Genomic DNA, 288,358 nt, shown 5'->3' with positions numbered 1-288,358 from the left:
TCGTCAGGTGGGGTGACTTGGGTACACTACTCTATTATCTTGCTATTTCGCCTATCCAAGCGTATGTTTCCATCTCACCCACTGGAAACAATTCGAGACAAATAAAAAAAAAGGTAAACACAAGAATTTTGTTTTCATAACAAATATTTGGATTACTGAAAATTATTACTTTATTTGTTCAATGCAAATCTGACTACTCTTCATCTTCCTCAATGCATAGTCAGATGAATACCAAATCGCATCTTTCCGCCTTCACTTCCAGTATTTACCATTTTTTTTGCATGGTATATTTACATGATATTCACCATCAAAAATTTCAGTAATCTGACCTAGGTATTTTCTTTTCTCACATTTGACTAAAATAAAATCTGCAACTCCCATTTCGAGTCTACTGTATACTTCATCAAACTGTTCTGTAGTAGGAGTAAGAACAACATGCTTATTTTTCATCTCTTGTGGTGCAGGAGCATCGATTTGAGAATTTTCTGGCAAATACTGTCTTCACTATTTTGTCTCTCTTACGTGGTTTATTTATTTACTTTTGGTTCTGATGTGATTAATACTACTTGTTGGAGCCTCCTCGGGGTTTAGACTAGTGATGGGTAAACTACGGTCAGCTCAGAGGTTTTATCCGGCCCGCCACAGATTTCAAAATTAACAGTATAGACATTTTCAATTTTAGTGTTTTAAAAAAATGTCATTTAATTGGATGATTCTTTTTGGCACATTGGGAATATGGTTGTGAGAATTCAAATATAGAGATTTATTTAAAAACTTAAAAACTTCTGCATATGTAAAAAATAGAACACATGCAATAAATATGCATAAAGTTGTTAAAATGTACACTGTATATATTTTCACAGTTGTAAAGGTTAACCCATTGTCTCTCATTTGCAATTAAAAATCGTGGCAGTCTTCCAATTACCGTATTCCCCCTCTTTAGCCGGCATGCCCGAAAACAGCGAGAGAAACCAGCATGTCGGGGAACAACCGTATTTTCCGGCATACAGAGAAATTCGGGATTCGTCATAGATTCTGGAAAATTTTTAAATACTGTATTTTTATTTTCAAAATCCATTGAATATTGGCTGAATGCATAATGTGATCCTTATTAAACCTCTCTTTTTTTTCCCGGAATTCCAGGAACTGACCAGACCCCAACATTCAAAAAGCTGATGACCCTCGAGTTTTATGGCATGCCGGCAAAGGCAGAAGAATACAGTATGAATCGATGTCCGAATATGTCTGTCCCACAAAAATCTTTTATTTTTGTTTTTTGGCTCGCTTCTTTGAAAGTTTGCCCATCACTGGTTTAGACTATCCAGGTCATCAATGGTTATTCGTTGTCCTGGAAAAACTCATATAAAATTCCAGCGCCAAAATCAACCCGCAATTCTTAAACATTTCACTAATCATACAGAGATGAATTAACAAATTGATTTAATTAGATAATTTATTATCGACAAGCGAAACTATAAGTATACTTCCCAAAGCAAACATCTATCAAGACTGCAACATGTTACCACTAAGCTCTGTGATCAAAGTTTTGCTATTGTTTCACGAAACCTTAAAATACAGATTATGATAAAAGTATAGACGGGGAAAAGGATTGGATAATTATGAGAGATTTGGGCACAATTTTCAATCATGAAGGCACACTCTTGCGGAATCACCTCTGTATTTCGTTCACAGTTGCTATGGTGCCATCTAAAATTTAAAATGAGAGCATGTACCCAAATCACTGCATTTCACGGTACTTATAACTCGGTATGACTCTCCAGTAAAACCTCTCTTTTGCGGACACCGGCGGGACAAAAATATGTATTCATATCTATCGAATGTTCAGAGGCACTATTCCCTGGATAATGAGAATGGAGTTATTCAGCTGTATATAACCCTCTCGAAAGCACTCATAAGCGAGCAGAAATGTGACGGGAATGCTTCGGGAATAACACCAGGAAAATTATGGGTAGATTAGAGTGCCGTGGTATTCACGGGAATGGCGATCTTTGATAGTAGATAAAAGATGTGGGACACATAAGCATGAATGAATATCTGTAAGTGTTTTGAACGTTCCCGAATCCTCAGATATAAAAAGGAGATAGAGAACAACAAGAAGAACCAGAGAGAGAGAGAGAGAGAGAGAGAGAGAGAGAGAGTATATATTTTATATATATATATACATACAGGAGAGAGATAGAGAAGAGCAAGAGCCACTCTAAAAACAGCACAGCATTGCTTTTTCTCGGTCTCTCTTTGCACTCAACTATCTCGTTCTCTCATTTTCCATTAGCCTTCTCGAAGCAATGTTGGCGGTTAGCAGTCCATTAGCGAAAGACGCCCTGTCCGGAACTTCAATCGTACCTTTCCTCTCATTCTCTTGTAGGTTGCCGTGATTAGCAGCATTCCGCCACGATGCCAATACATATTCGCCAATGTCCACATGTCAAAATGCTGCTTTCGTTTTTTTTCCCTGATCATCTTGATAACACCATCAGAAATCCAAAGTTGTCCACGTAAAAGCAGAGCAAAACGCAAAAAATTAAATGTTGTCGTACCAAAAATATTGAGCAACATTGTTTCCAAATAAAAAGTTTTCGTACCACCATTCTCTACAAAGCCACAGATGTGTTTTTGGCAACTGAATTTTCTTTAAACTCATTATACTGTACTAAACCTATTGATGCAAAGATGATCATTGATATCATTGAAGATGATCATTGATGCAAAGATGATCATTGATATCATTGAAGATGATCATTGATGCAAAGATGATCATTGATATCATTGAAGATGATCATTGATATCATTGAAGTTGATCATTGATATCATTGAAGATGATCATTGATAATGAAAATAGCATTCATTTCAAATCAAATGTCTAATACAATCGACGTTCACTATAAAGACGCTCATCGTTCCGCGAAAAACGAACGTTTACATTGGAAGTTTAAAAAATATATATTTTTCTTCCAGAGAATTCTGATTTGGAATGAAAATAAAAAACGTCATTTATATATATATATTTTGTTGTAATGTAAGTTACATTGAAAATGCATGTTAGAAAATAACACCATATAGTAGACGCTCGCTCGTCCGCTATTACGACCGAGTGTGACAGGTCCCAAATATTTTCCTATCTCAGCAATATTATTTTCATATCCAATACAACGACCAGTATATATATCCTTTTAAAGACGGAACTCGGCTCGGCTCTTCGTTTTTTGTTGTTGTTTTATCCCAAAGAAATGAACAAAACCCGTCATTGAATAGGTTTGACAATGATGTTTGATGCTCGGAGAAGAAAGGGCATGAAACATTGAGGATTTTTAAATTTCATTAATGATAAGGAAAACTCGTGGTTGGTTAACGAGTTCCCATCATTGGAATCTTTGTGCTTACCATTCTGTTTTATTTTCTCATATAGTGGGTCATTCATTCCCACTTCCCACGTTATTGAATTTTTTTATCTTATTCTAAATTTTATTGAACGAACTTACTTGATTTCTCAACAGGAGAAAAAATAAGCAATTCAACTTATTTTCCTGTATGTAGTGAATATGAATGCAAATTTTGACAATAATACAGTCTTTCCGTAAGTAAAATGGTCAATACGTACATAATATACATAATGTGTGTATTATATATATATATATTAATATATATATTATATGAGTGTGTGCGCGCGTGCGTGTGTGTTTAAATATTGTTTTTCTTCTACACAGTTTTATTCGATATTGTTACAAATAAAATATTTTTTTTATTAAATCCCATCAACGCAAAACACAATTTTTCGGAGTAGACTTTTAAAACGTTCGATATCACGACCTGTCAATACACAGGTGGATAGCGTTCGTTTTCCGTGGAACGAAGAGGGAAGCGTCGACTGTGTAATTGTAATCATTAATTGAAATCATGTATCAATCCTACACTATCAAAGGTGAAGGACAACTCATTTTTTTTTTCAAATGAAACATTGATTTTGCTCATTTCACTGCAAAAGAGTCAGTGCAAAGATGAAATTCGGACGTTGCATTGGATTGAATGATCTTTGTGGGTCGTTATATTGCATGAAAAACGACATGGGATGAATAGGAAAAAAATGGGACTTAATCGTATTGGTCGTTTTGATGGAACGACCAAGATAACGCACGGTCGTTATAACGAGCTCCGAAGGAATCAGGAATTTAACAAGTCAGAAATGAAGTTAGCAAATATGTTAGTGTAAAATAACGTATGACGTTATTACGTAATTAAGCTTTCCCTAATTTTTTCCTACTAAAAAGGGACAAATTACTAATTCCAACATTTAGTATTTATAAAAAAAATAGACACACACATATTCATTTCAAAGTGTTCAAAATTTAAATATTTGACCGAATATAAGTACCTAATTTCAAAAAATCAAATTAATTTGCCATCTGAACATGATGGAAGGATTTTGTGAAATCCCTATAGACTTATACAAGAAAAGTGTGTTTATATCTCCTCATTTCTCTTTTTGTGTAGTGTATATTGTATTGTTTTATAATTGTTATAATGGGATAATCGAGAAGCTATTCATACTTAGATAAACACAACCATAAGTTTTTATGGACAATACTATTTATTTTATTTCATCATAGTCATTAGTTTTTATCAGTTTAATTTTTCAATGTGTATTAGATTTTCCGTGATAATTTCTCTTTTTTTGGGGGTTCCTGTATTTTAGTTTTATCTCACATCCACATTTTTTTGGGTATTTTTTCCAGCAATTTCGGTGAGCATTTCGTTCGTTGCAGCTTTTGTATTTGCAGTATGTTGCTCACTCAATTTTTGTACCTTTGCATGTTTTGGAAATTAAAGAAAAATGTACTGAGAACACAGGACTACATACATTAATACATACGTTACTGTATAATACATACCTTTCAGATCTTGTACGAACAAACGTGGGGAGGGGTGCTTTTTATCATTGTAGATTAGTAGTTTTTCAGCCTCGGGGAGCTCTGACTTGAAGGATTGTGTGTTTTGAGTTGAACATGATGAATATAAACTTTGGGGGGAACTCCATCAGAGGAACGCACTTAAAATTGAACTTTATGTTTTTTCGAGATGAGTTCCAGGAGAAAGTGCCTCCGGGATAAGTACGATGCATAATATGCATTTATCATGTGCTTAAAATTAAGCAATAAAATTCTGGAAAATTTGAATGAGGTGAATTATGTCTTTACTGATGGAGGTCAAAGCTTTGGCAAAAAGAAATTGAAAACTTGAAGAAAAAAATAATGATTTTCTTTAAATTTACGTTTTTAATACTTTTTTTTTGGTATCAATAAAGCAAAATTATCCAAAGTTTCAAAAAAAAAAAGAAAAGAAAAAAGTGAAAAGAAAAATGAATGCTTGGGTCTGAAAGGGGTAGAGAAAGATTTCAGGTGGATTAATCTCCAAATGTGGCAGCCCTCATCTCGGATGTCTATTCCAACTTCCGACCACATGGGCCTTGTGGTGCGGCTTTCATCTCCGGCGATTGCTAGTTCTGTAATCTCGCCTCTGTTTCATTGCCGTTAAAAGCAGTTCCGCATCCTCCGTCCCTCCTTCTTGATGACTATATCATCCTCTTCTTCTTCTTCTTGTTCACTCTCAGTCGCTCTCAGCTAGTAGTACTCTTGCTTGCTTGTACCTCGTTTCTTCAATAAAAGGCCATTAGACAAGTAGGGAAAGGAGGAAACTAACCAACGTCATACAGATAGATTCCTACCAGTTCCATCTCCTCCATCCTTTTCTACTCACGGCCTTCCTTATTTTTTCTTTTCCATCTCCTCTACATCAATTTCTTCTCTTCTCGAAATATCTAGATATTACTCCTTTCGTCTATTAGGTGGTTTTACTCTTTCCCCCACAACGAAACTATTTCTCTTCTTCTTACATTATTTTGTTTTTCTTTCATGTTTTTCCTCATTCTGAGCGAGAATTTTCGTACGTGTAGCTGTTCACTTTGTACGCGAAATTAAAGTGGTCATTCAGGATTTTCACTTGAAATGTTACCTCTGCATACATATGCGAGCAATAACAGCTGGAATGTAGAAGAAACCGTGATATATTCTGTAGTTTCTCTGAACTTGAATAAGTAGAAAAAGTTTTTCTTTTTGGTAGTATAGGGTAGGTTAAAATGATTGCCCCGATTAAATATTGCTGTTTTTTTTTCAAAGAAATATGAATACAACAAAGAAAAGAAATGATTAAAATAAATTGGAAAAATAGATTAAAAACATTGGAATTTCTAAGTGTGGATTATATACCACTCCGTCTTATCTGAAGATTTTTTACCGACGTGTTGAAATAGAAACAAAAAGTAATAAAATTAATTTTCAAAAAACATTTCTTTGAATATTTATATAGATGACATAAATATCGGTAGAAAGACATCGACACTTTCTCTGCCAGAATGTGACGAAAAAAAATTATTTTCATTCCTCAAGATTTCATTGTTGAGTAATGAAATTTTCACATATGCATTATACGACACTGTGGATTATACAATGATATTTTTCCCCCTCAAACTAACAAAATTTGCATGTGTGGATTATACGTAGGAATTTACAATAATTGCTATTCTCTTCAACCGTTGTGTCGTCGTTGTGGACTTGATAACAACATGTTCAACAAGTAGTTTTACATATATCCTGATATCACTCTTTGTGGCATCTTTTGGAGGGAACATGCTAAACAACTCATGTCCGTGTCTAGCGTGCTTACGGCAATGCTAGAAGATGATCAAACATGCTTCAAAATGTTAAACTTTTAAACGTTTCCAAAGGGAGAAACTCCTTTATAAACTATTTAAATACAATTTAATTAGCTAATAATTTAACTAATTAAAATTATTGATCATTAAAATTATTAACTAAAACTACAATTTATTGCTGATTCTGAACGGCATCTTTTTTTATACTCACCGAGAGGTTGGTGCGCCAACTCCTCGATCAGGATTTCCTGCGGTAGCAATCTTTTCGTACGGTCATGTCACCGCTTCTATTACACCCCCGTTTCAAGGAAGTTTCTGAGAAGGACGAACCGGATATCTAATTCACAACACCTCTAGACATCCCCCGGTCGGTAGTTTAAGCGAGTATCTTATCGATCTGGGCTACCGCGCCCCTGTGTTGTATAACACCAAGGTTTCATTTGGCAACGATAGATACAGGATTAAAAATACACATTGAAGTTTTAAGATATTTTTCAGGATTTTATTCCCATAAGCAGCAGGGCAAAGTTGTCTCTATGCTGGATAAACTCTCGAAGAGGAAAGTAAATATTTCAATAATATGTATTGTACTTCTCCAGAAATCTAAACCAAAAACAGAATGTTTCTAAAAATATTTTTTCAAAGGGGGAAAAATATTTATCAAAATTGATTATCATAAAAGCTTTAGGACCATAATACAACAACAAATAATCACAGCTATCAAGTAAAGTGCAAACTATGAATATGCTAGAAGAAGACAATAAATTATGTTTTGTTTATATTAAGTTATAATTATTTATATCTAGTAAAATCAGAATTTGTGTGTTCGATACGTTGCCTCTAGATGAGTTTGGGATGGACCTACAAAACTTTTGATATTTTTAAAAAATACATGAGATGCCAATTAGCTGAACATTGGTGGTTCATTGAATTGTTAAGTTGTTATTTAATTTGATATTCCGAGACGTTATCGATCTATAACGTTATCGATGTATGATGTACACTCAGCATTTGCCTGAAACTTTTTTCCGCGAGTAATGAAGCTATTTTTGAGCAGTATTACCGTCGAATAATTATTCTCAAGCAAAACAAATCATTCTGATAAAAAATTGAGTAATTAAAATCTTATTTTCGGACAAAAGTATTTCATATCAACACAAAAACTGAAATAAACTGAGAGGAAAGAAGGGGAAAAAAAAGGAAATATCTCTCACAGAGCGATTTAATCAAAAGAAAATTACTGGAGAGAGGGAAAAAAAGGAAGCACCGCATATACTCATTTTACTTCAAAAATTTTCTTTGCTAAACTTTTTTTTTTACATTTTTTTTTGTTTTAAAAATAATCCTTCAACAGTTTTTATCTCCCATTTAAAACGCGGATTGGCATTTTTCCTCTATTTAGCTTTCAATAAATTACTTCAGCATCCAAAACCGCAATTATCTTACTTTGTACTCTTTTAATGAGTTTTTTCCACCCCCTGCAACTTCCTTCTCTTCTCTTCTTCGTTAATTAACGCATGGTTCTTTTTGCGAACTAAGCTTTAATAAGGCATTTTAATTTTTGCTTCCGTTATGGCTGAAGTATTAATTGTGAAACATAATTAGCTTGGAGCTCTTCGCAAGCACATCACTACAAGAGCTCATTTCATTTTAGCCTTTTTTTTGCTTCCCCCTCCCCCTTTCCACCTCCTTCCCTTTACTTAATTTTTGGATTTTTTTTTTCTCTTTCTTTCTGTTCGTTTCCTTTTTACCTCAGCTTTCAGCAGTTTAAAGTATTTATGCTCGTTCCCAGGAATGTTATTCTGGCAAAGCCCAACTCTGTACGGGAATTCCAGAGGTTTAGGAGGGCAGAGAGAGAGAAAGAGAAATTATATATGAGGACAGCAAAAATATAATAAATTCAGACGTTAGAATTGCATAAGATGGTCTCGAGATGACTTCTGATACTGCCTCAGGCCCCGCATTTTATCATGATGGCTCTCCCTCCTACAAATGGAATTTTTGTTGTAAGCAAGAACAACTCATTACTCACTCATTATAATTATTTCTCTGCAGTCATCCGTGAAAATACCAGTGTTTCTTCCATATATTTACAGTGAAGCTTATGAAAAACTTTAGATTAGCTGAGCTTTGCTCTATCCCGAATATCATTCGCCAGTCTGAAATCATGCACTAACTTTGAGAGAGTTATTCCGAGATAACGTTTCATACGAAAGAAGAAGAAGATAGGATGGGGGAAAAATGAATAACTGCATTCCCAAATACATAAAATATTTTGTAACTCTGTTTTGAGTGATCAGTTTTCCCAAGAATAACATATACCGTATAACGTTGATTTGATGGAATCCAGCATGCTTTTTTAAAGAAAGCGCTACTGAATTTCACAACAAGTGCAAAAAAGTTTACAGAAACTGTGGTTTTGTTCAAGTGGAATTCCCGATGTGTGGAAACATTATATTTTTTCCCTTGTCGTTGAAAAGGAGCTTTTACAAATTTTTATAGCAGTTAATATCATATTGTGCAATACACAATGAAAATTGAAAAATTTTCGGATGAAAGACAGTTTAGAATCGTCAGTATTAATGTATTTCATTTGTTTAAAATGTAAAAAATAATAATTCAAAGTATTCAAAAAGACAAAAATGTTCAGACAAAATTCATAAACTAATATAGGAGTGCTCTTCGCATACTATATACATAGCTTTTTCAGAGTTCTTTAAAAAATTAAAAAATTGCAATATATATTTAAAGAATGGCAATACTGTTCAGTGACACTTCATTTTGCTAGAAAAAAATATATCTTTCTTTGATTCTATAAAAGTGGAGTCGATTTCATCGAAGTAAAAATCAACTTCGAAATCAACAAGAATCAAAATTGTAGCATCCATTTTCTCTAAAATGCTCACTTTAATCTAATAGCACTTACCGGTAAACCTGTCACAATTTTATATCATTTATTTATTTATATTACGAAATCAAAATAGATTCCATATACGCGAGTATTATCCTGATTCATAATTTAGAAAATAACAGAAATATAGAAAAATATTATTGATATATTCGTATAGGAATTGTGGGGATTATGGAACAGTCGAGCAATGTGGAATACCGGGTTTCCTCCACCTTCACTCACGGTCGTCCCAACATCTATCAAAATTCGGAATAATTGAAAGAAATAATTTTAGAATCGACGAAAATTCAGAATTTTTGTAGTAAATAATTCCAGATGGAAGAAATAATTCTAGAATCGAAAGAAAACATTCCAGAACTTATGAAAAAATAATTTCAGAATTTATGAAAGAAATTACTATTATAGTAAGTGCAGGGCGTCCACAGAAACTGCGGGGCTCGGTGCGGTCGCACACACTCTTAAAGTCGGCTCTGGGAGTGTGCGGTTATATGGAATGCTAGAAGTATCATCTGATTTGGGCTAGAATATTTCTTTAAGAAAGAAAGTTTTAGAAGGTAGAAAAGGGGAGGTCTGGGAATAATAAGTAATTGTGTTTTGTGATAGTTCTGAGCTAGAGAAAGGTGAATTGTGCATCAGTCAATTTTGTAAATGGATTATCACACCACAACGTTCATCAAATTATAAGACTAATTGTGAATTTTTAAATTTTCATTGTCAAAGAACTCATTAAATTTTGTTTTTCGTTAATTTTTGTCAGCGTCCTTTATTTCGAACCTCGCCCTACTATATTTCTCAACAAATTCATATCACCCCAAATATAATTTTTTTTTTATGATTAACATTTTTTCGGGCATAGTAGTTTTCAAACACCATACATTTGTCAATGCAACGACAGGAACCAATTTTACTTTATGGAAATGCAGGTTTGGTTTCGGGTTTCTATTATCTTCTAAAATGGAATAATGAAAAACATGAAGATAATACCGTATTCCATATATTCCTGCACTTCATATACTATTTTTACCAAAATATTCAGGTTACGTTTTCTATTTTTTCCTTCGTGTGCGCAAAAAATAAAAAAAAAACTTCAGCCGCAAAAAAAAAAAAAAGAGGACGCAGAAAATAAACGACTCTCACTCTTTTCATCAGCGAGGGAGTAGTTGTAATAAAACGGTGTCCGCTCGGACAACATGTTATCATCTTACAGAAGTTTGTCAATATACTCCACTCAGATTTTTTTTCCATTTGCACCGAAAACCTCATCCTCAAAACCAGTGGCATGATGGGCGAAAGCAAAATAAAAAGAAAAACTTTATTTTTCCCGCGCTTTTGTTGACCGCAGGCCGGCAGCGGATTCCATTTCCTGTATCCTCCGTCAAAACGCCTCAGCAGTTCTTTATACTAGATGACAAAAATATATATATACCTATAAGAAAAACTTTTGCTATCGGAACCAGTGTTGGTGCGAGTGAAGTGCCTTTCTTTACCTCCTTAGATAAGGCTGTTCCGGTCAGTGCAACTTCAAAATATATATATAAAAAAAAAACCTCGAGAAGCCTCTGGCTTCTTATGATCCACACAGGTATCTACAGATGGATTTCCAGTAAGAAAAGGAAAAAAAAAAGAAATCAACACTGGGAAAGTATGTTACACTAATGCTTGTAAAGTTCCCTCGAGGATACACCAAAAGAAATCTTTCCTCTTTTTTTTCCTTTCTCCCATGGAAAGGCTCGAGTTCTCTCGTTAACACCTTTGAACGAGACATAAATTTTCCGGAAAAATGATTCGTGGTTCGTTCCCAAACTCGTTCCTAGTTTGCGATTTTCTTTACAGCCTTTTCACGATGACACTTTGTAACGTTTCACGTTCGTGAATAGTCTCAAAGGAAATGAATATGCGGTTGAGTAAATACATTAACTGATCATAATTGATATCAAGGTTTGATTTCTGAGATGCAACAGTTATTATGAATGTAAAATTTTGAAAATATTTTTTTTTTCTTCAGAATTTAACATTTTTTGTCATTTCTAATTTCATGAGAAAATGTTTGTATTTAATTCTTAGAGGCTGATTTTAATAACACTCTATGGCTCAATCCCCCATAAAAAAAGTATTGATTTTTTCCCCTAAATACGGATGCAAATGGGTGTTGATAGCATATTTTTAATTGAAGCGATGCATCAACTGCACAATTTAATTAATTATCTTGGATTTTTTCAATTAGTTAATACAAATACAAATACAAATACAACGCCACAACAGGCAAAATGCCCAACGAGGTGGCTGATAAAAAGATGCCCATAAAAATATGGATGTCATATGTTTCAAAAATACAGCAACCCAATTAAAAATGCAATTAACACAAATTACAAACAATATATACACATGATAAAATATTATACAATGCCCATAAAGAATACTTATGGTTGTCTTATTCTAAGAATGGATAGCTTCTCGATTTACCCCAACATGTTTATCGTATTTCTTTTTAAACGTGTCAATTGTGTTACAATTTACTACCTCCGGGGGTAAGCTATTCCATTTATTAACAACCCTATTGGAGAAAAATTCCCTGCGACACCATAACCTTGCATTGTCCCTCACCAATCGACACTGGTGTCCCCTTGTAAAAGCAGTCGATTGGCGGTGTACTAAAAGTTCATGGTCCATCCTATCCATCCCATTGAAAATTTTGAACACTTCGATCATATCTCCTCGACACCTGCGTTCATCCAATGTAAACATATTCAAAAAATGAAGTCTTTCTTCATAACTCAAACCCTGTGTGCCAATAAGGACACGCGTAGCTCTTCTCTGCACCCCTTCAACCAAGTCTATGTCCCTCTGTAGGTATGGTCTCCAAAACCTTACAGCATACTCCAGTCCAGGACGAATTAAGCCTCGAAAAAGCGGAAGAATGACTTTAGGAGAACGCGAAGAGACCTTTTTGAAAATGAGACCAAGCATTCTATTCGCTTTTTTGACAACCGCTGAACAATGTTCAGAAAACTTAAGTCGCTCGTCAATGAGAATTCCCAAATCGGTGACTCTAGTTGCATCCGGGATAGTGACACCATTCAACTCGTAAGAGAACCGTGGGTTGTTCGAACCAAAATGAGCGACCATGCACTTATCTACGCTAAACGTCATGCTCCATTCATTTGCCCATGCTGCAATCTTGTTTAAGTTGGTCTGGAGGAACTCCCTATCTCTTTCATTTCCGATTACCCCCATTAGCTTCACATCATCTGCGAATTTGCTAGTAATTCCATCGATACCCTGATCGAGTTTGTCGATAAAAAGTGAAAAAAGTATGGGGCCAAGGACACTTCCCTGAGGAACTCCACTTGTGACGTCTGTCCAACCAGAGAATTCCCCGTTCACCATAACTCGTTGCGACCTATCTCTTAACCACGATTCTATCCAATTCAGCAAGTTGCCCCCTATTCCAATCTCGTGTAAACGCTTCAAGAGCTTACCATGTTGGACCCGATCGAATGCCTTCTAAAAAGTGGATTTGGAGATGGGTGGGTTTGAACCCATGTACCCTGAACTCTTCCCATCTTTAACTCCGTATCTTACCAACCCACCACTACGGTAACTACCACTACGGTAGTTACAATGTCCATTTAACAGTAAATTAGTTTTCTTTTATCTTACTTTTATCTGGAAACAGATAAAATCGTGCTTAACAAAATTGAAAATGTAGTTGCTACCTTCATTTTTTTTCTCAATTTCCTTCGGTTTTGTGCGGTTTTACAAACTTCAATCCTCGAACACGAAAAGTTTCAGCAACTCTCAATAAATGACACCGACAAGGAATCAACTCTTTTTAGATAAAAAATTATTGCACATATACAGCCGTATTTTATACTGAAATGACACTTACAGATGCAATTTCTAAAATACCAAAGGATTAAAGAAAAAAATTATAATGGTTTTTTCATACCATGCATATTCAAATATCGGACCGAAGAAAGTTGAAGAAGAAATTTGCGGTATTATTCTAGGGGGAAAAATTCTAGCTAAGAGCTATTCGGGGTTAATCAGTCTCAAGTACTCAAATTTCAATTATGGTTAAACTAACGGACAACGCTTCCTTTCCCTTCATTTATGCTGTTCTTTCCGAACTTTTCTCAGATTTTTAAATTCACACATCGAAGTGAATATTACACTTTGAAACAAAATTTTTTTATTGGCCTCAGTAGAGACAGAGCAACAACTTTCTCATCAAAAGTTAAACGACAGAAACAACATATAAAAATTTTGTTTTTTTTTATTTTATGACACACTGTGTTTTCACTCTTGAAACTGGTACAAAGTGGTTCCTAAACACGTTTTAAGCATTTTTCAAACTAAAGCCATACCTCTACGACAAACAGTGGATGAGATAAAGGCCGAATTAGCACTTAAAGGATACCCTGTATAATTTCACATCATTTGAATTCAATTGGCACGAACGAAATTCCATTATTGATTCTATGAATAATTCATATTTCTAGTGGAAAATTCCTCAATTTCAGCCTGCAAAGTTTATGCTATATAATGCAAAAATTATACATGAAATCTTCCAACATATGGCTTTACTTATACCAATAATTTTACAGTATTTGTTGAAGGAAAGAGAATGTCTAATATATATATGTATGTATATCAAAATGTTAACAATGTATAAATTCTTTTTTGTTGTTTTTGTCATCCGGCATAGCGCACGAAAACACATATTGCCAATCAAGGACCAAAGTCGCATCCGCATGGTAGGTTCTTTCTTCTCAGGAAAACCACATCCTTGGCCGGAAATTGGCTGGACATTTAACAGATGGCGATCCAGATTGTCCCGGAATGGTCATCCTGTATCTAGATAAGACTTAGTACTGCGAACGCTTCTGCTGTTTTTACCCGGGAGCAGTTCGTCTTGATCAAGAGGCATTACTGGAAGTGATCCGGCGGAGAAATTAGATGTCGCCGGAGATGAGGAAGTTGGTCGCGGCAGCAAAGACTAACTTTTTCCAACGGAGATGAAGTGAGTCTCCTCCGGGATCTCCCTCAAGGGAAGCTTCTTATATATATATATATATAATTTTTTTTTGTATACAGGACTTAAGAGATCTTCGTCCTCCGCTACTTTTTATTTTTGCTCCCTTAATTTTTTTTTTTGTCTGCTAACGTTGAAAAATGACACCAGCAGACCCGATAAACAAAAGAAAATGGAAGGGTGCGTAAGCCTTTAGATCGAAATTAGAACGGTGAGGTTAGCTTTCTTGGGAATTGTCTACAAATAACTTTGCGAAACACTCAGATCACGTGATGAAAGAAGAAAATGCTATCAATCCACCTATCTATCTGAAATGAAAGATTGTAAAAATCAAGGTATTCTCTCTGTGATAGATGGTGAAGGACTCTTAATTCACGCGGACATGAAATCAGATCATCTCCATCCCCTTATGGTCTTGTTTATATTTGAATAAGCGTGGCAAATACATTGTCAAAAACACATCATACAAATTTATTTTCAATTTTTTTTCCCTTGTTATATAAAGTACATCTACGAGTATTAGCGTCACTTCAGTAGAAAAACGGCAATATAAGTACTGTCCATATATATTAACTAGAAAGAGTTGATTCCGGGTCGGTGCCCTTTTGTGAGAGCCGCTGAAATTTTACACGTTCAGAGATTTATATAAAATAACTGCAAGTTAAGGGAATTGGAAATAAAATTCAAGGTAAAAACTATTCAATTTTGCTAAGCAAGATTTCAGCTGAAGGTTTTCAACAGCTGGTTGCAGTGAAGATAAATTGAGGAAAGAAAGAAAATTCAACTACTTATGCAGGGAATCGAACCCACATTCTGTCACATGCCGGGTGAGCACCCTAGCCTACAAAGGCAACGAACACCAAGCTTTCATTAGAGCTCGTGTGCGCTGGACGGGACCGTACATGGACGGTCGGAATAACTCGGGCCAGAGCCAACACCATCTGTAGCAGAAAGTCAACGCTCGAAATTCGTGACTTCGCTGAAACTGCCATTTCACCTATAGCCAACAGATATACTGTCAAAAAATCTAAGAATATCGCATGCGTTTGCCTGCTATACCTAATGGCTGCAAGTGAAATGGCTCACTTCAGTGACGTCACGAGCTTGGCACGAGGGTCTTCTGCTATAGATGGTTTTGCCAGAGCTCATAATGCTGACATACTCCTTGATATCCAGTGACATCATTCTTAGATAAGTCGCCATCTCGTGACAATGTCAGTATCGTGAGCTTTGGCCCGAGATAAGTTCTACCGTCCATGTACACGAGCGCACGCGAGCTCTAACGAAAACTTGGCGTGTGTTTCCTTTCCACTCTAGTGGTCTAGGGCGCTCACCCGGCAAGTAAGAGGACATGGGTTCGATTCCCCGCAAGGGTAGTTAGATTTTCTTTCTTTCTTGAATTTATCTTCGCATAAGCCAGCTGTTGAAAACCTCCGTGTGGATAGAAGAGAGTGATATCATCCTTGTGTGAGTGTGGATAAGATTTTATCTGTTTATAAGCAACAGAAGAAAAGGAAACTATACTTTAATTGACCATTTTAGCTAAAAATTCCAGTCTAATTAATTAAATTATTGTGTTGGTGTATTGTTTCAATTGAAGAAGACGTTGGGTTCACAAGAACCAGACAGTTCTACTTTTTTCCCGTTTTTCACTTTTTCATTCATTTCTATAAAGGAAAAATTCTCTATCAAGCATACAGCTCCAAGCAACATCTACTTTACCGCACAGCAGCTCCGTTCATATATCGCCATACGACAATTTCCAACCAGTGGAGTTGAGTGACAAATTGAGGTGCCATCTATCGGTAGGTAAAGAACCCGTTTCTGATAGTCTTGCCCGGATTTGAACACGTTGACCTCGACGGTAACCGTTATAGTAGAAGATGAGCATCATACCACTGCGCCACTACGGGAACTTCCAAGCAATAGCTGTAGAGATATAAAGGAAAAGGAGCTGTGAAGTATTGACTCTTACGGTATAAAAACAAGACATTATTTGATTCCTGCATGGAATTGTTGCAACATTTGGTCGCTTGACGACAGCGTTTTTAGCGTTGCAACAGCCAGTCGTTGGCGTCCAGTGATGGTGATGTTAAGATTTCTGAGCACATTTTTAAGTGAGTCAATGAATAGTGTTGTAATAATAATTGTGGTTTTTAAGTGATTTTGGGAAAGTACTTTTTAAAAATGGACAAAACTTCATGGTTATTTTAAAATCTTTATCTGGATTTTTTCCCATAAACTAATTACAAGTTACTTCTTGTAACAATGCAGTTTGAATGAAGAAATTAAGACTTTTTGGATATATACTAAGATTCTATTGGGAGGCCTGGCCACAAAATTCCAGTGTTGGGTGGAAAAAACCAAAACTCTCCATTCTTTCTTTCCCATTAAAAAAAGAATCAGGCAAAAGGGTGAAAAAATAAAGCTTTTCTTAGATAGAAGAAGGAATTATTAATGTTCTACCCGAAATTGATGAGTTTTGGAAAACGCAAGTATTTTTGAGTGTTTTTTGTCTGTCCTGAAAAATTTAGAAAACTGGAGCTGTCTGGTTTCTTGCACTCTTGTCTTGAATTAAAAATATGCTAACAGCCATTACAACATGGCATGTAACACCCACTTGCATCGGTTTTTGTGGGAAAAAATGAATACGTTGTTATGAGGGTGACCCTTAGTTTTAGCATAAACACTGAAGATTAATGGAATTTAAAAATGAATGATCATATACATTTTAATTTGAGCTGGACTGAATGAATTTTTTTTTCTTCTCTTAAAGAATCTTTATCATTCTATTAACTTTATGTCTTGAAGGTAGAGTAGAGTGAAGAACTAAAAATAATTTGCATAAATGCGATAAAACCTGTAATTTTTCACTATATTTGTAATATAAATTCAATAAAGGTTCAAAAATGTCTGACAGTCATGTTTCTCATTTTTGTTAGTGATTGAATTTGATGGTTTGAGAACAGAATCAACCCTCTATTGCACGCGATCCACATAATTAAGTGTAATATTTGCACGTTTTTCTTATCAAAAGTTTTAAAATTTTCCAAAAAATTATTTTAAAAGTCCAGAGTTCCAACAGAATTGGCACATTAATATTTCTTCAAATATTATATATTATATATATGAACATTAAATATCTAATTAATGTAGATAAAGTTGTATGTGATGGAATATTACACTACATAGAAATGAATGACGGCCCCACGATACATCAAATGAAGAGACTTTCTGGGTATTTTGCCGAGGTGAACTACAGAAGAAATGTTTGTGGTGTCCCCGAGAATCGACCAGGAAACCTTACACCAGGACTTGTTGCTAGTGTTGTTGCCTGGTGTAAAAGAGGTTGTGGGTTGTGGTGGCAGTGGTGAAGACAAAGACCTTTTCTCTCAATTCCCCTTCGCATAATACATCAGAGTCTTTTTTTTTAATACTATTCAAGGTAATTTTATGAAGAGCGTCCAGAAGGAATGAAAATTATCTGAGTTTTGGAAAAAAACAGAAATACGAAAACATGTTAGTAAAAACCAGAGAAATTGAGCAGTGCAGTAAAATAATTAAAAAAAGAGATATAATAATGGCAATTTTTGTGCAACATGCAACAAAAAAAATGTCCATGGATAAAAATTGCGCTTCCTCTTTTAGCTCCAAATCAATCTACTGTGTAAACATTTCAATGAAATAAAAACTCATGGAGATATCAAGACAGCCGGAAAAGCTGGTGAAAACTAATTTAAAATGTCGATATCGAGAAGAATTTTCCTTCAAATGTTAGTAATGAATGTCTTTCGATATAAGAAAAAAAACAAAAACAAATTTCACTCTCATAAACGCCTTTTTTATTGAAGATTTATTTGACCTTTAGAAAATTAGTTCTTACGTTTTTAATCAATTATCATTCTAAACTTAACGGAACTATCACAGTTCAATCTTCTTCATATTTTACTTTAATTCCGGAATTTATCACAGGATTTTTATTATTTTCTTATATTTTGTGAAACAGCTCATAAGTGTTCGATGTGAATCAAGAAAATCATAGAAGAGCTGTTTCTCTATATCATAGTTCAGCACTCAGATAACTATGAAATAATTGACCATTTATGGGAAAAAAGTGCTTCTCCTCTTTCTTTTCTTTTTTTGAATGAAGTGCATTTGAATGAAAATTTGATGCGATACCAAGATCTCCGAAAAAACCACACAATTCAAGTATCGGGATCTGGAAAAATTTTCAATTAAATGTTAGGAATGAGTTTTTTCGATATAATGGAAAAAGGAAACAAATATTTTACCAAACCCATTAACGACGACTTATGGCAAAAAAAACCCTTGAAATTTAGAATGGCAAATGTTCTTACCAACCGGCGTTAATGGGTTCATCACGTGTTTTTGATGAGAACGCGCCGGACACTTATAAAAATTTAATTTTTACATTTTAGACAAATTATAATTTCAAACTTTTTTGCGGGTGATTTTTTTTTACTTTGATCCCTTTCTTGTGTCACTCGAACTGAGTTCGGGCAACTGATAAGTACAATTGTAATTAGATGATTTTTTTTGTGATGAGAGAAATTGGTTTCTCTTTCCACCTTAACCCTTTGACTACTAACGGGACATATATGTCTAAATAAAATTCGAATGCTACATTTTCCTTACTTGTGACTTATTTTGTTCATTTTCCCAGAAATCTGAGGTCATTTTTTTAAGTCGCATTGAATTTATCTGTTTTATTATGTAATTAATGGTGATGAAATTAGGTGATACATTTTTCCGAAATAAATTGCACAGTTAAGGTGTCACGGACCCTGAATTAAATTTGAAAAAAAAATGTCTCGAAAATATTTCGTATAATTGCAAAAAAACTGTAAATTAAATTAAAAACATTTCCTGTCAATCGGTAGGTTAATTTGTTTTTTTTCTTCAAAATAATAGAGAGAAGTAAGGGGTCATTCTAGTATTACGTCAGCATAGGGGGGGGGGAGGGGTTTCCGATTTGCTGACGTTTGGTGACAAGAGAGGAGGAGGTTTTGGATGATGCTTACGTCATCCATCCCCCTTTATGAAATAAGTTAATTATTTTTCTTGATGGTGTCTTACTCGATGGGCCAAAATCGAGAAAAAATTTTCTCTCGTTTGCGGGCACTTAACTGACATTTTCCCTAATGATTAATCCCTTACAGAGATACTTCAGCGATCTCTAAATGTTTCACAGATCTTTCACGTGCTCAGGAAATGTGTCCGGACTACTATGGAAATATTTTTGGGGCCGCTTAAGTGCTCTGGAAATGTGCAACGCAACACTCAAGTGATCCGTAATTATGCCACGGATCACTTAAGTAATCTGGGAATGTTCCGCGGGTAACTTGAGTGATGTAGAACCGCACTGGGGTGGTAGGCTGCTTAAGTGCTCTAAAATTGTGCCACATGTTACTCAAGGGATCTCTAAATGTGCCACGGATCGTTTGAGTGCTCTAGAACTGTGTCGCAGGTTACTTAAGTGATCTTTGAATGTGGGTGGCACGGGCCACTGATGCTCTGGAATTCTGCCACGGGTCATTTAAGCGGTCAGTAAATGTGCCGCTTAGTTCATTTTTACAAAACTGGGTTTAAAGGTGCAAGCCACATCAGATAACCTACAGGACCACATTTCGTCCGCGGGTCAAGGGTTTACCATACATGGCTTAAAAGGTGGGCCGCAATGAATTTCTTTAAGAGAAATTTTGAGTTCATAGCCTTGAAATTAACTGAAATGGATTATAATAACATATGAAGGTATTTTCTTTCGAAATTTTAATTTTTTTAAAGATGTTTTCAACATTAAATAAAAATTCGTCTGAGGAGTGGAGCGCACGAGGCTCTATGCCCCCCTCCCGCGTACGTTTCTGATCCCACCAATATACGTTAGGAGGTAGGGAGCAGTGCTGACGAAATTTTGCTGACAAGGGGGGAGGGGGGGGGAGGGGTCAGAGTTTTGCTGACGGGGGGGGGGCAAAAATGGTTAAAACTTTGCTGACATAATACTTGAACGGCCCCTGCCTAATGTATATAACTCATCCCAAAAAAAACGGCTCCACCGAAATCTGAAATTTTGCGGAAATGTTCATACAACATGTGTTAGTGAGAGAGGACTCTCGTATTTGTGTGGATGTCTGACTATTAAAATTTTATGAATTTTTATAGTTAAAAAAATATAAGAATTCAAAAATATTATCTGAACATTCAAAAATTTTTAAAAAATACTTTCCATTAATCAATCGCACCATGAAAGGTGCATTTTGCCAACACATAACGAAAAAACATTTTTCCAAAATTTCAGAATTTTCGGTGTACATATATACATATACTAGCTATATTAACCGGCGCTGCCCGGGTGTTCTTCAATGAGGCTTTTTGTATCTCGTGAGGCAATTTTAACACTGATTTCTATGGGATTTTCCTCTGCCTGACCCTCAAAGTGATGCTGATGATGATACTGGCGTATATTCAAAAAGCCTCATTACTGGGAACATTGAAAAACTGGCAAACCATTACAAAGACATAAACTATTATACATATTATCACAAAAAAAAAATATGTATAAAATATTATACATATGCTATCAGCATTAAAGAAGTGATAAACCATTGCAAATGACATGTAGGTACACGTCTGAAACGCGTTGCTAGGGAACCACGGTAACTAAAGTGATTGTTGAGGGCGACAAACCATTGTTGCCCGACAGTTTTTCCGCAAATTTCGAGCATTTGCCCTGCTCTGACGAACTTGTAAAGTAGCCTATTCTTCAAGTTGGGTCCTATTTTGTATATATCCAGAATTTGGTGACGATCGATGTAAAATTGTAGATTTGTATAGAGAACTTACACACACAGAAAACCAATTATATATACATAGATTTATATTTATATATTTAAAATTGTAGATTTGTATAGAGAACTTACACACACAGAAAACCAATTATATATACATAGATTTATATTTATATATTTAAAGTATATATATTACGGTAAAAACCCGAAGGGTAAGACATAGGCTTTATCAAGGCGAGTTGATAAAAGTCCGAAAAAAGCTTGTAAACGTTCACGTTTCGGACATCGTTGACTTTTACCGTAACATATTTACTCAGAAGTTTATTTTTAATCGTACGGGTGAGCCCACAAACTGCAGTCTGAGAAAAGTGCGTTCAAGGCCTTTTCTTGTATACATTTACACTATATCATTCATTACTTTCTTTTATTTGAAAGAAAAAATTAACCGATTGACACGAATTTTTTTGTATTTGATTTGCAATTGAATGAAATATTTTTTCAAGCCTTTTTTAAAAATTCGCCTTTGGGGGTCGTCACACACCCTTAAGTGGGAGGGGGGTGTTATTTGAGAGTAGAACTGTATTTGTTTCTTATATTTTGAGAAATAGTTCAACGTTTACAACGTCAGTTAACAAAATTATTGCTCCTCTTTTTGAAAAAATTTCAGAACTCCATTGACATTGAAATGATTTCACAATTTATGCAAAAAAAAAGTGTTTCTTTCCTTTTTCTTTTTAATGAACTTGTTCTTAGAAAAAAAGAAAGGATTAAAATTAGTCGGTGTTGTTCAATTTCAATGTAAAACCAAAAAACAACTAAAATCAGTTATTCTTATTTCGAGTAATGTTTCAGATTCGCAAATCGTCAATAAGAGGGGAAGATGATGAGAAATAAAACAGAAAACTGAAGCTTAGCGTAAAAGCTTTACGTTTTGCTGGCCGGACAACGATGGACAGCCGTCTCTCTCTGTGTGTGTGTGTAGATACTGTGTATGTGTGTATATATAACATGTACCTGTATCGAGTGGGAAGAGAATACGGAGATGGGAGAGTTGGAGGGAGAAGATGTGCAATCGACAAGTGTAAGGGAATCAATTTGTTCCGCTCGTCAAACCACTCACAGAAAACCAGGATATTCGGATTAGGAAATTTATCTCTTCTAATCAGTTTCGGCGTCCAATTTGGTTCGGTTGTTGCCATCAATTTGCTCACGCTGCTGACCTTCCAGTGATTAGCCTCTGCCTCAGAGAGAGAGAAACACGTTTGCGTGAGTCTGTGTATGTTCGTGGTACCATCGGCGACATCCTTTTCATTAGTCCCTCGAGGATCGCGCGCGACGCTATATTAGATTCTTGAGGGATTCTTCACAACATTTTCAATTAACGGACCCGTATCCACATCACGTTATCTGCGAGCGAGGATTAGACGAAAGAGAGTTTTATACACGACTCCATTCCGTTTCAATTTGTATCCTAATATCAAAGTGCCATCTAGTTATGAGATCACGGCTGGTTGTTGTGTTATTTATGCACGTATTCCTTCCTCTAGACCAGAAATTAATTATGCGAATGTTTCCTCTTAACGCGTTTAGTGGCAACCGAGAGATCACGAATGCAATCGTCTCTCGGTTTATTAAGTACGGAGAATTATTTACTCGTGGTATAAGCATCGAAATATTTTGCGGGAAATTCCCACTAAGCGTAATTTTCTAGAACTCTCAGATGGCGAACATTCACAATTGCTTCTGTCCGAAATGCTTTGTTTCAACGACGCCAAACTTTACATTTATGTACTGTTAAATATTGGTTCAAATACATTGATGGGTTTAGCATGCGCATTCAACCTAATATCTTCCTCTCATTCGGCCTTTATTTCATCAACCGTTCGTCGTGCAGACATGGTTTCACTTTAAAAATTGCTAAAAACGTGATCGCCCTGTACCGGTTTTAAGAGTAAAAGTACAGTTCGTCACAAAATTAGAAAAAATCTTCATATTATATGATTCTCCCCACTAACTCCCAAGTGAAAAGGTGTTGACCTTTGGATTAACAACAATGTGATGTGACAAATGACACTTTGCAAACCTCCGACGTATGTTTAGGCACTCATGGGTGCCGTTATCAAGTTGGAAAAACAAACACGTTCTGTTCCAACGAAAAACGTGGTCAAAATGCGAATGTTGGTTGGAATATGACGTCACTAACAACAGAGACAACTATGACGTCAAAACTAAGAATAAAAATACTGAAGTGAAGGAAACAACTCTGAGTCCCGAAGTTGGGGACCACAGACAACCAACTTCAGCTGACAACCGCTGTGGCACCACGGTTAGGCTCGAAGCGGCTCCTCGAATGCGGCATGAGATTATAGCCGAATCAGTACTTGCAGGACACTCGGTATTACTCGTACACTTTACAAAGAATCTGGTATCTAAATGAACACGGCTCGGGGTCCTTCAGGTCTCACGCCAAGGCCCACTGATTTCATTATCTAGTACGTTTGTGTATAAATTTATACTTGTACACATTACTTTGTGTCTGATATTTGAATGCATATTGCCAAAGTGTTCTCTATGCAGCCTACGAAAAGGCCTTTAAACTTTGTTGCACAGCCTGCGTATTTTTGTATTTGTCTAACCTCGCACATCAATATGAAATTATGTCTGGATGAACATGGTTCGTGGTCCTCTAGGACCCACACCAGCCCCCCCCTCTTCATGATTTTAGTGTGCAGTCTCGCACTTTTGTGCATATATTTATACAGTGCGTCCCATAAATTTGTAAATAGTTTAAAACCTTATAAAAGTTGAAGGAATTTGTATATTTGAATGCGATTCTTTTGCGAAAAAGTTATCCTCACGAAGGGGGAATTTATGTGGTACTAAAAAAAAAGTTAGTTTGAATTTTTTGTCGATAGAGAGCACTGAACGAAGGAAAATCACTGGAAATATGCAAATCAGAATCCTATAAAATGCAGGGTGTACGATTGACAGCGGATTTCTGAATTTTTCAGTTACAGAAGGTTTTCGTTGTAATGTTGGCATTGGTGGATAGCGCCACTATTATAGAAGTTGTTTTACCTCGTCCACGAATCGCCGGCTGAAGCTTTACGAACGTTTTGGACACAGAAGGTCCACTCCAATCGCTCCCGATTTTCTATCGTACAGCGCCATCTACTGACGAAAATTTGAACAATTTTTGTGTGTACGAAAAAAAAAAACCCTTCGTGAGAATACTTTTTCGCATTCTCAAATATACCAATTCCTTCAATTTTTATGAATTCTTAGATTTTTTACGAATTTATGGGAGAGTACTTGCATACTTTATGTTAAATTTCGTATTTGAATGCGTATTGTCAAAGAGTCATCTGACACCCTAAAAATAGAACCTCCTAACTTCTTGCACAACCTGATAATTTTCTTATATTGTATCTGGATGCACATACATGACTTGGGGGGGGGGGGGGGTCCGATGAAATAGCGACACCAATTTCTTTTTCGCTGTATTTCAGAATTCTGTCCGGCACAATCACGCCCTCTGAGGCGATATGATCTTATATCACGTAAGCCGCAGAGCTTCGTCATGGTCAGTCTGGTCTTTTCTCCCTTTTCATAACAAATGCCATTATTTTGAACTGAAATACATTTTTATCGTTTGTATACCCTAGTCTGAGTGTTACTATAGGTCAGTGCAATCTAATTTATTCTATCAAGGATAAATGAAAGAGGAAAATAAATACAGCTGTAGAAAAAACATGCAATGAAGGAAATTAACATGCTTATTAAAATATTAAAAAATTAAAAATGGTCGAACAAATTTAAGAACGTAATTTTTATTCATGATAAATACACGAATTCCATTCAGACTCCAAAAAATGGTATTTTTTGTATCATTTACACTCTAAATTTTCGTTGATAACTTTGATTTATTGAGAAAATCTCGTATAAGTGTGCGGATATGTAAAGTATGTATCATCGCCAAGAGGAATTTACATTCAAATATCCACGCATCAAAAAGTTTAATTACACAGCGTACAACTTAACGTTCGAAGAGAATTTAAAAAAATTGATTTTAATCTAGCTTTTAGTAATTTTCCTCCAAGAGAGAGAGAGGGAAAGAGAGAGACAAGAGAGGAAATAAAAATAATAAAAAATAGAGACATTAAAGGTTTCCAACACAAGCTTTAATTTTTCGCAAATTCCACTAAATTTAACTGTTGTCACGGACAGCAATTCATAATTACAATCCGTGGCTTCAGCAACGAATTAGTGAGTTGGAAAAAAAAGAGGTTGATGTTTGAGATGCGATTGGATTTGATTTGGTTTAAATTAAAAATTCCTGCTATTAAAAGTGACGTGAAAAAAAAGAAGAAAGAAATACTTTTATACGTGGGTTTTCAAAATTAAAACTTCACGGGTCGACTGAATTTATTGCAGTGAAAACAATGATCAGGTTAGTTTTTTTCTGCATGTTGAGAGGTATTTTCTCCCCCACACCTCTCTCTATATGTAATACTTCAGCTATACTGGATGTAATGCCGATTTGGTACGTGTCACTAACCGCTAGCGCCCCTTTCCGGCAGAGCTTGTAATTAGAAAAATTTCTCCCCAATCAAGTTTCGATTTTACGCGCTCTGAGTTTTGATTCCGAGCAACAGCTCTGGAACGTCCTAAAGCCTTATAACGGTATGTATGGGGCTACTGATGCTGCTGCTGATGCTTTAGGGTTACAGAAATACTCTTCGACCAGCTGATCGCCAAGATAGCTCTCTCATGTGATAAATGTTTCGATTTTTTCCCCATGTATTTATTTGTTGTGACTTTCGTTTGAGAAAAAAACTCTTGCCTTATAGATTAAAATTTCAAAATATTTTAAAATTTATCTCCTACACAAAATACGATAAATCGTTAGTTATGCATAATCACCAATCACCTCGGTAAGTTTGAAAAAATTCACTGCATTTACCACTTTTACCGGCGTAATTGCCAAAATGAAGTTGGAAAGTTTGATAAATATGGATACAAAATTATCAACTCGCTTCATTTAATATGCTTATTATGTTGCACCCGTACGCGATACGTGCATTACACGTATTTTACCTTAAAAAGAATATGAATCAGATTACTTCCATTTTTTTTCCTTTTTTGTTAGTTTATGCCAATCGAAAAAAGAATTTTTATCAAATTTAAATAAAGTCATCAGTTCCTACTTAAAAGAAAATCAATAGACTGATTGGGTTTTATGGACTATTATCACGAAATTTGAGCATTATAGTTAATTGTTCCAAATAAAATGACTATACTTATCTGAATAATTTTATGGTTGTCTTTGTTTTAAATTATCATGGCAGCTGTGTTTGCTCATAAGTATATTCAATAAAATACGAGAGACAAGTAAAGTATTATGGTTCTCAATTGTTTTGCCGAAAGAGGAAACTAAAATTAGTTATTTACGTTCTTATTATATGGAATACTTTTGCAGCTATGTACGTTTTTTGGTTATTGAGGCTACTGCTCCGGCTTATGGAGATAGATCGTAGTTGTGCTCAGTTTGAAAGAAAAAGTTACTGATACTGTATAAAATGAGTTAACTTCTCACGGCATTCACAATTTTTGAGTTCAAAAAATCGTTTGTTTTAGAATCGAAATTTGTATAATTTCTATGGCATTTTTATGTATATTTTATTCGACAAAAACACTATAGTATTAGGATGAAAGCTTTCTTGTACAGAAGTTTCATCAAATACAATTTTATTGATGCTAATATCTATAACATTTGATAACACTGGACAACAATGAAATTGTGTATGACAATGTGCAATTCCAAATGGTTTTGACCTGCCTAACACGAATATTGCCATGAACAAGATGTATTGGTTCTTATTTTCGATACATTGCCTTATGTTAGCAGTTAAGCAGTGTTAGCAGTGTTTTGCGAGGATTATTACATGGTGAGAAAGTGGTAAGGACCATAGAACAGCTTTACCAGGGAAAATATTCAACATCGATGCTGGCTGACTACTGTTGGATAAGATGTACTTATGATACTGTAAGAGATGTTCCTTATGTCCAATACATACGAAAATTACTAAATGAAGTACAGGTACACACCGTTAAATGAACTATTGTCCTGTATTATTGTATTATTATGCGTTTTTTATGTATATTTTATTTTCTAAGTACTACGTTATTGTATGTTTATCAAAATGTGATTTCATAGAAAACCGTTGCCATTCCAGCTTTTTATAGTTAAATTCGTGTTCAGGCCAACGAATTACGTGAAACATGTCTATTTTTGTTTCGGACGTGGAAACTTTGTCAAAATGTGTTGTTCAGTGTGTGTGTGTGTGTGCGCGCGTAATCATTTTTTCGTTTGAATGTACCAGCGTCACGTGAGGTAATTTGTTTTTATCTATCTTTGTTATCAAAGGAACTGACTGAAATATTATTTGTGTAATGAATTTTCACGGTTTTATTGTTTTTCTTTAATTCGGGGTACATTGGCGTGAAATCGCCAAGCAGGCAGCCGAAAAGACATCCCGACGGCAGCACTAGACGTCAGTGTTTTGGGAACGAAAGTGTGTGTGTGTGTAGGGTGAGAGGGTCGAAATGGAAAGAAGCCCCGAGCAGAGAAATTGTTCTCTTTGGTGTCGGGCAGGAAAATTGGGTGGATTCCCGGAATGGCCAGAACAGCCGCTCACCGTGAAATTGGACGTCGGCCTTCAACGTTTACCTATAAACGAATGTGAGGATAGTGGTGGAATAGCTTTGGGAGGGTTGGCACCGAGAGCTTCTTGCAGAATCGCTGTTGGTGGTAGGTGATGGGCCGAGCTTCGGTCGAACCAAAAAAAAGAAAGGAAATTTAAGGATGGCGAGGGAGGCTTAGGCAACCCCTTGGCCCGTGATAATCACTGTTTCTGTTCACATTCGACCGATTCTTTTCTTTGTTGTTGTTGTCGTTCTTATTTTTTCTTACTGATCTCTGGATTGCCATATATTTTGGAGATTCGTGAAATATACGATTCTTTTAGCCGTTCATACTGTGAAATTGGCTATATCTGGAGACCGAACAAATATTTTTGTTCTGGAAATATATAAGTATTATTCGAAATTGTTGCCGAAGTTACGTTGTGTGGGTCATTACTAACTTGAGATTTTGAGATAGAATTTTCCTATTTAGTCGTGGGTTAGGAAAAGACAATTTAACTATTTTATTTCCTATATACATACTATAATGTCATGAAAATAATTTTGAATTGATAGCAGCATATACAGAGAAGAATGATATTTTTTTTCATTTTTTATTTGATTCATTTTTATTTATTATATTTTTGATTTCATTTGTTATTATCTATTTATTCATTCAAAAACAAGGTATTCAAAATAGGCCAAAGAAGGTAAAATATACGCATAGGAAAGTATCAGAAATTTAAAAATAATGATTTAATGTATACATTAAATTATTATTATTATCATTATTTTAAAAATGCTTTTATGTTAAATCATAATTGTTCTAAAATATAGAAATTTGCAGGTGGAATAAAGAAAAATTTTAAAGTAATTTACAAACACAGAAATGTCAAAAATATGGATATGTTTTGCTGTAAAATTTGCAGACGATTTTACAGTACAATTATAATAAATGATGTTAAGATACCAGGGGAGTAGCTGTTTTTTTGCAGACCGAGCATAACTCAGGTCTATCGCCATAGACATTTTACTACCTAGTGAGTTGTGCCGGAAATGTGTGTGCACCTAACAGTCTGAGTGCGCATCTAGTGCGTCTGATTTTTCAGTGCTACCATTTATATTTCAGAAGTGAAGTGTAATGATTGGATATTTGTACCGTTTTTAGATCTTTTGCTCTCTGTGGCGAGACTTTTTAACTGATAAATTTAACCAAGGAGTAGCTGCAAAAGATCCCCGAAATTATCCGGATATTGAGATCTCCACTGGACGGCAGTAAAGACCACTTCCTCAATCAAAGTTTATCCGTGGAAGATAACAACGACATAAAGAACCGGTTTAAATCTCTGAACAGCACACATCAATACCAACAGTTCACCGTAACGCCTCTGACATTGGTTGACGATGCCAGGGCTTTAAAAAGATTTTTGCCACAGGAGGCAAATTGTGATTTTGTCACCTTCTCCACATAAAAATTCGATAATTTTGAAACAATGTTTTCCCTCCTCTTAAATTTTTCCACTCTTTGAAATTTGCTATCTGTAACAATATCCACCTTTGTACTTCCTAGTCATGAAACTGAATGATGTCTCCAGGAGCCGCGAAGCACATTTTGAGAACCTATAGTTTGCGATAACTACTGTTATATTTTTTGCTCTTAAAGTAAAGCATCAACGCTCGTGATGGCTACTGATATAATCTTATTAAAAATCGACGTTCTCTAAAACATAAGCTGGAATACTTAGTTTAATTCTGTTGGAGATCACAAACACTAAACATGACAGAGAAATTGCATTTTGCAAAGCTAATGCCAGTATCAGCAAAACGGAAAAAAAATCATTTCCAGTATAAGGCAACACACGTCAACTGTTATTCTGTTAGTGGGCGTCATTGAAAAGGAACAAATATGATATCTATTCCAGCTCACGGAGAGGAAAGAAACGACTGGGAAAAGCAAGGCGGCCAATTGAAAATGCATCGCGTAAGGACATCGGGAGGGAAAATAAGAGTAGTACTCAAAAGGGTACAAGAAAAAATATTAAAAAAAGAAGAGGGGGAAAAAGAACATGTGGAGAGAGAGAGAGAGAGAGAAAGTGGAAAAGATGTGGACCCCATGTGTCAGATGTGTCCAGTGGAAACGAATCCGACCGGGGATAGGCATTGTGTAATTGAATTTGGTAAACCCTTGAAAGAGGCACGTGCCTTTCGTATGGCGGACTTGTCACAACTGCCTTTGAGTGGGTCTCCCTCATCACACGCAACCGAATAGAACCAACTATTTCGAGAGGATCTTGCGTCCCACTATTGGTTCCAAAGCATAAAAAAATAAATATGGACAAAAAAAAAAAAAAAGAGAAGAGAGGGGACAGGCTGCCATGTCTTGTTTTTTCTGCTCTTGTTCTCCTACTAAACAAGCTTTTCTAATCATTAATTCTAAGGCTCCCTCTAGGAAAACCCAATCGGAACATTCATTCAAGAGAATTCGTTATACTGCTAAGATAAACATTCCCTGCTTCGAGTGTATACTACTATACATACTATTCTAAAGCTCTATAACAGCTGTCACGAGTGAATCTAAAACCTTTGTCAGTTTCGAAAGAGAACTTTGGCGAATAAAATTCTTTGTGAAACGTACTTGTAAGTATTTGAGTATGCGTAAATGTGCAAGTGGAGCTTATTTCTTCTGCACCCAAAGATGAAATCCCAACAAAAAATTAAAATAATCATGTAGAAAAATCAGTTTCTACATTGAATTTCCCATATACCAAAGTATTATTAGCGCCATCTATTTCGTGATTGCTAATAGATTTCGTGCTTGCGAACCAAAAAAAAAAAAAAAAATAATAATAATAATCATAATAAATAAAATAAATAAACGCAACACTCCTGAAAACCTGATTTCAGAGGAAAGCCGGAAAACACTTCTATTAGAATGACGGTGAATGAGAGTTACAAATTGCAATACTGAGCTAATTTCTTTCTGTAGCAAGAAGTACTATTCACGGCAGGGTAAATCTCCGAAAATTTACACTCCTGGTCGCGCATGTAACTTAAAATAAGAGATACCCGAACGAGAGATGCCCGCCAATATTTTACGTGTCCGAAAAATTTTATCACTTGATTTACTTACTTCTCAAAAACTTTGAAAACAGTTTTATTTATTCTCATGAAAAATATATTGAAAGCGATACAATTTCATTTTAAATCGGAATTTTGAAAGAAATACGAAAATTCAAAAGAAATGTAGTCACCATTAAAAAATCCAAAATTACAGTAGTCAAAGTGTTAATCATAATTTTCCGCGCTGTTGGTGTCGCCAAATTAAAACTCATCTTTCTTCTATAATCATAGCCGGTTTACGTTACGGGATCGGACGGAAGGCATAGGGCTAAAAGCTAAGGTGTCCAGATCATAGGAGTGAAAAATCGGAACAAATCCTAATAAAACCCGGGATATAACTCAAATTCAGTAATAAAAATCAGGACATGTTGAAAAAAAAAATTCAGGAAATATTACAGAGAGTGTCGAATTGTGTAAGTCAATAGATAAAATTTCCCATTGTCACTAAAAGCGTAGGTCCTGTACGATTTGGTTCAGTGTCCTTCAACCTTTTTCCTCATATCAGACCGCTGAAATTAAGTGAGAATGTTCACTAAAAAAAACGCAATCCAACGGCAAACATAAAAACATATTAACCGCTATTTCGGTGCATAAAAAACTTGTATCAGCATAAAAATAAATAATATATAGTTTACATCGCGTTTTGTTCCTTTTAATGCTGCTTTGAAACCGACAACTAACTTCATCTAAGAAATTACAACATATAGTTTTAGAGTTTATTTGATAGGTGGCGGCAGGATCCCCAGACTTTTGTGATGTGGATATTTTTTCCGATATTTTTGTATATAAGACAAATGCGGCAATGATGTTTTTCTACAATTTTAGAAATAATCGCAGAATTTTTATCGATTTCGGACACTTTATACGCTGTATAATAGGACCATATAATATATAATTGCTTTTGAAAAATATATTTTTACGTTTTTATGCAAACTAAGAAGAAGTATTTTTCTTTTCTTCCTTGAATAACGTTGGGATATACAAAAATCTTAGGTTCCACGAATTACACAATTCATTGCGTATCAGAGTAGGAAAGGAAATAAATAAACAAGATTGATTATTGTACTTTCGGAGTACTTAAAAGATAAAAATGAGTCCACACACCAAATTCATGGGATAATCGGCGAGTGAGTTGTTCATTGCACATTACGAAACAGTTGCCGAGATACCCATATCTTTGGTCAGAACATAAGTAACGAGCTTCCCGCAAAATGCGTCTGTAGCGAATGCAAAAAAAGAAGACATCGCTATAATATACGTGCACGTAAGTGTATGAAACATAACCCAATTTACGTGAGAAAAAGTTGCGGCTTCTTTACAGGCAAGGGATAGTCTGGATGTTGAGGGTCGACGGAAACAAAAGGACGCTTCCAGAATGTTCTTTGAGAAAAGACCCTGCTTGCTACCTAGAAGCAGAAGAATTAAGTTTGGTTTCCCGTTTCTTGACAGAAGCCAGCTTTTGCCTAAAGTATTACAGGTGGTTTTTTCCGTAAGTATACGCGCACCACGTGGCTGTGACGGGGATAAGACGAGACGGGGATGGTTGGTAACTCCTTTTTAACTCCCCGGCCTCATAAAGTCACCGAGTGAGTTAGGTAAACACGGTCAGGCCACTAGCTTATTAGGAAAAGTGCCCTTTGTTCCCTCATATTTCAAGATTATGGGCACTTATTTCTCGACGATGCACTCACCATGAGGAACGCCAGGAACAACTTCTCGCGATGATTGCCTCGGGCTATCATCTCGGTAACGAGTACTGAGAAAGAGCACCGCACACACACACACAACTTCTACAACAACAAAATGTTGGAAGCAATTTTACAGAGTACTGTATACATATTCTTCTTATTTTTTTTATAGCCACACGTATATGAATTCATGAGAATGAGTGCGTGCGTGTTTGTATATTCGACATGCCATAACTTCCCGGCCGTAAAATTTTGTTTAAAATTGCCATTTTCGTGGGAGAAGGCAGAGTATGGCTTATTCAACTTCACCCAAGCTTCGTGTTATCTTTTGGAATTTATCTTATAGTGTATTAAATTGTGTAATAATGTTATTTTATCTTTTGGATAATAAGTTCTGAAAAGTGAAAAAAAAACTTAACTCTAATTATTAATAATCATTGGAAAAAGAAGTGGTCTCCCATAAATTAGTAAATACATTAGATGTCACTTATTATGATCATAGATAATGTTATCATTCGGGTAGTGTTATTATTATTATTATTTTCCAAATAACAGAACACACGAATATCATAACATGGAAAAAAATTTGTTTGTAGTTATCAGGACTTGGGATAATGTTATCGTTTTTTTTCGTTGAAAGTTTTTTTACTCTTGTAGGTGGTTAGAAGGTGTTCTCCTTCACCCCCAGCCCCAGTTGACTGTCAAACAATTCCGTACTTAATGTCGTAATTGGTCCTTATATAGTATTCGCTGCGATCAATTAACACCTATCATGGCTCCTCTTTCACTTGGTTTTCATCCGTGGTCCCTTTAGAGCAGTGTTTTCCAAAGTATAGATCGTCATTAAACTAGGGGGTGGGGGGGGGAGGGGTCACGAGAGATTCTCTAAAAAATAAGTCCAAATAATAAATTCAATTTTATTTCAAAAATATGTCAAAACTAAAACACGCCTTTACCCAGCTAAAATAATCACCCTGTATTATACAATATAACTTTATTCTACTTGTAGAATAATCAATATATCTAGTTAATACTTATAGAAGATGACTCAGATCTCAAAATTGTATATTTCTTATATACAGTTGTACACAGAATGATAAGTAATGTATGTGGATATAAGGGGGAAAATGACTCAATCATATTGAAATCAAATGATTCTTTCTTAATCACCCTGCGTACGAAAATCAAGGACCATACATCTCGCTACCTTCCACCTTGCATGAGGAGCGCCAGGTACATCAAAAAACAAAATAAATATTTATATAATATTTAAAAAATATTGATAAGAATATAATAAAATTTAATAATTGAATCTCGTACTGTATAAATTCAATTTTATTTTCAATGCGATACTAAAACAGTTTTTATAGAAAATATTTTTTCTCCACTTTTAATCAAATTGGATTAAAATTTCAAATAAATTACAAATCTACACGAAATCAAAATATAATTACGAAGTAAAATTTAAGATTTTACACTGCATATAAGATTTATTTTTAACGCGTATCTTTATCGAATTATATATAAGAAGCATGAATGTAATTTCACATCAGTTAGAGAGAAATATCGTCGATCTCCTTGTGCATTCGATGAATTCAAAACTAATAATATTTTTCATAGAAACTGAAGTCAATGCAAATAATACAAAAAACCAAAATATCAGATTCAAAGGTATAATTAATTTTTTAAAGTAAATTTCATCATCAGGGTTATTTAAAGGAAGGAGGGTGGGTGTTATTTATTTATTTAGAATCAAATTGGCGGGGAGTGAAGCATGCAGCCATCATTATAATCATCCATATTATTTGAATGAAAAACTTAATGAATACAACAACACCAAAAAACATCTAATTACTCGCAGAATAACTCATATCAATTACTCGTTTCTACATCTTCTCAAAAACAAACTCTCTTTCTCCTCCCTATTAACCGAGAGAGTAAGAAGGGGAATCTTTTTAACAGTGATCTTTACAAGATTTATAAGCGTTCTCCATGTCATTAAAAGCTTGTTCTACAAATTCTAATTCCTTTCGACGTAAATTGAAAGAAAAAAAAAGAACAGGAGGGGGAGGAGCAAGGAAAAACCTAAAAATAAGTAAAAGTTCGGTGTGATTTTCAAAATCTTTAACTCTAGCATATATTCATTCATCTATCTATCCAAATGGACTAAGCTTTCGATGAGAGTAAAGACCATACCCTGTTCTCCTTCCATACCCAACTCGCTCCCATTTTTACTTTGCTACGTTTTTAGGGGTTTTTTCGTCCGGAATTCCTTTTCATGATGCTCACTACATAGAACTTGCACAACCCTCTCTCTATCTCCATCTTACATGCAGTCTCATATTCCATAGAAATTCCTTCCCCCCCTCCCAATTTCTTTCTGTCGGCAAACTGTGTTTTGTTTGTTTTCTTGTGAAGCTTCTTTCCAGGTTCACGAGCTAATTACTCTGTTAATTGATTTCTTAGGGCTCAGTTTTATTTATCGTGTGCAGTTTGGTAACAACTTTCTTAGAATTTTTTTTTCTCCTTTTCCTTTTGGCACCGATACCCTCCCTCTCTCTTTCTTTCTTTCTTTCTCATTTACTTACCCTCTCTTTTCTGTTGTTTTTTTTTTTTCCTTTCGTATTACTGATCGTATTGCGCTACCAGCCTACGTTTCTTTATTCGACCTACCATCAGTACTGATCGTCAGTCCCTTTTTCTAACTCACTAATTAGTAGCTGCCATTAAATATTAATTTCATTCTGCTCTGTTTAGTTAACGGATGTCTTATACAGATCAATTCAGCTAAAAACCCGCTCTATATAAATATAGACTCTTTTGTTTAGCGAAAGTGTTCGCTTGGTTAAGTTTGTTTTCGGTTCTAACGAAAAAGATTTTCCAAAGTTGCCTAACATTCATTAAGGATTTTTTTTTTAATTTCCTATATTTGGTGACAGTTTTTTCCCCCCTTTCAGTCTGAATCTATTGTTTTTTCTCTATGTGATGAGAAAATATTTCTAATCTCTTAATGTATTCTTTTAGAGATTAATTTAAGAAGAAAACATCATCTCACAATTAAACACATCGAGTTTTTTTTTAAATAAAAAACATCGCTAGATTGAAATGAATAATCCATTGCAGTGTTGCTGCTCTTTTCGTTTATCTAGGATTGGTGTTTAGAAAGAATTAAATTGATTTTTAAAATCTGACATATTCACTCATGATCAATACAACTTAAATATTTTAGAAGTACAAAAAAGAAATACTCATTGGATTAAAGTTAGTTTTCATCATTTGAGGGATATTAAATTTTTATTTGACTTCAAATGTTTCAAGGATTGGAAGTATGCATATATGTGCATTGAAAAACACATTTGTTTAAAAAAATGTCAAGTGAAAGAAAAGCTAACCGAATATAAGATACAGTAGACGCTGCTTATTAGAACCACGGATATTGCTATTATTCGGAATATTGTTATTACTTTCGAAAAGTACGGAACGGGACCAATATCATAACATGGGAAAAAATTTGTTTGCAGTTATCAGGACTACTATATTTATGATAGCCATTTTTTTTTTATCGTCGAAAGTCTTTAAAATATGCTTTTTCATATTTGAAACTAAGGTTAAACCAGACTGATTTTTATTTCTTATAGGTCATCGTTATCAACCTATACAACTATGTATGAGGTCAGAAGGCTTCCTTACTGACAAAAACTTCCGTACTATGCTGACAATGTCCTAATCGGGCCGTAATAGTCGCTATGATCCATGTACGTGTAGCGTTGCTTTTTGCATCATAATGGCTGAACAAAAAAAGTGTTTTTGTTTAAAGAGAGAAAAATTCTGTTTTGAATAATTGAAAAAAAAGCACGATTCAAAACATTTTGAAATTTGTTTTATTTCAAGGGAAAATCGATTTATATTCCCGTTTTCATACGTACCGTTCGAACAAACGGGACATATAGTCATTGTACGTAAAACTGGGAATTTTTTCTGATATAAGTTATCAATTAGTTATTGTTATCAGAAACCTCGTGCCCCGATGTGATATATTAAGCGGTGTGCACTCTATTTACTACCAATTTCAATAATCATTAAAATTGCAATTATGGGAGGCATGGTGCATGATCTATCACGCTATGTGCAAGCGAATGAAAATATTCATCCTAAGTCATGACAGATATAATCCTAGTTCAAAGCCGAAGGTAGCTATACTACAATGCATCCTTGTAATATCAGCACGTATTTTCCCATGCTCTCGAACTATACACAATTTTATGCTTGTTGAGTGTTTTCTTCCCCATCAGTATTGCTTAGATTAACGGATTCTACGTTCATGCACAGATCTAGGAAAGATGTATGATAATCATTGGAAAAACACGATGTTCATTTGCATAGACATATGTATACACACAATAAGCTGTTTCATTCAAGTATTCCATTTTAAAAAGAAGAAACTTTCACGGTGTTCTAATTTTATGAGACAGAGGAGAAAATCATTTTGACATTTTGGTTTACATTTATTCCATGTTGGGAAATTTTTCCCTTCATGGATTATCATTTATCGCGAATAGTCTTGGAGAAAACTAAAATGGAAATTTGAGGCATCGGCATTTAATGAGCATCGCTTTGAAATTTCCAGGAAGGATAAAAAGTTTTAAAACGAACGCGTATATAATCACAAACATTTTCATCTCGTTACACGTTCAAATTTTGTTACGTACGTCAGAAAAGAGAAAGAGGGGGGAGGGGGATGTACTGAGTCCGTAACATCTTGGGCCATACCATTCCAGTCGGAGAGGGAAAATATATAAAAAGGCATGTTGTTTGTAATGGAATGAACATCTTCGGACGGGCTTTCACCGACCCTTCCTTTCTTTTTATATTTATTTATTTGTTGGTGAATAGTTCTTCTTTCTCCTTCTGGTCAGAGAAGCGCTTTCTCATTTCGTTCTGTCACTTTGGCTGCCGAGTTTTCTTCTCCTTTGGTATAGAGATAACCTCTTCGGAATACATTACCTAGTGAAAAAGGTTCAATATAAGTGATCGGCTGAAAGCGTGGGTGAAGGAAAACGTAAGCCCAAGGCAAGGCAAGAGAAGAATCTACAGAGAAAGACGTTGAGATAGAGAGAAAGAGGCATAAGGAGGAGAGAAAGTGGAGAGAGAGACCATCTCAATCCTCTATTTCATTGGCATCTGTTTAAACAAGGTTCCCCCAACTCTTTTATGGAACACAGGAATGCTTTTAGTGTCCAACCAACACGACTACTTGATTACAATGGGTATTCTCTCTCTCTCTCACACACTCTCTTTCGATGCGTTCGTTGATGCAGGATTTCACTTACTACTACTACTACTACTTACCTATATATATATATATATACACATGTGTGTGTGTGTGAGATGAGAGAATTCGAGTGAAAATTCTACCGCCGGTGAAGTGCACGAAAAGAGGAGTGAGCCACCCATTTTTCCAATCACAGTCTAAACGTATTTGTCTTCGTGCCAAACGCAGCTGAAGTTCGTTGGAAATTTCGTATAGGTACCTGGGAAGCCATTTTACCCGAAATCCCCGTACATGGAGAATATTGCGAAACCAACTCAACACCGAGATCAATCTTTCTTTGTTCAAATCGCTGTGCAGGTTGTTCAGTTGATTCGGGAATAAGCAACAACGTTTGCGCTTTTCCATTCGCATAGCGAACATGTGCCACCATCTAACAACTCTGGAACACATTCAGACCAAACTATTCATTTCTCCAAGTCGGTAGTATTACAAGTTTGTGCTTTAGTACTGTATGACTTGAAGGCAATTTTTCCACTAAAGAACGCTATTTCTATCAGTCCACGCCTTATCTCGAACTCGTCACTCATCTTCGAAAACAAGCTGGCTAGCCGCTCCAGGTTACATCTAATTACTTGAAAAAGAGCAGGATAGGGGAAAATCGATTGACTATAGTGATAATACTGATGTCATACTTTTGTTCAAACATGGCGATTTGCCTAGCGTCAGCCTAGAGTTTGAAGGAGCTCCAGCTTCACTACTCTGTATGAATCAGTTTTTGATCCCCTTTTACAATGACTTTAAAAACAAGGCTCGGAATAATTGACTCTATGACATGCACTCAATTTTTTTTCAATAATTAGACATCCTGAAAGTTCTGAGTGTATTTTCAGCCTTATGTTGCAGTTCCTGCTGTGTAATTTATAATATTAAAGTAAACATTTTTCCTCAACACTTGCCGTGTTCAGTAAAGTAGTTGTATTACCTACTGAGATGTCTAGTCTAGCATTGAGTGATGTTGTCAAAAACCTAACAGTAGTTGAACATTTGGCGTCCTTAAAAGCCAAATTCAACAAGGAAGGAATTTTGAAAGTGATCATAATTTTTAAATAGATTAGAATCGAAGGAAACAAATAGTAGATGAATAGAAAGTAAAATTCTGAACTTTCCAGAAACTGAACTTTCGAAGAAACTTAATGTAAGCATAGAAAAAGATCTACGAATATTAAGGGTTTTCAGGAAAATGTTTTTAAACGCGCATAGCATTCACAATCACAGACTATTAACAATCTCACTGTTAAATTATACATATTCTACATTGTCGATAGGCCGAAGATGTAAAGAACAGAGATTGACGACCTCCAAACGTATCAAACATTTATTACATAATTAAAGTATAGCATAGCATGTGTTGGGGTGGGGAGAAAGCTACAAAATGAACAAATCAGCGAGACAAATCACCGCTTCCACCTAAGCCCTCAGCCTCGTAACTGTAACAAAAAAAGACCTCGCTGAATTATACAGGGCGTTTTAACTCAACGGACTAAAACATGTTGTTTGCAAAAATAAGAAGAATCCCCACAACCAAATTGAAAATATCAGAAGAACCTTGGAAATAACAAAAGCCGTGAATATTACGGTTGTTGTCGGAATTACCTCACAGTTTTCAGTGGGCGAACTTAAAAACCCTTCCCTTTACAAAGATAATCTATCTCAAAAACGACACAGATCACCTCAAGCTAGTATTTTCATACTGATAGATTTAAAGTGTTTTGATATCTCTTCATTATTTAGGAGAAAAAAAAATTGACAACTTTTTTTTCCGGTTTATTCAACAAAAATTGTTATCTTTCTTTTTCTATTGTATGGTAGTGATTGGATGCGGGGATTTCAAGTGATTCCGGAGGAATAGCGTGTGTGTCAAGGTGATTCCGGAACATAAATCTCTATTCACTTAATGGTTTCCGATCTCACCCTAAACACTATAAAAGGAGTTTGAAAACTTTCCGGCGAAGAAATTAACATTAAGCGTAGAGCACTTCAGAAGCAACAAAGAAATTTAATACATTTGCTTCCTTAGCTCTACCATCGCCTCCTTACTCCGATCCAGGGGATCCTGATCTCCCAATTCCTCTTTTTCTTTTTTTTATATATATTCTCGCTGCACTTCCCTCCTTTTTTCTCTTTGGTTTTCTTTTCGCGGTCCATTTAGAGACTCGCGATAGTTAAATGGCCATCATTTCCTCTACGACTAAAAGAAACTTCTAGAAAATCTTCTCTTCTCCACTCAAGTTGCTTCCTACACGAAGACATTGAAAGAAAAGGAAGGAGGGAAAAAAACGGAATGAGCGAAAGCATTCTTTCCCCCCATCGCTTTTCCTCTCGTAAACTTGTTCAGGATCAGGATCATTGATTCAGCTTCGAATTATTTCCCTCATTTTAATTCGGTAAAAAGTTTTGAGATGAAAAAAAAAACCGCCTGCGTTGATTATTAGAAGTTACGCGGGGAGAAGATCGTGGCCAATTAACGTTATTCACGTAAAATTAGAGGTTTTCTGACTTATTGAAGTTTTCGCAGTCTTGACCAACTCGTGATCTATAAAAGGGTGACCAACTTCTCTTTGTTTGAGGGCCAAAATAATGGTGAGATGCAGCGTCACGGGCCGCTGCAGGAGCACCACTTTGTCGTATAAGCCGCACTCGGAAAACTCGCAGTTTTTTATGCTCCATAAGCAATATGGTGAAATGCGGACAATTTAGTCGTTTAACTATTACCCAGGGCTTTGTATTCCACCCCTTCTTCATAAACTTCTAACTTATCAGGTTGCATTACCTTTGGTGCTCAAGCACCCACACCATTCCCAGCTCCGACGCCACTGTACGTGAGCTACCTTCTTTTAGCCGTAATATCGGCCATTCGGTTTGGAGAAGTGCTAGTCTGGTGCAACGAGAAATGCCACCAACCTGCCATGTTCAAATGCAGCGATCAATGCTTCCCCGTTTTCGGAAATCATCGTATCCCTGTGTGGAAGTTCTTTGGTCAACGGTACAATTTCAACGCACTATCAAATATAGCACATTTTTGTCCAGTCTCCGTAGTATAGTCGATTGAAGTTTCAAGGTTCCATTGTGAGTTAGTTTGGAATTACACTATAAAAGTTTGGTAAAAGTTCGTTTGTAAAACTTGAAAAAATCAACAACCAATATGCTTGTTGGTTGCATTCACGCGAATATGTATAACCAATGTGCTTATTGGTTGGCTTTTTCATGTTTTGTAGATCTTTTAACAAACTTTTATACTGTAATCTCGGTCTTAGCGTCCGCTCCGAAAAAGTTTCATCGCCGGGAAAGGAACACCAAATATGCAGTCACACCCACAGATGCAAATATGTATGCATTTGGATTAACATGCAACTTGCCCAACTTCATGAGCAATTTGCATGAAAAGGCAGTATGGTGAGAAACATGATAAAATATTTCCGTCACTAGAATATAATGAATGTTTGTTATAACCAGGAAGTTTGTGGCGGAACCAATAGCTTAAATAATGAGCAGAAATTTAATTTGATACACAATTATTGTGTATCAAATTCGTTGTGTTCGGCCCCACAACAACATTGTGGGGCCGGAAATGCTGCCTCTGTTGAACTGCCCCAGATCTATACCGTGATACTGTACACTGATACATATCTTTGCAAATATTGCACTTAGAAACGAGGAATATTTTAAAAACATGGACGTTCCAAAAAATGATTAACAGGATTTTAATGATTCTTTATAACAAGTGTTAGTGTTAATGGATCGCCATCCTACGTGATTTTGACGATTTATTCTTGTTATACTTGAATATTCCTTGAATAAAAGGTGTTCCGGATGACCGTAAGAGGAATAGCCGATATCGCAGTAAAGTGAGGTTGTCTGGGTGCCTCCTAGCTCCAAAGTCTAATTCACATAAGAAAAACGTATTGTTTTGCTTTTTTCAGCGAGGAATTCTGTATTTCACCCCCGAGTAATGATTGCTGTATGGATGTACTTGCATCGAAGAAAAGAATGTTCACTCCTCCGACTCGGTGAAATATTCAATAACTCGTCTATTGCATTGCGAAGAACTTGCAATGCACTTGAAATGCATATTCGTGCGTACGTGTGATCCACTCCCGTTAATTGAACCTACAAGTTAATGCACTCACTGTAGTCAGCGTTTCGTTAATTATCTTCTCGGTTGTCAATTTTTGCGACTTCCTTCCTTTACTCTAAAACAAAGAATTATTAATGCGAGCAACAGACAGCGCGACTCCAAATATCTAACGTTACTCGAGTATTTCCAGAGGAATTAAGGCAGTCGGAGAGGATTAGTGGCACTTACGGAATTATTGCTTTAGAATGCCTCTTCTTATGCGCTTCTGCTTTTCCAGCGAATGGTTTTAGGGACGAGCCGGGAAATGTTACAAGCGCTGTTTGAGGATAGGGATTAGTCTCTTTCGGGAACAGACTTAATTCTACGCGGGATCGCAGATCCTCTGCCTGAAGGTTACGTGGCAGTAAAACATCGGAAATGCTTTGGAATGCTTAGTGATGTTTATCGTGAAACGAATTGTTTATATATCGTGTTGGGTGTGTGCATAATAATCTGTACCTTCATTAGGATTGAAAAGTAATATCCATTACAGTCTTTGTAATACACTAGTCATTTTTTCTTCCGGTAGGGAAGTAGTAATAGCGTCACAATTCGATGTGAAATTACGTTTCGCGGCACTTTTATGCAGCTTTCTATGATGCGGTGCTGCATTCCTCCTGGTAATGACAGTCTCAGCTGTTTAGTGAAATCATTTGAAATAATCTCTCTCTCTAAGAGAACAGGCTGATCCTCAACACGATAACTACATAATATGAAAAATTCAAACATTTGTCATTTTCCGAGGATGACGTCACTCTCCGCTATCTATACAAAGGTTTTTAATAGCTGGTTGTGCGAAGATATATTTTTTGGAAAGAGAGAAAATTCAACTGCCCCTGCGGGGAATTGAAAACACGTCCTTTCACTTTCCGGGTGAACGCCCTGGAACACTAACAGAGGCAACGCCATCTGGTGGCATCGTCAGCAATTGTGAGCTTTGTCCTGAATTGTGTCCGACCGTCCATGTACGGTCCCGTTCAGTGCACACTAGCTCCAAGAAAGATTGAAAGATTCGTTGCCTCTGCAGTCTAGTGGCCTAGGTCGTTTACCCGGAAAGTGAAAGGACGTGGGTTCGATTCCCCGCAGGGGCAGTTGCATTTTCTCTTTCCAAAAATAGAAATAAATAAATAAATAAATAAATATATATATATATATATATATATATCTTCGCGTATATATCAGCCAAGCTGTTAAAAGCCTTTGTATTCGTCATTTTCACTTCAATATAAATGGGAACAGGTGGCACCACCACTAAAACACGAATTCCGAAACAAACACATTTCCGGCAACATAAATACGTCAGGGCCCTGCATATACCCACACAGCACGTTCCAGAATGCAATGATTCGTTAGAAATTCTACATAGAAATTTGTGCGAGGCGCATTGTACTATTGAGTAGTAGTAGTAATGCAATCGCAGTTCAGGAATGATTCGCACATCTATAACCACCTTTCTTCATCGGAATTTCTGAAAGTATATCCAAGTATTCAACAGGAATGAATTGCAGTTATACTAAAGTATGTCCATACGGTCGTGAGGGCATCGTGTGGACTCGTATCGTCAGATCGATTTCGAACACTGTAAGCGGCACGGCGGTAGTCAGCTGAAGTTGGTTTTCTGTGGTTTTCAAACTTTGAATTAGAAATGTGAGCCGGTCTTCTATGGATTCCTTGAAATGTGATATTTTTTTTAGTGACTCAACAAGGACAAATTGTCTAGAAACATTGATGTCTAGCGTTTGTCAATGACAGTACGGTATAAGTCACAGGTGCAGTATAGGATTCTGTGGGTGGCTTCGAGGTTGGGTCGCTGAAGAAAAAAAACCAATTCTGAAAAACTGTGGTAGAACCAATAAGTTCGTGACACTCAGCCACCATGAGGATAAAACAAATGCCAGTAGTCCGGGACTTCATCAGTGGAAATACTACCCACTGCAGAAATATCTTGACATTAACTTGAACCTTCAGTCATATATCGGGGTGGCGTAGATGAGACGTTAGTATCTCATACCCCCTCAATCATTAAACGCAGTAATGCATTGAAGCCGTTGTTGGTACTTGTATAATTGAATAGGGATGATGACAATTTTGACTCACACCATCTTTAGGATGGCGGAAAATTTAGAAATATGGCTGGAAGTACATGTTTACCCCGGGTGTTACCAGCTACCTCCACAGGAACAAATGGATAGCACATATTGATAATAATGGATGTTAAGTAATTATAAGTGATAATATGTTATAATATTAATAAATGATAATAAAGTCGCCACACGATGAGTAAGATGCTGAAGGTGTAACATGTTTATACAAATACAAACACAACGCCACAACAGGCAAATTGCCCAACGAGCTGGCTGACTTAAGAACATCATGGATCCCCGAGCCATTTTTTGGAGGCCCTACACATGCACCCCGCCCACACCCCCCTCCGCTGAACCCCCCAACGAATCGGTACATGCGGGAATGTGCGTGTACGTGTAGTGAAACCTGACGTGAAGTTTTGTTGTTTCTCTGTAATGCTTGTTATGTGTAGTGCTGCCATCTGCCACCAGTTTTTCTAACTATGAGTGAAGTGTTATGATTGAATGATTTATCGTTGTAGGACTGTTGCTCTCTGTGGCGAGACTTGTTAACGGGGAGATCGGCTCGCATTTGCGCCTTGAAGTTGGGAACCACAGAAAACCAACTTCAGCCGATCACCACTGTAGGGTTCGAACTCGGATCCTCGCATCGCGAGTCCTTCACTATATAGTGATATACCGTCAGTTAATAGTGATGTTATTAATCCTATATGGATATGATAATGCAGACAAAAATAATAATGCAAGGATGACGTCACTCTCCGCTACCATACGAAGGTTTTAACAACTGGCTGTTGCGAAGATGAATTTTTTTTTTTGGAAAGAGGAGAAAATTCAACTGCCTTTGCGGGGAATAGAACCCGCGTCTTTTTAGTTTCCGGATGAACGTCCTAGACCACTGGACTACAAAGGAAACGATTCCCCGCAAAGTCAGTTGAATTTTCCGTCTTCCAAAAAAAAAAAGAAAAAAAAAATTCATTACAACAGCCAGAGTTGTTAAAAACTTCGTAAAAATAATAATGATGAATAATATTTAACTTCAGGTTAAATAGGGAGAATAATATATACAAGTTATATGAAGTATTTATTCACAATGACATATGCAGTGTATCAATTCTGACAGTACCAGAATGGAGAAAATTAGTCATATAATACAAGTACACATGCCAGAGACCCGGAACATTGGGTCTGCATATCTCGAGAAAATGTTAGGCTTATCAGTGCTATTATAATTGGATATTTTACGAATATACTCATAGTCAGATTTGAGAAGAGAATCATAGCGGTTTCTCTGAAGAGCCTTTTGCGATTCCGTGATTATTTCAATTTTGGTATCTGCGAATATGTTCATTTCTGATGAACCAGAGGGACCTATGACAAAACTTCGGAGGTTACGTTTTGGAAACGTTCAAGAGCAATAATGTTCAATATAATTTCTAGCATACATCCAGGCAGAATCTCCATAATACTGGACGTATGATTAATTTATACAAATTGTTGACGATATTAGTCAGCAACGTGTAGCTCATACTGTGTGCATTGTTTCTTGTAATATTAACTCATATTATAGACAAAATAAAATTGCTCTTTCTAATCATCAGTGAATAAGTATTTCAAATAATTGTAACTCGATTAGTATTACTGATATAAGCCCGCACGCACGCACGCGCACACACACACATGATTTTTCATAATGAATACTTATGAAAACATCATTTTGATATTTCATCAACGGCAAATTACACCCTAGTTAATTTCAACAGAAATATTTTTTTTTCTTTTCTTTTGTTGGAAGAAGATTCTGCGCTATGTTATTCATGGTGAAAAAAAAAAGATTAAACAGTTTCTCGTGTGCAGTTTATAAAGAGAGGAAGAAATGAGTATTACCGGTTTCGAGAATAAATATAAACGTCACGTCAAGTTTTATGCAACGGAGTGTGCGTTTGTTTTGGGAGAGACTGATGGCTGTGGAAATGTAATGGAGCATGTCGCCAAGCAACATTAGGTTCATCTAGGACAGGCGAGCAAATGCAAAAGCCACTTGGCTCATTAGACAAGAACTTCCACCACCGCCACCAACCGATTTCCCTCTATCTGTCTCTTTACTTTTCGGCCATCAGCAACCAACCAATCCTCTGCCCAAAAGGAAAAGCTACTTCTCCTTCCAAACATATCCTGGTTCCGTGATTTTTGTGTTAGCGTTTGACGATTTGGTTGTGGAAAAGAAAATAAATAAAAAGTGGAGAATAATAATAAAAAGAAAAATAACAAGAAAAGGTTTCTCCTTTGGCAAATACAAAAGTGCATTATTGCAATTGGTTATTAACTTGATATGCTTTCAACCAAATTCAATTTCTTGTAGCAATGCGTCGATTCTCCCGAAAGATCAATGATGGGAAGCCCCGTTTTAGCTTGAAAATAAGATTAAACATCATTTCCTGGACAGTATTTGTGCATACAAACCATTACTCTTCGTCGGATGCTGGAGAAAAGAACAACGAAAAACTATTTTCTAGAATGTTGCCCGAAAGCGTATAACGAAGTTACATGGTTGTGGATTTCAAGAAAGAATTTCCTCCGAATTAGTATGCTGCTGTTGCTAATAAATACGCGGCGGAAGAAAGCAAAGAGAGCATCTAAAAAAAGTAGTTTCATCGATTCATATATTTCGGATCATTTATTTAAACTATTCGGACTTTTTTATTTACATATTAACGATACTCTATCCTTATAAAGCGTATCTGATTTTTGTTGTTTCATAATTTTTCTATTTTTGTTATAAAATTAAAAATTCACAGCAATAAACTTAAGTTATAATTTAAAAAAAAAGTATGAAAACTTCAAGTTTCTCATACTTTATTCAATAGAATGAATGTTAACATCATCGTGTTTGACCCTTTCTTCACCTGAATTTTTATATAAGGACAATTTAAAACGTTTCTTCTACCAGTTTATTTCCTCTTTAGGTGTGGATATTAATATTTAAATGTGGATATTAAACAAATTTCTGAACACAAATTTCCTCTGGTGAAACTCTGAAACCATTCCAGTAACAATATAGAAATTTTGGATTCATATATTCAATTTATGTAATTTTATATCCATTTAAATATTTTATGAGTAATATTATATATTGTGTATGCTGTATTTATGTGTATTGATTATAATTCATATCTGTGATCATATCTGTGATCAGAAATAAAAACCCAATATTCATATCATTAAAATACACAATAAATACCTGATATTAATCTTAAAAAAAAGCGTGTTTGTACATCACACCCTCTATGGTTCACGGATAGCGTGCGGAACCTTTATCTTGAAAAGAAAAGAGCATTCAGAGAGTATAAAAGTGGACGAGGTGACCTATCATTGTTTACTGATAAAAGAAGACTGTTGAAGAAAGCGATAAGGGATAGTAAAAAGCAAGTTGAATCTAGGTTGGCAGATAACATTGGCTCTGACCCAAAATCATTTTTTCGATACGTCAATAATGGATGTAAGGGGACAGTTGGCCCCCTCTCGATAGGAGGCTCAAAAGTAGAGAGCAATGTAGGCATGTGTAGTGCTTTCAATGACTTTTTCGCGTCGGTTTTTAATGGAGATAATGATATTCGATATACGGGTGTTGCATGGGGTAATAAAACGCTCAACGATATTCAAGTGGAAGACGTGGAGGTCCTAAATCTTCTAAGAAATGTATGTGCAAGCAAAGCACCAGGACCAGATGATATCTATCCCAGGGTTCTCAGGGAAGGTGCTAATGAATTGTTGGGGCCAGTCGCACAGATATACAGGAGTAGTGTTGCTGAGGGTATCGTCCCGAGAGATTGGAAACTGGCTAACGTTGTTCCTATATTTAAGAAGGGTAGTAGAGAAGTGGTGTCTAATTATCGTCCAGTGAGTTTGACGAGCTCCCTCTCGAAAATTTTGGAAATTATCATCAAAAGGCAGTTTGTGAAGTGGATAGACGAGAATAATGTATTGTCGGATAATCAGCATGGGTTCAGGAAGGGGAAGTCATGTGTAACTAACCTCCTTTGCTTCTATGATTACGTGACTAAGGCTTTGGGTAAGAGCAAAAATGTCGACGTGGTTTACCTTGATTTCCAGAAGGCATTCGATCGGGTCCAACATGGCAAACTCTTGAAGCGTTTACACGAGATTGGAATAGGGGGCAACTTGCTGAATTGGATAGAATCGTGGTTAAGAGATAGGTCGCAACGAGTTATGGTGAACGGGGAATTCTCTGGTTGGACAGACGTCACAAGTGGAGTTCCTCAGGGAAGTGTCCTTGGCCCCATACTTTTTTCACTTTTTATCGATAAACTCGATCAGGGTATCGATGGAATTACTAGCAAATTCGCAGATGATGTGAAGCTAATGGGGGTAATCGGGAATGAAAGCGATAGGGAGTTGCTCCAGACCAACTTAAACAAGATTGCAGCATGGGCAAATGAATGGAGCATGACGTTTAGCGTAGATAAGTGCATGGTCGCTCATTTTGGTTCGAACAACCCACGGTTCTCTTACGAGTTGAATGGTGTCACTATCCCGGATGCAACTAGAGTCACCGATTTGGGAATTCTCATTGACGAGCGACTTAAGTTTTCTGAACATTGTTCAGCGGTTGTCAAAAAATCGAATAGAATGCTTGGTCTCATTTTCAAAAAGGTCTCTTCGCGTTCTCCTAAAGTCATTCTTCCTCTTTTTCGAGGCTTAGTTCGTCCTGGACTGGAGTATGCTGTAAGGTTTTGGAGACCATACCTACAGAGGGACATAGACTTGGTTGAAGGGGTGCAGAGAAGAGCTACGCGTGTCCTTATTGGCACACAGGGCTTGAGTTATGAAGAAAGACTTCATTTTTTGAATATGTTTACATTGTATGAACGCAGGTGTCGAGGAGATATGATCGAAGTGTTCAAAATTTTCAATGGGATGGATAGGATGGACCATGAACTTTTAGTACACCGCCAATCGACTGCTTTTACAAGGGGACACCAGTATCGATTGGTGAGGGACAATGCAAGGTTATGGTGTCGCAGGGAATTTTTCTCCAATAGGGTTGTTAATAAATGGAATAGCTTACCCCCGGAGATAGTAAATTGTAACACAATTGACACGTTTAAAAAGAAATACGATAAACATGTTGGGGTAAATCGAGAAGCTATCCATTCTTAGAATAAGACAACCATAAGTAATCTTTATGGGCATCGTATAATATTTTATCATGTGTATATATTGTTTGTAATTTGTGTTAATTGCATTTTTAATTGGGTTGCTGTATTTTTGAAACATATGACAACCATATTTTTATGGGCATCTTTTTATCAGCCACCTCGTTGGGCATTTTGCCTGTTGTGGCGTTGTATTTGTATTTGTATTAAAAAGTTTCACATGCGGTAAGAAATCAAAACGATAATGCATGTGCATATCAATTAAGGGAATATGTTGAGCTCATGCCACCGATTCCGATGGGACAGTATAACGATGCAATCTATCTGTAAGGAATAGAAAACTGAATTAAATCTTTCAGCGGCAATAGCGGGATGTTTTACCTCCATAAAAGGATCTTATTTTAGCATTGACAAGCCCAGATATTTTGTAAAGTTTATTTCTCAATGGAAAAGGTTTGCCTATACCCCTTAGTTTGCACCTGCTGAAAATCGGAAGAAATGCTACTTAATTTAAAAAAAACTGACATTTTGAAGAGAGATTTACTGCAAGATTCATTGAGAGACTGGTTGTTTGTGGATATGAAGAAATTTAATCACTGTCCCCACGGGGGCATGAAAACCGGTCTCTCGCTTGCCGGACGAGTGCTCTACCATCTAAGCTATGGAAGCAGATAGAATGTTTCAACCTTGGAGTATATATATGTTGAAAGGCACCGTACATGGACGGCGTCAACAATCAACTAATAGCTCGTGAATGACATAGGCCAACCAGATGGCTCATGCATATAGAAATGTCCTCTCCACTTGTCAATACAAGATTCATTGAGAGACTGGTTATTTGTGGATATGGAGATTACAAGGTCCATTGCACTGTCCCCGTGGGGGCAGTGATGAATTTTCTTCCTTGTAATCATCATCTCCACAAAAAACCAGTCTCTCAATGAATCTTGTATTGACAAGTGGAGAGGACATTTCTATATGCAGAGGTTTAGTGATTTATCACCTTTAATATTTAGCGATTTTCCTTTCATTCGTACCTCGTATTATTAGCGTGTTGCAATTAGATGTAAGACTGTCTCAAGTATGATTCAAGAAAAATGTCGGAAGAATTAATCAAATGCCAACAAACATATGATGCATCTTTCTTATAAGAGCGAAGGAACAGGTAGGGTGAGGGGGTGAAAAGAAATGTAACTTATAATTCTTATTATACCTATAATTCTTATCACCTTATCTATTATACTGTCTTACTCTTTCATTTGTTTTTTTTCCTTCCCTTTTTCTAATGTGCTGTCAGGTTAGGACAAGATTGCTATATTCAGTAACGATTCGTCAAATAGAGAGCATCTGAATTTCTTGCCAATTCGCTTGTAAGCGGAGGGGTTAAACAGTATTGAAAGGGAAGAAAAACAGGTGAAAAATTTAAAAAAATACATTGAAGGTGATTTTGAGTGAAATATATAAAAAATATCGTTGTGGAGCGGTTTCGAGATGTCCTCGAAAAATATCGTTGTAGAGATATTTATCGTACTGAAAGATATATCGCTGTAGCGAGAGTCGTTTAACAGCTATGAGCAATTCCAAACGAGATTTCAAAAAAAATATATCGTTGAAGAGGGATTTATCGTTGTATCGTTGTAACTAGGTTTCACTGTATGCAATTGATTTATGACTTTTCCTTGGACACTGTGGAGTGATGCATTAGTTATCATGCCAAAGAAACGTTCAAAGATAACGAAAAAGGTTACGTTAAAAAAGTGTCATTTTTTCCAAAAAAAATTTGATTCTGACGTAAAGAGATAAAAAAACTACGTATATTTGAGATCATCTGGTTTTTCTTTTAATTTAAAATTTAGTCATCAGTTTTTGTATAATTAAGATAAAAAAAAGACCAACATCAAATACATTTTTTTCGGTATTATTATCGAAATCATTCTTTGTTATTGAATAAGACTCTGGTATGCGAATCATTTTTTTTTCTTAAAAAAAAAAAAGCAAAAAAAAAACCGGCAACGATTTTCTTTTATTTTTCCAAGTTCAATAAAACAGTTTCTTTTGTCATTATAAAGGGAAATGAATGTATATGAACTAATTATTAGAATAAACTCCAGAAAAAAAAATCACATTAAAAAATTATGAAAAGTGTTAGAAAACATTTTTTTATCTCTTTACTTATGCAAGAGAGAGGAGAATACGATTTTGCTCCGCTTCGTTCAGAAAAAAAAAAATCATTAAAAAAAACTTAAACTATTTTTTTTTATCGGATTTACAATCGAGTATCACTTCATTTAATCCATTAATGAGGCGGTCATTTACAAAAAAAAGAAAGAAAAAGGAACCGCTACGAACACACGCCCTCCCAATTTTTTTTCCTCTAGTGAGTTATACATAGAGAGAGAGAGAGAGGGGAGCAAAAAGATGATGTAAAAAAAAGTCATTAAAAGTGCTATGCGTTGTCTCTATCATGTTATGATCCCGCTTATCATTTGCAGCTTTAATTATTTTTTATTTTACTTCTATGATTATTTTTCCAGGGGCTTCTTACTTCCGCTGGTATGGTTTCCTGCGAACGACACAAGCAGTAACAGAACAGGAGAAAAAAAACCACACACGGGGTGAGAGGCAAAGCATGCATGTGCTGGCTTCATTTTGGCTAATTAATTCTGAACTTAAGTACGTTTTTTTTTGTACCTTTCCTCCCTTCTTCTCGTCGAGAAATATAGCCCCGCTTTTTTTAACTGCCCTAAAAACGGGGCTTAACGACAGTGAGGAAAAAAATGCATTTTTTCCCCCTAGCATCTCTTTTTCTCCTGTTATCACTGGTGAGACAATGATACCGCTACTTCGTTAATTAAGAGAAGTGGCAAAAGCAGCGTTTTCTATTTTCTTACTAGTTGGATCAAATAATCTGATATTTAATGTCAGTTACTTAGGAAAAAAAAAAATAGTATAAAAGTGTGCTTATGCGATTTTATGTAATTAAATGTATCTGATATACTCACTAACTTATCACTGGTTGGGGATGGGGGGGGGGGGCTTTTTTTTTCTTGTTTTTTTACATATTTTTTTAGCTTATCAAGATACTCATAAATAAATAAATTATATAATGTAAAAAAATGAATTAATAATAATAAAAAAAAGAAAAATCAGCGGCTTAGCTAATTAGGCAATCATCGTTTCTTGTCTAGTGGAAAAAAAAATGCAAATTTCTTGTTCGTTAATGACTCGAACTTCAAAAAGTATCGAATACCAAAATTTCTTTTTATGACTTAACTAAGAGACTAGTATTTAAATTTAAAATTTTTTATACATTTTATTGTTAAAAAGAATGTATATTCTATGCTTATGTATACCATTGAATTTTCATAAGGTTCTCGGTACCAAGGAGCTATTTTTTTCTACCACAAATTTAATTTAATGCATGTACATTAACTGTAATTCATTAGTACTGTAGTCATTACGCAATCATTTTGATTAATCCTAAATTTTCACCATACTGTTACTTTCATTAATTCTTAATTTTCATCAAAAAAATGCTAACATTATTTCTTTCCCCAATTCTGAAATTATTTAATTCATTATTTCTAAATTTTCCTCAAAATTTGGAATTATTTAATTCATTATTTTTAAATACTCAATGTCTCTAAAGTTGTTTCTTTCACCGATTCTGGAACTATTTCTTCCATTAATTGTGAATTTTCATTGATGCTGGAATTATTTGTTGCAATCACATTTTTATTCATCTAGTCTAAAATGTTCATTAGTTTCGAGAATTGTTTCTCTTATTAGTATAAAATTAAATTCAGTGCTGAATTTTCTTCAGTTTTTGCGATTATTTATAGTTAATTGTGTGTTTAAAGTTTTGTATCTATATTTCTCAGCATTCATGTATAATCTTAAATAATATGGATGCCGATGCCCCCCCCCCCCCACTAATATATGCAATCTGACAAAAGGGGGGTCCTACAAACTTTTGGTTTCCGAAATTGTTGAGACGCAACTGGCTCTGCTATTACTTTTACACCGGGCCCCGCGTCTGGTAAGGGTGGCCCCGGACGATGCATACATTTTTTGGTTGCTTCATTCGTAGGTGAGGAAATGATGCATATAACTATGAAAAGAGAAAATTAAATGAATGTGTTTCTGTTCAGTTGCTAAATGTGTGTGTGTGTGCGTGTGACATAAAAATCAAAGTCAGAACCAGATCAGGGATTAACTTTACTGCACTAAAAATATCTCTGGCGGAAACAGCGAGTAAATTATTACTAAGAGAAAACTCCATAGTATATCATACGTGAAAAATACATTTTTTTATACATTGTGTCCCGTAAGTGCTAATGCAGTCTTTATCTGTGCCGTAGAGGTATGGTTTCAATTTAAAAGATGCTCAAAATGCGTTCAAAAATTACCCTGTACCAGCTTTCAGAGTGAGAATACGGAGTGTCACAAAATAAAAAAATGTTAATTTTTATACGGCCATCCTGTTCTCTAACTTCCAATTAGAAAATTGTTGCCTTGCCTTTATCTCTTGATTCCAACAAAAAAAATTTCAGGTTTCGAAATGCAATATTTACTGAGATATTCGAATTCAAAAATCAGAAGGAAAGTTTTGAAGGGAACACGAATTAGGGAGAGCAGCTTTGTCGTTAATTTCTGCTGTTATTTCGCAACTATTTTCTGCTTTTTAAATTAAAATATCTCAGCGAATATTGCAGTTGAAAACGTCGAATTTTTTGTTGGGCTCAGAGAAGAAAGAGCAACAACTTTCTTATTGGAAGTTAGAGAACAGTATGGCCGTTTAAAAATCTGTATATTGTTATTTTGTGACACAACGTCTTCTCACTCAGAAAACTGGTAGATACTATGGTATTGGTTAATTTTAGAATACATTTTGAGCATCTTTTAAATTGAAACGACACCTCTGCGACGGACGGTTGATCAGATAAAGTCCACATTAGCACTTACAGGACACCCTGTATATAAAAATTTGCTATAATTACTCGGAAAATATTTCAAGGAATACGGTATTTGTATATTGCAAGAAACAATGCCTAGAACACTGGAACGGTCCGGGCGTTGATCGGTAGGAAATATAGGGGTGTGCTGGCTTATACTGTGAGAACCATGCACTCTTAATTAAGAAAGTTTGTCAACTTCGCGATAGGGGACTGTTCCAATGATTTTACTCACCAAGATCGCACATGCGCACTGTTGACGACTATGAGACGCTTTTTTGCGGGAATTGCGCTGACTGTAATCATGAGTCGACTGAATTTAATTTTCAATTGTTTCTCAACTTCAAGGTCCAAATGCAAGGAGATTTCCCATTTGAAAAAAAGGAAAAGTATTTTCACAGAGAGATATGAGACCTACAATATTTAATATTCTCATCTAGTACGTGATACAGGCAAAATGAACCAAAGAGTGTTTTACGTATTAATTTAGAAGACAGGTTATATATATGCGGCGTCGTAGAACTAGGGCGTGGATCACAACATGAAGTTGAATGCGTGCCTGAAGCCAGGTTTTCCTAGGAGCAGGTTTCTACAGCGCGTGTAGCGTGAAAACACTGATTGGTCAAAAAACTCGAATTTAAGGTTTTCAACCAATCAGCGTTTTCTCGCTGCACACGGCGATGGAATTCTACTCCTAGGAAAAGCCGGCTTTGGGTAGCTGAGTTTAGGTCAGTGACGCCGTGTGTGCACTGAGGGAAATGCGAAGCTTCCCGCGTGATTTGAAACTGCGTATCTCTACAGAAGTTGATTTAATAACACTTCAAATGTTACTAAACACTTATCAAGAGATCGAGTACCATTTAGATATGTGCAGATCCATTGAGTGTGCTCTCATGATGAACTTAACAAACCAGAAAATGAGCTGGAGGGGTTGACCTCGTGAAAAAGGAATCATGTGTGGTCTTCTTACTGTGAGTCGTTACTTTTTTATGTCTTTATCCTGGACACCTTGTTTGGGTGGAACATGGGCACTATGTACTATCTTCGCAATATGGAGGGGCACTGAAAAATTGAGAATAGGGGTGAGGAAAATAAGTTTGAAAGTCTGTATATCACGACCTCGAAAGCCAGAAATCAGACACAAGCATCAAACTCTCTAGGGTGCTTCAGCGAGCTCAATGGGGTTCGAGAACAACTAGTTGAAGATGCCTGCTTCAGAATATAATGAAAAATATCGTTTCTATCATCAACAATATGGTATCAAATTAAAAAGTTGGGGCCCTGCTCATTAACGCGCATTAGAATTAATTTTTGTTCATCGATATGTCTGAGGATAAGTTGCTGCTTAAAGTCCACTAATTTCATGTGTCTGCAATTTGATCTTCATATAAACATTGAATATACATTTTTTTCTCTCGAATCAATATTATTAATTAATGACATTTTTATACTTGGCTCTCTCGCACTCTCTTTTTTTTCTGCTTCTTCGTTAATTTTGCGTGTTAATAAATTAAAAAAGAGATAAACTAGATGCAAGGAATTAGTATCTTGAGCCCACGATACATATATATACGTATTTATTTATTTAAATGCATAGTAACCAATACATTCAAGAAACGTGTTTCTCAATTTCCAGCAAAAAAATTAATTTTCACTGATGCTAAAAATTAAAAAAAAATGAAACAAAAGAATCTGTCGGCGCTTTATGTCGTCAATAAAAATCACATGTTTACCCACAATTAACGGGCAGAAAAAAAATTAATTAGAAAACCACCTCCTCGCAACTCCCACAAATGAATGCTAAATTCCATCATACGCGTGGCCACAGCATGAAAACAGTTCTTGGAAGTGCACATAACTGCAAAAATCCGCAAAAGAACCGGAAGAAAAATGAATTAAGGAGAAGAAAACAGAAGAGCGAGAGGGAGAGAGAGAGAGAGCTAAAAAAAAGGCAATTAAATGTCTTTCGGAGAACAGATTTTCAAGCTTCATAAACATGGAGCATTCGTTCACTAAATGCAAACAAGAGCTAACATTGAAAGAAGAACTCGAAGGTGGTGGCCGAGATGAGGCCAAGAGAGAGAGAGAGACACACACACAGATTATATATGTGTATGTAGATATATATGAGAAAAAAGATGAGGAGCAAGCAAAAAAGAAAAAAAAAAGTAAATTCCGCAGCTCCTTACTAATTGGAGTCATCTTCTGAGATTATCATTACGAAATGTAATTAAACAAGATGAGCAAAAGGAAGAGGAAAAAGAGTAAGGGCAAACAGGAAGACTAAAAAAGGAGATGTGGGAGAAGGAAAGGAAGTGGGTTTATAAGGAAGAAGGAGCTGGTGTTAGGCATAAGAAAAAGGGAACGAACGCCATAAGGGAAAAGGGCATAAAAGCGGAAATCTTCCTGACAAATCTTTGTTTGCTTTTAATTAAAGAAAGTCCTCCGAACAAACGTCTGGGCTTTAATGGAAGTCTTAGCTTCCCCGCTTTTACGATGTTGACTTAAGTAATTGGATGAAATATATAAATACGTTCTATACTTCTTTTTTGACGCTTTTCGAAACTTCTCATTCATGTTCGTTTCGGGGGGTGGAATGAGCTGGTGAAAAAGGGAACTTCATTCGTTCTTGTTACCATAAAGCGTTTTCGACAGGATGCCACTAACCATGTTAATTAGAAATTTTTGCGGTGCCAAAAAAAAGCGTATCATTTTTTTTTTTACTTTCTCGATATGCATATATGAAGTACGTACTGTATTTGCATCATCGTTCGGTCTGTGATGTTGGTAGCTTATATTCTGTTTCGCTGATGGAGCCCAGAATTTCAATCAGGATGATGTCTGTGACGTTGTTTGATTTCTTTAATGAAAATGGTGGAAGCGTTCTGGTTTTTCTCCCTCTTATCGCGGAAATTATTATTTTTTTATTGCTATCAACTATTTTCATGCTTGGAATGCATTTTTCTTGAATAATGCAATGAACTGTTGTGATTATACAGGATGCATATGCGCTGCAAATTACTGGTGAACAGTTGATTCTGGAGGCATATTTCCAATTAGGAAAATTATCCAAATGTGTAAACCTCAGATACATCATTCATAATGCAATGGGTTGAATAGTTATTAGAATAAAAATAAATTAGCTTTCTATATGGATACCCTGTGCACAAAAATCCAAATGCCCCGTTTTGCCTGAGCCCAACAAAACATTCCACGTTTCCCAGCACATTATTCATTGAGATATTTAAATTCAAAAATCGGGGGAAAAAAAGGGAAAAAAACCCAGCATAAATGAGGGAAAGAAGCGTTGCTCGTTAATTTATGCTGTTATATTTTAGAAAAAAATTTCCGATATTTGTATGTTGTAAATGAATAAATTGATTTGATTTGATTTGATATTTTATTTAAAATATTTTTAGTGAAAAAAATGACATCGAGATATTGAAGAGTTTTCCTAAAACTGAATATTGTACTTAGAAACGTGAAATTTTTTGTTGCCCTCAGGAGAGACAGCGCAACAGCTTTCTGATTGGGTTTTTGAGGAAAGATTGACTGTGCATAAAAAGTTTTTATTTTATTTTAATCAACCCATTATAATATGAATGATGTGTTTGAGATCCACGCGTTATTTGGATGCTTTTCCTAATTGGAAGTATGATTGTGGGGTAATTCAAGTATTACATCAGCATCGAGGGGGGAGGGGAGTGGGTTTCGGATTTGCTGATTTTTGATGACGAGGGGGGAGGGGGGGGGTTGAAGTTTGTTTTCGTCATCAACCACCCCCTTTTTAAAGATATGAAATCTAAGCTGCTGATGAAATTTTGCTGGCGGGGGGGGGGAAGTGGGTCAAAAATGGCTGAAAATCTGCTTACGTAATACTTGAATGGCCCCTTTAGGATAAACGGTTCACCAGTAATTTAGTTACTGGACCTGTTAGTTATACATCCTTTATATCGTATACGACGATACGAATTTCGGAATCATATGCGCTTTTTGTGAATTTTTCATGCGAACTTCATACAATGTTACTCAAAGCCACATAAAAAAGTCAAAACATCCCACAACTCATTAGAACATCACTGAGGACTACAGCGCAAATGACTTGGGTAGATTCAGGGTTATATTATAAGGAAGAATACATTTTTTGTGATTTTCAAACACGTTTTTAATTGATTTTCCATGTACACCAATAGTTCTCAAACGCCACTGCGTCATCGTGTAGATATCGTGCTGAACTCTCATCTTGAGGATACAGGTTCGAACCCCGGTAACGGCATGGTGGTGGTCGGCTGAAGTTGGTTTTCTGCAGTTTTCCAATATCGAGGCACCAATGCAAGTGGTCTCTCATTTGAGGTCACTTCGAAGGTAGGCCTTCAACTTGATATGTGAAATATGACATGAATATTCACGCATTTACCATTTTTATTTCAAAATATGGATGACGAACCAGGAAGAACACGAAACAATGACAACTCTCACAACATAAGCACGTTAATGCCATGCATATATATGCTCACAGCACGTTCTGACATGTACCGATCCGTTAGACATTTTGCAGAAAAATGAGTATGAGCTGCTCCCGTGGATCAACAGAATAGTTTACTAGACATAGTGCATTCGTAAAAGAACCACTGCAAAGCAAGAACACAGGTACATTCTCTGCTCTATACTTCAATGCCTCCAGCTCGCCGTCACATCCTTGACAAAGGTTGGCAACGTCCCTAGAAGCCGCGACGCACAATTTGAGAAATACTACTACTACTTAACTGTGCAAGCACCTCGTAAATATTCTTGCGGAATTTCCAAAGGATAAATATGTATATGCCGAAATGTGCGATGTGATGTACGTGTAGCCCTAACATATTTATGTCGTCAGCGTTGTGCTTGTCTCGTGTTCTTGCTGGTGCCGCTATCTGCTTTCGATATTGCGAAGGTGAATGCTTGAATTTTTTTGTTATGCAAATATCGTGTTGATGGTTTGCTTGTTCTCTGCGGAGAAACATTTTTTAATGGAAGTTTTGAGAAACAGTGATTAGATGATATTTTTGGCATGGGTCCAGTGAAAAAAAAAACGTGACACTACTAAAACACCATGAAACTGAAATGGATAGTTAGACCCTCTCCCCCCCCCCCCCACATAGATTATTATCAGTATCAATGTGATTTAATTTCAAAGTGATATTAAGGAAAAAAACACATATGATCAAGATTTATTATAATTCAATTATTTTATTGGGATTGCATTTGTTAGTCTGATCATAAATCCTCATACTTTCCCGATATTTGTTTACGTTGGATCAAAACTTCTACAGAATTTCTGATTTCTCAGGATTGTTTTACACAATCTTTTCGAGTGCAATTGATTTGAGATTACAAAGCGTTCATGCAAGTGCCAATTAAATTAATGCACAAAAATGCCGATATAATAATTTGATAGCCTACATAATGCGTGTCAGACAAAAATGATCAAGTTCCAGATCATTATCACCACAAAATGCAACTGAATTATCTTTATATTGGCTTATCTCTATAATAACCATCTTTGCTTTCTCATGCTTAATCTAATTCCCTCGATAAAAACTTATTACGTTTCGAAAACATTCTATGATGGAAATGAAAAAAAAAATTGCTGATTAAATATAAATGTTTTTTCCGACTTTTTATTTTTCCATCTTAGACGGAATTACACCGATTCGAAACTAATACTTTCCCCTATTTCTCTGTTAATTATATTTTAGGGAGGAAATTGATTGCGGTAACAAAGTAATCGAAAAAAATGACATCGAGATATTGAAGAGTTTTCCTAAAACTCTCCTTCCAAAAATTTTCATATTTTATTTCCAGAATATATATAGGGTTTTCTTTCTTTTTCTTCCGTAAGATAAGAGTTCTAAATCAGGTTTTGTATCCGCCCTCTCATCAATATAAATCACTCATTGTATTTTGAACTAATCTGGATCATTTGTTTTAATAAGCCCAACACTAAATGAGAAATCTAATAATTAACGGCACCTATTCTTATCTTTATCATCCAATTTTGACTTTCCCAGACAGATATTTATCCGTGGATTTAAATAGAATTAATTATATTTCGGTCAATTATCCCGCGGTCTCTTAATGAATAAAAATTGCAGACTCTTGCGATTGGCTGTTGGAAAAGGTGGGACGCGGAAGAAATGATTTTTTCTCGATTAATAATAATCACGTAGAATACGTTCTGTCAGTCGAGAGAATATACGATTCGTTATCATCCATATCTTTTTGTTCCTCCTCCTCCTCCTTCATAACATAACAAATAGATTCGAGTTCTCCTGCGTAATTAATGAAACAAGAGATTTTAGAAAATATTTTTGCTGGAAGGAATTCCGAAATTTAGTTTATGAGAATTATTATGCTTAAAGGTGTATTCAGTTATAATGAGATATTACGTTCATTATAAAGCACAATAACCAATTAGTATCGAGTTTAACCTCTACTTTTAGTTGCTGGAAAATGAACATTAAGCTTTACCGTATCTAACATGTTTGTGTGCTTCTAATTATATGGGGATTTATGTACACTGTACTGTATATGTGTTAGAATAATTTGAAAAGTCTCTTTTTTTATATATCCATCGGATTCAAACGTAAAAAAATCAACGGTTTGTAACTGAAGATCTAAAACGTTTATTAAGTTTAACTTTTTAATCTTATAGAAAAAGTTTACCAATGAAAATCAAAGAAATTGAAATCTGTTGTTTTTATATGTGAATGGTACTAATCGTAGGAATTTTCATTATACAGGGTGAACGTGACCTATTACGTCAAACGAAAGGGGGTGATAGGCTAGCCCAAGTAGATCATGAAACACTCCACCAACCCTGTCTTATTCCGAACCGTTTTCGAGTTATGGTAGATAATCAAATATGGAAGATAAATGCTTCAAGTAAAAAGAAAAGCAGAATTTGAGGAGTTTCTGAAAAAAACCTACACAAAAACCAAGCGCACGTTTAGAAAAAACCGAAAAAAATCATATAAGTTTGATAATATTTCCATCGAAACATCCATTGGCGAGCTACAAACTCTGAAAATTGGCAAAGTTCAAAATCGAATCAAATCTTTTTAATCGCCAATTCCTCAAACACCTTTTTACATTAGCTACAATTGGTCAAATTTATCATTATCCATTGCACCAGCTTTCGAAAGAGACTACAGTAAACCATACATCGGTATTGTAGTTCAAGAAAAATTCAGGTTTTTGTTCGCAATGCATCACTAAAATCAGCGTATGTCGAAGTAGACATTTCAGTAGATTTTGGCGACAATTTTCCACTCGCCAATCTCTCAGCGTTCTTCTGATATTCTGATGGACATAGCGACACTTATTATAATATAATGACACAAAATATTTTCTACTTTTTCCAAATATGTGCTTAGTTTTTGTGCAGGTTTCTCAGAAACTTCACAAATTTGGGATGAGCTTATCCATCGCCCCCCCCCCCCCTCCCATTTAATTTGGCAGAGTTGGTCCCGTTCACTTTGCATGGAATTTATGTGTTGGAAATAAAAAACTCCAGTCTCTCTCTCTCTCAAATTTTCATCATAGGTGAATATTTAATCTTGCAAAATGGTCGCTTATATAGATACATGAACGATCATCAATTTTGTTATTTGCAATTAAAGTCCTAGCTTTGGCAGTGGGGCCTAAATTTTTAATACTGATGGACCCTGTGAGCGCCGTCATAAAAATAATATTTGCATAAATGCAGTCAAATCACTTTTTCTAACGCTCAATGACCATGCATCCTCAACTCAACATTTCTTGCTAAATTCGGCAAAGAACAATATGATTAAAACTGGCTTATGGAAATGTTCTCCAACTCAGTCGTTCTTAACATGGATTCACATCATACTGTTGCAGTGCTGAGATATGCTAAGAGGCCACGAAGGCGATTAAAATAAAAGGAAATCCGATGCAGCTGAGACCACAGAGAGCTGTTGCAAAAAATACAGATGTGAAGAAGTGTGTGTGTTTGTGTAAAAGCGTATAACAAGGTATTGAGACAACGTGAGTATATGCTAAAAATCAGATCACTTTTTCGTGAATAAAATAAAACCCACGCAAGAGGGAGGCCTGATGGTACTATCCTGGAAATCGACATCACTTTGAAAAAAATAGTACTATAAATTTACTTAGAGATCACTTTTATAATTTGAAAATGTATTTTTTTTCCTGAATGTGGAGGTGCCTGGTTAAGACATAGGGCCCATAAAAAAAGAAATATGTCTGAAAGTGGGGTCCCATGAGCGAAAAACTTTTAAGAAACACTGCTCTAAATGAGTATGTCACTTAATTGCTATCACTATTTGTTCACTCTATCGAGAATATACCAAAGACAATATTATTTTTCTACTTTTTTATACTAATTTATTTGGTAGTTATTTTTGTAGTGAAATATTGCGATATTTTCGTATGGGGAATACGAATGCACCGCGATTTCTTTGCAATGGAAATTAATTGGTAGATACGTAGTACCTGTAGCATTACCTCATTTTCTTCCTGAGGGGGTTGAAATAAAATTAATATATTTTTTTATAAAAAAATATTCTTTATAAATGACAGATGACGTATAAATTCCAATAGAGAGAAAAATTGTCATTTATTCCACAAAGGACTCGACGAGCAACGCCTTCAATTCCTTAAGATTGCATAAGTGGTGATATAGATAGGAAGAGGTGATAGACATAAGTACGAAAAATTTAACACATTTGAATTAAGAAACGCTGCAGATTATGGGATTGCATTTTTGTCAAAAGGAACGAAATATGCATGATTATACACCACAACAAGTTATTGTTATACTATTGTATTTACTGTTACACTGTATCGAGAATATCTTGCTCAAGAACGGATTATCATGTGTGTATCCGTCTTTCATATCAATTAAAAAGTTTTTGCATAATTCTATTTAATTTATTTGAAGCGAAACATATTGTTTTAAGCTCGACAGAAAGAATAAAAAGTTCCAAAATACTGCATACAGGGTGATTAATTAATTTCCCTTGCCGCATTTTACTGGTGAGCCGTTAGTCCTAGAGCCATACTTTCAATTAGGAAAAATACCCAAATTACGTGTAAAACTCAGATACGTCATTCATGTTGCAAAGGGTTGCGTAGTTATTGAAATAACAGAAAAAACACTTTTTATACGGACACCCCTATTCTCATAAACCCAATTAGAAAATTGTTGCCCGGTCTTTTCTGAGACCACTAAAAAAATTCTACGTTTTAAGTGGAATATTCACTGAAATATTTGATTTCAAAAACCGAAGAAAAGTTGGGAAAAACAGCAAAAATATTAGCGGACAACGCTTTTTCTCCCTTATTTATGCTGTTCTTCCTCGACAATTATCTCTGCGAATATTGCAGTTAAACATGGACTTTTCTTTGACTCAAGAGAGACAGGGAGACAACTTTCTTATTGTGTTTTGAAGACATGGTGTCCTCAAAAAGTTATTTTTAAAAAAAAATAAAAAGTTATATTTTTTTAAAATTTTAATGCACCCCTTGTAACATAAATGACGTATCTGAGTTTTACACGTTATTTTGATCCTTTTTCTAATTATGCCTTCTCTAAGTATGCCTCTAGGATCAACGGTCTGCCATTAACATGCAGCAAGTGAATTAATTAATGATTAATCACCTCGTATACTTGTGTATAAGCCGAGTTTTTTTGTTCATAAAATTCATTTATTTATTTCGGAAGGGGTTGGCTTATAAGCGGGTCAGTTTTTGTTTCTTATTCGAATATATCTGCACTATTTGGAAGAGTATGACATCATATTTTCTACTTACATCTTACCATAATTTTATCACCACTGCCAATTGTGGTATTTTTTTTATCTTTCTGCGTCATTCACCATGGCATTGATACTTTCCTAAAATTTATAATATCCGAAATTGTAGCCAAGCAACTTCTGAGTATCTCTTTTCTCATAATTTTCTTTGCTTTTATTTGAAAAAAAATGTAACGTGCGTATCATGGCGATCATCAATCTGATGGTATTATTTAATTCATTTTATGAAAAGATTCAAGAATATAATTTGCATTTTGTGAATGTGGTCATTTATTTTAAACTTATGGAGTGTGGGATTTTTTTACAACTAAAACAAAAAGAACTGACTCATCGAACATAAGAATTTCTGAACGTTTTATTTTCAACACATCATTTAGTGCTGGGAAACAGAATTGACGAATTCAAACATACTATATCATATCAACGATTTGCAAACATAACTCTATTCAACAAAAAAGAAATTGGATAGAAAACAATTAAAATATGGACCGTGAAATAGGTTTACATATCACAAAAATAAAATTACCTAAAATATCGCAACTAATGTAAAATATAGACAAAATATACATGAGTTAGAAATTATTGAATTACAAACAAATGATTGCATATTGAAAGTGTATGAACGTCAAATCTAATCTCTTTGCCAAGTATTTTGAATTACTTTTTCTGTAATGGTTCTTCCACTTGAGTATTTTTTTTCTCCAGAAACTATATAATAATGATTTCAGCTTTTCAGTACTTAATTTCACCCATATCCCTTCTTTCAGCAAGGAAAAGGCTTATTCTTTGGGATTCTGAGAAAGTGTATTTTCTGCAGAGAAATAATAGCGTTTTAGTCTTTCAATTACGAGCCAGGAGAATTACTTACCATTCATATACAGTATATTATTATTAAAAAAATAAAATAAAAAAAACGCCACAACAGATTGTTGAATTTTTTTAGAGAAGTTCTTGGCTATATATGTTACTGCCAAGCCCGAAATTTTTCCTAGACAATGTCCGAAATTTGGGCTTTGATAATCTATTACCATGCTCCCATCATGTATTATTCTGTCATATATAAATTATTTTGTTTTGATTTTTAAAACTTGTACTATCGGACTGCTAGTCAGAGTGGATTAGGAGGTCGTTCCCCAAATCGTATACGTGGTACAGTAGTCTAGCCCCGTGCTCGCACTATAGTAATTATCTTTAAATCGTTTCACGCAAGATGAAATAAAAATCCTATCATATCGCAATCACGATGAGGTAATGCCTTTTTTTTAAGAATTTGACGGAAAGAAAACCTATATTATTATACATATACTTTTTCCCCTGAATTTCATTCTTTCTTTCGTCACATGGAGCTAATTATATGTATAGCCATGTATCTCATGTTCGTGATGAAAAAAGTGGATGTGGCGCCTACGGGATTGTCTAACAACAGCACATCGAACATTGGGCAGGGATCTCTAGCCACTTCACGAATAGGCTAGCCAAAGGGCGAATCATTTATGCAAACTGTATTTTGGCCAGAACTCTCGGCCATTTTGCGAATCGGCCGCACTTTTTGGGCTTTGGCAGTAATATATATACGGTCAGTTGATGACCACTGCTGGCATGTTCCTTCGACTCACTCGGCGTATACTCTCACAAATTACTTTTTGTGAACATGCCCCAATCCATCTTATATACGCAGTGGAAACATAAGTCCGTTTCAGCTCGAATAACTTGTAAACCATTGGTTATAGAAACTTAACATGCTTTAAGTTCCAAAAAGTATTCAAATAGCGTATCCATTTTAGGTAGGTAATTTTTTTCTCCAGCTTTCAATGAGAATACTCTTAGTCGAGATATTTGAATTCAAAAGCACTGAAAATGAGGAAAGGAACAGGGTATGAAGCGTAAAACCAAGCTTGTGTATTAATATATAATGCTGGATATCTTCCTTCCTTTTGAGTGGAACTCAAGATATTTATCTCCGCTAATATTGCACTTGGAAACGAGGAATTTATTTTCTTGGGGGTTCAGTAAAGGCATGTCAACAATGTTTCACGTTGGAGATTAGAGTGGAAGTGTACCCTTAAAAAGAATTATATTTTGTTTTTTAGTACATATATAGCTCCTAGTAAAAAGAATGACGTATCTAAAATGGGCACGTTATTTGTATATCTTTTGTAACTGAACGTATTTTTCCATAACCAATGGTTGGCAAGTTATTTGAGCTGAAACAGACTTTAACAAGTTTACACCCTTGTATTACTGAATATTATTATCAAGTTTACATATTTATATTTTGACTAGAGAATAAAATTGAAATAAAAATATATATTTGCGATAACTTTTTTTTCACATTATTCGGAAACATAACGTTTAGAATTCTGGGATGTATAGCACTTTTCGTATTAGTGCAATTGATGAATCGTCATGTAATTGAAACAGAAGAATACATTTTCAATCTCATGAAAGAAAAACTTCCCTGAACGCAGTAAATTCTCATGAGTTTAGAAATTTCAATGTTTTAGTAAAAATATACAAACAAGTTGCAAAAGCATACATGTTTGGAATAAGAAAATTAACACTTAGAAATAAGGTTTTTTTTGTCTTTTTCAAATAGCAATCATAGGACTACTATTACTTGATCGAACATGCATCTCGTACATATTCCTCTACGGAATTTCTAAGGAATTGGTACATGCCGGAATGTGTGTGTGTACGTGTTATGAACCTAACGTAAAGTTTGTTTCTATGTAATGTTTGTTATGTTTAGTGTGCTGTCATCATCCGTCAATTTTTCTAACCATGAGTGAAGTGAAATGATTGATTAATTGCACCGTTATAGCCCTGTTGCTCTGTGGTGAGACACTTTAATGAGGAGATCGACTCACATTTGCGCCACGAAGTTGGGAAACACAGAAAAACCAATAAAATCATATCATTAAAAAACATGGACATTTTTTTTCTTTTAAATATATATTCAGAACTACAATCAGATCGACAACATAAATTAACATTCAGAAATGGTTGATACGAATTCTGCAAAATGTTCATTTTTGTTTTCGTCATGGTGAGAAGACTGTTACACGAGTACAAAGTAAAGGTAACATACAAGACAAAAACATCATTGCAATTAATTTGTATTCTGGATTTAATGGCATTCCGTGCAAACCCTTCATTTCTAGATGGAATAAATAATGTTTTATGAACATTTCAGCAATCGAACATACATAATCTCAGCTGATATTCATGCAGGTGAGCCAAAGAACAAAAAAAAAAGATCATAATCACAATAAGACCGTGCGTATCGCATCATCAAATATTATTATATATAACTGTACAACATTTAAATCACAAGAAATCTCTCATATTTAGTTCTATATTTAAATATATATATATATATAGAGGTAATAATTCTTAACAATATTTACATGTCCAAAAAAATTAAGAAAAACGGGAGTCAATAAGAAAAGTCTATTTTATATACAAAGATTTCATCAGAATCCTCTATTATTTTTCAAAAAAAGATCACCTTGCAACTTTATTTTACAGTGACGTCAAAGTGTACGTGTCGCAATAAATTAACTTATTTACATTTTAATATTCATTTACTATGAAGAAACAAAGTTTGAGAGATTTTATTTAATACTGTCGAGAAGATTCTGTAGGTATGAAAGTCACATTACCTCCACGCGCGTCAGTACACTGAACATTATACATCGATATTTCCATAATTTAAATGAAAATTTGGCAGAGATATGCATACATTGAGTAATGTTATACTAGGAGGAGTCGATTGAAATTTATGTTTTGATTTAAGCAGTAAAATCGTGTATGATGATTCATACAAGAATTTCACAAACGTAATAATTATTCATTTATCAACCCTTTTCGATTTTTCGGTGTTATATCGAGATTTATCATGTGCCAAAAACATACTTCGAATATGCTTTTCAATACTCTTCTCTGTGCTTTTGGCGTATTTAAATTTATTTTTATATTATACAGGCTGTCCCAAATTGCTTGCACAGCGAATGTTTCTGCAACCGTTGACTTTGGAAACACTTTCAATTACAAAAAAAATTCAAATGTCGTGTAACTACACAAAATGCTTTCAATTTTTCAAGGCTTTGTATGCATGAAAACTTTTTATATGCACCCTGCGTGCTAAAACGTACAACTAGTGCCATGTAAATGCGGCCCTAAGAAGTCATCTACAAAAAAAAATTGCTTACATTTAAATGCAATATCAACGGAGACATCTAACTTCGAATTTTTCAGCATTTGTCACCAATGATTGAGGGTGTGATTCACAAATTGCGAAACGTAAATTAAATTCACAGTTGTAAAAAATTCTGTAATTTTCAAAAAATGTAATTGTCATTTATTGTGAATAAAAAAATAAAAGGGATGAGTTCATTTCATTTGCATATAGTCCCTATATAAATAGAAACTTTTCAGCCAATAAAAGCTTGCCAAGATGATTTGCCGAAACATAGCGAGTTCATACTTAATATTCAATATCTCGATATAAATATCACATTTAATATATTGTATAACCACATTAAATATCGCATGCATTTTTGCAAATGAACTTTCAGTTTCAGACCAGGTCCTACATTTTAGTGATTAAATGTTTTAGCACAAAGGGACTGTAGACAAAATTAACATCTTTATATTTTATGTACAGGGTGATTCGGAAAAGATGAGAAAAATTTTAAGAGGTGGTAGTACACACCAGTACATACAATTGTCATCCAAGAATGCATGGTCTAACATGAAACGCAAACGCGCTAGCGCGTTTCGAAACGGCCGTTCCGCAAACGTTAAAACGGCATTCCTGTTGAAATTTATCGGGAGAAAAGAACACCATGCATGCAAATGTAACCTGGGGAAGAAGAAGAAACCGTATGCAAATCTGAGCCACAGTCAATAAAAGGCGCGGACGCCAGCACCGTGAAGTTATTCTAGCATGCAACCGTTCTAACAGTTGTAACGTACGGGATAAAGCGCACTTTAGTAATACTGTGTCCGTGCCTTTTTATTCACTGTGAAGCAGATTTGCATACGGTTTCTTCTTCTTCCCCAGGTTACATTTACATGCATCTCGTGTTCTTTTACTACCGATAAATTTCAACAGGAATGCCGTTTTAACGTTCGCGGAGCGACCGTTTCAGAACTCGCTTTGCGTTTCATATTTAACCATGCATTCTTTGATGACAATTGTTTGTATTTATGTGTACTATCACCACTTAAAGTTTTTCCCATCTTTTCTGAATCACCCTGTATACGACCCTTCAAACAAATTTCGAAATTTTGTTTTCAAAAATTAGCTGCACATCATTTGAAAACTGTTTGTAATTGAATGTATTGCCTCTAAAGCGAACGGTTTCTCTCTTAGAGATATCTATCTTATGTGCAAGCACTTTGGGACTGCCCGTATAACTGAAAAAATTTAATTGTTTCCTCTTTCTTCTCATATACATACAATCCGTATATATTTTTTATGTACATTTTGTTATTAAGATCAATCACGTGAAAACTACGGAAAAAAGAAACAAAAATCAATATATCTTCAAAAAATTATTTTAGAACCCTGAATCCAATACAAATTTGGTATTATTGAACCTTTTTTTTTTTTAAAGACTAGCATTTGACTAATAGTCGCTGATTGGTAGCGATTAGTAATAACGTATCATATGAAATGACTGTCGTTTCAAAACCTTTTTCTCAATGATACGGAATAGCAAATACAGACCGATGACTAGCGTCGGTAAATGGCACAATTATTGTTCGTACACACATTTTTGTCCGTATTAAACAGCCTTATTTCGACCATTCGAGCATATCCCTGCTGCATCATTTAGAGCCGATACATTTACGCGGAATCCGGAGTCGCGTAAAATTATGCGCGTACGTGCGTACACCTGAGCCTGTGTGTGTGTGTGTGGATCTGTACATGAATATTTTCACGAAGTGTATCGTAAAAACAGCCGACGCAACTGGTTATATTAATGACCCAGTGGCGCCTTCCCCTGGCGTCATTTCGCATCGAAGACCGAGTCCGCGCTACCATATCCGCTGGACAAGTCATCGTGGTGATGGTGGTGCTGATTCTGTTGTTGCTGCTGCTGTTGCTGTTGTTGTTGTTGTTGTTGTTGCTGCTGCTGCTGTTGCTGTTGGATGTGCAAGTGCTGAGTCTGGCGTTTGATCAGCGAGATGCTGTTCAAGTTGTAGGGCAGGTTGGCGAACACCATCCTTTCCTCGTAATCGTATTCGCATAGAATCTTGTTTTCGTGAAGGTAAAATCTGTCACCAACGCAGAACCTATGGTAAAAATCAAATAGAAAAGAAATATATTCCTGAAATATTTAGCGAAATCACTATTTGATCAAACAGAACTATACAGTAATTTAGTTTAACCCAATAGACAATTTGATAGACACAGAAAGGATCAGAACTCTTTTTGTTCCCATCGAGATCGAACATTTAATTATGGTCATGATTTTCCGTTATGTCAGAGCAGCCATTTTCAACCTGTTTATCCGAGCACCATGGTGCTCCCTCCGAATCACAAAGAGTGTTCAGTGCTTGTCTTTGATTTCATGCTCGCGAACACTTGATCAACGCTTCAACACACTGTAAAAATTGCATTCAAAAATTATCATTATGCAGATTTCAGGCATACGTATGTCAAAGTTGTGAAACGGTGCTCTTAGTTCGATGATGGTAGTGCGAATAGAATGTACTCGCGATTCGAGAAAGGTTGAAGTCCACTGTGTTGGACTTTTGGTAAATTTTAAAAAGCCTGGAACAATTTTGTTTTTATCAATGTTTCGCTACCTGGAACAACGAAGAAGTATTGGTGAAATAAACTATCGTTTAAACTTGAATTAACGAAGAAAGAAAAAAACTAAAATAAAATAAGTTTCTCTCTAACATGATTTATAAAAAATACAGGTTTCAGGGTCAAATGTCTATCATGTCAAACAGCCATTAAAAATCAGTAATGCCACTTAAGGTAACGATTTGGATGTCTAACTCTGTGATTTTGACGACACATTTTCTGAAAGCGTGATTACCTACTCTACCACTGTTGCGAGCAAACGAAGAGAAAAATGAAAACAAAATAGTGTCACCATAAGAGAAGGTCCAAATTGTTTTGAGAATATGTTAGCTCTCATCTATAGCGAACCTGATTCCAACCCAGGATAATTTTTCTTCTTCAAATCAGTTCAACAGGGTTTAGTAAGCTCAACTGCTGAATTTGTTTCCCCATGGATTTTTTGAAGTGCAAAGAATCGATCTCAAAATCGTATGTGTGATGCTCCCATTTCACACGATATTGTTAATGGGCCATTTTTCATCCCGACAACAAAAAAAAGGCATATGGAATTGTACTAATGTTTTTTACAAAAACTTTGCGGGCGTTTCTTTCTATTAATATAATTTTCTTATCGTTTCCAACTTATTGCAAAGTGTAGGAACTGATTAAAAATAGGAAATTTTTATCCGCAGATCCTGTGTAGTTTGGTATAGTTCGCATTCTTATTTTATGTTTTATACAAAAATCATTTTCACGAAATTTCATTCAAGTAAACGCATAATGTTTCACTGGCAAGACCGAAGTTTTCGTTTCCGAATTTTTTCGTTTTGTTCTCTGTGTTTTTTAAACGATAAGTATTTTTTCTGCCTATCGAATCATGAATTGGATCAAGTAGGAGAGAAACAAAATTTAGATAACTTCACCTAAATGAAACTCGAGCATAAAAAAAAGTAATAAAATTCAAACTGCTGAAGTGAAAAACTATGCTGTAGTAGAAATATCACATTAAAAATATTATTTAAGCATTGATTTATTTCAATATATTTTGGTATACATAGGCGTACGCAGAATTTTTTCAAGGGGGTTTTTCAATTTTTTTTCTTCGCAAGGGTGGGTTTATGATTTTTCCTGCAAAATAATACCATAATCTCGGCTTGGGGGGGGGGCAGGGTTAGAATCCCCACCCCCCTTGCGTACGCCAATGTTAGAGGTATGATTCCAATTTAAAAATGCTCAAAAGCGTTCAAAAATTACCCTGTGATAGTTTCCAGAGTGTGACACGAAATGAAAAATCGAATTTTTTTTACGGTCTCCTTGTTCCCTAACTTCCAACTGAAAAGTTGTTACTCTGTCTTTTATGAGTCCAACAAAAGTAACTCTATGTTTTTAACTGTAATATTCGTTGAGATATTCAAATTCCAAAAATCGGGAAAAACTTGAGAAAGGCCAGCATGAGTTAGAGAAAGGAGTGGTGTTTTTGTGCTGTTATTTCTCAATTTTTCTACTATTTTGAATTAAAATATGTCAATGAATATTGCAGTTAAAAACATGGGATTTTTTAATTCGGATCAGAAAAGACAGGACAACAACTTTCTAATTGGAAGTTAGAGGTCAAGAGGGACCGTATAAAGGGTTTACATGGTAATTATTGAACGCCTCTGAGCATTTGTTAAATTGGAATCATACCTCTAAGTACGGTTGATGAGATAAAGACCTCATTTGTACTTATGGGCCAACCTGTACTGTATATTTGATTGTATATGCTGTCCCTAATATTTTTAAAAACTTTTACAAATTTCCGTCTTCTTTTGCAAATTTAAAAAAATGTTTTTGCATTTTAAAGCAAATTTCATTCAATTAAAATTGATGTTATGTTGCTATTTTATCATACACACAAGGTGTTAATAATTTTTTTTTTTGAAAATTTGCAAAAAAAATTATACCATTAGATATATATATATATATATATATATATATATATATATATATACAAATCATTCTAGAAGAAGAGGAAATCATATGCAATAGAAAACTAATATACCAAACTCTTAAAATAAATCGTGCTGTATATTATTTTTAATGATCTTACTATTAGAGCATAGATTTTCACCATGTTAAAACGTACGAAAAATCCCCTCAAAGCAAATACTGTAGCTAACCTAGAAATCGTTACTCAATTATATAAAATATTTTATGGCCAATATCATAAAATAATATTTGTGTGTTTTAGTAGATGTCTTCATAAAAGTAATTAGAAGAAGTTTTTTGCAGAAGGTTTTTACAAAAATGAAAATTTTCAAAATTTATTTTGCACTATTACACGGGAATAACCCCTTTCGATCTTCATATATATAAATTATCATGTTCAGTTATTTGAGGCATTAGATACTGAGCTATTTTTCAATCGATCCGCAATTAAGGTTTTTCATAAATCTAGCTGGATGTAGAAAGAGCATGCGTATACTGTACATCTTTCTCTATGACTATTCATATTCGGAGTCAAAATGTAAAAGAGAAGTAAGGATTACTTAATTTCTTATAAAAAGAAACACCTCATTTTTTCAAATAAATAAGTCACGATTAGGTGAATTTGAAATAAATACATCGATTTTAAAAAACAAGCCTAATTGAACAACCTATAAATATTCATGTTTAAAACCCGTTAGTTGCCGTGAATTCATTTATTATTCGAATTATCAATTTATATGACCTGTGCGATCCTAATTCAAATGAATTCAAATTTTTATAGTTTTCAAACGAAATTCAGCCGAGATACAAAATAACAAGGATATTAAGAGAGGGGGGAAAAAATTCAGAAAGACAGAAAAATGCATCGCGATAGTTATTTTCTAGAGTGGGTGATGGCTCTAGAAAAATATTTACTTCAATTAGTATTTTCTTCGGGGCTTAACACTAACCCATTAATTTGCCTTTCAAATCCGCGGACGTCATTTCCTTGGGAGAGCGGCGGAATGTACGTACACACGCACGCATAGCAATTTCGAATGGAATATTTTTAGAGGTGCGTGTCACCGAAAATGTACGAAGGCTCCGAAATCCTCAGCCAGTTCTAATTGATCATCAACCTCTCTCTCTCTCGCCATCTTTTCCTCACACACTAATACAACCTCTTTATTTATTAACTTTTTTTTTTCATTTGTCCCTTTCTCTCTCTCTCTCTCTCTCTCGCTTTCCACATTCGTTACGTTTCGAGGTGCATCCTGGAACGTAATTAAGGCAATTAGTGCCAGTTCCAAATCATTTCTGATCGCGACGGCATCTGCATCTGCGTAAAATGTTTGAACGGTTTCGCTCGAATTCCCTCGTGCGATCCGTCCATTAAAGGGATTTAGTTGGTCCTGTTTCCAATGAACATGCAACCAACTACCTCCTTCGCACCATACTCCGACCGACTCTCCCTTTGCTCTCTCTCTCTCTCTCTGTCTTCTCTCACTAGCACTATCTAGCTCTCTCTTTCGCTCTCTAGCCGAGTCTCTCTCTTCGTCTCACACTTAATTCAGTCTCGCGTTAACTCGATCCCCCTTCTCACAGCAGCAGCAGCAGGTCCATCTTCTCTTGCCTCTTACTCCTTCAACCTCCAGGATCTAGTGTTTACTAACGCTAACCTTCGACCAGCACTTTTAATCCCGGTAATTGGACATAATCGGCGATCGGGAGAAGAATTATCTGGATCACTCCTCACACAACTCCGTTTCTCTTCTCTCCCGTCTCTTGCATCGAACCGCGTATCTTCTGCTTCTTCTTGTTGTTCGTCTTCTTCTAGGATTCGAGAGAGGGAGAGTCTCCTGTTCGCCGTAATCAGGAGTCATTACTTGGCGGATGGGCGTAGTAAGGGCGGATGAATTTCCAAAGAGGTTCCTCGACTCGTTAAGGACTAATGAGGACTAATTAGTGCAGTGGACGGCCAACCCAGTTATTAGCCTTACTCTTTCACCACCCTTACGGCAGCACTCTGCTTCTAAACCTACCTCTTCATCCTATTCTGGTATATTCTCCCAATTTCTCTCTCGCCCCTTTCAGAAATTCTAGAGGCGGTAGTTTATAATTAGAGAGAGATATGGCCGTTAATGTGTGTGTCTGCTTCTTTTCGACGATAGTGTCATCGTTGTAGATGTCCTGTCCTTGTGAGAATCACTCGGCCAACCGTCTGAATGACCGAACGTGTTTTCTAGAGGGAAGCATTATTTATGATGTCAATGGAATGTCCCAACCATTATAATTGTTACAGTTGGGTAAGGAAATCGAGATCGATAAAATATATGTAAACTCATGTGATTTATAGTATTCATTGACGAGATTGGTTGATGTTTACGATGAATACAAGTAGTCTCATAAATTTGTAAATAGTTTAAACATTCATAAAAATTGCAGGAATTAGTATATTCGAATGGGGTTTGCGCAAAAGTTACTCACACGAATGGGGGGATTGGTACAGGGGAAAAATATTTCGTTTAATTTTTTGTTGATAGAGGATATGCACGAAAGAAAATCACACAATTCATAACCTGAACATTTCTTCAACCTCTTTTGTCCCAAAACTTTCGTATACCTTCAGTCAGCGATTCGTGGCTGAGGTAAAACAACTTCTCCAACAGCGCTTTATCCACATGCCACAACATACTGAAAAACTTACGCAAGCGCCAGTAACAGGAAAATTCAGAAATTAGCTGTTAATTGTACATCCTGCATCTCTGTTAAGATTTTCGTTTGCATATTTCCAGCTTTCGTACAGCATCATTTATCGACAAAAAATCGTAATAAACTTCTGCCGTAATAGACTTTTGTGAAAATAAAATACTGACTCCATTGTCATTTGCGGCCATTTTCACATTCCTAAATAATCTTTTCTTTGTGTTTTTCTGTATATAAACTAACTCTACGCGTATATGTATTGATTGTTTTTTAGAATGTTTAGAATTCTGTTATATTAAATAGAGTGTTACACTGTTTCTTCTGAGGTCCAACAAGAAAAAATCCACGTTTCCAAGTGCAACGTTCGCTGAAGTATTTGAGTTGAAAAATTGGAGAAAAATTTCCCAAGAATAAGAGGAAGAAGTGTTTTTGAGAGAGAAGTCCATGGAGGTCCCAGAGGTCTACAATTTTTTTCCAGTCGCGAACTTCCTGTGCCCATCAAAAGAACAGCACCCTTACAGCAAGTTTAACATACGAATGCATGAAATGACGATGATTTCAATCCTTGAATGCAATTCCTCCAAGGTGTTTAAGTGGAACGTTGATCAAGTGCTCGCGAGCATGAAATCGTACATGAGCATCGAGGACTCAGGGTACTTTAGGCCGCCCCGTGGTGCTCGCGAGCAACGGGTTGAAGATGCATGGTTTACGCCGTTCTTTTCCCAACTTGTTTTCGATTTTTGAATTCAAATATCCCGGCTAATATAGCACTTGGAAACGTGAATTTTTTTTTGTCTTAGAAGAGACAGGACATCAACTTTGTAATGGGGAAGGTATTTGAACACATGGGGAATGAATGAATTTTTTTTTATGTATACGATACTTCTAAAACTTCTAAAATTTGAAAACGGTTGCAGAAATATCCGTTGCGCAAACAATTTGGGACACACTGTATCATACATATATATAAATATATGTTATATGGCTCAGCCAGAGATGTACGCAGTTAGGGGCTTAGGAAACTCAATCTCCTAAAAAATTGAAACAGTGAAAGAAAATAATGATACTCTTTTAATCAGTTTCTCTAGATTTAGATGCTTTTTGACGGTTGGTACAACTCAAAATTTCTCTGGGAAAATTTCTTGTGCCCCCCCCCCCTCCACACAAACCTTTTGTTCCCTTTTGTTTGCCCCTCAGCTTAGTCAAGGAATGAGGTATTTTATCGCTTTGATGTATTTTTATGTATGTTAAGGAAAATAGAATAAACTGCTTATCAAGAGGGTTTTTATTTTGGAAATTTTCTCACATGCTAGTAGCGCACCAATCAAAAATATTCATTCCATCACTGCACACCGTGCAGACCAACACATATGCGAATTTTCAAATTATTACTGATAGCATTATCTTCACGATAATAATTCCCTCATTTAAAGATAATTCGGAAGCGTATATTGATATTTTTTCAAAAAGGATATCATCTTATCAAATCCATAAAATTTTCAACAAAAGAAAAAACGTGAGAGTTCTTACCTATGGTTGCATTGCTGACAAGCAAAGCATTCGAGGTGATAAACATTACCTCTTGCCCGCATTACCATTTCGAAAGCAGGAATCGTTTTGTTGCACGCTGAGCATAAGCCTGTTGTTCCAAATAACCTAGAAATAAAAAATGAAAAAATTAGCAATATAACGTGATAAATGAGACGTCAGACCCCGATATAATGATAAGAAATTTTGCGATCGTATCCCGATATAATGATACAATTCATGAATGAATTGTTATATATGTATAGTATATCATGGGATCCGGAACTTTTGCCCCCGACATTTCGTCCCCGGCATCTCGCCCCTGGAACGTTTCGCCCCCGTTACATTTGGCCCCCGGAAATTTCGCCCCTGACATTTCGCCCCGGTACATTTTGCCCCTGGTGCGTTTGGCCCCCGAAAAATTCACACCTGACATTTCACCTGCCCTGAACGTATGAGCGACCGTATGAGTGATTGACTGTATGACTGACCGTATGAGTGATTGACTGTATGAGTGACCGTATGAGTGATCGAGTGACCGTATGAGTGATTGACTGTATGAGTGACCGTGTGAATGATCGAGTGACCGTATGAGTGACCGTGTGAATGATCGAGTGACCGTATGAGTGATTGACTGTATGAGTGACCGTGTGAATGATCGAGTGACCGTATGAGTGACCAAGTGAGTGTGAAATGAACTGTAGGAGTGCGTTAGTGACCGTACAAATGACTGAGCGAGTGGCAGAATGACTCACCACGTGAGTGACCGTATCAACTAGTGTGCAATTGACTTTATGAGTGAATGACCGTATGAGTGACCACGTGACTGACCGAATGGCCGTATGAGTGAGCAAATGAATGACCGCATGAGCGACCAAGTGATTAACTGTATGAGTGATCAAATGAGTGATAGTGGGATTGACCATGTCAGTGACAAAGGGAGGAATTGAGCGATGGAACGTTTGAGTGAATAAGTGACTGACCAAATGAGTGGCCAAGTGAGTGGCTAATTAAATACTGGTGTAAGTTTCCTAGTGAATGATTGAGCGTATGAGTGACCGAGTGGCTGACGGAATGAAAGACAGAGTGAATGCTTGAATAAATTTGCGAGTGACTGAGTGATTGAGCATATGAGCGCTCAAGGGGGAGACTGAGTGATTAACCGTATGAGTGACCGAGTGACTGACCGCATGAGTGATCGAGTGGTTAACTGCATGAGTGACCAAGTGAGTGACTGTATATGTGACCAGGTGAGTGACGGTACGAGTGTTCAAGTGAGTGATCAAGGGACTGACCGTGTGAGTGATCAAGGGACTGACCGTGTGAGTGACCAAGGGAGTTACTGAGTGATGGAACGCATAAGTGAACGTGTGACCAAGTGAGTGACTGCATGAGTGACCGAAAGATTGATAAAGTGAATGACCGTATGATTGACCCAGTGAGCGACTGAGTGATTGGCAAAGTGCGAGGGTGGAGTGTCTGCAAAGATGATCCTCCTCATCCCCTCATTTTTTATAGGTGGTTACGTAGCATTGAGTGACCGCAAACACGAAACATGGCCCCCGCTCTGTCCCTTGTGGGATATAAGCAGGCTACCTTGCGGCTGGGCCATGCTGAAAAAAAAAAAAAACACCGTAAGCCACAGGGCCCAACCCCGCCGAGGCCCCCATCGCCTCCGAATCACGGCAATCACATCCCCAAAAATCACACCCCCCCCGGAAACCCCCGCCATGGAGCTCGGGCGGATCGCATTGAGTGACCAAGTGACTCGCACTTTAATGGATTCTAAGAATTTGGAATCTTCAGTTTAAGCATAAAATATTTTTCCTAAATTTACGACTCACACCGGTGTGGTCACTCACACTATCATTCATATATTCACTCATACGGTCGCGCGTACGGTCAAGGTAGGCAAAATGACAGGGGGTCAATTTCCGATTCACTTGATTACTCACTGAGTAACTCATATGATCACTCACTGGGTCACTCATATGGTCAGGGCAGGTGAAATGTCCGGGGATACATTTTCAACTCACTTGATCACTCATGTGGTCAATCACTTGGTCACTTGTACCATCATTCATATGTTCACTCATACAGTCACGCGTACGATAAGGGCTGGCGAAATATCAGAGATAAATTTCCGATTTACTTGATTACTTACTGAGTCACTCATATGGTCACTCACTGGGTCACTGATATGGTCGGGGCAGGCGAAAGGTCAGGGCGAAATTTCCGGGGGCTAAATGTACCGGGGTGAGATGTCAGGGGCGAAATTTCCGGGGGCCAAATGTACTGGGGACGAAACGTGCCAGGGCGAGATGTCGGGGACGAAATGTCGGAGGTGAAATATCGGGGGCAAAGGTTTCGTGAACCTATCATGTCATACAGTTTGATTTATCATGTTTATAACAACGACGCGACGCTTGGGCATTATGCATAATCGCCGGTGAAAGTGATAAATTTAGGGAACTTATCAAACTTATCAAAATGCTCGGCAATTATGCATAACTGGGGGGTTTATCAAATTTACCGTAACATAACTGAACGGGACGGTACATCAGCAGCCGGAACTATCTCAGCTAACAGCTCACAAAACTGACATTTTTTCTACCTCACCCGGCGTGTGATCGGACGTGTGTTCGATTCCCCGCAAGGACAGTTGATTTTTTTCTTTTTTGCCGAAGTAATGTTTGCATCAACCAGTAATAAACCTTCGTATAATATTGATTCATTGTGGTTTTTTCCGGTTCGTTTATTTGTTTCTAGCAAAAATACCCGGTAATGCGCGGGTTTTCTTCAATTACTGGGAGGATTGAAAACGTAACAAACCATTATAAAGGAGTAAACTGTTATACATAATACTGGTCTGATGAACTTTTAATATAGCCTATGGTTCAATCCCGGTCCTGTTTGGGATATATGCAAAATTTGGCGACGATCAGTCTAAAATTGTAGAAAGGTATAAATTAACAAAGAAACATACATACTTACTTTCACATCTATATATATAATTGATTGGCTGTGTATGTGTGTGTGCTCTCTATACAAATCTACAATTTTAAATCGATCCTACCAAATGGGACCCGACTTGAACGATAGGCTACTTTAAAAGTTCGTCAAAGCAGGGTAAACGACCGAAATAGGCGAGAAACTGTCAGGCAACAATGGTTTCTGGGCCTCAATAATCACTTTTGGAATGTTTATTTTAGTTACCGTGATTCCCCTAGCAATGCATTTCAGATATGTGTATGTCTCAGATACGTGCATTTCAGATATGTTCAATCCTCCCAGTAATAAGGCTTTTTGAATAGACGTCATAATCACCATCAGCATCACTTAAAGAGTCAGACGAAGGAATAAACCATAGAAATCTGTGTTAAAATTACTGATTTCACTGTAGAAATGCTGAAATTTAATGGGGTTTTCCACCTCATATCAATAATTTTAAAAATTGAGTTCGCTTAGAGATACCAGAAAATTAAATATGAAATAATTAACCGGACCTACTTTTGAGTTGGATATCCATGCAATAACATTGATTTCAACTTTTTATTTCTCAAGCAGGAAAATTAATGTCTCCGTATTGTCTTTTGATGCTCAACTGCATAAATTCATATAGTTTAGGATGTTTTAAAATCAATTATGGGCCCGTAAAGTACATCGAAGAAATTCCACAGCTTTAATTAAGCATTTTTTGAAGCAGAAACAGGCAGATGCGTAACTTGAACTTTAGAGGGGGGGGGGGTAATCGAAATACCTAGCACCCCTAAAAGGGGAAAAAATACAGGGTGCTTCAAAAAGAATCACCCGATTTGAAATGCATATATTACGAAAAATATTGAACATAGACACTTGAGATTAATTTTATATTACAGGTTGATCAAAAATTTATTTACAAACCAAATTAAAGGTGCTCAATTTGTCCACCTTCGGATGCATGGCATATGTCTGTTCGGTAGAAAGTAGTTTGTTTCACTGAAACAAATGCAACTATAAATTGGCCTGATTTTTGTGTTTTTTTTCTTTGTGGATAGTTTTGATACACGGAATGCGTGATTAATATTTTCCAAGAATTTTCTCTGTGGTCACACCTTTTACAATAAGAAGATGCATAAGAAGGTGTGTAGCAAAAAAGGAAGGAAAAAGTAAAATGTCGTAAAGGTAGTAACAGGAACGATTTGATTCATTCGCGTCCACCATTTCTAAATGAAAATAACTTCTCTTTCAGGAACCCAAGAATAACTATTCATTTCCCTAATGCATTTTAAAACCGAAGAGAAATGGCCGCAATTTTTGCTTTTCTCACAGCCGTTCGCTTCTCGGAAAGCCTAGTTCCACCAAGTTTGATACTTTCCCAAAGACACTAACTGCGATTAAAAATTCGGCATTTTTCCCTCCTCGGGGAACCATCAACGGCGGAACACGTCACAGTAATCGCCAACCATGGTATTAATGACCCAAACATTAAGTTCTTAAATTTCGGTTACCCCTCAGGAATCTGCGATTCCACGAGAGAGAGAGTGTGTGTAATTCCTTCACGAAAATACCGCCAATCGAAGATTCTGGAAGCTTCCTAATTACGTTCCATCAGTCTCACGTTTCAAATTGAGCGTTGGGCCATCATCATTAAACGGCACACACATACTAGTACGTACAAGCGTACACTTTCTATATGTATGAGCGTTACTTACTTACTTACTCGTGCCACTCGCTCTCTTATTCCTCATCCCACTGACTCTCTCTCTCTCTCTCTTCGAAGCTCTCACATAATTGCGGTATATATCGTTCGTTGCTTGAAATAGCGGCAAAAGCATGAGCTAGTTATTCATAATTCAAGGAAAAACGGTCCAACTTTTCTCCTGGAAAGTCCCCGTGGTTAAGGTAAATATTTAAATACTAGACAAGACGATCTCTTATGGGAGTAAAACTGCTTTCTAAAGTACCCGATTAATGTTCATTGCTTTATTAATAATAAATCCAATATAAATCTTGCGCTTAAATCTTCCTTTTCTGGCTCGGCACTCCATTTTTGAATCTGAGAGTTTGTCTTCGGAACTTGGAGAGCTCTGCTTATTTCACAAAATATTACGCTCCGCGAGAAAATTTACTTTTCTATTTTTTATCCCAACACTACTTGGCAAAGTATCCTGATATACTAAATGCTGAATCTGCCTTCATTGTATACTGGATACAGAATTAATGAGGTACTCGTGAGATTATGGAAAATGCAGCTGTCATTTTTCCGACTAGAGTCATTGAACGCTAATATCCTTTGTGTGTTACGCATGAACGGAGGAAAGACGAGCGTGTTTTTGCCCGATTTTAATTTCATTTACTTCATATGGTTATGCAAATCTTACAAAAAAAGTTTTAATTATGATAAAAACACTTCACGCAGATTAATGTTTGAAATAGTTTAGTTTGTGAGTCTTAACCCTTTCTGACCTAAATTTTTTTGGACAACCTGAATTTTTGTATGATTGTTTTGTATGATGTTTCTATTAATTTATTTCGTCTTTAGATCTTATCATCATGAATACCAAATATTTATCTGCAAAACACATTTCAAAGTGAAGATCTGAAACGATTCCAACTGGCATCATTGGACAAATTTTAAACTCAAAAATTACAATTTATGTGCATATTTTTTCTATCATACGGGAAATAAAAATCAATATTGGTATGACCAAAATACTCAATAAACCCCTGCTATAAATTTTGAAAGTTTCACCGTGCATATCACCAAATAGAATAAAGCTGAGCACACGCAACTTATCCCGATGGAACAGTAAACCGCTGCAATATCTATGTTCATTCTACACAGAATGAAACAACAATATGCAATGCTAGTTGCTGTCATCTTCATTGTATACGAAGAATGGGCTGTGAAATCAAAACTTTCAGTGGTTCTAAATGGATTCAGGAGGTTAAAAAGGGTTAATAAAATTGCTCATCCATGTAGATTTTAGACACATAGTTTCAGAAAAGTGAACTCCCACTGATAGTGTTAGTGCATTTAAAGAAAGCAGAATGTTTATCGGAAATATAAAATATAAAAATTGAAGGGGATAATCATGAAAATACTTGACGGACTGCCTTTACGTTATTTGAAGCAAAAGGGTATATTAGATTTTTAAGGCATGTCTTTTACTTGTATACGTAGATAGTGATATGCATACTTTGAACAAACTTGTAAGATGGTGCATAGGAACAAATATAAGGTAAATCATTTAAAACGGATGGTATAAAGTATTTATAGGTATGCATTCAGATTACTAAAATATGTATATTCAGTGGTGAATGAGAAGTTTGCTTCAACGGTTGTTTAACCCTTTAGTTGGCAAGCACTAAAATTTTCAAAAACAAAATTTTTTTTGAGGAAGTATATTAAGCAAATGATGTACCCTAATGCTATCATAAGTGAGAAAAAAATTCTCGATGTTTGAAAATAATATAGGATGTAACCTATATATAAGCAGCATTGCCCAAATAAGAACAACCATGAATAAGAATTCATTATCTTATGTTTTACCAAGTATTAACCACTTTATAGTTAAGACATAAGTATTATTGAAAGAGTTTCCTGTGAACATGGCTACTTTGATAAAAGCTTCACAGAGGCAAAAAGTTGGTAATGCTGCTTCAGAAGAAGAGGTCTTTGAATGTCTACGAGTCCATTGGTTGAAACAAGAGAGACGTTCAAATTAGAACAGAACTTCCTTTATATCAGGGGCTCTTAAGACCTTTTTGTGTTTCGCGGACCCTTTGTGCCAAAAGACGAGGGCCAGAGACCCCCCCCCCCTGCCACGAACCCATTTACAGAATAAAAATTCAGCTCATAATAATGTAAATCAATAAGTCAATCGTTTTCTTATCGAAGATAACGGACGCTCCCTCCTCCCGAAACCTCTCCGAGGATCGCCAAGAAGTCCATGAACCATCCTGGTTAAGAACCACTGCTTTATATGAACTTGAACATTTAGAGCTTGGAACTAGAACCTCTGATTCTCCAAAATATCGGTTGCTGGCTGTGGAAAACGAAACATACCGAGAGAATAATTTTCGTATTCTTTTTGTACATATAAGACACCCGTTTTTGTTCCACACAACAATTTTTTTAGTTCTCTCTGGGCGTTTGAAATGTTTTGTTTCAACTTTTACGAAGAACTCTTCCGCACAAAAAAAAAAAGAATTTTCATATCTTATTCTCAAAATGGCTGTACATAATTTTCTTTTTCAGAGATACAGTTAAAAAAAGGGAGGCATTTCCCATGACTGCATTGAAATTTCGCGTGAGAGCGTTTTAAAGTAAAAGAAAGGAATAAAAGGACGGAAGATATCTTATGGGTTTTGTGTGTTGGAGAGCGACGAATACCAACAGATAGCCGTAGTTAACAAAGACACTCTTGGGATAGACAAGGAGAAGAAAAACGAGAAACCGCGCTATCAACAACAATCCTCTCGTTCAAACTATAGTCGTATAAGAGCTATGGTAGTTTTGCTTTCGGTTCTATTTTTTTTTCTTTTTTTTTATTCTTCTGGAAACAGGCTACGCGCATTCAGTATCCTATTCCCCAAAACACTTCCGATTGGATTCTGCCTGAATACAAACGCCTCATTTGCAAACAAAGTGCAGATTACAAGGCTGTGCGAGAGAGTTTCCCTTCTCTGGTTCTGGTGTTTGTGGTGCCCGGGTCTTTTCTCGATTTTCCCTGACAGGAATACGATTCCTTTTTCTTTCTTTTTTCTATCTTTCTCGTGGATCTTCAAAATAATGGTCGCCTGGGGGTCAGCATCGGCTATGTTCGCCTATAGCACCCGACGCATACGTGGAATCCTGTCCCGGATAAAATATGTGTATTCCCAGAAAACGTTGCGCTGAATTCGTTACGCATTCAATATCTTTTAGGGGTCAGGTGGAACGGCTAGCGCTGGATCTTTTCCTCTCCTCTCCATCTTATTTTTTTTTTCCTCCGAAGGTAATGTTGCAATTTCGATAGATATTCCGTTTCTGTCGATGAAGAAGAGGAATATTTCGGATTGGATTTATGGAATTGAAATTGGAATTTTAAATTTGCTATCGAGGATGTTCTCCTGGAAAAGTATTTTTGCTATCACAGTAAAGCAACTCTAGACCTTTCACTTCATTTTTTTTTCTTTTCGGAATACACTGGTATACTTTGGTGATTTTCCCATCCCCTTTTTTGCAATTTCAGCAAATGCTTTGTTTCGAATCGAAAATAACGAACCGATTTTCTTATATTCCCATCACGAGGTAATGGAAATACGTCAAAAAAATGTATTCTAACTCACATGACTGACTCTTTTTCTGAAATTATATTTGTATGTCACAAAACGTTTATACGCAATACGTGTTTATATAGAAATTACGTTAGGGATAAAAAATCAATTCGGAGATATTTTTCCTTCACGAATAATTATTATTGCTATTCTCAAGTGATATACGGTTTAACTTTTGATATCCGATGTTTCATACGCTGAAATTGTTTTATTGTTTTAGTTTTTCTTGATCACGATACGTACAAAATTGGTATGCAAGTAATTAAATTTCTGAAAATAATCATTTCAAATTAAAAACCAAAATATTTTTTCCTTGAATTTCATTCTGCTAAAGTCACAGTTTTCAGATCAGTAATTTAGAGGCACAAATAACTTCGTGGAAATGTATATGCCACATACGTTAAAAATACGTGAATTAATTTTTTGCAAGAAATTTGTTTGAATTTTTGGAAGAAACATTAAAAATATTTCAGTTTAACCCCACTCACATAAGTACAACGCACCTGTCAAATGCGTACATCAAAATTTTTCATTTTGATAGAAGAATAAATAAATAAAAAGTATATCTGCTTATATATATATATTATTTCTCTAGAACAAATGTTTAATCATCCACAAATAACAAAAAAACTGTATACACAGAATATGATTAATATGAAAAATTGTAAAAATTTTGTCACATATCTAATCAGATTACACTAAAAACGTCAAAAATAAAATAAACTAGTACCGACGGTGTACTGGGTAAGCCAGAAATATGTTCCCCACTTCAGAGAACACTGAAATGCATTCGTTCCACTGTTCAAAATTTGAGATAAAATTTGTGGTATTGATAACTCTAATATAAGCTTGTCATTTATTAAATACAAAATAGGGCAAAAATCCGTAGATAGGTGGCACCAGAGCACACGCATAAATATTGAATACGCTTACACTTATAAGTGTTTAATATGTAGCACCGAAACTGCTCAATATGTCCTTTTTCATTTTGAAGCTGAGCATAGTCTGCCGAAATATCCAGAACATGAATGCTGTCCTCTGCAATTAGAGCACATTGTTCAAAATGAAGTGGGTCACATTGTGCAGTTTTAGTACAACATATTAAACATTTATATGCGTGAGCATATTCAATATTTATAAGTGTGCTCCAGTACTACCTATCGACACATTTTTTACTATATTTTTTCATTTAATAAATGACAAGTGCATCATTTGAATTATCTGAAGTAAAAATTTTGTCTCATTTGGGGAGCTGTCGAACGCATTCCAGAATTCTCCCAAGTCAGGAAAATATCTCTCGCTAACCCTGCATATTCATCCGAAAAACCCCCAATTAAAAAAATTTGCTCGATAATTATTTAGAGTAATATGAAAAAAAATCTAACGCGCGCAATGTATTTGTGAGAGAAAATTTGCCAGTGTTAAAGAACAAGTTCAAGTTACGAAGCTACAAACAAGACTAACAATAGCATACGATAAAGGATAATATAATATTCTATCAATTTTGAAGTTTATTATTTTAAAACTGTATACTGTTTTAAACAACTACCACATCCATTGCGCGCAATGGAGAGTTAAAAAAATTTAGCAAAACAATGATCAGAAATTATCAACGAGCAGTTCGTTGAAATAAGAACACATTACTCTTTGATGTGAAGAATTTCACACTGTTAAACCGTGATTCTCAGTAATAGTTGAATCAAGATAAATTTATTTCATATAGCATAAACTAATATTAAAATTATGTTAAATATATAAATCCTTATATAGTTCTGTGAAAGTTAACACGCTAATAACTCTACTTATATTTTTCACGTAAAACATTAATAACACGTCGTTTATTAAAAGCCAATTATGAAGGTTAAGTACGAATTTCTGAGCCGTTCCTGTTACAAATCTTATCGCGTTTTATAATTGCCTTGTAGTATTATATGTATATCAAATTAATGCACTTTTATTGGTTTTGTGTTTTTTTTACAAGCAGCATGAACCTTAAACTTTCACAAAAAAGAAGATAAGAGACCAAATACGGATACAGCTTCGTGCTATTGAAATCGACAAAACACTCTTACTCTACACAAACTTTATTTTGTCGGTGCGGGGGAAAAAAAAGATAAGAGAGACGCTTTCTCTATATTTTTATTTCTAGTTCTACAGAGGTAGAGAAGAAGAAACAAATTTTTCATTCCTCACAAAACGTTAGAAATAAGATGCTGTAAAATATCACTCAACAAAGTCCTGCGTTTGGCGACTTAGCTCTGGCATTCCACGCGGGAATCGTAAATCGAAAATCAGAGAAAATAAACTTACGTTTTTGTTTTTGTTTCGCTTAATTTTTTTCAGATTCCTATTTTTCAATGCCTTGTTCGTATTATAGTATCCCTCACGTAAAAAAAAAACATACTTTGAATCTATCAAAAATTATAAATACTTCTTGGAATAAATTTCCGGAAATTTAAATTATTTTTGTGAACACGCTCGAATGAATTATTGAAGTTTATGACTTTTCATGAGCGAATTCAATCAATTTTGGAGCACGGATCAATTTATGTATGTACAGGGTGTTCTATAATTCGTGAGTAAGTTAAAAGTTTATAAAAATTGACGGAGTTGATGTATTGGAATGCGTTTTGCGGGAAGTTATTGTCACGAAGAAGGATTTTTTTTTTGTTACAGGGGAAACAGAATTAGTTGAACTAAAGTTTTATCAACTTTTTGTCGAGAGAAGGCATTGCATGGAGATAAATGAATGACAATATGCAAAGCAGAGTCCTATGAAAAATGCAGGGTGTACGATTAACAGCTCCTTTCTGAACTTCAGCTTATTGCGCTTGCATAAGGTTTTTATCATCCTATTGACATTGTTGGATTACACACTAATGCGAAGTTGTTTCACCTCAGCCACGAATCGGCGGCTGAAGCTTCTCGAACGTTTCAGACACAGAATAGATCAAAGAAACGTTCAGGTCCAATCACGACTGTCGGGAATTTTAGCAGCGTCCTCTATCGATAGGAATTTGAGCAATTGTGTGTACCAAAAAAAACATGATCCCTTCGTTACAAGAACTTTTTTCATTCAAATTTGTCATTCATATATGTACCACTTCTTTCGTTTTTTATGAATTTTAAAACAATTTATGAATTTGTGGGACACCCTGCATAAATAGAAGTAATTTATTATAGATTTTTATGAAATATTTTTCATTATCATGCATGACATGAAAGAGAATTGAAGTATAGTATAATATATCATTGCATTTTTATAAAAATTCATTTTTTAACAATTGGTAAATTAATTTTACCAAAGATTTTTCTTCATTCTTCAAATCTTCAAAGATATTCAAATTGTTAAAAAATGTTCGTTTATCTTACATTTTGGATTAATCTACATAAAATAAAAGCTAATCGAAAACGTCCCAGGTTCATTTGTAAGTAGGGAAGAAAATCCTATTTCGTCTGATATGAGAATCTCTAAATATAATGATTTTTTTGTCAAGATTCTTAAAAAATCCAGTTGATACCAGATTGTTCAGAATTCAAAGTAAATTATTTCCTGCTTCGGCAGCCCTTGCTTGGCGATGAAGAAGTTTGGAAATGGCGATAAGAGCAAAATGGCAACCCCTCGAGAAAGTTGCAAAAGTTTCACGGAAAGAAAACATTTCTTTATCTTTTCCGTTTCCCTCCTTAGAAGTAGTGAGTATTTTTCGCTAAGGAACGCATCGCTCTGGGGCCAAAGCAAATCCCTAAAAACCCAAACTAAATAAATTCTTTCATAAAAAAAAATAAGTTCTGGGATATAAAGATAGTAGAACGTTTTTCTTCCTTCATTTATGACATAGTCTTTCTATCTCCATTGCAACGGGAATGTAATAGAGAAATCATAGTGCAATGTCCACCCAAAATATTTGGTACACTTATGTGTGTGTGTGTGTGTGTGTGTGTGTGTGAGGGAGAGAGAGAGAGTTTTTATTACAGTTTTTTTTTTTGTCACAAAGTTAATGCTGTAGAGCTGGTCAAGTTATCTTCGCACTTTCACGGTTGGGAATCGTAAAAACCTTCTTCGTGGTTTGACGGTGTACCCTCGGGCTTTCCCGTATCTTTCACGTGAAAATCTCTGTGTGGTACCGGGCAACAACTATTGTGTGATACACACTCATAACAATATATACATATATATATATATATATATATATATATACGACTGAACCACATAAATACGGACTCGCTTAAACTTTTCCATCGATAAAAACTATAAATCAGAAATAAAAGTATTTCTTGACGTTGGTTAGAAGAGATACATGCTTTTCATTTTGAAAACAACCAAAAAAAAAATGTCAATCTCACTGTTAAACGTGCAAAATCTTGAGTTCATTGATTTTAATAAAAGCTAAAAATTTTATTTGGATATACGGTGAGACCCGATTCTCGTGAGAGCATAACCGACAAAGTATACTTTTAAAAACTCCTGAATTTCTTATTGCCGATTATAGGTCGACGTGTGTAATCTGTGGCTTTTTTTTTAATAAGTTCCAATAAGAAAAATCATTTTTGAAAATAATTCACAAAAATATTGTTTATTGATAACTAATGACGTGTTTAAGTGAGTAAAACAACAAACATTTGTTTACAGAAAATTATGACCAACACACAACACCTGTTTTTTAAGCTTTCTTATTGGGAATAAAGATCTCTACCGAGATGTTAATTAAAAAATTAACGATGAGTTTTATAATTTGAAAAGAAGTATTTAGAAATATATAGTCGAAAAATTGATAAGTTGAAGAAGTACAAAATATTTCGTTCTAAACAAATTTGGTATTATCCAAAAAAAAATGAAAACATTTTATTATGCGTACCGTGATGAATACTTTACTCGTAGCTTTACAGTTTGGACTGTTCATTCGAATTAAAAGGTTGGTTGCGTTTGTATTTCACACATTATAATGAAAAATTCACGTTATTATTTTTTTTACGAATTTTACGTCACTTTGAATTACTGTATACTACAAATTCTTCTTCTGAATTGGTAAAATTCACAGTCAGGGATTATGTAGGAGGACTCTCTTTAAACAAAGTCCGAAGCAACAACAGGAAAATTGCCCAAAAAAGTGGTTCGACAAAATAGTTAAGAAAGAAGGAAAGGTAAAAATTTGAAAAATAGTAAAAAAGGTGAAAATAAGGAAATATAAATATTATGCATATTATAAATTGGAAATAAGAGTGCAAAAAATATGGTTGTCATAGCTTAAATAGAGCAATCTAATATTAGGTATAATTCAGAAAAATTAACTACTCTCATGGAGTAGCAAATTTCGCATTTGGAGATGCCACCAAATCATGTCAATGGAATTAGGGTGTGTACTTGTCAAATTAAAGATGTTTGAGAGCAACATGATGAATTCTCAAATATAAACAGGCGAAGTTTCTGACTACTTGTTTCTCAGAGTTTTTTTAAAAATATTTTATGCTTTTCAGCTACCACGAATGGCCTTTCTCTCTTTTCCATTGGGAAATTCAATATGATCGGAATGGCTAATGTCGCACACTCATTCTCAACGTCCAGTACTGTACTGGGTAACACCAGAGTGGTGCAGTGATAAGATTTTCGTCTTCCACCTTCAAGGTTTCCGTCAATATCCACGGATTCAAATCCGGGGAAAGAGCATCAGAAACAAATTCTTCACCTTCCGAGCCTGGACGACCACCGATAGATGGCGCCTTCATTTCCCAACGAACTCTACTGGTTGGAAATTACCGTAAGGCGATATATGGAGACCAGAGTTAATGCTGTATTGGATGATTTTTTCAATAGAAAATCACACCATTTTCGTAGACTGATTTTGGATACGTGACTTTGTTAAAAACATTTTCACTTTCTCTCCTCTATTTAGTGGAACGGTATATGGTATGCCAAGAAAAGTGCGAATCTTATAGATTCTAGCACGTTTTCTACACACATGTTCAGTTCTGGTACACAGGGTATGGATATAATTATCTAACTTATTTGTAATTTCTTCAAAATTACTTATATTTCGTGTAGCTGGATATATTTTTGCTATAACTTCATAAAAATTCAACATTTATAATTCGTTCATGTTTTAAAATAACCGGGATAAAATTCCCGATATTATAACTACATTGCGATTTATTATTACGAGGAAAAACAATTTCTTCGATAATTCTCTGCTCCAACCTTAAATAAAGGGTGAAACAGAGGCCCTCTGAATTTTCTTCAACCTTTTTTTTCCGGGATTTGGAAAGGTCACATTAAAAAAACAAATGTATTGCGAATACAGCGAAAAGGTCGCATACCACCATACAAAGAATCACTTCAAGTTTTTAATTATGCAATCCGATAGTAAATCGTCGCACCAACTACCAAAAGAAATTCTGCTTGGAATTTTCTTAATGTAACAGAAAATGGCATTTACAGGTGCACAAGAAAGCTCGCTGCGTTGCGGAATTTGATAAATGTGGTCTGTTGTGAATCAATGAATTCTAGTCTGTTTCTTATGATTTAATCATAAAATGTCGTCGTGATTACACTGTTCATACGTGTTTTTTTTCTCACAAGGAGAAAATTTATTCTGTCGTCACTGAGTCCATTTTGTCAGTGAAATACATTCTTTTAATTTTTTTTTATGTTCTTTAGTATTAGTTTCTCAAATATATTTGTTTTTCGCATGTACGTGTTATTTATGAAAACTGTCCAAATCTCGTAGGGACTTCATACACGTAGTTTTCTACTTTTGTGGTACGAGAGATGATACTCCCTTAGGAGATTATCAGGGTTTCTTCAAACAACAGACATCAATAAATTTTTCAAAGACGCGATTTCGCTTTGCGGGAAAATGATAGCAACTCATTAAAGTAGCGATATCCGTACTTTCGTCCGCGGCACACGAAATAGCCATTCTTCAACCTCGTAATCCTCCAAGAAACACGAAGAAAAACTTGAAATCAAGCAATTGAGAGGGGACAAAAATATGTGACGTACATGTTTGACATAGCATTTTCGTAAGAACTTGATGCTATCATGTACATGAAATGTGCTTGAGATTATCGTGAACGATTTCGAAGAATTATCTTGTTAGCCATTTCGTGTACAAGCGTTTCGCAAGATATTTGGATTATCGCTATTTGTTTTGACGAATTAGCAATGCATGTGGTATACTTTTGCTAACCTAATAGCACAAACTTATAATAGATAAGTTAGATATGAGAGGTTTTTTTTAGAGTCCTCTTTTCACCTTCACCTCCGCGTGTTCTCTTTCACTCTTACATGTGTAGTAAAAAGATACATTTTATATATGTGGGGGAAAAAATCATTAACAGGAGGGAAAGGAACGGGAACTTCCGTAGGGAACAGGGTTGCTACAAAGCTTCGCGATGGTGAAGGGAGATGAAAGAAAACAACGGAGAAATTATTTGAATTCATTCCACTGATGTTTGGACGAAATATTACTCCCGTGATTGTAAACAGGTTAATCGATTAACAACGATTATTACAGTGGAGAAGAATTTGTGTCATCAAGTTTCAACGAATCTTTCTAAACCGAATTAATATATATGATATGTGCAAATAATAATAGATATGACATTAAATATGATAATATCAAACATACATTATTATATTACAACAAACCTCGCATTTTAAGCTGCAATTACTAAACTGCACGTTTCAATATTTGTAAATGTTGTTTCTTTGCAGGTAGAGGCTTTCAGAAAGAAAACCAACATACAGTCTGGAATATCCATATACGCACATTGTGCTTATGCTTGAAGTTGGTATGTTTTGAACTGGTTTTATCAGGTTTCTTCATCCTTTCAGACATTGCGGGCCAAATTCGAACTTCCCATGAAGCCCACAGGGCAACAATTTCATGCTTCTCACATCTTGCAAGGGGACCTCCGGGCCAGATTTTTCACGAATCACTCTACAGTGAATTTATAGTGTAAAAATAACAAAGAAATGGTAGGAATCATCTTGAGATCCTGGATAGAGCTCTGTTAGCCTCAGCATATGACCAAATTATTTTATTTCGGCCCCAAATAATTGAGACCTATATTTATTCTGAAACCATTTCTTTCACCAATTTTGAAATTGTTTTTTGAATAATTTTTCCTTTTATCAATTTTGAAATTGTTTTTTGAATAATTTTTCCTTTTATCAATTTTGAAATTGTTTTTTGAATAATTTTTCCTTTTATCAATTTTGAAATTGTTTTTTGAATAATTTTTCCTTTTATCAATTTTGAAATTGTTTTTTGAATAATTTTTCCTTTTATCAATTTTGAAATTACCTTAATATAATTCGTATATTATTTCTTTCATTGATGCTTTCACTATTTTTTTTAATGATCCTGAAATTATTTTTTCAATTGTTCTGAGATTTTTTTCCCATCAATCATCTTAAGGGAGAGAGAATCTAAACGTCCATATTTTGTAAACTTATTAGCCATGAAAAAATAGTGCTTTTCTACGTTACTTTTATCCACAACAAACCAAACAAACGGGTAAAAATCAAATTTTATCAGCATAATTATGACTTCTAGAAAATATTGAAAAAAATTATACAGTAAAACAAGGATCTTCAAACTGTGCGCCAACAATCTTTATCAGGGGCTTCATCAATTTCAATGAAAGAATTGTAACAGTTTTATTTGATAGGTGGCGGAAAGAATTCCAGTTCGAATATGGTTTTCATATGTAATTTTTATATTGACCTGCAGTGGTTTTAAAACTTTGTAATCCATCACCCTCTTTTGGAACATATTGTTTTCATGTGTCCCCCCCCCCCGTCTTACTCAGGGCCTCTAACCTTACCCAGGATATTAATATTATTGCTAATAAAATGTTAACTAATCATATGGTATTTTTTTTTACATGAAGCATGTTAATCAAAAACCGGACACTAACTTCAATCGAAGAATTATAACAAATTTATTTGATAGGTGGCGGACCGAGTTCCAGTTCAATAATGATTCAAATTCATAGGACAAATTTTAAGAGGTGATATATATATAAGACACCGAAACAAGCATTTTGGATCATATAGAATGTGTGGTCGAACCACAATATCTGGAGCGGTAGAGGGTGTTTTTAGAGAGTGTTCAACAGCACTTTAGCAAAAACAAATATACTTTTCCGACGGATTAGAACGAAATTTTAACGTTGTACACAGGCGTAATATTGCGTCCAAATTCCAGTGAAATGAATTCATATACGTTCTCTGTGTTTTCTTCCCTCTCTCTCTCTCTCTCTCTTTCTCTCTTCACCATCGCAAAGGTGTATACAGTAACTCTATCAACACGATTGTCTATTATCTACGGAAGTTGTTTTTCCTTTCCCTTCATTCTTTATAATGTATCTGACATGTATATACATGTAAGAGCGGAAAAGAACGCGTAGATTGAGGATAAAAATTGTACTCTCTATTGTACTTTTTCCTTTTATACATATATTTTTTCCCCCTCTTCTTCCCTTTTACAACGTGCGGTTAGAGTAGTACAAGGTTACCATATTTATCGATGATTCAGTATATAGAGATAATCCAAATTACTTGCCAAAACATTGCACACGAAGTGGTTAAAATTAAAAAATTGGCAACATTTATTTCAGCCTTATTCAAGATATTGAGTGCTTTTTTTTTGTTTTTTTTGGCGGTGTAGATGTCGTTAAAAAAATTAAATTGAACTTTCTGCAAATAAGGTTTCAATTTCCTTAATTTGCCAATCCCAAAAAAAGAATAAGAAAAAGGTGATGTGTGAACTCTTTGGTTTTGACAATGGCGAGTTCTTGCAAGCGGAAAAGATGGAGAGCGATGAATAGAGAGAGAGAGAGAGAGAGAGACAAGGCGAGCGAACGAGCGTTTCAAAGGCGGCTTCCCATACAGAGGTGTCGCGTGCAGTCTTTTGAAAACTTATCCCGTGCATGTCATATTCTTATTAGTCATTTTCTCCCCCCTTCCGTCTATCTGACTGGAAATTTTAATTACCCCCCTTTAAGTTCGAAGCGAGATTCCTTCATTGATTGGCTGATTAATTACTAAATTTCCTCTCTTTTCTCGCTTGCACACACACACTGAATATTCCGTCAGCACAAAATAAAGCTCACCCTTCTTCACCCTTCCGTTGTTCTTTCTTCCTTATAAACGTCCCCCCCCATCCTTTGCGAGGTCTTTACGGCCAATTGTTATGGACTTAAATAGTCTTTTGTGTTTCTTGAATGAGAGGATGAGACACGAAAACCCATTCCGTAGCATGTGCAGAAAAGTTTGCGCTCGAATATAAAATTACACGCCGATGAAATTTTCATTAATTTTTGCCCCGATCGACTCGCTCTTTCTTAAAGCCAGAGTTTATATGCGGAAATATATATATGTTTATAGGGCACGGCTTCCGTTGTTCCCGTTGAGAAGAGATGAAACGATACAATACTTCTTTCCTTTCATCAGCTCTGTCTCTCAAGTGAGGCATTTAGGTATTTTGAGAATATCTTGAAAGATTCCGTTTTTCGTGTGGCATTCACTGAAGAATACGAAACTGGATCCTTAGAACAGGAACCTCTATATACAGGGATTATGGATTAGCCGGGTATATGGAATTCACAATTTTCTCGATTTTTAGGTATGGCTGCCTAGTGGAACAGGGGTAAACTATTTCAAAATGCATCAACGACTATCCACAGTCAGTGTGGATAATCTCGATTATCGCCATCATCACTGCTGCGAAGAAGATTAGTTTTCCCATTTCCAGAAATTTACTCAGACAAGTTTTGAAAAGTGTTTATTAACTGTTGGAAGATATTGTCTAATGATTCGAAACTAAGCACAATGAACATCACAAGTGTTGTATTTTATTGTGCTCTGCTCATTTTTTAGCTTGCCATTCCATCTGGGTAGACAGAAAGCCATTTTTCCAAAGATGTGGCGTGTAAGTTTATATGGAATGCTATTAGTATCATCAGAGTTGAGCAAAAATATGTTTTGAAGATGGGAAGTTTTGAAAGATAAAGAAAAAGAGAGGGTGAGGGAAAAATACAATCACAAATACAAAGGCCACAACAGGCAAGTTGCCCAACGAGGTGGCTGCAAAAAGATGTCCATAAAAAATATAGATGTCAAATATAAATGAAAATACAGCAAATCCTGATAAAACCGTATATGAAAAGAAAAAATAAAAAATAATTACTATTATATAATGCAACTGCCCATAAAATAAAGATTATGATTATCTTATCGAAGTATGAACAACTACTTAAATCCTCTCATTATAAACATTGCATTTCTTTTTAAATGTGCCAATTGTGTTATAACTCACATCCCTAGAGATAAACTATTGGCAACCCTTAAAAAAATCTCTGCGACACCACAAAGGAATATTTCTTTAGTTAATGATACTGGTGTTCTTTTGTCGAAGCAGTTGATTGACGGTGTATTAATAACGCATGGTCCATCCTACCCATTCCATTGAAAATTTTGAACACTTCGATTATACCCCTCCCCCGACTCCTCCAATGTAAACATATTTAAGAAATTAAGTCTCCGGAATAGTAATAATATTCAACCCTTAAATGAAACGTGGGTTGTTCAAACCAAAATGAGTGACCCTTTACTTATCAACAATAAAGGTGCCCATTCATTAGTCCATGCTGCAATTATATTCAAGTACACCTTGAGTATCTTCCTACCCCATGAATTCCCGACTGCCTCCCTTAGTTTCACGTCATCTGTGAATTTTCTAATTATCCCGTCGATATCCTGATCGAATTTATCGATAAAAAGTGAAAAAAGTATAGGGCCAAGGACATTTCCTTGAGGGACCCCGCTTTTGACACCTGTCGAATCAGAAAATTCCTCATTCACCATACCCAATTGTGAGCTATCTCTCAATCATAAATTTATCCAATTCAACAAATTGTCCCCAATCTCAATCTCATGTAAACGCTTCAAGAGTTTACCATATTGGATGCAATCAAATGCCTGGAAATCAAGATAAACAACATCAACGTTTTGGCTGAAATAGTGTGTGTCCCGTTCACCGCGGACCTACTTGGACTGTTCTGGGGTAAAGAAATCTTTAAAAAAAAAAAAAGTTTATAGACGCAGAGTGCAGTGCGTAAGCCGTCCTAAACGATAGCCTTCCTATCTCTGGTCGTTTAGACTTTAGAGTAAGTTAATTTGTAAGCATTTTCGTATTGTATGTTTCTTTATGGCATTATTATTTTTTCAAGTATTTTATGTGTTATTTACTATATTATTATTGTGTTGCATTATTGATTGCGTGACGTTTTTATCAGTCGTGTTCATGTGAATGAATAACTGTGGAACGAATTATCCAAGTTTCAATTATTTCCTATGAGGAAACTCGCTTCGTATAACGAGCACATTGGCGGAACGAATTAAGCTCGTTAACCGAAGCTCCACTGTATAGGATGTCGTCTAAATTGTATTCTCGATTTATGTAATTTCAGATTGAGATAGGCACCAAAAAAAAAACCTCTGACAGCAAACGGTTAAGACTGCGGAATGCTCTGCGTAGGCAAACTTATTTTACTCACATTGTGTGTACTAAAGTCATACAGAAAAACATATACTCAATTATTAAAGCGTACTTATGTGATACCTTATAGTTCGGAATTTTTTATTATCAATGACTTTACCTTGAAAATTCTGTTTTACCGGAAGATACTGGATGAGTGTGTTAGATGATCTAATGTATTATTTTAAAAGGTACATAAAAAATTTTATAACTTTAGCAAGCTTCATGTCTCAAGCCTATCAACTATAAAAATTAAGATGGTTGCAACGATAATTTTCAAAAGTTTGATACAAAATGCAGAAAATTTTGAGGATGACTGACTGAAGAAACTTTTCACAGATGTAAATACATGGAAAATATTTAATTATTAGTTATTTCTCTGAAATTTATGTCTGATTGTGTTGCTTGAAAATTCAAACATTCACTATCTTTACTTCAAAATGTGGAAAACAGATTGCAGCATCAGCGGGAAACAAAACGATCAGAATACTGACAACATAAATACCTTAGAGGCCACACATCAGAACACACATTCCAGCATGCACCGATTCATTAGAAATTCCGCAGAGGAATTTTTAACGAATCGGTGAATGAGGTTCATATAAAGTTAAGCACAGTAGAGCAGTAAAAGCTGTGTGGGGATGGGTTCATAATAATTACAAACTGGAAGTCGCAGAAAAACAAAAGATGAATTTTCATAGAGCATTACGTAGATTAGAAATAAATTGGTGCCTGAGATTGGCTTTGGTGCTTACTAAATATTGGAGCCCAGTATCTTGTTTTATCTTCTTTTGAAGCTTTGCTGATTGTTACATTAGATTGATTTTGTGTTGGTGTTCATCCGGGTGAGAACTACTTAAGAGGAAATATGACCTATATCGACGAGATTGCCTTATATTATGACTAGAGGGAAATAATCATCACCAAAGACGAGAATGAGAGAAAGCAAAAGCAAGGGAAAAGATAGCTTTGGTATGATGACTGTGGCCGTTGTCTGCAGTAGCCACATATATTTCCACATATATTCCCTAAACGACATATCGCATTCTTTCTCTCTTCTAGGAGTAAACAAAATGAAAGCGGTTGGTATCTTCCTCGGAGGCTTCTTGATATCGTGGGGAATATTTTTGTGTGCGGCACCTACTTTCCTCAACGATGATGATAACCACTTGGTGAATGGCGGTTGCGGTCGGCTAATCGCGTGTCCACGGGGACCTTATCTCTCCTCCGAAGTAAGGTCAGGGAGAGGTGTCAAGAGTATATGATATTACAGAGCAGAAGAGAAATACTATGCTATGCTCTCTTTATTTCTCCTACTCTTCACTTTCTTTCTTTCTGATTGGTATGGCCAGTTTCGCAGCTGAGAAACACTGAATCCTAAACATCATCATCATTCTGGCAATTTCCTTTATGAGGCGTAGTCACATACACGCAGAATCGCAAGCACTTCTATAAACAAGTCATTTGTGTATGTTAAAAGACAGATATATAAGATCATATACAGTACCGTATTCTCCTACGTATACGGCGTGAGTTATTCGGAAAAAAAGAAAAAAAACATTGGAATATTTCTAACCATGTACAGCCGCGCCTTACCGACAGATTTTTTTTCTGAGAAAAGTTGGAATAAAAATAAATATTTTGAAAATTCATTTTTTGAACACTTCAAAATCATGAGCAGAAACTTCATCGCCGGAAAATTAACAAACAATTCATTGACAAATTCACAAAGTCAGTGAAAGGATAAGCAGGTGAGTGAGTCAGTAAGTAAGTGAGTGATTGATCAAGTGAGTCAGGGAGTGAGCAGGTGAACAAATGAGTAAACAGGTGAGCAAATTAGTTAGCAGGTGAATGGGTCACTCATATCGCCACTCTTTCATTCACTCATATCGCCACTCTTTCATTCACTCATATCGCCACTCTTTCATTCACTCATATCGCCACTCTTTCATTCACTCATATCGCCACTCTTTCATTCACTCATATCGCCACTCTTTCATTCACTCATATCGCCACTCTTTCATTCACTCATATGCTCATATGGTTAAGTGATCTGGGAATGGGCCACTTGTCACTCAAATGATATGTAAATATACCGCAGTCACTAAAGTGATTTGGGAATGCTCCACGGATTACTTAAATGATCTGAGAATATCCGCGGGCCACTTAAGTGATATGGAAATGTGGCAATTAGGTCATTTTTACAAAATTATTTTTGAGGTCGAAAGGCCACATCAGATGACTTTGAAAGACACATTTAAACCTCGAGCCATTCGTTGAGAATATATGGTCTAAAACAGCGATTCTCAACCGGTGAGCCATGGAGCCCTTGGGGCTCCGTGTGCAATTTCCAGGGACTCCGCAGCCACTCGAAGAAAGTAAAATAAATCAGTGAATTTAATAATTAAATAAAAAAAAGTGGCCTAAGGGTTTCTCCATATAAATTATGTACTTAAAAAGTGCTACGCAAGCCAAACAGGGATCCACCATAGAAATTATACGTTGAAAAGAGCGAGTCACAAAAGGTTGAGAACCGCTGGTCTAAAATATGCATCAGCAACTTAGTAGTAATGGAATTTCGAAATGGCTATAGTTTGGTAAATGAAACGTTATTACCATGCCCAGAATATTGTTGAAATTTAATTTTTTTTTTCATTTTTACAATATTTTCTTTTACTTTAAGGCATTTTCCCAGGTTTTAGGGCATTTTTGACATTTTCAGGGCATTTTTGACATTTTCAGGGCATTTTTGACATTTTCAGGGCATTTTTGACATTTTCAGGATATTTTTTTTACCATTTGGAATTTTTTTCAAAATAAAAAAAGAGGCTAACATTTTTTAAAACAACAAAAAGCAAAGCAAAGCATTACTTTCATCACTTATTTGTATCTTCTTTCTTAGATAGAATTTTATACTAGATAGATCACTTTCAGGAAAATTTAGTAAAAATTCCAACAACTGGCCACGTATAACTGAAGAATAAATGAGAGAAAGTGAATTCAAGAAATTCCGACCCTATAATGGGATGTTGGGAGAGAGGAATTTTCATTACATAAAAGTGTGAACATTGTAAAGGTAATTTGTATGTATCGCAAGGGTAATTTTGAAATCTGCAAATTTTCATGTGTTGAATGATTTTGATCCGTAAAATTGCTGAATGCAGTAGGATTTCGTAATCTTTATTTCGCCTCAGGAATATTAATGACACACATAATATCAATCTTCATCATTCGGGTTTCCAGCATTCAGTCCTTGCAGTAAAACATGGATCATACTAAAGCTATCCATAAAGTGAGTGCACTAAAAGTGGAGTAGGCCAATTCGCTATCATGGAATTTGAAAAAATGATGATGGGGGGGGGGAAAGCGGACTTATTACATGAAAATTTTTTTGATGTCTTTATGGGTACGTCTAAAAGTTTTGAAATTGATGAGAAATTAATGATATGAATAGATCAGCCCCCCCCCCCACCCCCAAATATCCCCAAGAACATCTGTTGATGTTGAGAGAAGTTTATCTTGTCTTTTCAGAAATTTCTAGTTGATCTTGTAGATTTTTTAACCCACGCAACAATTATGATTTATTTATTTGAAAAATTTAATTGTGAATTTCTGATGAAATCCAATGTTTAGAATAAATGTGACTTTCAATGGATATATCATAAGAATTTTTTCTTTTATCTTCAGTCAATATAATTGGTTGAGTTTCTAAAGAAATTTGTTTTGTTAATTATAGCACTTTTTGTAATTTTTAGCAATTTTTCTTTTAGTTTTTAAGAATTTTTTTGACTTTTTAGGGAATTTTTTCGAGTTTTTGGGTTATTCTTTTATGGTATTTAAAAGGTTTTCAGGATATTTTAGATCAACAACATCCGGGCTTTGGTTATTACATTTCATCTTGACTTTTATCACCAGCTATGATCATGAATCATAGTTATCTTGTTGATGAAACCCCTCCTACGATTTTTATCCAAAAACAAAACAAAAAAATCTCGAAACATATGAGACACGAGATATCAACGAAACAAAAGATAATAATTAAAAGCAAACATCTAGAGGAAAAATTGCATTATTCTGCCGAAATGCAAAAAAAAAAAAAAAGAGGAGATCGTGTGATTTATCGCTTATTCCCAGCACTTGTTCGTGTATTTGAACAATGATGGTAAAATTAATAACTTAACGAGCGTATAAGCTTTTGGCAATTCAAACCCCACCCACAAGAGGTTCAAATTCTCTTTTTATTTGCCTCCCCATTATGAGAGAGAACTTTAATTGTGTGTGGGTTTTTTTTCTTCTTTTAAATAGATTTTCCTACTTCTAAAGAAAACTGTTCTCTCCTATTCTTTCAAATCAAATAAAAATGTATTTAAAATAGGAAGAAAGAAAAATTCTCGTGTATCATTATAAGCTGTAGACGAACAATGAATTATCAGCCAATAATTATTCCCACAGCAAAAGACATTTTGATCAAGATCCTTTTGTGTTAGACAAAGAGTCTCTCAAACAGACGCAGCAAAGAAAACACTAGACACAATAATTCTCTCTAACATGTGAATAAATGAATGAATGGAGTTTCTCCGAGGCAAAAGAAAAATGAGTAGAAGGGGAAAAAAACCACCAGAAGGATAAATTCTAAGAAAGAGGAGAATTGGAAGAAAAAAAATTACTATTAATTTTATAGATCAGGTTTTCAGAGAAAACTACCAACTTTTATTCTTTAATTTTAGAATATTTTTTCCCTGTCTCTATTCACAGCTGATGTTTTATGGCGGAAGGGGGAATTAAACAAAAAAAAGCAATTCTAAGATAACAAAGAAAATTCTGAATCGGTCGCCAGAATGAGAATATCCGAATCTTTTCTCGCCAAGGCGTATTAAAGTGATGCGACAAAATGCAAAAAAAGTTCTTTGTTTAGTAGTTACCACCAACATGCCTTACCAATTAGAAATATTGACAATTGGAGGAGACAGATACCAGAAAGGCAGACTCTAATAATGAAGATCACCAACTCGGTGAAATTTACGGAAGCAAATCCAAATCTGGTACGAAGAGACCCATCGGCCATAACAGTCAAACCAAAAGCACTATCACGATTAGACCCCACGAAGATTCTCACGAATCATACGACTGGTTCTTTCATGAGCTGAGAAGTCTGAGGACAAGGGCCTCTGGAGTAAATAATGCTTCAATTTTGGAATTAGTCGTTGCAGGGCTCTCTCAATGTCTCATCCCTTGTCAAATTCACTTCCCTCTCGATGGCAAATTCTATTTCTGTGTGTGCGTGTATTTACTGCATATATATATATATATATCATTTATTTATTTATATGCTATTTTTTGTACTTTTCTCAATTTACGCTAGGGGTTTTTTCGCGATTTCGATACCCGGGTTTCGTCCTTGGCAGAAACTTTCCTGACATAGCGGGTGGGGTACAATAAAAACGGTGATATGGCCACACAAAAACCTCGCTACCGCAAAGAGTCCAACATTGAGTGGAGTTAGTGCACCAACCTCTCAGTGAGCATAAAAAAGTTGCCGTGCGGAATCGGCAATAAATTGTATGTCCAGGTCTAATTAGCCCTCGTGTGCAGAAAATGACCGTGGTGTGGCAAAAATGATATTTTTTGGAGTCAGGTTTGTGAGTGTTATATATTCAGTTCGAAATCTTACTAAACGTGTATGGTGCCCGAAGTGATCTGCTAGGCTCATTGCGTCCGATTACGCAACAATTTGGAAGGTGAGTAATTTAATCCTCCACTGCACGAGTTGTGTCTGTGAGAACCAACATTGTGTTGAAGGTTTGCTTTCAACACAATAGTGATATGGTATACGATGGCCATATACAACATGAGAATTCAGGCATCTGCCAATTTCACTACAAAATATGTTACACAGATGGCAACCCCACTAGAGCACGAAATACAACTGACTCTGAGACATGAATACGTTAGACGTTAGGACCACACATATACGCACAACACGTTTTGACGTGTGCCAATTCGTTAGAATTCTCTTCGTTAGAATTCTCTCAAAAGAATGCTCACTATTTGCATGTACTGTTTGGTAGTTGTAGTAGTATATCTTCAATTATACATAATTATTTTTACAGTTCATTTTGATATGGGGTGGCTATTTTTCTGAAATAAATACCTAAGGGAAGGGTATAATTTATTCCAAAACGAGCATTTTTTTTTCCTGCTTATTACATGATCGACAGACTTCTGCCTTACCCCATTGCAGTTAACACGTTCTGATCATTACTGTCTTTGTATCAGTAATTATTTTGGTGAATGTTTATTAGTTTTTAATAATGACATTGTTTTTGACAAAAAACATGTAATAGAACAATTTTTAATGCCCACGAGGTGTATTAATTTAATTCCACTAGCCGAGAGATATTCTTACGTTCAAAGTGTGACTCTTTTCCCTGATCATCACGAGATTAGTAGTCAGTTAAGATCTTTTGTTGAAACTACAGTATTAGTTTTAAAATCATGGTAAATATTAACATTTTTACTGACGTCTTTCCATCTCCCTCAACTAAAAAGAAAAAGAAGACTCAATCTCTCCAGCTCATCACGTCACCTCAGATTTTTACTTCTAGGTGCCACTAAGACATGAAAAGCACGAAGGTCTCGATTTTAGATAACTTGAAACATGATATTTAAATGAAGTTTTCGAAAAATGCTAGAGCACAAAAGTTAGTCAGTGCAAAGAATGAGGGAACTTTACTTTAATTTCCAGTAAACGAACTGGTGTCTCTCTCTCTCTCTCTCTCTCATGCCGTCCACACTAATTGAATCCCGTTTGACGCCGCAATAACGCGGTGTTCAAGATTTCATTAGATGTGCTTCTCGAAAAATTACACAGCGGATGGCAGTGAAAAATCCAAGGTATTCTCGAGTTTTATTTTCCGCGTTTCATATTGTCAGTTGTGAGTGCATAGAGCTTCAACAGACTCAATGCTGAAACTAATTTTGAAATCGTTAGCCATCGTCGCTACCACCACCGCATTTACCAAGAATCGCGGGGAGCCGCAATTATCTTTCGCACCCATTTATAGAAGCTCTAGCGCACGGTCGTTAATGTTGAGCGCCTGACAAGGCGGACTAAAATAGGGCCGCGAGCCATTCCTCGCAATAACTGGAAAAATGGTAGTCGTGTGGGTTTCTGAAATGATGATAACCGTATGGCATCATCTTCATGATCATAATTCGGCAAGGAAGCAGAGGCAGGAGGAGAGAGGAAGAGAAAGGGCGATTGTGTTCGAAGGTATACCTTAGCATAGTTTCATAGCATTTTCGCGTCGACTCTTCTTCCTCCGACACCATCTCTTACAACGACGAAGCATTATAATTTTTCGAATAAGAAAAGACAAACTCAAAAGGAACCAAAACCTACAGATAGCGGCGGGGGCTGCCTTCTAAATAAAGTGAAGAGGAGGTGCAGGCGAAAACACCCGTTGTAACGAAGCATATATGCATACCATAGTGGGAGAGAGAGAAGGTCGAAATAGGAGGAGATGGGTGAAAACGAATTTCCTATCTCTTTTAGAGACAATTAGAATAATTGGCTCGAGGGTACGGTTGACGACCAAGTTCCCAAACGTCTTCTTAATCACCTTTTGTTGGCACTGGAGGAGCGGAGAGAGCGAGAGAGAACTTCCAACCACCATACCACCACCATCACTACTACACACTTCCGTTTTCTCGGCTGATTTTTACTTATTTCCAGTCGAAAAGCGCGCCATCTACAAGCGATTTCTTTTAATGATCTCCGGTTACTGGCAAATGCCTCTTTTCGCCCCGGCAAATCTGGATCGGTGTGGGCTCCCAACCACCATTCTACACCCATCCTCACACACTTACACCTAAGCGGTTATTTTCTGAACAATCACGGGAGCCCCCCCCCCCCGCCACTGTCTCTATCCGACTCCCTATCGCCTCCTTAAAATTACCTGGGCTTCCTTTTCTTCGGAACCTCATCCCTTCCCCCCGACATTACTACCATCTTGTTTCTCGCACTCTTTCTATGCCTTTGGTTTTTAGTGCTTTGGTCTCGTTAAAGAGAATAAACATAGCTTATAACTTTCCCCCAGCGTACGAACAATGAATCTTTCACAATCGGCGCGCGCGTGTGTGTGTGTGTGAATATTACTTGAAACTCCCCGCTTTCCTTCACACCACTTCTACAGTCGACACTTTTATCTTTTATTTTCGTTCGTTGGGCAATTTTGTGAAATAACAATTTTTCGTTTTGTCTGAAATTTCCCCAGACGTAACGTGTTTTAGTGCCTTTGGGCAGAAACGATTCTTCGTGACACCCAGAGACCACCATTTCCATAACATCCCCCCTTTTCCCCATGAAAAGATAAAACTTTCAATTTTCCCTTTATCTCATTGCAGTTCTTCTCTTTTTTTTAAAATCGTTTTTTCAATTTGATTTTTAATTTTTCGTTTGGTGTTAAGAGAAAAGTTCCGCATTTGTTGGAATTATACCCCCGTCATAGTTTCCTCCCGTCTCCTATGGAACACTAATCAGTGCTGTCATCAGATACGCTTCTGCGTATTCATGAGTTTATTCAATTCCCAACGATATGAGATTTTTTTTTTACTTTCTGTTATTTTTATATTTGTGTCTGACTGTTCAAAGTATTTTTAGTGAGAATGAGTAGTGTAACTTTTTTAACAACATTGTATCTTTCAACTTATCTCTCCCTCTTGATATTTAAATATTGAATAGCGTACATCAGACCGTAATTCTGAAAAATTTCCTGAAAATTATGAAATATCCTTTAAGTGAATCAATGAAGGGGAACTTTTTTTTTAGAATTAGAATTAGAATTACACATTATATTTCAATATTAACAACTCTGATAAGCCTCAAGATACGACTCGTGTAATATTAAATGAATTACGCGTAAAATTACCACATATTGTACAGTAGTTTCCGGGGTATATCTTGAGCTGCTTTGATGTTTATACATAATTACAGTGAAATTTCGGTTAACGAGCTTTATTCGTTGAACCAACGTGCCCGTTATCTAAATCCCCGTATATCGAATCTAACTTCTCCATCGGAAAAACTCGAAAAATTCGTTCCACAATTATTCATTTACATAAAAATGACTCATAAAAACTGTATTCAATCAATAATACAACGCATTAATAATACAATAAATAATATATATGTAATTTAAAATAACAAGATTTCATTTTTGCATTAAGCTATTTGCTTTCAAAATTCATCTTGGTTGCTTTTTATTTAGTATGCTATATATTCTAGCTGCCTTAGGCGCTAATATTGGTTTGTTATCAGGCATTTTTATTTGTATGTTTTTCCTTCTAAAAAATTCTTCAATTCGATTTAAAATATTTATGCTCTAAATTGAAATAACGCTATAAATAAGCATACAATACAATAATGTTTACAAACTAACTTGCTCTAAACGACGAGAGAGAGGAGGATATCTCTCTATTTACGGAATCTGTTCTTTGCAAACTTATTCTTTTTGTGTGTGACTTTGAAAAGGAATCTATCCATTGAAACTTGTTTTTGATTCTTTTTAGGATTTCTCGGAAATAGTAAATTGCATTGTCGATGGACAGATTCATTGCTCCCTTTGCTACAACTTTATTTGATTGGTTCTTTTCTACACAATGTATTTTCTATGTTCACAGATTCCCACATTCTATATATCTCTTTAATCTCATTGAAGTTATGCAAGTAAATCATAATTTCTCTCTTTCGTCTTTCTCAGACGAGATTCCGTCTATTAACTCATGCTGCTGCATGCGATCGAGGTCCATCATTTCATCTGTGGGCAATTCCTGGCCACCTTCTTCCTCTAGTTCTTGAATGTCGTCCTCATTCCCCCAGTCCCATGGTTGTTCCGCCAAAACACAATCTCTTCATCTCTTCGGCAAATGTTGGTGCCTGTTCATGTGATAGCCCACAAAGTCACGTTGAATAAGGCAATCAGCCCACAGTTTTTTTCCAAGCTGAATACTTCCAGCGCACATAAACATGGTTACAATGCTGCATCTAGTTTCATATCGCAAACGGTCGTGCTCTACCTATTTATTTTTTGGGTGAAGTACGCTCACCGCACCGAGGACTTGTAGGGGAGAATATTACCCACAATTCAACAATACGTATGTGGACCAAAGCGAAAAACCATCGGTAAAACTATATAAATAAAGTACAAAATTTTGCTTGTAATGCGAATTATCACGTGTTAAAAAGAAGTTCCATTGTATGATTAAATAAATATTCTGTTTGACTACTTAATTAGCTAATTATGAAAGTTTGTAATATATTTCAAGTGTGATTTCATATTTGCAACGTGCACAAAAAAAATTATAATAAATGTATTTAAAAAAATTTGATATTAAATTAAATTAAATTGAAAAAATTTAATTAATTTGAATTAAAAAAAATCAATTTTCAGTTTATTGGAAGCAATATTCAGAAATACTGTAAATGACATCAATAAATTCAACAAATTGAATACTGCCATTGAAAATTTAAAATTGTTAGGACTGAAAACGGACCGGTTAGGAGACCAAACGGACAGATAGCGTAGGAAAATAAGAAATAAATACATACAGGAGAAGGTAAAATAATAATAATAACAATCCTAAATCTTTATTCCTAACAACATCTTCTTGACCAGTAGTAAGAGGGAAAAACCACGGAATAGATAAAAGAAAAAAATACAAAGTGCATTTTTGTACTTTACTGCATTACCTAAACGACGTAAAGCCTCCTTTTATTTTATATACTTTTTGAAAAGGAAAGCGTGTAATACAATAAAGTAAAAACATCTCAAACAAGTAAACAAAAACGTATATAATATGAAAAGTTTTTTTTATCTCTCTTTCTCTAAAAGGAATGAGCGATAAAAATGGCGTTTTCCTAAAAAAAAGTAGAAAAGAAAAAACCCCTCTTTTTTTTATAACAAAGAAAAAGGGGAAAAAAAGGAGAAAAGAGCATAAAAGAGAGAAACATTAGGTTCAAAAACGTGAAAAGCTTCGCTCATACCGAAATTGAAGCTGACCAGAATTTGTCTGGTGTTTTTCCACTGTCCACCTCACTTATTGGAGCATCTGGACTCGTGCTCTTAGATCAGGATCTTCGATTGGGAAGGAAGATGCGCCAGGAACAAACAAACAAAAATATAAAAATACGTAGACCAACCACGTATTAAAAAAAAAGCAACCAAAAGAAAAGTATGTACCTATAGGTACTGTATACGTATATAATATATAAAAAAAGATGCACTCAAGTTTCTTTCTTGTCTCTTGGCAACACCAACTACTTCTCTGTTGTCATGGAAACGCACCACGGTGCTTGGACGCCAGTCACGTTGCATCCAACAGTGAACGGCAATTGAGCAGATAAGGGGGGGGGGGCACACAAGCATTTTTATTTATTTTATTTTTATTTATTTTTTTATGTACCCAAACAGAAGAAGCTGAAGAAGGAATGTGCACCACAACCACGCGGTTTACAAAATAAATAAAATCAATTTTGGCCGAAAAATATTTTCAATTTCATGAAATGGAAACCTTGAATTTTTATTCGCTTGTATTTGCAGAATCGAACTTCGTTTTTGCCCCCACAGGAATACGACGGCCTCTTTTCAATAAAGATATTTTCTTAGCCACCTCGGCCAGCACAAACATATTTCCAACAAGGTGGAAATACAGAAGAAAAAAGTTTATACATATATACACATAGACAACTTTTTTTATTATTCTGCTGACCAGTGGGTGCGTTTTGTATAAATTTATCTCTTGGTATACAATTCCAATAGTGCCCAGAGGCAGCGAGAAAAAAAGGTATGATCTTGCAGCAACGAAATCAAATTGACTCGAATTTTATACATATATTCGACAGATAAAGTCTTGTAAATTCAAATATTAGTTATGTGTCGAATTTCTAGGAAAGTATTCGAGTATGCTTGTATACAGAATGTTAAAAGTTTTTCGAAAATATTTATTTCAATCTACTGCTTGAATTTCAAAACAAGTAAGTTATAATGTCTACGTTGTTAAAACACGGTGCAGAGTAATATATACTTATATATCCTTTATCTTTTGAACCGTTGGGGATAAAAAACATGCTTCGAATTAAGAAAAGTATCTAAATAAATTGTCCTTTATATAATAACATTGGTTTAATAGGTGTCGTATATGTACCGAGATACGAGATTAAATATTTTATGCGATCCTCATGCGTTTTCCAACATTCGGTTAGAACAGGGATGGCCAAACCACGGCACGCGTGAAACAAGTTCCACGGCATGATATCAGGAGTGACGCATGAACCCTTTTAAAAATTTAAGAAATTTTATTCCATTTTCCAATCAAACCTAATCTCGAACTTTTAAACAATTCTTTCTCTTATGAATGGTGGTGTTGTAGGCTGCTATACCTACGTTCAGTATAGTAGGCACCCTTAAAATAAATGAATTGAATGAAATTGAATGAGATGGCTCTCTCTTCAATTCGTTTCTATAGTTGCTGCACGTCCCATGTGTAAGGGCTTCAGGATCGTTCGCATGGGGAGCATGCATTGTATAATACTATTACATTGTATATCCATGTATTCTTGGGGGAGGAAGTATAAGCCCTCTTAAAGTTTATTGGTTGGGAACAAGCACCTTGACATCTCAAGTTCCTGTGTCCATGCCGAACATGGTGCAATCAAGATGAATTTCTACCGATATCCGTACATACACAATCTGCATTGCGATAATCGAATTTATGACGAAAAAATAAAAATAATTTAGAACTTGAAACCGTGTGCGTGTGTGAGAAACTAAGCGGTTTTTTTTTCTAAAAAAAGTAAGAGGACAGTCGAACGTGTCCCATAAAAACGGGGCGAATGGTCTGCTGTTAAAATTTATAGAGTGGCAAGCAAACTGAAAATAATCTTGATTGTAGCATGACACTTGGAAACAGATTGTCCACCTCGGGTGAGAAAGTTATTTCTGTGTCTCTTATATATATGAGCCTAACCAAAAGAATTTCCATGTTCTTAACTGAAATATTCGTTGAGATATTGCTGATTGAAAGTGGGGGAGGGGGGAATCTCAGAACTTGGAAAAGGTTTGATAACTGCAACTGTAAAAAAAAAAAAATGTTCCTTCAAGTTAGTCCTTTTATATGATGTTATTTTTCTCACTTTCAGTGATTTTGAACTCATATCTCGTCTAATATTGCAGTCTTAGAACCATTGAAATTTCAGTTGGGTTAAAAAAACTTCTTTAATTGTGCGTATTTTGTTTTTATTTCACTACATATACGGTTCCGTGTAAAATGTATGACATATCTGAAATGGGGACATCAAAAGATAAGAGTGCATACATAAGGATATGACTACAACTTTTATATATCATAATCATGTTCTGATATGTTTTTCTCGTATATTCCTTTCTCACCCCCAGGGTTTTCCGTACTTTCCTCCGGATAATCCTCAGCGGCATACAATTCGCATATGCATATTTTGCTAGGCTGAGAAAAAAAAACTGTCGTGCACAGTGAGGTTGTCACAGTGGGGTACAATGCACATGTGAAAATTTTATTCACAATAGTGAAATCTCAAGGAAGGGAAATACTTTTTTTATCACGTTTTTTGTAGAACAAAAAATTCAGATTTTCGTACTCACATTTGTACACGATTTATACGTATAAATCTTTATTATTTTTTAAATATTTATTTCTATCCCAATGTCTCAGGAAAAAAAAAACTGGTGCAAGACGCAGTGGTATTCAAATCCGTGAGAAAATGTTTTTGCAACGTATAAAATTAAGTTGAATAAAATGTGCTATAATTGTAAAACTCTTAAAATATGCATAAAGAAACAAAAGTAAACTGACCTGAGATAGTCCCTTTTACAAAGTATAAGATTAGCTTTGGTAAATAGGGTCGAGCCCACTTCGCCGAGCCTGCAGTCGCAGCAAGCACACTTGAGGCAGTCTTCGTGCCAATACTGATCGAGTGCCTTCAGTAGAAAGCGCTCTCGGATGGGCTTCTGGCAAGCCGCGCATTCTGAACAATGACCTGGTGCTGGTCCTCTCGGCATCGTTCCCGTTGGATCCACTGGCAATGATGAATTTCTGGAATGTTGTGATTCGGCCTTCATGTCCATGTCGTGAAAAACCTAAAGAAACAAAAGTTAATTTATTAATCAAAACGTGGATATTTGAAAATTAAAAATTAAGATGAAAAAAATATATAAATGAATAAAAAGAAAACTTATGGATATACGGTCTCTTGATGCCGCTTATTATAATCAGGGATAATGTTATCATTTGAGTATTGTCACCACTTTTGCAAAGAGCGGAACAGATCAATATCATAACAGGGGAAAAATTCATTTTTAGTTATTGAGACTTCGGATAATGTTATTAATTTTTTTTCTCGTTGATTTTTTTTTTTTTTGCGCATTCTAAAAAGCTAAGGTTTAACCAAACATATTTTTCCCCCAGTAAGTTATCGTTATCAGCCTACAAGACCATGTAGGAGGCTAGAAGGTGTTCTTTCAGATCAGATTATGGGATTCTTAATCAGATCTTTCAGTTGACCAGAACCAAATTTCTTTTTTCGAGAGGCTTTTTTCTCACGGGATCCATGAAACGTATTGCTTATCAAAACAAATATCGCAATTTCATAATATAGATTAAAAGTTTCGTGCTAACATATCATCAATGAATAAAAAAATGCAGAATTTTAACTTAACAGGGCAAAAAGAAGTCCCGTTTTTTAGAATTAAAAAATGGAAACATTATTGATCATTATGCACCCAATCGTGCAGCAAAGAAATACAGTTTCCAGTATTATCAATATCCGTATGGAATGACAGTCAGAAAACGGATTTCTGTCTTATATAGTTATCATTCGATTATTGTTATCAAAAACTCCGAGTCCCGATGTGATCACATTAAGCGACATGGATCATGCATGTATGACATAAATAAAGAAGTTGAAAGATTCTCTTTTGATGTAAAATGTTTTCTAATTATACATCGTAAAAACAAAATTTTTTTTCATGATATATAATTTTTTGTCTTGCGTTTGTCTGAACTCTTATGAGTTAAAAACAGTGGCACTTGATACATAACATTTATTTAAAAAAATAATTACCTCTGTATGAAAAAGTATTCATAAAAAATTTTATACACATAACATGAATAAAACTTTTTCAAATTGACTTTTAAGACAAAAGCTTAGAAAATCCCAACTTAAATCACTTCAATTTTTTTTCTATATAACATGTTTATTCGCTTAGCGAGATCGAAAACAAAGAGATAATTTTGGTACTTTAATGCCATTTTCAGTCAGAATATGTCTTTATATTTTTTAAAGACTGGAAAAAAATAGAAAAGGCAAGTTAAAATTGTTTAACAAGATTAAAGAATATTGACGTCTTAAAGCTTTTTCATCTTCTTTTTTTGTCTCATCTTCAATAAATTTAATTTTCTTCAATTTTTTTTTTCATTCATTCGTATCAAGTTTATTAGAAGAATCGGTGCAAACATCTCAAAATATATCCTTAAGTTTACATTTTTTCCTCTTTTTTTTCCAAATCTTTTTCCTTCAAAATTTCGCCTTAGCACTCATCACTCATCAAAATAATTACACAGCAAATAAATGAATATTATTATTTTTTTATTTGAAGGGAACAGAAAGAAAAGAAAGAGCATGAACGATGATGACACATAAGAGAAGCATGAAAGGAATAAAAAAAAAAGAATTTTAAACGAATAAAGGAATTATTTCGTTAGAACGACTTAGGAAAAAAAAATATTAAAGTTTTTGAAAATCCTTTTTTATTATATTTTAAACTTTGTTTTATCCCCAACACCCTTCTTCCAATCTTTTCTTACAGTTCTGGTTTTTTTTTTTTAGTTTTATTTATTTTATTTTTTGTTCTTCCCCCGTTGGGAGCGGAGGAAAAACTAGAGTGCTGTCATCTGACGATTAGCGCTCCTGCTTTCCTCCCAAAACGTCTTAAGTGGGTAAAAATATGACAAAAATAAAAGAAGTGTTTAAAGAAAAAAGAAATAAAATGAAAAAAATATATATATAGCATGAGAAAATAAAAAGCTAAGCAGAGAGAGAGAGAGAGAGAGAGAGAAAGTAACACACGCGAGCGCATAACACATTGAAGAGGAGGATGAAGAAGACGAGGATGAAGGAGTCACGAGAAGCTGACGTTGAATAAGAAGTCAAGAGCAGCTAAAAATAAATATATATGAAAAAAAAATTGTATGCTAGAGTAAAAATTAAAAAAAAAAAAATCAAAGAATATAAAAAAAAAGTGAGAAGAAACGTCTGGCAGGGACTTTTCAAACCTAAACAGAAGATGGATATAAATTTAATCTTTTCCTAATAACCCTGAAGTTTAAGTGATTTTTCATCCGGGCAGTGGCAGATACATAACTGCAGCTTCAGAACGGTTTTTCTTTACCCTTGCGTCTTATTTTAATTATATTTTCTTTATATTTATATCTGATAAAGTTTACTCTAGATCTGATGAACAAAAGTATATAATGCAGTTGGGAATAAATAGAGGCTTCGGGAAAAAATAAGAATCTTCCTTGCCGTATATTGGAATACAAACGGCTAGAAATTTCCCCCGAAGGAAGATAAATAGTCGCAAATAAAAACCGATTTCATATGTATCTTCTCGCTTAGGGAATCCTGAGAATGAATTGAAAGTATTCATGAAGAAGTGACGTTATTTAAGCTCTGTAATCGTATTAAGCAAGATTGATACATTTATTTCATTAGTGCGTAATTTTATGTATCAACATCAAACTACTTTTTCAAATTTTTGGATTGAAATACCACTTCCGAAAAGTTTGAGAGTAAAAGAAACTATCGTGTGAAAAACGTTTTTTAGGAATAAATGATGTGGTTGTCGAAAGAAAAAAAAACATTGTTCTGTGCCGGCATAGTTTGAAAAATTATTGTATTTAACAATTGAATGTTTTTAATTAAAAATTGTTAAAACCATTGTTAATAATTGAATATTCCACTAAAAATGATTTATTAACTTTTGCGTAATTGTGAAAACGGGCCTCTTTCAAATCCGTAATTTTTTGAAATAGAGTCTGCATTTTCTTTTAGGAGAAAGTTTATTTTTTATTTTAAAAGAAAAGAGAATATAAAGATATTTTATAGAATTGTGCAGTATATATATTGATTCTTCTATCTGTTCATAAGGTTACGTTGAATATCACAACGTCCAGCTGCAGGGAAATAACAGGAAATAAATAACATAACAAATATGACGAAATATACTACGCATAAATAGAGGTTGAATCTCAAAAGCATAAACAAATTAATCACAGTTCTAGTTACTTATGGCTACTTTGAAAAAAAAACTATTCTAAAAGTTTCGATCCTCAACATGAAGATTACTCGTCAAAACCAGTCTGGTACAACAATTTCTCAGAAAGATTGCGGTGGAAATATCAACCTATATATGTACAGTGAAACCTCGATATAGCAATATTCAGCGGACCAAGAAAAAATATCGCTTTAAAATGCACTTTTTGGGTCTCACAGAGGAAGTGGTTATACCAACAGATTCATCAGTATTTTCAGTGATCATGTGGTGCAAAACACCAATGTTATAAGACACTCTTGGAAGAATGAAAACAAGTGACGAAGATAAAATTAAATTCAAGACGATTTTGGGCAAAATAATAAAAAAATATCGTTATAGCTGTTTTAAAATCTCTTTGAAATAACGTTATTGAAGGATTAATCGTAGTATTTGATATCGTTGTATCGAGAGGTATTTAACATTAGACTATAAGCAATTCCAAACAAGAAGGGAAAAATTGTTGCTGTTGTGGGATTTATGCTGCATATCGAGTATCACTGTAGTGATGTTTCACTGTGTTCTGGACAATTTCGTTGATTTTTGACAATAACTTGTGTCAATCGATGTTAATATTGTTGTAAAAACGGAATAAAAATTTACTGTTGTGTTGGGATTAAAAATCTCGCATTTGAATATTAATAAGTGTAATAAAACAGATGCCGAGCTGGACGCTGTTTACGATATTCTACCGTGAAAAATTGGGCGCTGAATTTTAACAGGGAACAGCTTGTCTGATTATTAGGTGCGTCTCGGATGGCAAGTAAGCTGAATCAACGTTATGAGAGATACCAGAGAATGTGGGCATAGCAGGAAAGCCTTTGCCGCATGTTTACTGAATAATTAGTCATGTGCAAGTTATCTGTATGTCGAGTGTCGTGCGTGCTTAGTTAGATCAAAAACGCTTTGAAATGAAATTTTCCGAGGCCCTGGTAAAGCAGTGTAAGCATAAAGAATCTGATTTTTCTGCATCAGTTCAATACTGTCAATGAAATACTCCCGAGATGAAGGAATTGTCAAAACAGCAGACGTTTATATTATTTGAACGAACGTGCAAGAAAAGGTGGAAATCCCTTGAATAAAACAAAATGCATAATGGTTTTATAGATATGGTGGTGACTTCTCTTTTATGGGCCAACGAAGAAATCAATATCATCTATTGCAGTAGTTATTGAAGCATTATCGTATTAGTATATGTTTCAATGACCACAGCAAAGCCCCAAAGGATTATTTTTACACCCACTGTGATTCAAAAGCGAACAAACAGATATTTAAGCGGTCATCCCATAGTTCCTGTTTTTAAAGTTGCCGTTCTGAAACTGAGAATGAGATATGTGAGTCATTTATGAGGTAAACCGCCCTAACGTATCGTAATCTAACACCGCGAGAGGATACTTGAGGAACAAAAACGGATGGGAGGGCTCTGCATCACTATTTCCGGATATTTTTCCTCAGAGAAAACTGTCATCTTCTGGAAGGATATATAGAAAATGGTTTTATGGTAATGGGGCTTAGAGTGAGAGTGAAGAGGTGTAGCATTACTCCCTTTATCACACTTCCTCCTTTTACCATTAGGTGTATGTATGCGAGGGTGGCAGCAGGATAAAAGGGTATATATGCCTGTGTGTGTGTGTGTGTGTGTGTATATATATATATATATACACTCACACGAGCGCACACGGGTGTCCAGAAATATCTCTGTCTCTTTCGCTCTCCCGCTTATAGATAATGCCACTTTCGAAAGCGGTCGGGAGAATTGCTAGGCTTGAGGTCGAAGAAGCCTCGAGATTGCGGAAGCTCTGCGCATATCCATTGTTATGACAAGAACAAAGGAATATCGCCTCCGACGGAGGGTCTCGCCCCATTATATATATGTGCCTACCCATTAATTTTATCTGCCATTTGTAGGCAGTTAAAGGCCATTTAATTCGCCGCACTGCGAAACTGAAACGTCTACTTTGTGAGAGGTGATTCGGCGATCAACTAGTTTAAACGATTGATAGCAAAGACGCTAGAGGATATATTTCCTCCCTGGAATGGACTGTAATGTCCCATATCTGGGCCATTACGTCCTCGTCATCCCTGCGATTTAAACGAATTCAGTTTATAATGACTAAAGTTCATAACTGCAAGCTATTATTCCCAGGGTTAAGTTAGTTATAACCCCCTCAATGCAGAATGCTGTATGTAATTAAGACGCCCTTGGTCGTTTTTCTGTTTTGTGATATTATTGCGGTTAGCTCTGTGGCAACTGCGTGGTTAGCATACCAAGCTGGTACCAGTACAGTTCAAATCTGGGTTTGAATCCCAGCTTGAGGTTGGAATAAATTAAACAGACATTGGAAGTATATTTTTATACAGTGCACGCCAATCAATGCTATCACATCAGGACTCGCGGTTTCTGATAGCAATAACCGATTAATAACCACATGTATATCCAAAAGAAATCCTGGTTGTAAGTACGATAACCAAGTGCACGACTTGGTTATAAGTACGATGGCAGTACATGACCTGGTTATAAGTACGATGGCAGTACATGACCTGGTTGTAAGTACGACCATTTTGACTAAACGGGAAGTATAAGAACCGGGTAACTCAGTTTTTCTTCATACATAACTGACTGCAAAATTTTCAATCATGCCGTTTACTTTTTTCATGTACTTGTAAAACAGAACATTTTTGCTATAAGCGGAAATCCTTCCTTTATGCCTTCAGCCCAATGAAGAGTTGAATGAAATGGCCTAACGAATTTAGATCTAAAGTTTCACAAATTACCGTAATTTTTTTTAATGTGTGCGTGAGTGCTGTATTCCATAAATTCTTTGAGAAAGTCTTTCGGCCGAGTAACTGTGAATCAGGTCAAATGAAAGAAACTGGCCAAAGAGAAAAGAAATGAAATTTTCTTTTATATCACATTCGTTCCCACCATAGGTGGACATTGCAACAGTAGGTTCATGCATACACCGATTATAGTAGTTACTACTCGTCGAATGATATGTGGTGTAGAGGAGATATGATCGAAGTGTTCAAACTTTTCAACGGGATGGATAGGATGAACCATGGACTTCTAGTACACCGCCAATCGACTGTTTTTCCAAGGGGACACCAGCATCGATTGGTAAGGGACAATGCGAGGTTATGGTGTCGCAGGGAATTTTTCTCTAATAGGGTTGTTGATAAATGGAATAGCTTACCCCCGGAGGTAGTTAATTGTAACACAATTGACACGTTTAAAAAGAAATACGATAAAGATGTTGGGGTAAATCGAGAAGCTATCCATACTTAGAATTAGACAACCATAATATTCTTTATGGGCATTGTATCATGTGTAAATATTGTTTATAATTTTTGTGATTGTGTTTTTAATTGGGTTGCTGTATTTTTGAAATATATGACATCCATATTTGTTATGGGAATGTTTTGCCTCTTGTGGCGTTGTATTTGTATTTGTGTATTTTTGTATTTGAATATAGCATTAGGAACCGAGCATGAGAATGTATATAAAAAAATGAGGGACAACATCTTCTTGCTTTCCGTATAGTAGTGTATATTGAAAATGGAAGTTAATGGGGGATAAATCTATTCCTTTTTAGAAAACTTTCGACGAATAAAAAATGTAACAAACCAATATCCTGATAACAATGAACGGATTTTTCTTGGTCTGTTCCATGCTCTGAGGAAAGTGGTAACAATACGTTATCCGTAATTTTATCAAATGGCGTCTATTGTACATAGAAACAAAATTCATTCCAATATTTCACTTCGATTTCAATGTCTAGACTTGGTAGGTGCATTAAAACCACAGTTTCCTAGTATGAAGCCGAAAGTTGACGGGCTCCACCTGATTAGGAGTGTGTGTTATGGTTCACTTCCACGCAAATCAAAAAGTTTCGTCTTGGCGAAAAACCAACCTTTCAAAATACAACTGAAATTATCTTTACAAATTATGCTTCTATAAATATTTTTCGTGGGGGATTTTCAGGGAAAAATAGTCCCGCGGTAGAGCGACACAACAAAGGCTCTTGATATATTACTACTACTACTACTGTACCATATAATGCACCTGGTAAACATCCCAATGAAGAATTTCTAACGCTTCGGTGCATGACGGAATTTGTTGCACGGGCAGGTGCGGATTCTCAGCGATACCACTGGAGAAAGAGAGTAAATTTCGTACGTAGATCATACGTTCCGTATTTTTCGGGACAGAAACATTATTTTCCATATTTTTATTGGCTCTCTGAGCTAAATAAAGGGGCGATAGCTGCCATTACCCCCTTACGGATCCGTTCCTGTCTACAAGTTGCCTACCGCTGCATAAGCTGATATAGTCTCCTCGAACGAAGAGCACAAATGGTGAACGGGTGTAGATGTCCAACTCCACACTCTCGCGATGTCAATAATATAATTTTTCTACTGGGGGGGGGCGATGATCGCTTTTTTCCGTGGACGGCCTACGGACCTCTGGTGTAGAGTAGATTATAAGATTTGGACAATCTGAGAAACAAATCAGTGTTTCACCGCACTCACAGTATGCTTGCAAGAAAGCCATATTATCAGAGAAATTATTTGAATTTGGCAAAAACGAAATATTCAATAACTGTTTCAAAACTTATGACCATTTTACTGATATATATGCTATGGAAATTAATTATTTTCGTCTTTTTTATTCATAGATAAACTTTATAGCCAAAACAAAATATAAAATAGTTTGAAACACGTCGTTTGATATATTTATTTTAAGGAACTCATCGCCAGAGCGCCGTTATCATTTCTCGTTGCTCTTCTTTTAAGCGCTGGTTTCCGGTCATCTTTGCGGCCAAGATTCCCCTTGGCGATAAAACACTCATTAATCATGTCCCAGGTGGCGGAAAAGATTTGGCGGGGTTTCTAGACTGTTCGGTAAATATCGGGTGCATTCATAGAAGCTCACGCGTTATTTTTGTCCACTTCCAATGGATTATGGATGATACCGAAGCAAGAACGGATATACTCCTCGCCCCTTCCGAACCCCTCCTACTCCTCGGTGCCTACCGTAACACTTTTCTTGATCTCTTTCTACCCATTTTTACAACAACAAAAAAATATAATATTTTTTTTTAGTCATCCCCGAGGCTTTTGTAATCTTATCCGGATCCTTTTGTTTCGGGAACGGGAGCCGCTTCGAAGCGGAAGCTATTGAAATTCAGTGGGTTATCCTCGAGTTTATTTATTGTTTCTTTAAGCATAAGATGTCCTAAATTTTTATGGATAATGGGCGATGATGGAAAGACGGCTTTCCGGAGTGAACGACATGATAAACGACGAGGGCTACAGCCATCACAAAAACCACTGATACCCCTCAAATATATCTCAACCGGTATAGAGCCAAGAGACCAACCAAGCAATAAAGCAACTATCATTTTTATTTCTGTTTAATCGATCAGCTGCAGTCAAAATTTATCAATTTTCAAAATTTCTATAAGATATCAAGAGAATATTTAGAATTTAATTACGCGCAAGTCTCTCGGAACTAAATCTGCAATATGCATGCAGAAACAAAGATCTTCGTTCATCGTGTTATTAATGATAATACCTCTCTCTGCTCTTTCCTTTATCACACACAGCTATATGAATTCTATTTAAATACCTCCGACTGTGATGATGGTGCACAGATTTTTCAATAAAACGTCTACTTTCCATATATGTAGATAAACACTGAAGTGCCAGCGAAACTGGTACACCCACCTAATACCGTGTAGGACTCCCCGAACACTCAAAGCTACTGCAACACGACGTGGCACGAACTCCACTAATGTGTGAAGGTACCCTGAAGGCAATTCACACTATGATTTTCTCAGATCAGTCCGCAATTCCATAACGGTTCGAGGTGATTTTCAACAGTACGTTGCAGGGTATCACATATTTGCTCAATAATGCCATGTGCAAAATGTCTGACGTGTGTGGTGTCCCATTCTCCTCTTGTAATTGTCGGAATGCACACGGAACATGAACTGGTGTAAGTGATCGGATAGGATGTTTACGTACGGGTCATTTTTCAAAGTCGTCTGTAACCCTATCAGGGGTGTCATGTCAAGCCAACTGCATACGTCCCATACCATGACAGAGCCTACAACAGCTTGAACAGTCTCTTGTTGACATGTGGAGCCCATGGTTTTATTCTATTTTCTCAATACCCGTGCGCGTCTGTCAGCGCGATATAACTGAAACACGACTCGTCAGACTAGGCAACGTGTTTCCAGTCGCCAACAGTCCAATTGTTTTCTCATCCAAGCTCATGGACTTGCTGGAACCTCTCCAAGGACCCTGGTTAGAAACCACTGTTGTGCAGGGATAATCGTTACATCGCAGCAGCATTATCACCACCACCAAATTTTTGCTTTTGTTGGCATCTCTCCTCTATCGGCATTGTTAGGAACACCAGAAAATACACTTATTTGTGTATTTATTCCGCCACAAAAAATTCTAATGCATTAGTTGATTAATAAGATTCCTTGTGCTCTTGGCTCTTGTAAAGGTGTTTACACAGCAATAAACTTCTGTGCACTACACAGAACGGAACACTTCATTAATACTTTTGGTGATCAGGATGAGGTGAAATATTGACGTTATTAGACGCCATCGGAAGAATAAAACTAAGTGACGAGTTTAAAAATACATTGAAGGTGATTTTGTTTTAGCAAGATGTAATAAGAAACCGTTGTAGCTGTCTCAAAAATTTCTAAAAAATATCGTTATAGAGAGATTTATCACAATAAAGGATATCGTTGTTCGAGAGAAGTTTTACATTAGATGAAAGTCAATTCCAAACTACATTTGAGGAAAATATCGTGGAAGAGGGATTAATTGTTATATAGAGTATCGTTGTAGTGAGGTTTCACTGTGAACGAGATGCAATTCTATCAATCGATACTTTAAAAATTATTAATAGTGTTTTAATATTCAATTTCTGTATGACGATGCTGTTCCAAACAACAAAAAAGAAAAAAACATGGGTATTTATCGCAAACCTTCGATTTAATGTTTTGTAAAATGAAACCACATATCAATTGTTCGAGAATTGCGGTGATTGTGAACACTTGAAGCGCAGTGATTCGATTCGATTCTTTTCCATTATTCATCGGCGACACAAAATGTCACAACACTAAACGAAATTACAAGAAAATTCTCTTTTACCACGATTTTTTAGACACGTGCACAACTTTTTCCTCCTATTTTCTTCTTTTCTATAGAATTTAAAAAAAAAGAAAGAAGAAGAAAAAGAAGAGAAATAGTAAGGTTATGAGACACACACAAGAAGTCGTGATGCGCGATCAGTTTGGTGACGCTCCCCGCATTTTAGTGGACGTGCCACTTGATATTACGAATCAGTGAACAGTTGCGAAAGAGAGACTAGGCTCACGGCAAATGATTTCTAATGACTCGTCAGGAAGCAGTAAACGAAGTTTCGCGTATCATTGCCTTTATGTGCGTTGTGCTTCTGTCGAAAATTTCCACGATTCTGCCTCTCTTGGACACTTTCCATCTATTCTAATGAGTTCCTCCCTAACACACGTCACTTATTCACGCTCGTTTGCTTAAAAATGAAACAAAAGACTGACAGCCTGTGTATTGGACGTTGCCTTATGTACCGACGTGAAAACCATTTTACCGAATAAAATTATTACACACTACACGCATTTCGATTTAATTCTTTATCGCTCCCAACATCACACGGAAATTAGAAATTCGTTTATTCCGGGAAATATTCAATCGCTTGAAGTTGGGAAGAAAAAAACTGCATCGTAAAATTTAAATTGAAATTATTCGATCAAAAACCATTCACAGAACTCATATTGGATAAGGATTATTTCTAGGTATAGCATAAGAAATACTTTTGACAAAAACTTCACTGTATACTTGAAGATATTAATGATGTATAACTGCTAAAAAAATTTGGCTCTCGGTTCAAATATATATATATACTGGAAGTATATAAATATTTGAACTATCAGGGAAATATCATGTTATATCAGGGTATTTTATATATACTGGGAGCATTTAAAAAATTACAAATCATTAAAAAACATGTTTGAGATGCATTATTAGAGAACCACTGGAACCAAAGTAAATATTCCGAAAGTCAGGTTTTGAGGTTCACGAATAATTGTTGCCCGACTGTTTCTTCCGCCCATTTCGGACATTTTCCTGGGGATCTGACGAACTTTTGAAGTAGTAGTCTATCGTTGAAGTGGAATCCTGCTACGTGTATACGCAATATTTGGCGAAGATCGAGCACAGGTTGGCATAGTCCATATTTTTTTTTTTACATCAGACTTCTTGAAATTATTTTGCAGAAAAAAATGCCACCTCAACCTCGCATCATTAGTAATTTTAGTGTGCGCGAAATGAAAATTAAGTGACAAAGCCAGGGCTTTATATGCGTTCAATGAACCACGGCTTGCGTTAGGATCATGCATTCTATGATGAAAATTGCTTGTTTATATGTGTTCTATCACTCTTCAATTGTTTTAGTTGATACTTTAATTAAGGTGATGTCAGATGAATAGTGACTGGAATGCCGACTTTCAATAAATAGTTATGCATAATTTCTTCATTCCAGAATGTTGCATTCCGTCCTAGTTCCAATAAGACGACTACGGCAAACTTTTCGAATGCGCCCTCTGGGATTACCTCTGAAGGAGATAGAAAGAGAGTCATCGTTTGTGCGGATGATTGTCATATTTGGATGTATCATGACGTCAACCATCCTATTCCACTAGATATGATGATAGACATCATCGGAACACTCCTACATCGCCTCAACCATTGCATCCAAGCAGATGACGGTCACTTAGAGGGCATTTTCAAATTGCACTAATGTTTAGTGCAATGTAGAATATTGTACATTCGGGTATTCATTTTCGTAATTGCTGATATTTCCCACTTTTATACAATAGAAGTATGAAGTTTCTGCAACCCTAGCCACTTTGAAATTTTGATTTGAAGCGGATGGATGCAATTCACTTCGTCTTGTATATACATATGAGAATTTTGTCGGTGTAAGTAACTAACTGCACATAGAAAGAGTGAAGATTAAACGAACACCCCTGAAAGTGCATTGCATTATTACTTGATTTACCTGCCGTAAATGCGATTTGTAGGCGAAAGAGACACAGTCAATGATTTCCCACCCGAACCTACGTTAAATATAGTTTTCTGTGCGTATAAGTAATTTTCTACACTCAACAATCATGATAAGCCGAGGCACAAACTAACGAATTTTCCACATTCATCAATCAGTAATCGATTTATGGGTTAGGAGGGAATGAGAAACGGAGTAGGGTAATCGATTCAAAAACGCTGTGGAACCACTATCACCATCCATCGGAAGTCGTCGGACGGATTCTTTTAGTTCCATGCCGTTGGTGTCCTTCCATCCCACCTGCCCTTGCTCAACGATGGGAACCCCTTCAAGTCTTTGTGTGTGCCATTGCCATTCCCTCTCTCTCTCTTTCTTTCTCATCCTTCTCTCCAACCCTCGATGAACATCGAACGCCATCATCCTCGTCAAAACCGAAGAAGCGCATATTAAAATCAAGCGCCGCTTCCGCCCCATATATCACACTAAATAGGGAAAGCGTTCAGTCAAGCGACTGTAATTAATAGTTCGCGGATGGAATTAATTAAGTTGTGAAGTTGAGCATGGGGGGTCCTTCTGGCCCTAGCGACGCCCTGGATTGCCCAAGCGTAAAAGCAAGAGCAGCAGCACACATACGAGAATAGGAGCAGAAAAAATAAAAAATAATTTTGGTCTCTCTCTCTCTCTCTTTTCCAACATAGCGACAGGTCACCCACGCGAATTGAAAGGTGAAAGGAATGCTTCCCGGTTGACGCTGGAAACTCAAAATTTCATTAACAGCAGCAGCATCGACCCCCCCCCCCTTCTCCTCATCCTTATACAAGAAAGGAAAAGGTGGTATGCATTGGCGTCGTGGGTAAAGACACGACTCGTGCCACACGCCATGCACGTACCACACTCTCTTACGACCACGAGCTTGGGAATTAATCCGCGGCGAAGCGGAATAAAAATGGTGGAAGGTTGAGGATTCAAGCGGGTGGGGGGGGGGGATAAAGTCTCGTCACACAAAGAGCAAAACAATACGTTAATTAACGGCGAAGGATTAATTAGTTATTTTACGAGGTTTCGTTGGACCGGGACGGACGGGAAAATGGGCGATGGCGGCGGTGGTGGTGCTGGTATCTTTTTCGTTTAGCTTTGCCTCTTGTTCGACGACGAAATTCCTGGTCAGAGGAAAATTTTTCAGGGTGAAAGCGTATAAAATGTGGTAATGCGAGGGGAAAATAAGAACACATACACGAGGGGTGGAGGGGGATTGGGATCGTTTCCTTACAAAGGGCTCAGTAAGAGATGAGAGGTTGAAGAAACATGTAAGGAAAAGAGATAAGGGACTCGAAATCTCAAATAGTTCTTATGTCTTGTAATTCCTGCATATTACATGCTTCATCGCAATTCGGCTTCTCTGGTATTTCGGCATTCTGGAGCTCGAATTCGTATTTCATATTTCCAAAAATCCTCATTTTTTCCCCTTAAAGTACATGGTCTAATGTTTGCATTGTGTAATATTTAAATACCACACTGGTGAATTATTTTTCTGGTATTTTGTAGTATTGAATTTGTTCTTTTTTTCACTGTGATTTCACATTCATTTATATGATGATTTTTAGAAGAAGAACTGACTCCGATGAAAATGCTGTTTGCGTACGAGGAAAATTTTTAGCAGACTTCCACCAAGGTGTGATAATTATTGAGGTCAGAAGGAACATGTTTCATAAAGATTTAGAAGCTTTTGTCTTTTTAAAAAAAAAAGTTGAAGAATTAAGTTGTACTTTACGCATAGGAGCCAATTGATCCGAAAAACTCGCAGTAGTGGATAAGATTTCTACGAATTCAAGTCAAGGTTTCTGGGATAATTATGAAAATTCGGACACTTTGGAGCTTTTGGTGGCATTGTGCCCTCCAGAGCAACAATTGGAAACGTGACTTGAAAACTGTACACACCTTTAAATATTATATTCTCGTGGAGAATTTCAAATTGTGCCATCGAAGGCAGAGTATGTCATAAGCATAGTTCACTACCACCCATTTCGGTTTTTATGAGCAGCTTCGAACAGTCTGTCTTACACTCTGAAGTCGCCATCCTATGACAAGTGAAAACTGAATTTCAACACGAACTGCAAAATCTGAAAGATGAGGCGCATTCAAGGATGCTTCCTGAAGCTATAGCGCCTAAAAGTATGCTCGCCATGGCTACTTTTATTAACGTAAACGGAAATGCTACCTACCCGAATATTCTGCACACCCTAGACATTGGAACTTTTTGCAGTGCAGACTATATTCATCATCATCTCAAGTTAGTCTCTTTGTGGACTAGTCTGCAATGTTTATCGTAAGCATTGCACAGGAGCTAAAAATTGGTTCCCAACATCGACACAGGTAATACAGCCTAGATTTATGCCAGATTTTGGTAAAACGAAATCGCATTTGTTAGTTATACCATATTATATTATGAGGTTAAACTGTTTTCAATCAATAGGCATTGACCACAACCGAAATCCGGCTTACGTGCCCTCATTTCGAATCATGACGAGCTATGCTCTGTATCATATTCTATACATTCGACTATTTAGCTGATGAAAGCATTCGACTGATGCTTCAGACATGATCATTGATCATTCATGCCGCGCCACGATTATTTTCTGCACACGATGGTTAATTATGCCTGGACCTGCAATTTATTGACGAGTCCGACTGGCAGCGTTCGACATTTTGCTTTCTTTTATATTCACCAAGGAGTTGTGCACTAACTCCTCGGTGTGAGACTTCCTGCGGTAGCAGTCGTTTTCTGTGCTCATGTTGTTGACATTTCTGTTTAACTCCACGTCAGGAAATCATCTGACAAGGATGTATCGGGTATCGAACTCGTGACACCTCTAGACATCCTTTGGTACTTTAAATGAGTATCGTATCGACCTGGACCACCACGCCCGACGTCTCAGCCACTCCACATTGTCTTGTGCTACATTTTTTGTTCCTTAAGATCAAGAGAGGTCATGAAAATTGATTTGCCGATTCTGATAGGATAAATAACATTTTGAACTGCAAGTTAATTGAGGATCACCAGAATTATTGCAAAAAGTTGTACGAATTCTAAAACAAGGATAAGTTTGAGTCTTGCAACTATCGAAACAGATTTTCCGCTGAAATAATTTTTTGGAATGGTCTATATATTTACGTGCATCATGTCGTACTAAGAAGTACGGGTTGTATTATTTTCAATCTCAAAAAATAGACATGAGATAATGCATTAAATAAAACTCAAATCGGTGTGCATTTGAAATTCAATAGAGTATTCAATTTCTTTCTTTTTGTGTATATATGTCTGCATTACATATACAATTGTGTTTCACTGTGTATTCGTTCGGAAGGATATAACGCGATTCTGTAAGTTCCTACCGGTATCATATCAATTATTCTCCCTGAAGAGAAAGAGAGGAAAAAAATGGGGGTATCCGAGATTTACAGGAATCGAATGCACGAGCGTGCGGAATAAAATAACGAACTTTTATACCGAGTCACGTATTTTGCCCTGCGAGGTGTCAAAATCAAAGTCGAAAATGCGCATCAGCCCAAGGGACACTTTAAAAGTTAAGCCCTCATAACTCACATTCAGTCGAGTGGAACGTGCCCGGGATCTTACCAGTGATGCCATCTCTAAATCAAGCCGAATAGGCGATTTCACATCCAGATCCTTTTGAAGCTCTGAGCCGAGATATAGAGGAGATGGGATATATACACACACACGCGCGCGGGGGTTATGTATGGCATGGAAGGTGGCTCGGGAGAAAGAAAGGATCCTCTTTCCTCTACCTCTTGGTGAATTTGTCAAGGGGCTTAGGTCCGAGAAACGATGGCCTTTGCTGTGAAAAATAACTGCTCCACGAAGTCCCTTTCCACCCCCCTGACTTAAGCCTTTTTTCCCACGCCTGACTACTCTATCGCGGCAGTCAATACCACTGCGCATCACACGGCGCATACTTTCAGGATTTTTCCAGCTCTGTGTGTGCGTGTATACTCTTGTCTATATTCCCTCATATGCATAACATTGTTCTGAACTTATAAGAATACAAGAAATCGCGGGAAATACTAAAATGGCCTAATACAAAACGCTTAAAGAGAAAATTACCGATGCCTTTACGGCAGTGCTTCGAACTGAGGGACGTGACGCCCCGGGGAGCGTAAATGAACTCAGGTGGAAGATTTTTCAAAATTTAAACGTCCTAAAATAAATTTATTTTATTCTTTTGCGATAATTAAAAAAATGTCAAATCTAAAACATGCCTTAACTCTTAGCTGAGCTACTTATTGTGCGTACTCAATCGTCGAAAATAAAGCACACACAGCTAATAAATTCGAAACTACACGGTGTCTGTAAAAAGAATTCTTCCCTCTTAATATTAAAAATATCAAAACGTTTTATTGAAAAAAAATTCATGTCTGCAGATGTCCCTGTAAAATGTCAGTTTTCAGGTTAGACGAAATTATGAAATCGCAGATTTTGATGATAGGCAGCTATACAATCATTCAACTTTCATTGGTTGTCAAACACGGATTGTTGTATCAGCTGCATACACACATACAAGTACCAGAAATGACGCATCTCGATCAAAATGTCGGTTTGTCAAAAAATGTAAAGCTGATTATACACTTGTGAATAGTGCCGGTGCAGCGTCATCTATCGAATAAATTGAGGAAGTTGGGAGAGTGTCAAGAAAGTTCTTTAAAAAGTTTGAAAACCACTGCTTTACGGTGAAATAACATTATAAATTTTTTGGAATTACGATATGGAGCTCAATATCAACTGTTATTTTCTATCAAAGAAATAAAAAAGACATTAGGATTCCAAATACGGGGAAATACGGGACATTGCCAATTATCGCCAAATATTGTTCCAATTGCGGGAAATGGTGCATTACTGCAAATTGCAGTGGATTAAAATGTATTCCACGAAAAAAAAAAACGTGCAATATTGCATTTTCGTCGCACAGAGCGATGACTTCTGTAAAGTAACACCTAAGTCGTATTGAAATTAAAACATGAACTGAAAGAACAAATGTGTTACAAAGGGTCTTCTGTAGGAGAATGGAATTGATCGCCTTTTTTTTTTCGTTGGTTTCCTTCTGTGATTATACTGTATAAAGATTTATTTACTCTTTCATAAAAATGAAAGGCCTGTAACCGGTAACTATAGCCGACAAAGACGGGACGGAAATTCAAGAATTCACCAATGATCTTCGAATCAGATCACGGCTCCTCAGCCAGAAATTCTCGTTTTATCATCACATCTAGTTTGTCCTCGACCTTTAGGTTCGCCGTACAATTTTTATTGTAATTCAAAAATATATGAATGTGTGAAATCATGTGTGATCAGTCCTTTAATTAACTAGATGTATAAGGCTACTACCGTAGTATACTTCCATCTCACTCATCAATACGCATCTCCTAGGTAAAAGCCCGCTGCGGTCAGTGGAGAAACGAGCTAGCTGATGTGGCGGCCAAAAAAGCGACCATTACCAGGGTCATTTTTACACCAAACAATGATATCCAGCTTCTTACTCTGGAGAGACATGATAGCGAATTGCTAACTGAATTGGGATATAACGGAGATATCAACTCATGAAGTTATGAAGAAGGTAGATATTAGGAGCAGGGGCTATTTTATCGCACAGCAACCCCGTTCTTCACCATGCGCCAATTTCCAAGAGGAGGAGGGTTGGCAACCCAGTGGAGTTGGATTGGAAATGAGAGCGCCATCTATCGGTGGTCGCCTCAGGCTCAGTAGTTTAAAGAACTTGTTTCCGATGTCCTTTGCCTGGATTCGAGCCCGTGGACCTCGACGGTAACTTCCATAGTAGAAGACGAGCATAGCACCACTCGGGGGCCCTAGGAGCAGAGGCTGGTCACGCGAGCTCATCTTATTTGCCACCGGACATGGGCCTTTCAGGCAGCTAGATATATAGCTTACGTCGCTTTAAAGCGATTGCCGGCGCTAAATGCTCTTGTTTTGAGAGCCTGGCACGCCACTGCACTACGGCACATGCTGTCCGGAAACGATGTTCTTTCACTTCCGTTCACCGGCTGCCCATCTCCACAGATCATGACTGCTTGGCGTACTACGTCGAGAGAAGTCATAAGAAAAGATTATAAAATTGGTAAAATCTCTTGAGCAACATCCAGAGAAGACAAGGCCAACTCCTGCAGTTCCTGTAACTACTAGTGCTCCCGTTAAGGAGATCGTCGCGTCTTCATCCTGACAGCGCGCTGGTGGGACTGTTGGCAAGCGAGGGTCAGGATGAATCCTTAATCTAATGGCCCCGAAGAAAATTTTCAAGATCTTCAACAGTGCTTAAGAGTGAATTAGACTTGATGGATTGAACTCTTCGAGTGGAATGGGGTGCTCCGTCCCTCTATCAAACAATCCTTGATCGATTAAACTTCCGACTGCAACTTTTTTGCGATATAATTTTATACAACTTTCTATAATTCTTAATTATCGGTTCCCCTTGTACTTTGATTTTCACTTGATTGATTTGATTCTTCGATTTACATCATTTTCATTACGATGCACTATATGTAATCTTTGACGTATAAATAAATTTTGGTTTTGCCAGAGATGCCCGGGAACCCACCCCCTCCGGAAAGGCGGAGGCACCTTGGGGTAGCACCCCCCAAGATGCCGTGAGATCTGTCTATGGTGTTCAAAAGCGTTTTTGAATAAAAACCATATATCGAACTATTTTAAGCTTTGGTTCTAACCAGTGTGCCACGGTGATTCACAGTTGCTACCGACGTACCTAGAGATAGAATAGGGTTATACAAAATTCGAATTATCAAATTAATCTATCCTGTATGCGTAAAATGACTACAAATCATATACAACTTAATCATCGACATTTATATAGGATAATAATCATAAGTTACTAAAATTTCATCAGCAGTTATGAAACTTTATCCCCATAATTAATGCCCATTTACCGCTGTGGTGGTCGAGTGGTTATAGTGACGGGCTCGCGATGCGAGGATCCGGGTTCGAACCCCACAGTGGTGGTCAGCTGAAGTTGGTTTTCTGTGGTTCCCAACTTCAAGGCGCAAATGCGAGCCGATCTCCCTGTTAAAAAGTCTCGCCACAGAGAGCAACAGTCCTACAACGATAAATCATTCAATCATAACACTTCACTCATAGTTAGAAAAAAAAACTGGTGGCAGATGGCAGCACTACACATAACAAACATTACACACAAACAAACTTTACGTCAGGTTGCACTACACGTACACGCACATTCCCGCATGTACCGATTCGTTGGGGGGGTGCATTTGGGTTGTAGCAGTAGTAGGTAGGGCCTCCAAAAAATGGCTCGGGGATCCATGATGTTCTTAAGTCAGCCACCTCGTTGGGCAATTTGCCTGTTGTGGCGTTGTATTTGTATTGTATTTTAATAACTGATCTTAGCTGCTATATTATTCCGCTGTTCTGGAGAGAATCAGTACCCCCTGCAGAATTTCTTGACCATGCTCAAAGCCTGATTTACGGAAACGGTTTATTTCATCACCCGTTACGAAACTATTTTCCAAATTTTGCTTCTAATTTTTAATGCTTTCAAGGAAATGTACTTCCATTAATGCATTACAATCTAAATTTTTCGATAATTTTCATTGTCTTAATGACAATATAAAAGTCCAGATCTTGAATTCTCAAGATCCATTGTCTGAACAACATAATCGGTATCAAGTGGTACACATTATCGATGCACTCCACCTAACAATGTTCAAATGGGCATTAATTTATCAAAGAAAAAACAAAAATTTCAAAAACTTTGTCTTCAAAGAGTTATTTTTTAACATTTTGGTAAGGGAAAACAAGGTCTAATTTCTTGCAGAATGAACTAAATTTGCTCACACATGCATCATGATTTTATTCCTCTATAACTTCGAATTATCCAAAACATTCGAAAAAAAATTCGAACTTAACAAGAAATTTTAACGTCAAATTGGAAAGAAAACTCTTCTAAGGATGGTTCATAAGAGTTTGGACTCTTCTCGAAGAAGATCACACGAAAGTAAGATATTTATTCATCTTTGTACTAAATTTTACAGAAATTTCCTAGAATTTATCTTCGAATGTGGATTTGAAAATTTTTTCGGTTGCATCGGATATGGAAGTTATCCAATATTAGCGATTCGAGCTTGTTTTTTTTTTGTACAAATTACCATAAAAAACACGAACAAGTAGAATTTTAGCATAAAGACACGCGGCAATGTTTCATCGATATGTCGTTTATTTCAGAGTTGTATTCCTTGTGCACAGAATTAAAATACGTTTTGAATGAATCACCAATTGTATTTTACGTATTTATATGAATCTTCGTGAATCTTATGAAATATCACTATTAACTTTCTGATAAAAAAAAAAAGATTTTTCTTTTGAAAAATGCACGAAAGGATTCATTTCCGTGAAATTATCTCTTTTTTTTTACTTACAGAGAGTAGCAGTCATCGGTAAAATTGTTTTTCGAAACTGGCAGTAAAGCAATTTGAATGAATACATGTCCTTACTTAAGTCAAGACAAAAAAAGGGGGATATACGTTTATATCTACGCATATATATATAGATAGATAGATAGATGGAGAGAAAGAGAGAGAGAGAGAGAGAGAGAGGAGAATCGAGTAAGGGGTTAAACTCGAGAAGGAACACAGACTCTCTTGCATCGTTTTCGAAATCCCTCATAAAATCCCGGTCGCTATTCATCTCCAGCTTTAAGTGGTCTTGAAGAAGCCGGAGACGCCCCAAACCTCATTTATTCGTTCGCCTGAGAGAGCCTCAGCCAAAACTATCTCGGCCCCCCCATCCACAGTAATCCCTTTTACCTCTTCTTACAATTCCTTCAGCTTCTTCCAGTCAATTCAGTGTCCTAATGCAGCTCCCCCGTATTACGAAGCTTCCACAGACTTCCATGGATACTTCCGTCGATTTTAGCTGTTTTTTTCAGTTATTATTCTCAAAGAAGATTTTTCATTTAATTCAAAAAATCTTAAACAACATGAATTAAAGTGACAAATATTTTGTTACGGATCAGTTCTACGGGTCAACTCCATAGAAGGTGATCACGATGATCTTCAATTGCTATAGAAAAGGGGCCATTCAAGTATTACGTCAGCAGATTGTTAGCCATTTTCATTTTTGATCCCCTCCCCCCTTGTCAGAAAAACACTAACCCCCTCCCCCCTTGTCAGCAAAATTTCGTCAGCAGCATTGAATATTTCATATTTTCAAAAGGGGTAGTTGATGACGTAAGCAACCTTCAAACCCCCCTCCCCCCCCTTGTCATCAAAAGTCAGCAAATCCGAAATCACCCCCCCCCCCCGATGCTGACGTAATACTTGAATGATCCTAAAGAGCCTACACAGGCAACCTGTATAGACGAAAACATTCGCTACTAGAAAACAATGATCTACCCATGAATCCGCTCTTGAATATCGATGTGAGAAAACATTGGCATCTCCCTCTTTGGTTTTTTTGTGTAACGGTTCTTCTATGATATTATATAGATCGTAGCGACCACCATTGTATTTTTTGTGCTTTGATAGGCCATAGTTGCGGATGATCAGCATAGTGAAATAAAGTAAGATAAGAGTTCAAGTTAGAAGATAACTTAGGTGGATTTTTAAGTTAGTATGATTAGTGCATGATTATGTAGATCTTAAGTTATTATGAGATCAGAATTTTGTTTCAAACTTCGGCATGAAAAGTCCAAGAAATTGATCACAAATGCTTCTACCTGATTGTGAAAATTGTTGTGGAACTTTTGCACTCGACCTCCAGATTCATTGTCAAGGAAAGTCTCTATCTTTGGCCTCTTAGCGGTTAGGTTGGGTCACAAAATACAGTAAAATCCCACTTAACGGACATCCCTTAGATGTGCCCCCGATTAACTGTCACCCCTTCTTTTGCGGATGCTTTTTTTTGTCCCACCGGTGACCGCAAAAGAGAGACTTACTGTTGTTGTTTCCATCCAGGCCAGTTCACGTCGATCCGTAAGGACAGTAAAATCGACCCTGAAGACTAGCTCACTCAAGACAAGTAGTCTGATGACCGAGAAGAAAATTCCAACTGATCATGTGATGCAATTTACGGACATTACCTGAACTCATTCTTGTGAGCCAGCCAACATTTTCAAACTCGAAGGCCCGGGCATCAAGCCCCACAATCCGGATCGAGCTCCCTTAAGAAAATGAGCCTTTTAAGACAGTGAGTGGAGATTATTTTAAGGGTAGAGTGTCAAACGTTAATCTCATTAAACAGCGATTTGCGTAAGTGGAATAAAATATATATTTACCTATCAGGTATGAAATGATATGAAAATCTACAAACGATTTGGAATAACAGAAATACGTAATAATTTTTGTGGGGGAGGGGAACTAATCCAATTTCAAATTTATTTCAAATAATTACAAAAAAAATAGAATATCATTTATATACAATTACAAAGCAGCCAAAAAGACTCATACTGGTTGTTACAATTAAAATGTTTGTGTATGTTAAGATTACTACAATAAGTTAGAATTCTTGAAAAATAGATAGAAAAATTATAATTAATGAAACAAAAGTAAAAATATGTATTATAAAGATAAGTGAAAAATAAAGAAAAGAAAATAAGAGAAAGGAAAGAGAGAAATATACGAGAATGTAAAAGAGAGAAAATGTAGGTGTTGGGGAGATATGATCGAAGTGTTCAAAATTTTCAACGGGATGGATAGAATGGACCATGAACTTTTAGTACACCGCCAATCGACTGCTTTTACAAGGGGACACCAGTATCGACTGGTAACGGACAATTCTGGGTTATGATGTCGCAGGAAATTTTTCTCTAATAGAGTAGTTAGAAAATGGAATAGCTTACCCCCGGAGGTAGTAAATTGTAACACAATTGACACGTTTAAAAAGAAATACGATAAACATGTTGGGGTAAATCGAGAAGCCATCCGTACTTAGAATAAGACAACCATAAGTATTCTTTATGGGCATTGTATAATATTTTTTAATCATGTATATATATTGTTTTCATCTGCATTTTTAATTGGGTTGCTGTATTTTTGAAATATATGACATCCATATCTCTTATGGGCATAATTTTCTCAGCCACCTCGTTGGGCAATTTGCCTGTTGTGGCGTTGTATTTATATAATTGAATTTAGTATAACAATAGGTGGTGGCAAGATATATATATATACAGTTGGTGTGACTAATAAATATGTAACGGGGTTGAAGGTGCTGTGACACTTATGCTATATGAGAACATAAATCAACATATGTAGAATACAATAATGTACATACATGAAAATGCATTGCATTTGCAATTGTCTAAATTTTTCTGAACAAAATGTCGGACATGTTATTTGACAGCATTTTTTCTCATTTTTTCTATTTAATTCATACATTGAGTTAATAAAGCAGAGTGGAAAAAATGAAAGTTATGTGTAAGAGAAAAAGTCAGAGAATGAAATTAAAAGTGGATCTCATTGTCTAACATTTCCGACACAACTCTGCATCTTTTGAGGTAACGGAAGTAAGGTGCTTTGCATCAGTCCGGGGTTGTTCTCATGCAAAATTGAACTTGAGATTATTTTTTGAACTCGAGAATGTAGTTGTCTCTTTAATTTCAACGGGAAGGGTATTATAAAATTTCGGAATGAGAAAAAAATGGAATGTTTTTTGAGTATAGTTTTTTGAACTAAAGGTAGTGAATAAGTGGAATTAAGGCGAACACATAATCAGGCGTACATTTAATTTTTTGAATACATTATATTATGTAGTAAATGAAAGTTTTATCTTTCAAAAACAAATATAAATCGTGTATTTAATGTCTGTATTTTATATATAGTGCGACTTTCTTTCTGATTCCTCTACAATTTCCTCTCAGATCCGTCATCTGTATCTATCTCATACTAGTTTTCTTTAGAACTAAACTATTTTTTCCTCTAGCTGAATCTAACCTAAAGCATAATCATCGTTCATGTTAAAATATTGAATTTGAATGGAATCTAATTTTTTTTGGAAGAAAAAATTTGAAAGCCTTCATTGAAACTAAGGAAATAGACCTCTTTTGGATATTATGCCAGGATGAATTCGGTCAGAAAAGTCATCTGGTCTCCACCGAACATAGATCATCTTGCAAACCGGGCAATGCGCTACCATATACACCATTGGAAACACGATCCTGACTTCCTTATTTCGCGTGCTGTGGCGTGAGGCGCTGAACCTCAGCAAATGGCACCCGGTTGAGACGGTGGAGAGAGAAACGTCTTTTTCCTCAGCCCGATGCATCAAGGATCTGTATCACTTTCTATACCGTCAATCCTGGGGATTATTTGCTGAAGTTAAGCAAATCTAATGTCTTTAATAATTAAAATGTCTATTAATAAGTTCTAATTAAACTATACTAATTATACTAATTAAAAGTTCTAATGTCTTTACTTCAGCGTCGCACACCACAGTGCTCGAAATAAGGAAACCAGGGTGATGTCTCTAGTGGTATATGGTAATGCACATTTTCCTGGTTTGCAAGAGGACCTCGGTTTCATTCCTGGCGGAGACAGATAACTTTTCTTTCTGAGCTCACCTCGGCATAATATCTAGATAAGGTCTATTTCTTTGATGCATTGGGCTGAGAGAAAGTCGTCTCGCTCCGTTCATTAAAATTATTCGATATCCTATCTTTTTTTAGGCTAAAATTTAAACAATCTTAAAATTATGGTAAAATATTATGAATTATTTTATTCGTACATAATGTATAAAAGTATTGAAGTTGGTCCGAGGTTTACGAGTGTTCGATTCATTACTTTTTCTCCGCTTTCACGAAGAATTTGAAAAAAAAAATCTGGACTCGCGGGTACCAAAGAACTTTGATCCCCTTGCACCGAAGCAGGAAAAAAAAAGAATTATAAATGCCTCTAGCGTCAGAGATGGGATTAAGTTGAAGATGTGCGCCATTGCGCAGGTTTTCAGTCTGATTTTTGGTATTCTGTGGGAGGGCTTCCAAAAAACTTTTCTCTTGAAGCACCAAAAAAAAAAAGAAAAAGAGTAAGAATCCCTCTCCAAGGAGACAATAGCGTAAGACCCAAAAGGGTGGGAGAAGTAATGCTTTCGTCAAGACAAGGGGAGTAGGTAGATAAGGAACGGTTTTATGTATGTATGTTTGTACATGAGTCTGATCTCTTAGATGTGCAATGTCCCGGTAGAGTCTTGAATAATATAAAAGAGCAGGCTTAAGTGAAGGTTGCTTATTTGGAAAATCCTTTGCTCTCTTTTCTTCCTTCTTCTTTTACCGAGAGAGAGAGAGAAGAATCAACCTTTGAAGATTTTTCCCTTAAGCAACAATAAGCCGCGCTTACTTTTGTTTACCTGAACTTTTCGTGGGTATAGCTTCTTTAGACATTCAAAACAGGAAGAAAATTTATACGATGTCTAAACTTCTCTGATTCCGCGTAAGAAACGCACGAAAACGTCAATAAACTTTTTTCTCTCTCACATTTCTTGATAAATGGAAGCAGCTACCAACTTCATTCTTGGAATTCCGTAAGAAAACTTTTGAAACGATATCTTACTGATGTTTATGATTTTGAACAACGGGGACAAGTAGGAAAATTACCATTATGATCTGAAGAAGTTATGACTTAACCTTTTCAATTTCTATTTAGTATATATTAACCTAGATCGACGTTAAAGTCTTAGCCAGTGCAGTCATGATGTTTGCCTGTGTTACAATATGCATTTACAAGTAACTGCTGTCGGAGGCATACGCAGGAAAGGGCATAGGGAGAGTGAATACCGCCCACGCCAAAGATGATAAAAAACTAAAAACACTTTTAAATATCTTTGCAAAATGATTAAAACATCGAAAACAAATATATTTACATGATATACTTTCTTTCAAATCGAGCACAACTCAAGTCTATCACCATCTATGTGCGATTTACTGCCTAGTGAGTTGTACGGAAAAGTGTAACAGTCTGAGAGCGTATGTAGTGTTTTGTTTGATTTTTCAGTGTCGTTATCTGTATTTCAGAAGTGAAGTGAGTGATGTGTTATGATTGAACTACATTTGTATTTTTTGTAGGTCTTTTGCTGTCTATGGCGAAACTTTTTCAAGGAGAGATCGGATCGAATTCGCGCCTTGAAGTTTGGAACCACAAAAAACCAACTTCAGCTAACCACCACTGTGGCGACGGTGGGGTTCGAACACGGAAACTCGCAACGCGAGTCGGTCACTATGAGCTCTCGACCACCACAGCGTTCACGCTATACTAATCAATTTCTGTTAATTCAAAATGCGTTTTGAAGGTTCGTAACCGAGAATTCTTTGGCAGAAATCCATTGTGCCTCTCCCAAACCCGGTTTATCTCCTTCAAAGATCAATCCTTTGTACTCCTCTTACTACGGTAGAATCACTCTTATCCGGAAATAAACGGGATTAAACCAGTTTCAGATAAGGCAATATTTTTAGATGTGAGAGAGAAAATATCTCTTATGGATGAAAATTGTTAAAATAAGGGATTTTGAAGCTAATAAAAAGCAAGCCATTGTAGAATTTGTTTATTCTATTTATGAAATTGTATACTAATGTAACAAAATAAGTTCACGAGTTATTTGCAATATTTTCTTGATCATGCACCTTACATACTCCCCATCAGCCAGGACGTATCTTGTAAAAAATACCTATTGCTTTTTTCACTTTATGGGAACTTTCTCTACGTTTTAATGGCTTTATCAGTTTATTAGCAACGCAGTTATAGATATCCTTAAATAAGCAAATTCTAAAACATATAATGTAAAAATTCGAATGCTAAATAGTGCTTTTTGTCTGAGTATGTATAAAAAATAACTATCCCTGAAGCAAACTATTCAAAGTTTGACAATTCCAAAGATGAGATTCCTCTATTCCAAAAAGTGAGCGTAAAGCGTTAAATTACTATAATTTGATACTTAAAGATATCAGTGCACTGAAATCTCTCTCTTATCTCAGTCCCACAAGTCATCGTATATCAAACATAACATGAGTTTTTGAAAATAATTACATTATCGTAAAAGGCATATTGCCTTCGAGCTCAAGATTTGTACGTTTTTTTTTTCTAAATTGTGTATGCATTTTGAATTCCCAAGAGTTGAATGGGGAGTTGAGCTCTCTCTTTCCAGACCAAAAAAGCAATTCATCCATGAGATAGAACTGACCTCTGATCAAATTCCTCCTAATGCGAATAATCCGTCCAAGTTCTCTTTGCATAAGCACTAAAGAAAATTTCGAAATACTTCGCAAATATCTTTATTTTTTATTTGTTTGTTTATTTGGTTTTTCCTGAGGATATAATATCAGCGCATTCGAATGCAGAGGCAACTTTTTCGTGGTCAAAAACCAGTAGACAAAAAAATAAGTAAGAATATACAAATGCATGCATATTGAGAGAAAGAAGTGATCTTTCCTTTTGTAAATCCTCTCGAAGAACCAAAAGACGTAAGAACCGAATGAATAGTAAAAAGGGTTGGTTGGAAATGTTCACCAAGGGTTAAAAATGTTCCGCTCAGGAAAGAAACCTTTGGAATGTGTGCGTGCGTTTATATATATATATATATGTGTGTGTGTGTGGCGGTTTCTTTACCCTAACGAGATTAAAGTAAAATATTCGGTTTTAAGCCCTTCCGCCCACTTTCTTTTACAAAAGTTTCCCAACTGCGCTTCCATGGGATTTGCGACCGAACTGTTTGCCGCAAGGAAGCGGAAGGGCACCCTGTAAGCCCGGCCATTGTGAACCGGAGAGCTAGAGGAGAGCCGGATGCAGCGACGGTAAAGCATAGCGGTAAGCCCACTCTTTTATATTATGCAAGAGACTTGTGGGCACCTCATTTCTTTTTGGAAAGCGAATCAAGACAATCCGTTGATAAATAAACGCTGAGGTATATTCCTCTTCGCCCTCTCTTCTTTATTTCCTCGCATCCGTTTCTTCTCTCTCTCCTTTCGCGCGTTCATCCTCCCCATTCCAGAAACACAAAAAAAGAAAAGGAATTATATACTTGCTTTTGTATCTCTCAGGGATTTTTCGTCTTCGACCTGCCTTCAGGTTAAGGCTTACAGGTTACTTTCATTCTACTTCCTAAATTTCATGTAGAATAACTTCCATACTAACACCCCGATAAATATACAGTTTGACTTGGTTATAACGCCCATAATTGGTGGTTCTGACTGATTCCCATGAATAATAATGTTAACGAACCTTGCTTAAAACGTCAATGAAAACAGAACGTAATCGGATACGACGAGATATTTTTTTCCCGGTTCCGTATTATTTATATACAGTATATAAAGTAACTTTTCCTGACTGAGTGACTGACTGATTCCTAATCGCGAGGCGAAATCAGCGAAGCTATAAATATTAGTCAGTAAATATTGGTCATGGGTTTCATTTCATTCATATTACTCACTATAAGAAGAGTTTTTAAAATTCGACCGGTAACGGGGGTCATAAGGGGGTAAAAAGGTTATGTAGAGAAATCATGCCGAGCCTAAACCACCGAAACTATAGATAAGGAATTTGGTCAATGCTCTCAAAATTCTCATTTTTTCCCATGAATAATTACTTTTTTCATTGATTCCGAATTTATTCTCAGTAATCTCACTTTTCTTTCCAAATATCAGTTTCGGCATAACATCCTGAAAATTCCATTTCTATATTCTCAGTAATTCTGCAATTATTTCTCTCAGTGGTTCTGAAATTATTTCTGTCAGTGGTTCTGAAATTATTTCTATCAGTGGTTCTGAAATTATTTCTCTCTGTGGTGCTGCAATCATTTTTCTCTCAATAATTCTGTTCTGTAACTATTTTCTCATTAGTCATAAATTTTCCCCAATTATTAAATTATTTTTTCAAAAATTATTATTTCTTTCATTTAACTGTTTTTCGCATTTCTGTAAATTCTGTAATTAATGCATACCTTTTGGATGCCAAATTTGGCTTCTCGAAATATGTACTCTGTATACATGAAATCATACGCTTGAAAAACTGTTTTGGCTCAGCATCCCCCGATGGCACTGCCCCTTTAATGTATCAAATGCACAGCATTGCTATTAAACTTGGAGAGTATCTCACAGTTCTAAATAAAGCAATACAGGTTCCAGTGAATATAGCTCTTTAACGAATTTTATTTGGAATTTAATCGAACCTATGTAAAGTTTCTATTTCATCAAAATGGTCGCGGTTCATAGTAAAAAGCTCGGAGGGTCACATTTGGCTCGCGTACCATGGGTTGAAGACTCCTGAGTTAATTCTTTTGAGGGAGTTTGGCCGTATGACAGACCAAAATAACTGTGGATTCTGATGCTCTAACAACGGCCATAAAGAAAATTGTTATTTTGACAAGATTATTCTCAACCTAGTTTGGCATCTCAAGCTCAATTGCGCTTCGTCACTTTTACAGAGCGGTAACTATATAGATTAGATAATTATAGATAATTTAATAAAATCTCTCTGTCTCCTCCTATTAATTAATGCATTAAGTTCATTTGAATTTCAGGATTTTCTAAAGACTTGCTTATGAAAAAAAAAGTAAATCATAATGCCCGATTAAATTATAATTTTTGCTGAAAGTGTAATCCAACAAATGCGTCAGAAACATAGGATATGATGATCATTAACGTAATAAATATCGTGAAAACATTTTTTTTCCAACTATATACAAAACCGGTATCAATTAAAAAAAGAACCCTTAAAACGTGAATAATGGAGTTTAACACTTTTCTTTCCCCTGTATTTGGGATTAAAGAATCGAGTAGTAAAAACAAAAAAAAATATATTTTACACAAGTAATAGCCGTAGAACGGCGTAGATCAAAGTGGTGGGAAAACATTCGGTTCTACTTAATATGCGAGGCGATTTGCATAGACATACAGATAATGCTCTGTAATATTAATTATGGCGTTAATTATTACAGCAGTTTCTTATCATGAGGAGTGCATCTGCTTTATGAACATTTCTCTGGTTAAGAAAGAAAAATTAAAAAAATAAATAAATAATAAAATATTCAGTCTTTTAACTTCTGGCTTGAATTTTTGAAGTTCAGAAACTTATTATGCCATTTAATTTATATTCCCTTAAGTTCTTAATTATTTTCTTAATTATTAGACGAGGATAGAAAGTTTTTTTTTGTTCTTTTTTTTTTTCCTTGCTTTACTTCACCAACTTATTCTTCGGTAATTTATTACATACTCCCATGCAGAACACACGTGACATGATAACGCTTCGAAGTAAGTAACCTGTTTTTCTTTGAAGATAACCAAAACTTTTTTTTCCCCCTTCCATTCTTTAATTTCTTTACGACCAAAAGAAAGAAATATTTTAAAAAAATAACTCCCTTTAAATAATAAAGAAAAGAATAATAATATATATATATTTTTTTTTTCTTTTATGAAATCTTCGTATCGCAGTTGAAAATTAAATTGCAACTTGAAGCGCTTAATGATCCCTGATACATAAGACCATGTTGGTTTTAAATTAATGAACATCTTGAAGATCATTAGTTTTAATATTTTTTTCCTCTTCTTCTCTTCTTATTTCAATTTTTTTTAAGGTGAAAGAAGAATATTAAATGAGAAAAAAAAAAAGTCTTGTTTGCAAGAAAATAAGAGAACGAAGGGGTTTTTTTTTTTTTCTCTGGGAAAGAAAATAAGATGCAAATTTTCGTGTTGTTGCCTTTTTAGAATTAATTACCGTTTGATGAAAGCTTCACGTAGTGTTTATGATTCTCTCCTTGCACTATGTTTTTTTTTTTTCTATTTCGAAGGGAGTAGAAATTTTAAGTAAATATATACGAAATTTCTAGAATTTTGTGATAGCAAGAAATTTTGAAATTAGTCCGTGATTAATGAGAGATTTTTTGGATTGATATTAAGCGTGAAGTTTTCCATTTCTCTTATGTGCACACTCGTTTTTTTCTTCACTTGTTTTTTCCTTCGATAACCTAATAATAAGGAATTATTATGTTGTAGCAAATGAATAAATCATAGACGCTATCAGTTTTTTTTAAGATACTTCTACTCCATTGTGTGTGTCCGATATTATACAGGGTGCTCTGTTAATTGACCGACAAACTCAGAGGGTTGTTAGTAGACATCAAGAGTAACAGAAATTGCAATGGAACATGAAGTCGCAAACCACGTTGAGAGGGTGAAAATCGCGAAGAAAGCTGGAAGGTTTCCACGTCACGCTGGGACGACAAGTACAATAATAACTACAAAAATATTTATTTGATTGATTAGTACAAGGGTTGTTGGAAGTAGCGGCCACTGACGTCGTTGCACAGTATACAACGAAGTAAAAACTATTCCCGGACGCGCTTGAAGATATCAGGCATGTTTTTCATGTCTGCCGCAGCGACGACAATCCGCGCTATGAGATCCTCCGGTGTGGCCTCAGGCGTAAAATATGGTGAATTTTCGTGATTTATATTTCATTTTCCTTTTTTGTTGATTTCCTTGTGGGACTTTTCCAATAGATACTTGGACAAGTCGTTTTGGACTTTGACGACCAAGCGTTACGCAAACTGTTCCACTCTGATATTATTTCTCAGGTTTCTTTTGACAAGGATTTCAGAGACCGTGTGTTTACATAGAAGCAGACTTCGCGTTAGGTTTACAACGCATACATGCACAAGTTCCAGCACGGCCACTTCGACCACCTTCTAAAATCTCTTCATTGAGACGGAATGGCGATCGAGGGAGCGAGGGGCTTCGGATTTGCTGACTTTTGATGACAAGGGCGCTTGTTATGGCAGCACTACACATAACAAGCATTACAGAGAAACAAAAAAAACTTCACGTCAGGTTTCACTACACGTGCACGCACATTCCCGCATATACCGATTCGTTGGGGGTTCCGTGGGGGGGAGGGTGGGCGGGGGTGCATGTGTGGTGTAGCAGTAGTAGGTAGGGCCTCCAAAAAATGGCTCTGGGATCCATGATGTTCTTAAGTCAGCCACCTCGGTGGGCAATTTGCCTGTTGTGGCGTTGTATTTGTATTTGTATTTGAAGGTTGCTTACGTCATCAACCACCCGTTTTTGAAGATATGAAACATTCTAAACTTCTGACGAAATTTTGCTGACGGGGGCAGGGAGAGGGAGGTCAGTATTTTGCTGACTTTTGCTGAGAGGGGGGGGGGTCAAAAATGGCTTAAAATCTGCTTACGTAATACTTGAATGGCCCCTTAGGAGGAGGAGAGACAGTGTGTACATGCGCTCTTACGCTTACAACATTGTGAGAACTAAGATATGGACTATGAATGTTTTTGTTTATTTTAAATTGGGAGCCTAATTGAACTTTTCAATACACTAATCAGTACTTCAACGACGATAATATTTCTTCAGCATCGCGTAAACTTATCCCTTCAGCATTGAATCCATTGTATATTTTCTTTAAAAAACCAGCTTTGTGAAAGTCTTTTGTTATATTACTTGCTCCTTTATTTATTGATATGCTATGAATGTTTCGTTACGCCACCTCATTGCCTTTTTGGATTTTGAGATTCAATATTCAAGCAGTGAGATGTACAGGGAAATTCAAAATGAACGGTACAAAAAGAAAACACGCCAGTGCTGGCTCTAACTAATCCATTTCATAAATACTACTATAATAGGAAAGGTTACCTATTCAAGTTTCATTTGGCAACTTTAAAAAGAACATCCATCTCTTAAATGTGGGTTTACACACGGCGTTTTATCGCCCGTTTTTGGGAAAAGAGGGAGTGTCTGAGATAAGATGGTGTCGTGTAGACCAGTGGTTCTCAACCGGGGGCCATATGGCCCCCTTGTGGTACTGGGATACTTCAAGGGGGCCACGGAAGAAAATGGAAAAAGGGGCCATGACAGGTGGTTTGGAGAGCTGAAAAGAAAAATTAAGGTGTGAAGAAACAAAGTTTTTATATTAGTGACTAACACTTACAGTGAGAGAGAGAATCCAACAAAACCACCCATAAAACCAGGGCCTTCTTTAGGGCATGGACCCACCCAGGCCTCACCACCTACATTTTGCAACAAGTTCCATAGGATGGGGTTTTTCTCAAGTCCCCGGCTAAATTTTTCAGACCCCCCCCCCTTCCCTATATGAAATTTATTGTATGAAAAACAAAAAAAGATGAAAACCATATTAAGCCCCGGGCTGTAGCTCTGTCAGTCCCACTCTTGTGAGTGCCCATAAGTGACCCCACCTTATATTTTGCATAGTACAATTAATTTTGAAAATAAATAGGAAATATGTAGGCTGTTTATTTCCAGCTAAAATATGGGACTACCATAGCATCACTTTGCCTAAGGAGGGGGCCCCCATGATATTGAGACGGTCCTAATAGAACTTGGACTAGCAGGGAGATCAATAAATTCTAGGCTACTGGTCTGGAGGCCAATTTTCTTTGCAAAATTTTCGTTCAGTATAGTAAATTCACTGAAAAAAAATAATTTCAATACGTATAAGGTGTCTTGCTTCTAGATTAGAGTTGAAAACTCTGGGGGTAAGACAGGGGAGCCATGAGAAAAAAATAAGGTTCAAAGGGGGCCACGGGCAAAAAAAGGTTAAGAAACGCTGGTGTAGACAACAAAACTAGAAGGTCAAGAGGTTCAAGGTCGCGTCAGAAAATCTGGTGGCCAGGGCTAATTTTTCCGTGAAGTCGTACAACAAGTTGCTGTGTGTAAACGTGTTTTCGTGCAGTCAGTTTTTTCCCCGCTCGCCACACTTTTTAATCGAATACTTTTTCTTGTACAGTCGATCCCGGCTACAACGTTCCCATTTATAATATTTTCCCGTTTAATGCGACAAAATTTCGGGTTTCAGCTCCAAGTAATTCTCATTAAGATTTTCCGTTAAATGTGTTTTCCCGCTTACAACGTTTCTTCATGGCGGTTTTTTTGAAAAACGTTATAAACGGATCCACTGCATTTTGTTTTAACTTTCTGAATTTATTTTTTTCAGTCAGACTTAGTTATAACGATCTCGGTTGTAATAACGCATTGGCTATGACGTCAATTCTTGACGAAATGACTGATTCCCCAACAGAATAATTTTTATGAACGCTGCCTACATCGTCGAAGAAATCGCAATGCCCTCGGTTACAACGATTCATTTTTTGTCGCTCTTGCTTTTGTTTTTAATGGGTTTTTTTGTAAGAAACTTCAACAATTCGAGCTCATCACATTTAAGCTATGTTTGTCGATATTTCTATTAGTGTAGATATAGAAAAAGTAAAAGATTCATTTCATGTTTTATGCTCCTCGTGAGCCGTAAACGAAACATAACAGTATTTCACCGTAATTTGTCCATACCGGCATTTTTTTTAAAGAAAATTCCCCCATTATTCCCAATTTTCGAAAATTTTATCAACAATTAGCTATATTTTTAGCAAAAATTGATGTCTCGTAATTATCATCCCAATTCACCCCGTTCTCTTCTAGATCAATTACAGTCAATGAACAACTTTATTCACATTATTTGATTGCATCTGATTACATTTTTTGATCGAAAAAAGATTTTAAGTACGTCAATCTCGCTTGTAATGGAGACAGTTATACCGCAAAAAATGTGCAGAATCTTTGATATCGTTATAGCCTAGTTTGGCTATATTTTCTCATCCGTTTCATCAATTTGTGATGTCTGACCTCGGACAATGTCCACAAGAATTTCTTAGTCCATTAAGTTGCAGTTTGTGTGTGTGTGTGTGTGACTATCACAAAAAATATTTTTCCCAATAAAAATTTTTTTCGAAAGATTTTCAGCCAATCATATTATAGTTTGATTTCTTTCTAACTGTTACACAATATTTTTATCCGGAAATACCTATTATAATATAAAATTAATTGTTACTACTATTCAATGAATTGTTAATACTACTGATATTCCTATAAGACGTCTACATAGGTTTATCTTTGCTGAACTGGTCAAAAAACTTTTTCACAATTTCAAGTTATTGTGATGTAACAGTATATTGTGCAGTAAATACGCTCTAATACTCTAATTTTTTAAATGCCATAATCCTTCTCGCTTATCTAGTAGCTTTTCACAAAGCTACTAGCTATAAGTGGTATTTTCACTCACGTAGAGAACTACAAGGAATAGATAAGGTCTCAACTCCCCACATTTATCAGTTCCCAAGAATCAGAAAAACATATTTTTTTCAGAGCACTTTTAACTTTTTCGAAGCCCGAGTTTGACATCTGTATTTTGCCATGTGTGAATATTTTTCTTTTTTTGTAGTGTTTAATGATGGAGGCTTGGCCAAATGCATTATTAATCGATGCGGGAATTAGGTTCATTTTACAATTGTATAAATAAGGTTTTTTTTGTATTTTAACTTTATAATCTACAATTTTTTAGACCATTTTTGCCAAACATTGCGTATACTGTATACTGGGGGTGAGGGGCAACTTCTTCTGTTCGAGGGCCAGCATCGCGGGCCGCATCAGTGGCGCGACTTAATTAGTTAGTTACTAAATTAATTTCGTCACTAGAAATAAGAAGGTAGTAAACAGTTTGTTAATCAAGAAATTTGCTGGAATTGTTGGAACCGATAGTTCAAACAATAATCACAAATTTAATTTTTTCACGGCACTTTTTACCTTGTCAAGGGCCGCACGAGGCCCGCTGTTGGCCACCACTGCTGTTTACCAAGCGGGACCCAACTTGAACGATAGGCTATTTCGCCTGAGCTGAGCAAATTCCGTAAATGGGTAAAAACTATCGGAGAATAATGGTTCTTTAGCCTCAACAATGGCTTTTGGAATGTTGACTTTAGTTATTTAGTTACACCTTGGTTCCCAGACAATGTGTTTCAATCATGTTTAACACTTTACAATGGTTTGTAACTTTCCTTATGTTCCCAGTATATGGGAAAAACCGTGAAGCGCCATCGCCGGGTATATTGTAGCTAGTATATATGTTACTGCCAAGCCCGAAGTTGGCCACTTCACAAATTGGTGAACCCAGTTGATCTGGCCAATGACCGAAATTCGGGCTGTCGCTAGGCTATGGCCGGGCCCCTATATAAATCGAGGTTCTACTATATTATGAGAGAGCGAGAGATATCTACATCATTTAAATCAATTAGTTAAGTCATATTTCAATTACTCAGGAACTGTTTGAATATTTGTAGAATAAGCAACAAATAAAGATTACGTGGAGGTAAGGTCATGGCGAGAGGGTGAGTTGGAATTTCTCTGAAAGAAATTGCTTGTGCACCTCAAACCCTTACTAGCCTTATGTGCCTCAGCCAAACGTTAATCCTGCGTGCGTCCTGACTCATTCACGTTGCTTACATTTCTATATTCTCTTTTAAAAAACACTCAATTCGGCTTTGCGGTGTGTGTGTGTGTGTGATCTATAAAATTCAAGTATCAATTAATTATTGCTTGTAGACACCCCCCCCCCCCAAAAAAAAAACACGATTTTCAGATCGGTTTGGTCCACCACAAAACGGACAATAAAACGCTGTGTGTAAACTCACCTTAAGTGAAATAAAAATCTTACGAGGTGCTAAAAAATATGAAAAAGTAATTAACGTCTTGTGACTTTTCGACTAATTTGGGAATAGGAAAAAGCTACTGTCACCACAGCGCATACAACAGCTGGATACTCAGTTGATCAGGTAAACCTGTAGGCAGGCACTTGCTGGACTCTCACCCTGGGGGTCCAGGTTCAAGCCCCGCTGACGGGACAGTTGTGGTCACCTGAAGCTGGTTTTATGCGGTTTTCCAGCTTCGAGGCGCGAATGCGAGCCGATCTCCCATTTGAAAAAGTCTCTCCGCAGAGAGCAGGCAGAGCTACAACACGAAACTGACAAAACATTAAAATTCAAGCATTTCCATCTTTACTTCAGATGATTGATGGAAGACAGGTGGCAGCATGAACACGATAAAAGCGCAACTCGACAACATAAATACGTCAGGGCCTCACATACACTCACAACACACATTCCGGCATGCGACGATTCGTTAGAAATTCCGTAGAGGAATGTGTACGAGGTGCATGTACGGTTTATATAGCAGTAGTAGTTGGCAGGCATTTGCAAATTATGTATTCCTAGGAAATCTCAGATCGAACTACGCTGACACGAGTTTCACAAAAACTCTCACCACTTCTAGTGAACATTTGGAAGATTGCTTGCAGCTCTTTCTGGTGTTTCCAAATGAAACTGGGAGAGTTTGGTGTTCCTTTCATATTATGTTGATACGTGTGAAATAAATTAATTACAGCAGTCAAGGGAATTTTTACATATTGTGCCACCCATTTCAAACTACCCGGTACTTTAACAATATGCTCCCATTGCAAGCCAGGAGGATTTGGAACCTTGCATGATTATTTATGCAATAATGACGCTGCTACAATCGATATTGTAGCAGCGTAGCAGCTTCATAGCCAACATTAAATGTTGGCTATGAAGTTTTCCACGAAATAAAAGTATGCAAGAGAGAAATTTTTCATCTTCATAATCGAAATCAATTAAATTTTTAACCTAGTATTTTATATTTGATAAAAGCGAAATAAGATTTCCCACGAGTTGCGAAGAAATCCTTGAAATCTCATGAACGGTAAAATAAAAAATTGGGAGACGATAAATATTATAGCAATGTTCAGAGTTACGGGGAATTTTTGTTTTTTAGAACTTGTTTTGTGGATACGTGGTATCACGAATCTTCTTGCGAAAACTGAAAAAAAATATATTGTTTTTCTTTAAATTTTTGTTCTATATATTTACTTTTTGGTTTTCCAAGAAGCCCCATATACTCCTTCAGAAAATGGTATATATAGACACACATACGAGGAGATAGAGGGAGAAAGAGAGAGGATCAAAAAACAGAGTTATGCCCGCTTCATATCAGATAGATGGCCATATGAAGGAAAGCCCCCCACTATCTCCCGACATTGTTCCTCTCCTCCTCCATCCCAGACTACTTTCTTATATATAATGCGTTCCTGAATCACGAATTCGAAACTAGGGTATAGAGAAGCCGAAATTTCAGGCAATCAAGGACATTGCCGAGTATTGGGATGGCAGTTTGTGCCAGTAGCAGGTCGGACACATATTTCTTTCAGCAGTTCTCCATTTCGTTGAGTACGAACCGAAATTTAGAGGTTGCTGGAACGTGCGCGGACTTCTCAAACTTGTTCGCTCCTTTTCAATTTCTTCTCTCTTTAGATACATATATCTACACTTACGTTTCTCTCAACATATGCCCTTCGATTTTTAGATTTTTATAAAGCTCATCCAAAAGAAACGAACTCCGTGTGGTAAAAAAATATAAGCCCCATACAAACCGTATCTACAGATATATATATATAGGCCTGCTGAAGAATGCGGCATCCATTTCCACCAAATGTACTTTATTCTTATATAACCCTATATATCATGTTTTTTTCGTGTCTTTCGTTACATTTTGAATGAAGTCTTGATTGCATCAATCGTACCTTTACGGTGCATTCACTTTAATATTACATGGATTTATGGATTATATACTTTTTCTTCTCAAAAATTTCACACCCGCAAATAATGCAATATATTTCTTATACGATGAAGACAGATCCCGTTTGTTGATTTTGTGTAACGTTATGCTCTTCATAGAGATTCATTCAATCGTATGGCAGATATGGTGCTCGTGGCACGTTGTGTGGTTATAGCGGGCCTATTTTCAGCTGGAACATAGAGAAAGAGTTTTATCGTTCTAAGGGGTCGTTCAAGTATTACGTAAGCTAATTTTTAGCCATTTTTGGCCCCCTTCCCCTTCCGCCTTGTCAGCAAAGTTTCGTCATCGGCTCTACCCCTCTGAATCCTAACGCATATTGGTGGGATCAGAGACGTAGACGGGGGACATAGAGGGGCTCGTGTCCTACGCCCCCCCCCCTCCGACGATCAAAAATTTATTTTTTTAATTGATATTTCGGAAGAAAATACCTTTATATGTTATTATAATCAATTTCTGTTAATTTCAATGTTATTTGAAGGCTATGAACGAAAAATTTATCTTGAATAAATTCTTTGCGTCGCACCTTCTAAGCCATATAATGATAAATCGCATAATTTCCCTTGGCCCGAGGACCAAATATAAGGTGATCTAATGCGGCCTGGCCTCCTCAAACCTAATTTTGTAAAAAAAAAAAAAGGACTAATCGGCCCATCTAAAGATCGCTGGAATTGTCCCGTGGTACAATTCCAGAACATTTAAGCGGCCCGTGGCACATTTTTAGATCACTTAAATGACATGTTACGTAGTTTTAGAGCACTTGAGTGACCCCCCCCCCCCAGTGCGGTTCTACATCACTCAAGTTACCCGCGGCACATTCTCAGATTATTTAAGTGATCTGTGGCATATAATTACGGATCACTTGAGTGATGCGTAGCACAGTTCCAGAGCACTTAACCGGCTCGGACACATTTCCAGATCACCTAGATCCGCGAAACATTTAAAGATCACTAAAGTGGCTCTGTTGGGCACTTACCAATACGGGGGGGGGGATCATTGATCATATGAGAAGTAAAAATTAATATTCGTATTTATTTTATATAAATATAATCCATGTGTATCATTCTATGATCAATGATCATAAAATGATACACATAAATTATATTTTCTAATTTAAAATTATAGAAGTTGAATATTTGCCTCAAAAATACCCAGGTATATCAACTGGAGTTGTTTTAGAATTTCAACTCTGAAATATCTTTTTTTGGAAAAATGTTAAATATTTAGTATTTAACATTTAAGTTTTATTTGAGATGATATAAATTATTAGAAATTATTGTATATTTTTCAATCGGCCAAAATAGCTAATTTCAGAACGTGTAAAAAGGTTGATGTGTGACGTTTATGATAATTCCCGGTGTACGTATATTTGTGATAATCTCAGCTTCTATTTAAAAGATAAGAAACTCTCTGTTCCGGCCGACTCAGTCAATCGGAATTCAACTGTATCTATTTTATTGCCAGCTTAAATACTTGGATACACATAAAAAAAGTTCTTTACCTGGATGCCATTCCCAACATTTATTGTAACCGATACTAGAATTCTTCAGTAAAAAAAAAGAAGATAAAAAACGAAATGATGGAGTTTGTTTCGTCAAATTCCACGAATTCGCACGCGTATGGGACCAGCGTTAGAAGCAGCATCAGCAACACGAGAAAGAATATCGAGTGGGAAAACATTGAAATCCTAGCAAGGCGGAGGCTATTTTTTACAACCCCCATCGGGTCTACGTCCAAGAGAGGAGAGGCCATTTCTTCTACAGTGCCCAAACTCAAGATGTTCCTTCCTTCCTGCCTTCCTACTTTAGGTGGAATCTGAAAAATTGCTCCTCCGAGTTAGCGGAACAGCACAAAAACAAGTCGTCCACTTTATTTTCCTCCAGTCTCAGCTTACTTGAATAATGGGTCCGCAATCCTCACATTGTTTCAACCTTCCAACCCACACACTCCCTGTTTTTTTTTTTTGTTTTTTTTTAGGTGCAATTGGTCCTTTCTGAAAGCTGTTAAAGTTTTCTTTTTTTATGCCATCCCAAAGTAACCCTTAGTTTGGAGAAAAAGAATGGATTTAGGATCTTCTCTAAAGAAGCAGCTTATTCTCGTGTTAAGAAATAGTTTCGATAGGAAGAAAAGAAGAAAAACTAGTTTCATGACTTTTTTTAAGCTTATCATTATTTCTTTACTGCCACTAAATTTTTGTAAATCGTATGGGCTAATCTGTTCGAGGAATCAACATTCATCTATTGTTATTGCTTAGGCCACGGGTCTTCACCCCCCTCAGACATCATGGACCAAATTGAAACTTCCCACGAATCAAACGGGCTACTAACTCATACTGAGATATTTATAATTGTAAGAGAAGAATCAAGATTTTTAAAGGGGCTTCTCATCTAATTTATAGTGGCATTTTAGTAAATGACCAACAAATTGGCTGAAGTTGTTTTTGTTTTTTTGTAGTTCCCAGCTTCGATCATAGTTAGAAAGGAATGATGGCGATGGTGGCACTACACATTACAAGCACTACACAGAAACAAACTTCACGTCAGGTTCACTACAGGTACGCGCACATTCCAACATGTGCCAATTCGTTGAAAGTTCCGCTGAGGAATATGGACGAGGTACATGTATGGTTTAGTGGTAGTGGCCTTAAACAAGGCCATCTATATTTGTCGAACAGGGACAAAAATAATTGATACTTTTATTTATTGTGAAATTATTTCTTTTAGCAATTATAAATTTTCACCAAGTCTGAAAAGAATTCTGATTAATTATTTCTTTCAGTTTAAAATCATTTCAAATTTTTTGCAATATTTTATTTTGGTAATTCTAAATTTATTCATTCTAAATACTCATTCTGAATATTCTGAAATATACAGTGAAACCTCTCTTAACAGACACCCCAAAGATGCAGTCACCCCTCTTTTACGGCCAAATATTATTTTGCCCATGTATATTAAAAGTATGCATTTCAAACCCCTACTTAACGGTCATATCTATCTCTTTTACGGACGAATTTTTTCGCCGTTGGTTGCAAAAGAGAGGTTTTGCTGTAGTTCATTGTCATTATTCTGATATTATTCAGAATAGAATTCAGAATAAAATAATTCCCCCGATAAAAAGACCCGAGTGAAGCATTCGTGTGGCCTACGGTCATGCGTTGAAAAAAACCTGACTGAGGCATTTTATAAGTTTTTGTTCAAAGTTCCAGAGCAGAATATCGTTTCTGAATTCGTGAGATAATTCATATAAAGTTTTTGTCTTGGCAGGTCAAAGAAATTTAACAAACATTTTTTTTAACTTTTTCTTGTCACTATATTTAGTCAAAACTAGCGAAAGAACTGAGTACAGTAAGTTTTCCATAATCCAGTCATGCTCTAGTCCGACCCATCCAGTGATCCGGCTGGCTCTCTTCGTGTATGGAAGGGAGCCAAAAAAACGTTACTGTGTATCAGGGCTAACTTTGTCTGAGAGCCCCTGAGCAAAGCAGAAATTATGGGGTGGGGTGGGGGGGGGGGGCTTGCGACTAAGGTGAAAGATGTTCTGCTACACAATATATTTTGCAACAAATTTTGGGTGCCCCAAAATCGTGGGATTTTGGTCCAATGCACCCCTTCCTCATGCGAAAATCGGCCTGTGCGGTTCTCTGCACAGAAATTTGCATTATTTGCATGGTTTTTTTTTTTTATGTTTTTTTTTTAACTATCTACCAGTAATCTGGAATAACCCTAGTCTTTCGAATTAAGGAGAATCTACTGTATAGGATTTCATATTTGCTATATACGACTTAGTAGGGTTAATTTGACCATTACAACCAATACTTTTTAAATAAACTTATTGGATCATTATTTCATAAACGCCATGCTGTCATGCCAGAATATTTAGAATAATCTGTATTTGATTATTCATTAGCATTGATGATCGTATCCAAATATATCCTTTAAATATAGGTTTTTGGGAGAGATATAACTAGGAAATTATCACCTAGGAAATCCAACGAGCTTTGTAGGGTGAAAAAAAAGATACGCAGCGGTACTTCAATGGGCAGCGTAATTATTTAATATCAATTCAAAATTATTTTTTATGGAAATTATCATATCATTTCATGGAAAATGCGTTTTACATACAAACCGGTCTTGGTGTAAAGAAATCGCTCCGTTCAATCCAAAGATATGTTGTGAAGAAATATTTTGGATGTTTTGGGCAAACTAATTTTCAGTGTAGAATAAATGAACGAAAATGTGAGCATTCCGATAAAAATTACGTTATATCAAAAAATTCGTTTTACAAAGAATTTTATTATATTGTCTTTTAAAATTTATACTGAAATACTTTTTCCATTCCCATATATTATATATCCTCGTACATCTATTTGTCTACATTTCTCTCCGAAATAAATTTTTCAGCATGTTTCGACTCTGTAATAATTCAAGTATTTTTTGCCATTCAGTGTTTCCTAGAAGACGATATATTCGGCTATTTAGCAAAAAAGCAAAAGGAAAAAAAAAGACAGATAAACAACAGGTCGTGCGTGCTGAGATTTCTAGATGCCACTGAAGTGATTTACTACGATCTGGCCGTAGTTGAGTAAACGTCGCTTTATATGGTATAGGAAAAGGCAAGGAAAATCCGTCCGCTTTTTCTTTTTGTTTCCGAATCCTCTTTCGACAAACTCTTATGGTCGCCCGAACTTTCCATCCGAGCACATAAACTTCCGTTTGGTAACTTTCGGTAAACGGCTAGGTGTGATGGAAAGCCCGGATTCCCACCTTTAGAACAACTTCCCATCCAATATTCCCCTAGTATAAACAGAAAGGCAAAAGCTTTATGTATAAAGTGGTACCCTTTTATGCTCATAAAAAGTCTAAGGGCCAAGCAAAAGAAGAAGAAAAAAAGAATCTCGGGAGAGGAAGTCGACGCGCTTCCATCTCATGCAAAGGCAACGTAAATTTTCTCTGGCATCACTGAATAGGAGGTAGACATAGACATGAAGCATAGTAAAAAGAGGGATATAATAATAATAAAAAAAATAAAGAAAATGCCGAGGAGTAGAAGAAGAGATGAAGACTTAGGATCGTAGGAGTCAGGGGAGAAAAGAAAAAGCAGCAGCCATTTAGACTAAGTGGCGCAGATGCCGAAGATAAGCCCACTGAAGAGTGAAAACTAGGGCTTAGTCCTGGAAAAAATAGGAAAAGACTGGGAGACTAACGGCATAAATTTCAATCCTGCCTTCCTCTTTTGGCTTTCTGATTAAGTTATTTAGATAGATAAATTTCAAACCTCACAGAGAGGCGGAGTCACAACGAGGAATGTGAATGGATAACCGAAGACTTTAGAAGAGATATTCGGGTATAGAAGAAATGTGAATATAGCCTGTTAGTGAAAAAAAAAATTATCGAAGATTCATGAATTGAATTATAAAAAATCGGTTTTTTATTGAATTATAAAAAAAATCGGTTTTTTATTGAATTATAAAAAAAATCGTTTTTTATGATACAGTGCACGCCGCTTAATGTGGTCATATCGAGACTCGGTGTGGATTCTATGACAACAATAACAGATTAATAGCTAACTATATTCGAGAAAAATTCCGGTAGCGCATATGATGACCTTACATCGAGTTTGGTCAAACGGGATACAACGCTGTTTTTTCCGCTACGTAACAGGTTTCGAAATGTTGAATCTTGCCGTGTTGTTGTTTTTCTTTTTCCCTATTGTCCGGAAACAGTTTTTTTTTCTTTTAAACTTTTTTTTTTTTAAAATTCACAAAGTGTGAGAATTTATAATGGAACTGTCTAATGTGTATAGCGAATTATGATATTTTTTACTATGCGCGGAACTTTCCATAGATCCCTTACGAAAGTCTTCTTGCCGTGTAACTGTGAATCTAGTCAAATAAAAGAAACTGACAAGAACTGAAGGAAGGGATATTTTCTCTTTACTTTACACAAGCCTTCACTGTAAGACAGTCATTACAGAAGCAGTGCTATACGTACATGAATCATGACGGTTCTTACGGTCCGATCAGGTCATTGTAAACTGAGTACCGAAAATTTTGGTTAATAACAAAAAATTCTGATCTCATACACAGTCTTGCAAGTTGATAACGATAATTTGTAGGAAAACAATGAGTTCGGTTCAACCTTAGCTTCAAAATATCCAATAAGAAAAAAACTTTCGATGAAAAAAAATTGATAACATGAATGGAAGTCCTGGTAACTACAAATGATTATTTTCCCAATTGGTCCGATTCGTTCTTTTCAAAAGCGATAACAATATCGGGAGTTTAATAAGCACGGTATCGACTGTATATTTTTATTTTGCTTTATTTCAGACTAGAGTTTTATAGTTTGTAATTAAAATTTTCGAATCAATTCTTACACATTAGGTTCTTTTATCCTATATCGATCAGTCTTATGAAGTGAATTGTTCTGGTAAAATATGGCAAGACTTGACATATCAAAATTTAACCTTCATTTGCTATGCTCTCTGTGAAAGTCATTGAATTTGGAACTGTTTTCTAAATTTGCTGAAAGCAATCCGAACACATTTTTTTCGTCTCGAAGAGTAGCTAGATCTTACTTGGATGGAATTTTGGAAATGCTGAAAGAATAAGTCTGGAGATAAAATCTTTCAGATAAAAATGAAGTATTCTTTGAGCAACAGAGGTGAGGTTTTAAATTTTATTTCTTGGCTGAAAAACTTCATGTGTCTATCTAATATATTGATGTTATCGCTGACAGAGAAAGTCGCAATGATGATTGAATTACAAATTGTGAGTGAGTTTTCTCGTGAAGAGAAGTTATGAGAATTAGAAAAAACTGCTAAACAGAATGAAGAACCCGACATAATAAATTAGCTGTACTGGTAGTTATCCCTTTTGAGACCCGAGCATTAATTTTCTGGAATTTTCAGAATGTTGCATTATTTTTGATACTCAAAAAAAATTGTCAATTCTTTTTTGTGAAGAAATAATTTACTGAATTCAAATTTTTTCAGCTAAGATGATTTAGAATAATATTCATTCATCTTCACACACACAATTTTTTTCCATAATTTTATTGGTAAATTTTATATAATAAATCACACTTTTCTCCGAGGCACTTTCTCCTTGGAAGCCATCTTAAACCCCCCCCCCCCCGAAAGTTCAACTTCAAGTGCTGCCCTCTGATGAAAGCTCCCCCATTGTTCATCTTCACCATATTTCTGACTCAAATAGTCTTTCGAGTCAGGACATAAATCCCTGAGATCAAAAGAAAAAAAAATCTACAGTAAGAAAAAGCAATTCAAGCATTTGTGGCACCAGGGTCTGAAAGAGTAATATACTCATACGGCCCGTAGTCTGTAAAGTTACAGTGGCTCTCAAAAAAATGACACCGACAAGGAAGCAATTCTCTCTAGATAAAAAAAGTATTGTACTTATATAGCCGTAATTTGCACTGAAATTACCCTCAAAGATGTACTTTATAAAATACCAAAAAATTACGAAAATAATTTGATAATTTTTTTACACACCATGCATTTCCACATGTATATTAAATTGTACACAGGGCTATATAGGAGGTTAATGCTAGCTGGTCCTCAGAACATGGGATTCAATGCCGGTTCTGAATCGCCAAGGAAACATCGATGCTCGAAACATGATTGAAAATTACAGTAATGTTTAGCCAGAAACATGTTATATATATTATATGGCCCGTTATAATTATATAATTATCTCCGTAAAAATATTTCCATGAACAACAGTGATCTTAACAGTTTTTCTGCATTCTGAATTAAATTTTAATATTTCATGAACATATAAGCAACTCGAGGGGAAAATAAAAGTATGTATTTCTATACTAAGCTAGCATCACTTTATTTGCACTTAAAGGATTTCAGCAATAACTAACCCCCCAAATTAACAGGTAAGAACATTAACGCTTGCTGATTTGAATGCTGAAACCTATATTTTTGAAGTAAAAATTGCGAGATGTTGATTAAAAAATTATAATTATAAAATGAATAATATTTGAAGATTAAAACATGTTATTTTTTTTTACGTAAAAAAAAATGTAAATCGAATGCTTTGTTTTGGATGAAAGTTTGCACTCAAGTGTTCATTTCTATAAACATCAAGATGAGATATTTTAAATCTACTACCTAAAGAACTCGTGCAAAATCGTCGATTTTGTCAGCGTAATATTTGACAATGCTTTTATAATGGAAATTCTCTGAAGTGACATAACTATGTAACTATATTCGAAACGATAGAATGTTAGATTTGCATTATATTCGTCCACTGATCCAAGCACACCTCATGAAATATGAACCCTATAAAAAGATCATCTATTAAATGATTTAATCTGTTAATAATAATTAATACATAGTTTTTTCCTTCGATCAGTGCAAGCGGAAAAATGCTAAAAATTAACAAGTAAAACATTGACGGACGGCAACTTTAATGCTGAAATCTGTAGTTTTCAATTAAAAATGGCGAGATATCGATGAAAAAAAAACTAGAATAATAGAATGAGAGTAAATAGCGTTACGTAATGCTTTTCTGCTGCTGCTGTTATTTCTTAAAGCTTGGTTAAAACATTATATTAGTAGGTACCGTCTCACTCACGATACTTCATTCGATACTCGCTCCTCACCCTTAGTTTCACACCAGCTTCTGATGGAACGTTCTTAACCACTCTCTCTCTCTCTCTCCTTCTCTCTTATTCGCTCCACGCATATATACGCACACTTAGTAAATCCCTTATTTACTTCTAATCGCTTTTCATTCCATAAAAGCTAATTAAGTTGTTTGTGATCCTCTTTTTGCTGCTTTTCAAAGTATATTAAATGCTTTCAATCAGGATGCCGAACAAATAGAACAAAAGAGCCGCTGCTACAAGAATTGAGGAGCTTCTCTCTCCACCTTTTGCTACCATCCCCTTCTCTACTTTTTTTAATCTCTTCTTATTCTCTCTCTCTCTCTCCTCTTTTCTTTTGTTTCTGCGCGATGAACAAATAATTCTAGAACAATGTGTTTATTTTTCGAGTAAAAATTAATGTTTAAAACACGCACGCGTTTTTAAATGCATATATAAAATGACATATTGAATTTCCTAACCACTCTCCCGTTTTTAACGTTTTCGATAAATGTAATACCTATACGAGTCTCCTTTTTATTTTCTATCCCTCTCAGTCTTTTGTTTCTATTCTAAAATTCATAATGAATGAAATTTCATTTCCATTCGATTCAATGCAATTAGTTTCTATGAGAGAGAAAAAAAATTAAATAAATAAATAAGATACAAAAAATAAAAGAGATTTTTCATAAAGATGCTTTTCGCACAGATTGGAATGAATTGTTTCATCTCCTTGTTAAAAATTATGCGAACATTTTTGAATAAAAATGATTTTTCTAATGTTTCTTCTTGTTGTTTTGCATGCATTTAATTTGGAGAATTTGCTTATTGCTTTCCATTAAAATTGTGTTTCATTAGTTAATTATTTTCGCGTTCATAATTCTTTCATTACTTTTGCAGTTCATCGAGTTCATCTCTTTTATGACTGTTTCATTCGCTTTTGCATCTACACCGTTGCGTGATTTGGAATGCTGTTATTCGGAGAGAATTAAATGATTGAAAAAAATCGAATGCATGTTTTCTTGGTTGAACACTTATATAATTAATTCTTAAGAGAATAATGCTGTATTTCATATTCTGTCGTCAATATTCCGAATGAAACAAAGAGGTGGTTTTTTTTTTTACCTTTTCCTCGCTTCACCGCTTTGTTTGTGGATATAGCGATAATTTATTACTTGATTTATACATACATGCTTTATTCATAATCATCATATGCATCTTTACTGATAAATATTTCGAATATAATGAAACAAAAAAAAAATAGTTTTGTTTTTCTCTACAAGTCCTTAATCTGATTTATTCGGGTTTCAAAAAGTCTTTTGTTGTTGAAATGTTTAAATGACACACTCATTACTTTTTTCCCTCTCATTTCCCCCATTGCAATATCTTATCTTTTTATTATTATACATTATCCATGGGAATATTTATCTGCTACCTGTTTTAACACAAAAACCTGATTATTTATTGAATATTTGCTACTGGATTAAATCAATTAAATTATATATTTTCTTTAAATATGTATATTGGCCAAAATCATTATCATTTTTATAGATTGCATCACTAAATTATTCTTCTGAGATCTTTATAAGCACCTTTTCATATTTTTATGCAGAGTATAACTTTTTTGTTCACAAAATATAGCCCATAACTTATAATTTATGAAACTTTGGAAATGAAACATTAAGAAAAAAAGCTGAGAGTTAGTTAATATTTTTTTCCTAAATAAATATTTTTTCGAACTTCCATTGTTTTCAGCAATAAATTCACTTTCGTCTGAATGAGAGCGAATCTTATTTGATACTAGCAAAAATACACGAAGCTGCTCTGGTATTTGGTATTTTTTTAACATTCGTATTTGGAGAATTAAGCTTGGAAATCTATTACTGTAAAAAGTGGTTAGTTTAAATGGATGGATCGATCCCTTGGATCGAGATCATTCTCATCATTTTTGTTATTCACACTATAAGTTCATAATTGGGGGGGGGGGCGTGAAGCGTCTTACCTTGAAGCCTACCAAAGATCTAGGATTGGTAACAGTACTGCAGGATGGACCACCCACCAACTCCGGTCATATATAACCAGCCATACGAAAATTTTGAACCAATGGAGCTGAGTGGGAAACGAAGGCGCCATCTATCGGTGGCCGAACCCCAGGTTCGGTAGGAAGACTAGCATCTTACCACTACGCCAATCGGACAAAATTCCAATAACTCAAGAGGTTTGAGCCCTGTTTCCCTATCGGGGATCATATTCACGAATTAAGAGCTTTGATTATAACCATCACCAGAGCTCCCAAACAAGAACTCATGTGCTTCAAATAATCATGAAAATGCTTGAAATAATCATTGAATAATATTATGAGTGAGTATATATATATATCTCTGAGTTGTCGATTCTTTTTTACACTATAAATTCACTAAAGAGGAGGGTGGCGACCATTAAAGATCTCTTTTCATCCAGCTTGTACGGAGCAGCATCGAACAGGGAAGCTTATGGGAGTCTAAAGAATCGGACAGTCAGTCTAAAGATCTAAGTCTAAGGGATCTGGCTCCGGAATGGGTGAGAGGCATGATGAGCACAGAGAAGCTCACGGGGAAAAGAAAAATCTCATTCCTGCAATGAAATGCGCCCTCTAACATTAACTTTTATTTCACCTGTACTGACCTGTTCTCTGCGCATACAATTTTTTGATATCTGTGCAGAATCTCAAAATAACATGCTACCTTATACAATACAGGGAATTTTTTTTCTCCGCAACAAAATAATCTCTATGCAAAGAGAATGTGACTAATACTATATTACTATTGTATATATAATATACAATAATATAATAAGAATGAGTATACTTCTCCATGTAACGCAGAGTTTCTACTGCGCAAGGGAAAAATTACCTACATTGTATATGAGGTAATATGTGATATTTTTTTATTCCTCACGGATATCCAAATTCGGTATGCAGAGAAACAGCAGGTCTGTGCAGGTGAAATTAAAGAAAATACGTCATATATATGTAAAATAAAAGTGATCCTTGGTACTACCGAAATAAAAAAATTAAAAAAAAATTATTCAGCTCAGCAAGATTTTTTTTTTCCTAATTCAGCTCAATTTTCCAGCTAAATTTCATCCTCATGCTTCCACGAAAGCAAATGACAAAAACCACATAATTTTAGCCCCCCCCCCCCCGATGAGAGCTTTGCTTCCTCCCCCCCCCCCCATCCCTCCGGATGCGAATTTATCGTTTGTGACATGCGAGCTATACAAATTTTTCCGTCATTTACCCGTTCTAGTGTAGTTTTCTTGACTACTCATTACTCCAAATTAGCCGCCCCGGACCATAGCCTGCTTAGTCCCCCTCCCACACCATAAGTATGTCTCTGTGTCACTATCAGTCGTTAACATGCTTTTGCACCCTCTAGGTCACTGTTTCCATCTCTTAATCACCAGGTCGTTCTTTTGATCACTCACATGCTTCCATATTCTCTAGGTCATTCATCCGGTACTCGCGATTTTTTTCTAAAACACGGCACCATCTCGTTAATATTGAAAACAAAGAACAGCTTTGCAAAATCTGCAACAAGAAAGGTTTCATCTTTGAAAGATCTCCGGGATCCGGGAGTTTTAAGGTTTTCGTGGCGTTTGATCTTGATCATGCGGAATCCAAAAAACAAACTCTCACGGGGTTCCCCGGAACACCAGTCCGAAACTCGTAATCAAAATATGAACTATAGTTTCCTAAACTTTTCTACCCAACTCGCTCCCGCTGAGAATTTTTTTCTCATCGTCATCCTCTTCTAGAGCGACTCTCGTAGAATCCATGTTCCATCGCCTTCCAGTTCTCCACCTTCTCATTATTGGTGAATGAAATTTCTTTATGCGGATTATAAGCCACTGTGGAATATAGGATAACATTTTTTTCTGAAAATAGTAAAATTTGCATCTGGGGATAGGAAAATAGCTCAGTAGGATATACTGAATGCCGGGTATTATATAGAAAACCAGATTCATATTCAATAATGTAGAACCGTAATCGTCGTTGATATAAACAGAGTGAGAAAATTCAATTAATTTCGGAGATACGGATTTATATGAAACAAATTGAATAAAACTGCTTTTGCGAACGCGAATTATTCCCATCCTATAGATCTTATTTCGAAGACAGAAACACACAAGTAATAAAGTTGGTCTGTCTGTTCCGTTCTTGATCTCAAACTCAAAATGACGGAGCGAGAGAAAACAAGAAAAAAATAATAATAATTTTCTTCAGTGTTTTTCCCGACTATATTTTATCCGTGGAAACAGCTTTCTTCTCTCTTCTTTCTCTCTATCCAGCTTTTTTTTTCTTTCTTTCCTTTCCCGTTGACTGACAGCGTTCAGAGCTTATTAAAAAGATGTGAATATGTAGATTAGTGTCGCATCATTTCACTTTTTATCGCCCGCTGGGTCGTAAACTGTGGCAGGGCGAAAGAGTCGCCCCCCCCTCCTCCTCCCCTCAGTCCGTGAGTTTTTATCTGGCAACCAAAATAATAATAAAAAAAAAGACTAGGGAAGGGATGATAAGGCAAAAATATGCAAGAAACGGAGCAGCAGCACCATGCTATATATGTGTGTGTATGAGAGAAAGAGAGAGAGACGTTGTGTAGTTGGCAGTTTCCGCTCCAGTTGTGGCGGTGTTGGTTGGTGTCCACGTTGTGCTTTGCTGCCTGTCAGGATCTCCCAATGTTTTTCATCTCTCCCACCCCACAATCGGATTCTGTGTTATTTTTCTTCTTGCTGTTCGTTCGCAATGCAAGCGCCCAGCCACAGTAATAGCCAGAGAGAGGGAGACGAGGGCCTTCTTCGCTCTCGTTTCGTGATCGTGCGCCCCCCATCGGTCGACACGCGCACTACTACTACTACTACTACAACAACAACTGAAAGCCACCACCCTTGCCAACGTGTCATGGCGGGCGGCGAAATGGGCAATTGCCGTAATCGTTCTCGCTGCTGGTTATAAAGCGTTTTGGGGACCATCTATCAAGTTTAAGATGATTGCTTGCAGGTTGCTTTCTTCAATACGACGTTGGCATGGCTCAACGCCGAGATTGAAACATTTATAACACGAGTCTCGGCCGAGGCGCATGCATAGCGAGCGGGGGGGGGGGAGGGGGGAGGGAATGCGTTTGTGTCTCGTGCCCATCCTCTCAAAGCTGTCAAAAAGTGCAAAAAAACTAAAAAAAATTAAATATTGAAAATATAATTTTTTAATTATTTTCTGAAAATTTAAAATGCGTTCTTTATCCGTTTGAGACACCTTTGAGTATTCATTTTTTTGAATTTTCAAAATGTTTTTGCATTGAAGACACAAACGTCAGCAAATCTTTACTTTTTCACAAAAAATTTTCAAATCTTCAATTTTTTGTGAGGAAATAATTCACTGCATTCAAATTTTTCAGCCGATATGATGCAAGGTATATTCATTTTCACACATACAATTTGTTCGAGAATTCCATTGTTAATTTTTATGTAATAAATCACACTTTTCCCGGAGGCACTTTCTCCTGGAAGCCATCTTAAAAATTCCCCTGAAAGTTCAACTTTTAAACGCTGCTGTCTGGTAATATCCTCTAAAGTTGATATCCCCCATATTTCTAACTCAAAACTAGCGCAGTTCTATAAGTCAGTGGTTCCCAAACTTTTTGGAGCCTGAACCCCTTCTGACAAGAAAATTATCGGCAACCTCTTGATACTTTGACCTTATGTCTCGTTTTTTAGTGACACTTCCGATTTTTTGTAGGCAAATGTGCTGTCTCGGAAGCGTTTTTTCGGAACGCCTGTTTCTCTCGGTTTTAATTTTATGACACTGATTACCTTATTAATTATTTAAATTAATTATTTACCTTATGCATTCCTCGCAGGTCAGTGCTCCTTTTGCAAGTTGGCAGTGTTGTAAGGTCCTTGATTCTGATATACACGGTGATTCGGAAAGAATCATCTGATTTGAAAATGGTCCTTCATTTGAAATCGACCATTAATAATATTGTTAACAAAACGTAGACATTTCTCCCTTTATATTCACATAGTACTTATCATTCCGTGTTTTTAATTAAAACGAAATATGTATATATATATACAGGGTGATCAGCGAATAAGCCCTTATTTCAAAATTAAATATCTCTACAACAAAGATCAATAGAATTATGCGGTAAATGGTACGTTTATTAGCAAAACTGTAAAAGTGTTGTACAGAAATTTCGAAAATTTAGTTTTTTTTTAAATTTTTTAAAATTAAAAAAAAAAAAAAAAACTGGAGATTTTAGGGTTCCGAAAATCCTGATTTGTGTGAAGAGAAACCACTGCATTCGCCTAAAGTTACTGCATGGGCTGCGGTATGCGCCAGAGGCATTATCGGCCCCTTCTTCGTGCGAGAAACGATTACTACTGAACGTTACGTTACAATTTTGGAACAATTTGTCAGCACACATGGCGCATACCGCAGCCCATGCAGTAACTTTAGGCGAATGCAGTGATTTCTCTTCACACAAATGAGGATTTTCGGAACCCCAAAATCTCCAGTTTTTTTTTTTTTTTTAATTTTAAAAAATTAAAAAAAAAACCTAAATTTTCACAATTTCTGTACAACATTCTTACAGTTTTGATAATAAACGTACCGTTTACCGCATAATTCTATTGATCTTTGTTGTAGAGATATTTAATTTTGAAATAAGGGCTTATTCGCTGATCACCCTGTATACATACAATTTTGAAATCGGATGATTCTCTCTGAATTTTATCTTGTATAAGTATTAGCTCGGATAAATTCAATTCCAGATTATATCATATACAAGACAAGACTATTGTGCGATTATCTACACATGGACAATGGTACGATTACAGACTGATTAACTGTGGACGATGTTTATATGTGATCAGAAATTTTATTCCACATTCCTTATTGGATATATGCATATATGAAATATATCGTTGTTTGTTATTTTCACATATAAATTAATAAATTTCTGATTACACCCATCCTCCAGGTACGCTTCGATATCTCTCTGAGATGGGAAGCGGGGTGTTTGCGGTCCAATGTTGATGTATAAGTAATAACTTGATATATATTAATTATTGTACCGGTAGAATTTGATAAAACTACATTATATGATACTTGGTAAATAGCTTAGCGTAGTAAAGACATTTTTTAGGAGGCATATTTTTTATTTACGTTGCGGAAAATGAAAATAAATTTCTCAGTTTTTATTATGGAGGATCTCTTGCGACCTCTCTAATTTAACCCATTTGCATCATAAGCGCATATGTGCACGGAATTTTCCTGGCCATTAAATCACCAAAGCGCACATATGCGCGCTAGTTTTTTATGCATAAGAACAAAACACTAGAGTACTATCATACTGTATAAAACTATTAAATTTAATTTTTCAAATTATTTTCAATGTATATCTTCATTGAACGAAGTGAAGTTAACATTCTTTGTGTGCGCCATTTTGTTTTTTGCTTTTTTTCATTTTGAAATATTTCTAACTTTACACAATAAAACAATTTTGATGATATCGGCCAATTTTAAACTTTTTCGATTGATGCAAATGGGTTAATGACATAACCCTCCCCCATAGGATTACGGCCCACACTTTGGGAACCACCGATTTAGGTCAGGGCTTAACTATCTGAGATCAAAAGAGAAAAAAATTCTACAGTGAGAATAAGCAACCCTCACATTTGTGGCACCAAGGTCAGAAAGGTTTCTCCGCTCTGAATTACTCCCCAAACCTCTATTCAACTCTGAGGAATACGCAAGGTTGGGGCATACTAGGCTTTTACTTTCCTTCTGAAATTTTTGAGAGGTGTCCCCCCTCCAAAAGTCGACCCCGCGTATGTTCCTCACAAACCAATATGCCCCTTAAGAGTTCCAGGGTATGACCCTGAGTTTTAGTGACGTTCGGTTTGATATATGTCTGAGGTTTTGGTGCGTGATTGTTCTAAGTGCTGTAGTGTTCTAATACAAAGAGGTTCTCAACCTGGGCCCTCTTGTGACCCTGGGATTTTCTAAGGGGGGCCACGGGTAAAATCAGATTAAAGGGGAGCCAAGACGAGCTGGGTTAGAGGAACAGCGGAGCATTGTGAAAAAAAAATGGGTTGTGAATAAATTATAAAACATTAAAGTGAAGTATAGGAGCAGAAAGTGCGACTCGAGACTCGAGAAAGAAAACGAAATCAAGCAGAGCTGCCCTGTACCATCTTTAACACATTGGCATCTTTAACACATCTTTAACACATCTTTAACACATGATCTGGGGATTCAATATTGGGTCACAGGACATCACTTTGCCCTGGGACCTGTGATGTTGAGAGGGTTCAGCATAAAAAAGAAGAAAACTCACTGAATTGCTCAGGGTAATTTAATTAACTGCTCACGGATTCAGGGTAATATGAATCGTCCCTCCCGACGGAAAATTTATTCTGTAGTTTCGTTGGGTCGTCCTGTATTTTACGGGACAGACCAATTTTTTGCAATTAAGTCGCTGGGGAGGGATGATAACCCCTCCTCATGACACCCACTTTATCTGTATCCAAGCCTGGCCTAGGGGTTCAGATCGACATTATTAGCGAAAGTTTGTTTCATTACAAATTTAGTTTTTGACAAAATTCAATCCAAAAAGTGGAAATAGCTTTGCTCCTGAATTGAGAGAGGATGCATGCGGTTAAAACAGGGGCCCACAACAAAAAAATATGGTCCAAAAAAAAAGAGCCAAAAATGGGAGAAAAAAAGTGATAAGAAAATACAACGGAAAAAATTATATACGAAGGAATAAAATACAACGCCGGTGTAGAGTTTTTTGTTGCATAAAAAATAATAATAATAAGACAACAGGTAACCTTTGCGTTTAAAGAAAATGGTTTATGCAGCCTAGGGCTGCAGCTTCTAGCTTCTAATCAACTATTATTCAGCCTCTGTTGTGGATTGTCTATCAACACGTGGAACTTTACCAATCAGTCTGGCATTTTTATAGCGATCGGTATACGCGATTTTGTTTCACAACGTAGGTGATTAGAGGTTCAATTTCAGGATCTTGATGTCATTAATCGTCTTTTTTCAGATGAAGGTAGTGTTTTCCTAAACTCCTATGAATATAAAGTCTGACATCCATGGTCCCCACAAGCGTGGGGCCTGACAGGGATTCAGCGCTGGGACCACGTGACGATTCATGTTTTCATGCTATAAATTCACTATAGAGGGACAACACAAAGATCCCAGACAAGGAACCCTGCTCTGGAAGGGAGGTGCGCACACATACTCTCTTTATTTCAAACCGAGCACAACTCAGGTCTATCACCATCTATGGGCAATTTACTACCTAGAGAGTTGTCCCAGAAGTGCAAATGTGTGTACCTAACAGTTTGAACGTGTATCTAGCGCTGTGTTTGATTTTTCAGTCCTGCCATCTATATTTCGGAAGTGAAGTGAGTGAAGTGTAGTGTTTGAAAAATTGTACCGTTTGTAGGCTTGTTGCTCTTTGTGGCGGGACTATTTAACGGGGAGTCGGCTCACATTTGCATCTCGACTTCAGCCGACCACCACTGTGGCGACAGTGGGGCTCGAACCCGCGTCGGTTTTTGGGAAGTTTTGAATTCGTAAATTCCTAGAAGATGAAGTTTGTTGCGAACGACGACGCCATAGAAGCAGAAATTGGAGGAAACCAAAATCGGCCATTCAAAATACAACAGAGGTGATTCTAAAACATAGGCGGATACAGTATTAGGGCGATGGGGTTAACGCCCCCCTCCCTTCAGTTAAAAAATTGCATTATCGGCATAGGCGGTAGGGCGGAGGTGGACATTCTAAAGTAGGTTTAGTGATTTCTTCCTTTCCGGGGAAAGGTTTAAAAACGTATAGTCAGAGCGGACTAGTCAGTTATTTAATGGAGCTAGACATATGGATGTTTCGCAGCTGTGGTGGTCGAGTGGTCATAGCGTCGGACTTACCTATTGCGGACCTGGGTTCGTACCCCGCCAGTGTCACAGTGGTGGTCGGCTGAAGATGGTTTTCTGTTCCCAACTTCGAGGTACGAATGCGAACTGATCTTTCGGATAAAAAGTCCCGCAAACAGAGAGCAACAGCCCTACAAACGGTACAAATATGCAATCAATACACCTCCCTTGCTTCACTTTTGAAATACACAATACTCGCACTACCGACACAACTCACTAGGAAGTAAATTGGACAGGGCGATTGACCCGAGTTGTGCTCGCTTTAAAAGAAATAAATAAAGACGGATGTTCTCCATCACACCAATACATTCACCAGACGTCACACATTGTCTCTCTATTTTGTTTCGTTCCCATCGAAATCACCAAAATAATGTTGTCAAGACGGACGAAGGGATGAGTTTTTTGCGTCCAACACCAGCCAAATTTCTTCAAGTATGAAAATTCATAAATACTCGAAAAATATCTTAAATTTTAAAGAACAAAGTAGTGAAGATTTAAAGGGAGACTTCTTAGACAGCTTAATATCGAGAAAAAATCTATTTTCTTGATATATTGAGCTGAAAAAACAAGCTGAAGTTACGGAACATTCGCTGAAGTTACAGAATGCTAGTAATACCTCTCTTTCAGCGCTTCACGCCACAATGCGTGAAATAAGGAAGGCAGGGTCGTGTCTCCAGTTGGGTATATGCCTGGGTTGTAAGAGCACCTGTGCTCGATTCCCGGCGGAGACCAGATGACCTCTTTCTTTTCCCAGTTCACCTCCGAATAATATCCACAAGAAAGTTATAATACCAAAATGAAACTTTGAATAATAGAGGAGCGAGTTTTTATATAAATACTCCTTTTTTCTCTTATACTCAAAAATCTTGAAACGTATACGAGAATAAAATAGTATTCCTGTATAAAAATTTTCACTGAAAATAAAGTATTAAACTTTTTTTTTATTAAATCATGAGAGACCATAGCAGCAAAATGTTGCGCGAAACCCGTAATCGGTGGAGGGTGCGAAACTTCAAAACCATTTCAAATGTCTATTCAAATAATTTTTTTTTCAGAATTTTTTTACAAAGTTAATGAGAACTTTTTAAAGTTTTTCACGTCTCATTTTTCATGCCCAACATGAGCTTAATCTTGAGGCTTTCACCAATTTACTTAATGAAAAAGAAAAAAAAACTATTCGTATATATTCATTGGTTGGCCAATCTTTTTAAATACAAACTCATTTATTGATACAACTGCGGCAAACGATTCCTGATCTGCATCTAACATAGATCGAAACATTGAAAAAATAATAATAATGATTATGCCGGTACACTTAGAAACTTGATGGCGAGCACTCAGCACTTGAGTTCGAGCATCCGATTACTCGGCCATTACAGCGACGTGAAAGTTGATGTTGACTTCTTCGGGCGTGTTCATCCTCGTCAAGTTGTTCGCATGTGAGGCCAAACTGGTCAGTAACTCGGGCGTCAGGTAGTTCAAGCGCATGTTTATGGACAGGTCGCGGAAACAGTCTTGCGCTAATCTCTCGAGGAACTCGGGAGTGACGAGATGTGCGTATTCCGAGTCTAAATCCATTCTATCAGCAACGCTTTGGATATGATCCAGTATCTCGTCGTAGGAATGAATCCGTTCGTAGCTGGCGTCTTCACCAGTCCCGTATACTTCCCTGTGCTTTTCAACCCTGTCGTCGAATTTCTGCTCTAGTTTCGTGTCCAATACTTCGTTGAGGATTTCTCTCATTTCTTGGCTTGTCACAGGCACTTCTTTGGTGGATGCTTTCAAAATCCTTCTGACTTCGCGGATGGCAAATGAGAACAAGAGGATCATGGTTGCGGGAACGATCCACACCAGGATTCTGTCTTGGCCGCCTTGAGGACGTTGGCCGTAGAGAGCATCCCTACGCGTCGCTCGTAGCAAACGGCCCTGAAAATTGTCGAGAGCGTGAGCGATCCTCATGAAAGCTTGCTGAATGTCCTTGCAGTCAAGCGGGCGGTCGTATTCCACTCGTATCTTCGTCTCTCGTACAGCTTCGTTCTTTCCCGGGATCAGGTGGATAGTGTCCGTCTCCGTTATGCTGATGTCGTTTGCGTCCTTGCCACCGAACATGTCAATCATCGCGTCATAAAAGCACGTATAGCATGCGTTCGGTTGGAAGAGACCGACTAGCGACAAGACGAGTAGTGGTAGCCCGAATCGAGTATATGCCATCGATCGATTTTGTTACAGAGATTATGTGAATTTTTTTTTCTTTTTTTATTTTACCATTCAAAAATAATGAAAAGGATTGAACCACTCGCTATGACCCAGTTTCGACAGCTGCGAAAGTTCGATTCTAAATATGGACGTTTCGTGCTCGTGATTTCTGGAGAATCCAAAGACTCAAAACAGTCGGCCTTGACGATCGAGTCACGTGGTCTGAAAACTATATATCACTCTCGATCCTTTTTATACCAGTCATAATATTTGTTAAACGATAGTTATAACTACAAACAGTGTAACTTGTCTATACCCGATATCCGTGTTGAAATACCGTTGAACCACATTACAACGATAAATCCCTCTATAACGATGTTTTTTCGAATCGTAATGGAATGTGCCGTTTTCTTCGACTTTCAAAGAATTTTGCTTGAATTTATATTTTTTATTGGAAACCAAGGTTTGAGATTCAAGTGAGCTCCATTTCCCCGCCATTGGCGATTTTTCAGCAATTTGAACATTACTTGGTAACTTTACTCACCTTTAACAACGTCCTTGGCTAAAATTATGAACCTTACTACTCTTTGACAATTTTTTCGTTATAATTATCAACTCTATCCGTCTTTGATTTATTTTTTTCCTCTAATTGGCAACAATTTTCCCTTTGACAATTTCTCCGGCTGTAATTAGCAACTTCACTTCCCCTTGAAATTTCTTCTGCTAGAATTGGCAACTTTACTTCCCTTTGACAATTTTTCTGCCGATAATTGGCGATGACCCTTATGAATCCCGATTTGCCGTATATGAAGGAAATATAGTCAGCTTTTTACTACTGATACTCTTTTTACAGAACACCTTTCACGGGTTGCATTTGGCCCGCGTGCCGGAGGTTGTGCACCCTCAGCTGTGTAAAGATATTTTTTGTATTTCACTCAAAATCATCTTCAATATATTTTGAAATTCCTCACCAGTTTCTGTTTATGTGAACGTGTCTAACACCATTTTGCACCATCTAACTCTGAAAGTGTTAATAGAATTGCCGTGAAGTTACCTTCTGTGTACATATTTGCAGAGATATTTGAATTTAAAAATTGGAAGAAAGCAGGGAAATAACAGCAAAAACGAACGGACAACACTTTTTTCCCCTTATTTATGTTGTCCCATCCCAACTTTCTTAAGATTTTTGAATAATAATATCTGCTAACTTTGCACTTGGAAAAGTGGAAGTATTTTCATTGGTCCCAGAAGAAACAGAAAAACTACTTTATAATTGGGTTTTTGGTCAGTGTCCGTAAAAAAAAGTTAATTTTTTTTTATTTTAATAACTATACAACAACCCTTTGCAATATGAATTTCGTATCCGAGTTTTCGAGTTAATGCCAATTTGATTTGATCATTTAGGCGGCATAGCAAAAATTATCAAAGCCATGTAAAATGCAATAAAATTGTTTTTTCAATGAACTAAGCATTCTTTGGATTTTATGCAGGTGCAAAGTAATGGGTATAAGGGAAAATTGTTTTATTGAGAAATCAACTTTAGAAAATGTTTGGGCTCTTCAATGCGGAAATAAGAGGCATTTTAGGAGGCGAAATATCTCGTCAATGCCACTGAAAGAGTTAATTCAAAAGACAGCAGTCAAACGGGCAGTGCATCCATTCTTCTCGATGAAGCATCGTTGCCATTGATAATTTATCATCTGCTCATATATTCATGAGAGTTATCAATGTATGGGCTCACCTGCTCACTACCCGGCAACTACCGTGCAACCGCAGAGGGGCTCAACTGGGAGCCCGCAACACAAAGTCACTTTATCTAAAATTTGTAAATGTCCTGCATGTCACTTATGTGATCTGAAAATGTGCCGCAGTTCTAGTTTACTTGAGTTATCTGTAAATATGTTGCAATCCGTGGCACAATCCCAGATCACTTAAGTGATGTGGAACTGCATCGCTGGTCAGTTGAGTGATCTGGTAATGTGCATGTTAGTTCATTTTGACAATTTAGTTTTGAGGTCATGGGCCACATTAGATGACTCTCACGGCCAAATTTGGTTCATTGGCCATGGTTGAGCATGTATACACTAGGATCAACGGATGACCAGTAATTTGCGGCAAGGGGAGTTAGCTATGCACCTGATATATTTTTTTCAGCGAAAAAGAAATTTTTTTTTCTCACTACAAATGAAATCCACTTTAAAATGTATGAAATTCATGTAATTTTTTTTAAAGTATTCTATATATATATACACACACACACACACAAAGTTTCTTTTTTTTTCTAAAGGGGAATCTTCGAAGGCATCAATGCTGAGGTAATGAAACAAATCGACGGTATATATCCTAAATATGATCCATTTACCGTAATGTGTTCAATTCATGAGACCGAGTGAGCAGTTTGTCTCTCTCTTCCTCTTCCACCGCCATATTGTTCGGTTCGTATTCATTTAGTATCATTACTTTATCAACTTCTGGGTGTTTTTTTTATAATTGTTTGACGAACTGGAAATTTTTCGTATCTGGAACTTCTTTCTCATTTTATATTCGATGAATCGATCCCAAAAGAAAAGAAACATCACATGGGTGTGTGTGTGGCGATGCAAAATCTTACAGTTGAATGTGCATATATTGTATTATATGGATATTTATGAATAAGTATAAATCAGCGACGAATTCGGGTCAAAAGTATTTCTTTTCCCGATCCCCTCTTCTAGCATCTCCTTTAATTCATGTAGAAATCCATATATATATGGATTACTTCGAGCAAAACAAAAATGCAACTTTCGACTCTTTTCGGAGCAAGAAAAAAAAAGCATTACAGATAATGAAAAAAAAAAAAAAAGCCGAAGAGATACGAAAGAAACGATGGACCACTAAACCATCAGACCGTAAGCGGGACGATGGCTGCATATTTCCAGACTGTATTTATAGATATAGAGATATGTGTGTATGCGTGTGTGTGGTGCAGTACATACACGTTCCAGGAACGAAAGGGTACAATGGGAGGGGATTGTTGATATCCCATTCCCAGATCGTTCCAAAGTCCCACCACCCACCAAAACTCCTCTTTACACCACTAGGATCACGTGATGTTTCAAGATGGCGCTCCAGATTGGAGGTGGCTGTTGGTGGTGGGCAAAGAAAGGAAGGAAGTAAGTAGTAAAATAATACACGGCAAGGATAGCGGCATCGGTGGTGTTTCGTGGGGAGAGAAGGCAACGTCAGATCTTTGAGTCTCTCGGCCCACTGAGTGGAGAGCTGCGAAATGATGCGGCACAAATAGAGGCACAAAAGCCTAACCCTAATCTATCATTACGCTTGGGTGCTGCTTGTTCTCCTCCTGGTCCTCCTCTGCCTTCTTCCATCCACATTTTAATTAAAACTCTATCGTGTATGTGTCCTTCCTCTCTCTCTCTCTCGCTTTTCTCAATGATACTCTCTCTTTCTCAGCCATGCCACATACTCTACTAACTCCTCTCTCTCTCTCTCAGCCATTCTCTGTTCATTGCTTTGTGCAGAGTGATATACTTCTTTCAGGAAAAGATTGGAGCTCTCTCTCCCTTTCAACCCCCCCCCCCACTTCTCTATCGTTCCCGAAAATTGTGGTATGGAACTCGGGTTTTTTGGCGATCGCCAACACAAAAATTATTGCAGTACCTCACTAATATACACTTTTTTTCAATACTGAAACCAAAACAAAAGTCTATCAGAATTCTGTACGTAATTTCAGTTTTTTATCGGGTTTTTTTTTTTTTTGTGGTTTTTAATTACATCTTCCCTGCAATTTCAACATTTTATGTTGCAAGATGAAATTTTACCAAACTTCCAATACGTGTAATTCTGATATCAATGTATTTCGCGTCGAATATGAGCATTTCTCCGACAGTTCGCTATCTTCGTGGTGGGTTGGTCGAATTAAATGTTATCAAAAGAGACTCTGCCGGTAAAGTATTCATACCAGTTTACGAGTGACATGTACTGGAAAGTAGAAATCTCATCGTTTCTCAAATAGATGTATATCCTTCTCTCAAAGAAGTCTTTGGGCTGTCAGATCAACCATTTCTTAACGATGTTTTTCAATTCAGCAACTGCGAAGCTGACCTTCCAGTACTGCCTTATTTGCCAATTTCACTTCAAAATATTCAAACCAGATGGCAGCACATGTATAACGCGAAACATGCAAAAAATCTGCCAACAGATACGTTAGAGTCACGCATGTACACACACGCATGTTTCTGCATGTAACTAATTCGTTAGAAATTGTGAGGAATGTTTCAGAAGTACATGTGCAGTTAAGTGTAGTACTTCCGAAGTACTACTACACTAGTCTTAAGTACTACTACTAGGAAGTACTTCTACAGTAATAGTAGTATTACTTCCTAATCATCCGCCACTTTTAACCCTTATATAGAAGGGAGATGGCAGAACATCTCAAAAGTGAAACTATCATGACTCTGACCTTATAAATACGTAAACGCCATGCACATACTCACACATTACATCCCAGCATGCACCAATTTGTTGGTGTACCCCAGAAGAATGTTCACCAAGTGCATGCATTGTTTGGTAATGAAATTACAAAGACCACGACAGGCACGAAGCCCAATAGGGTGGATGAAAAAAAAAAGATGCCCATACAAAATATAGCTGTATAAAATATCTAAAATACAGCAACCCAAAAATAGAAATACTAATAATTAAGTAGTAGTATTTCCAGGCAAAACTTTTAAAGCACTGCTTGTTTGCTGTGAAGATGGCGGTGACAATTATTTGACACAACATCCGTAAATCACATTCGCGAACGTTTGTTCTTCATGGCACTATGCTGACGGTGCAATGTCTGATAGTGTTCTTGACCTCTATACATACAGGTCGCAAACATTCCTCTGAGGAATTTCTAACGAATCGGTTTCATGTAAGAAACGTGTTGTGTGGTGTGTAATGTATATGCATGGCTTAAGTGATACATGCTTATGTTATCACTGGTATGGTTGTTTCATATTGTGCTGGTGCTGTCATCTGGCTTCCATGTTTTGGCGTGAAAGTGCCAGAAGATTGGACTTTCATGGTTATGTGAGTATGGTGTTGAAGATCTTGCTGCTCAACTGCGGAGAGATGTTTTCGAATAGGAGACTGGCTCACATTCGCGCCTCAAATGTGGAAAAGAGCGGGAAAAAAATTCAGTCGACCCCACCGTTGTGCATCGGGGTTCGAACTTGTATTCACGCAATGCTAGACATTTTCCTTGACTGTTGACTACGACCCAGCGTTCGAATGAAGCGAACCGTCCTTGATCGTGGAAGATGGCCAAGATGAAACCGTAAAATTCAACTGGACGGCCAGTCTATTCGTACTAGCCCGAGTGGCGTGGTGGCAATATACTCGTCTACCAACGTGAAGGGAGACACCCATCAAGTCCCAGGTTCGAACATACTTTTTACGTGACCCATTGATTGCACTGTGTCTTTTGTAAAAAATGTGACCTTTTTCACTGCGACCATACCATATATTTTTTTTAATTTGATCATGTTCAATTAAATAGGAATAATCCCGTCGTTGATATGCGTAGCTGCTTCGCTACAAAGAAGCCGGCATGTTTTCAAGGATGCAACCCACTCAGTGCCAAATGTGTGAGAGATGGCCATTACCGAAAGGAGTGAATCGCTCCATCAATCCTTTCGCTCCTCAAGCTTTTACGTATTCCCTTATACATACGGTCGCCCCCTCCCCTTATATTGTTACTTCACGGCCGTTCGCTGTCAATTTTATTTTCTGTCGTAATTCAAGCAACTAAATATTTCATCTTTACGACGTTGGGGTTCACGTGTCCGTCTATCCGCCACCCCGAGTGTAGGTAGCCATCTTTATTCTAATCAAACTCGGTTCTCCCACTCCCTCTGTCATCCTAATTTACCTCCTTCCACTATTTCGCTCCCGATTCTGTGTCCACTGTTATTCGACGACGACGAAGTTCTCCGTCGACAGCATTCCGCTTACCCCCGCTTGCTGTCTCATCGCCATTAAGTCCTATGTGTGTGTAGCCCTCCCCTTGGTTCTTCTCATGATTGCACGGAATAGCCCAGCCAGCACCTCTTTTGCTTCGGCAATTGTTTGCTACGACGTGGAACGGGTGTTTTCCCCATTGTGTGTCTCGGGAGCATCGACGTGGAATAGCTAAACGGATGAACGCCCAAATGGGTACGTAATTTTCGGCTGATGACCCAACACACTCTCCCACATCCCTCTCTTTCTCTGTGGCGACCAAACTCCGACGACGTTTTCCCACCAGCAAAAGTGATGTTACGGTATATATGCACGATACACAGTTGTATGCCATCGATGTCGCGGTACCGAAGAATAGTAGTCTGATGACGGTAAATGACGATCGCTATTTGATAACGGGATTATATTTGTTTTCCTATTTTTCCGTATCAATCACTTTCTGACTTCATGCATAAAATGTAACTTCTGCGGATAATAAAAAAAAAGAGACACTTTTCATTATCGTTTCTAAACTTCATTGCGATATCTGAAGGTAATGTGACCATGTTGAGACCTATCCTGAAGGCAAATTAAAATTTCGAAAATACATTTAATGATAAATGTACAAAATGGTTATCTGAAATGTATGTTTAGTAATTGAAGTAAAAATATATCATAATGTTATTATATATGAGACAAAAAAACCCGTCTGTCTCTCTCTCTCCTTAATTAACCCTTTGAACGGCACAACAAGTCACTAAAGCTTCTTCAGAATCTCCTTTCTTTTGTAATGAAGTAAGATTTCTTCCGATTTTCAGCAGAAGTAAATAAGGGGGGGGGGGATGCGTATAGGGAAAAAGTGTTGCACATCGAAAAAGAAGCATTACAGTCAATTGGGCTTGCCAATGCCACAATAAATGGCTCTTAAGGAGACGAGATATCTCGTCACTGTGGATTCATTAGAATTGTTAATGAATTCTCAAATTAGTTTCATTCAGCAAAAAAAAGAGGCGAGTATTTTTATTAAATGTCCTACTGGTTACTTTTTTCTGTGAGAAATGGGCCTCATATAATAGGAAATTATTTTCACTTTACTTCATGTTTCAGTTAAGAGACTTCTATAATTTTTATGTAAAACACATATATTCCCCAATGTTGGGTTTTTTATCCGTGCTGCAAGACCTATAAAAATGTCGTTATTTTCGCATTAGGTAATCAGAAGGAAGGTATGCTCATAACCACTTCGAACCTGAGCCAAAACTGGCAATTAATTTTTTTTATTGTTTTTGTGTTTACTTTACGCCAAAATTCAATTTAAAAAGAATTTTTTATTAATTGATTAACTAATTAATTTTGGTTGATATCTTTACTAGGACCATTTGAGTTAGGCACGAATACGTGCATCTCAAGTGTAAACTTGAAAAAGAATCACTAAAACGTTTTAAAATCACTTAAAACCATTAAAAATGTGTACCTCTGGAGCGAAAAGAATGAACTAGGGGAGGCATAAAAAAAATCCAGATTTCTTGATTCCGACATTAAGCTACAGTAATCTTTCATCTCTCTGAAAACCTTTGCTCTGAGAGTGTGTCTCTCAGCGAAACAGAGACAAATAAAAAACTTGTGCCACCATGAAATTGATGAAAGGAGGGAGCCAGAAACACAAATAAAAAAAAGGAATAATCATTCAATTCACAAAAAAAAACTAGTCAGATTATCAGTGTTTGTCGAAAATGAAGATGAGCAATAAATTAGATGAAACATGTTGGAATGTCGAGTATAAATATTAAATTATTGCCGAAATAGGAAAATCTGACATATCATTGTGCCTATATCTCAACATTGTTAAACTTGAATTAAATTGTTTCACCATTAATTTTTGAACAAACTTCGCAGGTGACTATATTTCACTTATCAGCAGGTAGAAAAGAATTCCACAGAAGTTTGTTGGAATTTTCGTTGATTTTTTTTTACAATTTTTTTTTTTAATTTTTTTGTACAAACTTTGTGAGAATTACCTACATGCGTCTGTGCATGTAGACTCACCGCGACTAATAATCACCGTCATTATGTTCTGGATGTTTTTTCATTTAACTACTGATATAACACGCGTAGAAACCTTTCTCCCTCACGTTAAAAAAGAGAGACGTTCAAGGTATTTTTTTTAGGCGGAATGTATATATTTCGCGAGCAACTCGTCAACTTTATTCACACATCATTTGCTTCTTATCGACATATTATTCGCATATATGTCACAGGATATTTTCGGAACATCGCTTGATCTCTCGGAGCGAATCTCAAAAATATTTCCGAAACTCTTGCTCTGAACATTCGCATGCAAGCCAAAAAGAAATAGTTGCCATAATGGTGGTATGTGGCGTTTTTGACAATTTCTTTTACTTTTTCGACACACACATCGGTTTTTTTTTCTTCTTTTCTCTTCACGTGAGCAACGAAGGTATTTTTGATCCCTACCCCATCAGAATCTTTTCTTGCTTTTCATTTCGTAGGAAACTTTCTTTGGGAATTTTCAGGTTCTCGGTAAAGCACTGAATTGATGGACGTCGTTATTTGCTTTCCGTGTTATACGTATTTTGATATGCGTTGGGATCACAGGTACACGTTCCGAGTTTAAGCACTCGGAATGCCGTCGAGCGACGGCGTCAGTGAGAAAGTTTCATGTGAAAGGCAGGCTTCGATTTCTATTTACAGTTGCGTGATTTCCATCTTTTTGTACGTTACTGTATTTCATATTTTCTGCGCGGTATAAAAATATTATTCACACATATCATCGTGACTAAAAACGGTTAAATCTCCTTATTTTCACTCTTTCATTACTTTTCCGGGATTCATGCAGCAACATTCCAATTTTACGTGATATGGAAAAATTGCATATCCATGTTCTCATGAAAATATCGGAAAGTCATGACTCTTAGAAAATATAAATATCTTATCGTTGCTTGATATTTTATGTCTTCCTCTCTTATCATTAAAAACTTTGTTAAAAAGTTTAAAAAGTCGGCAGTCAAGTGGTTAGCGTGTTAGCCTTCGCTGTGCAGGCCTAACACGAAGAAATTCCCTGGGCAGATCAAACGGATCTCTTGGAAATACGTGAAGATTACGTCATAATTAGGGGGGAAAAATACATAACAGAGGAAAAATACAGCACAGAACAGACCGAACGTGGCCAGGCTCTGTCGCTTATTCGGTCTTAGCTCATTGCCCTCGTAGAGCGTGTTCGTGCTAGAGAGAAAACTACAGTCGACCCCACTCAATCGGATAAGGGATAAACGAATAAAATCCTCCGTAACCAAAATTTACCTCTCTAGAGATAATGTTAAAGTTCCCCTCTTAATCGAATATTACGCTTCACACGTCAACTGTTAGTACACGTGTATGTATGTATGAATGTTTTTATTGAATGAAACCATTTATTAATTTGGAATTAATGGGAAATTATGCTAAGGTTGAGATAAATACATTTGAGAGTAGGTACCGGCCTCCAAGTATTCAAGTTGTGTTCAATACATCATCATTTTATTTTTGTTCTCTGTCGAGCCAATAGAGGGTGCTAACTTTCCTAATGAAAAGTAAAAATCTTAAAAAAAAGCCAAGATCATTGTCCTCTATAAAAAAATAATATACGACCCGTAATAGTAGAGTGAAACGTACAAAAATTATTATGACATCACATTCAGAAAGAACGTTAGAGTCCGATTGATTGCCACCACGGTTTCCGGACTACTTTAAATTTATACCTCCTTAGCTCCCAAGTCATCTTGTAACAATTCATGTTAAACCTGAGCATTAGGAAAGATTTCGATGATTGATCATTTATATCGTCCTTTGGTACAGTAGATGAGTATTTAATCGACTGGGATACCATGCCTAAGTGTACTCTGAATGGGATATCATACGTTTTCTCACGTTTATAACTTTTTTTTTATTTTTCAAAAGTCGTAATCGTAGAACAAGTTCCCTGTACTCTTGTTGTTTGTACTGAGTTAAGATTTTTCTTCTTATGTGGATTTTCTGCGTTGATTCAAGTAACACCCTATATAAAAACTGGCGAGCTGTCATCACAATTTGGCTAAAATGTCTTTAAAAAAACCAGGGGTTTGGGAAATAAAGGATATACATACAGTATTAAGAAACATGAGACTACGTTAACAAAAAATCTGAAAACAACTTTTGTTTCACATCAACACTTTCACATCATGGAATTTTCTATATCGTTATTATGCACGTAACCGAACATCATAGCCTTATATCCCAAAAAATGTTAGAAAATATTATACCAATATAATGACCTATTCATATAAGTCATTATACGTAATTTATGTTTTTTTCCGAACCCAAATAATGAGATACAAGATATCGTGATGTCACGTTATTCGACAGCCAAGTTCAAAGATATCCGTGGTTCTGAAAATTCAAAAAAAAAAAGCTCTAACTCTCAGAAAAGTTTATTTTATTGATTTATACGCTTTATGGGCTGTAGTACGCGATATACACAAATTTCTTGAAGTTCTTTTTATTCGCGAAATTAAAAATTCCGCAACCATCTCGCTAAAGTGGGTGATAACACATTTTTTTAGAGAGGAATTTCAGTTTGAAAACATCCCCCGATTTCGTCGCGAAAACTGAATAAGATCTTAGTTTTGTTCAACGCAATGTGTGTAAAATTACGCCTTTCCCTGGACGCCCTTTTCTCACCGGCGGTTATCCTGATCTGCTCGCGGGAGTTATGGACCATTTCCTTGGCAGCCTTCTCCATTCCATACAAACCTCAGGTCTCCTTAATTAATATAAATGCTGGTCTCGTGCGGACTTTAGACTCCGTCGAAACCTGCCGCTTCCGGCACGAGCATGTCCGCCAAGGGACTGTGCCCATATTGCCATTCTACATGCAACACGATATACTCATACCTATGCTCACGGAAAAATTATCAACTTCGTTTCCTCTGTTTGAGACGAACAAAAGCGCATAACTTTGAGTGATGCAATCAGTTATCAATCAAAAAAAGGACAGATTAGCAGTGATAGAGATGGAAGAAAAATAGCTTTTAGGAAATATTTTTCAAGGTGAATCTGTGTATTAAGTTTAACACAGGCTAAGAGACATTAGTTCTCAAACTTTTTTCCACTGGTTGGCCTTGTCATCGTTTATCCCCTACTACCTTCGTCTTCGAAGCACTGAATGAGCACACGTCAATGAATCAACTTCTCGCGATGCTTCTGACAGAGGTTATGGATCTTCCTAAGACACGCGACGCACACTTTGAGATCCACCGGATTAAGGGACTTGACGTGTTCGCCAAAGTGGGAAATATTTCATCCCTGGGTACGATGGAATGGTGCAGGGGACAATCGAAGCTCGGGACTGAGTTAGGCTGTGCACATAGTGTGGTAACCAAGAGGTACGGGAGTGCAGAATACAGACTAGAGACGAAAACAGTTTGTATTGTTTTTCCTACACCGCACATACACGAGAAGCGAGACAAAGAAGAGCAAGAGGTAACTCAACGAGGTGTGGGAGTTGAACAAACATGTTTGTTTTCACCTCCATATACTGATCTTCGCTATCTGCTGATTTGTCCGTTTCTCCCTTTTTTATTTTCCCTCTTCTACGGAGGGAGCATCATCATCACACCCTTACATTTCAGAACCCCTCTGGTCATTTTCTCTATCCTCCTCCTCCACCTCCTCTTTTACTATGACCGGACTTCTCTTACTCCACCCCCATGCATACGCATTTTCTTCTCCCCAGTCTCAATTCTTGGAACTCGTTCTTCTTCGGTCCCAACCATGAGCGCAGCCTTACAATGGGATTCTATGAGTTGCCTTGATCATTTTTGTCGCACCACGGTCATTTTCTGCACACGAGGTGTAATTAGACCGGGACTTACCAGGACTTATTGCCGATTCCGAACGGCAGACTTGTTTTTTTTTAATCATCGAGAGGTTGCAGCGCTAACCACTCGATGGGAGACTCCCTACGGTAGCAATTTTTTGCTGCGGTCAAGTCGCCGTTTCTTTGTTGTACCCGTGTGTCAGGAAAGTTTTCTGACAATGACGAACCGGGTATCGAACTCGTGACACCTCTAAACATCCTTTGGTACTTTAGGTGAGTATCTTATCGACCTGGGCTACCCCGCCCTGAGTTGGGAACGGTGAAGGGAAAAAATTGAAGGAGACGACGAAACAAAAAGTTTGGAAAACTATGGTTTAAACTAGAGTGTTTTCCAACCTGTGGTCCGCGGACTCCTGCGGGGAAGTCTGTGAATACTTTGTAAGGTGTCCGCGCTATTATTTTCATTCACTGCCATTGCACCAATGGCACATTTAGTGGCCCAGAAGTTATGTTTTATTACATCAATTTCTTATGATATGCAAATTACATAAAACAATTTGTTTTGAATTTTGTAGAGGGGGTTGCTCCAAATCTACCTTCGGTGCAGGAGATCCGCGGAGAACTGACCTTTATCAAAGAGAGTCCGCGTCATCAAAAATATTTAGAAACACTGGTTCAAATGATCATCTTGTAGACCATAAGAATCACCAAAGAAAACGTAAGATTGTATAATAGACATCAAGCGACAATTTCAAAATAAGGTGTCCGCATTAAAAAAAAATGTCTACCCAACTTGACGTTAATTAAAGGTAGTGAAATATTACTTATAAGTATTAATATTATTAATTTTGTTTCTAAATGTTAGAATAAAATTATATATTAACTTAACAGACATGAGCGTAAAAAATTAGACGAGAAAGTCGCAAAAATACCGAAAAGTTCTGGGAACTGAATTGATCTAACTTCAGTGATTAATTAATTTTAAAAGAATGAAATCAGTGGATAAATAAGTTTCACGGGAATTCTTAAATTAATTAAACTTGAGATGTGAAAATGTTTATGCAATTATGACTTATGAACCGGGAAAAACTGCCCTGAAAATCCTGATTCTGGTAAGAATTAATTAATTCTGAGTTTCAGTAGCAGGGGGAGCCTAGTAAAAAGCTTCAAAGATAGGCTTAGATTTGATGTAGTTCAGATAAGAATTATTTTTTCAGTCGGAGGAGTAAAACAAAAATTAGGGGAAATTGAATTTTCTCACCGCACAAGAGTGGAAACAATTTCAGGTTAAAACGTCACTCACTTATGTTTTTTCTGACTACGTATTTTTTAAACGCTTTAAAAATTTCAAAGACAAACTCTTTTTATTGATATTGATCAAAGATTTTTGAAAGGGATTTTTTTCGTTGAGTGTTTCATCGTTCCGGTTATTACTATGGAATATTAATATGGTGTCATTAGAATCATTCATTCTCGAAGAACATCCTCGGAGCGAACAATTATGAATAAAGAAGAAAAAAGAAGAGGTCAACAAAGCTATTACTTAAAATGGAAATTAATATACAGGGTGTCTGAACTAAAGGAATACACTTATATCTATACTAATGTCTTATATTGAGAGAGCTACACATTCTTACAAAGTGCGGATGACCTCATACAAAGCGAAGATAATTGTAAAGAAAAGTCACATTCTCTCCTCTGTTGGGAATCGAACTTTGCAGCGTGCTTAGGATTGTTGAATTTAAATCAGTAAGGTCTTTTAAAGTCCATGTATAAACTAAGTGAAATGGGAGCCTCCCACCATCCATATCAACAGCGTATCTTTGTATCAGTTGATTTAATAACATCATAGAGATACTACTAAACCGTTGACAAGAGATCGAATACCGTATGGACATCTGCATGATGATAAAATTGATCTTCATTAACTTTGAAATAAATTTGAGGAGTTTCCCCGTCTTTAATGCAATGAAAATTTAAACTAATAGTGGGTGGGTTTTTTTTGGTATAAGACACTACATATAGATAGCTTTAGCCCAGACACCCGGCTAATATCCGACAGAAAGAGAGAGAGACACTTTGTACACACCGTCCATATCATATAAATTCTTATCATTGCCTTCCATATCGACATTAAATTGCTAATTTTCAGGGGGGGGGGGAAAGGTTTTTTGTTAATGCTATTAAATTAAAAAAATATTCATTGTTCATCGATTATATGATTGTCAATGGATCACAAAAATATGAAGTCACGAATGTATTCGATATAATATTCTCAAGAAGAAAGATGAAGTATCTTATTCGAAGGAACGACGGGGAAGATCAACTTCAGCTTTTTAAGTAAATCTGATTTATTTTATGCGAGCAGAAATCCTACCGACGAAATAATGATACCAGACACCTTAATCATAAAATAATCATACCAGAAAGAAATTGAATAAACTTTTTGATGCATATATTTTGAAGAAATATAGTAAATTTGTTTGAAAGATCGCGTTTTTTTTCTCCAGTGCGAAAAAAAATGAAAATTTATACGCGTGAAACAAATAGCCCATTGTACTACTGCAATTTCTCGTCGTTCCATCGTTACGTAGCAAAAGGGTTAATATACTCATGTTTTGATACCAATGTACGCAAGACGATAGGAAGTTTCTGCAAATGTGAATTTGCAGAATTTCTTAATAGAAACGTTTCTATATATATAATCGGTTCCACAGCCATATTATTTCTTATTATTTTTGCACGAAATTTTCTCTCCTGTATCTGAAATTGATTCTATACGTTTTAATGATACGCACGATGGTTGAAATGAAAAGCAAAAATTTACGGGGATGGAAGTTGAAACTAGCAAAATGGTTTTAACAAGAATATTTCAATTTTTCGCTGAAATCGCCATTGAAACACAATATGTATCTGCCATGTCACTGTGTTGCACTAATAACAACAGAGAAATAACTTTTCTTCTAGTTTTAATTTTTCTATTAAGATTTTAATTATCCGATTCAATGTATCATTCGAATCACATTAAATGTTTCATATGATGAAAATTTTTGAAGATGTTTGTAATTGTCTTATTCTATGACTGGGATTTATTACAACGAATTTCTCGGCAATTTTTGAACTGGAAAGGCGTATATATTCTGCTAGCAATCAAAGGGTTGAATTGAAATGATGAAGAATAAAGTATGAGTGTGCTATTGTTATCCGATATAAAAACAATTTCGTTTTCGCTACCATTTTATTCCAACTTTATCCCTAATAACAATCTATTCTATGTGATACAAAATGAGTTTATTTATTATTATTATTATTACTTCCACATGCCCGAATTGGATACTTAACAGCATAGGCATTTTAAAATTCAGATAAATAAACTCATCATAAACATTCAATATACATAGGTTTTAGATGAGGTGTTCCGAAAGAGACGAATTTTATATAGACTTGTGTTTACATGACTGTATTTGATGGAGATTTGGTGAGAGATGCACACACACACACGCACGCGCGCGCGCGCGCACGTACGCATATTTATTCTTACTTTTTTCAAATATCGATAACACATTTTACGATATTTGCAATACGATAACACATTAATTAACAATAATTTGTTTCTGACAAGCCGTTAGTCAACCCCCCTATCTTTCAAAACATTCTTATGAAATTTATTAATGCTCTGGTTTTTGTGTTTCTCGTCACGCCTCAAATGCATTATTTCGATAATTTCACGCAAAATGAATCAATTGAAAGTTCGACAAAAGGTACACAGACATACAGAGAGAGAGCGAGCGTGTGCATCGGAAGGTTTAAGTTTGCTTAGGGTGATACCTAACCTAACGGTCACTTTCCAAGCTGAATAGTAATTCACGATATGCGTTCTCCATGTGGATGTTACTAATTACAATAGTGCATAATTGTTAGGAATACGTAAATTTCGTATTTACGAAATAAACGCGATTCACGAAGTAAATGCAAAATTTTCAAATTTTGACGAATAAATGCGAAACTTTTAAATTTCACTACTTCTCCGTAAAATCTCGATAATTTGCACTTTACACTTAGACGTCATTAATTCTTCCGTGTGTTCCCAAGCTCTAATTGACACCTTAAATTCAATTTCATATTCTTTTAATCATGCAGTCATATAACGCGCGGAGTCTGATACTAGCCAATTCACTTGAGAGTGTGATTTAACTTATTAAAAACACTTCTTTTGGAGACAACATTTTGTACTGCCAATGCTAGGTGCATAGTGGATCTCGTAAGGACTACGTATTCATTCATTAGAGTTCAAAGAACTGAATTCCGTTGTGGCCAACAACGGACTTTATTTTGCATTCAAGAAAAATGAAAAAAAAATGAGTATTTAAGCTACTAGGAAGAAAAAGCATCACAACTGCCAACAAAACTTACCGACGACCTGCAGTAACCAGTTGCAATTCGTGGTTTAAAGCTGTCATTTATCTGAGCGAATATGTGAAACATATTGTTGCTTTCCTCAATGAATATGAAGACGGTAACTCGAGCATAAGTTTCTTGATGGAAAGTTTTGACATTGAAATTCTAGCTCGTAAAATACGAGTTCATCTGACTTTTGTATCCGAGTTCTGAAGGAAAATTTATGGAACTAATCGACGATTTATAAGGATAAAACTGTCCGTTCACGCACGTTTTGTGGAGTAACTTAGTAGACTACTATACTAAACCAGGCATACACCTCGTCCAATTTAGTAGACTTGAAATCTTCACTTGAGGGTCAATTTCAAAGGTATTTTTACCAAAAAAAACCAGAATTTAGAAAAATTTAGAAACCAGAAGAAAAATTTTGACAAATGCGAATGGTGGAATTGATGAGGAGCACATTATTATACTGAAGGCACAGCGACAGAGAATAGTTTAAATGAATTAATGTACAAATTTTTCATCGAAACCTAAAATAAATAAATTTTATCATCTTTAAAAATCCAAATTTTATTATTAGAAAGCTTCCCCAAATTAACTTTTTTTTTATTTCAGAAAATATTGTGTGCGTGAGAGTGTGAATGAATGTGAAATCTTTGATTTGAAATATGCGTGTGTGTGTTTTTAGAACAAATGCAGTTTTTTATTTGCGTTTTTTTTTTGTGAATAAATGCAAAATTTTTGATTTTTAAATTTTTTTCGCGAAATTTACGTATCTCTAGATATTGTGTGATAGCAAACGATGGACTCACTCAAATAAGTCCAAACCATTTTTATTCCAGCACAAAACAGCACAGACATTTTCAGAAACCACAGCAAGACATTTTCAACATTTAGAACTATGTGATCAAAAAGGTATAGGCTGGTGTATTCCTCCATCCCGGGAGCAATTAGGTGCACGTCCATGGGAATCGGACTCGATGAAAAATGAATTGTGGGTGATTTGATCCACCACAATTATCTGGAAGTTTTGATATTCAATTTGCCGCATATTTGTTGCGTGAGCTGTATCACACACTGGATATCATCAATACTAATTTGCCTCTTTACATGATTGTCAGCTGTCTTAACCCGTCTATTCTTCAGCGATTCCGGCTGATAATTGCGCATATTGCACAGAACCGCTTGTTAATGTTTGAAAAAATTTACGATATCCTCACATTTTCTATAAGAATTATCACATTTTACTCTTCCTCATTTGGCTGAAATTTATGTGACTTTCCCTTCCTTCATTTGCTGATGGAAAATGCGGCGATTCTTCATGTTTTAGAGTGTGAAGATAGTGCGCCCGTATTTCCGATTCTGGAAACCTGTGTCGTCTCCGATTGGTTAAAAACTAGAATTTCAACTTTTTTTAGCTTGGAATTCGGGTTTTTAACCAATAAGGGACGACGCGTGTTTCCAGAATCGGGAATACGGACGCACTATGTTCACACCCTTATTTATGCACGACTACAGTTGCTTTCAGTAGCTTTGTGGCAGCCAAATGATTACTCTATCACCGGTTTATCATACCACAGTTTGAATTCTAGTGTTGAATACTTTCTAAAAGTTCTCTTTCGAAGGGATAAAACTATAGTGGTATAAACTATATAGTTTAATTTGCTTTCGGATATTTACACTAAATGACTGTCGAGAGACAAAATATTCAAATTACCTGATAGTTGCCGAAAAAGACGACTTTTTACTCAAATATAGTTCTTACCGATACTAATTATTCAAATGTAATGTTGTGCCGTATCGGACATTTTTGTCGCTCGAGTGATCAGATGTCGAGTTTAATTAAAGAGGATAATTCAAATTGCGGAATCACTCAAAAACAGCGAAGTTTTTTATATATTTTATTATTTGCATCACATTGTATTATTCTAACGCATTACTACAATTCGGTCTTTTGTTCAACAAAAATATGGATGATGGAGGCACTTTAAAGCTCCTAAAAGTTATCTTGATTTTAGAAAAAATGTTTCAAAAAAATCTAGGGTGAACATCGCGTTTAAAAATATTGAAATATCAAATTTGATTTTGGATGATTATAATTTCAGAGTCGAAAGATTTTTAAACTATTTCCGTATTTCCATTACACAGAGTACGTTATAGCATCATACTCTTTAAAAAAATTTACCGTCATGAATGTTTAGCTTTCAAAAACATGAATTCATATAATACCAGGTACTGACTTTTGCGCGAATGTTAATTTGTTAAATGTTTGTATTTCGTTCTGAACACCGTGACTTATCATGACACTTGACGAGCATGGTGATATATTTCAACACAAATACCAGGAATTTTCAGAGAAGTCCAAGAGGATATATATATATCATACCTCTTTCATTAGAGAACATATTTTATTCTATTACAGAATCTCTTAAACAATGACAGAAATTTATGTGACATTGAATGACTACGGCTTAATTTGCCTAAGTTTGCAATAAGGTCAAGCTATTAGTGTCCTGTAAATACTATTGTCCATTTCTGGAATTACTTGAATTCGAATAAATACAGTTTCTCGAATGCTAACTTCTTGAAAAAATAGTTTTTCTCAAACTTACTTTCGTCTAAATTGAACCTCTAGAAAATTCCGCGCGCAAAACTCTATAATCACTTTTTCTGTTAGAGAAATTTTCATGGGGAAATCCAGTAGAGAAATTTTCAACCTTTTTCTCGATTGAAGAAACTAGAAATAAATCGTAGTTTCCTCTATTCATGTTTCGCAAGATCACGCAGACGTAATGTGTCTTTCGACACATACTATGTTTAAAGAACTTAAATTTGAATTATTTCATGAAATAAGACGATTAATTTCTTACCTTGCAATTATTTAGCGGGGCCACCCGTCATCGTGGTTGCGGTGGTCGGACCGTCACCGGGGAAAAAGTTTCGTCGGGAGAGAGTTTAAGCCCACGTGTGTCGGATGCTGAAGATGTTGTTGCTCGCCAGGTCTAGTTCGCTCGAGCAACTGATCCCGATTCATCCGGAGAGAGAAGTGCTGTGGTGTATTAAATCGAGAAGGGGGCGTAGGTAAAAAGCCCAAAAAGGTCTGACGGTCATGCGCGATGAAGATGCGCGAGTTGTCGCCTCTGTAGTTGCTAAACATCTGGTAAGAGCAACGCCTCAACAGCTGCCGGGACAGAGCCATCAATTTCCCTCCTCCCAAGGAGAACACATTCCGCCAAAACTTTCCGGCCAGAAAGGGGGAGAGAGGGAATCTCTTGTCTCTCCCTCCATCTCACCACTCCCTCTACAGCCATGTTCCGTCTAAGATTTTGGCAAATATCTCCTCGACTGAGTAATCCACTTCTTTTTATTCGGATTATTTTACAAAAAATCTCATTTCGTTTTTATGATATTTTTTCTTCCTCAAGAAATTTACTTATTATATTAGCTTGAAACAAAGACTGAAATTGAGAACTAATACCAACAAATAACGGATAAATCTTATACAGCTCTCTAGCCCGTATTCTTTATAAATTCTCAGTTCCAAATGCTTAAAAAATTAAATACTTAGAGAAATTGGAAATTGTGTACATTAACTTGAAAAAATTTCCTGTTTTTACTTTCCAAATATAAAAGAAATTTCACAATAAAAAAAATTCCACTCACGGAAAGTTATATAATGAAATCTGTTTTTATTGGAACCTGTATTTAAACGGAGACCTGTCTTCGACGGAAAAAAAATCTTGGTCCCGTGATTTTTCAATGCTAAAATACTCATTAAAAAAACTTGTATTGAACGGAACCTGTCTAACGCGGAAACGGAAAAGAAAATTGTATACTCTTATATATATATAATGGAAAATTTCATACAAACACTACATGTTTCCCAAATCAATTAGGCCAAGAGAATCACACAAAAAACTGATCTACCGAAATTTTTTTATGCAATCTTTGCTTGCCAGTGGGAGTTCTCCATTTATCCGCTCCTACATTAGAAAAAACTGTTTTCGTACTTGATGCTGTGATTTTAATAAGTCAGTTGCTTCCTGAAATTGTAACAAAACTTTTCGGAAAAGCAGGCTCTTCCACGGGAGAAATCAGTGCAAGGGTTGGATGAATTTCCAAATGATATGCAAGACTTATAAAATTAACTGCGTGCAAGCTGCTTTTCGTGATCGCAGCGCTGAAGATTACATAAACATAGACGGCAATGTACATACTGAACCTGACACGACAAATATAGACACTGTGGTTGAAAATTTTAGAGAATGTCAAAAAGAAGAAGATGAAGATGAGATGAATGTCATTTACAGAAGAAGAAATAGTGGTGGGTGAAGCATCTTTTTTTATACAGATGCTGTCAAAACCATTTGAAAGAACTGCAGAAATTTTACTTTATAACATAATCTCTCCGGCATTTTTTTGTATGATTTCTGAAACAAACCTGTTTACTGAAAGTCACGCAGCAAAGGGTGTGAACTGCATACAGAAAACTCTTGTTACATATTGACCAGTGAAAGAGAAAGAAAAATTTATTCACGCTACTGTTTTTTATTTTTTACTCACTAGAATTGGCGATTCGAATAGTTAATGGACTACATATATATATATATATATATAGTGTAATTTTGAAGTAAATGAATTTGAAGTAAAGCAATTTATAATAAATAATGTATGAACCTCTATTAAGAGGAAAACTGTGTTCGACGGAAAAAATCTCGGTCCCTTGCGATTCTGTTGAAGGCAGGTTTCACTGTATATGTAACTGCTAGAGTCCGAAGTGAGAAAAATTTGCGAAATGGACGGGTACTTCGCGAATTGGCGAAGAGTTTTGGCCAAAGTCTAATTTGCATAAATGATTTCGGGATTGGAAGGCCAATTTGTGAAGTGGCTGGAGATTCTGGGCCAATGCTCGATGTGCTGATGTAAGACTGCCCGCTAATCCCGAAATCCATTTTTTTTCATCGCTAACGTGTGATACATGGCTATAGATAGTGGCTGTATATGATTAGTCCCATGTGACGAGAGAAATTTAAACTAAAAAAAACTATTTATATATAATAATTTGGTATATATACATACAGTTTTTTAAGGATAACCGTATTGTGACTCGACATCATGAATTCTCATAGCTAACTTAGACACAATTATCACGAAAAAATATGCCAAATAGTGGTGACCCTGAATCATTAGCTTTTCTTTTCGGATTTTGGCCAGGGATCTTCAGCCACTCCCCAATATGGCTGGCCAAACTCCGAAATTTAGACATTGGTGCTTCATTGATTTCTCAATGGAAAAATGTTCTTCTAATAATCCTACTTTATTAATTAACCCTCAACTGTCGTGGTGTTGGGTCATTCCACTCATTCTTCATCTTGTTACTCCTTGTGAAAGAAATGCATTTGGACCATCTTATTTGCAGTACCTTTCAAGCTAGTTGGTTAAACGTGTTCGACAAATTCACGATGTTATTCTATTTTTTCTTCCCTCTATATCATGGATCAAAGTTTCCGTGGGGTCAAAATTTGCTGATGATTTGAAGATTTTTGAAAGTATTGATTGTATTGATGTATGTTATTGCCTACAAAATGAGTTGTCTTTACTTCACGAATGGAGTTTACTTAATTGACTTAATCTCAATATTGATATTAGTTTTTTTCTTTCATTTCACTCACAAAAAGAATCTAGTCTTTTTTACGTATAGCATTAATAATAGCCAAATGCTTAGACGAACCTCTGCGACCGATTTGCGCGTTATTTATAGCACCAATTTTAACTCTGCTGATCACATTAGAAATCTCTGTTCTGTGTCCTAAAAAAACTTGGCTTGTGAAGAATGTCGAGAGATTTCAACGATAACAATACTTTAATATCCCTTTGTAATACGCTTATAAGATCTAAAATGGAATATGCTCCAATTATTTAGAACCCATTTCACGCTTGAAATATTACGATTCTTGAAATTATTCAAAACAATTTTCTAAGATATTTATATTTCAAAAAACATGGTACTTATAACAATATTCTATTTACCACTCATCTACGAAACAGTTTCAGTGTTATTAGTTTACAAAAACGCAAAGATTATTTAGTCGGTTTTTTTTTTCAAGAAACTGCTGGCTAACCAAATTGATTGCATACCCATTCTTAACGAAATCTGTTTCAATATTAAGTACCACAATACAAGATCTAATTGCTTATTTGCCGTCAAATCATTTAATACTAATATTGGTAATTACTATGCTGTAAACAGATTTTCCGAATTTTATAATGAACTTCTTCGACATCTGGATATTTTCCATTCGTCTATTACCGACATTAGAAGATTTTTTCTGTGATTGCGTTGTATATATCTGTGTATAGAATTTTTTTATTTTGCGTAATTTTTGTTAATTATGTGCCAATTTTTATTTTTACTGCAAGCTGTAATTGGGTTTTAAGCCTGCAAATATTTGCAGCTTTGCATTTTAAATAAATAAATTAATAAAAATGACCCCACCTCATACACAACACTTGCGTAAGTATTTTTTTGCGGTGGAGTGTTCAGATAGAAATGGAGTATCGGAAGAGCGCCAATTTTTCGATAACGGTTTCAAATTAATGGTGAAACATCGGATATCCGAGGTGAGCATGAGAGTAGTGCTGTTAGTGAATTGTAAGTAAGATCTGTGTGTGATCAACATGTCATGATGGTGATTGCAAGGACTGTTTCCGATTTAGAATAAGACTAATTTTGGTGCTTGTGAAAATATAGTAAATATTATTTTAATATGTAAATTTTATTTTCTGGGTTAAGTCATACCTGTTCATTTTTAATCATGAAAATTGCTTTCAAAAATTTAATAAATCATTTAAAAAAATTTAGAAAGTCACTTATCCCTCCATTTTTTTTCGAATTTATGCCTTAATAAAAGAAATTTTTTAGGAAAAAAAATATATATATATAATTAAGGACGTTTGAAAAATTATTTAGTGAATTAATTTTTACAGATGAATAAAATCATGTAAAAAACGCATTGCTTTTATAAAGACTCCTTTTTCTTTATTTTTAAAATGCATTAATACTTGCTGGGGTCAAAATGACTGCACGAAGCCAGTTGTGCGCAGAATTTTCACAACCCCACTTGAGAGTTAAAATAGATATGCCATTTTGAAGAAGTTTTAGGGATTTTTACAAGGGCGTTCAAAGGGTTAGATGGGAAAACATCTTACACACTGGAAATGTTTTGTTACAGGCAAAATATATGTTGGCGTCATACAGATAAAATACTTTAAACAAGAAAAGTCGTAAAGGGGGAGTTCTAGAACGTAACTCACTGCACTACGTTACGATAAGCGAGCTTAATTCATCTAAGAAAACTATTTGGATCAATATAAGCAAACTTTTTTTTCATTTACCCCTTTAAGCGGCACGATAGATATCACTAAACTCCCACTCCCTTCAAAATATCATGTTTCTTTTTTAATGAAGTCGATTTTCTTCTGATTTTCCAGCAGTTGCAAACTAAAGGGTGTAGGGCAAAGTGTTCCCCCATAGAGAAATAAACATTACAAAATACCTGAGATTGTCAATGCTAAAATAAAATACTTTTAAGGAGGCGATATATCTCGCCAATGCCGCTTAGAGGATAAGTTGAGTCCACTCTTCATTTATTCGTGTTACATTAATGCTCAATTTTTCTGAACTCAAGACTTCTGAACCCAATGTCAAACAATTCCACGGACTGCTAACTCACAATATGTAGGTCTAATCTTTTATTTCGACCTATTAAAATATTACCAGTACTTTTAGCGTATAATTGGATATTTTAAAATTAAATTTTAATTAAATATTCAAATATATCTACGGGCTACCTGTGCTAATTTGGATGACCACAGGTCGTCGAATGCGATTTAAGAGAGCTTGTTTAAAAGTTTTCTGACAATTTCTAATCAGTTCCGATACAAGTATCGTTGAAAAGCATATTCAGAGAAACATTTATGTCTTAGTTGGATAATTTTGGATTAAAATCTCCATAAAAAGATGAAGGCGTCATTAATTCGGAAACTACAAATCTTTTTCAATTTACCGTGAAAGTAAATCATGGATTTAATTTCGTAAAAGCAGATCTGTATGTCAAAGTGAATATGACTGTTGTCAGCCATAGTAAATCACGCATGTCATTGACTATTTTAATTCTGATATTAGCAGAGGGAATCAAGAAAAAATGTTGAGTACATTTTGCATACGATCCCTATAAATCTTGGAATGACCAAAAAATTTCTGGAGGGAAGAAAAACGGGAATAACTGTAAGAGAGAGGAAAGGGTTTGAAAATCATTTGGGATCGGTACGAACAAGATCTTATATAATGGGAGACCGGGAAAATCTGGTTATACCGGGATCTAGCTCATGATTTCACGTGTAATACCCCCTTCTTCTCGTACAGATAGGACGCGACTCTTCTCTTCCTTCGACAATAGTAACCAAAAAAATATATTACAGGGGGGGATCCCGCTAATTGGACGGTTACTGATCGAACAAGACTGATATAGCGTAATTACTGTTCCCTTTTTATTACTTTCCGATTGGTACACGATTCAGTTCATCTATTTTTCCTCCGACCCTCAATGTAGCGGATGTTGCATCCAATATGCGTTTATGTTATGCCTTTTTTTTTTTTATCTCATTCATTTCTATTAGTTTTTTTTCTCCTTTCTGTTGTAGTTACACGCTTACAGTATTGATTTCTCTTACCCTAATAGCTACGGAATGAGAAATAAATGTATAAAAGATTTCATATACCACATACGAAACATAATAACGTAATAAGAATGATGTTTAGAGCCTCTTTGAAATCGGACTGACTTTCCAGATGATGGAGTAATTCGGACATTGCGTGACTTTATTATCGTTACATCTTGCGGCATCCATTGCTCCATTATCTGATGGTCATTTATTATTTTTCTTCTCCGATTTTTTTCGTTTACTGTAACTCCATCTTTTATGTTATCAATCGATGTTTTTAGAAACGTATCGCACATATACGATAAAAGTCTCTCGAAACAAAACCAACCCATACGCTGTAAGTCATGGAAGAGAAATCTGTTTACATGGTTAGACCGACCAAATTTTACTTGCTTACAGTAAACCAGGGTGGCTTGGGTACAGATTTTTGACTTTTTTTTTTCGCCCTTATGAGTTTATATTTTTTACTAAAAGTTGTACCACTAGAGAGAACGAAGTTTTTAGTTATTTGTTTATGCAAGGATAATTATTTTGTGACTTTCAGCCGACGTGCAGTCGTGTGGGCATCTTGCGGGATTAACGCAAATTTATAGCGTGCAAAAATTTTACAAATAAGGTGATTTCTTCACTCCTTGGATAGATTTTCGTCGGCCTCTCTTTTATAAGAGTCGTATGGACGGTTATATTACTACACCATGCATTCCTCTGAGAAGCGTGTGGATTCCTCCGTCACCAGCGCGGTTCGAATCTGGGTCGCCGCGATGCAAGTCCATCACGATGGACACACGGCCGCACACCAGCATGAAGTTCTACTGGATTCTTAGTTCAGAAGAATCTATTAGAATCCATTGACCCTTCAATCAGGTTCAGAAATTTTAATGAAAAGACAGTATTTAAATTTTAGAAAAAAACTCGAACTTTTTGCAGCTCTGCTAAAAATAATTTGTCTTTTTCCAATTTTAATTCTAAAATTGTAAAAAGAAAATTATGTTATACTAAAACATCTACTCTATGCAATAAAAATATTACTGTGATTATTTTAAAAAATAATCAGGTGGTAAAAAATTTCACCGCCTATGGCGTATCACGCACTGTGACCCGCGCAGAGGAGTTAAAAAGAGGCGCATTTCTCTTCCGTCATGTTCATTTTTGAATGCTTCAAATCAGTGTGTGTGTTTTCTCACAGCTCTCCGAGGCGCTCCTAAATATATGCTATGACTTCTTTCGCTGCAATCCCTATTGATAAAGGAGTCTCCCCAGAACAGCAGGAGGCCCTTCAGCATCATACGAACATAACACGAAAATTCAACCGCTTATCATTCTCACTTCAAGATAAGGAATACGGATGCCAGCACCAGCAAGAACACGGAAACCGCAGTGGTGATCGAGTGATCATAGTGACGGATTCGCATCGGAAGGTTTGTCCGGACAAAATGATTGAATATTTTGTACCGTTTATAGGCCCCTGTTTCTCTCTGTGGCACTACTACTAAACCCCACATAGCACCTCATTCGTATCCCTCTACCGAATCAGTATATGTTGGAATGCGTGTGTCCGTGTTGTGAAACTACCGTGCAGTTTTTTCTCTGTAATGTTTGTCATAGTGCTGCCATCTGCCATCTATTTTTCGAACAATTAGTGAAGTGTAATGATTAAATAGTCGTACCCTCATAGGCCTGTTGCTCTCTGTGCCGAAATTCTTTCAACGGAGAGATCAGATCGCATTCGCGCCTCAAAGTTGGGAACCGCAGGGTTGATAACTGCTGCAAGAACATCACAAGAACTATTTGTCGCGAAATATGTCATGGAATATGGTTTCATTTTTACGGGAGCCAAACGTTATAATACCAAAAACATGAGTTTTTTAACTTGAGAAATGATTAGAATCATAATGATTACAACATCTAACAAAAAATGAAATGTTCTTATTTTAGTTCAACTCACTCGCTAACTAATCACACCTGGAAGAGTTGACATCTCACTGACATATTTAATCTTTTCACTACTCGATAACACAAAGGTTATTGTGTGAATTGGGTTTTTGCCCCCCCCCCCCTAACAACAGCCTTTGAACTATAATACATTCAACCCTGAAAGAAATGAAACACGTGGCTGAAAGCCGAAAATAATGACGGACAAATCTTTCATTCCCGCAAGAGAAATAATAATTACAACGCACTCTCGTTATTAACCACACTACGCCCTCTGAGTTTCGGATTGCGCCTTGTTTGTTACGATCATGATCAGTTAAGTATACAGTTCCACCTAGAAATGTCAGGAAAAGATTTGTTTCATCTTTTGTTACCCGTCACGTCACTCTCTCTCTCTTTTAATCTCTTACCCGTAACACGCCCATCTGGGAGCTTTAAAATATATATAAAGGGAGTTGTATGATATTACGCTTTTGAGAAATAATGACATAAGAAAGTGCTGAAGAGAAGAAAAAAAAAAGGAAAAAAAAAGACAATTTCTCTTCTCACTCTCGTTTGCTTGCAATTTTCGCCTAAATTAAGGTGTGACCGGTTAATGCGATCCATCAGCACCCTTTTCTTGGAATGGGCGAAGGGCGTAGCTACGCTTAAATCACCTTTGCCTGCCTTTTCATATATATATTGACCCTCTCTCTTGGTCTCTCCTGTGATGCTTAGCAATTAATTACTTACAATAGGAAGGGAAGTTGAAATCAGTTTCGGGTCCCGAACCAGGGATATTTCCTCCTGCACCTCCTCCGGCACCCCGTCCCTTACATAACTCGGTCACGCCCTTTAACGTAACGTTAGTACTATCTGGAATTGGCGTGGCCGGGCTATTCCTACGTCAGTTGAGGCTTTCCTGATGAGGTTGCTGATCGCACATATACACGCTCAAGTTGGCTCCAAATATATATGATTGTGCCTCCTCGTACGTTTGTGCGAATATGTTCCGTATATATATTTGCGTTCATATATGCATGTTCAAACCTGGGTACAGATACATGAACTCATAATCCAGATTGATAGTTCTGTCACGTACACGGACTGGGATTTGCAAATCTACATCGGTCTAAGGGAAACTAGTTAGAGAATATATGGAGGGGAAACGGGACGGGAGAGAGACACTAGTATGTATAGTTGGAAGCTATTAGGATCGCATGTTTTGTGTATTAATTAGCAGTGTGATCACGTTCGTCTACAGCTGCACGAAGCTGCTGCTGCCGCTCCACTAGATTAGATTTGTTTCCTCTCTCTCTCTCTCTGTATTTAAGACAACACTGTGTTTCAGGGCGTGTGATTTTTGTACGTTTTCATTTCTTCCTTTCCTGGAAGACGGCAGCGACATTGCGGGTGGAAACAGGATACACACTGAAAACTAGTCGTGTGTACAGCCTGGTGAAATAACCACGCATGAAAATGAAACCTCTATACCCGTAGTTCTCTGCTAATGTCTAATTTCCAGTACTGTGTCTGAATGAGGACAGAGAGAATCGGTGTGCTCATTTCCGTGGGGCATTGTGATCAAGCAGTCACAAATGTTTGCTCTATAATCGGACAACATACACATGGTCTGACTCAAATTACTCATCGTAACAGTTCTATGAAAGAAAATTTCTCACTTGTTCAATTTGTTAATGAAAAATTATGGTCGATATATATATGGTCGGTATTATGGTTTCATAAAACAAATTCAGAATTGACGCGGCTCAATTTCCATGGGTTTTTTTCTTAATGGAATTTTAGGCAAAATTTTAAGTTTCTACTGATTTTAAAAATATATATGTGAATTTTTCCCCTTCAATCTCTATTCAGATAGAACTGACTTGTGCACTTTCTTTCTTAGAATGAATATATAATAGGGTGCATAGGAAAGTCCCTGCATCTGGGAAAAAATAAATAAATTCATATTTGTCTTCCTGTCCTAAAGCAACCCAATTAGAAAGTTATTTCCCTGTCTCTCCGGAAATTTCGCCTCCGACATTTTGTTTGTCCCTGGCCCGTTTCGTCTGCGGTACGTTTCGCTCCTGCCATTTCGTCTTCCCTGACTATAGGAGTGGCCAAGCGAGTGTGTGAGTGATCGTATTAGTGGCCAAATGAATGTGCGAGTGACCATATGAATGGCCAAGTGAGTGACCGTGTGAATGACCAAGTGAGTGACCGTGTGAATGACCAAGTGAATGACCGTACGCGTGACCAAATGAGTAACCATATGAGTGTGTGATTGACTATATGAGCCACACACTTGATCATTAATACGGCCACTCAGTTGGTTAGTCACATGGTAACTCACCCACATATTCACGCACACGGTCAGGGCAGTGGGAATATCCGGGGGTGAAATGTTCCGGGCACGAAACGTGCAAGGAGCGGAAAAGAAATTTTCGTTAACGATTTTTCCGTACAGTACCTGGCAAACAAATTAAAAGAAGTGGTTTCACTGAATTTTGCATCACTGAAATCAATGGATATTCTACTGCCGGTTCCAATAGTACCCACTTGTAAAAGTTCCACTGTATATGCGGTTATATGCCTATGCACCTACGTTTTTGAAGCCCAATCTACGACTGCTCCAATGAAATAAGACATACGAATTGGTCACGAAACCGAAACGCATCATTCCTGATCCCCCTTCCAATATCCAAAGCTCTCTGTATATTTCAAATTATGGGGTTTATATTCTTTCAAATGGGAGAGGGAAAGAATTTTCGAAAATTCATCAAAACTCTGGGTCACTTAAATACAGACCATAAGTTTTACGACGCGACTTCTAAAACTTACCACATACGTTTCTTTCAGCCGTCTCATAGGAACTATTCACGAAGCAATTCATTCCCCGTGGATGAATGTTATGAATATTGGCATTGAGTTAAATCTTTGAATAATATGAATCTCCTATCAATTTGCATCAGAAAATTCAATCAGGAACAATGTTCTCCCAACCGTGTGAGTTCACGGAAAAAAAAAATTCTTCCGCCAGCGCAAAATCATGACATTTTTTGCATATGTGCTGCCAAAGCCCGAAATCAGCCAGTTCGTGAACTGGAGGACCCTGTTCTACCGACAAATGTCTGAACTTCGGACTTTCGCTAGGGTTTGGCTGAACCCTAGAAATCCAGTCCTATGATTCAGACTCATCAACACGTTGCCATATTTTTTTTGTGATAATTATGGCCATTTATAATTATGGTTACCTATGACAACCCCCTAACGATTAAAGGAATCGAATATGGATAACTTGATATATAGGGACCTCTCAAACTCCAGCGAAAGCCGGACATTCGGACATTTGATTTGCATTGCATAAACCGCATTTCAATATGAGCAGCCTTTCTTGCGATGATTACAAATAATCCGTTGAAAGGGTGCTCATACTGAAATATGGTACTTCTATGTACGCTAATCGTAACAAACATTAATTATCCACTATTTTCGCAGTATTTTATGCGTTATATCGAGATTTTCGTAATATACCACAATTTGTAAGTAAAATTATGACCGTTTTTTTATAACTTATCAAAAAAAAACTTTTTAGGCCACGTGAGTGTAAAACGTACCTTCTTATGTCAAATGGATGACGTTTTTTATTACTTCTTAAATAGTGTCCAGGACCTCACCCTGTGTATTTGTGATACTAATGGCGGCAAAATTATGGAGATGAACTTACCTTATTTACGGATTGCATCACTTTTCTTCCTTCCCATTTCTTCATCTGTGAGGTTTGAATTTTCAACAATTATAACTCACATATTTTTCTTGACCACGATCTGTAAAACGAATAACACGGTAAAATAAAATATAGATATTTTCAAACAATGTCAACATAAAAATACATTAATTATAAAACTGATGACACATTGAGGTGAATTAGAAATTGCTTCATATAAATATCGACCATTATTTTAGAAAATGGGAAAAAAACGTATTTATATAGAGTGAAACCTCTATATAACGATACTCTGCAGACCATGAAAAAATTACCGTTGTAGATGGGTTATCGTAGCATTATCATCTGCCGCCACCAAATTTATGATTTTCTTTGCATCTCTTGTAAATTGGTGTTGTTAGTATCACCATAAAATGTATTTATGAGTATGTACGTATTCACTGCAAAAAATTTAATTGATTAGTTAGTTTCTTCACTCTGCGAAGTAGTTTATGTCATAACACTTGAAGGTACTAAACAGAAAGTAACTTCCCCACAAATCCATTAACACAATCAAAGGGTAGGGTGCAAAATACCGATGCTGTTAGAAGCTCTCGAAAGAACAAAAACTGTTGAGGAATTTAAAAATATATTGAATGTATTTTTGACCGAAATATAAAAATATTGTAGAGAGCAGTTTCGAAACCTCGAAAAATATCGTTTTAAACGGTATCGTTGTATCGATAGGAGTTAAACGTTAGACTATAGGGCAGTGTTTCTCAACCTTTCCGAACCCAAGGACCAGTAGAACGTCTGGAACAATCCGACGGACCACCTGCGTCCCACATTACGAGACTGTAGTTTTTAGTGGTTCTGAATTTCTTTTTATGCATTTGTCTGTTTTTTTTTCAATGATTTTTGTTTATATTTATAATATCCACTAAAATCGTTAATAAACAGCGTTTTTATTACTTATGATAATTTTGGGTAATAATACAAATATCCATATCACATTCTCAAGTTAAACTAGTTTTTTCCTCAATTTTTCAGCAATTTTAACTACAATTGGGAATTTTGCTGACTCATGGCAATGTTTTCAAACATCATTGGCGACGTCCCGTATTTTACAGTAATCGGGTCATTTGACTGGTTTTTTTTTCGTCAAATTTTTGTTTACTGCTATTTACGATTTGTAGCAACCTTTTATTTCCCCACTCTTAACCCCCCTTTCTCGCAGTAATTAGAAAATCTGTCATAAATTGCATTTTTCGGCTGCAAATTCGTGATATCCCGTATTCAGGATCACAATTTCCCACATTTTCTTTGATGAACCTAAGTATGAAGGTACAATTTTTATTTGTGAATCCATATGGATATTACTATAACATCAAATAAAACAGGATTTTCCATCCATTTAGACTTGAATTATCAAGTTTGCCTGCGGGGGCACCTCTGGTCGACGGACCGTAGGTTGAGAAAGGCTGCTATAGGGTGTTCCAAAAAAGATTTGGAAAAATTGTCGTTCTAGAGAGATTCATCGTTGTACCGAGGTTCCACTTTAGTTTAATAAGAACTATAATAGAAGTAAAATAAGAAAAAAGGGCCACTAAATAAAAATGCTTCGTTACCTTCCGTCTATGTTTGAAACGACATACGTCTAAGTAAAAAAATTCTTATAAATAAGCCAATAAAAACTGTTAATACGAAATTATTGGTTGAAAAAGAAATGTTTAATATTTAATATACATTTTTTTTTTTTTTTTTTGGGGGGGGGGGAGGGCTTTTACTTGCTTAATGGGAAGGTTGATAAACACAAAAGTATCGGCATATGCCAAACTGTAATTTATTGGTCTTCATGAAGCTTGTATAATAAATATCCTTATTAATCATTTATTCCTTTATCCTGGAAATGCCGCGCCTGTTTAATTAAATTTAGTGCCCAAGTGATGTGGAAAAGGCAGATGATGCTTTTCATCTGCGCCCAGGCGTGGTGGTTTCCTTGCCTTGTCATTACGTAAGTCTCTGATCGGCGATTGCTCGATTATTTTTAGTTTTGGCCGCATGTCTGGTTGATCCGGAGGTCCGGCACGCGACTTGCCGCAGAGAAGATAGGGGTTACATATAAATTCGTATGTGTATGAGGTGTACACCCTGTGGCCTCACATGTGAAAGACTTCTCCCTCGTCACGCGATAATAAGGCACCTACAATAACGGACGTACACATACGCAGTTTTGAAATAATTAACATCCGCTTCTATCTCAATAATAAGACGTAATCTAAAAATAATCTTTGTGACGCAACACTTTCGTGGCTCGATGAATAATTTAAACAACAGCACCGGGTAACTCGTGCTTGATTTATTCGTTGTACACGCCTAATTTATTCGTCGCGACACCAAACATTCGGTAGTTGTTAAAAAACAATGAATCACAAGAAGGAGATCAAAAATAAAAAGATGTTTTCGTAAACTTCCAATTTGCCATCTTTTCTTTTTTTTAACTTAGGGGAAAGAGAAGAACAACGATTTTATTTTTAATACAAAGTTTATGAGTGAAAAAATATTTACTTGAACGAAACTTTTGCGGGAAATACCGCACTTTAACATTTGAACGACAAAAAATTAATGAACCTCCACAATTGAAACACATCCCACGTAAACAACGAAGAGTTATTAAATACCGACAGGGCACCATATACACTACTACACTACCTTGACATGGCAGCAGAACCAGACGCACGACTCTATACAATTGGGCTATATACATATGGCGTACAAAAACAAATGCAAATAAAAAATCTGAAGCCCTCAACCGGCAAATGGCCCAACAAGGTGACGAAAACTAAAGAAAGAAAATAGTGCAGGAAATTTATGAAAGATGTGAAAAAATAAAAAAAAGAAATGAAAAAAATTTATAGTGAAAATATAAAAATATAATATTACAGGGTGAGATTCCTAAATTCTTTTGGCCGCACGTTGCTGTTACTGGCGAACCGTTGATACTAGAGGCATACTTGCAATTAGAAAAAGTATCCAAATAACGTATGGACCTCAGATACGTCATGCATGTCGCAAGGAGTTGTACAGAAGTTAAAATAAAAGTATTAACTTTTTTTATACAGACCTGTCCTAAAAAAACAAATTGCCAAGTTAAGACTAACAAAACAAATTGAGGTCACGTTTCCAAGTGCAATATTCGTTTAATAATAAGAACTCGAAGAAAAGTTAGGAAAAAACAGTATAACGAGCGTGTCAGTTGGTTTATGATGTTTTTTCCAAACTTTCACCGATTTTTAAGTTCAACTATTTCAGTGAATATTACATTTAGAAATGAAAGTTTTTTTTTTGGCTTCAACTTTTCAATTGTTTTTTAGTAAAGCATCTCTGCATAGAAAGTTAATTTTCTTCCTTTTGCAACATGAATGATATGTCTGAAGTCTTCACGTTGATTTGAATATTTTTTCTAATCGAAAGTACGCCTCCAGGATCAACAGTATGCCAGTAAAATGCGGCCAAGGGAATCAAGGAACCACCTTGTGTATGATAAAGGAATAATATTGGGGGAGCCCCCCCCCCCCCCGCATAAAAAACTGTTATACCCTAAATACAGCAATCCAAACTTTAGAACAATTCAGAAAAATAAACAAAAATACCTAAAGGAAAATAATACATTGCCCCAAAAAATATGGTTGCATTCCTTAAAGTATGGATAGCTTCTACCCTCATCAAGCTTATCATACATTTTGCCTTTGAAGCTATCTATCGCTTACGGACAACAGAAATTGACCTATTCCAAGCATTTGCAACCCTGTTAGAAAAACACTTCCCGTAACACAGCAACCTAGAATTAGCCCTAACCAACCGAATTGGTGTCGCGTGGAATTTACAGGGAAAGCATCCCCCACAATATTCATGACTGCACTTTTTTTAGATAAGTAGCAAAAGCATAACAGTCGAAAAAAAAAATTATGAAACTTATATATCTATCCATAGATACTAAAAAAAGAAACCAGGTAAGAGAGTGACGAATCACGAACAAGCGCGAAATACCACTTTCATTTCCTACAGTAATTGATGAGGCAAAAGTTTCAAAATTCCACGCTACCAGTCAGGAAGGAAGAAGATTCTCTAATCTCTCTGAATCTCCTACAGCCTAAGATCACTTCCATCATTAGGCTTCACGGGAAATATTAAGGGGAAAAAAATTGTGTAACATCTCAAGCTAAAAAAAAAAATGTTGTATACGAGTTAAAAAAAATGTAGAAAAGAAGCAAAATAGTGAAAACGTGGAATAAATAAATAAGTAAATAAACCATTAGGATGCGTGTAAGAACGACGAGGCAGAACCTTCATAACTTCATAAACACGTTGACAGCAAAGGCGCCTCAAGTGGCTACAAAAATTTTTAATCGAAGAATTAAAACGGACGTAAAAGGGGTGAAGAAATAAGAAAGAAAGAAGTAAAAATATCTTTCGCGGAGCGGGGATTTTCTAAGGTTTAAACTTAATGCGATAAATTGGTTTTTATATCGAAGATAGTTCGTGTCATTTGCATTTTTTCGCAGCGGCCCATTAGATGGCTGATTTCCTTCGAGATGCCTCCAAAAATTTTTCCTCTTCTTATTTCCTCTTATTTTATTTTATTTTTTTTTCGTTTTCCATAAAGCCAGAAAAAGTTTTTTTTTTTCCTTCTCTCTCTCTCCTCTTTTCTCCTTAGTAATGTAATTTTAGCCTTTTCTATAAAGAAGTTCGATATAATTATGGGAGTTATATGCCATGTCACGCACATTTGCTAATGAAGGGATTAAGAACCACCACGATGAAAAAAAAAATGTATATAATAAAAATAAAGGAGGGAAATTTTTGTCCGAGAAAAATTTTTGCGCTGCCTAGTCTTAAGAGCTAATTGCTTCAATTTTTACGTTCTGATTTTTCTTCCCTAAGCAATTTTGGAGATTTCTGGAGCATAAATACGCTTTTTTTTTCTACATTATTATTATTATTATTCTCACTCTCTCTCAGTAATATCGTCGGAGCTTTTTTTTTTAGTCATTTATTTTCAAAGTCTTATCAATTTGTGCATCCGATATTCTCGATTGCAGATCATTAAAATCTCATAATTCCTATTCCCTATGCATGTAGTTAGTCAAGTATATTTTGCAAACTTGATTAACATTATCTTTTCTGCAAATTAAATTTTTATGAGATTTACTCGTTGAATTCCATGACGGAAAGGGAACAAAAAAAAAAAATGACGATATTATGCTGTTATGGAAATGAGGAAGATACCGGGGTTGGAAAAACAGAAAAACAATTCTTACGTGGATAAAAGTTTATTATATTTTCCTTTATAAGTCTTAATAAATGTTCTACAAATAATTTCACTCATGTATTAAGATATTTATAAAAGATGAAACAAAGAGCTCTAAACTACCAAGATTAGTACCGAGGAATTTGAAATGCAAAATTTAATTTAAATTGTTTGAATTGTGTTATATTTCGTGTTCACTTTAATGCTTACACGTGTAATTTTCTGGGTATGGTTAACGTTCTACAAGAAAAAACTTAAAACCTTTAAATTATTGTGTGTGAATTCAAATTTTAACAAATAAAATAGCCGTAATGACATTAATTTTTTCACATACGTTTCGCATTGTTTTTGTGTTTGATACTACGTTATGCAGGGTTTCGAAATGCGTACATTAGGTACGGTTTTTCCCGGGGAAATTATTACATTTGGCCGCAAAAGGTGGTCGCATCTGTGGGGTGACTATTAAAAGGGGTTTTTACTGAATTTCGTTGGTCTCAGTATTCATGATTTGCTTTCGGTTTCTTTCCAAATACCACGGTGCCAGGAACCCATATTTAAGAAAGATATATAAAATGTACAGGGTGCATAGCTAACTTCTCGAAACCGCAAATTACTGGCGAACCGTGTACCCTAGATGCATACTTCCAAAATATCCAAATAGCGTGTGGACCTCAGATACGCCATTTATATTGCAAGGGGTTGAATAGTTATTAAAATTTAAAAAAAAAATCACTTTTTATACAAACACTCTGTATTCAAAAATCTAATTACGAAGTTGTTGCCCTGTCTCTCCTGTGGCTAACAAAGAAAATTCAATGTTTCTAAGTGTAATATTCACACAATATTCGCAAAGGTATTAGAATTTTAAAATCGGAGGAAAGTTGGGAAAGAAAAGCAAAGTAAGGGGAAATAAGTGTCGTGTGTGTGTGTGTGTCCGTTAGTTTTTGAGGTTATTTTCCAACTTTCCACTGATTTTGGAAACATCTCTGCGAATATTGCACTTAGCAACGGGGAAGCTTTTTGTTGGCCTCAGGAGAGACAGGGCAACAACTTTTTTATGGGGGTTTTGATTTGAACGTAGTATCAAACACAAAAACACAATGCGAAACGTATGTGAAAAAATTAATGTCATTACAGCTATTTTATTTGTTAATATCTGAATTCACACACAATAATTTAAAGGTTTTAAGTTTTTTTTCTAATAGAATGTTTAAATTTATTGGGGTTTTGAGGACAGCGTGTCCGTATAAAAAATTATTTTTTTAAATAATTTTACAACCCCTTGCAATATGAATGATGTATCTGAGGTCCACACGTTATTTGGATAACTTTTCTAATTGCAACTATACCTATATAGGATCAACTATTCCTCAGTAATTTATCAGTTCGTGGGGTTAGCTATGTACCTTGCATGTTCTATTTTGTGACTTGACTCCAGGGAGATCGAGATCTCTTGGGCCACCTTGAATTCATATCTATAATTATTTACTCTCCATATCCAGTCTTCTTTCCCATCTATGTTTTCTCCTCCGCTTTTTTGCTACTCAGAACAGCTCATCGGAATAAATTGTATAATAGAAATATTTAAATCTGTATATACATTTTTTTTTTTTTTAATAATGTGTTTTTATATTCAATGTTCATGTATTTTATATTTTATATGCATAATAAAGCACCCGACATCGCCCAGCCCCTCATCCGGGCAATGGCTAAAATTGACAATGGTCGATAGAGCCTGGGCGGTGCACGGAATGAAATGAAATGAAATACCAATGAACTATTGGAAAAAATTATTATTAATATCAGGATCTGGAATCAGCGTTTCTCAACTGCGTTTGCCTCTAAGACGTTACATTCCCAGAGAAAAGAGCATTGAAAATGAGATAGATATTTTTCTGGGGTTAGAAATATTTGTGGGCAAAGTGTAAGGGCTACCTACCTAGAGTTAAATGCTATAGTTAGGTACACTGATATTACATTGAAACCCCTCTGAACGGACACACTCCCCAGATGTTGTCCCCCCCCCCCCCTTCTACAGGTAAATAATAATTTCTCCGTATATAATATAAGTGCTTTTCGAATCCCTCATTAATAATCACTCCTTCTTTACGGACTATTTTTTTCTTCCCAACGGTGTTCGCAAAACAGAGGTTTTACTGTATTTCAAAAGAAATTATGTTAAAATTTTCTTCCAAATATTATTTTATAATATTGAAATATTTAATGTATATTTTACAATACAAGGATATGTGAATATCACTGATGAAATTCCTCTTCGTAATGTTATTTTTTCGCGTTATACTTTAATTTTTGTGAAGACTTAATGAAGACAGAATTTTCATTCCTTTGGCACATCAGGACTACTGTATAATTAATTGTTTAAAAAAAAGAAATGCGTAGATGAATCCACACCTCGGTGTCAAAAGAGAAATGCTGATACTCGTTTATGATGACGATAGGTTAGTATTTCCACAAAAATTTAATGCAATTCTATGAACAAAGAAATTGAAATGAAACAAGAAAAAATCTTAACACACTCACACACAAGAATCAAATACCTCTGATTTATTATTATACAAATTTTCTCTTGAAACCAGTACTGTAGTACATTTATCACGAACAGTGATAACTGTAAAAACCATATTATGTCTTTCTAAATCTAAATTCTATAGCCTGATTTATGAGTTCTATTATTTTTCGTTCCAATGATATCGAACTATTCACGTATGAATGAAATCCATGTACGTTCTATATATTATTCTAAATAATCCCAAACAGCGGCACGTGTATATGTTACCGGCAAAGTATGAAATCCAGGCATTCTATAGAATGCCTAGGCATTGTATAGAATGCCTGGTCGTTTCAGGCAAAGTATGAAATACCGGTTTTATTCTATACTTTGCCTAGGCATTCTATAGAATGACTAGTCATTCTATAGAATGCCTAAACACAATCCAGGCAAAGTATGAAATATCTTCTTCCAACAAATCTCTTTAGGGGCGGTATAAAATATTACATAAAATTAAAATTTCATAGAATTTTCTTTTTTTCCCGGAAACGCTTCCCTTTCGCTCTCGTGAAAAAGGATCTGTTGAGGGGCGGTATAAAATATTACAATTTCTTCGAAATAAAATTTCGCAGAATTTTCGTCATTTTTTCCCGGAAACGCTTCCCTTTCGCTCTCGTGAAAAAGGATCTGTTGAGGGGCGGTATAAAATATTACAATTTCTTCGAATTAAAATTTCGCAGAATTTTCGTCATTGTTTCCCGGAAACGCTTCCCTTTCGCTCTCGTGAAAAAGGATCTGTTGAGGGGCGGTATAAAATATTACAATTTCTTCGAATTAAAATTTCGCAGAATTTTCGTCATTTTTTCCCGGAAACGCTTCCCTTTCGCTCTCGTGAAAAAGGATCTGTTGAGGGGCGGTATAAAATATTACAATTTCTTCGAATTAAAATTTCGCAGAATTTTCGTCATTTTTTCCCGGAAACGCTTCCCTTTCGCTCTCGTGAAAAAGGATCTGTTGAGGGGCGGTATAAAATATTACAATTTCTTCGAATTAAAATTTCGCAGAATTTTCGTCATTTTTTCCCGGAAACGCTTCCCTTTCGCTCTCGTGAAAAAGGATCTGTTGAGGGGCGGTATAAAATATTACAATTTCTTCGAATTAAAATTTCGCAGAATTTTCGTCATTCTTTCCCGGAAACGTTTCCCTTTCGCTCTCGTGAAAAAGGATCTGTTGAGGGGCGGTATAAAATATTACAATTGCTTCGAATTAAAATTTCGCAGAATTTTCGTCATTCTTTCCCGGAAACGTTTCCCTTTCGCTCTCGTGAAAAAGGATCTGTTGAGGGGCGGTATAAAATATTACAATTTCTTCGAATTAAAATTTCGCAGAATTTTCGTCATTTTTTCCCGGAAACGCTTCCCTTTCGCTCTCGTGAAAAAGGATCTGTTGAGGGGCGGTATAAAATATTACAATTTCTTCGAATTAAAATTTCGCAGAATTTTCGTCATTCTTTCCCGGAAACGTTTCCCTTTCGCTCTCGTGAAAAAGGATCTGTTGAGGGGCGGTATAAAATATTACAATTTCTTCGAATTAAAATTTCGCAGAATTTTCGTCATTCTTTCCCGGAAACGTTTCCCTTTCGCTCTCGTGAAAAAGGATCTGTTGAGGGGCGGTATAAAATATTACAATTTCTTCGAATTAAAATTTCGCAGAATTTTCGTCATTTTTTCCCGGAAACGCTTCCCTTTCGCTCTCGTGAAAAAGGATCTGTTGAGGGGCGGTATAAAATATTACAATTTCTTCGAATTAAAATTTCGCAGAATTTTCGTCATTTTTTCCCGGAAACGTTTCCCTTTCGCTCTCGTGAAAAAGGATCTGTTGAGGGGCGGTATAAAATATTACAATTTCTTCGAATTAAAATTTCGCAGAATTTTCGTCATTCTTTCCCGGAAACGTTTCCCTTTCGCTCTCGTGAAAAAGGATCTGTTGAGGGGCGGTATAAAATATTACAATTGCTTCGAATTAAAATTTCGCAGAATTTTCGTCATTCTTTCCCGGAAACGTTTCCCTTTCGCTCTCGTGAAAAAGGATCTGTTGAGGGGCGGTATAAAATATTACAATTGCTTCGAATTAAAATTTCGCAGAATTTTCGTCATTCTTTCCCGGAAACGTTTCCCTTTCGCTCTCGTGAAAAAGGATCTGTTGAGGGGCGGTATAAAATATTACAATTTCTTCGAATTAAAATTTCGCAGAATTTTCGTCATTTTTTCCCGGAAACGCTTCCCTTTCTCTGTCGTGAAAAAGGATCCATTGAGAGGCGGTGTCGTCAAATTAAAATTTCACACAGTTTTCAATTTCAAACGTTTTCCTTTAACTCTCTTGAGAAGGAATCCCTTGAGGGGCGATGTCGTCAAATTAAATTTTCACACAGTTTTCTTCGATTTTTCCGGGATACCTTAACGTCTGGCTCTCTGGAGGAGGGATCTGTTTATAGGATCGGTATAAAATATTCAATTTATACGATTACAATTTAATATAATTTTTCCTAATTTTTTTCTGTAAACTTTTCCTTTGGCTTTCTTGACAAGGGATCTGTGGATGGACGATATAAAATGTCACATTTTCGTCAAATTAAAATTCATTCGTCAAAATAAATCACAACTGAATTTAAGCGTGTAATTTCTTTTTGGAATTTCAAATCGGATACGGACAACATTTTATCACTTTCGGACGTTTTTCGTGGAATACCTTTTATACGTTACCGTAAACAAAACGGCATAAATCTGTAATTACGCATAATCACCGGATTTATATCGATTACTATGCATAATCACCGATCAAAACGGATGAAATTATTGTGCATAATAACCGGCGATTATGCACAATCACCAGATTTATCACAATTACTGTATTTTATACATGGCACCAACCTGTAAATGTTGTCAAATTTAGTGCTCAATGATAACAATTCTGAAAAGTGCCCCGCGACGTAAAATTTTTGGAACCAGTATTCTATCACTTTGGTCCCTCCCCACGAAATGAAAGTGATCCCCCTTGGAATGAAATTTCTGGCTAGGGGCCTGATGAGACACATAACGTCAATTATTTCACCACTGACGTAAGCTCCCAAAGCTGAAGTAAATTGCTATCCAAAGAATTCTCGTAATTTTGGTAGATTGTAAAAACCGTGTCACTAAGTTTTATTGCACATTTAGGCTAACAAATTTCTTCGAGAAAAATACCGGAACTCAGGATTTCAAATACGGGTAAAATACGGAACATCGCCAATCATCGCCATAAATGACGACGAATGTAAGCAAAGTGGAAAACTTTTGCAGAAATCCCTTAAAAAACACCAATGGCAGGAAACAAACATTACTCTGAGAGAATTGCAGTGAACAAAACTGGATTCCACGAAGTACATTGTAAAATAACGAAATAAAACGTTTGAAGGGGCAAACAATTAAATCAACGTTTAGTATTTGCCGTCTTGCAGTGGAGTAGTTTGGGAGCTAGCGTTTTACTGTGGAAGTGTTGGTTCGAACCCTGATTCTCTCTGGCATGGATGTTTATCAACATTAACAAATTCCCTGGACAGATCATACAGGATCTCTTGAACATATTTGAGGATCACTTTATCAAGAAAGTAAAAAAACCATGACGTACGTGAGGTGAATATTCTTATTCATAGTTGTAATTATAGTGATATAATTTATGCGTCGAAAAATAATTTCAATAGTTGATTTTAATAAAGTATAAAACTATAAGCGTCTTTGCCGCTGTAGTGGTCGAGTGGTTATAGTGACGGACTCGCGTTGCGAGGATCCGGGTTCGAACCCCACAGTGGTGGTCGGCTGAAGTTGGTTTTCTGTGGTTCCCAGCTTCAAGGCGCAAATGCAAGCCGATCTCCCCGTTAAAAAGTCTCGCCACAGAGAGCGACAGTCCTACAACAATAAATCATTCAATCATAACACTTCACTCATAGTTAGAAAAACTGGTGGCAGATGGCAGCACTACACATAACAAGCATTAGAGAAACAAAAAACTTCACGTCAGGTTTCACTACACGTATTTCTGTTTTTTTGCTGTCCCGACCATCGAGGAGAAATAAAGTATTTTATTTCTCCTCTAAGGTCCCGACTTTTTTGCAGAAATGTCCTGAGTTTTCAAATATTTTCAACGAAGTTAACTTGACTTTTTATTCTTCAAATCAACGATTAAAATGATCTTTCCAGCTTAGAAATTACATCACGATAATGAGGCTTTTGGAATAGACATCATAATCATCATCATCATTGGCGTACTCAAAGGGAAAAAAGGTAAAACTCCCTCAGAAGGTAAAAAAATCTCAATTCCCCCTCGAGAAAATTCTGCGTACGCCTATGATCATCAGTATCACTTGGAAGGACAAGCACAGCATGTTTTTCCCATGGAAATCAATGTTAAAATTGCCGAATTTACCGTTGAAATGTGGAAATTTAGTAGGGTTTTCCGCCTCATCAATAATTTTAAAAATTGAACTGAATTCTCGATTTTAGAAAAATTGAGTTCGCTTAGAAATATAAAGCACAGAAAATTAAATATGAAATAATTATCCGGACCTACTTTTGAGTTAGATATTCATGCAATAACATTGATTTATATCTTCTCAAGCACAAAAATGAGAATTAATACTTCTGTATTGTTTTATAATATCCAATATCATCAATCTATATAGTTTAGGATGTTTTGAAATTAATTATGGGCCCATAAATTACACTGAAGAAATTCCGCAGCTTTAATCAAGCATTTTTTGAAGCAAAAGCAGGCAAATCGATAACTTGAGCTTCAAGAAAATTTTCGAAATATCTAGCACCCATCAAAAAGTAGAAAAAAAACCAATTCATTTCTACGTTTCTTTAATTTTGATTTATGTCTTTCATGAGTTGCGCAGGAAGTCGCCATATTGGTTACTATGTATGTCTCTCCAGAAAAAGGGAAATATCACGTGATTCAAAAAGCCTCATTAAGAGACTAAAAACAAGAATATTCATCTCACACATTTGTCATGTTTTTTTTTAATTCACTTTAATTTGAAGTGGCACTTTATTTCTCACGATTGGCGAATTTTCAGTGATTTTAGCACGAGTTAACGATTTCGTTTACTTTTGGCATCATTTAGCGATAATTGACATTGTTCCACATTTTCCCGTATTTCGAATCCCAATTTCACGTATTTTTCTCAAGCAAATATCGTCGACCTAACAATAAGCAATTCTTTACTTAGGATCTCTATCTCCCGTATTTCCACCGATAAAATATGGTAAACCTACGTATACCAATTTGTTTTCCGTGACCGACATACCACGGTCACTTACCCTCGATTAGATGAGTTAACGGGCGCTTTATACATTATATTTTTTGTTCATAAATCCGTAGAGGAAAATTTCGGTTCTTTCAAGACAAAATGATATCGCATAATCCGCATTTGCAAGTTCCATTTATCAATGATGAAATATTAACAGTAGAAAGACGGAACGGGTGTCTTTTTGACCCTGCACGCTGTTTAAGCTTCCATATCTCTGCTAAGAACAAACCGAACCACTTGGAATTTCTGGACTGTTCCTGAATTAGCACGTTCTTATTGTATACCAAAGCTTCCTTTCGTTATCTTTTTTAACAACGAAGCTACGAGCGGATATACCTAGAAAGACCGAAGGGGGGGTCATAGTGACCCTTCCTTATATTCTAGCACATTATGCGGTAAATACTACTATCGTCGTCACAATTGATTTCTAAGTAGGCTATAATCCTTCTGAAAGTCTTTTTTGCGTTTGACCTTGTGTGTGACCTTTCTTTTCCTCTCATTCTTATCTGCAAGTGTCGTCAGCAGGTGTGTCATTTTTGGTTTTTGTCAAGCATTCTTGCCATATTATCCGTTAAATTGTTTATTCTGGGACGTAGAAAATTTGAGTGCATGTGATCTTTTCAAACAGTTAGTTTAGAACATAGTTTCCCAAACTTTTTGTTCCATCGCCCCCTTCTTCAGATAAATTTTTCCCTCATCACCCCCCTCCCCCCCACTCAAGCGAACCCATATATCCTATGTTATACCTGTGGCTTCTATCGCTCCCTTGGTCCTTTCTATCGCCCACCAGGAGGCGATTGCCCACTTTGGGAAACATTGGTTTAGAATGACGAGAAAACGTATATTTACTGAAGAAATACTCCAGGAGATGCAAAGATTAGATGAGAGAAACTCTGGAAGCAGTTATGATGAAAGTGCAGAAGAGCATACATCTACCCTATGTCGAACTGTAGTGAAGAAAGTAGCGGTTCTGATGACGAATATTTAAATCAATATAAAATTATTTCTCGGGCGCGGTAGCCCAGGTCGATAAGATACTCGCCTAAAGTACCAAAGGATGTTTAGAGGTGTCGTGAGTTTGATACCCGGTTCGTCTTTGTCAGAAAACTTTCCTGGCACAGGGGTACAACAGACACTGCGACTTGACCGCATGAAGTCCCCCATTGAGGAGTTAGTGCACCAACCTCTCGATGAGCTTAGAAACAAGCTTGCCGTTCGGAATCGGCAATAAATTGTAGGTCCCGGTCTAATTAGCTCTCGTGTGCAGAAAATGACCGTGGTGTGACTCATTATAACTCGTTGAAGCCACAGAAACGATCTAAGAAACTGCAGCAGATGGGAGCATATGGAAAATCATAGAACCTTCCTCAACTTTAGGATGTCGAGGATCGCAAAATATATTGAGAGGAAATCAAGGCCCCACATTTTATGCGCTCAAAAAACATAAATGAAAGTGTTTTGGGTTCGTGACGCCTTATTTTCTGCGACAAAATGATTCGACATATACAGAAGCTGAAGCCCATCTTGGTCAGTTTCTTTGCTTGAACTGGATGCAACAATATCCATTATGTATGCAAGAGGTGCAAAAAACTTCCTACTGAATTCATTGTGGTCGTCCAGATTTGGGGTCCTCTATTTTTTCCCCAAACAATGACAAGATATCGTTTCAAAGAAATTTTGAAATTCATGCGATTCGATCTGACCAATTTTCTCTTGCATGTTCACTATGGATTTCATTCATAGAATACAGTGCGACGTGCTACAAACCAGGGCCCAATCTAACTGTGGACGAACAACTTCTACCCTCAAAAGCAAGATGTCCATTTACACAGTATATCCCAAGTAAGCCAGACAAATTTGGGACAGAATTCTGGCTTCTTGCCTGCGTTGATTCCAAATATATTCTGAATAGACAGAAAATCAGTTTCGATTACACTGGGACAGATAACACCAGACCAGCAAATTAACTTGTCTATGAACATGTTATTCGATTAGTCAAACCTTACCTAGGAGAACGTCGAAACAAAACAACAGATGATTATTTTACATCACTGAGATTATGTGCATTTTTGAAAAGGACAAGCTTGGTTGGGACCCTTCAAAAAGACCGTCGTGAGGTAACTCCAACTGCAAAAACAGGAACACGGGATCTATACTCGTCAATAGTATTCAAAACTGGAACTGATATCACGCTGACATCTTATCAGAGAAAAAAAAAATTAAAAATGTTCTAGTTCTGAGTTCACTTCATACTGATGTAACTATCAACGAAAACGTGAAAAAGACCCCAGAAACAGTTGCCTACAATAACGAAATTAAATATGGAGTCGACATCGTGGATCAAATGGTGCGATTATACACCAATAAGAATGGAAGTCGTCGCTGGCCAATGCATGTTTCCGGAAAAAATTACGAACTTCAACAGATCCTTTTTCACGAGAGCAAAAGGGAAACGTTTCCGGGAAAAAATGACGAAAATTCTGCGAAATTTTAATTTGAAGAAATTGTAATATTTTATACCGTCCCTCAACAGATCCTTTTTCACGAGAGCGAAAGGGAAACGTTTCCGGGAAAAAATGACGAAAATTCTGCGAAATTTTAATTCGAAGAAATTGTAATATTTTATACCGTCCCTCAACAGATCCTTTTTCGCGAGAGCGAAGGGAAACGTTAACGGGAAAAAACGACGAAAATTCTGCGAAATTTTAATTCGAAGAAATTGTAATATTTTATACCGTCCCTCAACAGATCCTTTTTCGCGAGAGCGAAGGGAAACGTTAACGGGAAAAAACGACGAAAATTCTGCGAAATTTTAATTCGAAGAAATTGTAATATTTTACACCGCCCCTCAACAGATCCTTTTTCGCGAGAGCGAAGGGAAACGTTAACGGGAAAAAATGACAAAAATTCTGCGAAATTTTAATTTGAAGAAATTGTAATATTTTATACCGTCCCTCAACAGATCCTTTTTCGCGAGAGCGAAGGGAAACGTTTCCGGGAAAAAACGACGAAAATTCTGCGAAATTTTAATTCGAAGAAATTGTAATATTTTACACCGCCCCTCAACAGATCCTTTTTCACGAGAGCGAAAGGGAAACGTTTCCGGGAAAAAATGACGAAAATTCTGCGAAATTTTAATTCGAAGAAATTGTAATATTTTACACCGCCCCTCAACAGATCCTTTTTCACGAGAGCGAAAGGGAAACGTTTCCGGGAAAAAATGACGAAAATTCTGCGAAATTTTAATTTGAAGAAATTGTAATATTTTATACCGCCCCTCAACAGATCCTTTTTCACGAGAGCGAAAGGGAAACGTTTCCGGGAAAAAATGACGAAAATTCTGCGAAATTTTAATTTGAAGAAATTGTAATATTTTATACCGCCCCTCAACAGATCCTTTTTCACGAGAGCGAAAGGGAAACGTTTCCGGGCAAAAATGACGAAAATTCTGCGAAATTTTAATTTGAAGAAATTGTAATATTTTATACCGCCCCTCAACAGATCCTTTTTCACGAGAGCGAAAGGGAAACGTTTCCGGGAAAAAATGACGAAAATTCTGCGAAATTTTAATTCGAAGAAATTGTAATATTTTATACCGTCCCTCAACAGATCCTTTTTCGCGAGAGCGAAGGGAAACGTTAACGGGAAAAAACGACGAAAATTCTGCGAAATTTTAATTCGAAGAAATTGTAATATTTTATACCGTCCCTCAACAGATCCTTTTTCGCGAGAGCGAAAGGGAAACGTTTCCGGGAAAAAATGACGAAAATTCTGCGAAATTTTAATTTGAAGAAATTGTAATATTTTACACCGCCCCTCAACAGATCCTTTTTCGCGAGAGCGAAGGGAAACGTTAACGGGAAAAAACGACGAAAATTCTGCGAAATTTTAATTCGAAGAAATTGTAATATTTTATACCGCCCCTCAACAGATCCTTTTTCACGAGAGCGAAAGGGAAACGTTTCCGGGAAAAAAAGAAAATTCTATGAAATTTTAATTTTATGTAATATTTTATACCGCCCCTAAAGAGATTTGTTGGAAGAAGATATTTCATACTTTGCCTGGATTGTGTTTAGGCATTCTATAGAATGACTAGTCATTCTATAGAATGCCTAGGCAAAGTATAGAATAAAACCGGTATTTCATACTTTGCCTGAAACGACCAGGCATTCTATACAATGCCTAGGCATTGTATAGAATGCCTGGATTTCATACTTTGCCGGTAACATATACATTATTTCACGAAAGACCGACCGGTCGGAATGAGATATCCTTTCCTGATCTGACTGACCCTTTTAAAAATCCATAAATCTTTGTCAAACATGAAAAGAGAACCTTCGCATTTCTCTCTTTTTTTTCCTTATATTCTCCTGTTTATTTTATTCTTTGAAAAATTCTGCATATATCCGTCACTGAAATTGCCATTTTAAAATTTCAAGCGTGCTGTTTTGTTTTATAAAACTCTACATAGTGAATAAAATAACAGTCCGAAATAATGGGGTTGTATTGGACATAAAACATGGGATTTCTTTGTCTGTATGCATGTGTGTGCATTGACGATGCATTGTCCAATGTTTTTTTTTGCTCTCAAATACCCTTCCTTGATGTTAGTCGCCGAGGGTTTAAGAGGGTGAACAGAGCACAAGGGAGTATAACATAAGAGCTACGTTATGTATAGAAAAAAAAATCACAAAACCCTGAAGGAAACAAACCTTAGGGAGGATGATGATGGCGATGCACAGAACAGGGCGAGTTGCACGAACATCGTCTTGCTGGTTGGTATCCTCCGCTTTTATTTATTCAAAACGTCCTGTCCATTCGGTGACATACAAGCTTAACCTCGTCTCCCTCCATACATAAGTTCGTCCACATGCATTCCTGATTTTTGCTGGGAGTTTACTGCTATTCCCCCCCCCCCTCTTTCTAACTCTTGCGGGAATTCTGTGGACTGTAATCTCTTACAATATTTCACAATTCTCTAAAATTTTCGAAATCGGACTTTTGTAGGCTGTATGATTTGTCTACATCCAATATTTGCGCCTCTTAGACAAGCCAATTTCGAAATTTTCTTTGTCATTTATCATTTGTAAATACACTATAATATAAAAAAACCTTCTATAATAAAAATAAATTTGTCTTCTTTTCCGGGGAATGGTATATTATACTTCAGAAGATTAATGTTAAAGTGAAATTCGATTGTATTGTATACAATCGCAAGTATTGAATAAAAAATATCAGATTTATACATTTTTTGTTCTTGCAATAAAATTCTAGTTGTTTTCGTTGAATTCAAGTATTTCCGCGTTCATCAGATATAAACAATTACACTTCGAATTACAGATAGCATTAAGAATTATTATTTTAGCGTTCTCTCTTCAAATGAAAGCATGTCGAAGCAAAGAAAAATGGAAAAATACATAATGCAAATATGGAAATATATGGAGAAGAAGCATGTGTGTGTCATATTCTGTGGATTAATTGAGTAAACGCAAATAATTACAACAACATCAATCATTAATTCTATGCTTGTTCTCATCAGATCACTGTCGTCTTCGAAACGTTACCCTCGAACTTTACATTTTATAATTCAGTATTTCTTAACAACTGCTGACCGGCAGAAAACGGAGAAATAATTTACGGACCGGCAAAATATAAACATGAAATGACATACATGACATATAAGCATGGGGAAAAATGAATACAGTAACTGTAACCATTTGTGGAACGGCAATAAGCAAATTAATAGAAAAATAAATAAATGCAGTAGCGGTAGAGAGTAATAACTCTTGCGGACCATCAAAAAATAAACGAATAGAAGAAAAAAAACAGAAATAATTTGCTGACCAGATAATTAAGTAAATAGGAAGAAAAAATAATTGCAGTAAATAAATAAATAGCAGAAAAATAAATTTTAGGGAGTTCATTTGATGACAGCAGAAAATAAATGAATAGGTGAAAAAATAAATAATATAGAAGTAATTTGCGGACCACAGCAAAAGTTAAACAGAAGGAAAACTAGGTATGACTGTATATAATAGTATAAGTATAATTGGCTGACCGGAAAATTAAATAAATAGGAAAAAAAATTAATTGCATTAGTGGTAATAACTTGTGGACCAGCAAAGAATAAATGAATAGGCGAAAAAATAAGTAATATATAGAAGCCGCCTGTGGAAGTGTCGAGTAGTTAGGGAGCTAGCCTCTCACTGTGCAGGTCTGGGTTCGAATCCCGGTTCGGGCATGGATGTTTACTAACACTAACAAATTCCCTGGACGGATCATTCTGATCCCTTGGGAATACGTGAGGATCACGTTATTATAATTTAAAAAAAAATTCGGACCAGCAAAAATTAAACAGGAGGAAAACTGGGTAATAGAAATAAAATTGACTGACCGAAAAAAAGTAAATGTAATGGAGAATAAAAACCTTCCGACTGCTATGACAGAAATGTAAATCAATATACAGGGGTTGGACAAAATAATATATATATGAACACCTTTGAAATGAGACAAAATCTTTATTAATAGGCTGTTGGCCCTACTTTTTCATTAATTACAGCTTGTATCTGTCGTGAGATGGACAAATACAAATCATGCACAACTGTCGCAGGGATGCGTAGCCACTCCTCCTGCAAAAAGGCCACTAATTCAGATCGTGTCTTTGGAGGTGGAAACCTACTGCACATTTTGGAATACGAAATACCCGACAAAGGTGTTCAATTATATTAAGATAAGGGTATCGAGCGGGCCACACAAGGTCTTCCAGTTCATCATGGTGTTCATCAAGTCAGTCTCTGACAATTCCAGCAGTGTGAACGGGCGAATTATCTTCTTGGAACACAGGTCGAGAATCAGGGAACAAATATTGCACCATTGGATGAAGATGGTCGGCCAGAATACTGACATAAACCGCTGCATTAACCCGCCCATCCAGGACAACAAGTGGGCCGAGACCACGGCGAGACATCGCACCCCACAACATCACTGATCTCCCTCCATGCTTAACAGTAGGAAGAAGACAATCAACAGCGTAAGCTTGTGCTGGCGTTCTCCAAACGTAAACACGTCCGTTAATCTGGAATAACGTGAACGACGATTCGTCTGACCAGATGACATTCTCCCATTGTTGTTGTGTCCAATTCTTATGTTCGTGACACCATGTTTGTCGTTTCAAAGCATTGCATGGTGTCACCAATGACTTTGGAATAGTCACTCTACCTTGTATGTTTGCTGCATGCAGTTCACAACGGATAGTTTTTGTCGATACACCTTCCTGTAGATGTGTGTTCATCTCAGATGTTATCTGGGATGCTGTTGTCTTGTGCTTTCTGGCCACAATCCGCTTCAAAACCCTTCTGTCTCTATCAGTCATCTTCGACTTTCGGCCACTGTTATGCTTGGTAGATGATGTCTTTCCCTGTTTGCTACAGGCTGTTATTACCATCGACACGGTGCTTCTCCCGACACTAACAAGGGTAGCCGTTTCCATTACTTTGGTCCCGGCAAGACGGGCTCCAACAATCATGCCTCTTTCGAAATCTGTGAGGTCATCCATAACGATGTTTTAACGCCCTATCGCATCCGAACGCTATCACTGCTACGACTAGACTGACGTGTGTACATTATCGCCCACTAAGTGGAACCCTTCCACACTAGAGGGCGGGCGTATACGACATTTTCCCTCGAGTGTTGTTTTTTTTCAAATGTGTCCTTATTATTTTGTCCAACCCCTGTAGGTACGGTATAATATTTAAAATTAAAATTATATGTAGTCTCTACGTGAAGTGGGTGGAATTTTTCACTGACAATCCGCGGCTGAAGAACACTTTTCTAATTCATTATGTCTCGCAAAAAACTCATTTTCCGATTACTAAAATATTTTTATTGAGTACAATATTTTTTGTTTCATACAAACTATTGTCAACGTATGTAAGTTTTATAACTTGTTTTCCACTCAAAAACTCCCAAATGACGAAAGTTTGGTTGATAATGAAATCTCTCCCGTCTACTAGTAGTACCATAATTGCGCTTGAGTGTTTATATATATATATGTGAGCGTGTGTCGTCACAGTAGTTACAGCTATTACTCAAAGATTCCGCTATGGCTAAATGTTAAGGTGGCATTACTGCTCGATGGCAGTTGAAGTTTCGGTGCATCGAGTAGAATCACCTAGAATCCTAGGATGTTCTCTGCATTTAAGGTTATCCTGCGCGCGTGCTGCAGTGGCGAGAAAATTATTAGATACAGACGCAAAATACGGGGGAAACATGATTCACGAGGCAGTAAAATGAAACTACTGTACTTGTGCGTATTGCAGAAGTGGCACCTCTCTCTCTCTCTAATGGCCGTCCAGTTCGGTCCCAAGTATATACGTGCTCTCCACGCGCTGTCAAGAAAATTGTACAACAAATTCCGATTAAAACTGGCTTCGCCTCTAGAAACTTCCATCTCGAAAGGGCTATTTCAGAGACTTTAGTCAAAGGCTTCTTCTCGACTCTGCTGCTGTACTCACTAATTCCACGTACTCGTGGCTAAGGTATTTCCTAATGGTTTTACTCTGCGCCTTTACTCTACTCCGCGACGCCGCCTTCAACATTGACCGTTGGAAAATAATTTTCTACAAACACCATTTTTCTTGTCTTTTAGTATGGTTCGGTCTTTAGGCGAGAAGCAACCACACGTGCCAGTTAAAAGCCTTCGTCCGCAGTTACCTCCTTTTTTTCCCCTTTTTTTCTGCGTGTAACAGAGATTTTGGTGGGAGAGGGGAAGAGAGAGAGATGCTATCTTTTCTTGTAAGTGATCATCCCACCCGCTCTACCTTTCTTCACACATCACGGTGATGGTGCCAGAAGAAAGCTATCAAGAACACACGCACATATATAGAGAGATTCTTGCTCGTCGTCTTTAATGACTGAGTGAGAGCGCGAAACGAGCAGATCAACGACATCCCTTCGATCCTTCGTTCGTCCGAACGAGGCTTTACACTAACTGTTATGTGCTCTTTTTGACATTTTGAAGGAGAAGAGAGAGAGAAAGCCGCCCAAAACTGTTCGGCGCGGATTGCGGTAAATGGGCGGTACTAAAGGAACATGAACTCGAGAAGTTGTTAAAACTCTAAATCTGCCCAAGTAGCAGTTTCATTCTCTCCTTCTTCTTCTTTACTTTTCTTTTTCGCTTCCACAATTCTCTTTAAAGTGATTGTAATGGCTTGTCGGAAAAGAACAAGCTGCACTTAACTTTTAATGGCCGATAAGGTTTTTTTTACCTCACCCCGGGTAAATTGTCAGTATATAACACACTGGCTGATAATATTGTAATGATTGCCGATGCTCCAAATACATCCGAGACGGTGTAAGAAAATGAATCACTGAGATATAACGTTTTATTTTCAATCTACGGATCGAGAAAGTCATCGTTTGCAGTAAAGCTACTGTTATTAAAAAACGTATCCCAGTCATTTGAAATCTCTCCGAATATACGATGACAACGAATTTCAGTTGTGTTAGAAAATTATCCAACAAAATGAGAAATTTCCAGCGGACTGCTATCACTCAATTGAAAACTTATTTTCATCTTCTTCGAACTTAAGCTTTCGAAAGTTGAAACGTGTTACTTAAAAGTTGAATATATATTTTTAATGGCAACGGTGATTTTTTCCACTTATTTCCAGTCTCAATTGTAACAAAACGACATCGGAAAAAAAAAAGTTCTACGCTACGGTTACCCATCTGAAAACAGAAACCATAGAGGAAGTACACACAGTTCATACGATTTCGAACTTTAACTGAAGCTGGTTTTTTGTGGCTTTCAAACTTCCAGGCGCTAATTCGAACCGGTCTTTAATTTGAAAAGTCCCTCTGCAGAGAGTAGATACACCTTCAACACGTATATAACACGAAACTTCAAACATTTGCCACTATCATTTCGAATACTGAAGTCAGATGACAGCACTACAATGCGAAACAGAACACAATTCTGACAACATAGATACATTAGGGCCACACAATACACACGGGCAACACGTTCCGCCATGCACCGTATTGTGGTAAGAAGATTTCGGGTGCTATATTCGTTTTGGGAATTTGTAAATAAAAATCTCTCAAACACAACGTCTCTCCCGCACGAGTGATGATGGGTCATTGGTCAGTGATCCAACGACTGATCTTTTTTGACAACTTCTATTTAACCGCACACGTACCTTGTAAGCATCCCTATGGGGCAATTTCTAATTAATTGATACATGTTGGAGAGTGTGTGTTCTGAGTATGTGTGTGGCCTTAAAGTATGATGTTAGAGTTATGCATGTTTCGCATTCTGCTGGTGATGCTATATGCCTTCCATGTTTCGAAGTGGAAATAGTGTGGTTGCCTGTGGTTCTATCTTGTTGAAGGTCAGCCTGTGTGTTGATATTTGGTGAAGCGTTGAATATTTACTCTTTCACGACGGTGAAATAGCCCGAAATCCTTCCACCATAATAGTTACGATTGTCGAGAAAGCCAGATGTATTTCTTGATGTGATTCAATCACGAATCTATTACATTTCACCCTCTTCAAACATCTAAGCATAGCTTCCAAATTTCACGGGCAAAAACAATCATGGGAAATTTACTACCGAGTTAGTTGTGCTAGAAGTGTATGTTTGTGTTCCTAACAGTTGGAGTGCGTATGTAGTGTTTGGTGTGCGTGAATTTTTTAAGCATGTATGTTAAAATTATGTATAAAATGTAATAATTTAATATTTACACCGTTTTATGTCAGGTCTGTTACTCTCAGTGGTGATACTTTTTAACGCGGAGATCGGCTCTAATTTAGGAACCAGCCCGGATATTATTCAAACACGTACTTTTTCAATTCCAAATTTTATTTAAATACATACTTTCAATGGGGCTCTTGGATGATAAACTAAAAAAAAATATATATTTCATCAAAATTAAGAATAATTAATTTCGTTACGATTATACAGAATTCATGTTTTTAATAGAGAATCCTTGATTACGAGGGAAGATATCTTATGCGTATCTATTTATGTACCAAACCTTGATGAACGCAACGTCTGGATTTTTCTGATACGATTCATGTGCAAAAAATGCATTACTTTCGTGCCTACATATCTGCCAGATATTCAAAGAAAGATTAATTTTGCATTCTCTGTAAGGAAAATTATTTTTTTTTTCGAATGTCTCATTTCTTATACGCCATTCACATAATTTATTTAATATTCACAACCGAGAGATGCTCTAATTGGGGATAATTAATACCACCTCACGAAAACCAAGTTTAAAAATATACAATCGATACAATTCTTAGAATAGAAGTTTAAAAAAAAACCCTCTCGAAAACATTTCTCCCCTTAACTATTACAACATGTTAGTGTTCCATTTATGAAATTTAAATAAAAAGGCTTAATAATAATTTTGACATTCAAATATTCCCGTGGGATATTATTATGTTTATGTTATGTTATTATGTTCCTTTTTTTTTTAAATGTAGGCATCTTCCTGCTAAATGAGAACTTTTCATTCCATCTTTTTTTCCCTCAGATGCCAATTATAATAATTCCTACGCCATACACAACCACCACCACAAGTACGCAACGAGGATCTTCTCGAATTAATAGAGTTTATAAATATACAGCTAATATCGGTTAATGAATTTTATTGAACTCAAAGAATGCTTGGTGAATATTATTTTTTTTCTCCTCTCCCTCTCTCTCTCTCTCTCTCTCTCTCTCATCCTCCTCGTTCTTACCTGCCTAATTACAGAAACAAAAAAAACGCATCTCTTCGGATTTAATTAACTCCAAAATGCTTTTTAAGTTTCCTAATTAATATTTTTTTCCGCTGTTAATTAATATTTTTGATGATTGAAAATGCTTTTGGGATGAAGTTCAGGATTTTAATTGCTTAAATTAGTGATATTTTTTTTCATTTTCATTTCATAATTTTTTTTAAAACATATATATATATATATGCTTATTAATTCTTTTCCTGTTAGCTTTCTTCTTCACCTCTTAGTTAGCCCAACCTTATTAGTTGAAGTTTATTATTTTACTTGCTTCATGTTCTGTAATTAGTGCTTCGCCGAAAGATAGAGACAAGAAAATGAGCGGGTTATGGTAATATATTGGGTGAGGCGGGGGCGGACATGTGATAAAAATTGAAAGAAATTTTTGATTTCTATAAAACCCTAAGATATGCAATGACGTAAGTAAAAAAAAACACATTAATTTGAAAAAAATATATATATACTTATTTATTTTTATTTTATTTTAAATTATGCCATAGCACCTCTGGCAAAATTCAAATGAAAGGCTTCAGATTCATGGTAATTTTAGTAGGGATTTTCTCTCCTTTTTTCTGTAATTAATAAGGGGGGGGGGGGAAGTTTCCTCAACTCTCTGAATAATGTTCATGAAGTGATTTTATAATTAGCGAAGAATTATTTTCTTGCATAATTTGAAAAAAAAATGAGCATATATAATGAGTGTTATCATAATTATTTTACCGTTATCACTTATAATTGTCTTAGTTTTCCAAAAAAGGCGTGCTCTATTTTTCTACATTCTCCAAAATGCGAGAGGCGGAAGATTCTAATTCATTAAAAAATCGGCAATGGAATAATACTAAACGCTGTGTACACGTGTGTAAGTCTCCGTACATTCAGTACTGCCGGGAGTTCTCAAAATGAAAGATATCAGATATCGAGGTTTCCATCTCCCGGATGATTGAAATTTCAATCAAGATTTAGAGATTCTCGGTATGTTTCGGATCAAATACGTACCTAGGAGTACACAAAAATAACCTGAATGTTAGTAAACGAGGTACACAAAAATAGCAACATTGTATACGCGTGCTATAATAGATCGAGCCACTAGGCATTATGATTTCACCCCGAATATTACGTGTATCAAGCATTTGTTGTCTTTACTTCAATATATGAAGCAGATGGCAGCACCAGCAATGGCGCGAACAAGCAGAACTCTGACAACATAAATAGGTTTGGACCGTGCATATACATAAACGCACACAGCACTACCATACATGTACCGATTCATTACAAATTCTGCAGAGGATTGTGCACGAGGAGCTTGTATGGTTAAGTAATAGTAGGGTGACTGCATTTCGTCGAATAGTAGTTGTGTTGTCCTTAGTGCTCCTTAGCCTCAAACTTCTAGTCGCAGCGTCCTGCGATTTTTGAGATTTAGTGAACACAATGAGTGAAGGTTTTGTTTTTTATTAGGTTTATTTCCAAAAGGGAAACATTTGGGCACGTGCATTGATGATGGGGAAAGGATACTTAAGGATGCTAAATGTGAACGAAATTCAATGCAACTTCTTGATATAAATATTCTAGTTACTTCTGGGTTGGATAGTGTGTGCCGATGTTCAGAAGGATTAGAAATTTGGTATCATTCGTAGGACAAATCTTCAAACTTTTTCCCTGAAAATCCCGTAAATTAAATCAATATTAGTTGACCCCCGGTGGGCGCTAAAATAAAACACTTATTATGACGCCAAGAAGCATTGATTTACAGCTCTTCAGAAGGCACTTCCTGGTTCACGGTCAACCCAGGGTACAGAGGTATCGCACAAATCTCGGACACCCTTTTCTGTCAGTGACAGATAAAGCTTTACATTTTCCTCTTTCTCTCTCTCTTAGAGCTACACTCTCAGGGACTGTCGCAAACATGACAGCAGCAACGACAGGCCACGGCTTATACTGAAAGCTCTCAAACAAAGTAAAATAAAAGCAAGATGAGAGAGAAAAGAAGGAGAGAAAAAACTGGGGAAATATATATATATATATAGAGAGAGAGAGAGAGAGTGAGAAGAGAGAAAGGGTCGACCAGTTTCCTGGGCGCGAACCTCTTAATTGAGCGAGTCCTTTACTCGATAGGCTTAGGCGACCAGCGTAAATCTTTGATGGCACCTTCCATTAAAAGCACTTGCAACCCACCACCTTCCAAGCAGCATGGCAACTTCCTCTCGCCTCTCTTAACTAGATAAGCAGTATTTGCTCGAGTGGCCTCCAGAAACTCTTTCTTTCGTTCTTTTTTCTCTTGTGCCGTATTTTTTTTTTCTCTTGCTGTTTCTTAGAACTGAAGAAAATATAAGCGAGAGACGAGAGAAAGAAAGAGTGAGAGCGAGCCTCAGGGCGCTAGAGGACGGGGTGACAAGATTCTTGCTTTAAATCCCACTCTGGAGGACACGACTGACTACTTAGGATGGACATGCTTTCAGACTTATTGGGGGCAAACATAAGAGGACCTCACCGCACATTCACACCTTTTTTCTCTTCACTCTCACGCACGCTCTCAGAGCACACATTTTCGATTTACGTCTTTTTACTAGTACTCTCTCTCTCTCGCTCTCCCTCTCTTATGCTTCATCTCCTTTATATATATATATATATATTTATATTATTATTTATTTGTCACTCTCCGCCGTCGATTTCACTGTTTTGCGATTCAAAGTCCAAAATCTGAAAATGTAGAAAACCGGGCTGGAAAAAAAGTCTGTTTGGTCCTGCGAGACTCCAAATGGATATCTTTTGTGAAAATAACCACATGCTGAACGTTTGTTGCGCGGTTTCTCGTTGTAATGTTGAAACCAGAATTCCATTAGACTCAATAACATTTTCTGCAATGACATTGACAATCCAGTTTATGTCTACAAGAAAAAATTAAGATTTTCAGTAAAACTTATCTCTCGAAGAGAGAGATTTCCTCGACATTTGGGCCGAGATAAACTTCGAGAGAAAATTTTTTTATCTCCACCGGGAATCAAGCCTTTGCATACTTTTGCATACCTGGAAAGCGCGCGCTACCTATGCATCAAAGTTACATACCTCTCTATGATGAGTAAGTAAGCATAAGTAATAAGTAAGCAATAGCGTCATACGCTGAGTGGAGGACGTTGCAGCCTTTCTTCAACTACAGCGAATACGACCCAGGTTAGGGTGCCCCCCGTCCAAACAATTTATGAGTATATTATGTAATGCATCTCACCCTTCATGACATACGCCCTTCAATCACGTAATACGGGACGTCTCACATGGCTCCCATCCCGATGTTTTAATCGTTTTTGCGCCGCTGTGTAGTTCGTGATAATATTTTCGTTATACATTCTTATGTGCGTGTATGTGATGCGAACCTAACGTGAAGTTTGCTTCGTAAGAATGCTTGTTATACGTTCAAGTAGTGCTGCCATCCAACTTCCGGATTCCGAAGCTGACAACTCGGCAGATTAACTTTTGCTCGTTGCGTCTTACGTGAATTTTTAAACCTTGTAGACCATGGGGTTCCAACTGGTGTTCCGTGACAACTTTGTTGGGGTTCCACATGATCAAACGCCACTGAACCGTTAAAAACCCCAGAACCCGGAGTGATTTCAAAGAAGAAACTTTCTTGACACTCACATTCGCAACACTGTTCTTTATTTTGAATTCTAACGCGATTGTGTCGCACAAAAAACATTCACACCTCTCGGACCACTAACCTATAGAGTGTGAGTGACCAAAACAACGTGCAAAGATGTGAGTGACCGAAGAGACGACCTGGTGAGCGAGGGGATGAAAACATAGAGGGTTTGAAAGCATGTGAACGACCAGAAGAGCGATTTGAACTTAAAGGCATATGTACGGTGTGTAGGGGGGGGGGGGCAAAGCAATTATAGTCCGTGGTGGCTAATTTGGAGAAATAAGTAGTCAGAAAAACTAGATTAGAAATAGTTGAATGTTGGTGGAACTTGTTTATCTCACAGGCGGCTATAAATATAAATTATGAATACACCTCCGAGGGGGAGGGGGGGGGCAAAGCCCTCATCGGAGGACATTTAAATTATGTGGCCATTGTCAATTGCTCGAATTTCAACTTGGAAAAATAAGGCTTTTGCCCAGCATTTATCATAGCAACTGGCCCCATTATCGGGGAGTGAATACCTATAACAGACCTATATGCACCCGAGCAGGTCTTCCGGGCCGTGCTTGGCGGGACCATGCGTTAAGACTGGGTAGTACATTAAAGAATCAGGCAGTGCCTTCCCTGCTGAATCGAGAAACAAACAATATGGATGAAACAACGCTGAATGCCTGAAAATAACACACAAGTTGAAAATCACCATAATACAAATTTATGCATATAAATTCGATATACAGATATCGAAATTCTTAGAGCAGAGAAACATGCCTGTGCAGGTGAAGAAAAGACAACGTGTCTCTGGGAAAAAAAGTTAGAGGGCACATTTTATATGAAAGAATAAAAATTATCCTCTCCCGCGAGCATCTCGGTGCTCATCATGCCCCCCATTCTGGAGCCAGCCCCTACTTGTTTAAGACTGAAATATTTAAGGGGCCACTCTTATAGTGAATTTGAAGTGCAAAAAAAAAAAAATTTGTCCCGGGCCCTCATCCTACAGCCAATCCTACCCCTTTGGGGGGGGGGGTCATGGTGCTCATTTAAACCATTGAGGATAGATGCTTCATTTCGTACTCAGGAAATATTCACAGACAATTCAAATGAACAAATACCCTATGGTTCAATGATTAGCATCATGATTATTTCAGATAAAGCAATTTGTCAGAGTTTTTGTACGGGTGCCATGGTGATGGAATTAAAGCTCTTAATTCGTGAATATCCCTCCCAATAGGCTGAAAGGGCTCCAACCTCGTGAGTACCAACCATGAGTTCAACAGGTCACGGCACGGAGAGTCATGGTTCCCCTAGGCTGAGAACTTTGATGGGCCTCCAGGTCAGACTCTTCACGGGGCCCCTCTGATATGAATTTGTAGTGAAACAAAAAAAAGAATCACATCTGATGAAAATCCTATCGGACCCCTGCCAGACCCACTCCCTTTGCGGGAGCCATGCACTAACCCAAAGCCGTAACTAGAGGGAGCGGAGGAGGTAACTGCCCCTGGCAGCAAACTTTAGGGCATGACAGTTTTAGGTGGGAACAAAGAACGCCATTATGGAATTATCGAATTTTAAAGTTGTAGGGTCGGCAAAATAATGTTTGTCCCAGGCGGCTGAATCATTTTTGCCCCGGGTGGCAAAACTCCTAGTTACGATCCTGCTCTAACCTCAGTTGAGTAGGAGTTTCCACGATCTGACAATGATTTGGGACAATAAATACGTAAATTAAGAGATGATGCCTAGGCCTTCTTTCATTTTTCTCTGAGGCTATAATGTTGTTGGGACGGCAGTGGGGACACACTTTACTTTGGATTAAGAATTCAAAAATTTGTTAAAGTTCTGTAGAACAGCCCCATGATCATCAAGGTTTCTGCGGAACACCGTTATAACCATCAAGGGTTCCGCGAGAAACTTCACGTTGGAAACCCCTGCTGTAGGAATAACGGACTACAAAAATTCGACACACTTATCTCACGATTTAGCATTGATATTTCTAACAATGAATGTGAGTGGTAGAACTATCTCTAAAGCATTGGCTTATTGAATACCCTACAGTTATAATCACATATTATTAATATTATTATTATTTATTTATTTTTTGTAGAATTGATAATCATATTACTGATGAATAAAATTCGGTAGCCCACTTGTATTAATTGGAAGAAGTTCGTCAAAAAATAAATGTATAAAAGTAATTCCAGCAGCAGTAGTGATACAAGCGCTATCTTTCTAAGTGCATAAACCGAACTAATACAGAATAAATGAGCTCTCATCAAATTAATGGAAAGAAAAAAAAAACTCTGAAGAAAAACAGTTTTTATCAGCAGGAAGTTTTTCTCCCTTTTCAAGTAATTTTTTCTGTAGGTGAAGCACTGAAATTGGCAACATACGATAGAAAAAAAAAGCTACTTCCAGGCAATCAAAAAAAAAAGTTTTGATGCATGACAGAATGCTAATTGGCTGCGATTAATCAATTAATTAATTAGCAAGCAGAGAACTAAATTAAAGGCATCTCCATTAACCATGCAAATTAAAAATATTTACCCTTTTCTTTCCAATAAACAATTTTTTTTCTCTCTCTCTCTTTCCATCCCAATCATTTCCCAAAGAAGATGATAACGCAAAAGGGTTTTTTTTTTCAACTCCATCTTTCGATAAAAAAAATAAACTTCCAAATAAAAAAAAATCCAAATACACCTAAAACACACAAAAACGCATCAGAGAAGGGAATTAAAAAAATTGAAAAAAAAAAAAAAAAGATTGCTCCAGTCGAATTTTACTAAGAAAACATTTGGTGAACGAAAATTATCTAAATTAAAATCCATCACCCAGGGGAAATTAAGGTCTAGACGAAGCAATAAATTATTATTTTTTTTAAAAAGTGGGAATTTTTGGCATATAAAAAAAAAAAAGATAACCATAATCGATAAGTTTTGTGCGTGATGCTCACTAAATTTCTGGTAATATCACCTAGAGAGAGAGGTTTTTCCTTCTCTTTTTACCTGTAGGAAAAGGCATTTGTTTGATGCGGATTTCTTTGGAATTAGCAAACGAGGTTAATTATGAACAAAACTCGCACTTCGTTTTAATCACCTTTTTTTTTCTTGTTACCTTCTGTTTCCCCCCTTTTCTACATAAACATCCAAACACTCATTAACGGGGAGAGGCTACACCCTTAATTTTTGGATCTCCCTCTTTATTTTTCGAATTTTTTCTTGCTCATTATGAGAATATTTTTACTTGTATTTTTTTCTCCCCTCATACGCCGATATCAAATTTTCAATTTAGGGCTTCATAGATGAGTTAGTTATCTGACGAAGATTTGTTAGAATAGCCCCGAAAATCATTCATGAAAAAAAAAAATTATATTGAGAAGAATGGGGGCGCATCGCATAAAACCTTGTGAGAGGGTAAAAAGGTGGTTATTTTATTCTATTTTATTCATTTATTTCTTCTTTTTTTTTTTTTTGCCTCTCTTCCGATGGAGTAACTCGGTGGTTGCCTGTACATATAAGTAAGAGAAAAAAACTCATCTCTCCTCTCCCTTCGTTTTCTGTCTCCTTCTCTCGCAGAACCTACTGCCATAATTACTATTTAGCTAGGGCTAAACGTTTCTTAATAATAAGCTTCGTGAACAATGATGACGCTTATCTGTTGATGCTTGGCTAAGCAACGCGTTAAAATCGCACACAAAAGACTTTTCTCTCGGAAGGAAAAAAAATAATGTATATATACGTAAGTAATGCATCTAGTGCCCGATTTTTGCGAAGACCGCGTCTCGTAATCTGCTTAATGTTGGAAACGGGGGATCGTGTAAGAAGTGAAGAAGTATTTATGGAAGATATATGTTTAATTTGTTATGGAAATTGGAAATACGCAAGTTGTTCTTGAGAATGTCTTTCTGATGCTAATTTCTCATAATCGTCTCGATTGATGCCCAATTATGGGAATCGCCTGTTGCGTTTGAATATCTAATTTTCAACCTTGAATATCGTTACAGTTTTTGTTCATCAACCATTCACAAATAATCTTCAATAAAATATCATTCAAATTACAGTAAGACCTCTTTTTTATGGTTAAATAATAATTTCCCGGGTCCATTGAAAGTATGGTTTAAACCCTTACTTAACACTCATCCATCCCTCTTTTAAGGGCGAGTTTTTTTTTTCTTTCGCCCCGCCGGTGACAACAAAAGAGGTGTTGCTCTGTATTAGGAATATTGCCAATTACAGTGATACCTCGGTTAACGAAGATGATTCGTTCCGAATCCCATTCTTATTCGAAATCACGTTCGTAAGCCGAAACGTGATTTCTGATAGGTTTCTATAGAAAATCTTTTGATTCGTTCCAGGTTCTACCCAAAATTAAAAGATAAGTTGTTTTTTTTTACATCGAGGAACGCTGTAAAAGATACAACAATGGCTGAAGCCGCAAATGAACAGCTTAGAAATTTGATAAATGAGAATCTACAGCAATATGAGAGCTATTGAAGATCTTTTTATTTTACACTAATTTACACACACATAACCAACACCAGTTTAGTCTACTGAAGTTGGTGTTGACATAACCTACTCACGAGTTCGCAGGTGTCCCCATCCATTTGCGGATTTTTTTTCTGCTCATTTCTGTGTCTAGTATATGCAGATAATTCAATGCAAGTAACACCCCTATCCCACCTCTGAGGGTATCCAGGTAACATATTGTAAACCGGACGCGGTCATCCCATTCAGTACAGATCTGATCGGGAGATATATATGCGGATAAAGAAGATAAGCTCCTAGAATGTGCAGACTGTTCAGTTTGATGCTCAGTCTTGCACTGAAAAGAAGTGCACTCTGAAAACATGGGTTCTTTCTTTTCAATGTATTACCTGTCACCTGAATCTTTTATTTCACATGAAATGATTCAAACAATTTCATAAAAAGGAAAATTCCAAGGTGGACGCGAGTTAAAATCAGGCTCGAGGGAGCTATTCTGATGTGTGTGCGACGATTGACGGGAAAATTCAACTCACGACACGGCTGTTTTATATTAGCACGCCATTAATTTTTTATGGGGAGTATATTTATATTTTATCATAACTACTGGTTTTTTATTGCTCTTATTGAGTTGCTGTATTTTCTATATAGTTTAGATATATATTGTGGACATCAATATTTTTTACGGGCATCTTTTTCAGCCACCTCTTTGATCATTTTGTCTGTTGTGGTCTTTGTGTTTGTATTTGTATCCATATCAGCGAAAATTCTCGTTAGCTGAGGCACGAAAAACAGCTTCGTTAGCCGAAAAATTCATTCGATAAGGGGGTTCGTTAGTTGAGATGTATGACCAGGTGTATGACTGCTAACGAAAAAAAAAATTTCAAGAAATTTATTTTTTATTCATGATAATCGTACGTGACAGATAATACGACGAATGTGTAACCACGATTTCGTGTGATTAAATTGTCCCCCCCCCCCCCATACGACCGAGCAACACTTCCGATATACTCATACTCTAAAACTAAATGGGATGTAATATATTTGTTACATACACAATGTGTAAAATATATAAAAACAAATAAATAAAAGTTATGGGCTTCTATTCCAGTTAGGCTCGTCACATGGGCATCGTGATGAATCCTCATGGCGAAGATGCAGGTTCAAACCTTATTGGCGGCATAGTGGTGATCAGTGGACCTTGGTTTTCTGCGGTTTTTCAACTTCTTAAGGCTCAATTACATTGGGCGAGTTTACTAGCTACTCGCTTGCGGTTTTACTCACTGCTGCTAAACTCGCTCTGTGTAATAACGTTTAGCAAGTAAAAACGCCGCTCTCTCTGCTAGTGCGAGAAAAGCTGAAGGGTAGGCTACTTTTCTCGCTACTCGCGAGCGTTTTTGCTATCTCTCGGGTGCAATATGTGGGAGTGGCTACTTTTTTCTCTCTCGCTTTGGCTTGCAACAAAAGAGAAAGACGACAATACGCAAAAAGGAAGGGAAAGAAGAAAAGAGTTGCTCGCTCATCTAGTGAGAGATTTTACTAGTCCTGTATAATTGAAATTCGCTGCGCTAGTTGAAACCGGTTCGCTCGCCAGCTACTGTACTCGCCGGAAAATAGCTAGTGAACTCGCCCAATGTAATTGAGCCTTTAGCACGAATAGGAGCTCGGAAAAGTCTCTCCGCAGTGAAAAGGCAGGCCTTCAGCACACGTAACGTGAAAGCATTTTTCATTTTCACGTCAAAATATGTAATTCAGATGGTTATATTATCTTGAATTCAATGGAATCTATTGCGTGTTCTCTAAAGATACCGTATACACTCGTATATAAGTTGCGTTCGTTTATAAGTCGACCCCCCCCCCCACCCGAACTTTATGACCATCAAAACTATAGAAAATTAGAAATCGTAAAACATTAGGCACATTTTGGAGGGAGAAATGCATTTTCCTAAGTTATAAATGCTTTTCTTCATGCAATGAAAAATTATAAAAACTTCCCAAATATTTTTCCTTCTCCCAATTTCTCGCTCTATGCTGCATTAAAACTTTTTCTATCATATCAATGGCTATAGCATGCGCAAAAAAGGCATGGTTGAGCAAAATTTTCAGTCCGCTGGCCGAACATGAGATGGCTACCGTTCGCGGGCACTACCTCCTATATATAGTATATAAGAGGTAATGTCGCGGGTCAGCAAACTATTGTAATTATCGTGCTGTGTGAATTGATATTTTTCTTTGGAAATCCCTTTGACGTGAGACCGTCTTAACGCAGGCGCTCACCTGATTACTGCCCGTCGGCTTTTTGCGCATGAGGGGCCTTATATGACTGCATAGCAATTAACATGAATTCATAAATTACGTCCAATTTGTATGGGTCTTTGTAATGCGAGGCCAGAGGGTTCCCATGATGTTGAAACATAGCTTCGCTTTCGTGGGCCAGAATTAATGCACTTCGCTATAGCGGTGGGGAGGGAGGTCATAAAGTCGGTTTAAATTGTTCTCGTCAAAATCTGACCCGCGCATAAGACGACCCTGCCGATTTGAGAAAGAGATTTTCTAAAAAAATCTCCACTTATAACCGAGTAAATACAGTAAATATTTTATCAACGTTATACTTTTTTTTTTAAAAATTCGTCAAACTTTTACCAAAATTTATTGCGGCAGAATATTGAAAAATTAAATAAGAAATAATCATCACAAAAGAGAAATAATTCTGAATTTTAGTTCAACTCCTAACGATCATTCTGTGAAAATGATTCGGAAAAAGGAGAACCAGAAGTAAATCAGCAAAATTTGTACTTCATCCCCCCATATCAATTTCTTTTTAGTTACTTTTTTTTTTCCTCATCCATTCCCCTTAATTTTTCCGACATCGTTTCGTATCCGAGATTCAATGACAGAGAGGGAGAAAAAAACCCGAGGAAATAAATTAGAAATATAAGGGAGAGAAAAAAGTGTCGTATCTCATAGATAGAGCTGCTGACAAAACACAATTAGTCATTCAAAGTCAAAAAAATGGACCGTGGCCGAGAAAAATCATTAATGTTTCTCTTACATTTCATACGCTTCTTTTATTTCTCCCCCCCCCCTTTTTTTTTATTATGTACGTGTGATAAAAAACTCGAATAAAAAAATACGAAAGAAAAAAATTAAAATGATAGAAAGTGCCGAAAATAGATTTACGCTTCCAAAAAAAAGTAATAAAAAAATATTGTGTGACAGAGAGAATTGCCCGCAAGTCGATATCCACAACCAAACAAATAAGAAATATTGAATTAAAAAAATATATAATAATAACGAATGAATGAATAGCGTGAGGAAAGTAAGGGAAGCAAAAAATAAAATAAAAAATCGGAAAATTCCAACTGGTGCTTCAGGAACTAGATTAGCGCTTATTGCATTCAAAATTTCCAACGACCAATAAATGAGCGGCATCACAAAGGTGAATAAAAAATAATACATAAAATTTATAATATGATGAAAAAAAAAAAATTGAAACTTTCCTCGTTGTGGAGAAGCTAATTCAATTAAAAAGGAGGGTTTTTTTTTTCTTCCTCCCCCTTTTCTATTCCCATTTCCATTACTCTATTTTCTCTGATGCGTTGAAAATTCGATTTTTATCACGAGAGTAGCGTGAAAAAAAGATATATATACATATATATTATATGTGTATGCACACAACATTTGATGAAGATTAGAAATGGCAAATTCAGATTCATTATGTACTTTCGGGTTCCCCACAGCCCTCTCTTGACTTTTTTTTCTTCTCATTTATTCATTTTATAAAAAAAAAATTATTGTTATTATTATTTTCGTTAAAATTCTAAAAGTTGTTCTTACCTCGTTTACTTTCATCAATATATTTTTTAGAATTTTACGATGACAACAAATTTGGATTCATATTTTTCCTATCATCGTATCGTGTTCGCGTTGTTTTTCCATGTTTTTATAGCTTCTCGATTATTTCGAAAGAGGTGTGTTATAAGTGTTCTTCAGAAGATTCTATATTGGAAGGATAATGTATGTTTCGGTATACAGTAACTATATCATGACTTATTCTACTCCGAGTTGACCGATTTAGCGGTCAAGAGATTTTGTGTGAAAAAGTACACATTTCTGAAATTCAAGCGTATTTACAGAAGCCTTGCTCAGGTAATAGAGATTATTGAGGGATAATCAAATAAAGAAGTGGTTTGTTCGACTAGAATACCATATTTAATGAAACTACTATGGGGTTTTTCAAGGCTATATTTTATATATGAGGTGATTACTTAATTCCCCATGGTGACGAACCGTTGACCCTAGGGCAGTGGTTCTTATCCAGGGAGGGGGCGTGCTGCATTTTTGGAGGTGCAAGACGGGGGAAAATACTTGACTTATTATTCAGCAAATTTCAAATGAAGATGAAAAAGTTTAATTTTTCAATTCTCAAAAAATATGAATCACATGGATCTTTTGGCACCTCATCTTTTAACTTTCGCTTCCAGAAATGAGTGGCATAAAATTCTCATTGCGAAAGTTTCTTTCTCGATTAGCAATCGTACTTGTTTTCCATTTCGATTGAGAAAAAATGCAATTACTACCCAGAATATTTTGCGGTTTCTTCGCATTTGTACTGCGTGTTATTAGCATGGTGAGCTTAGATTTGATACTGCCGTGAGCATGACTCAAGAAAAACGTCAAAAATTTGATCAATCAAACGCCAAAGAAATATTTATACGTTGTTGTTCCGGTTGGAATCAATAAATGAAGAATCCGTGAATCTTATTTTGTAAATTTTGAAAAATAATAATTTTTTTTTTCAGTATCGTTTTGAATTAACTTTAAAAAAAAAGCCGATTGAATGAACATCAACCATGTCTGAGAGGGAATTAAATAACTAAATGAACTTATAAAATTTAATGGATAATTGATGTAATTACAAGACTCTAAATTTCCTAAAAGATAGGAACTCATTACCTATGAGGGTGCGGGAAGATGGGTCATATTGCACTGGGAGTGCGGGATGTAAAAAAAGTTAAGAACCACTTATGCTAGAGGCATATTTTCAATTATAAAACGTATCCAAATAACGTGTAGTACTCAGATATGTCATTCATGTTTCAAGAGGTTGTATAGTTATTAAAATAAAAAAGTTTACTTTTTACACGGACATCCTGTACTCACAAATCCAATCAGAAAGTTGTTGCCTTGTCTTCACTGAGGCAAAAAATAAACATTTCCACGTTTCTAAGAGCAATATTCACTGAGATATTTGAATTCAAACTCGGAGGAAAGTTGGGAAATAATAGCAAAAACTATCAGACAAGGCTTCTTTCCTTTATTTATGCTGTTCTTTCCCAACCTTCCTCTGATTTTAGAATTATAATATCTCTGCAAATATTGCACTGAGAAATGTGGAAATGTGTGTTTTTTTGTTGGCCTCAAGAGAGACAGGGTAAAAACTTTCCAATTGGGTTTTTTTTTTTGGTGTCCGTATGTAAAGGTTTTTTATTGATAACTAGAAAACCCCTTGCAACATGAATGACGTATCTGACACTCTGTTTGAATAATTTTCTAATTGAAAGCGTGCTTTTATGTTAGAATCAACGGTTCGCCAGTAAAATGCAGCAAGGGAATTAGCTAATCATTCTGTATAAAGATGCACAAAGTGACAGGCTTGTATCACTATCCGAGACAAAACACGGGTTACATCTTGTTTTAGCAGTATAAAAAGATGAAAACTTTGCAGCGATTTGGAGATTGAATCCCACGGCTTAAATTACATATTCCATTCTTACAGTGAAGGTTACAATTTCATGACAGAAATTCAACGCTATAGCCAGCCTTGAAAAAAAATTATTGTTAATTTAATGGTAATTCAACTCTCGATAAATTACAACCTATGAATAAAAGCTGCTTCGTTTCCTTCAAATGTAAGCAGCTGATTTCTTTCGATAGACTACGTAACCTTCATTTGTACAGATTTAAGAAATGCTCGGTATTTTTTACTGAACCCGATTGTAGTCACAATGTCAAGTCGTATTTGATGAAGTCATCGGAAAGTGCCACAGTAGTGTAGCCATGGTAAGATGAAAAAAGATAGGTGATTTTTCTGAATTTTTTTGGTCCCAATTAACTAATATTTATATGCAAAATCGTACACCGACTTGAGTGGTTATTGTCGATCCCACATATCGCGTAACTTCGGGGCATCACAGTATATTATACATTACGGCAGTGTTTATAGTTGACCAAAATAAAAATTGTATCCCATCAGGTTGTTAGAAATTACTTGCTGAATGATTTTACTCAATTTTATCATGCGTTCATCATTGAGCAAAAATTCAGTTGATAAGCTAAGCTCCTGTGAAATGTAGGCGGGTGGCAAGTTACAAGACAAACAACGAATCGGCTAATCATAGCAATCCATCTCGTCTCGGTACATCAAAGAAACACTCTCAAACCTTGTATGGCGGAAAACTGTAGCGTGAGGTCGCATTCAGCTTGTGCGTTAATTGAGAGAAAATAAGCGAAATGTACGTGCATTGTTCGGCTTTTGCATTTCAGCGTTGCTCTGTCGTATAAGCCGCACTATTAAAACTATCGTACAAAAGCGCAGTTGCGTTTCCAGCCAGATGAAATGCATCCGAAATTACAGTTATCTTTGTTATCATTCCATCCAATGCATCTAAATTTTATATTGCAGGACCGGATATACTCCGCTTCCCATCTCAGTGAAATACCGGATCGTTCCTGAATGATTAGTGTATCCAAAAAAAATTTTAATAAGAAATATTTCTAATTCTATTAATAAGAACCTTAAAAAGAAAAAAAAAAGAATAAAAATTGCAATGCACAACTCAGCTTGTGTTAAAATAAGAGCCAACGGGCTGTCAAATAATATAACTTCAGCGAAGTTGTATATAATCAAAATTCGCATTGCTTAGTCTTGTGCCTTTTTTAAAATTTACAGAGAAGTCTTTCTTATTTTTAACATTTTCTGCAATTATTTCCCCTTTATCCCTGATTTTTGACGCCCTTCCTACAGTGGCGCCTAGCATAAAGAAGGGAGAAGAGACCCCTGCACGGGTCTCATAGCCCTAGAGCCACCTATGGCTGAAGCTTAATAATACAGTATCTGTATTAAGACAGTTGAGCGAGTTAACCACAGAGAGAGAGAGTTGTTACGAAGCCAGGAGTTGTGCCATATCTGACGTTCACAAAAGTGTGGCGAATACTCACGAAGTTCACAAACAAAACCGACGTAGCTTTACCTTTTTTCCTTTTTACATTTATTGTTTTACTTCTAAGGTGCTCATTTTTATAGGTTTCGTGAAACAACAAAAATTCTTTTAGACCATATTTGAGACACAAATGCCTTGGTGGCAAAAGACACTTCAAATGTACCAAAAAATGTATTGAAATATTGATGAAATATGTATATTTTTAATATAGTTTAGATTCATTTTTTGTTCTGCATTAGGAAAGCCATGGATTGACCACTACCCCTGTTGTGTGTTTCAGGTAATTTATTTAAAGACCTGTTACCGGAAATGTACGTAAGGAGGCCGACGCATTTACTTTACATGAATTGTTAAGAAGTTATTCACAAACACTTTTCTTGAATGATATTCTCGGTTGGGATTTCGGAAAACATTTATTTGGATTTTTTCTTAGTAGTTTCTACAGATTAAAATACAAAACCTTCACAAATTCGTTGGAACACGCCACTGCTACGGCTGAACACTCAAACTGACAAATAAGCGCATAGCAATGGATGCATGTTGGAATCAGCCACGTCAACTGCATCTAACCGATGGGTATAGACAAATGTCATAAAATATGGAAACATCTACATGCGCTATAGAAGCCGAGTAAGTTTCTTTTCTCATCAAAGATGCGTCTCCAATTAGTTTCGTGGAAAAATCATCATCCGATTTCTGAACGATATAACAACAAAGCATAACCTTCCAAACGAAATTAACGAATTTTCCTGCGACACCGGATGAAGAAAAGTATGGATGGAGGGAGTGCGCCTCGTGCCCCCTTCATTCTTAAATATCTTATTACTCTGACGGATATTTTTTCTCCTTTACCTCTATCTATCTATTTTACTCTATCTGTCTCTCATTTTTCATTCCAGCCGCGAGGAAATTACCATATCCATGTTGAATGAGAACTCGAAATCCATTATTAAAACGAATTTAGTACCAAAAATTTTCTCAAATTCACGGGGTCGAGTCCGGAGATGCGAAAGATGAAATTGCATTTCTCTCATCCTCCTCCTCCTTCACCTCCTCGACTGTTTCTGAAATTTTATTCTCGCATATTCGAAAAATTTCGAAAATTACCAAGCCATGGTAATCTCCATTAAAAATTCCTTTTCCGCTTAATCTGTTAATAACGCTTGCAACGAACTGCGTACTGCGTACGATTTCTGAGTTACTTATTTCTACTTGTTTTTCTTATCCTATCCTGCAGATTCGAAATTAAAATTAGACTTTTCGCAGTGTGTGTGTGCATATGAAGGGAAGAGACAGAGAGGGAGGGAGAGATATTCTATTCGCTTGTTGTTTCCATTGCTAATAAGATATTTTGATATTTCTGGAAGCGGAAAATTGCGAGGCGGGCTTAGCTGGCGTTTTAGAAATGGGGGGAAAGTAAAAAAAAAGAGAGAGAAACGAGAGAAATGTAATTTACAGATGGAAGAATGAATATAGTTAGAACTGGTGAAGGCAGTGATGTAATACATACATATCTACGCGAATATATCTAGCAAATGTCATCACAGTCGCAAGTCCCCGGAGTAAAAGAAAAACCTGATCCTCCTGAACCTAATTACGAGCACGTATATTCGTATCAATATTATACAAGTAATTTCTACACGTACGCACATACAAATACCTAGACATATTTTGTGCATCTCGGAGTTTTAGTTTCATCACATATTGAATTTGTGAAATTTTTAATTGGACGGAAAAGCTGATGAAATCCTTCGGGAACTCCTGAGAACTTCGTAAACACATAAGCCGCAAGGGATGCCAACGAGTTGAAAAATCTTCTTTTAATGAGTATTCTCTCATTATTTTACAAAGATGTTTGGAAATGAAGAGGAAAAGAAAAAGGGAGGGTTGGTGATGAAAACAAATAGCACCTCAAGCAATTTTTTTTCATTATTATTATTATTATATTTAAAGTAAAAAAAATAATAATTCTTGTTTTTCCCCCCTCCCGTACATAAATTTGTTTTAGCAGATTCTGTCCCAGGGTATTAAAATTAATCCTGCATATTCTGAACGTCGCGTTTTGAGAGAGAGAGATGACAACAGCAAAAGAAAGAGTAATAATAATAATATTATTATTATTAAAAGAAGAAGAAAAAAAGACGTGGAGATAAAAAGATGGTAGGAATCAAATACTTTATAAAAAGGGGGGAAAAAACGAAATAACTCTCAGGGTGAAGAGGAAAGTTTTTAAGAAGCTAAAAAAAAGCTCTTTTTTTCTTTTAATTCTTTTCTTTTTCGTCGTTGAATAAATAAATAAATGGCAAAAAGATATTTGTGTTTTCAACGCTGCCTGTTGCAAAATTAATTGGGAAATAAATCAACGGAGAATTTTTCATGACGTTTACATTCGTCCTGCGAAAAAGAAAAAAATTATATTATTTATTTAATCGAAAAATATTTCTTCTTTATTCATTTACGCAACTCTTTTTTTTATTTTATTCGCTGTCGAAAAGAAAGAGGTGTTTTGTTTTTGAATATGGATAATTTTTTAAACAAATATTTTATCAGTTTCAATTGGTGTTGTTTTGGGACCGTCTAATGCTTTTGATTGGTAGTCATTAATTATTATAATTATTGACGTAATCTAAAGAGTTTGGTCTATTAAATTAAATTAAATATTTTTTATACATTTAATATACATAAGATTGTTTTGTTTTTCATGTTAGATGATTATATCGGCTGTTATGCAGGAAATTCGTAAAGAAATGATTGAATTATGTAGATTTTTATATGGGACTTACGGAAATTGTGTCGTGTGTACAGTGCTGCCGCACGAGGCGCCATTCTAGGAAGGGCGCGAAATCTGAGTTGAAAGAGGAAAGAAGTTTTGTTGACCAAAAAAACGTGGGCAGGAAATACTAGAAATAGGTCCCGAACTGGTAGATTGTTTTTACTCGACCCGAACCTGCTAACAGTATCTCAAGTAAGTGTATTAATAAGAGGATGTCTGGAAATAATTGAAGTGGTTCCGTGATTTTTTTATTGCTATAATATTAGAGACATGGCGATCGGCGTTTGCTGTTAGAACACAAAAGTCTTTAAAATTGTGTTATTTTTCTTTTTTGTGGTTTAAGTCCGGAAGGACTAGTAACAGTCCGACATGGGCTACTTCGTCACAATCAGTACATGGCGGAACGTGTTGTGTGGGTGTATGTATATGGCCCATCATATTTGCCTTGCCAGAGTTATGCTTGTTTCGTGTTCTTGCTTTTGCTGCCATCTGCCTTCCATATTTTTACGTAAAGATGGTGAATGCTTAAATTTTCATGTTATATAATACAGTCGACTCTCGATTTTACGATTCTCCAATTTGCGAACACACTCTTTTTTACTAACTGGTTCTTTGTCCCGAACGGTATGCCATACAGCTAATGTTAAAATCAGCTCTATTTTACGAACTTTCATTTCTATTAACTATTTATTTTACAAACTCGTTTGGCTTCCGCCACTTTTTTTTCTGTTATTTTATTCTTCCAGCCGCATTCGAGTTCGTAGTAGACGTTCTACGTGTCTTAAGAGAGAATAAAGGAAGACGGGAGAGGTAGAGAGTTTTCTTTAATTTGTCATCACAAACATGCATGCAACTACTGAACGCCTGTTTTCTTCTTCGTGATGTCAACGAAACGGAAAAGATTGCGCTTGACAGTAAAAGAAAAAAAAATATTTTTGAAATAATTAATGTGCAAATTCTCGCAAAAACAGAAATTGCCAAAAAGTACGGGATTCCAAAATGTGCATTGAGTACTCTAGTCAAAGAACAGTAAAAGATCGTTTCTACGGTAAGTGGTTGCATGACGTTTCATCTTCCCCAAAATATTTCAGGGAAGTGAAATTCGCGTGGTCATGATATGTTGTTACCCTACATCAAATTATATAGAATTTTATATTTACCAAAATGTTGCGATGAAACAAACAGAAATAAGTGGTTTTTTTTTCTTGGTTTTTTTTAAATCATCAATAAAAGTGATTGATTAACTCATTTTTATTTAACACGTTCCTTTTATATTGTTTATTCCATTCACGAACTCTCAATTCTACGAACCAATTATCAAGTCCGTAAGAGTTCATTTAGGTTTGAGAGCATGCGGGGAGCATCTACCACGCCTCCTGGGCTAAAAACTTTGGTGAGCCTCAGACTAGACTTCAAGGGTCCCTGTATAGTAAATTTAGTAAAAATTATAGTAAGTTCTACTAAAGGGCACGTATACCTGAACATGGTTGAAAAAAGTGGCTCATGCTATTGTTGAAGACAGTGTCGACTCCATTTACCAACCGAATGGTGCTCTGAAAAGTTTCCCATTGCGTTCATCGCGAATCTTTGAATGACAATTAGAGAAATCAATCAACACAAGATCACACAAGTTGTGTGTGGAAATATGAACACCAACTTTCTTATGGCCTTCACGCTTTTCATATTGAACCCAAATTATTTAAATTAAAAAAATACTTAGTGGTATTTTTCTACGTTGTTTTAAAATTTTGTGAGCGTATTTAAAATAATATGCATATAATAAAATCGACTGAAACCACTTCCATCATTTGTAGACACCCTGCATGTATATTCCCATAGTTAACAATCAAAATCACTTTATGACTCTAAGTAAGTACAATGCTACGATGAACCTCTCCACCAATCATACATTGTTCCCTGGATACCAAGCATATTTCTCTGTGAGGAATGGAACCACCAACTCCTGTCTGTCCGGGAAAGTGCTCTACTATTAAGCTACAGAGGACAAACATTTTCATAACGGTGAACTTCTTCGCCAATTAAGAGACGTACGTCTGGGGCATAGCTCTTGACTTTATATTGTCACGATCTGTTGCTGAGATAGTAGGCTGTCTAATAGTGGAGCCCCGATCATCGTAGGTGAAGAAAATGTCTGTTCTCTATAGCTTAATGGTGGAGCACTCGACTGGACAGTGCGAAGTTGGTGATTAGATTTCCCAATGAGAAATGCAAATTTTCTTTCCAAAATTCATCTTCGCTTGACATCCAGACAAATGTACCTTTTCTCTCTGTAAGCATACTGTGTGTGTGTGCATCCATGCAAACTTTTTTTTTTCTATTCTAGAATATATTTTTCACCACGACAGCAGTTTTATAGGATTTGGGCATCCTTGCTTCTCCAAACTCATTTCTGACTCGAAGCAGATACCCTTATGAACCAATCCGAAAAGTTTACTCTCAGACACGTGAGCCAAATTCAATGGTCACTAACTACAACGTTGTACTTGGCGTGAACTCTATCCTTCAGAGGTAAAACTCACGTATCCAAAGACAATTTTGTTGCGACAGTTTATCAAGACTTCGTTCGACTGAAGAGAGAACTTGTATTCTTTACAGTTAGGGAAAACTTACTTTCAAAAGCGTAGATGGAAACGCAAAGTACATTATGAATGGCTATCGCTCCTCTCGCCTTTGCTTCTTTGTGAACGATAACGTTGAAAGAGAGCGAACAAGCAAATGGGATGCATGATGTAGCGATGTCGTAAAGAAGGGTCGGTTGTGAGGCTATTTTAATGGGATATTCCTGGCAAAACTGAACCACGCACGGAACAAACTTTACGCCGAAGAAGCAACAGCATAAGAGTGTAAAGGAAACCACAGGGAGAAAGTTCCTCCCGAAGAATATTCGATAATTTCCACCACGCAACGGTATTTATGGAGGGTTGAAATCTCCTAATGGGTGAGGAGATGGTAAGGGAATCGTATGGAGAGAGAGAGTTACCCGCTGTATGTGTATATAGCAAGTGGTAAGTCTCGCAGCAGTAATGATCCGATCGTCAATGAGATATAGAAATTCTGCAAAGAGCTAGATGATATTACGTATTTTCAAAGGGAACGTCCAACTACTTTCTACTGTCGTACACGAATTTTTCCGGTTCTTTTTGATTTTTTGTCCTTCCAAAAAAAAAACAAGGTTTCATGTTTAAAAACATTATCGTTTTTTCGCACTCGCATCTCTTTTCACTTTTTTTTTCAATCTTGCACTAGAATCAGAATATTACCGAGATTGAAATACAGAGGAATGTATCTGATTACACTGGGATATGCAAAAATATTTCTTTACCGTAATTTCATGCGTGAAATCCTCAGATGCAAAACTCACTACTTTCAGAAAAAATGGATAAAACATCATCGTATAGAGAGTCCGCGTTTGAAAATTCCTTCTATCGGTAATGAACGCGTCGAGACTCGGAGTTTCTGATAACAATTAGCGAATGATAACTGATAACTATATCCGAAAAATTCCCGCTTGTAAGTACGGTGACTATACATGCCGTTTGGTCGAACGGGATATGTGGTGAACGGGATGTATGGCAAACGGGTGTCGGTGGAACGGGTCAACTGTTTTCCTTTATACACAATTGGTTGCGAAATGTTCTATCGTGCAATTTTTTATTATTATTTTATTCTAAAACGGGACTTCTTTTTTTGCCTTTTAGCTAAAATGCTGCATTTTTTATTCAGCCATTTGAGGAGTTAGTATGAAACTATTTAATATGTATAATATGTATTACGAATCACGATACTTTTGATAACGTACGGTACGTTCCACACATTCCCTTGAGAAAGACTCTGAGAAAAAAGAAATTTGAATCTAGTCTGACTAACCAGAAACTGAAAGAAACTGATCAAGAACTGAATGGATTTTTTTTAATGTCATATATTTGCCTTCACTATAGGAAGGCCATTGCAAAAGCAGCTCCACACGTACATGTATAGCAGTGAATACTACGGACCGATTACAACATTATGGACGGAAACGTTAGTTAACGGGAAGGGAGTGAATGAGAACAACTTCTAGCATCCTGCATAGTCTTGCTGTGCGTGATAACAATAACTTACGGAGGGAAAGTAAGTCTTTTGAAACCTTAGTTTCAGAAAACGGGGAAAAAAAACTTTCGATGGTAAAAAATGATAACATTATCCGAAGTTTCAATAACTATATAAGACTTTTTTTCCCATGTAATGATATTGGTCTGTTCCGTTCTTTGCAAAAAAGACAAAACTACCTGAATGGTTACGTTGTCTGTCATTATAATAAGCGGCGTCGACTGTAAGAATGAATAGCCGGGGTTGTATGTCACGATTATGAACAAGAAAAATGTCGATTTTTCGACTCACATATACAGTAACGCCATCTATAAAATTTTGAAAAATTATTTTTTACCAATCATATTTTAAAATAAACATTGCTGTTCAAACCTCTTAGACAAAAAAAGCTGCGGGGAAGCGCAGTTGTTCATAATCTGTAAACTAAGAAATTCCGATTCTTTTTTCACGTATAAATCTGCCAGAAATCTTTAGAAAAATACGATGCTGTGTTGATGAAAATTTTTTGAGCGCATACGAGATTGAATAGTTGTCCTTAAGATCTGCATTCGGTTACGACTTTGGAACTTAGAAATACATATAAACTCAACTTTTTTTAACCAACTATAATCATCGATATAACAATAGAAAAATAATTAAATCAGAATTCCCGTCAGGTGAGAAATACAGTGAAACCTCGCTACAACGACACTCGATATAACGATAAATCAATTTTCGGTTCTTCTGAACCCGTCAAATTTGCCAATACCTTTGATAAAATCCTGGCTCCACAGGATCACAGAAAGCGCAGTTATCGCTATTAGTACTTTTTTTATACATTTGCCGTCTGGCAGTTGCGTAGTTAGGGAAATAGCCTCTGACTATGCAATTCTGAGCTCGAATCCCCTTTTCGGGGATGGATGTCTACTTACACTGACAATTTTCCTGGACAGATCATACGGATCTCTTGAGAATATGAGAGGATCACGTCATAATAATTATTAAAATAAATAAATAAATATTTATATAACAAATATTTTACTTTTACTGACTGTTTAATTTATTATTTCCCCATAAAGGGGGAGCGAAAATTCAGGCTAATAGCACATCATACTTTATAACGTCATGCCATCCTCTCATAAATGGTCTTTTTCTCCTCCCATAAATTCTCTGAAACATTTCCCAAAATTATCCGACAACTCTTTAACACTATATTTAATATTTTTTTAAGGTTACAAAGTTTGTGAGTTTCGAAAACAGTTACATACCATACACACATAATATTTTCATATGTCTGTGAAAAACGTCTGCGAAAAAGCGTGAAACGCTACTCGGGCACGAAATTCTTGAAACAAACGTAATAACTCAACATTAACTCTTTTTTTGCTCACTTTTTCATTATCTTAATATATTTTGAGATTATAAGAGACGAAAAGATGAAGAGAGAGAGAGAAAGAGAAATCACGACCAAGCCACAATGTGGATGGAAATGGACTGATTCAAAACATGGAACTCACGCACGGGCCACGACACACGCGACAAACTCCAAAGCAAAAACAATTAACCTTACACAAGATTCTAAATGAACGCAAGCGTAAAGTATAAACTGCTTCATTCCTCTCATTCTCATTTCTCCGCGGAAACCACCATAAAAGAAAAAGAAGAAGAAAAAATTACTCGAGAAACAAATAATAATAAAATTCCACGAAAACACACACAAAAAGGGGAAATCAAAATCACTTTCATTCCAACGTTAGACTCGGTTATAATTAGAAAAGCCATCTTCATAATAATTCCATCCTGGTACAGCGGAAAAATAACACGAAAATGGGAATAAAAATAGAAAAAGACATATAAGCAGCGAAAAAGCTAAAAATTACAAGAAGGAGGGGAAAAAACTCCCTGTAGAAATACATTAAAATTCATAACTCAATTCATTTCAAGTCAGGGCAAGGAAATTTACATAACTCCAGAATTTACATACCTAGGACGTGCATACCAGGTTTAATTATATTTTCTCTGTGACCACCTCTTCCTTTCCTACTTCATTTTTTTTTAAGTCCTGATGGCGCGACATTTATGTGTAATTTCGAATCCGTGTATACACACAACCCACCGACGACGACTACTACTACTACTTAATATCACTTACCAAAAAGCAGATATTTTTATATTTTTCGCTTTCTTTACTTTTTTTTTTTTCAGTTGGCATCGCCGTAGCATTATAAAATGCAATCAGGTAAAGAATTAAAGAAATTAAAGTTAGAAAAAGACAGAGAAAATAAAATGAAAAAAAAAGAAGTATAATATTATAGTTGAGAGAGAGAGAGAGACGAAAAAGGAAACCTCGTAGGATTTTAACGCTTTAATGCCCTTTAATTACGGTTGGAGCTGCAACGAGAGATTTTTCACAAAAAGTATAAAAACTAAAAAAAAGTTACTAAATTTCTAAAGCAATATAAGAGAGAAATGAAATGAAAAAAAAAAAATTCTAAAAGATAATTTTTGCTTCGAAAGACAAGAGGAAAAATTCAGTTTCACCGACTAATTAATATTTTCTGCGGAAAACCAGCTTTTTGAGGGAAGACAGAGAGAGGGAAAAAAGTAACGAAAAATCAAAAAATAGAGAGAAATTTGTTTCTTTTTTTGTGTGTATGTGTACATACGTGTTTCATTCCATTTCATTTATCGTCTCTAATTGTTTATGAGAGATTAAAAATATAATTGTATTTTTGCTCCGATTACACTTTTTTTTTTCTCTCTCTCTCTCTCTCCAAAAAACATGAAATTTTGTTGTTTTAAATCTTATCATTCTTTTTTTGGTATTTTCTATTTTCCTGAGTGAGTTTTAAAACTAAAAGCGATTAGGTAGTACTTGCGTATTGTGTATGTGTGTAACTGTACGCTTTCCTGGTAAAGTTTACTGTTAGTTTCAGGTACGAGTCCCTCCTTTGTTCTTTTATTTTCAGCGAACTGATATGGAAAACGAAAATAAACAAATGTAGTTATAATATTTAAATCGAATGAACTTTTGCCGTAAAAGTCGACTTTCAAACGTTTTTCTTCCTTAAAAAAGAAGAAAAAATGTTTTTAACTGTGATAAAAATTTTCGAAAGTTATATCTTCCGCTCTTTTAGTTTAAGTTAATTTGTTTAAGTTTTTCTAACACTATTTGGTTATTTTCCAGAAAATTCCAGAGAGAGAGAGAGAGAGAGAGAGAGAGAGAGTTACTTGTTTTTTTTATTTGTAATTTTCTATTTCCAGATCAAAAAGTTCAAATTATATACATCATGCTTTTATTATATATTTTTTCCTTTAATCATTTCTCGTATAAATTATTTTTAGTAGTAGGTGTTGTCACCGTTAATGTTGCCAACTAGTGATATCTGTTACCGCTTTTAATATTAAATTGCGTTTCGAATTATTACGATTTAATTATGAGTCTATGTTGCATTGATGTCGTTTCATGATTTGCTATTTTTAATAAATTTATACTTCGGATATATTTTTCAATCGGTGTAATTTATGTATTGCGGTGAATGTCACTTATTGATGCTGTTGAACTAACACGAACCTTCCGCTCCGTAAATCAGCCATCTTCAGCCTGTTGTTCGCGAGCATCATGATGCTCCCTGAAACAAGAGTGCCCGATTGAGTGCTCGCGAGCATTTCATCAACGCTTCACGTAATAACCCTGCAAAAATTGCATTCATGAATTACGATAATGCGGATCTCAGAAGCACTTATGTCAACGTTGCCGTAAGGATGCTCTTCATTTGATGATAAGTGTAATATAAGCATAATTTCATAAGCAGTGCTTGCACCTCAAGAAAGTTTGAAGACCCTGCACTAAATATATGTGGTGCTAAAAAACGTTAATACTCAACGTTCCGTTTAAAAATTCCTCATGCATTTTCCAAACAACTTTGGTGCCCTTTTCTTTTCTTACAGTTTTAAAACTGTGCATAACTATGAAAACCGATCTATAACATCCTTCGATATGTCCTTATACAGGGTAGTAAGAAAAGTCACCAGGCCATATTTTACTGACGAACCGTTCATCCTAGAGGCATACTTCCAGTTAGAAAAAAACATCCAAATAAAGTGTGGACCTCAGATATATCAACCGTATTGCAAGGGGTTGTATAATTGATAAAATACAAAAACTCACTTTTTATACGGACACCCTATCCTCAAATACCCAATCCGAAATTTGTTGCGCGTCTTTTCTGAGGCCAAGAAAAAAATTTCACGTTTCTAGTGTAGTATTGACTAAGATATTTTAATCCTAAAATTGGGGAAGAAAGTGGGATAGAGCAGCAAAAGTTAACGGACAACTCTTCTTTCCCTCCTTTATGTTTTCTTCTTAACTTTCTTCCTATTTTAAGTTCAAATATCTCTATATTATATAAATGAAAAAGCGGTTTTTTTTTCTTTCATCCTCAGGGCAGACAGGACAAAAACTTTCTAACTGGGTCTTCAAAGATAGAATGTCCATAAAAAAAGTTAATTTTTTAAATTTAATTACTATATAACCCCTTACAACATGAATGGCATCTTTGTTCTATACAGTATGTGCATGCTTCTTATAATTTGAAGTATACCTCTAAGATCAATGGTTCGCCAGTAAAATGCGGCCTAGGAACTTTCGTTAATGCCCTATATATATTTATATTTCTCGTTCATTGTTCAGGTCAATCTGATACAACATTTCTGACTGAATGGAGGGGGGGGGGGGAGGTTAGTCACACACACACAGAGTGGTGTAAGTCACATTTACAACAATTCTGACTTAAATGCAGAAATGCAAACTAGAAGTGCTAAACTATTGAAAGAAAAAATGAACCAAGTCCCAGATTGAATAGTCCGCCTCTAAATTGTGAAATTACAAAATTTTTAACACGGCAACCTATGACAGCAATTCTTGAAAAACTTTCGTTTTCCCCCAAATGAAGATTAATCGACTTGACCTCCCCCATTCCGAGTTTAACTCTCCCGCAATTGTAGTTGCCTATTTCATATGAATAAATAATATTTAAAGTAGGAAATTTTTTTTTTTTTAATTTCATGTGTTTAGGTGTCATTTTTTATGTTGTCTATGGTCAGCTTCCTTCTCAACGAATACAGCGTGTTTCACCAACGTATCTGAGTAAAATATGAAAAATTATCAGCGAAACGTAGGAAAAGATTCGCGTGGCGATTTAACCGAAAAAGAAAAAAGTATCTAAAATTTAAAAATTGAAATTTTTATCCAACCTCCAACCAAAAAATAATAATTAAAATCTGCGTCTCTCTGCTTTGCCGAACGAAATTTACTCCGTAATGATTGAATGGAAATTCACAGAGATATCATCGATTAAAATTCTTTATTTTTTTCGGTGTCCTAAAATTTATTGAGATGGTTATTTTTATATCGAGTAAAAAAGTAGCGAGAAATCAAGAATTCAGATCACTGACAGCACGGTGAATTTTCGTATACATAATTATTGCCGGTTATTCCTTTTATAACAGTAGCAAGGGAAGCAAATGATAGTTATTGACATTTTTAGGGAAAAATTAAAAGTTTTATTTCTCCTTTGGAAAATTTACTAAATTTTATCATTTTGACCAAATAAAACTTAAAATTAAAATTTATGAAGAATTACAAATTTTCTACAATTACAATCTTAAGCTTTTAAATTTTAATTTTTCTCCAGCCATTTATTGATTTTAATTCTGATTTTTTTTCCCCGAAAGAGAATTTTTCACGGTTTTCTATTTCCGAACAAATCAGCAATTTTTTTGCTGATTATCTTCTATATTTTACTTGAATTTTTATGTGAACCGTAGAATTTATATATTTCAGACACTTTTGCTAAAACTCCCCGTATTCTTGCTCAGACCACCTTATGATAGTTTCAGCTATGAAAAAATACTTATAAACAAATTAGGGCGTCTTTTTTCAGTGAGCCAAAATAATTTTCGCAGGGGTACCTTCACGGAAAATGTGATCCTACAGCAAAAATACATCTCATTAATTAAAATCACAGCTCAAAATACCTTAGTATATAGCGTTGAGAATTCACGAATAGCGCATTCCATGAGAAAAACTTTCTCTTTTGCCATAGTTCACCCTCCGAATAACGCTTGGGAAGAGATGCTGCTGCTGCTGCTGCTGCTATATTACACATACGCACACGCGTAATTATTTTCTCCGGCAATTAAATCTATCAGAACAGATGGTGCCGAGGCTGAATTTTTCGTTTGCGTAGATATAAAAGGACAAGACTCAAGATATAAAAGCTCCTAAATGAATAAATGAACAAGTGCAAATATCTCACTCAGAAAGAAGAATCACATTACACATACACAGCGAAGGATGCGCCGTAATTTTATTAAACGTAGAAACTGCGTGGTCGGTCGGATGGCAAGGAGCGCGAGGTTGCGGTACGCGTAATTAGCAATTTTTTTCTTCTTCTCTGGTGGCATATCTTAATCCTTCATTATTCCTTTCATGCTTAATGTCACTAATGTCATTAATGTCGGTAAAGGGGGAAGAGAAAGTGGGTACAATGTTGTCGAGGAGAGGCAGGAACAACAGCGAAGAAAAACAAAATAGTGCGAGAGAGAGAAAGAGAGGTGTGATCATGGGATGGAATATATATTCGTGGAAAGAAAATAAAAACGAGCCTTGTACATATTCCTGACATTAATAATGTCAGGAACCCCGAGGGATGAGGTTGAAAAAAAGCAAAAGAACCCCTCACCCTCTTAAGCTTTTCCCTGTTTCAGCAATAATCCGACACTCTCAATTCTCTCTCTAATAAATGAAATGAACAGCGAGAGTCGTATAAATACTCCAAACGAGCAAAGATATTAACATTCCGTTTGCTTTTCATCAACTCTCGTCATGTGTATGTGTCTGGGTGTGTTTGTTTTTCATTACTCTTCCGTCCTTTTGGAATTATCATCGAGAATCGAATCCTGATTTTCTTTAATTTGTTTATCCCGGTCATTACGATGATCTAATGTCGCGGAGATTTCCCAATAATTCGCGAATTAACATACATCGAATCGCGACAATATTCAGACACTTAAAAGGGGTTGTTAATTAGTCATATGGGCTGCGATGGAGCTCGTTCGCTGTTGTTTTTTTTCCATCTGCGCACGCATCGAATAATTATAAGCTCATAGATGTCAAGAAGTACAAATACAAAGACCACAACAGGCAAATTGTCCAAGCATATTTTGGCTGAAAAAACATGGTCGTCAAATATAACCAAAATACAGCAACGCAATATAAAAGCATATATCACGAAACGGCCACAACTGCTATCTATCGCCATGGGCAATTTCCTACCGAATGAGTTGCGGTGCATATCTAGTGCCGCGACTCTTTTTTTAGTGCTACTACTACTTAACCGAACATGCACCTCGTGCAAATTGCTCTACGGAATTTCTAACGAATCTGCACATGCCGGAATATGCTTGGCTCTAACGTACTTATATAGTCGAGTTGTGCTTGATAAGTTTTTTCAGTGCTGCCATCTGTATTTACAACTATGAGTAAAGTGTAATGATTGAATACTTGTACGTAAGTAGGGTTGTTGCTCTGTTCTTTGGCGCGACTTTCTAATGGAGAGATCAGCTCGCAGGTTGGGAATCACAGAACACCAACTTCAGCCGACCACTACTGTGCACCGGTGCGGTTCTAACCCGTATCCCCGCGATGCGAGTCCGTCACTATGATCACTTGACCACCACAGTTGGCTGGCGTTTACTATTAGTAGTTGCAGTTGAATGACAACGGCCACACCAATTTTGCTCATAAATACGTCCAGTTAACAAGGAATGTAATTAGAATTTATAATAATCGACCTGATTTTGTCCTTCCCTCAACCGTAAAATTGGAAAATTTTATAACAATTGTATTTTTTGTTCTTCTTACTTAAAATTCTTCACCCCTCAAATTTTCAGCCTGGGACAATTGCTTTTCCTTCAGTTTCAGCCCTGGGGAGGTGGGGCGGGGGGGTCACAGCATACTAAGTTTCCCGTCATGTCACAAATTTGTTAGAATTCACGAGATGCATGTGTGATTAAGAAGAACGTAATAGTACACCGAGGCCATGGGCGATCAAAGAAAAAGTTCCAGTCCCAGACTATTGAAAAATCAAAGTCCCAATTTATAGTCCACTAAAATGAATTAATTTTGTGGTGAAGCAGCTGAAAATGTTTGCACTGCAGTCAAACAGACGCTAGTTGTTTGAGTCAGATTTTTAACATCCTTATTCACTCGTCCAGTGGCGTTTTTTTTCGCATACCCACCTGCGAGGGTCGGAATTTTGCCTCTCTTCTCAAACTCCGGGTCCTATTGAAAGTGTTTTAATTGCGTTGTATACATCTTTGTGCGCGGAGTTTTTATATTTTGTGTAATTTTTGTTAGTTTATTTGTATTTTGTGTAATTTTTGTTGGTATATTTGTATTTTGTGTAATTTTTGTTAGTTTATTTGTATTTTGTGTAATTTTTGTTAGTTTATTTGTATTTTGTGTATTTTATTATTTATATGTATTCTGTGTCAATTTTTATTCTTCCTGCAAACTATGATTGGGGTTCAACCTGTTGCTATGTGTTTTAAATAAATAAACTCCTAATTTTCTTGATTAACCTTTACTTGAATTCACCACCCTGTGCTATAACACGCCCCCTCCCACTCCTGCAAATGTGTGTCTCTAAGTCACATTGTGTAACGCCAAAAAGACGCCTGTGTCTCTAAGTCACTCTTTTGTTCACTCGCATTGCTTGCACACTGTTTTGGTCATTCCTATGCCTACACATTATTATGGTCATTCCTATGCCTACACATTATTTTGGTCATTCACATGCCTACACATTATTTTGGTCATTCACATGCCTACACATTATTTTGCTCACTCACATACTTGCAAACTCTGTAGGTCACTCGCTGACCTAGTCACTTAGGTGGATTTATTTAGGGTAATACAAATTTTCCCGCCCTTTTTACTACCTTTCTTGGTCACTCATTCCTTACATTTTCTGCCCCTCTGAAGTTTCCGCCTTGGACCATAGCCCACTAAGCCCCCTCCCCCGTAAATACGCCACTGTCCTCAACATAACTCTATAGCACTTTGATACAGTTACTCTGCGTACCACGTACCGTGGGCAGGAGCCTCACTTCAAATTATCATCAGAAGCTTGTTCTGAATTGCTCTTTCTTTGGTTCAATTTACATTTTCAAATTAGAAATCATGACACTGCTCCGAATTTGTTTGGTGCACTTCGATGCAATTCTATAAAACAGCTTAAACACCCCCCCCCCCCTCTTACACTACCATATCATTCGCTTTGTACAGTATAGTAATGAAATTTGTTAGTAGGTGTCTTCGGTAACGACAGAATTTATAACTAAAACAACAATAAAAAAAGCGTTTCAAAAAGCGCCACCAGCCAGACTTTGGTGATGAGTTGTCCATTGAATTAATTGTTCTCTCATTAAATGGCGATGGCAGCCGCCGTCGCCGAAGACGCTTTTCATCTGAAGGAGAAATCGTCATTGTTTTTGAGTCCCTCTACTCCTTCTCCTTTTTTTTTAGTCCCGTTTTAGGAAAAAGAATGCTTTTTATCCGCATATTTCCCCGCATTAGACGTCGATGAAAACAAAAGGCCCCCAGAAATGCCCACACTTCAGCAATGTCAGGAACACATTACCACTCTTGACGGCATCGCATATCACTGGTGCTTTGTGATGAAAATTTTGTTCAAGTACCGCTTCGGGGCGAGAGAAACTTCTCGAATATGTAATGAATGCGTATGACAAGCTTACAGCACATCCTTTACTGCGCATGTCAAGGAACTACTTTCTTCGTCTTGACGAACAAGATGTCCCCTCATCTCCCTGTTTTTATTTTTCTTGTTTTTTGTTTTTAACATTATTAAGCATCTTTTAATGTGTGTACAAAATACATTTCTGTACGAGATTGCCAATTGCGTCATTTATTTTTTTGTTGCAGCTCTCTTTCACAGATGTCCATTGTGATAATGCTAAAGAAACTTTAGATCTTCATTCGCAGGCTTCTTTTCAGAAAATTATACATGTACGCGAATTAAATTGGTTTTCTCTCTTCCAAACTCTTCACAAAAATGCATCTTTCAAACTTTTTTTTTTCAAAATTCAAAATACCTTACAACAGGCCACTGTCTCAAATAGGTAGATGCTGAAACGATTGTTCCCCGAAGTTCACCGTCTCTTTTCTTTATATGTCTCAAGTTTGTCTCGTACTGATTCTAATGTCGGCCTGATGTGATCAACATCCCTTATTTTAAACGAACTTGTCTTGTTAACTGACAATCGACCACCCCAGATTGCAAGCGATTCTAATCGGTAACCACCCGTGTTTGAGAAAAACTCCTTATATGGCACCAGTCTTTCTTTTTTTCTTTTTTGTACAGAAAAAGGTCCACTCTATCACCGATTGGCAATTTTAGTCATTTTCCCGAAGAGGGACAAGACCATGTTATACTTTCAAATATAAATGTATAAGAATCACATACAAAGAATCTCAATAATCATTTGAGTAAAATATTGGAGAGTGTCTAAAATGAAATAGTAATGAAATTAGGAAATGCCTAATATAGAAGCGCTAATAAAACTCAAAAAAATCTAAAATGGATCCGTTGATAAAATCGGAAAATATCTAAAATATAAAATCACTAATAAAATTGGAAAATGTCAAAATTTAATCGTTAATAAAATTGGAAATGTATGTAAAAGAAAATAACATAATCTATTTATTTATTATCTATTGCTGTTTACCAGATGCCGACAACCAAACTTACTGTTTCGTGACTTTTTTCGCTCACATAAACATCGACTCCGAATTATGAAGCAGGCCCGATGCTTTAACGACAATAAATTCACTCGAAGATTGCTTTCAGTTTTATCTTCTGTGTGTATAATTATAATTAACCAATGTGCAACTATCTTCATAATCTGCCTCTACAGTTTTACCCTGCATGCCTACCAATTAATGAACTATACATCTCTGTATCTCTGTACAGTTTCGATAAAATCAATGTCTAGCTGTAGCTTCCAAAACTGCATTGCACATTCCAATTAATGCCTAACTAAACCTCGAAAAATAAGGCGTGGTTTTTTTTTATTATCTTGAATGAATTCTTAAAATGAAGTTCAACATCCTATTTGATTTCTTAACCGCAGCTGCTGCTACTACTACATAACCTGTACATGCACCTCGTAAACATTCCTTTGGGAATGTTTTCGAGGGAATTTCTAAGGAATATTGATATATACGCACACAGAAACGGGTTGTGTATGTGTGAGTTGCCCTCACACATGCACAACTCGTATGTATTTTCTTGTTATGTAAGTGTCGTGCTGTAGGTCTGATGGCTACCTGCGGAGAGACATTTTCAAATTGAAGACCGGCTTGCTTTCGCGCCTCGAAGTTGAAAATAGCAGAAAACGAGCTTCAGCCGACCATCAATGTACCACCAACGATGTTCAAACCTGGATCCTCGCGATGAGCCCTCACGGGCAATTTTATTATGCATGCCTGTCAATGAATGCGCTATAAAACTCTGTCAAGCTTCGATTGTGCCAATGTTGACTTGTAGCTTCCAAGACTGCATTGTACATGCAAAGAACAGTCTAGCTACTACATTGGGAAAAAAAAGAATGTAATCTTTTTTGAGCCATTGAATGAATTGTTCTTCAAATAAGATCCAACATCATATTTGACTTCCTGACCGCAACTGATAAATGCTTGGTGAACAGCAAACTCTTGATCAAAATGGCACCCTTAGCATTTGAAATGTACGCCTATTTCTGAAAGGTAACGGTTTCAGCAGCGTTGTGATTTTTCATACAGTATTTCTGAATCTGGAATTCAATAGGACTGATGAATTTTTCAATACTCCTTGTTTTCGGTTATTCACCTAATAAATTTTATTTTCAGTTTCAATTATATTCAAATATTTATCTTTTTTTGGCAATAAAATTCAAAATGAATGAATCCTTCCTATTATGAGGAATAAAGAAACTAATTTCGCTTCAATAAATACACACAAAAAAATTAATTGACTCACCAGCGAGTTTTACTAAACGTCTCATTTCTCTTATATTCTGGTACAATCCATTAATTCCGGTTTTAAAAAAAAAATCCAATCCCCTCAACGAATTTTAGTCACAAATTTTCGCTCATAAAATCAGGATACAGTCACCGCAGCAAGTTTCCGCACCGAGAGGATAACAAGAAAATGGTGCACATTTCCTCCGTGTGAGGCAATGCTCCTTCCCACAACCCCCATATCGTCATCTTCACTCGGTTCATGGTATTAATCACCTTTTGCCGAAAAACCCGGTAATAAAAGCTTATTTCGAAGCATCGAGCCGTTACTCTTCTTTTTTTTTTTTCCAACACCACAGCGTCGTCATCCGATGTTAGTGATGGTGGGTTCGCTCCGGAAAATCAAGATAGCGCGCTCTCGGGTAGTGCAGTGCAGTGGTATATACGCATCCCACCAAAAAACCAAGGTTTTCCTCTATCTCCTCTCTCTCTCTCTTACATTTTTTTCTCCAGCCCACCACTACCGTCCACCATTTGCCCTCACTTTTCCATCAGTTTTTGCATATGAAATTCTCTTTCTCTCTACCAATTTCTTTCCTTTTTTTTAATTTTTTTTTTCCCTCCATCTATATAGTTTTTTTTTTCGCTTTAGCGGCGGATTTTGTCGAAGATAAGCGGAATGAGGTAGCTAATGGGTTAGTATTACAGAAAGGAAATTGGATGCCGCGAGTTCTTGGTGGGCACCATACTGAGGGGGCCCCCCTCTTTCTCTCACCCCTTACAAACCAGTATCCGAAAAAATATAAAAAAATACCTCGCTATTTCCGCCTCTCGCTCTTCATCCAATATATATTCCACCTCCTCTCGCACTCCCTTATTCTCTATATCTTGTTCTCGCTCTCTCTCTCTCTCTCTCTCACTTGATCATCTTCATTTTCCATTATGATCCAGTATTTTGCTAGACGTGATACCCCTTATAGATATATATATTTTTCATTTATTCTTCCATTTCATTGTTATTAGCTTCCCTGCGTTCAACTAAACCCAAAAGATAGAAATATATATAGAAAAAAATTATATGCAAATTGGTGTTGCTGAAGTCATTTATTTCTGACGTACAAAAAAAAAACTCACAATGTTTCATGATTAGCCTTTGAGTTTTATTTAGTACAGCAATACGCTGAAAGTTACGCGATCGGTGGGACCGACGATAACCGCGTGAGTCGAATTCGCGTAAATCGAGTATGACTTTGCATAGCTACAAATGCATGTAAATATTAGTTGATTGGGACAAAATTTTAGATAAAACACGTCTTTTTATCCCCTCTTTACCATGGATGCACCTTTCCTATAAGATAATTTCCTGTAACTTCATAAAATTTGACTTGCCTTGTGACAGCGATCCGGTTCTTACAAGAAAAGACTATATTTCCTAATGTTTATGTGCTATGTGCAAATGAAAGTCACGTATCAAACGCTTTTGAACATTTTGATAACACTTTAGTCCATCGAGAGAAATTGTGATCGAGGCTACCCTTACCAGACTCGATGCATACCGGGGCTCTAGAAAGTTCTGTGTTCTCTACAGTTCGATATTTTGCGGGAAGAGGGGAAAGGGGTGGGAGGTAAATGCCATTCAATATCCATACAAACAATATTAACACACTATAAAATGTAAATCAACACAGTAATTAATGAATGTTTCGAATTGGACGAAAATTTAGGGCTGAAGGAAAATTTTATATTAATGAAAAAAGTAATTTCAAAACTGATGAAAATTCAGAATTAATAAATTAAAAATAGGAAAATTGATTCCAGCAACTTTAAAAATTCGGAATTATTGAAAGAATCAATCCCTGAATTTATAAGAATTCGGAATTAATGAAGAAAAGTTGGAATCGATGAAATTGTAAAATTAATGAAAAAATTCCAGGATTGATTAAAAAAATAATTCCAGAAATGAAGGAAGAAATAATTCCAGAATTCAGATGAAAATTTCAGAATTTATGAAAGAAAACGTTTCAAAATTGAGTGCTCAATTAGTTAGGAGATCTCAATTTGATTGAAGACTCTTGGTCTCTTTGGTACACAGCTATATGTAAAAATGAATTTAGTCACCCGGGGCAGAAAACGCACTTGAGTAACCCGCGACATATTCACAGATCACTCAAGTTACTCTCGGCACAGTTCCAGATCATCCAAATGGCCCGCAACACATTTACAGAACACCTAAGTGACCAGCGGCACATTTCCAGATCATTCAAGTGGTCCTCCTCCTAACCGGATCATGGCCCACCGCTCTGTCTCAATGAAGGGATATAACTTCTTTAAATAAAGAAGGCAGTCGAAAAAGACCTCGTGTATGTTTTGAGAACCTAATGCGAAGTTTGTTTCTGTGTAATACTTGTTATAATGTTGTCATCTGATATCAGAGTTTTGAATTATGAGTGAAGTGTAATGACTGGATATTTTGTACTATTGTAGGTCTGTTGCAACTGTTCATGTGTGCCGTGGCACATTTACAGATCACTTCAGTATCGTCTGGTGTTGTTCCAGATCACTTAGTTAAATGGCCTGCGACACGTTTTCAAATTGACGAAGTGGCTGCACTCTGCAAAATGTTGAACACGCTTGCCATAGAGCAGTGATTCCCAACGTGTGCGTTAACGCCCCCTAGGGGGATATAGAATGTACCAGGTAGAAGCTACTGGTATAACATGGGATCCTATGGGTTAGATTGCGTTGGGGGGCGATGGACCAAAAAAGGCTAGGAAACTGTGCCATAGAGCGTTATTTAAGATGATGCGAGGTTTTTGCATTCGGGAGCTCGAAACTGAGTGAATCGATCTAAATGCCAGAGAAACGTTTTCATTGACCAGCTGAAAAATGAATTGATGAGAAAGTTGTGTGACGGGAAGAGGAAAAATGATCGACTGATATGCAAAAGAAAGGAAAACCCTCAAAGGAGACAGAGAATCGTAAAAAAATGATGACAGGAATTCCTTCAATGATTATCGACTTTATAATGATAAAAAGATGTTTTTTGCCGCCGCAATAAAGCAATCGCAGTTATAGTTATGACGAAAGTTTCCCCTATAATTACTGTTTTTTCTCAATCGATATAAATGTAGTATTACTACAAGGACACGTTGGTGATTGCCATAAAACCACGAACATTGAAAATGTCTTCATTTCTTCCTCCTGTAACTTCACATAAATTGCATTTGATTGGTGACGAAGTGAAAGATCCACTCACGCAGAAAGTTCCTACTGCTTATTACCATCAGGCAAGATGATGATGATTCTGCTCTCACTGCTGCGATACCATATTTATTTCTATCTTTATTCCGGTATTCCGTCATGCCCTTAGATATAGGTTGACAAGTCTCTCTCTCTCTCCGCAATATACTCTTGTCGCACAGAAAAGAAAAGGAAGCGAAATTGGGCGACTGTGAGAGGCACCGGCACACAGACGTGGCTGTATTAGAAAAGCTCCAATTAAGGAGGAGCAGCATCCGGCCAGATGATTAAGTGACGAGACCACATTACCAAATCTACTGATGTAGGTGTTACTGGTCAGGACGTTGAAGTCACTCACAGGGGGAGGCAACTATAAATTTCGAGAGAATAAAACCACGGTCACACCATAGCCAATATTCTTCTCTAGGAGAGTTGGATACCGAAACTTTCCATGGAAATAAGAAATGTATCATTTCAATTTTAGTTTACAATGATCCTCTAATTTGAGGCTTATGTCGAGGCAACTGAACAGTTCAATAATTTTTCACAATGATTTCCGTCGTGAAATTTCTTTTTCCTATATCCTATTCAGAGACTTCAGCATTCCTTTCTAGTTTTACATAGTACAGCGCTTGCACGAATGAATGACACGATTTTAAGAATTTTTATTTTCAAAACTGTTATATATATAATATAATCTGTAATACAAAAAAAATAAAGAAAATCATCAAAAAAAAATTTCAACATCGCTCAACAGCACTTCCGTAGACTGCAATGTCTGGAATTCAAAATGGTGACAATGAGAGAAGCCGTACCCGTTCGCGGTCACATAAATTATTTTTGCAATATAATGTTTGCTTATTTTTGATTACTGTTCGATTGGATACGTCCATGTTTATTTTCAGGTAGATTATTTGATCAAACCGTGCCTTCTTTTATATTCGTCTTGCGTTCCCCCCCCCCCCACTTTTCTTCAACTTCAATAATTAGTGTGAAGAGGAATTTCTTAATGTCTAACAGAAGTCGTCAATAGTTCAGTCAGCAATTCCAGTAGCGTTGTTGTTGTTCGAGCACCCACAGTGTTTTTTTTTTATCTCCAACATGAAGCGTGATCCGAGCACCCTCACTGGTATAAAATACTTACGATCCCTCTAAATACTTCCATATATCCTCATACAGATCAATCACTATCAACTTACCAAACGAATCATGATGGAAAATCAAAATTTCTCCACTACATATGTCGATTCTCCAAAAAACACATAATACAAATTAAAGACTGTGGCAATTATTCCAATATCGATATTTGCCCCCCACACACACACATTATCTGGTCTTCATTAACTCCGACTTCTTCGAAGGGTCAGTATTTTTTAGAAACGAAAAGTTGCCAGATTGGGAAGCTCCATTGCATGCCTACATTAAAATCAGCGTTATATAAACTCGCTAGGGTTTTGGTGCATTTCCATTTCCATACATAAATTATTGAATTCAGATGAATTCAGAAATTATCTTGAAAACCCCTAGAAAAATTCAAGCAACTTATACATGTAGAAGAAAGCACGTAATTCTACATCGTTTTCATATTGAACCAAATCTGTATTTAAACAAAAAAAAAGTATTTACACAAATATGTTTCAAAGAAGAAGCCTAATTATCATTGATTACCAATGAAAAAAAAAGTCCCGTATAAGTTCCAAATTTTCTCTTATTTAAGTCATGTTAGTTTTAATCCAATGTAACGATTATTCAATCCATTACAGTGTCCGATCTCAGCTTCGGTATGCTAATTGCTGATCGACAGTACAGTACTTGGAGCTTAAGATGCAGGACGTTCAAATAATGAAAAAAAACGGTGGGTTTTTTTTTTTTTTTGGCGGAATTTGCGTAAAGTATCAAAATGCATTTGTTACTCATCTCTCTACTCCAACTTTTTATTATTAAAAAGTCATGGTTGCCTACGGGAAACAATGTCTTCATTTCTAGTTTCCCCCGTGTTTTTTTTTTTTTTTCGTCGCAAACTGATATTGAAAATGTCCCTTGAGGATGAAATCAGTTTACTCTAAATTTCATTCATTTTTTTACGACCTGTTTGAGATAAATAAGCACATCAGTATTTATAATAAATAAATCAGTATTGCAAAAAATTCAATAAATACATCAGTATTATTGCATTTAAGAAGATATTTAATTGTTAAAAAGCTAAAAAAAATTGCCTTTTTAGCACCAATTTTTTCGGATTTTATTTTTTTCTCTCACGCACCGTTGAGCGAATCTTAAAATGCATGCTCATAAATTTTTGTGTGTTTCTTTCAGTTATTTTAGTTCAAAAATTCAGTTTTGCTGTTATTTTTAAAAAAAAATTATATATTCATTGAAAATCAAATTGTTCAAAATAATTTGATTAGATACACCAAAATGCATTTATTGTGTTGAGGCTACTAAAAAACGCATCAGCTGTGAAAATATTAAAGAAATACAGTGAAACCTCGCAACAACGATACTCGATATATCGATAAATCCCTCTGCAAACGATATTTTTTCGAATCTGGTTTAGAATTGTTTAAAGTCTAATGTTAAACTCCACTGAATACAACGATAAATCTCCCAGTAACGATATTTTTTGAGTAAATCGTAAAACTGCTATAGCGACAATTTTCACTCAAATCATCTTCAATATGTTTTTAAGCCCCTCATATTTTTTGTTCTTTCGAGATGATTGATAACCTGAGTATTCACACTATCTACTTTCCGATGAGCCTCAGAGGAGGGTAGTTCTTTTAATTTTTACCCAGGGGATGGGTCCTAGACCCTTCCGACCCGAACAGTCCGTCAACAGGGTGTTTGGCCCTAGATTGACCATTTTGGATCTAATTCTTTTGAAGATGAAAGAAGCATCTTCACTTGAACAGATCGCGCTGAGCACGCTTGCTCTCGCAACGTCACGTCGGTCCTCAGAATCAACTGTATGCCCTCGGGGGCGAGTCGGGTCTTGCGAATACATTACCCTATCTACTTTCCGAAAGTGTCGATGAAGTTGCTTTGAAGCTGTTTTCTGTGCAGTACACAAAAGTTCAGGGACGAAAGCTATTTTACAGAGTGAAAGAATAAACTGAATTTTATTTAACTAATCACACACACACAATTAGAATTTTTTGCTGCCGAATAAATATTTACGAATGCCTTTTATGGTGGTACTAACAACACCAATTCAGAAGACATGCCACCAACTGCATAAATTTGGCAGCGCTTGATGATAATGATTGCATACTCTCGATACAACGATATTTTTCTTGGTACTCAAAATACCGTTGTATCGAGGTTTGACTGTATAATTCTTCATTTTGAACGTCTCCGATGGTGGGTCGTTATAACTAGCATCGACTGTATTATGAAAAATATATTTTTTCGTCCCGTAAAGTACGGGCCATATGGCCACACTACTTTCACCAGCAATTCAAACAATCCTTTTCAGGAATCGATTTTTTTCCATTCGTTATCGGGGATCGGAACTTTGGATACGATCCCCTATTTTACAGTTGTGTCAATCAAGTCAGCTAACAAGCGTCCGTCTCTATCATCTCATACAACTTGACGCTGGACCGATTCCCTACCAATCCATCCATCCCGGTTTCTTTTCTCTCTTCTTGCGCACCAATTTTCTGACTCTTCCTCATTACTGTATTTTCAACGGTCTGAAGAGGTACCTATCACCAGCTCGTCCCAGAAGGTCAGATAGCAAAGGCAACCAACAAAAAAAAGCAACAAAGATAAAATAATAATAATAATAAAGCACCTATAAGATAGTAACGAGCGTATAGAAATAATGTTGGAAAAATAATAATTGCTTCAATTATTAACTTACCGCTAGACAAACCCGCTATTTTGAAATACGATGGAAGAGGGGGAAAAAATAAAGGCAATCACGAATATAATGAGAAATAAAGATAACAAAAAGCTGAAGTTAAGTTGTCTGTCATTATTTCCCTCTCTTGTCTATTTTTGCCGTTTTTCAAACGAGCTGACTTAACTGTGGCAATTTTCTTTGCTTTCTTCGCATTTAATGGCATGCCGAAGCAAAAGAGAGACTCCTCTCGTGGAGAAAAAAAAAACACCCTTTGAAATTTTTCGATTCAAATATAATAAGACTGAAGAAAACAAAAATTAAAGTGGTCTATAATTGCCAAAACTAAAAAAAGTTCGGTACATATAATATTTCAAATCTCTTCCCACTTCTATAACTAAATATCATGTTTCGAATCGACCCTCGTCGTTCGCAGAATTTTATCATGTTCTCCAGATCAAACTCATTCACTAACCCACTCTCCCTAACCGTTTTTTCCCTACACCTCTCCCCCGTTTGACTATATTTTCTCGGCCAGAGGTGCATTTATGGGAGAGGTCCCTTAGCAGGCCCAGAGTGGTAAGCTCGGAGCTGCGGCAGATTAGATGAAGGGAGAAAGGAGGCAAAATTTCAGAGCACAGATGGTAAAACCATCAATACGCTTCTGCCGAGGGACTTGTTCACTGAGTGACAAAACGAGTGACCTTTAGAGTTTGCAAGCATATGAGTGACTAAGAGAGTGATTTTAGGGAGCGAGGGATCAGGTCAGTGAGTGACCATAAGAAAGACCTAGAGTGTTTGTGAGCATATGAGCCACCAATGGAGTTACTTGGAGGGTGAAAGAACGTGTCGGTGAGCGGTCAAAAGCGTGACCAATGAAGTTTCCAGTCATGTGAGTAGCCAAAAGAAAAACCTAGAGTCCGTTTGAGCATGAGAGGGACCTAGAAAGCAAGGTCAGTGAACGTCAAAAGAGTAGGCTTAGAAAATGAGATATCAGGCCGATGAGTGGCCAAGAGAGTGAGGGATGATGTCGGTGAGTGGCCAAAAGAGCGATTTAGAGAAGTGGTTCTCAAGTTTTAGAATTCTTCGGACCAGTTGAATTCCTTTTTGAGTTTAAAGCACGGACATAAACACGACGAATAAGAAATAAATGGGAAGAAATGAAACTACTCGAGATGAATTACTCACGGCCCGGTTTCAATGATGCCAGGGGCTGGTACCATGCTACGTCTCGGCGGTTGATGAATACTGATTTTGTGGGTGACCAAAACAGTATCCAGGCATGTGAATGATCAACAGAGTGACTAGACAGCACAGAACCAAGTCAGTGATACACAAAACGAGAAAGTGTGCAAGCATGTGAGTGACCATAAGAATGACTTAGAGACAGAGGCGTATTTACTGAGAACAGGGGAGGGAATGGTTAAGTGGGCTAAATCTATGGTTGCAGATTTGAAGGAGTGGTCAAGAAAATTAGACAAGACTGGGAAAAGGACGGCAAAGTTTATGTAGCTCATATGTGGCCAAACCATGAATCCGCCTCTGCTCGCGACCAAATTATGTTATGATATTATGACCGTCTTATCCAAGACCCTTTTACCCTCATCCATGAAGCGAGGATGTCTCTACTTATTGAATTGAATTTAGTCGAACGAAATTTATATACAACGAACAATTTTTTTATAAATACCATCGATTCTCTGGAACCAAGTGAGGATCCAGAAGGAGGAGGGGGATCAGTTCCTCCCAAATGCAAATATATGAACAATGTCATGTCTTACCGATGATCAATGCGTGTTCTGTGTGGCCTCTTTGGTGGATCGCAGATTCATTGTGCAGCTATCGGCAAGTATCACCAACATGGCATTTCCCTCCCCAAGGGTGTACTTGGCAGGTCTTCACTCGGGATCATGGGAGGGACGATTTTTTTTCCCTGAAGTGACGTGTTGGAGGCCTGCCTGCTCTCTGCGGAGAGACGTTTTCAAATGGAACACGTCGTACACATTCCTTTGCGGAATTTCTTACGAATCGGTACATGCTGGAATTTAGTGTTCTAAGAATATGTGTGGCCCCAACGTATTTATGCTATCAGAGTTGTGTTTGTTTCATTGATACTGCCATCTGACTTCTATATTTTGAGTAAAGATAACAAAATTATTGAATTTTCATGTTATATAAGTATCATTTGTGGAAGATCTGCCTGTTTTCGTGTAGAAACTTTTTTGAATGAGGGACTTGTCAGTATTGGCAGATGTGTGGTGAAAATTTCCTTGAAGTCTGACTTTTTTTTTAAACTCCCCTTATATGTGCATGGAATTTATACACACCTTCACTTCATCACATACAACTTATAAGGGGAAAGGTATTATCTAAACAAAATCCGGTGGTTCTAAATTCAACAACTTCATTTTTTTTCTTCACCATTACGAGTTTGCATTCGTTTTTCATTCGTTGCGTCTACATAATTCTAGATGCCAATTATAAACAAAAAAAGCTTTCTCTTTCCAAGACCAATACCTTTCTCCAGAACTTTTTCCAGTGTCCCCAGTGTGGGTTAATAAGTGAATACGCGCGTATACAAGAACCAAACCTCAACACTCCCTGTTATCATCATCTTTTTATGTATCCGCTGCGAAACTTTCGGAAAATCATAATCTCGAAAATTGAGGTGTAAATTTAAAAAAAAGACGCTTCGCAATTGAATATTACAAGACACTCGTACTCAATGATGTCTTCTCAAGTGTCACAGTGTTCACCTGTGTTGCAACACATTGTTCTATTTTCAGGAGAGAGAGAGGGAAAAAAATTGGTTTCTCCCGTTGTCACCGCCAAACTTTTATTACGTTTATAATAACCACGACCCGTTGTTACCTTCGAGGCTTGTTTGTTGCAGAAACTTTTTCTTTCTTCATTAAGTGCAGCTCTTTTCTTTATATCTTGTCTCCATCATCCATTTTTTTATTTCTGGTTTGTTTCATTCCTGCGGTTGTGTCTCATTAGCGTATTTCGGGGCGCGAGGGACACAAGTGCCACCAATTAACCCCAGACCCAGAAAAGAAAAGAGAAATCTTACGGAGGGGAGAGAGAGAGAGATGGAGAGAGACACGCGGGCTAAAAGACATAGAAACAGAGAGAGAGAGAGAGAGGGAGATCCACACAAGGCCCGGGTTTTTGCCCCACACCAGGCTCATTAATGAAGCAATTAGGAAGCCATTGAAGACGGAAGTCGGGGCCTTGAACTTCCTACTACAAGAAACAAGCCAAAGCGAAAAGAAGAAGAAGAATAGGGCTTTGGTTCTTCGGGGCGCACACACATGAGATGTAGAAAAACGCTGAGAATAAAATACACCAGCAAAAAATAAAATGTTGTGGAAGGGTAGGTTGGTTGTGTGACCGATCGCCCCCCTCCTTGCTATCCAATTAGTAACCCTAAAGATGGCCAAGAGTCGGGGGTGGCTCTCCCTGTGCCCGTCGAATTCCTCTCCCCCTTCAAATCCTAATACGTCGCCCTTTTGTAACATAATTAGACCTAACGAGCGCAATAATCAGAACTGATTAGTGCTGCCTGATAAGGAAGCCTGTTACGAAAGACTGTGGGTGATGAAGCAGTTGCCGCACCACTTTCCACGTTTTTTCTCATTTTATTATTTTTTTTATTCTTGTCTTTTTTTTTCACTTCTTTTTAATGCTTTCCCTTTCCATTGCCTGCAACCATCTTTTTTTTTTATACGCATCTCTGGCTTTTTATGCTTCCCCTTAACGAACCCACGGACACGAACAGGTATCACTCACTATATATCAAAATACACCCACATAAAAAAAAATATTGAATTACTCAACAAGGAGGGGAAAGAATGTTTTTTGCATGGATTCGTATGTAGTCTTATCAATACGATTGTTAAAAAAAATCCTTAATGACATTTGATGTGGGCAGAACAATAAATAATTGAGTTATGATCAGTTTTTTTTGGCTCTTTTTCAGACTCGAGCGTTGGAAATATTCAGATATGTTTTTTTATGTATCGAGTAACTTCTAATTGATATTTTTTTTCACGTGAGTTAATTAACATTATGCTTAGGGGTCTCATATTGATGTTTGTATCGTAGACTTGAATATATCCCTCACAGCTTGAAGAAGTATTCCCCCCCCCCCTCCCGATACTTTTATATTGAATTCTGCATTTCAGTTGTTGCAAATAAATGTATATCAAACATGTATCGGATAAACAGGAAACATGGTCAAATTACATACAGGGTGTCTATAATTAAGGTTTCCTTGTTCTGAGCTGTCTCTACAGCCTAATTATAAAGATACGAAACTTCTCAATGGAAAGACAATGAAGAAATTAATAGAGAAAAATACAGTCGGTCCCGCTTAATCGGATATCAACGATTCCATTACATGATATCCGATTATGCGGGGAACAATTCAATTGCCATTTTACAACGTTAGTATGGTTTGTATATATTGAAAACTCACGAAGAATCGACATTAATAAAGCTTCTCGAATAAATCAGACGACAAAAATGAAATGAACATTATATTTAACTACAATAATCACAATAATAATAATAATAACGTGATCCACACGTATTCCCAAGGGATCAGCATGATCCGTCCAGGGAATTTGTTAGTGTTAGTAAACATCCATGCCCGAACCCAGACGTGCACAGTGAGAATCTACTTCCCTAACCACTCGACTACCAGGCGGCATTAGTAAAAAGTTTAAACATTTAAGCTTTTTACTTTTCATTCGGAAATTTAGCTCCCTCTATTCGCTCAACAGTGAACAAAAATAAAATAATTAAATCTACGTTTTAAAGACGACTTGAGTACTTGGAGGCCAGTAGCTATTCTCAAACGTATTTTTCTTGACCTGGTATAGCATATATTTTCCATTAATTCCAAATGTATCATTAAATAAAAACATCATGTGTATAGTGATTGGATGTGTATTAACAGTTGACGTGTGAAGCGTAACATTCAATTCAGCGGGGAAAAGTTGTTGAAATCATCGTATTAAGCGGGGAACTTTGTGTCTGGGGGAAGGAGGATTTTATCCATTTAAACGAGATATCCGTTTATCCGTTATAGATTAAGCGAGGCCGACTGTAGTTCCAACATTCAACCACTGGAGAACATTTCTTTATTCTAATGGTAGCACGCAAGTTAATTTTTGTTACCATGCGACTTACCTACCCAAGCTTCATGGCTGAACATCCAGAGATCTAGCAGAACAGGAACCCCCCTTTCATTTGTTTTTTAATGCATATGGCGTTGACTCCACACGAACGTGCTTTACTTCTGAAACTCTTTTTACTCTTCATTTGGTGGTATTGCTCCTAAAAGAAGCATTAGTATCTTACATTTTTTAAAAATTAAAGGCACTGTATATTTTTTTGTAGTTTTTCGGCATTAATGCTTCTAAGAAACTCTCAAATATTCGATTTTTACTTGTGAGCTATTATGAAGTTTCTATAATTACTAGTGGAACGGCTCAAAGGTAAAAGGCACTCATATCTCCTAATTCTTGACAAGGCAAACAGCAGGAATGATTTTTAACCCTTGTATTTTGGAGGGAAATACTTTGTTACTTCAAAACAACGGTAGAAAAATAAGTTGGCAAACAATGAACGGAATTTTTATACTATTCAAATCTACATAAATCATATCAGTGTGGTGTTCCCTGAAGCACAACATCCCATATTTTTTAAATATTGATAATAATTATTTTCGTCATGTAAATAGCGTTCAGGGTACCTTATTTACTAATTATAATGGCTTAAAAATTTTCTCTGGATATTTCAGTGCTTGTCAATTAAAGGTTTTAGAAAACAGTGAATCTGCACCTGGGATTTTCTGTCTATGAAAAGTTTTATGTCTCGTTATTTCTTCATGAAGATGTTCACAAAATTCCGTAGCTTCCATTACTGACCAGTAGCCTATAAATAGATATGACCAATACTGACAGGTAAACAGAGGGTTCACATCCTCTTGTCAGTTGTTCATGGCTGTGCAGACTTACCATAAGTACCGTAGTTTCTGATGAATAGTTACAGTGTGTATAGCTCAGAAGAAAGTAACTTAAATTAACCACACCTTATATAAGTAAAACCGCATAAGTGAATGTTCTGTATAAGTAAATAATGAATTCTTATTATGTAATGAATATGTGCACATTCTGTATTTTCTATGCGTTCTATTTGCGGCTTCAAAGTGATTTCAATGAAAAGTTGAAAAGCCTCGATTACAAATCGTTTAGTTAGGATTTTCATGTGTACCGAATACCAGAAAAATGAGTCATGATATTTACACGTCATGTCATATCTTGAAATGTCACAATAACCCACGCGGTTTTCGAAAGGGTTAATCACATTGTAAATACACTCGCTTCCAGGAAACTCGGTTTCAGAAATGATCAGTTGGTAAATGCATAACCTATTGACCTAAATTATCTTACTCATCAGCAGCAACGCTAGCCGTAGAATCAACAAATATCATCCGGGTGAGGTTTAAATGGAGGTTCACAATTTCTGTACACATGCAGGGTAAAATTAAGTCCTTATACATCCTATACCTTTTTAACAGTTGGTTATAGCATCATAATTTCAATTAGAAAAATACATTTAAATAACGTACACATTTTATATGTGTCATTTGTTTTTTACTAGGTGCCACTAAGCCTAACGAAAAATTCCATGCTGCAAAGTGATATTGTTCATTGAGACTTTGGGGGGGGGGGGGGTATCTCAGAATGAAGAGACACTTTAATAAACTGTAATTTTAGGAAATCTTTCGAATTTTTGTACTATTTTTTTTCTCAAGCTCATCCCTTAACACTCCGTATGCTTGCAACTGTTGCGGTATAAGTGTTTTTATCCTTTCTACTGGGCGCAATACTGACACGATATTGTAACCTTTTCAACGGGACAAGTTATTTCGTGTATGTTATAGTAAATATTATACATCGGATATTATGCATAATAACCGGATTTATCACATTTACCACGTGTAACGTACGTACGTATAATCTCATCTCGTTTTTTCGATTTTGTATTTCCTTTACCAACTTTAATCATAGACGGAAAGACGGGATAGAAAAAGATCAAACATCGACAGGCCCAGATACTATATAAAGTTGATTTCTTAATGGTAGCACTTTTCCATGCAGCTCCCTTAGTTTGAGCCTAAAATTTCTGAAAATTGGAAGAATGTCGACTTTAGTAAAAAACAAAATATGGTTTTTTGAAAGTAATTTAATGATTTGTGCTTTGAAGGGTTAACAACGAAAATGAATAATGAATGATAAGAAAGAACAACATATGTTAACCCTTTGAAGGGTTAACATATGTTGTTTTTTCTTATCATTCATTATTTCTTTATCAGCAATTTTTCAAATATACTTGCATTTCTCTAGTTAGGGCTCCCAGGTGGAATGTTGACAGCCATAACTAGAGATGTTATTTTAATATTTTCATAGCTGAAACTCAAACCTCAGTTTACTTGCTACAAAAAAATGTAACTGATATACAGTGAAACCTTCATATAAAGATAATCTGTGGAGCAAGAAAAAAATATCGTTGTAGGGGGATTATCGCGTTATATCAGGGCCGCCCTTACGAGACTCTGACTCTGGTGCGAATGTCCGGTGCAATGTCCGGCCCTGTGTGAATGTCATCTCGGATAAGAGATACATTTAGAGAAGCATAGAGTGTTTTCTTTTTTTGAAACAGGGCAGTAACTATATAACTGGGCATTAGAAGACGGGGGAGGGGACGTATAAAAAAAAAATGTTGTACTTTGATAAATGGTGAAATAAATGGCATATCCAAATATGACTACGTTATTTGTCTACGTTTTCTGATTGAAAGTATGCTTCTATAGTCGATGGTTAAAAAAATAATGCATGTACGAAGACAGTTTTACCTGTATATTTTATAATATTATCTTCTGTAAATTAAAGATAACTCACGAACTTCTGCAGACACACAGTAATGCATTTTATTTTTTATGATATCCAGTATATATGAGATTATTGAGTTTTTTACGTCTCGCGCAGTTTATTGAACACCATCTCAAGCATTCCGTGCCGTGAGGTATAACATTGCATACGTATGTACCCATTCAATTTAGCAGTGACGGTTAAATATTTTACCTGTGAAATGGCGTTTGGGACATAACCGCTCTCCCAAAGGGATACGATAAGAGTAGCTTTGAAGGAAGAAAAAAAAACTTTTTGGTCGTCACGAGTTCCCATTCATACAATATCACATTAGAAATGTATAGAGCGAGAGAAAGAGGTAAAAGTGTATCATAGAAGGATGTACTTTTCCATCGGTATTACCTTGATGAAGAGGACAAGTCCCGTGCATAGTTCCCGAGGCTGTTGCGAACGAACATTAGGGACTCGTGATGGATTCCTAATGACTCCGTTCGTCTACAAGCTGGAAAAAAAATGAGAGAGAAGAGGACGATCGGTTGCATTCCTCCCACTGTATGTGTTTCTTTTTTTTACTGTTTTTATGATAAATGTCTTTTCGTGTAGCAATATCCAGTTTTCTTCTTCATCTTCTCCCGCGTGTGCGCGCTTCCCACCAGAAATGGTCACGTTAATGCTCTGGGAATCGCTGATGTCTTGTCGAATTAAAGATGTCGCATGGCACTTAGGTCTGAGTTTTGCTCTCTCTTTTCCACCTACTTTGCTGGAAGAGAAAGAATCTCTCTCTCTCTCTCTCTCTCTCTCTCTGTCTATCTGAGAAACATTTGCATGAAGAAACATCTCTTTTAAAGACGTTTTTGACACCGCGGAATGAGCAGTCGGTGGCGGGGAGATACTCTTTAATCGGGAGTTTGTTGATGTCAGTTCCTTTTGGAATTTCACCCCGTGATGGGTGATGATAATATGGTTGCATGGGTCGGGTTCCCTGATGAGCTTTGAATGTCGCCTTGTTGTTCTTAAATGTTCTTCGCTGAATACAGAGGGATATTTCGGCAGTTTCGCCATCGCTGATGTTGTTCTCCACGAATGGCAAGTTTTCGTGTTATGAGCAAGAAGTTTAACAAATACACAAATATTGCAGTTTCATCTCGAAACTTTTTTTTCTTTGTCTCTCCATTCATCTTTTGAATGCACATAATTAGAATATTTTTGAGAAATGTGCAGAAAGTAAAAAGAAGACTTCCATCCTACTTCAGAGATTTTTTTAGTATTGTGTAATAATACAGAATACTAAATAATTAATCTCGTATTAATAACTATCAAGGTCAACCCTCTATGATTTCATGCCCATAACAACATATTGAAAAAAAATTACGAAAACGGATGAAACTTGATGCTGTTTTCACATTTTTAATTGAAGCAGTGTATCAACACGGCAATTTAATCAATCAGAGTGGATTTTTAAGTAGCCAAAATTATAAACAGCGACATAGTTTCCCTTTATTTTACTGCTATCATAAACAGATAAAACCTTCCTCAGCAAAGTTCAATAGTTTTCACTCTGAGTTTCATTTCCAGTTCTTTCAATTTGGTGTGATTTTATAAATCTCTGAGCACTTAAACTTTCAGCAGCTGTCGAAAAAATCGACACCAACAATGAAATAAATCTTTCTAGATAAAAAAGTAGAGAAGCCTTTCTTAGACGCATTTTGTACTGAAATCACACTGAAAGATATACTTTCTAAAATACCAAAAAAAATTGAGGAAAGGAATTGGTTTTGATGCTTTTTTATTACCATGTATTTGTCACGCATACTCAAATATACATGGAACCATTAATGGTTAAAAAAAATGGGTTTTTTTTCGAGTTCTAAATTACGACTATGGCTTGGTTTGTGAATTCTATAATTCTTCAACTAGTAAGTTACAAGATACTGTTTGCCGCGTTCCAACTTCGTAGGCCGGGATTACACTATAAAAGTTTCATATTATAAATATTGAAAATGCAACCAATAAGCATATCGGGTACATTCCCTCAAATGTGACAAATATATGGTTGGCTTATTGGTTGTCGTTTTTTAAAGTTTCGTAAAAGATCTTTTATCAAACTTTAATAGTGTAATCCTGACTTTAAAATCAATCCAGACAAATTCATCAAGTACAGTATCTAATCTGACACTAAAGAGCAGTAGCAAAATAAGTATATATATATTGCTTCTATTATTTGAAATATGAAAGTAACTTCAATCACTTTCCACTAAAAGTTATTTCGATAAGTAGTTTTTGTGCAAACCGCTGCTTTCGATCTTGTGAATCTACAATTGACTACGTCTGACCTGCTGAATGCTACCATTGTAATATAATCCAGAAAAATGAAGAGAAAGAAACAATTTATGTTAGAGGCTTTGTTAACTGTAACCACTGACTAGTTTCTTATACTTCTCTTGAGATTTTTCCCGTATCAAAAGTCTTCAATACTTTCTTCGCAGAAATATGGCTATCATCGAAGAGCTAAATTCTGAATTTTAACGAATTGGTACATGCAAAAAGAAATGTTTGTTCTGAGTGTATGTGTGTCCACTAACATATTTATGTAGTCAGATTTGAGCGTGTTTCGTGTTCTTGCTGCGGGGGGGGGGCGGGCAATAGAAGATATGAAACGATATTTCTATGACTATAATTTAAATTTATACTAAATTTGTAATTCTATAATTTACTTAACTTTGAAATTTTGTTTTGCTTAAATTTGAACTCCATATAATTTACTTAAATTTAAAATTCATATAATTTAATGAAATTTAAAATTCATATAATTTACTTAAATTTAAAATTCATATAATTTAATGAAATTTAAAATTTGTTTTACTTTATTTGAAATTCATATAATTTATTTAAATTTGAAATTCATATAATTTATTTAAATTTGAAATTCATATAATTTATTTAAATTTGAAATTCATATAATTTATTTAAATTTGAAATTCATATAATTTATTTAAATTTGAAATTCATATAATTTATTTAAATTTGAAATTCATATAATTTATTTAAATTTGAAATTCATATAATTTACTTAAATTCATATAATTTACTTAAATTTTATAATTTACTTAAATTCATATAATTTACTTAAATTTTATAATTTACTCAAATAAAGAAATGGAAAAAAAGTTTCGGAGAAGTGAAAAGGTGGTAAAACATATAAGTTTTGAAAAATAATTATAAATCATCTCAATATTAACTTCGGTATCATCAACTTATTTGTTAGAATTAATTATCTCATAAGTCACCTGTTGAAAAGGAAATCAAGCGATTATATGGGAAAAGTAATATCTGTTTTAACCTTTTGAACAGGCTCTCAAATGCCATCCTATAAATAAGTTAGGTAAGCATTTTGTCCCTCCCAAACCGAAAAGCAAAGAATCGGTCGGAGTTTGTTAGAACGGAGAAGATATCACGTAATTTCTCATTTGGCCGTTAATTTCGACATTTTTGTCCTCGCTTTCCCGACCGGAATCGGAGTTCGGAACTAAATCCGGGAATAACCACATACACACACATGGCTGGCAAAGCATTTCTACAGTATTTCTCTCTCTCTCCTCACCACCAGAGAAGGTAGTGCTGTTTCATCAAGCATATATGCATTCATTCGCTCAGTGGAAACTCGCAGCCATCAAGGGAGATATGCTGCTGCTCTCCTCGGCCCAGGATCCTAATAACGCATTCATTACCTTCGTCAAGATGCGGAATAGAGAGGGGGGGGGGAGGAGTACGTATACTCACATAGAGTGAGTTCAGAAATGAAGGAAGGAGGAGGTTGCTCCATAATTGGGGCGCTGTGCCCGCATCTTGTTAGAAGATGAGGACCGGGGGCAGCCTTTCACCCTCGCACGCCGAAATTTTGCATAATCACGTATGCGGCTGTCGCTTTAACTGCTCACGGCAGCAGCTTTTGGTTCACACCTGGATCCTAATACTACGAATTGGGATCGTTTTCTAACCACCGAGACGATGTTTTTCGATCTCTTTACAAAAGTATTCAATCGAGAAACATTTGCTGTGACAAAATCGACTGTTGCCATAGTTGAATCAACTATGGGCAAACAAAAAAATGCCTAAAATTAAATATGACGTTGAACATTAGACATAGAACCGAGCTCAAACGATCATTCTATCTAAAATGGCGATTATATTTTATCTAATATGTCGAAACATTCAATTAGCAATATAATGCAAATTGTTTATAATCTATCTGTGGTGGTCGAGTGGCCACTGTGGTGGTCGAGTGGTTATAGTGCCGGACTCGTGATGCGAGGATCCGGGTTCGAACCCCACAGTGGTGGTCGGCTGAAGTTGGTTTTCTGTGGTTCCCAACTTCAAGGCGCAAATGCGAGCCGATCTCCCCGTTAAAAAGTCTCGCCACAGAGAGCAACAGTCCTACAACGGTAAATCATTCAACCATAACACTTCACTCATAGTTAGTAAAACTGGGGGCAGATGACAGCACTACACATAACAAGCATCACACAGAAACAAACTTTACGTCAGGTTGCACTATACGTACACGCACATTCCCGCATGTACCGATTCGTTGGGGGGTTCCGCGGGGGGGGGGGGTGCATGTGTGGTGTAGCAGTAGTAGGTAGGGGCTCGGGGATCCATGATGTTCTTAAATCAGCCACCTCGTTGGGCAATTTGCCTGTTGTGGCGTTGTATTTGTATTTGTATTTGTATCTCTATCATCGAGAAAGGTATTATATACGGAACTATACTGAGTGAACCAGTCTGACTGGTTCACCCAGACGTTTTTAAAATTCCAGAAATGTTGCTGTACGATTATGTGGTTAAAACCAAAATTCACGTCATGGAATCCGGTTTTTTTTTTGTTTTTTTTTTTGGCAAACAAAAACACATTAACTCTAAACTTTTTTGCTTATAGGTGGCACTGGATCTGCGGATGATATTAATCTAGTGCTTCTCGGTGAGCTGTCCATATTGATATGAGCCTAGTCAATGCTATTAAGTGGTTCTTTTCGAGACTAGTCTGGGGAGCCACGATTAAACAATCACTAAGGCAAGGGAACCGCTTATGGAAAAGGGAGAAAAACTACATATTAATCTATAGCTGTATGCAAAGTGTCTTTATTCTAAAACTGCTGATGCCTGGTTATATAATTCCATCAACCCCTCATTAATTAAACCCCCAAAACATATAAGAACTTCAAGAACTCAATTTCTGTGTACATAAAAAGTACAGTTTTGTGTGCAGACACTTGTTTTAAATAGTACTAATTTCATTAGCACATAATGCTTCTTTTTAGAGGGAGTGCCCTTTACAGGCGAAGTATTGAACTATGTTCGTTTCCATTGTCAAAAACAAAAATCAAATTTTACATAAATTCTTATTCAAACTGCATGATTGGGCAATTTTTTTTTTAATTTATATGAATTTAAAAAGATTAGTAATTTTTGGCGGCGCACCCTATCTGTATCAAATACTACATACCCACATCTATAAGTCACGCGTCATTCTCAAAGCTTCCCAGAAAAATGATTCGGGTTGATCACTTATTCGTACTTTATTTAACGATAGTATATAGAAAACTTTTTGAAACAAATAATTCTATGGTAAGTTACGCAATTTCGATCGTTTTTCAAACAAAAGTTAAAATTAACCAAAAGTGATACATTTTTCACTAGGATTTTTAATCATCACACGCTACATGATGAGACCGATCAAAAGCGACACCTAGAAATAAGGTTTGAAGCTTTTTGAAGTTACGTGGAGGAAAATAGAAAATAATTCTCTCGATTACTTTGCATTTTTTTGTGGTAAGCAGTCATTTTTCATTTCTTTATCAGTTAAATATATTACCCTAAATTTTGATACTTACCAATATCAACGCATTCAATTCGAAAAAATAGAAAATTATTGCTCTCTCACATTTAAGGTGGTGAAACCAACTCCCTGTATGAACCAGGTACATCATCGCTATCTTTCAAACGGTTAGAAGAAACAACGCTCAATGAATTTAGAGAGAAAAAATACGAATGTGCACATTATATCGTATCATAATTTTTTTTTTTCTGATGCAAGTGCATACTTTTCAATAAAGTTGAAAGTCATCTATGCTTCCAAAAAGAAATGTTTACAATTTTTCTACCAAATTGATATATGTTTAGCTATCTATATAGAACACCAGATTTTCATCAGAAGGATCCAGGTTGAATCCCGTTGGTGGTACAGTAGGGGTCGGCTGAAATTGGTTTTCTGCAGTTTTCCTTCTGGGCGCGAATATGAGCCAGTCTCCCATTTTAAAAAGTATTTTCGCAGAGAACAGGCAGATTTTCAACAAGATACTTACGTAACGTGAAAACTCAAACATTAACCAACTTCACTTCAAAATATGGAAGACAGATGGCAGCACCAGCAAGACAACGAAACAAACACAACTTCTACAACATAAATAGGTTAGGGGCGATACACGCCCAGAACACACATTCCGGCATGCACCGATTCATTAGAAATTCCGCAGAGTAATGTGTACGAGGTGCATGTACGTTTGAGTAATAGTAGTATTATCTACATAGGCAATCGATTAGTGAGACGAAGTAATTCAGAAGAAAAAACTGAATTATCAGTTTTCATAGCATCGGTTACATTGATTTTTCATGCCTGTTATAGATTGCGTACCAGCAACCTTTATAATCTCTAACCATCTTCTCATTATTGCAATACCTGCATAACATTTGCATATACCATTACGATTCTGATAATTGTTGTTGCAGTAATATAATGTCAATGAAAACAATTTTAAAAATGTCTTCAAATGAAAGTTCATTTATCAAATTATCGATAAGGGTTTTCATTGTAATTGATAATGATGTCAGCGACATATTTTTCCACAAAAGAATATACTATATCGAAATAATTCAGCTCACCTGGCTGACGAATTCCTTTTGCACGAGTTCTTCAACTGTTAGCACTTCAGCACACAGCGGGACATCAATTCATAGTTTCCACATTGATGTTTCCAAACACGTGACAACGCTGGATCAACAAGAAAAGTCGCAGTCAAAAATTCTTACAGGTTTAACTGTTATTGCTCAAGTCGGAGAAATATTTCTGCACAGGTATATTATTTTCATGGCTATGTTTTTAAAATATAAATAGAAGTGAGAGTAGTTCGTGAGCGCCAAAAAGTCTCTCTTAACATGGACGCGTTGTTTATCAAAACTTTTGACTTGAAAACAGAGAGTATTTTCTTTATTGATTATTCAGTAAAAAAAATTGATGTTTTTCTCAAAAGTTCGTAGAATTCTCGGTCTGGTGCCGCGGAACTTTCGTCAGCGGGATATCCGGTTCGGGATATACTAAAGTTGTCTTCATATAAGTAAGTATTATATTCTTAGCATGTGTGTGTGGACGAGAGGTCCCGCTTTACTTCGAAGAAGAAGACTCTTACAACTTCCGAGGAGGAAGAGAAACTTATCGTTTGCACCAGCTTGTCGTCATGACAACTACTGACGCCGAGATGTTAGTTACCGGAATGTGCCTGTCGCGTGATTTTCATCGGCGCAGCCAAAACGATCGCCAACTCGATGAGATTCCGAATCACCTGACCACCCTACCATCGCGAATTGGCGACCAAAAGCGGGAAAAATAAAAAATAAAAAATGTTTATCGGCACGTTAAAATCCGAAACCTTCGGAAAAGTTGGATTTTATTCATAAAATCGAAAGATAAAAGAAGATCGATTTCATTCAAATCCAATTCATGTATTTCAATTTGTTTGCATCAGTTCGTTCTTACGTGGCTTATATTTTAGCAAAAATCTACACGTGTATTCGTAATTGGAATACTTTTATATTGTTTTCTACTGTTTTACATACTTCTACTGTATGTTAAATATTTCTACTGTTTTCTATAAAATCGGAATAAATTTTATAAGGCGATTTTAAAAATATATGAGTTCTAAATCAATTTCAATATACAATGGAATTAAAAAAATATATTAAACATATAAATTAGAATGAAGAACATAGATCTGCCTTCAACAAGATTTTGTTCAATTAGAACTTTTTTCTCAATTTTTCATTTTTTTTACAAATATGAAAAATTGGGAATACAATATGCTTGCCACTACCGCTTCTACTTCACCGTACATGCAACTCGTGCACATTCATCTGCTGAAACTCTAGCGAATCGTGCCGAAATATGTGTTGTGAGTGTAAATATGGCCTTGAAAGTGTTTATGTTATCAGAGTTGAACGTATTTCGTGTTCCAGTGGTGCTGTCATCTGTCGTCTATATTTTGTAGTGAATATGGTAAATGCTTGAATTTTAATGTCTGTGCTATCTGCCGAGATAAATTTTCAAATGGTCACCGCTCGCATTCACGTCTCGAAGTTGGAAAACCGCAGGAAACAAACTTCACCCGACCACCACCGTGCCGTCTACGGGATTCGAACCAGGATCCTCACGATGAGAATCGCTCACTAATTTGAATCAGGAAATCCGTAATTGCTTCTAAAGAGATCTAATGCCCCTAAATCGGCTCTTTCGTCTTCTTTCCACATCAATTAATTTAACACACTATACAGAAATCTTTCTTCTCTCTTATGTAATTCAATCCTCGTCAATGTACAATTAAACAAATCAATGTACAATTTAGAACTGAACTCCTTGTGTTTTGAACATAAATATAAGTATATGTTGAGCGTGACATCGGATGTAACGGCACCTCTACTATAACGTCAATAATCCGCGTTCTCTGCTGACTCTTAGAAAGAATAATGTTAGTGAGCCTCTTGATAACGTTAATGAAACGCAACGAACTCGTATATAACATCAATATGCCGCAGTAATAATCCTTAATTTCATAATTTTTCCAGCTAAGATATGGTTTGCCCAAATGGTGCATCTTACCACCGCACCATTTGGACACACCTCAACTTCGAAGCGAGAATGCAAGCTGGTCTGCCGTTTAAAAAAGGGTCTCCTCAGAGAGCAGGTAGACTTAAACACGATACCGACATTGCATAAAAAATCGAGCATTTACCATCTATACTTCAAAATACGGAAACAATGGCACTGTTTCCGGAAAGTAGCACAGTAGCACAGAAAGAAGACGACACAAGCACAATTCTGACAACGTAAATACGTTAGGAAATAGCTGCATCACACAGACAGGGGAATGTGTGCGAGATGCATATACGGTGAAGTAGTAGTGGCTGTGCTAAGATGTTCGCATACCACCATGATCTGCGAACATGCCTGTGGAAGGACGAGTAACAAGTTCTTTCTCTGTCAAACCTGACAACTCGATCGTGCGTAAATTGCTGTATGGTGATATGACCGGAGTTGGTGTGCAATAAAGTAGCTAAGATACGTATAGTCACTTTACTTGCAAAATGAAATACCAACATCATTTCACAATATTTAATTGCGTCTGTTTATATTTTCACGCAAAAAAAAAATCGCTTGAAGACAACAACTTCGGTTATAACGACAGAATTTTGCTTAACCATTGATGTCATTGTAACCGGGTTTCAAATAGGTATTCTTGAAATTGCTGAAAATTTCTTGAATGCCTGTATGAGCAAAAGAATGGGGAAAAGAAATCTCTGGCAGGTGAGGGATCCATTTATTATCGTAGATGGTTTCACCGGGAGTAGTGTATTCGATTTCTTTTTCTTCCGTTTCTATCGGAGTAGCAGAGTCAGTGACATCCTGCTGGTCCGCCATCCTGTCGGGCTTTCCTGGCACCTTGACCAATCTCTGTGACATCCTTAGCGGAAATGTCCACTTCAACGAAAACGGGGCTCTCTCACCGAAAACCCTCTGCACCGGCTGGCTATTTATTTCACGCGGAGACTCGATGGCTTCCTATGTTGGATGGCCTGCCTAGAAGGATAGCCATTCCCTTTGTCTTGCGCTCTCTCTCTCTCTCTCTCTCTCTCTCTCTCTCTCTCTCTGGACGACTGAGATCGAAGATGGTCTATGTACAAGCTATTCGCTTCGGATTGTTGTTTTTTTATTATTATTATTATTTCAGTAGCTTTAAAAATGACTCGAGAAAGCGTTTGGATAAATGCTCCAGATAGCCCTTTCTCCGGTGTTAAAATGGATGATCGCCTACTTTTTTTCGTTTGCTATAAAAAAAAATGGCTGTATCCGTTGCGAATTTCCGCTCCTCTGGACACTCGACAAACAACGTGTTTTCGTGTTTGTAAAGAAACAATTTCGAATCGGTCAGTCTAATCGTTTGAAAAAACGGACAACGCGTTTGGAAAAGTTTTTTGGGAAGAAAAAGGGATTTTTGAATTTTTCTCACGGTAGGGAAACTTTCGGAACATTTCCATACGCATCCGAATTCACTCTTTGCATGCACTTTCACGTAGTAAAAAATAAAAAATAAAATATTTTAGAGCTTAAAATACGATATCGTAGGAGATAAAAATGTTCCATTTTTTTTACGATCATGCAATAACACATCCTCATAACGTACACACACATCATATTACTTGTCCATCATTGATATGCCATTTTCATGCGTTAAACATTGATGATGACTAAAACATGGCAATTTTTGGTTTAATTCATACTGAATTCCGAGATACAGTCAACGATCGTTACAACGACCCCACGTTATAGCGACCATTCCATTATACAACGACAGGTACGATAAGTCCAGAATGTTTTCATAGAACGGCTATTACATGTTAATTCGATTTGACGTTTGACGACCCTCCCAATATTAACGTCCGTTTTCAACGGGACTAAGGGGGGGTCGTTATATCGAGCGTCGACTGCATAGACTGCATATATATACATGGTGCATAGCAAACGGGGGGGGGGGGCTTATGGTATTTTACTAGCGAACCGTTGATCCTAGAGGCATACTTCCAGTTAAAGAAAGTTCTCAAATAACGTGTAGTAATCAGATAGGTCAATCATGCTTTAAGAAGGGGTTGTTTAGTATTAAAGTGAAAAAAAAGTAAGTGTTTATACACTCCTCGTGTGCCTTAAAACCCAATTAGAAAAATGTTGCCCTGTCTCTCCTGGTGCTAACAAAAAAATTCGTGTTTCCAATTCAATATCCATTGAGAAATTCAGATTCGGAAAATGGAGGAAAGTGCGGAAAAACAGCTCTATATAGAAAACCCGCTTTCCCCGTATTTAACGCAGTTTTTTTTTCCCCCCAAATTTCCTTTTTCAAATTCAAATATCTCAGCGAATATCTCACTTGGAAGCATTGTTTTTGGCATCAGGAGAGACTTTACTTTCTAATTGGGTTCTTGAGCACACGGGGACTGTATTAAAAGTTAATTTTTTATTTTAATAACTACACAGCCCCTTACAACATGAGTGAC

General features: G+C 36.2%; 1 protein-coding gene across 2 annotated transcripts; it reads right to left on the bottom strand.

Annotated features, from left to right (window-relative positions):
- Positions 1-64,806: 64,806 nt before the first annotated feature.
- On the bottom strand, positions 64,807-284,488 carry LOC149086414 (LIM domain only protein 3-like). Of its 2 annotated transcripts, XM_089255476.1 has the most exons (5): positions 283,925-284,488; positions 202,752-202,851; positions 112,185-112,468; positions 77,455-77,580; positions 64,807-70,772 (listed from the first exon to the last, which is right to left on the bottom strand). In XM_089255476.1, the coding sequence occupies exons 2-5, from the start codon at positions 202,794-202,796 to the stop codon at positions 70,487-70,489; spliced, it is 741 nt and encodes a 246-aa protein (XP_089111602.1). In that variant the 5' UTR covers positions 202,797-202,851; positions 283,925-284,488; the 3' UTR covers positions 64,807-70,486. The 2 variants fall into 2 exon arrangements, with proteins under 2 accessions (XP_089111602.1, XP_089111611.1); XM_089255485.1 differs by lacking the exons at positions 202,752-202,851; positions 283,925-284,488 and adding an exon at positions 191,260-191,599.
- Between the last annotated feature and the right edge of the window lie 3,870 nt (positions 284,489-288,358).

This window comes from Pholcus phalangioides, unplaced genomic scaffold, assembly GCF_987345545.1.
Source record: "Pholcus phalangioides strain wild (caught in Gottingen) unplaced genomic scaffold, Ppha-v1.0 ptg000004l_1, whole genome shotgun sequence".
NCBI classification, from domain to species: Eukaryota; Metazoa; Arthropoda; class Arachnida; order Araneae; family Pholcidae; genus Pholcus; species Pholcus phalangioides.
The sequence above is the reverse complement of the archived record's forward strand: the minus strand, read 5'-3'. Positions and strand labels throughout refer to the sequence as shown.

What these genes read in the sequence shown, in the direction of transcription:
- LOC149086414 (XM_089255476.1), bottom strand. Translation starts at nt 202,796, where the DNA reads ATGAAGAAATGGGAAGGAAGAAAAGTGATGCAATCCGTAAATAAG. An exon ending in TGATGCAATCCGTAAATAAG is followed by an intron (nt 112,469 to 202,751) that starts GTAAGTTCATCT and finishes TTGTTTCTTTAG; the next exon opens with GTTTTTCACGACATGGACAT. An exon ending in TGTAAAAGGGACTATCTCAG is followed by an intron (nt 77,581 to 112,184) that starts GTCAGTTTACTT and finishes TTTTATTTCTAG; the next exon opens with GTTATTTGGAACAACAGGCT.